The following is a 266,173-nucleotide window of genomic DNA, read 5'->3' on the forward strand; positions in this document are numbered from 1 at the left end:
AATAGACTGGGGATAGTTGTTTATTAGTTGTAAAGAAATTTGGGAATCTTTTAAAAATAATATAGGAGTTAAAAGACGAAATGTAAGACAGGGCTTTAACTTCTACCAATTCATTTTCAGTCTTTTTTTTTTTAATTATTTTTGGCTCGGAATAAAGTCATTCATGCATTCAAAGTCACCTATACATTATATAATAGCCCATTTCAGAATAATATTTATTATTGGACGATGGTAACTAGTACATTAATGTGTAAGCAACACTTTAATGTACAATGACAGTTGTTGTAATTACTTTATATACTGCCAGGTATCTTAGTCTTTAATAATGCAGCATATTTATTTATTTATTTGGATTATTATTCTTTTTTTTTTTTTTTAAATAATAATACATTTTATTTATAGGCGTCTTTCAGGACACTCAAGGTCACCTTACAGGCAGAAATAGAGAAAATAACAACATATTTAATAAAATCAACAAGATGACGGATAAAGTAACATAAAATAAATAACTACATAGTGGACATAAAGCACCCGGGACCATTCAAAGAAAATAACAAAGGGAAAGGGACAGGGGTTTCATGACCAGAACTGCAGACCAAAGCTGTCAGTTGGTAGCAATAATGATAAAAGAGGAGGTTGTCGCTTTAGCCAGGATGGTCAATGATGTGAACAAAAGATAAACAAAACAAATAAACAAAAAAGAACAGAGGGAAACACACATGGAAGGGAACCTATCAGAATATCAGTGTACAGTATAAGGCAGAGTTTGCACAGAATAAAAATGGAGCATAGCAGCAAAACTCATGAGTTATACAGTTGGGTTTCATCAAGCAGGATCAAAAACAGCTTCCACACCTTCAGAAAATCATTTTGTGAATCCTTTTTACTTAAGCTACTCTGTTCCATTTTAGCCTGCTTTTGATAGAAGGGAAGGGCCCTTGTCCTTTCAGAGCAACCAAATATTGCCAAAGTACCAATGTGGCTGAATGTTAGTTTTCAGCATGTTCATTTTTTGTTTGATTATATTATATATGAATAATCTGAACCTGCAAAGTAACTTGTAACCTAGGCTGTCACTAAGTGGAGTATAAAGTACAGTATTTGCCAAATGGTTATAACTAGTTGTGGATTGTTTTGGCTGCTCTCAGTGTCATCTAGAACATCTGTCACCATTCATTGTCTATGCAGCAGCTCCAGACTCTTTTTTGTAACTCTTTTTTTTTATTTAAGATACAAAGAACATGAGGTCATCATGGGTGTTACAAAGTCAAATCACAGTACATGTTTCACTTACATCCTGGCACACACTGTCACAGTTTTCTCAATGGTGTTTATACACAATCAATTTCTCCCAATATTTTCTACATTTTTCTGGCTCAAGCCTTAAAATAAAAGTAAGTCTTTAAATACAGTATATTTCATCTATAATCCCCAGCCACTGGGCCAGTGTTAGAGGATCAAATTGGAACCATTTGGGAGTTATGGCTTTCCTGCTACTTGCCAAAACTATCTTTGATAAACATTTATCTTTGTGTGAGACAGTGTGAGGAATTTTTTTTAAGTATAATGTAGGAAATGACTCTAGCACTGTAGTTTTGGGATTTAGGAGAGAGTTGTTCGTGTTTACTTATAATTTAGGGCTGTCTTACACCATAGAAATAACATGTATGAATTGTAAAATTGGGTGAAGTTTCTTTCTAAGTAAGAAAAGTACATCTTACGTAAGTACTGACTGAAGTAAAAGCAGGCTACGGAAGTATTATCAAGAAAATGTACGTAAACTCTTAAAAGTAAATCTACTCATTATGCAGTTAATTGTTGTTCTTTTATCAAATTAAACCCACAGAACTTCCCAAAGATTACAAAGATACCTTCCAAATATGTCAAGCTGAATTTTGGGCAAATAATAATAATACAAAATAATTTAAAAAAAAGTGACAGAACAGTCGGCTACTGCCACCACAACCACAGACTTTTCTGTTTAAATATTAATTTTGTGAAATATCATTCAGCTTCAAAGACGACCTGGAACAGAACAGGCTCACACAGAACTTAAAGTGTATGAATATACGCAATAACTGACTTTTTTGGGGCCAGTTTGGGGCAGCAGAATGAGTTGTTAACACAGCATCGACAAATTATACATCAAATTTCAAGGTGATACGACAAATTTTCTAGAAAACAGTTTCTTATTTAAACATCAAGCAGATATGGAGCAATGTCACCATTTATATGGAGTCCTGTTTCTGGCCGCCTGGTGAATATAAGTCCAATATTGACACTCTTTAGCTCTGTTTTTGGTCTCCACCAACTCCTGAATGGTTCCCATAAACGAAGCAAAGAACAAAATAAAGTACAGTATTTCCTTCTGAAATGCAGTGGAGTAAAAAGCCTCAGCCTATTCCTATTTCGGTTATCAAGTGTGAGAAAAGTTGTGTTAAATAATTTTTATTTTTATAGATGTATGTAACTGAAATGAAAATCATTCATTCAAAATTTCTAACATAGGCTAACAATGAGTACTGCTAGGAGTAAGTGCTTTTCTGTACAAATGATTGCACACATAATGCAGATTAAAGTCAAACTCTTCAATTAATGAATATTCAGTACCTGTATAATGTGTGTATACTGTACTGAAAAAATGCCATCTGCTTTTTTCATCCCAATGGCCTCAGAAGATGAAGTGTCTTTTCAAGTTGCTGAAAATTAGAAGCTCATGGAGCAGCTCAGAGATAACATACTTAATAAATCTCGTTACGTTGTCAGTGTATCCTCTAATAAATAAACACTTACTGCACCTGAGGGTCTGATGAATTCTGCCATTATATTCTACAATCATCTTCACGCTGATCGCCTTACACTCCACCCATTCTCGCAGATGAATTTAACTAAGTTCTTGTCACAGGCCTATTAATCATCACCAACTAATGGGATCTGCTGTCATTTCACCTCGCAGAGCAGAACAGAAACTGTCTAATCTCATGCAGCCTCAGAAATATCTACACCAAAGCCTGAAGCTGCCTTTTTCCTGCTGTATTTTCTATTAGGTTAATCCTTTCTGACACCTCTGTACTTAACCTCTTTTCTTCATTAGGCTCTCCGCTGCCAGTCCCCGATTCTTAAATACTTACCTCCCTGGAAAGACAGACAGTTAAAACCCATTTTGCTTTGCAGTGCTTTGCTCCCGTACAGCTGTTTCTATCTGAGAAACAGTGGTTATTAAAAGCATTACTGCATCAGCTAAATATACCAAAAACATCAAGTTAAAGCACTACAGGAAAAATGGTCCCTGTGACTGATATTTTATTACATTGTTGATACTGAATTAATGTGTAAGTGGTATTTTATGGTCCAGTGGTTCTCAATCTAGGGGTCGGGCCCCCTTCAAAGGGTCACAAAATAAATCTGAGGGGTCACGAGAAGAGTAATAGGAGAACAGAGAAAAATAATTAGTTCTGCAACAAATTTATCTTCATTTTTGGACTTTTTGCTTTTTTTAAAACAAAGAATTGGATCATTTTGACCTCTTTCGGGCTCAAACATTTATTGACGTGAAACCATGTGAGGAGTTTAGAGGGGAAGGTGGAGCTGCCAGCAACTCGTAGACAGAATAATCTGAAACATGACAAGGGTCCAAACTAGACACTGCTTTATTGTGAGAAGTCACGGGACGAAAATGTTTGGGAAACACTGGTTTCAAGTGGTTTCTCACCAGTGTGATGCAGAATGCGTTGCAAGAATATTGAAAATCTGTAAGCTAATTTGCTAGATGACATTAATGCACAACAGATTTGGTGTTAATTGTCCATGTTGCCTTGTTCCATTTTTGTAAAAACAATAACTTGTGCTGGTGTCCACTCCACACAACAAAAGCCTACCCCTACAGAGAACGTCTGAGGGGGCTGGCGTTGACTACACAATACATATTTGATGCTAATGCTAGCTATTGGCTAGCCCTGTTCTATGACCAGCATGTTACGTTAGCAGCTGCTGAGCAGTCTCAAGCCATATATTGTCCATTTTTAGGCTGTTGGGGTTGTTGTCATGGGTGTTGAAAAACCAAATTGATAAGGCATTCCTCCTTTTCGGCAGCAAGCTAGCTGGAAGTGTGGCATGAGTTGGAACAAAGGATTTTATTGGTCAAACATGTATTTCTGCAGGCGGAAATCTGCTGCAATCGGGACCATCCATCCATTATCTTTAACTGCTTATCCTGTGAGGGGTCACAAAGGGGGCTGGAGCCTATTCCAGCTGGCATTTGCCAAGAGGCGGGGAACACCCTGGACAAGTCACCAGACTATCACAGGGCTGACACATAGAGACACACAACCATTCACACTCACATTCACACCTACGGACAATTTAGAGTCACCAATTAACCTGCATGTCTTTGGACTGTGGGAGGAAGCCGGAGTACCCAGAGAAAACCAAAACAGACATGGGGAGAACATGCAAACTCTGCAAAGAAGAACTACCAAAAACATGTAGTGGAGCAAAAGTACAATATTTCCTTTCCAAATGTAGAAAACTAGACATACAGTACAGGCCAAAAGTTTGGACACACCTTCTCATTCAATGCGTTTTCTTTATTTTCATGACTATTTACATTGTAGATTCTCACTGAAGGCATCAAAACTATGAATGAACACATGTGGAGTTATGTACTTAACAAAAAAAGGTGAAATAACTGAAAACATGTTTTATATTCTAGTTTCTTCAAAATAGCCACCCTTTGCTCTGATTACTGCTTTGCACACTCTTGGCATTCTCTCCATGAGCTTCAAGAGGTAGTCACCTGAAATGGTTTCCACTTCACAGGTGTGCCTTATCAGGGTTAATTAGTGGAATTTCTTGCTTTATCAATGGGGTCGGGACCATCAGTTGTGTTGTGCAGAAGTCAGGTTAATACACAGCCGACAGCCCTATTGGACAACTGTTAAAATTCATATTATGGCAAGAACCAATCAGCTAACTAAAGAAAAACGAGTGGCCATCATTACTTTAAGAAATGAAGGTCAGTCAGTCCGGAAAATTGCAAAAACTTTAAATGTGTCCCCAAGTGGAGTCGCAAAAACCATCAAGCGCTACAACGAAACTGGCACACATGAGGACCGACCCAGGAAAGGAAGACCAAGAGTCACCTCTGCTTCTGAAGATAAGTTCATCCGAGTCACCAGCCTCAGAAATCGCAAGTTAACAGCAGCTCAGATCAGAGACCAGATGAATGCCACACAGAGTTCTAGCAGCAGACCCATCTCTAGAACAACTGTTAAGAGGAGACTGCGCCAATCAGGCCTTCATGGTCAAATAGCTGCTAGGAAACCACTGCTAAGGAGAGGCAACAAGCAGAAGAGATTTGTTTGGGCCAAGAAACGCAAGGAATGGACATTAGACCAGTGGAAATCTGTGCTTTGGTCTGATGAGTCCAAATTTGAGATCTTTGGTTCCAACCGCCGTGTCTTTGTGAGACGCAGAAAAGGTGAACGGATGGATTCCACATGCCTGGTTCCCACTGTGAAGCATGGAGGAGGAGGTGTGATGGTGTGGGGGTGTTTTGCTGGTGACACTGTTGGGGATTTATTCAAAATTGAAGGCACACTGAACCAGCATGGCTACCACAGCATCCTGCAGCGACATGTCATCCCATCCGGTTTGCGTTTAGTTGGACGATCATTTATTTTTCAACAGGACAATGACCCCAAACACACCTCCAGGCTGTGTAAGGGCTATTTGACCAAGAAGGAGAGTGATGGAGTGCTGCGGCAGATGACCTGGCCTCCACAGTCACCGGACCTGAACCCAATCGAGATGGTTTGGGGTGAGCTGGACCGCAGAGTGAAGGCAAAGGGGCCAACAAGTGCTAAACACCTCTGGGAACTCCTTCAAGACTGTTGGAAAACCATTTCAGGTGACTACCTCTTGAAGCTCATGGAGAGAATGCCAAGAGTGTGCAAAGCAGTAATCAGAGCAAAGGGTGGTTATTTTGAAGAAACTAGAATATAAAACATGTTTTCAGTTATTTCACCTTTTTTTGTTAAGTACATAACTCCACATGTGTTCATTCATAGTTTTGATGCCTTCAGTGAGAATCTACAATGTAAATAGTCATGAAAATAAAGAAAACACATTGAATGAGAAGGTGTGTCCAAACTTTTGGCCTGTACTGTATAAAGTTGCATTAAGTGGAAATATGAAAGCACAGGTTCTTCAAACTTGTACGTAATACAGTTCTTGAGCATTTGTTTTTAGTTACTTTCCACCACTGCACAGTAGGGAGTTTTGCTGAGTATATCTCGGAGAACATTTATATTAAAGGTCAACACATTCTCACTCCGACCTTGTCACATATCAATTTTTGGTCATGGACTTTCCACGTCAACATTACATGAAAGGTACCCTGGGTGAGTTGGTTGTTGACGTTCTGGGACGCCGTGTCAAGTTCTGCCTGTTACATGCATTGTCTTCTTTCAAAATACACTTCAGTTTTCACAGGAAATTTAACATTTACATACAGTCTCTATCAAAATAAACGCACTGCGTCAGTACAACAACACGAATTGATGTGTTTTCTTCCTTCAACAACTAATGCACGTGGTTAGGTTTAGGAAAAAAGAACAGGGTTTATGGCTTACGGTCACATTGTTATTGCAACCTCTTTGGTTTGGCACTCAAGATAAGTTTTAGTTCTGCAAACTCACCACTAGATGCCACTAAATCCTACACACTGGACCTTTAACGTAGGTAAACACATTCACATTTAGAAACTGTATCCACTGGGGTGCTTTGCTCAGGGACCTTGACAGTTGTTCAGTAAGGTAAGACCATCACTCATTCATTCATAAATTCATGCACCTCTCTGACCTTCAGATGACCACCTGCCAAAGTTTCAAAGAAGAAAATCACTGTTTTTTTTTTAGATATATTTTATTAAAAAAGGAAACCCAACAAGAACTTTTTTTTTTTTACATAATGATCAAGGATTTTTATTATCTTAGTCTCTTTCATCAGTTTCATATCATTACAGAAAATGTTATAGTACAGCGTTGTTCAATGTCTCCTCATTGCTTAATAATTTCCTTAGGAGTGCTGGTCACATATATCTGTACAATATGGTTCTTATTTTTTTCTGTACATTTTTTGTGAAGTTGGTTAAAAAGGCTGTCAGCACTTAAAGAAGCTGTTTCTTTTCTTTCTCTTTTTTTTTTTTTATTCTTAAATAGTTGATCAAATAAAAGATTATTTTTCCCGGGTTAAGCTCGCCCCTGGGGGGGTTTGGGACGGAGTTTACACCCGGTCACCGTGAATATAAGGAAGCTTCAGGGTCTGGGCAGACTGGGGTGCACCCCCCCACCTCCCCATCCCCACATCACCTCTTCCCTGCCCAGGCATTTGGCACTGCGCACATAAACAAGACTCACAAGATAAACAACAAGCAAAGCTCTTTGTGAAGCCATTATGATGCATACTAATGAGAGAAAAACAGAAGTGTCACCTTGATGGGCGCTCAAAAGAGGAAGTGGTCTTGATGTGCCCCCTCTTCCTTTTAGCTGAGCACCGTGGGAAATCTGGAGTCTTCCTCAATGTTTTCTTCATTTTCAAAAAACAGATTATTTTTTTTTCCACTAAAGATGAGAAAATAATAATTTTCTTTTTTTGTCCTGGCAGGCACCTACAGCTGTCTATTAAAATGCTACTGCTATAGATAAGGTCTAGCATTGAACACACAAAGCAATTGCAATGAAAGGAACGAAGTTGCCTTAATATAATAATGATAATAAGAAGAATAATGATAATAATAATAAGAATAATCATAATAATATATTACAGAATAAATCTCTTTTTATAATTAGATTTTTTTCATTAAAAGTTATATTTTTCTTTGTTTGAAATACTATAATCTTTTTAAATTAATTTTTTCATATGTATCTAGGTTGTGATCAAGATGTTGACTATACCTCAACGTTATCCAAATCAATAAAAACTAGCTGTGCCGTTGCATATTACAGAATAGTCAATGATATGTGGACATGCACCGTGAACCACCCATTCCAACCCTCGCTATATGACGCCGACGCTCCGTCCCTCTGTGGTGACATCATAGCCGGCCGATGACCATGACGTCGACCACCTCGCCCTTGTGCAGCTCCACGTATTGCTCTGTTTTCGGAGGTAGCATCAGGAGCCCGTTGGCACTGCGCATGCTCATCAGCCTGCTGCTCACCTGGTTCCCTGCGGCACAGAGACGACAAAATAGTTTCAATCAGAATCCAACCCATAAAGGAAACTGGGATTTTAGCCATACTTTCAAACATTTTGATGGTACCTCGGCATGTTGAACTGCCAACTCCGTCAAATACACCACACTCAACCTCACCACACCACAAACTGTACAGGTTGTAGCTGCTGTGGTCGTGGACTAGTTACACATTGGATTAAAACAAAGATCACTTGCAGTGATTGGCAAGCCATACAAATGGTTATTTTTAGCTACATTTGGGTACAAAAAGCATCGAATTCACGTATTGTTTGACTGAAGAAGTTCCGATAAAGCTTGGTGCTGGGTTATTTTAGCCTTAAAGGTATCAAGTGCCAATACTCAGCCCTAGTTTCATCCCATCATAATGATTAAAATGGTCACAAATTCTATTAAGTGTTGCCTTATTTTTCATTGTCTGGATAATATTAAAATACTACAGATTCCAAGTGCTTGAGTCAGTGTAAAAAATCTTTAAAAAAAACTTGAATTACATTAGATAAAAGCGCTGCAATAACTCCATACAGGATTAGGAAAAAAATAGTTAGACCAGCAGCACAGCGAGGATGAATACTGAGGCAGAGCTGGGAGTCAGTATATATCAATTATTATGATAGGAGATGGACATTATTTGGGGTTTTGGCTAAAACTGCCATGATTTAAAAGTTTTGTTCCTGCTCTTGAAAGATGCATTAAAGGGGCATCCTGTAGCTCACCTGATAAAGTGTGAACACCATGTACAAAAGGCTCTGATCAAAACAAGGCAAGAAAGCCGAAAAATAATCTCAAAAGAAGTATTTGAGTAAAAATTCTCCTAAATTTAATCGGCTGTTGCAGCTGAGTGAAATGAAGATGACTATGCTATGGTCGTAAGCATGACATCCACAACATTAGCTTGACTGATCTTTTATTTAAGGTTAAAAAACTGTGTAAAAAACAAAAATACTGTGATATTTGGTGCCCTGCTACATAATGCACATGGTCTTCCCCCACATGAAGCATGAACCAGCCCTATGGATCCATTTCTATCCGTTTGAGCAGCTCAGTGTTTTCGCAAAAGCACGCCTAATAAGTAACTGAAAATAATGTTGCTGAGTGTTGGAGATATCGGCCGTAGAGATGTCTGCCTTCTCTCAAATACGATGGAACTAGATGGCAACACTAATGTCTCTTTCCAGAAATCATGACCTGGTTACTCAAGATAATCCGCAGATCTTGTTGTGAGCAGTTTCATCTAGGAACTATTTTCTTTCTACCAACCCACACCTGCCAACCAAATCACTGCGGAGAAAGAAGTGTGCATCTACACATGGACGAGAGGCTCGCAATTATGACAGCACGAGGGGCAAACATTACTGGCGTCCTTCAAGGCTGAGCTGTAATGTAGGCTAGCTCAGTGGTGCTAGGTGAGCTAGTAGATGCACGCTTTCTTTGAGCTGTGATACAGTTGGCAGGTGTAGTTTGGCAGAGAGAAAACAGTTTCTACATGAAGGTCTGTGGATTATCTTGAGTAACCTGGTCTTAATTTCTAGAAAGAGACATTGCTGTTTTTTTCAAAAGTATTTTGTTGGCGCTGTGAGCACCACAAGCCGAGTGCCATTTATTAACAATATATTCAAGAGTAGGCAGACATCTCTACAGCAGATATCTCCAACACTCAGCAACTCACACCAAAACAATCTAGACTAAGAAACAGCACTACAGGTAAGAGGGAAAATATTTAGTTTTTGATTGTGGGGTGAACTGTCCCTTTAAGGCTTTTAACCAAACTTTTCTCTGTGTCAACAGAAAGCTCTCTTTTCTGGCTGATATTAACTTTAAAACATGCACTGGCTTTGCTTGTGGTACCTGTGCTCTGTGCCCACGGCAGAGGCTCCTGGTGATGCCATGTCAGAATGCAGCGGTGGTATTCAGGGCGAGGGTCCAACTTCACATCACAAGACAACTAGAGAAAGAGCATACAGTCTCACACTTGCAAAACAAGATTGGTGTAATTACCGCAGAGAGAAATTTTTATAGTGTAGAAACATCTAGAACCCTGCATCCTGGTCCACTGTTCTGGCAGCTACTAATATGTCTCTTGGTGGAGTGCAGACCATACGTCAACTGAAAGGTTACATTTGCCAACATACACTCACCGGCCACTTTATTAGGTACACCTGCTCATTAACGTAAATAGCTCATCAGCCAATCATGTGGCAGCAACTCAATGCATTTAGGCATGTAGGCATGGTCACGACAACCTGCTGAAGTTCAAACTGAGCATCAGAATGAGGAAGAAAGGTATTTAAGTAACTTTGAACATGGCTTTGAACATGGCATGGTTATTGGTGCCAGAAACTACTGATCTACTGGGGTTTTCACACACAACCATCTCTAGGGTTTACAGAGGATGGTCTGAAAAAGAGAAAATATCCAGTAACATTCAGACGGCAGGGTCAGAATTTGGTGTAAACAACATGAAAGCATGGATCCATCCTGCCATGTATCAACAGTTCAGTCTGGTGGTGGTGGTGTAATGGTGTGAGGGTATTTTCTTGGGTCCCTTAGTACCAACTGAGCATGGTTTAAACACCACAGCCTACCTGAGTATTGTTGCTGACCGTGTCCATCCCTTTATGACCACAGTGTACCCATCTTCTGATGGCTACTTCCAGCAGGATAACGCACCATGTCACAAAGCTCAGATCATCTCAAACTGGTTTCTTGAACATGACAATGAGTTCACTGTACTCCAGTGGCCTCCACAGTCACCAGATCTCAATCCAATAGAGCACCTTAGGGATGTGGTGGAACGGGAGATTCACATCATGGATGTGCAGCTGACAAATCTGCAGCAACTGTGTGATGCTATCATGTCAATATGGACCAAAATCTCTGAGGAATGTTTCCAGCACCTTGTTGAATCTATGACACCAAGAGTTAAGGCAGTCTTGAAGGCAAAAGGGGTCCCACCTGGTACTAGCAAGGTGCACCTGATAAAGTGGCCAGTGAGTGTATTTCCTAGCATTGCGAAAAATCAACAAGATCTGATCCATCTGCGGTTGCTCATGCTCAGCCATCCCCATCAAAATGAAAACTAAAGAGCTAGCCTCGGTAGAATGTTAACACGATGCACATGTTTACGTCCGTCACATTCCACTATCCCACTGGTTCAGCTGTGAAGAACGTACAGTCTGCTTTTAAATTCACAACTGTTGACTATTCCACATCTAAACTAAACTGTTTAAGAATTGATTTTTCCCTCACCTCTACTGCAGACTATCACAAACTTTGCCTGCAGACTGGTAAAGCTTTGGACTCATGACCCTGATGAAGGTCACACAAGCTGAAATGTGTGTTGTTCTTTACACTACTACTTTTACTGGGAATTTGGCCCTTTTAGAGTTGATTTTGCTCCTCTGTGCACCCTGAGAGAAGTCAAACTTGTGCCAGAAATCCCGACAAAGCTGTGGACTCAGTAGCATTTCATGTTTTTTGAATGTGTCCTCAAGGATTGACTTTCTGCCAGAATTAGGAAAGTCCTTGATATTAAACTTTCCTTACATGAATGCAGCACAGTAGTTGCGACCAAAAAAAAAAAACAAAAACATTGAAATCTTCAGATCTGGACCATCACCAAAATATAATTACCTTGGCTAAAAGGCGATCTGCCCACCCAAATTCTGCCAGACACTTTTGTACGTTTTCAAACATTATATGCTTTCTAATGGGCAACAAGTCAAACAGAAGGCAGTGGAAACTCCTCCAACTTTACTGGCAAAGTTAGAGGTTTTTGCAGATTACTATTTGACCTGGGTCTGATGCCATCTGCTGAGGGAAATTATCTGGCTACATCTGTGCTTCCAGGCCATCAGTCCCGCCACTAAGTGGCAGTAATGCATTCAAGTTGATTTCTAACTGCTTTATAACAGCAAATGATGTAGCACAGCTCTCTGGATAGCACACATGATGGCAGGGGACCAGACCTCTCGCCTGATGATGCTAGTTGGGGCACACGAGCTGCGGCTGTACGGGGCGTGTGATATTATTATGATTTGACTTGCTCTATAATTATGAATATTCATGACCAGGGAGCAGGCCTTCAGGTCAGTGTGGGCCGCGATTGGTTTCTCTGCCAAGTCAAAGCGAAACACGGTGGTCATAAATATGTATCAAGCGGATGATGAAAATAGTATTAAATCAGGAGTTAAGATGCAATGGCCTGCAATGACTCGCCCTGTAACTTTAGTGGAAACATAATTGTAATGCTCCCATGTTTCACGTTTCCTGCTTCTTGCAGTTTGTTGCATCTGCGCTCAAATGTTCACAAATGGGAAGAGAAAGGATGTTTTTTTGGAGAACTGGCCTTTCTACCTTTTTTTAATCTCAGTGGAGACCTTGTATCTGGTTATTACACAGAAAAAAAAACACGTCTTGTAGCCAGCAGTGTCTCAACAGATGATGAACTTTGTGTGTCTCTGCCAGAGAGTCAGGCTTCCCCTGGCTGCCCTGGGCATCCTACCCTCGCTTTGATGATGGTGGGCCTAGGGTCCAAAATGCCCTGCATCTTCCTCAAGGCAGGGATGACAAAAAGATTACAGGTGACAACAGCGGACACAGGGTTTCCTAGGACAGACGGACGGATGGACAGAGAGAGGACAGCCAGAGGAGACAAGAGGGGGAGAAATACATGAGTAACACCTCTTCAGAAACAGCGGAGTGAATCACTCTTTCTCTCAACTTCACACACTACCTGGGAGGGCAAAGATTAGTTTGCGAGCACCGTCCATGTCCAAGGTGGCAAATGTTGTTGGGAGACTGAAAAAGAAAAACAATATTTAAGTATTTTTACCTGTTTTATGCAACACTGCTGTAAATGTACATCTGTGGCTGGTTGTACCAAACACCTTAAGTTAAGAACATCCATAAAGTCTGAGTTAAAATAAAATCGGCTGCTACACAACAACCTTAATTCTTCTCCTTCTCCATTTCCTTAAGCATTTAGATTTTCTCCTTCTCTTGGTCTTATACTTAAGGAATCCCTTAAAGTTAGTTTGCACAAAAGACCTCAGCAACCAAGGTAAGGAAAAAACTTAAGGTACCTCTGACTCTGTCTTAACATAGCTGAGCTTATGCTGATAAATTTAGTATTTTTTTGGACCTTTTCACCAGACTTCTGGAATTAATTTTCATTGTAATTTCCTCCCACATTCCTTGTTTTATGTCTGCTGTTATGTGCAGATCAAATTCACTTATTAGTGTGTGCTTTCCATTATTATATTTGTCCAGAGGTAAAACGTTCACCTCCTCTGAATAATTTTCTTTCCTTGCCTTCTTTTCTTCTGCTCTTTGACAGTAGCTCACTATAGGGACTTGGGTTAGGAACTGAAGGGTCACCAGTACAAGTCCTTGTCCAGACCATACCAAGTATGAAGTGTCTACTAGTAGCTGGCGAGTTGTTAGTTCGCCTCCTGGGCTGAGATGCCCTTGAGCAAGGCACCAAACCCCCAACTGCTCAGGGCGCTTGTCTGTAGGCAGCCCTCTCGCTCTGACATCTCTCCATTTAATGCATGTATCTGTCCTGTTTGTGCATGTGTGTGTATTTCGGGCCTGAGTACTACTATCAGAATCGACCAACAGGCTTTTTTTATTTTGCACAATGAATAGATATTACATACATTGAAAAGCACTGGATTTCATGTCTCCATCTGCTCGTGGGCCATCATGTTAACAATATGTATGCATAATATGATGTTAATTTCACTACAGAAGAGACTTGATGATCACTAAAATTAGGTGGGGAAAAAAAGTGGATATATCAATATTGTTACTGGTTCTCGGCCTAATAAGTTGTTATATATCCACATGTCAGATATCGGCAATAAATCCAATATCTTGCATCCCTATTTAAGTGTAATACTTAAGGGGAAAAACTTAAAATGTTTTGTGCAACTGGCCACTGAGATTTAAACTTGAACTCTATTTCAGTTTTCCGTTAAACACATCATGACTGTGTTGTAAACAGTTGAAGAAGAATAAAGTTGTTAAATTGTCTTACCCTGGTTTCATGAAAACACGACCAAAATGGATCTGAGCATGAAGATCAATATCCAGCACCTGCTTAAGGTAGTCCTAAAAAAGACAGAGACATAAAAGTGCAATACATTAAAAAAATGCAGTGGACAATCAGATCTTACACATATAGTGATGTTTTAAACACTTCTTCCATTTATGTGAACACTGGAGACTAACAGAATCAGCTAGACTACAAAACAAAATTCTGTACTTTGTGATGATACATTTTGGTGCTGTATTATTGTTAACATATCAATCTCATAAATAAGTTCACCCAGATCACCCATTGAAAGTACAATTTACTATAGAACACAGGCTGTCATCCCCCCGTCCACCATAAGGTGTCAGTGAAAGACAACGCTGTGATTGAATGTGTGCACTGCTTGTTCTGTCATCATACCTTCTCTCCCATGGACACTCCTCCTGAGGTGATGATGACATCAGCACGGCTGATGCCTTCATTCAGAGCGTTGAGAAGGTCATCGGGGCTGCGGGGCACAGAGACACACACCCAAACACACATTTTAACACACCAACTCACAGGAGAGGAAATTATAGAGAGCTAGTTTCAGAGTACAGCAAGATGATGAACATCATACTGGAAGTGTAACGTGTATAGTATTAGAGTGAAGGCGTACTTGTCTCCCACGATGCCCAGATTGATGGTTGGGTAACCGTGTTCCTGGATAGTGGCCAGCAGGGTGGAGCGATTACTGTCCCTGATCTTCCCAGGATGGAGGTCGTCTTCTGGGTTCAGCAGCTACCACGACACATGGGGAGAAATGAGACATTAGAAACACTCCTCCCTATTCAATAGCCATCTATTTTTAGGTCAGTTTAAGTACAATCTGGACCTGGCTTAAACATTATTCAGAAAATACTCTGAGCACCACTTTGGGTGGCAGCAAGTCTGGTGGATATAAAAATAATTAATCAGTTCAACAGGAAGGTTGAGACCCTCGTTGGCAAACATCCTTTGCTTACCATTATAGTATTACTATACTTATCCTGCTCTTGGTACAAATGTGTTGGTTCTGAAAATAGGACGATACATTTATTGCCAGAAATTTGACAGGTGACTGAGTGAAGTAAAGAAGACACTGTCTGAAGTTTGAGGTGATCATTTGGTGTTGCTTGTGCATTTTGATAGTGCTGAAATTATTAATCGATTAGTCGATTAAGAGAAAATTAATTGCCATGAATGTGACAATTGTTAAAAAAATGCCACTCATTCTCTGGTTGTGACTTTTCAAATGGATTTTTAAGTGTTGGTAAGAAAAAAACAAGCAATTTGAAGACGATAACTTGGGCTCAAGCAACATGTCATGCGCATTTTTCACTATTTTGAAACATTTTATAGACTAAATGACTAATCGATTAACTGAAATTATAATCAATAGGTTGTAAATATGAAATGAATAATGAAAATAATAATTAGTTGCAGCCCCACTTTCAGACAACTTGTCTTGTCAATACATGAGTAACTGCAGTATGATGTAATGTGCAGCAGCATAATGTATGTCTTCTATTTTAATTCATACATTTTGACCTCTTTACTTTTCATGATAGAACTACAAATCTGAACTTTCTGTTCTGTTAATGAGGTGACCTCAGGATGCAACCCAGTCACCAGAACAAATGTTGGCATTGTACGTTTGTGCAAACCATGGATATCATACATTTACATGTTTCATATGTAACGGATACGTTGAAATTTTGTGGTTCTTTAAGTTTCAATTTTCATTTTATGTTGTGACAGCATTGTGGATAATGTGTGGTTAGGTTTAGGCATAAAAACCACGTAGTGAGGGTTAGGAAAAGATAATGTTTTGGCCTAAAATGCCTGGTTTGGTTGCAATAAACACAGCTGGAAATGTCTGGACATCTAGTTAGAAAAATAACCCACTTTGTCACTACAGACACGGCTAGAAAGGTCCCAACCTCTTGTAAAAATTACCTGGTTTTGACACTACAAACACAGCTGCAAATGTCCTGAACAATTATTAAAAAATACCTGTTTTGTCAGTACAAACATGGCTGGAATTGTCCCAACCTCTCGTTAAAAAATACCTGCTTTTGTTGCAACAGACACAGACTGAAATGTCTCAAACTCTCACTAAAAAATATCTGGTTTTGACGCTACAAACACGGCTGCAATTGTCCTGAACTATCATTAGAAATGACCTGATTTTGTTGGTACAAACATGGCTTGAAATGTCCTGACCTCTCATTAAAAAAATACCTGCTGTTGTTGCAACAAACACAGCTAAAAATGCCCCAAACCTGTCATTAACAATAGCTGGTCTGTCGCCCAAAAAACAGATGTCCTAAACTATCAGTAAAAAATACCTGGTTTTGTCAGTATGAACATGGCTGAAAATGTCCTGCCCTCTCGTTAAAAAATACCTGGTTTTGTTGCCCAAAAAAGTGGCTGGAAATGTCCCAACCTCTTGTTAAAAAATACCTGGTTTTGTCACAACAAACACGGCTGGAAATGTCCTGACCTCTCATTAAAAAATGCCCACTTTTGTTGCCACAAGCATGGCTGGAAATGTCCCGACCTCTTGTTAAAAAAATACAGAGTTTCATTGCAACAAACACGGCTGGAAATGTCCTGACCTCACATTAAAAAAATGCCTGCTATTGTTGCCAAAAGCATGGCTGGAAAAGTCCCAACCTCTTGTAAAAAATTACCTGGTTTTGACACTACAAACACGGCTGGAAATGTCCCAACCTCTCGTTAAAAAAAACCTGGTTTTGTTGCAACAGACACAGCCTGAATGTCCCAAACACTTTTTAAAAAACACCTGATTTTGACACTACAAACAGGGCTGCAAATGTTCCAAACTATAATTTAAAAATACCTGGTTTTGTTGGTAAAAACATGATTGGAAATGTCCAAACCTCTTGTTGAAAAATACCTGGTTTTGACGCTACAAACACTGCTACAAATGTCTTGACCTCTCTTTAAAAAATGCCCACTTTTGTCACTACAAACATGGCTGGAAATTTCCTGAAGTCACGTTAAAAAAATACCCAACCACTACTCCTCAAAAAGAAACTCAGCTTAATTAAATGTAATCTGAACTACAGCACGTTATTCAGAAATGTTGATATATGATGCTTATGAAAGGTACATATCTAACATATCCTTGGTTTGCATTAATGTACAATGCCAACATTTTATTCCTGCGACTGAGCTGCAGGATGAGGAAACATCAACAAGCACTGCTAATTACTACAGTTATTAAAGGAAAGCAATGCCACAAGTTAACATGCATCTAATTCAGCAGGTTCATAGTAGGTTTGTGGGAAAACATACTGCATACTTTCAGTTGTAAACGCTAGCTCTGCACAGATGTTTCAGTTTCCCATCATCTGGGTCTTATAAAATACAGCATTAGTACTAAAAATGTACCAAAAATCTCAATGGTCAAATTAACACTGCTGCAGGATGAGTGTGTAAAAATGAGAGGACAAATCCTCTATTTCATCAGACTTGCTCAAACGAGGGGAGATGAGGACAATATACCACTTCATTGGTTTGGAACGTGGCCATAGAAGAGGTGACTCATGGCTGATTTACACAATTCAGACATATCTGCACAGTGCCCACAACAAGGTGTTATGGGTATCTCGGGTCTGCTGAGGATCTCCATAAAGGTTACACACCCCATGAAATTTAAACTGCACATCGGTCACACAGAAAATGCACAAATATGATCCCAGTGTTTAAAAGAAACCACCTGGTCACAGATAAACACATTCTTCACAACTGAAAGCACACATGAAACGGCTGAGTGCGCATTCAGCTCTGAATGTTGTTCTGGTGTCCGCAGTCAAAGCAAACAATGTTGATTGTGCATAAATATGAACGAGGTATGCTGTCAGAGAAGATGCCACGTTGTTGTTACCTTTAGCAGCTGAGGCTGAAGCTTTTTGGCAAATACAGATACAGTGTAGGTTCAGTGCACTTTCCCAAATGAAAACTTTCTCATAAAATATGCAAGTTTTCCTAACCCCTTACCTCATTTCCTGTGGACATGACGGCCACCACGGGGAATTTCTGGACCTCCACTTCTGTGACTCCCACAGTGGCCAGGAGACCTATCTCAGACGGGCCCATGTGGGTGCCCTTTGCAAGCACACATTCCCCACGCTTAATGTCATGACCGATGGGCCTGTGTTAGGACAGCAGAGATGACGGTTCAGAGGGAAAAAAGGGCACTTTTTACCAGATCTACAATATTTCATGTAAAATGTGATTCTGGCTTTGGCTCTTTAAAGGAACACCTCACCCACAAAACGACCAATTGTGTATCAATTACCCACACCGTGTTACATTGAATTTATGAAAGAAACTTTGTTTTTCTCACATGCCTCTATGGTCAACGAAGAATCCAAAAACTAAGAAAATTCTCAATGAATCAAAGTCATAGGGGTCCATGTTTAACAACAGCAAAACTATATAAAAAACATCTGTTAACAAACTCTCGTATGACTCGTGCAACACATGCATGCACAAGTTTTCTTTACAACTTCAAAGTATTACTTGGCAAGTAATTATTGTACAAATGATCATTTTGTGGGTGAAGTATTCCTTTGATAGACGCCAACACAATAACACACTAACCTGATGTCCTGCCCTGGACGAGCCTGTACTAGGATTCGTACCTCCAGCTCCTCTGTGCCCTGAAAGACAACCAGCTGTCAGATCCATCAACATGAACAAATACAGTTTACCTTGTACTATACCAGATCAAAATGCATTCTTTATTCTGCGCATCTCTGGGCAAAACTTAGTCTTAGTGACATTTTAATCAACCAGAATCCATGTACAGTTGCTATGGTCTTGGATTAAACTCTATGTTATATCTGTATAAATATAGGTAAATGTATGTCCAAAAAAAATCCCCTTCACAGGGTAAATTCTGGTTGGCCACAAACCTGATTCTGACATCTTTTTGCCTGTTCATCAGGTAAAAGACCAGCAGTCAGACTACTTACGTCTTCAGACTCGCGGAGCAGCTCGGTGTCTTCCACCTGGACTACAGCGTCGGCCCCACATGGGATAGGGGCACCCGTCGTCACCCTCATCACCTGGCCAGGCATCACTGTGTGGGTGGGCTGCACAGAGACACGAAATCCTTTTAATGATTTATCCTTTAAGTTTAGCCATTTATTTTGTCCTATCAAATAAAAAGTTAGAAAGTTAGTTAGTTGGTCAGAATGATGGTCATTTTTATGTGCACCATTACCAATACAAAAAGCTGACCATTTTAGTAGGATAATTCTGATATAAACCAACTTGTGGCATGTTGCAAACTCACAGAGGTGAGGTTTATCAGTAACGACCAAATGAGCAGCGGAATATACGAAGCATGGAGAGGTGTGCATTGTGTGCACAATCTCCATTGCCTCAATGCTAGAGAGGAATTGAGGATTTAATTGCTTCAGATTCCTATCAGTAAGTAAGAGAATCATAATGTTTGGTCATGTTCGGCTATGGGCGACTGTGGCTCAGAGGTAGAGCGGGTCATCCACTAATCGGAAGATCAGCGGTTTGATCCAGGCTCCTCTAGTCCACAGGTCGTAGTATCCTTGGGCAAGATACTGAACCCCAAATTGCTCCCGATGGCTGTTCCATCGGTGTGTGAGAGCCTTCCAAAGGTTACTGAATAGCACCTTGCCACCAGTGTGTGATTGGGTGAATGTAATGTAGTGTAGAAGTGCTTTGAGTGGTCAGGAGACTAGAAAGGCACTATACAAGTGCAGTCCATTTACCATCTATGTTATCCATGTCTCTAATGTCAGATGTTGGTGAAATTTCAGTTGAATTTTGAAAATTGGCTTGGTAACATACCAGGAAAAGCACATGGATAATTATGAATGTGACAATAGGCCCAGGCTACATGATGAGCATCAATAAGAGACAGACAAAAGGAAAACGACAGCTTAGTGTGTACGGTAGGCCAAAACTGAGTTTTTAACTAGTAAGTGTGATACACTCTACTGCCCTGCTCACGTGTGTTGTCACCCTAAAACTACATACGATCACCATTTTCTTCTAAGCATGTCCAAGGACCACAGCAAACAGTTCAATGTCAGTGCAATGTTCTCCTCTCGTTCTATTTCAGTGGGTGGCTCATTTCGTTCTAGGTCCTAAACTAAAATTGAATAAAGTAAAATGATAGATTGAATACTTCTGAAGTAACATAGACTCTTTCCCAAAGTTTTCCATGAAGCATCTTACAAACTGACGGCAGCTTTGAGCCAAACAGTGATCAAATTCAAATAAAATACCAATAAAACTGAATGTAAAAACTGTGGGGGCATGTATAGAGAGAACGTGTTTGCATGTGTGCTGATTTTGTTCAAGACGAGAGGTCGTGGTAGTCAGTAAATCTCTGTAGCCTATTCCTGTCTCCGAGGTCTAATCTGTTTTATAGTTTGGCAGCACTTTGACTTTCTAGCCCTACTTTGGGGCGAAGGGCTTTTCATCACCTGCTAAGGGAACACACTGGTGTGCAATTACAGCTGGTCAAGGCGTGAGGTGAAGGACAAAAGTGAAGTACTTTATTTTCATATACAGGTTGTGTGGGCATTTGTGTGACAGTCACTGTGTTTGTGTGTGTATGTGTGTGTGTCTTTGTGAGCTAGAGAAAGCATGTGTGCCTAAAGTGTCGACGTGGGCGCGGACCTGCTCTCCAGCTTGGGACTCTCCAATGATGAAGCGGTCGCCTGGGCCGTCAGCCGCTGAAATAAAAGAAAGATTTAATAGCATTACACATGTGTACAGCTAAGAATGTGTGTGTGTGTGTGTGTGTGTGTGTGTGTAGGAGTGTGTCGTTTAGTTGAGTCATTTCATTTCAGTGGGCTACAGAATGATCAAACAGGAAGAGAAGGAGAGAGAGAAACACTGACATTTGATGTTCTTTAATTAAACATCTCAAAAAACAGACGGTATTTTTGATGCCAGCAGACCTCACAGAGCACAGAACTGTCTTCTTCTGCACTTTTTCAAATCATACCCTCCACCCTGAGGTGTACAGAGACCATCACTTTGATTACTATTACTTTGCTACAGCCAAAACAATCTCTATGCTCAGATATCTGCATATGTATGGAGAATCTGTGACCAATAGTAGACAGCATTTTGGCACTGGAAGTATTCTGGTTTCCTGTTGAACTCTGTTTGTATTCAGAGTAGCACTGACTACTACCATTTGACAGGCAGGTAAACAGTCCGTGTGGAGAGGCTGATTGGATGAAATGCATCCATCCATCAATTTTCAACCGCTTATCCGAAGCCAGGTCGTGGGGCAACAGGCAGTATTCCAAATGCCCCTCTCCCCAGCAACGCTTTCCAGCTCCTTCTGGGGGATCCCGAGGCATTCCCAGGCCAGATGAGATAGAGTATATAATCCCTCCAGCGTGTTCTGGTTCTACCCCGGGGCAACCACCTCAACTGACCCTTTTCAATGCAAAGGAGCAGCGGCTCTACTCCGAGTTCCCTCCGGATGTCCCAACTTCTTACCCTATCTCTAAGGCTGAACCCAGCCACTCCGCGGAGGAAACTGATTTTGCCGGCTTGTATCTGCGATCTCGTTCTTTTGGTCACTACCCAGAGCTCATGACGATAGGTGAGGATTGGAACGTAGATGGACCAGTAAACCGTAAGCTTCGCCTTCTGTCTCAGCTCTCTCTTCACCATGACAGTCCGGCACAGCGCCCATATCACTGCAGACACCGCACCAAACTGCTGATCAATCTCACACTCCATTCCACCCTCACCCGGAACAAGACCCCAAGATACTTGAACTCCCTCGCTTGAGGCAGTAACTCTCTCCCAACTCAGACGGGGCAATCCACCGTTTTCCAGAAGAGAACCATGGCCTCAGATTTGGAGATGCAGACTCTCATTCCAACTGCTTTACAATCGGCTGCAAACCGCCCCAGTACATGATGGAGGTAACGGTGAGATGAAGCCAACAGAACCACATCATCTGCAAAAAGCAGAGATGCAATTCTGAGGCCATCGAACCGGACCCCTTCCTCCCCCGGCTGCGCCTTGAGATCCTGTCCATGACTATCACAAACAGGATCAGACACTAGGGGAAACCCTGGCAGAAGCTAAAACCCACTGAAAATGTGTTTGACTTTTATTATCATCGTCAGACCAATAACCAATGTGTTCTGAGATTGACTGCCAAATAGTCGACAAGCCAATAGAAAAAATGAAAATTCAGGAAAACACTTTCATTGTTCGGCTCTGTTACAGACCAAACACACCGGAACAAGAACAAGAGTCACATGACACGCCAGGCCCAGCGCCACGAAGGGCTTAGCCCCCTCAGTTGTATTATTTGCCCCCTCTGTTTAAGCTTTATGTATCTATAGAAAAACAGCAGAAACAACAAATGTATTTGTCAAGATACATGCGACTATCTCTTAGCTGCTGTTTCAGAACCATGGTCAGTGCTGTTTGTTGTGTGTAGGGGCAGAGGGTGTGTGTGTAGGTACAGAGCTGTCTTTAGTACTGAAACTGACTGTTTGATAAACAGACAGACAGAACAAGTGACTTCGTTTGGTGCTCGCTTTTGTGGTTGTAGCAATTCACAGATACAAGGGAAACAACAGGGAAGTGAGGAGACAGTCAACTACACCGAGATGCAAGGTGCCAGCAGCTGTTCCTATGCACCTCTGCTGCTGATCAGTCAGAGTATCATTCATAAGTTGAAAAAAATTTGGTGCTCTGCTAGTGCTGACTAATAAATGTATTATTTGATTCTGAAAAAGTGGCCTTATGTTGTTTTTATTTAGCCTTTCTGAGGCTATTGCATGCTTTACTCAATGGATTTTATTTTATGACAAGAAAAAAAAAATCTTCCCCCTCAGTCATTTCATCCTGGCGCCTGGCCTGAGACACTCAAAGCACAATTCAAACTTTTAAACACTCTTTGACATTGCAAAATGTCCTTGGTGAGTGGAAAACTCTATGACTTTAATTTCATGGTTTAACATTTAATCTCAGCTAAAGGATTAAATGCTTCCTCACTGGTTGTTGAAGAAAAAGTCTGCCACTCTTTTCTTTGTGAAACACTTTAAAAATCCACACTGGATGACAACAAACATCTGTTGTTGAGTTAAAAACAGGACAGCCTTTCCTAGTTTTCCAAAAATTGACCCAATGCAAATGTCCCCCAGATCCAGCCGCCTAACCACGACTGATTTATTCAGTTTTTGGGGGGTTGCAGGTTGGTTAAAGAGCAAAAACACACACTGTGCTCTGGAGAAAGCAATAGGTTACTGGCTCCTTCCACACCCACAGTCTGGGCACTAAAATCTCTCCAATCTGCACATGTATGCCTTGGCAGACGCCAGGCCCTCAGGACAGATGCATAAAATCCAGAGAGACCTGTGGTGTTCTGCTCCTCCTACTCCATCAGCGACAGCCAACAGCAGATGTTACATGCAAGAGTTTTTGAGCAGCCTGGAGCCAGCAAGCTGCCACCCTGCTCTCCAGGTTAACAGGGCCCTCAATGCTTTCTAGGACGCCCAGCCACTCATTGCTTGACCAAAACAAGTCAGCCAACTTTACCAGTGTGGAAAACACTTTAAGGAGTTAGTGCAGCCATCGCTGTGAGCAAAGGTAAACCCCACATCTCTTGCCATCACTCGTCTCCACCTGGCAGCTTTAGAGGACAGCCCCCTCTATGTCTCACAGTGCAGAGCCTTCAGTTCACCCCAGCAGAAGGAGCCTTTACACGGCTCCTGAGGCAGATCTCCACTGCCCCAGTGTCCTCTTCATCTCTAACTAGGACAATCAGGTCATTTGTACAAGAGGAAAGACACACTGGCCTGGTTAGTTCTTCAGTTTTATCTGCAACCTTCTCTTAACAGTGACTTTGCGGACAGACAGTCACATGGACGTCACTGTAGGTGTCAGGAAGTCAAATCCAAAGAAATGAACTGCACTGGATTGTACCAGAGCTTTGTACATCCATCACTAAGTTTATATGTAAAGTCCTTCCTACGTTTTCTGTACCTAGTTACTAGTTACTAACTGGTAATTTGTGTTGAACCGTCAAATCTAAGGAATACCTTCACTACTAGAGACTTTAGTAATGTGTAAGGAGGTTGCTAGGAAACATCTGCAGCATCATCAAGTCTAGCATCAGCTGTAACAGAGGTTCCAGGAAAGTTTTAGCAGGCCAAATAATATATTGAACTTAGAGCCTGTATCCACGTAGTGTTTTTTCTCTGAGCGTCAGTGTCTTTTTTCAGTCGTTCCCAATGAGGGGAGAGTGTATGCGACCGCCTTGAGAAAAAGCACTATGCGTCTTTTTTCCAGAGCGCTCGGTCTTTTCTTTGCAGCCATTCCCTGTACGTCTAGTTGAAAATCTCTGGCAAGATTTCATTGGTTGCATAGTCGCAGGAAAAAAAACGAAACAAAAAAAACACAAAGTGAAACTCTATAAGGAGCTGCACCTTGTCAAAATAAATCAAAACCTATATGACTGGATCATGTGGGAATTTAATTTGAAAGGGCAGACACAGGAAGTGGCCACGCTCAGCAGTCAGACAGGAGTCAGGTTAATTTCCAGGGCTGGTACCTGTGGTTATTCCACAGGCTAGTTAATAACATGTCGGGCAGGAAATCCAAAGTGTGGGATCATTTTGAGAGGTGAAGGACGAACCCAAGGTGACATGTAAACTCATTTTCATTGGTCGACTACAAACATGACGTATCATCTTAAACATGGAAGTAGCTACATGCCCATTAGCCACATGACAGCGTCATTAACAGGCAGCTCGCTCAGTGTGTGACGTGCAATTGTAGATAAAATATAGGCCTATGTTAATGAAGGTTCATTAGTACGGTTTTGTATTTCTCTGTAATGTAGCACAGTGTTAACAATGTTACTGATACTATTCTTTCTCACACCTTCAACTCAAACCATTGTGTTGCCCGCTCAAAATATATCATTTAATAATCAAATTAATATTGTAAACATGCGGGCGACTAGTCGACTAATGGCTCTGAATGACGACTATTGCTCGACTAGGATAATTCTTAGCCGGGGGTAGCCCTATATACCTGCATGTTTTACACTCTTTAACCAACAGGTTTTTTGTGTGCACATGAAGCCTCGAGAATGCTGTTTTTTAGCTCCTATTTCAGAGTAGTACTCTGCCAGCACAAGAGGAACCATGAGCCAGTGCAGCTCTGGCAACCGCCATTTTTAAAAACCTGTGAGCCAGACAACACAAAACAAAAACAACAGCTTGTTATGATAAAAAAGGGAAGAAAACATGGACACTGAGCAAGTATGCAACTGGGGAAATAACACATGATTTTGACCTATCAAAGCAAAATATAAGAATCTTTAATAGCTGGCTTCAGCGTCCTTACTGGCAATGAAAATGTACACAACCTGGCTAACCTTGACTGGCCTGCTGCATGTTTTGCAGGCCCGAATATTAGTTTGAATATTTAAACTGCTGTTTTACACTCATCTTATCCACCTTGTTTCAGCAAAACTGACTCTAATGCCAAAAAATACCTCACCTGATCTGAGACGGACGGGACAAGAACATATTTTACATCACCTGCCATAACGCACGGTACTTACCTCTCACAGCATAACCATCCTTGACAGAGGCAGGGAAGGGTGGCAGGTTGTCTTTGGCATAAACGTCCTGAGCGAGGACTCGACCCATCCCATCTGTGGGAGAAGAGGAAGAACATGGGTATGAGGAGAGGAAGAGAAGCTGGGTGAAGGGTGGCTGAGGGAGAGAGAAAGAGAGACAGAGAGGGTGAGGCAGACAATGCATCTGATTCAGATGAAGACACAGAGAGGCACATGCGCCGGAGGTGTGTATATATATATATATATATGTGTGTGTGTGAGTGTGTTTTAAAGAGAGACAGAGTGTGACACCGCACATCAGGATCTCTCTGCATGACTCACCACCTGACCAGCACAAACACACACACACACACACACACACACACACACACACACACACACACACACTTTCCTTTTCTATTCCAGCTTCACTGATTCACATACAACAAGTAGAGGCCTCCAAACGTCCCTTTTCTTAACCAGCCAGACAACTTTAAAACACTCAGGAAACATTCATGTAGGCAGAACAGAGACTCGGCACACAGACAATAGCTCGGAGAGAGTGAGGGAAGGAAAGAAAGACAGAAAAGACAGAGGGCGAGTGGGAGGAGGAGAAAAATCCTGCCACTAAAAATACCTTAAGCTGCTGTGTGGCTATATATAGCATTTCTCAGAGCCTTTATGCTATGATTATGTGAGTGTTAATATGAAGATCTAAGCTTTGATATCAATGGGCTGAAAGGGGGGGGAAAGAATATGCATGTACACACACCCACACACATGCATAACGCACATCAGCTTACTAGATGACAGTCCTAACGAGCTGCTGTAAATAATGTATCTTAGTCGTAGGAGACGACACACGTGCATACGCTATGAGACGCGTCCGATCCTTACATCTTTTTTTTTAAGTCGACAGCACTTCATCTGAGATATTCTGATGTGTTTTCACACCCGCAACTCCTTCTTTCCAAGCTGCTGTTCAAATATTCAAACAGCTTGTTAAACCCATGTGCTGAAGATGAGTTGTGAATAAAAATAGAATAGAGGCGAAGCTGAAATCTGCGTTTGATCAGATGCTTTGCGAAAAATCACGTACACTAGGTCCAGGTTTTTATAAGGGTTACGTAATGGTCAATAAATCAAGGGGCATTGTGACGTCACTCGTCCAAACAATCTGAAAGGACAGTAGAAGTGTGGTATAAACATACAGCACATAATCTTGAACATAGATTGATGAGAATTAAAGAATTTGACCATTTTGGGGAACATGCTTATTGACCGTTTCCAGTCTTTGTGCTAAGCTAAGCTAACCGTCTGCCAGTGGTAGCTTTACATTTAGTGTACAGACATGAGAGTGATGTTAATCTTCTCATCTAACGCTCAACAAGAAAACAAGATGTTTGAGATATTGAAATATTTAGCACTACATTGTCAGGAACTTCTTTCAACATCTTACCTCAAACACTTCCTCTGGATTACAACACTAAGGAAAAAGTGACACACTACACCATTACCGTGATAAAATGAGAGATAGATCCTTGTAAGTCCACACTCATATACAACAAAAACAGTATATACACCCATCAGCACACTATGCAACAGTGCACACTTCACACACACACACACACACACACACGCAGACCCCTCTTACTCCAGCAGGGGAGCTGCTCCAGCTGTTGTCTCTCTAAATATTTTATCCCACATATCCCATGTCCTTCTCTTCCTCACCCCACTGTCCTCCTCCCAGCTGTGCTCCTGCAAATCCCACAATTCCCTCCCCTCCCCAAGAACACGAAACATCACTTTACACCTGGGAAAAAAAAGAGCGTTCCATCTACCATCGTCGATCGGGACGTCATGTGCACCTCCGGGTGTTATTGCCCCCAGTCCTTGCTACCCTGCCTTCAGAGATGAATTCAAGAGTGTGTTTTCCCCTCTGGCCCTCAGTCTGGCTCTGTGTCACCCTCCGCTGGCGCTGAGGACACTCTGCCAGGAGGCTGGCGAGACCCACGGGTGCTAAACGAACTTAACTTGTATGTTTGTATATGTGCAGGTCTGTTTAGACATGCAGATGAACAAAACAAAATACAACTATAAAGATGCGATGAAAACATGCATTAAATCTTATTATAGCGAGGTGATTTTTTATAAAGACAAACAATGAAAAGACGTAACCTGCAATGTAACCATGTGACTACAAAGATAAAAAATTAATGTGGACCAGAATTCTTTCTATATCACTTTATAAAACTGATCAGACCCCCGTCCATTCCTATGGATATTCAAAAAAAAAAAAAAAAAAAAAAAATCTTGAATAAAAGCTAAAAATATTCCATAGAATTTTTTGTCATATTAAAGTTATACAACATCTTACGTTTAGTTTAAAAACAGTTTAAACACGAATTGTGTATTTTAACAATATGATTAACAGACTGAAACGTGCCTCTGTCCTTCTCGCCTCCAAGGAGGTTAAAAAGAGAAGTCAAGACGTCAATTTACGTCATACCAAAGTACCAAAAGTCTTTAATAATATACCATAAACAAATGCTTTCTATTTGCAAATATTTTATGGCATATCAGCCGCCACCATCCAATTGAGTGTACCCAAAAGTTCTGTCAGGCCAAACGTACCAAAGAAGCTAAAAATAGCGCACCCAAACAGACCTGAACGGATATCGTCCCTTTCTTTCTGGCGTCGACTGCTGTAACCCTCCAACATCGCAGCTCCAGTTACACTGCACATCTGTCATACCCCATAGTGCCTATGGGAGCCAGATGTTCTTTGAAAAGCCTTGCTTGCCTCACAGTTGGCTATGCTTCTTAAAAAGGGGGTATTACTCTACTGCAGTCCGTTTCAGATGATGTGGAACTTTGTGATTGGCTCATAGACATCCAGTCAAATGGAGCTCAGCGTAAGTTCAATCAGAAAGACTTCCTTTATGCTATATCCATTCACAATTCTCTCTCTATCGCACTCCCACCACTTCCACCAATTAACTGACTATGGGTGTTTCCTTTCCTGGTGAGCCAATCAAACTTTGCCATGATCTCCTTCAGCCATTCATGTTGCTGCTGCCAAACTTTAAATCTGTTCTCCTGTCTGCTCCTGTAAACTGTCATTCTAGGAGGAATTGATGCTCCCTCCTCCACCCCATTCACCTCCAGTCACCTTATCCAGAGCCCAGCACCAGCTCATCAAAAGCCCATTCCTCTTTACATCCAGATCCTCAACTCCCTCCTCATCTCATCTCATCTCATCTCATCTCATCTCATCTCATCTCATCTCATCGCCACCACCAGAATCTAGACTCCATATGGGGGGGACCCTAATCTACTATGTCTTTACAACCCTCCTGGAATATATGACATTATGATGGGGTTTGTGCATTTGGGTGGAGTCAGATGACAGTAATCACAGATGTAGACAACCCAGAAAGTTATATCCTTTTGAATGGATGGGGATCTGAACAGGTTAAGAGACCTGCCAAGTCTTGGATTAAAAATCTTTCCCATCTTAAAGAGCTGTAAATGTAATGACATATGGATCATCAGGAAAGGTCTGTTATATATGTGCCCTTGTCAATGGCTCAGCCAAGGTGTGGCCAGGGGGGGCACGGCCACCCTAATCCAATCCCCAACCACCCACTGTCCCTCCATCATGAATATGTTCAAATATAATTGGCAGTGTGGTGCATTTAAACTTGAGAAGGCTGGTTCCAAGTGTGTACTCCTTCAAAATAAAACTGTACATCGCCTAACATGTACACATATGGTACATTACACATTAAAACAGGATTACAGTGAAACTCAAAATGTAAATTGTACTGCTAAATAATATATATCAGTATGAGATTCCTTAACTCTCATATTGACATAGTTTCAACCAGCCTACATACTTCGACACCATAATCAAAGTCCTGAGATTCAGTTATGGTTTTTGGTTTTTCATAGCCCCATTTGGTCACCCCTATGAAAAATCTCACTGGCCCTTGGAAGCAAATCTGTGTGTGTGTGCATCATTTGAATGTCTGTGTGAGTGACACTGTGGCATGCAGACACAGACTGCTGAATCAGTGAGGTGTCCAGTGATGGACAGAGAGTGTTTAAATGCTGTCATGTGAACTTAGTGAGAGCATGTCGCTACATCGATCTGAAAGACGTGACACCTCCACATCACAGCGTGCTGAGTGGCTGATGTCAGCAGACATAAAGCGAAGGTAAACTGGAGATGTCAAGGGACGAGATGAACACATTCAGGACATTTAAAATGGGTGTGAGGAAGATTTGCTGGATCTGCAGGGTTTCTGTTCTGCTCACCTCTGTAGTTGATGATCTCAGTGCCCAGGACAGCAGTCATCTCCAGCACAGTGATGAAGGCCTTGTCCATGGAGGTGAGGGGGAAGGGGGACATGCGGTGCCTCCGGGCCACCTTGGTGATGTCCACTGCACTGTGACCTGGGAAGACACGTGACATTACATACACTGTCATGAAATGATTGTCACAAATCAAACCAAATCACAAAACAAGAACAGGATAACTTTGGTTGCTCTGTCTGAAATAACTCATATTCCCTCATTTACTGTTTTGATATGATACTCAGTCCCCTTATTTTAACCCCAATCCCTTTTTTTCGTGTGCCACCTTGCCTCTCGGAAAAGAGTTACAAGGGGCAGTGGTTGAACTCTTCCCAATCCTTCTTGACCCTCATGTCATCATTAGTTGTCGCTGTTAGCACTGATGTAAACAGACGCAATGAGTGTTGCCGTTGTCTGCTGTGGTAATTTTTTATTGTGTCGACTACAGGCAGCTGTTTGCGTTTGTCGGGCCGCTTTGCGATTTGTTCACAAAAGTCACTTTTACACTCCCTGTTCAAGGCAGGATATCGCACTGTTATGCCACCTCACCATTCTGTACATAAGGTACCAACGCGGAAATGAGGGGACAGAGTTGTCTTTCCTCTGAGCCAGGAACGGAGGTAGCAACAGCCCAACAAGGTCTGTATAAAACGTAAAGCCAGAAAGATGTGATCATGGGTGGAACAGGTGTTTTGATTGCGTATTATGTTGACGACTAACCAATAGGAGATTTAAAAGCAGCTGTTAACAGTTAACTCAAAGCAGAAGAACAGCCGTAACTGTCTGCAAATCGGGAAAACAATGACATTCGGGAGCTCCTTACCCTCCAAGCAGAAGATAAGATCAGCCGCCATAGAAGAGAGAAGGTAAATGGTTGTGATTGACATGTGATGCCATTGTTGTCCTTTAGAAAGTACTGTTGACACATACAGTACAGGCCAAAAGTTTGGACACACCTTCTCATTCAATGCGTTTTCTTTATTTTCATGACTATTTACATTGTAGATTCTCACTGAAGGCATCAAAACTATGAATGAACACATGTGGAGTTATGTACTTAACAAAAAAAGGTGAAATAACTGAAAACATGTTTTATATTCTAGTTTCTTCAAAATAGCCACCCTTTGCTCTGATTACTGCTTTGCACACTCTTGGCATTCTCTCCATGAGCTTCAAGAGGTAGTCACCTGAAATGGTTTTCCAACAGTCTTGAAGGAGTTCCCAGAGGTGTTTAGCACTTGTTGGCCCCTTTGCCTTCACTCTGCGGTCCAGCTCACCCCAAACCATCTCGATTGGGTTCAGGTCCAGTGACTGTGGAGGCCAGGTCATCTGCCGCAGCACTCCATCACTCTCCTTCTTGGTCAAATAGCCCTTACACAGCCTGGAGGTGTGTTTGGGGTCATTGTCCTGTTGAAAAATAAATGATCGTCCAACTAAACGCAAACTGGATGGGATGGCATGTCGCTGCAGGATGCTGTGGTAGCCATGCTGGTTCAGTGTGCCTTCAATTTTGAATAAATCCCCAACAGTGTCACCAGCAAAACACCCCCACACCATCACACCTCCTCCTCCATGCTTCACAGTGGGAACCAGGCATGTGGAATCCATCCGTTCACCTTTTCTGCGTCTCACAAAGACACGGCGGTTGGAACCAAAGATCTCAAATTTGGACTCATCAGACCAAAGCACAGATTTCCACTGGTCTAATGTCCATTCCTTGTGTTTCTTGGCCCAAACAAATCTCTTCTGCTTGTTGCCTCTCCTTAGCAGTGGTTTCCTAGCAGCTATTTGACCATGAAGGCCTGATTGGCGCAGTCTCCTCTTAACAGTTGTTCTAGAGATGGGTCTGCTGCTAGAACTCTGTGTGGCATTCATCTGGTCTCTGATCTGAGCTGCTGTTAACTTGCCATTTCTGAGGCTGGTGACTCGGATGAACTTATCCTCAGAAGCAGAGGTGACTCTTGGTCTTCCTTTCCTGGGTCGGTCCTCATGTGTGCCAGTTTCGTTGTAGCGCTTGATGGTTTTTGCGACTCCACTTGGGGACACATTTAAAGTTTTTGCAATTTTCCGGACTGACTGACCTTCATTTCTTAAAGTAATGATGGCCACTCGTTTTTCTTTAGTTAGCTCATTGGTTCTTGCCATAATATGAATTTTAACAGTTGTCCAATAGGGCTGTCGGCTGTGTATTAACCTGACTTCTGCACAACACAACTGATGGTCCCAACCCCATTGATAAAGCAAGAAATTCCACTAATTAACCCTGATAAGGCACACCTGTGAAGTGGAAACCATTTCAGGTGACTACCTCTTGAAGCTCATCGAGAGAATGCCAAGAGTGTGCAAAGCAGTAATCAGAGCAAAGGGTGGCTATTTTGAAGAAACTAGAATATAAAACATGTTTTCAGTTATTTCACCTTTTTTTGTTAAGTACATAACTCCACGTGTTCATTCATAGTTTTGATGCCTTCAGTGAGAATCTACAATGTAAATAGTCATGAAAATAAAGAAAACGCATTGAATGAGAAGGTGTGTCCAAACTTTTGGCCTGTACTGTATGTTATATGTCACACCAGAGGCCGACGCTGTTGTGTTACATATCACGCCCGTCACGCCTCTTTTGATTGCATGATGCTGCGATGCGGTGTATAGTCAAACACTGGGGCTGCATGATGTGTAACAATGCAAAGGAAGAATAAAAATTGGACTTTGTAGTGGTCCTATAGTGCAATCTATGTGTAAGAAGGGCTAAAGTTTCACGCCGTCAGTCGATCAAACATGTCAGCAAATTAAAAAGAACACTGCGCCTTTACCAGCCCACTAGCGGTGATCTGTAAGCTAACATTAGCAACCTGTGCTCCTACCCTGCCAGTCTACACTGATATTAGAGGGGCCGTAACAAGTGCTGCAACTTTGCTGCTGGACTTTAGGTATATTCGGGCATCATGTGCCATCAAACTGTGGGGATGTGACATAAAAATATGGTAATGTCAAAATACGGGACTGTCGTGCAAATATCAGAAATAACACTGTAAAGTTAATTGTCTAGCTAGTTAACGCCTGAGACATCAGCATGCTAGCGCTTTGTTTTAGTTATGCTGGTTACAAAGAAAAGGAACATAATATATTACAACAATATTAAATCTTTATTAATGAAGAAAATACATTTGAGGGTTGCTTTTGATGCTTGTTTTGATGCTTGCCCATGACTCTCATAATACTAGTGCCTTTGAAAAATCACTGTTTGGAGGACGGTGTAGCTCTACAGCTGCTTTCAAACTGCTGCGCAATAACTCCCTGCCTCCGGTCATTTCAGTGAGGGGCAGGCGGATTACATAAAATTGGCTTTTAAACAGATTTGACCAACATTGCCTACGAATTACCTCAAAAATGTCTTTGTCTTTTCTATACTACTTCTGTAATTTGTTGTTAGGCTGCTTATTGGCCAACATGTATAATAAGATAGAAAATTAACTGCAGCAAGTTATTATCAGACAATATTTTAGTTTACTAATAGGCAATAAACTAAGACGTTTTACACTGTTTTTTGCAAACACCAGCAGGTGTGGTGTCCTGTTTCTGTCATTTTCCTCAAAGAAATCGCAGTGTGGGAGTTCTAGCAAAAGCAAATGCACACACTATAAACACTCTTAGCTTTTAGGACTAAAGAATGCATATGCTTATGTGCAGAAATCGGATACTGAAACCAAATGGTGTAAAGTAAATAAAGTACATTCGAGAACAGAGAGTGATTTCAGACATAGCTCTAGACCCAAGCTTTGAAATTTAAGCTGAACCCAGCCTGATTAAAAACAACACTTGAGTCCACTTTACCCGTTTTTAGCATTTTAATTCTTTATTTAGACAGTTTGAAAGTTGAGAGGAAGATAGAGGGGAGGGAGAGAACTCTGCTGGGACTCAATCCCGAGACAGTGGAAACATCTCTGTGGCTCCAAAGGCAGGGAACTGAACCATCCAACTATCTCTGGAGACATAAAACTGTATTTTAAGAACTTTCCTTTTGGCCAAAGAGCCATAGAAAATCCTAAAAAAAAAAAAAAAAAAAAGGGAGAGAAAAATCTACTGAGGAATTCATACTGAGCTAAGCACGCTGAGTTTGAAGCTGCAGCGGTAAAGGTCGAATTCCAAACCTCAGGATGTGACACATGCAAAACATACAATTATATAAATAAATACATGTAATCTAATGTGTTTCCACACCACTGTCACCAAGATAACTGGATTAATTTCAGTGGGTTTCAGTGCATGTGCGTACATGTGTACAATTTAAACAGCGTGAGCCGGGATTGGCAGGAAAAAAGTCCTGTTTGTTTGCAGGAGCTGTGGAACCCAGCTGGATGATAGAAGTGCTCGATAGCAGCAATGTTGGTCTAATAATACCTCTCTAATAATTCCAAAGGTAAAAGGAACAAAGCAAGGTGTAACTAATATGTAATCTGCTCTCTCTCTCCGTCTCTCTTTATCTCCCTCTGCCTCGCTCTTCCTCTGCCTCTCTGCCTCACAGCGAAGAATAGGCGCTGTGCTTTGATTTCCCTTGACCCAATTTCTCTCCTTTAAACATACACTTACGCTTCCACAGCATATTCTGATGCTTAACATGAGGCTTAACAACCTCTGGCAAAACACCACGCACACACAGAGGCGTGCAACACAGCAGCCACACACAGCCAAACACACAAACTGCGCTCGCATTGTCACATCATATGCTCATTTAAAATCTATTTATGCGTGTTCGAGAGCACATAGATGTATGACACACACAGAGAAGAGAGAGTGCCTTTGAATTGGAAACTTGGTACTCACTTGATCTTAGGATATTTTCTTTGCTGCTGCATCGTGACTGCACCTAAAGATGGAGAGGGCGATTGGGAGAGAAAGACGAAGGGCAAGAGGAAAGAGAGAGCAGAGGTAGTGGTAATTTGAGATAAACCGGGCTGCTCTTTTGACATGCTTGAGATGAAGAAGCTGTTTATACAACAGTCAGAAGCATTGGCAAGAGCCGTGTCACACTACACTGTGCACTTTGTCCTGCTGTCGGGAGATGGCTGCATCTCCTGCATTTCCATTATCGTCACTTACTGTACACTACATCGTCATATTACAGGTGATATTCACACTGATAAATGCACTGACATGTCACATCACTATTAGACTGAAGCACTAAGAAAAGAATATACGGACAAAGGCAACAACAATACAGAGTGACAATATTGTATCACAAGGTCATAACAGATGTTTTAACTGTGCTACGGTGTGACATCAAATGTAGTGGAAATGTAGTGTCGAGTATAGATAGTGGCTGTTCAGATGTGGTGCAGGACGGTTTCTCTGGAGATTGCTGATGCTGCGTGATAGCTACACTAGTGCTCTGCTACCTGTTATCTATATTGCAAGGTGGGGAGGAGAGCAGGGTGGGTTAAAGGTGGGCTGAGCTTCCCAAAAAACTATCTTAAGACTACAGCTAACTGTTGTCAATGGAGAGTGAATGGAAAACGAACTAATTTAAAAGTGGTATACCTTGTATATCTTTCCTTATTGATTGAAACAGCACTATATCTGATATTAGAGCTTCTCAAAGTAAAGGCTACATTTCCCATTAACCCTGTTTCTTCCAGTTAAAAAGAGGACATCGACACTCGCCAAAGCTAAGCATGATGGATGAAAACTTTGGTGTTCTTCAACCTGGACCCTATTTTCCTATGTTTTTGTGTCTCAATGGAAACTGCAATTTTTGAAACTGGTTCAGTATTGAGAGAGAACACTACAGTTGACAGCCATGAAAAAGGCTGCAATGTAAGCACTTGGGGCATGTGCGCAACGTCAATTTACGTCCACTTTTAATGCTTGTTTTTGCCACTGACAGGCTCAGATTATTCTTCTTGGTGTTAACAACATTGTGGAAAGGATCCCTACTGAGACTGACCTTTTTGTTCAAGAGTAAGATCCTTTTTGTTTAACCAGAAACAGCCCCGAAATTGCTACCACCAAATCCACCAGACCCCATTTAAATAAAGAGCAATTTTATCATCGTGGAAAACACGTCATTTAAAGTGGACGGAAATAATAAAACTCACAAAAGCCATCTTGTTTTGTCTTTCCACTGTTCCAACAATCACCAACTCTGGTTTGTTTGAAATAAACCCTTAATTCACCCAGTTAGATGTGGAATACATGCTAAAATTACTGTTTAGTAAAAATCCATCCCTCCACTCTGGGCCTATCAGTGGCAAAAACAAGCACTTCTAGTTTACTGACGGTGCCAAATGCCCCGACTGGGTGCAGCACATTGACAGAAAAACATGGGAAAATTAGATTCAGGGAGGACAGAGAAAGGAGAAGTTATGCTTTAGGCCATAGTCAAGCATCTGCCATAAATATGTCCCAAATGACCCTCTGCTAAGCCTTGCCCCTTTGCAATGGTCCGTCAAGCTGTCAGATTTAGCAAGGTGCCAACACTAACTGCACTCCCTAAAGACATAATATCAAGTATTTGGAAGAACAAAAAAGTCATTTAAGAGAGAAGCAGACAGAGGGGTCTACAGTCTGTGTTTGAAGGATATATCCAGGATGTCAAACTGACTCAGCAGCAACAACAGGTTAAAAAGACAAAGATAGTTAGAAGCTAAAGCTGAACTATAGGCTACAGATCACAGTGTAAAAGTGAACCACCACATCACTGCTGATCGCCACAGAAGACAATGAATATAAAGGGAAACTTTGCTGATACTGAACCAGCTGTGTGGCATCACAGTGTGTGCAGATGAACGGTGTTTGGCTTTGGGTCCATGTACCAGTGATGTCACAGCCAAACACCCTACAATGACACACAGCTGGTTGAATATCATCAAAGTTTCCCTGCTTCCCTTCACTGGTTCCTGTACAGCAGGGTCAGTCTTTTTTTCACTGTTATAATCATTAAAAAGCAAAAGCAGCATGTGTATACATTCAGTAGGCTATATCTTCAGTAGCTAGCTAGCTAACCCTACACTTTCCAGGGTTTGATGGGTTTGATTTTGGTTTTGGAACAGGGAAGAAACGTATATCTTTTTCCAACCTCTCCAGGTAACAAGTATCATTAATACACAACGTGCCCCAGGCACAACATTTAGCTCCAAATCCACAAAACCAGCCTGAAAATGAAGGAAATCTGAAATGACTGCATTAGAGTCAATGGAGCTACACTATGATTGGCCAGTGTTCATTCAAGGGGTGGGACTTAGCGAAGGGTCAATTCCATACAACATACTAATAGTGTAATATACAGAAATCATTGTAGTTTACTGTTTTGCTCAAACAGGAAGTGATGCAATAAGTGCAGTAAGGAAATCAAACTGTGATGTTAGAACGTCACCTCCAATTAAACCTAAGAAAGAGAAAGCTAATTGTTTTCCTAAGTATTTTTTTTACTTGACAAAGCCATCTCAACTCAAGGTCCATCAACTAGCTTTTTCCTGAGCTTTCAGGCCTCATCATACAGTCTTCAGCAGAGGACGGAGATAGCCCAGTTGTCGTGCAGTGGGATGAATTAACATGTAAGCTCAGTAGCTGTTACCAGTTCAACCACAGCTCTTTCTTCAAGCTGGTAAGTGGACTTTAAGTTGGAATAACCAAGCACATATTTCCGAAGCTGGTGTTCCTGGGGGCTTGGCACCACCATCCATAATTCCTATTTTTTTTACTTCTTCCTTTGTGTAATGCATCATGGGACAATATCATTAATCAACGTACAGCTATAATCAAGCAGATTAAGGAATACTGACTTGAGTTCACCTAATGTTTTCAGTGTGAACATCCAACAGCTCCTACTCAAACCTGCTTAAAACGAGTCTGCAGTGTGGAATTGGGACACGGCCAAGATCATCATCCTTTTTAATACTGTCAAACAGATCTGATCAGATTTCCTGGAAACAAGTTTCAAAATCTAATCATTTTGCACATAATTTCAAGTACAATGCAGATGATGAAGGTTACACTACAGGTGGAAACTGCCAAGTAGACGTTACATATGGACGTACCAGTTGTCCTTTTTTTGATCTCACTGCTGCTGTTAGAAGTTGCTAACCTCCTGGTGATCGGGCTGTTTCTTAATGGTATTTATAGCAAAGTAACATAGCTCAGATACATCGATGTTACAGCTGCTACACAGCACTTTTAGGAGGAGATGCTGTGCTACTGTATGAGCGTGCTTTTGGGAAGCTCAGCCTCAGGGAACGACTAAATAAGGGAAGGAGAATCACAAGTTGCAAGTTATCAAGCAACAAGATTGGCACTGAATCAAAGTATTGCTTTAGACAACTACACCAGTGTAGCTCTGGGTGCAGTGGACGTATAAATCTAGCCAAAATCAATTCTGGTGCCAAATGTTACAGTCTGTGGAAAGTCAGGGCAGATATTTAAACTTTAAAGATTGTATTTTGGCAGTTCTTAGCTCTCCATTTGTCCTCCTGTCTATCTGCCTTTATTTAGATGTGTTGACTGGCATAACTTAATGTTCTGTCTGCTCTAACATCTTTCACACACTCCTGTCTATCTCAATAACCTCTGTGACCTGGCCTTATCACATAAGTAGGGTGTGGGCAGTGTGTGGTGTATGGAGAACCAAAACACCCATGGTGAAGGTGAAGGTCTCTCTCTACCCCACCCACCCAGCAACCCAACCCTTTCTCCCTCTTCCCCTCCCTCACCGCCATCATAAACTGAGGCTAATACTGTGACACCACTGGGCACCAAACAGCCGAGGTGAGAGGGTGAGAGATGGGAGGTGGGGCAAAGGTGGGTGGGATGGTGGAGAAAGAGGAGGAGGAGGAGGAGGGATGGAAAGACTGAGAGATAGAAAAAAATACAGGTAGGTAGACAGAGAGAGACAGAAGGGTGGAAGAGATGACGATCAGCATGACGTGGTCCCACAGCCCGGAAAAAGAAAAGAAAAACAAAGAAAAACAGGAAGCACGGACTAGACAGACTTCACTAAACTACAGAGCCGAGACACAGCAGAAAGGAGGGAAAACAGGAAGAACAGAACAAAAACAATAAAGACCACTTGAGCGGCCTGATGGCATCTACTTAACAGACATCCAGCACACCAGACAGAGCTACTGAAAGCAGAGCATGTTAACCGGAAAAAGACAGAAACAGAGACGGACAGACAGATGGAGAGAAGAGGAAGAGAGACCGACAGAGAGAGTGAACGACGAGAGACAGAGAAAGTGAGCGTGGGAGACGGAGGGAGGAAGACTCCTAACAGACCGGACAGAGAAATAGTGAGACAGAGTGACGAGAGTGAACGACAGAGAAAAGAAAGAGACCAGTGGGGACAGACAGATAGAGAGACATACAGAGAAAGAGAGTGAGCGAGAGCTGGAGAGATAGCTAGGCAAGCCAGCAGGGAGGGGCGGAGAGGAGGGGACACAGAGCGGGGCGTTTGTTTAGCGCGCTCCTTGGGAGGAGGGTGAGGGAAAGGTAAGGAGGGAGGGAGGGAGGGGTAAAGGGGGGAGGGGTGGGGGCGGGATAGTTACTCGAGAGCTGAAGGTCCTCCTGCGATCATCTTTAAGCCCCTCCAACCTACACTGGAGCTAGTGGAGATAAAGCATCGAATCACAGGCATCAGTGCATCTGTCCCGGCAACCACAACACTACAGACAGGCAGACAAGACAGTCAGACAGACAGACAGACAGACGGACGGACAGACGGACGAAGGGACAAACAGACAGACAGGCATCCACTACGACAAGCAACCCTAGCAGGAGAAGGGAGCAGCAAGGAGAGAACTGAGAGAGAGAGAAAGAGGAAAAGATAGACAGCGGGCTATCAGGTGGCATAACGCAACCTGTGGCAGCCATATTGGAGGCCCTACGAGCTCCTCTTAGGAAACACTGAAGACGAACAGCTGACAATATTTTAAACTACACCACTTGACTTTCTTAAATAATCACTCTGAAACAAACAGTAACTTGCTGGGGACTTCTTACTATTGGTTGATGTAGATGTTTCTAAAAAACTACAGTGCCCACGTGTTTTAGAAAAACTACTTCACCTTTCATGAAATATAACTTCTATATTTATGACCTGGTTTTCAAAATGTATGTAGGAACCAACAGACAACAGAATTCATCAAGTCCTCTAACTTTTAGCTGACTTTAACTATTTTCTTTCTTACAAACTACACCCGCCAAACGTTTCACTGGGCAGACGGAAGCATGCATCACTTGCTAGCTCACCTAGCACCACTGAGCTAGCTAACATTAAAGCTCAGCTGAGGAGGACGCCATTAGGGACCGTACACATGCCACGTCTTTTACTGCCTGGAAAACAGGCCCTGGGTGCTGCCCTTGTGCCCTTTTCTTTGCCAGCTTTCAACAGCGCTGTGGCAAGTTGCATCGGAGGTTGCTAAGCAACCTTAACCAGCACCATATCATAGCCTATTTACCTGAAACCTGATCTTGTTCCAGACCTATTGCTCATGGGGCAGATGTAAAGCTCTGGCAGCCCTGCACTAAAATGATCAACTTCTCCTCCATATTTATCACAGACTGATATTTACTGAAGACAGGAAAGATATCTGTTGGCTGTGATTGGTTGTTCCTCATCACATGACATGAGGCCCATGCTGAACTCCCCCTGAAAAATGGGCACTCGGGGAATGTGTGCTTGCCGCCCGTCTACATTGAAAACAATAAATTTGAAGGCACAAAATGCAGCACATGCACGGCCACTTAATGTTTGCATCTCTCACTGTCACCAGCAGAAGCCTCTCATCCATGAGTAGATACACACCTCTTTCTACATGGAGATTAGAGCTTTGATTCTTTGCTCATGCCCAATTGGGCCCGAACTGACAGGTGTGGGCGGGGATGCGGTGTAATTTCTCAATAATATCCCGGGCTTGAAAATGCTGACGCACTTAGTGGCGAAGGCTGTTTTGCTGAACCTGTCACGTTCAAGATGCAGAGCCGACGACAGGCTATGGAAATAACAGGAGGAAGGGAAAAAGGAATAGTGGAATGAGAAAATAGGTTAGCCCTTAGCTTGTAAGTAATGTTTAATATTAAACATTACTTACAAGCTAGTCTCGCTCACCAGACCTTTCTCAAGAAAAGAAAGGTCTGGCTGGGCCGACTCTCACTGTGAGATTGGAGAAAAAAACGCCCCGGCTGCTTGTACTTCTTTCAACCAATCACAATCATTCTGGGCGGCGCCACAGCAATGGTGCGCTTGCAAAAATATTGCCGGGGGCAAACAGGTTTTGGTGTAACATGCCCACAAAAATATCACCCACAGGACGCGAACCATGGCAGAAAAATGGCTACATCCCTGCAAGATCAAACACCACAAAAGTTAGTAAAGGACGTGTTGAAAATGGTTGAAAACTGCTACACAACCGGAGGTGGTAGGGCGGGACTTCAGCGGGTGGCTCGTTCCGCCCAATGAGAGGCTGATCTCTGCAGCAAACTTCCGCCCACTCAGACTACTTACAAGCTGTAAGAGTAGAAATTCAGGTATTAATTGGGGTCTGGTCCAAAACTGCTGTCGTGATTCAGGCTTGGACAGAAACTGTGCAGGTAAATGTAGGGTTGGGCCTGATGAGAGCTCTAGCGGTATTATGGCTGGCGGGTGTAGTTTGGTAGAAAGAAGAAAATAATTCCTGTATGAAACTGCTCACAACAAGGTCTGTGGATTATCTTGAGTAGCCAGGTCATGATTCCTGGAAAGAGACACTGCTGTTGAGTTTTTAGAAGTGGCAGACATCTCTACAGCCTGTGTCTTTCCAGAAATCATGACCCTGTTACCCAAGATAATTCACAGAATTTGCTATGAGCAGTTCATGTAGGAACTATTTTCTATCTACCTAAGAACACCCCCAACTGTATCGATAAATCTTGCATCTAATGCTAGCTCACCTAGCGCCAAGGAGCTGGCTAATACTACAGCTCAGCTGAGGAGGACGCCATTGTCGCAACTGTGAGCCTCTTGTCCATGAGCAGATACACACTTCCTTCCTGGGTGCAGTTCATTAGAAAGAAAATGTTCCTACATCAAACTGCTCATCGTGCCATCTAGTTCCATTATATTGGAGATATCTCCAACACTCGGCAACTTGCACCAAAACAAACTAGACCGATACACAGAACCACAGTTTAGAGGAAAAATATGTATTTTTGATTTTGGGGTGAACTGTCCCTTTAAACTGGTAGTGCATGGGTTGTCAGGTGGATGAACTCACCAGCATGTTAAACTTTTTGATTTAAGCACTTGCTAACACATTCAGAGGAAGCAATGTAGCATACAGTAGTTAGAGAATAAGAGTAACACTCTGCTTTCAGAAAAAATAAGTTTGTTGAAGTTTACTGAGCTGTCCCTTCTTAAGCTACAACTCTGGATGAGAACTACAGACATGACAGTTTACTGTGCTAAATCTACCATTTCAGACACCTCACAATGTTGGTAAAACCAACCTACATGAACCACACTTGCAGCAGGTATATGTGTGCTATGAAATCTGCTGTTTCTGACATTATATTGTACACAGCCTATTTTCCAGTGGACCTCCATGATGGCACCAGCTGCGGTTGCTAGGAGATTTGTGCCACAACTGCACAGCCCTCGTATAGAGAGAGGGAGAGGAGGTATGATGGAGAAAAAAAAAGAGACAGAAAAAAAAAAGACAAAGGTGGGGATTAAGGGAGCTAAATACAGCTACAGCAAGACACAGATCAAACTTGCAGACATTGAAAAGCAGATATGAAAACTAACGATCGACAGCTAGGACATTTTCGTACAAGGTGTGCCTTGCTAAAAAAGAACTGCAAAAGACATCTATAATAATAGTTTAAAAAATAAACACGATTAACGCAGAACAGTTACATCAGAGCCTCACTCCCTAGCTCGTCTTTAAACACACAGACAAACCACAAGAATCACAAGTTTTCTACTTCCTGATCCAATTCACATATGCCTCTACAGTCATGTATCATTAATCTGTCCTGCAGCTGAGTTCAATGCAGTAAATACACAGTCACCTATACCTAGGAAACAGCTAGAAACCTTGATGCAGTGTGGAGTGATGACACTAAGACTGACACTGGTGGAAAACAAGACCTCAGTATGGCGAAAATCAAAAGCTAAGTAGAAGAGATCATACCATCAGAGAGCCATGGGGGGAGACAGTTTGCACATGGATGGAGATGAACACAGTGGAGAAGCTACAGGAGGGTGTGTGTGTGTGTTCGGAGGTGAGGAGAGGATGTGGAGAATGAGTGCAGAAGCAGAATGGGGTGTCGTAGGAGGAGGAGGGGGGGAGGCAAAGAAGCAGACTGTCAAACACTCTCACACTCTTTTCTAATCTACCCCTCCGCTGCAATCCCCCCGTTACTAGTGAGAGACTGACCGAGTGAGAGAAGAGAATGAGCTCGAATGAGGGATGCAGATGTTAACACACACACATCATCCACACCAGCACAAAGACAACAGGAAACTCCGTCAGGAAGCAAAAATATGTGAAATAAAGTCGTTGTTGGCGTATCTGTGTGAGCGTGTGTGAGGATTCGGGCTTGACACCCTCACTTGTCTTAATTGCAGTATTCTGGGAAGGAAAGCACACACACAAATCAAAAAACCATGGCTTCCATGCCAGAAACACTAATCACTCTACACGCTAGCCCCGTCGTCGCCACGGAAACAGCTTGACGATGGGTTGTCATGGAGATCTGCCAGGAAGATCAATGGGCAAGGGAGCTGGGTGGCGGCGGCGGTGATGTCTACGGACACAGAATAGGGAGTGCGGCCAGGTCAGCGAGACACGTGGCTCCGGGGGGCTGCAAGTGGCTCGAGGGGGGAGGAAATCGATGGGGCCAATAACCAGCTGGCTGGAGAGACGCTCCAGGAAATGATGGGATGCAACCGCTGCGGTGCTGAGCTCAGCACAAAACAAAGGAGCTGTCAGACGAATTATGCAAAAAGGGGGAGATTTATCCGTCCGCCGTGAGGAGGAGAGGGTTGTGACAGGGCAAGGGAGGCTCGTTTCAACCGGCTCCAACCGCCTCGCCCCATGGGACAGGGCAGGAGAGGGAGAGGGATGGAGCAGAGGACAAAACGCCGGAGTGATAGCGACAGAGTGGTAGAGGGCAGGACAAAATGCTACTGTGGCAATCCAGAGCCAAGTCCTCCTCCCTGGGGAGCAGAGGCAAGAGCCTGAGGGGGAAACGACAGCGGGGAAGAGAAGGAGTGACACAGCGGTGAGGAAGTGTATCTCAGCGAAGGCCTCCTCGCTCTCCACTGACTGCAGAGCACTCTTCTCCTGTGCTTCCCAATTGCTGCTCCCCATTGATCATCTGTTAATCCAGACACACACACACACAGTCGCGCTCACATTCAGACACACACACACACACACACACACACACACACAGACACACTCACGCACTCTGCAAGAACAAAACACTACAACATCACCAGCCACTGATAACACAAACCACATCAAATGACCAGATGGGTGATGACTGAGAGAGAATGAGTGCTGGTGGAGATCCTGAGAGAGAGAGGCAATGGGGAGGAATGTTGCTGACCACTAACTGTGGTGATACACAGGGCAACTCCTCCGCAGCTCAAGTGCTGCTGTATTTCTTTGACTTTTAATCACGTATAACATCTATATTACCATGTGTATCACCACACTAACTCCAAAACCTATCTTTGAATGTTCTACGCGCTACACACCTCCCCTCGTATAAATCTGTTACATGGGGAAGTGTAAAATGTGCGTGTGTGTTTGCTAAATCAAAGACTAAGACCCCATTAACACCTGGTATTAGCATGCGATCTGTGTCTGGATTCATTATCTAGATAAAGGTATCGGCTCACCGGCCTTTGCATTTAGACCTGGTATCAATAAGCATTCTCATTATCTCAATTTGGCCCTCATTATCGTCGGATCTCAATATGGGAATTAGGAAGGACTTTTTAACGACCACAGCATGTTTCAGGTCAGTGAGAGGGATGCTGCTGCTGATGTGTTTTTCCTTTGTAGTGGTTGTCTATAGTTTCATACAGCAGGAAGAGGACAGGTTACTTTAAAGGTTTTAAAAGCTTTTCATTGGCTTCGTGTCCCCCGGAGTAATACTAACCAGTACGGCGATGCTGCGTTCTGTGTCATTGGCCCTTTAACCTTTTAAGACTCATTAATTGGTATTAAACTTTATTTCATTATTACACTAAACACTCTTGACTAAATACGAAACAATTAAGTTAAAGTGAGTGGAAGAAAAGTTATTATTTATTAGGAGTTTAACACTTAAAAATTTATCCAGACTATATTGCCAGGTGTAGCTGTGCAGGCTGATCTCACAAACTGTCCCTCCTTTTTTCCTATGAAGGGTAATGCACCGAAATTCATACATATCCCACGTGTTTCAAAAGGCTACGATCACATGACCAATGCGCTGACGAGTATAAAAAAAAGAAGCAGTCCCGAGCAGTCTTGTAAGGTGGCAGGTCTGGTTGGTGGATGGTTCACAAAAACCTGGACTTCCCCCTGTAGTCGGATGTTCGGAACTGTGTGAACTTTGAAGCATTTTCAAGGCACATCTTCGCCATGTTTCTTTTCCTTAACCTAACCACAATAACTTTACTGCTTAAACTTAATCTCTGTAACTTTACATTAATTAAGTTGTTGTACGAACCATTCTTTGAGAACGTGTTGGGGTGTGTTTTGACACAAGTACTGGCAACAAACATAAGCCTAGTCTCACACAGTGAGGCCTATCTCGTACTGTGCCAGTGCTGGAGAAAGGTCAGCCTGAACCCATCATATTTCCTTTTATTTTTTAGTTCATATATCTTGAGTCTTCCAACAGAAATTCCCGCACACTGCTCTTGCTCAGCTTCATAATTTATTACTAACACTAACGTATCGGTCTACCTGGATCTTCGTCAAGAGTGTTCATGGGTGTTCAGGTTCACGGTTGAACACTCTCGAGGAAGGTCCAGGATTGCGGCACTGTGCGTGATTTTATGTTCAAAGACTCAAGTGAGATTTTCAACGCACCTGCATCCAAGACGGTTGGATGTAAGAATACCTTTCTTCAAACTAATTGTTTATATGTCTTGAGACCAATCACAATCGTCTTGGTTAAGCTAAAGAAGCAGCAACGGTGCCGTCATAAAATAGTGTCAGGAAGGAACTTGTTTTGCTAGAGAGACAGGTGCTGTATTAAAATAGCTAGGTCACCACAAAAGGAAACACCACATGAAACATATAAAGACATTTTAGCGTGTAGGTTTCAAGTTCGGAGGTTGGTGTTGAAGCAATGGGGATTTTGAAAACTGTAACACACAGAAAGCATGTTACTGTCTGAGATAAGCAGCCAATGACAGGCTTTATACCCACAGTCTACTGTACATCCTGTGAGCCAGGCTAACATATGGCAAACAACCCCAAAACCTTTTCCCTTTTTACAAGCTGAGCCCTGCCCACCTCAAACCAGTTAAAGGAGCAATGATTATACAGCATAGACAAAAATCTCTAGTGTTAAATATTCAAAGCGTGTTGTTTGTGTGTTCATGTATGACTTTAAGATATCCAGACACAGAGCACAGGGTAATACCACATGTATATGGACTCTATTCTATCAATATCAACCTGCTTTGATCTTTCAAACTGTGATATCTTTCCTTTCCTGGATTTTTGTTTCTTGTATATCTCCCACTACAGCTAAACAGAAGCCACCACATACTGTGTATTGGTTGTCCTTCAAGTATCAACATAACCTTCCATAACGTGTTCCAAGGCTACATGCTATAGCAAAGGGGGTTGCCCAGTGCAGTCTGGTCTACAATGTTCAGTATGCCTCTCCCTGCCTGTGTACATGTGTGTTGTTGTGTGTCACTAGTGTGGTGAGGTGCTATGTGGGATGCCAGTGGCCTGCATGCCGGTAGATAAGAGGTTGGTAGAAGGTTAGCGGGTTTACCTGGTCCAAGGTAGAGTACCTTGACTTGAGCGTGATGACCTCATCCAGGTGAGCCCTGAATTCTCTCCGTGAGGCCTGGGGGAAGCCACAGGATAGTCACTCACCTTCGTGCCACACACACTCTCACACAGGTGCAGACAACAGGCATGCACACCCACTCTGATCAACACAACATGTCAGTTAGTTGTGCTTTTAAAACACAGTTGCTCACATTGTCTCCATATTTTGCACACATACACACACACACACACACACACACACACACACACACACACACATCCCAGGACTATGCCCGTACTAACCTTACACACACTCTGCAATCGCATCAAAGGAAATTAAAAAATAAAAGGATGTGGCAAAAGACTAGAAGACACTCAACAACTAAACAAAACCAAAGATGGATGAGGAACAGAACCAGTTCAGTGGATTTGACAACAGTTTCAGTCGAGTGCTGCCACTGTGAACACATTTCTCTGTCAGTGTGTGTGCAAGTGAGGAAGTGAACCCATGTGAGTGCTTGACCCCTGGCCATACCCAAGGCCTCTGTCTGACAAATGCTGGGAGGAGACACAGAGTACAGTAATGGCACTACAGTAATCTAGTTACAGTGGCCTGTTTGGTGTTTAACTTTAAATCGTGAACACAGTAATTAGATTATAATGACTTCCGAGAAATAGGGGCAATATTTAGACTTTTTTTGCTGCTATGATTTAGATTTGCAATATTAAAGCTGATTTCAAAACATATGTGATGGCACATATACCAGACTGATCTAATAAAGAGGGTGGATCACAGGGAGCACCACCAGTTGGTCCAGGAGCTTTGCCTCCATGATGGCTGTTTCCAGGCATATTTTAGGATGACTAGGGGGCAGTTTGACAACCCGCTGTCTATCGTCGAGCTGTAAAGCTCCGGGTGTCCAATGATTGCTACCAACAGTTTCTTTGATCGTGACCACCACAGAAGGCCCGCCTCTCAAATCATCTGATTAGACAATGGGAAAAAAAAGATGCTAAAAAAGGGATGACTTGGAGTGTTTTTCGGCTCTGAGCTGATTTTTTTTTTAACTTGAGGAGTTCAGAAAGCTCCAGCAAACACACCAGGCGCCTGGAGCGCAGAAGTATGTGGCTTTCGGCAATGCAAAAACTGCGAGCTTCATTCTAATTAAAATCAATTACAAAAAGCCGCTCCCAGCTGCTAAAACGCTTTCTGTGTGATCAGGACCTTAAGCACTCTTGGGGCCCTCTGCTGGCCATTAGCGCCCTTAGCAGCCGCTTAGTTTTCTTACACATGGGGCCAGCTCTAGGTATACTATGCAGGATTAGGGAAAGGTAGCGACCTGGTGCCAAACTAAAAGGCAGGCATCCATGAGAGACAGCGCTGAATAAATGCAAACTAGAGTGAATCTGGTGTTGGCTAAAAAATGTCCTGCATAACTTAAAGTCCTGCATGGTATACCTTTAAACATATTAAGTTTATTTGGTACTTCTGTGATTTAATTATGAGCTACACACATAACAATATCACTATATGTGTCAAAAGATGAAATTGGCTAAAAATATTGGCTCTAAAACAGATTATAAGTAATGCGACTGCAGTAATCTGATTACAGTGTGTCTATGAATACAGGGCAGTAATTGCATTACAGTTCTTTTTGAAAAAACAGATGATGTTTAGAATATTTTCTCTTCAGGAAAAGGTAAGTCAATTATCTCAAAACAAATTTGATACAAATAAGATTAAACTCCCACCACCTTTGAGATGGACACTGTTTCTTAAGCCTGCTTCCAAACTGTGCTCCAGATTTCATTACTGTGCAATTACAGGTAATCAATGGAGTCCGATATCACATTGGACAAGTGTCAGCGCTGCTCCACGCCCTTGCACTGAGGCCACGTCTTTATCACTTACAGATCAGAGTCACTGGGGCCTGACCAGAGTAACAAGCACAGAAGAGCTGCAAAGGCTTACAGCACATTTACAGGGCCTCTTCTCTTTTACAAGATGCTGTGTGTGTGTGGTGTGTGTGTGTGTGTGTATGTGAGACCCTTTTAGTGGAACTGAGGTGTATACACACACTTTGTTTGTGCAGGCAATATCACTTTCATTCAAATACATAATTCAAGCATCTTTCAACTTCAATTCTGAGGTTGAAACGCAGTTGAGGAAAATGCCAAGTGATGGATGTTCGTTTATTTTGTAGGGTGTGTGAGTGTGGAATCAAGGCGAGGGTTAGATACAGTACGTGTACCAGAGTGAGGGCAACAGGACATTTTTACTACAAGACAAAAATTAGAAGAAAACATAACAAGACCACATCCACACAAAAACAGTGAGGAGGAACAGAAAGGATTGTGGGGGAAAAAATCACAGAGAGACAGCAGGAGTACAGCAGGCAGGACAGCACATACACACACTCACGCAAACACACACACACCGCACACACAGGGGAAAGGATATGAAGTTTAAGGGGTGAAGCAATCATTCCAGGCAGGAAGTAAGAAGTGTGGTTGGAGAGGGAGGAAGTCGAAACCGATGCCATAATGACGGCCGTAACGATGCATTAGAACACATGCAGGAGTACCTCAGCAATGCTTAGGGTGGATGAACAGGAGGGGAGCCGCGCCTGGTGCCGCGAGAGAGAGAGGAGGGGAGAAGAGAAGAGGGTTAACAGAGCCAAAGCCGGGTCGAGCAGGGGGACAGAGGCACACAGAGACTGACGGGTGAAGCAGACAGCGCCCTCTGTCTTTCAGGAGGACATCTGCGTGACAGGTCTCTGTGTGACTGTCTCGGATGGGCCAAGGCAGCCAAGGGCATGACGGACAGGACAGGACAGGACAGGACAGGACAGAGGACAGAGGACAGAGGACAGGTCAGGACAGCAGGTAGGAGTTGCATAGGGATTCACGCCCCCGTCAGAACAATAGGAGAACAGGTTTCACAGGAAACATCACACATTTTCAACACTGTGTCAATTGTTCATCTCTTCAAATGCAGCTTAAATTTACGTGTCTGTTTATATTCACGAGACCTGATAGCTACACAGATTCCACATGTCCTCTGTTTATACCTGAACATCAAAGCTTTCACTGTGCTGAGAAGACAGTTATAGAAAAAAAGCCTGATGGGAGGAGTATCTTCCTGCTGAGTCCTTTCACAGAGAGCTGCAACGCCACCATGCTATCCCATTCATCTCTTGTCATCTTAATCCAGGACGTAAGTGCTCCTTGTAAGCTCAAACACCTGAGTCTGGAAGATGCGCCATGTGGGGGACTGCCCATTGTTCAGACAGCCCATAATTCCAAAACCCCTACAGTCCAAAAAATGTTACATTGGACCGAATGCCCATTTGTACGTCAGCCTGTTACTCCGAAAACAAACACCGATTGTTCCGAACATCTGTTTCTCAGAGGGCACAATCCCAAACAGAAGCACATTAGGTTATGGTAAGGGTATCAAGGTTAGACAGTAAAAGCATCATATCCTCATACAACAGTTAGTATGATAGTGAAAGAATAAGCGCCCTACGAATGGCATTACGTACTACGTGAGGTAAAGTTACATAGGTTAGGTTTACGGCCTATTTCCACCAGATGCGTGTTGGTTGCATCTCCGCTCCGGCACGGCAGCGGAGCCGATAGGATTCAATTCTAGTCAGTGTGTGTGTTTCCATCGGCTGTGGCTGTGTTGCGTTCTGGCTCCGTCTCAGCTCCGGCATTCCGGAGCCCTCCGCAACAGATACACAGGACTTCTCTTTTTGCTGGACGCCGGAGCACAACGCAGCAATTCAGCACAGAGCAGATCGTGCGGGGCAGGAAGTCGTGCACAGAAACAAAATAAAACATCCGGTTAATTTTCAAAATAAAATACACAGTGTTCACGGCAGATCATATTTCCCTGCACTACACCTTGAAAACGACATAATGGGTAGAGGCAGGCCTGAAGTCAACAGGTCAGAGGTTTTCAGACGTCATTTTACCCCCTTGACACCATGGACGAGGAGATATTAATCATGGCAGTGCACCGAGATGTCTTCCGGCAGAGCTGCACCGCTCCGCACAGCAAACGCAGCTGGTGGGTATTGATGGACGGCGGAGCACTCAGCGGATAACCAGCGCTGCCGTTCTGCAATGGACACGCATCCAGTGGAAATCCGGCATTAGGAAAGGAAACATAGTGATGAGATACCTTGACATAACTCAAACATCACTTGGTTTTAATGGGTTCCAAACACCAGTCTCCTGGAGGAAAGTCCTGTGTTTTCTTGACCCATTACCCCTAACCTGCCTTATTATTGGACTTTGCATTAGTTTAACCAGGACATGGAAGTCATACGCCCCAAATGTAACCAGCTGACAGCTAGCTGATTGGATCATTGCTTCTCATCAGTTACCCACCAATCACAGCCCATTCTCACAACAAGGCGGTCCATTTAAATATGGCTTTGTACTCACTGATACCTGCTACACTAATGCTGCCACACACCACTGCTGCTGCTGGAGCTAGCAAAGCTTTGCTTCCTCCACCCCAGCCTCCACCTTTCTAATCTAGAGACCTAACATGGCTTAAAGGTTAAAAGGGTATTATGTCTTGCTTTGGGCCCACTCCTTGTACACCCTGGGGGGTTTTCTGCATTGCACTCCCTGTATTGGTTTAACATGCTGCTTGTCTGATTCAGGGAGCATCTTAAGAGCGGAGCAATCAGCGCCAAGTATAACTGCATTTCCATTTGTTGCAATAAATGGTTAAATCTATGACTGACTGAACCTTCTTTACCCCCATCAGGGCATTGATCTTGTGCCTTTCTCATTATGTGGGTTATACTGGCTCATGGTTACGCAGGCTACAACACTGTTGAGTATTACTTTTCATAGATATATGTACGGACAGTGCATGAGAACAGCCTGGTCAGAGGCAAAATAGTGTGGGACATGCCTTCGCCATAGTAGGAAGGTTCGATGATGTCACTCTGCATTATGATTTGCTTCTGTTTGGGGGAGTGGGTACATTATTTTTGGAGAAACGGGCGGAGCAATGGGTGTTTGTTTTTTGGATTACACACTGTCTTTAAAAATGGACTTTTATTCCTATTGGACATTTTTCTGAGAGTACTGAGGCTTTAGAATTATGCGCTGTCAGAGCAATGACATGGCATCACTGTATGTACCATATATAACATGCTCTCTTGGTTTGCATACAGTATGACAGTAAAATGTTTGCTTCAAGTCCACATTCAATGTATTAACTATGCATTTATTTCTGTTTTCTTCTGATGTGGCAACACATGACATGCCTTAAAAGTGCACTACTCAAATCAACTGCAATATCACAGAAAACCCATAGTTTACATAAGTATAGTGACCACAAATCCAGATCAACTATAACCAAGAAAGGATGCAACCCTCACCACAACACAGTGCTGTAGGTAAGCCCTGCAATCAATGTAGGTTTCAATCACTGATACAAAATGTCTCCAACACAATATCCGTCCTCCCCCATCATGTCGCGCACAGTGAGCTATCTGACATGACATGTAAACCAGAACTCACACGGGAAATAAAACGAACCAGGAAAATGCAATGCAATTTATTTCTAGCACCCAAAAGCATCACCTATTACTGCTCCACTGGGGTCAGCCATGATTGGAGCATTTCATTCATGCTGCCGTAAGGCCTTTCTAATAGCAATGCCTCCACCACAAGGCACATAAGGACTTTTATTAACTACACTAATGAGGTTGGAAAGAGGTTATGTTTCTACCTCTTTCTCAGAAACTTGCCCGTACATTTCCCGTTATGATGCTCCTGTCCCTTTACTGGTGGGAGAGTCATTCACTATGTCGAAAACAGCAGCTGTACAGAATTTCATTCATATGGTATTTTGTCAAAATATCAAAAACAAAAACAAAACACAAACATGGCCATCTGCGTTGGCAGAGGTTTTTGCTGGTCCGAGAGCCTTCCAGCACGGAAACAACATATCACTGGGAAATCCATTTAACAATATCACATCTATTCCCAGCAAACTAATGACCAGCATTAAAGCCAAACTCACTATGAATTATTACTACAGTTGTCAGATGATTCTCGACCTTTCCTTGTAAAAAAAGTCACATTTTCGGCTATATAATAAATTGCCTTTATAAAGTGGTGTTGTCAAGGAGATGATCACCTCATCCCTCCTAATTGAAATGCTGTAGATTCACAGTAGCTGCCCTCGTCAAACCTACAGCTCAGAAAATGAACACTGGCAGGAAACGACAGGAGGTTACAAATTGAAACTGGGGAGTGAACTACACAAGGATCTCCTAAATACTGAAGCAGCAAGGTAGCACTCTGTTAAGGAAAGCTCAGTTCACCAATATCGGATGAACGTACCTGTCCTCTTCAGTCCCACCACACATTTACAAGATATTTATGTTTATAGTTGTCATACATTACATGATATTCGGATACTGACAATCTCCAAAATCTAAATTGAAATTTTCTGAAACCTCCCACTACCATTTTTGAAATTTTACTGGTGTCTACTACGCTGTCTTTTTGATATTACCACAAGGTTGGAGTGCCAAAGTAGGAACGGCATTTAAACCTGTGCTATGTTTCGCAATAAAAACTTTTAAAGGTCCAGTATGTAGGCTTTACTGGGATATATTGGCAGACATGGAATATATCATCCATAACTATGTTTTCATTAGTTTATAATCACCTGAAAATAACAATCGTTGTGTTTTTGTTACCTTAGAATGAGTTCTTCATATTTACATATGGAGCGGGTCCTCTTCCACGGAGTCCGCCATGTTTTTTCTACAGTCGTCCAGAATGGACAAACCAAACACTGACTCTATATAGGACCACTTGCATTTTTGCATCGGCCACCGTGGTTCTCCTTCACTCTTGGCACAAAGGGAAAGTTTCAGTTGATTGCATTCTGCAACCTCACCACTAGATGGCACTAGATCCTACATGCTAGACCTTTAATGCAAAATCTGAAAGTAAAATAAGACAGTTATTCTACCGCAATCTAACTAGTCTTAGAATCTATCTGCTGCTGTCCGATAGCAATAAAGCCTCCAGGGGTGAGGGCCATTGTTCTGGGTTGATCTGATGTAGCAAGCAGACATCTGAGCTAAGACTTTCTCTCTGTGTGACAGTCATTACAGCTAATCTTAATAAACAGACATCTGTATATGATTGCAGATAAATCAAAAAGATGAATGTAAAGCTAAAATATCATAAGATGATAGCTGATGGGTTCTGAAATTGCATTTTGACCAATGAGTTCCGCCTCTCCACATGGACTGTTTACTTGCCGTTCAAACGTGATTGGTCAACACTATTGGACTACAACGGGCCACAAATGGGAACTACAACACTTTCAATACCAAGATCTTGTGCCAGTGCCTACAGTCCATACCTATGTAAATTCCATTAATAGAGATTACTATCTGACCAAATGAAAAACAAACTTCCACCCACAAAATGGAGCACCATGTTTGTTCCAGGCCATCGTTAACCACTGAGCCTGGTCAGTAGGAACGATCCAAGACACTGAAACAACAACTAAATGATTGTGAAACGAATCACGTTTCACACGAGACTGTTGGAAAAAGAATGTGATCAGTTCTAGATTACACCTGACCCCACTCTGTACCTCTACACTAAAGCTATTAAAGGTGTCCTGTGGACTTTTCTTGTAAACAAACTTTCTGTTTACATTCAATGTTTCTCACTAAAATGCATCGTGTGTACTTCAGGTGCTTTGCTGCTTAAATATGGAACGAATTGCTGGAAGAGCTGAGGCTTGAGCCAATGCTGACCACTTTCACATCCAAGCTCATCCAAGCTAAAGATCTACCTGTTCATCATTGTTTTAAATCAATTTTCTTTCAATTAATTTTGTTTGTTTCTTCGTGTTTTTGGTTGTTTATTCTATTGTTTTTCTCTGTGTGCTTTTGCCTGTTGGCATTTATTATTTTCATTCTATGCACTTCTGATTGCTTGCTTTCACTGTTTTTATCATGTGCTTTTACCTGTGTAATCTGTAAAGCACTTTGGGCTGCCTTTGGGTATGAAATGTGCTATATAAATAAATTTGCCTTGCCTTGAGATCTAACAAGTTTGTCTTTCCTCATAAAACACCTGCAAAGGTCTTCTTCACTGCCTTTTTCTGGTGCATTGCTGCATTTCTTGTTGCACTACCACCACGTATAGATCAGTGGAATTGTGTCAATCCGTTGGTGTGGATGTGTTTTACATTACTAGTGGTCAAAAACTCCATGGCGTACCATTAAGATGGATCCTAAATGCACCCCTGCCGGCTGCAGACAAGTACATCCATATGCAGACTAGGGTTGTACCCCACTCAGAATGGTGTCAGTCAAATCAGATTTGGCTGTTAAATACCAATATTCGAATATTTCATTCTTTTTTTTTCCATGTAGAGTTTAAACAGGGTTTAGCAGGACTTTCAATGTGACAGTTACGTAATTAGTAAACAAGCTATCTACACTCATGATAGCTTGGAAATGTGTTACAACATTTTTTGCCAATAATAGTTCAGTTTAGTACGCATTTTTTCTGTTTCCACTGTGAAAAGTTGTGGATGGTACCAATTGGGAATGGTATGGAACGGTTCCCATTTTTGGTCCCCCCTCTGTTGGGGTACCTAGCACACAGGTGTGGTACTACAAGGTGGAGCTGTGAACACTGCAGTCCGTTGATTGGTCAATAGCGCTGCTGAGTTGTGGCTGGTTTTGTAACCACTGTACATACCATGGCAAGCCTTACATACACTGGTAAACTGTAACTAGAAAATGAATGGATGTTTTGCTGCCTCTCGCAGCAGCTGGAGTCTGAGAAAAAAAATAATTCACTTGGTCAATTGCCAGCAGCTTTTAAGGTTAAGCGCTAACTTGTAATTCTACTCAATGCATGAGTTGATGATGTGAATCCATCAGCACGCCTTAAATTTCACTGTGACAACTCTGACCATTACTTTAGTTGTTTTTTTTTGTCTCACTTGGATGACACAGACTTTTAGTAATGCATGGATCTTCGAACATTTAATAAAATATATATTAATTTCAACCAGGTTATGTGAAGTACATAATTTCTACCACTTACTTGAAGAAAAAAAGCATCGCCAAGCGTAGTTCCTGTGGGCTCCAGCAACAATAAACCCCTGAGCTTGCCTGAGAAGGACTAAATTCACAGACAGGCTATTTTTAAATATCCCATGGAGAGAGACTCTCACTGCAGCCTGTTTTATTTTGTTCTGAAAATGTCGGCGTGCAGCCTCGTTCTGAGGATGATATATACGAGGTGCAGACTTCCCTCTGTGTCACTGGTAATGAGGAAATACAGTGAGTGCTGGACGGAGCAGTGAGTGACAACAACCCTGCCCACATTTAAGAGTACTGTTTACAATGGAAACACTAGGGTCTAGGTACCATGTCTGAAGGGTTACTTTTGGTTCCAAAGGTACCATACTGAAAGTTTTTGGTGGAAACGGGGCTATACAAAAGCCTGAGACTGTATCAAATGAAGTTGGTGTGAACTGTAAATTCAACACTTCTACATAGAAGGCAGAAGATCACAAAGCCTGACAGGGCACAGCCTTTCCTCCCACATGCAGCTGCCTCCATGTACGCAGCTGCCTGTACTGAAGAGTGGCACGAAAGCGAGGAGCGCTCACTATGCAGCTATATCTGGGGAACGAAACATTGTCAGAAGTACACAGCACATCGACTGACAAAAAAGAAAAACGACTGATCGACTCAAAGGATCTGAGACTCATGATTCGGATCTTTGACATTCAGGAAGCAGCCCTGATGGAAAACTATAGGAGGCTTAAGCTGCTTGCACAGATACTATATATGTTGTTTTGCTAGAGTTCCCAAATCTGTACAGTGGAGGTGGTAAGTGCAAAGTCAGCATGACTCATAGTCAGAATGGCCACAACAATGAAAATAAGACCAACCATTATGAGGAACAGACCAGAATCTTCCTTAAACTGGCACTGGAACAACACTGTATTCTGTCTAGCTATGGTACCCAGTTATCTTACAATCTCGGACATACAAAAGAACAATGTAACACACTCACAGTCACGAATATCTCTTATTAGATTACACATTCCTCAAATCTTAAGTGAATTACAGATTCAGTTTGATCAGCGTAAACATCTTCTGAATGATATCCCACACTCTCTGACTGTGCAGGATTCTGATGACTTGCTGTCTTTTGCTGTCAAATTAAACTTGTGTGCTGTCAGTGCTTTAAGCTGATTTGAAGTTTTGTGCTTACGTTTTCAAAACAGCAAGTTATTGAAAAAGAAAAAAAAAACTTAGCAGCTCTCCAATGGCTCCCGTCTGAATAAATAAAGGTGAGAGAGAATCCACGCCGGGAAAGCAAAACATCCGGTAACCAAAGCCGACCGGGAGCATGTGCTGCGTGCTCGGTCGTCCGGCCCCGATCATTCATCACTGCCCTCCTATGGCCGTCTCCATGTCTACATGAATTAGAAATTAATGAGCTGTTGAGTGAGTTGCCAGCATCGTGGAGAGTGAGAGCTAACACAGCTGATTTGACAGGCCCGTGTTATGCTGTTCAACCACCCTCCCCCCCCACCCCCACCCCCCACCCTCCTCCCGCTTCTCAACAGCCCACATGGTGGATGAGCACGCTCGGTACAGCTGGTCAGACAGTCTCATCCATTCCTCTTACTGCCTTTCATTTCCTGTCTGTCTTCTCCCCCTCCGCGCTGTCTGTCTGACTGTTTCGCTCTCTCTTTCTGTCTCGCTGTTCAAAGCTCTCTTGTACTCTTTCCATTCTCTCTCCATCGCCCTCGAGGCAAACTCTCTGAGTCAGTGGGCGTGAGTAACTCAAGACAAATATAATATCGCATACAATGCATGCAAACTTCACACATCCTGATGCATGTTCATAAGGCATGCATGTTGAAATATGTCTGAACACTTTATGACACATATTGTACTTAATCTACAGTGTTTATCTTAAGACCAACAAATATAAAATCCCAAACAGTACACACACTTTATACACACATGAACAAGCACACTGGACTCAGCTGAAGTGTTTTTGACTCGACGCCTCGAGCAACTTGACCCAAATGGTCCATGGGTGCTACGAGCCAAATAAAGCAAGGGAGGGGGGCTGAGCGTGTGTACATTAATCAGAGACAAAAGAGCACTTTCCTCCAGGCTGTAGCTACTTTCATCTGGTCTCCGCAACAATATATCACACATATTATAATACATCCTGCGTCCTATATGACCCAGCCACCTCAGCCATCCCTCTGCACCTGACATTTAACAGGGCAGGATCATTCCTCACAGCTTAATGAATATCAAACTGCCTTTTTCCATCCAGTCATTGAAAGCTGTTGTCTCTCTAACAGAAAGGATGGTACACACTTCAGCTTGACATGCATGTTTATATTTCCCTGCAGGCCACGTAAAGATCGTGCTAAGCAGATTTTAAAAAAGGGAAAAAGAGTAGTGCGCTGCAAAAATCTCTGTGTGAAGTCTTATTTTCTTAAATCAAGAGATAAAAATCTTGTCAGTGCAGTGAGATTATAAAATGCCAGTCAACTTGTTTCATGTATTTTCTAAAAATGTTTTTGAAGGAATACTTTTGGAAATCTTCCTTTTTGATTTCTTGCTGAGTGTAAGTTTAGACTCTCTGACTGATGCCGCTGTTGTGTCTTTATTCTAAATGTGAAGCTACTGCCAGCAGCCAGTTAGCTTAGCTTAGCACAAAGACTGGAAAACAGAGGAAACAGCTAGTCTGGCTCTGTCACAGGTGACAAAATCTATTGCTCACTAATAAACACATTTAGAGCTGCAACTATTATTATCCTTATCAGTTTACCTGGTGATTATTATTGTTTCGTCTATAAAATAGTAAAAAATGTTCACCCTAGTTTCTCAAAGTCTAAGGTGACGTCTTTAAAGGTCATGTTTTGTCAGTCCAAAACCCAACGATACTCATTTTAATATGATATAAAACAGAAAACTGCAGGAAGCCTCCATATTTGAGGTAATTTGCTGATAGCAGCATCGGCCGTTTTTTTGCTTGAAAAATTATTTTAATGATTGATCAGTTATTAAATTGGTTGGCAATTATTTTTCTGTCGATGAACTAATTCAGGGGGTTTCGGCCATTTTCAGGCCAATGACCCCTGAGCTGAAAAAGAGACGGAGCAGGGACCCCCTACAAATATTGTAAAAAATTAATTTGCACTCTGAAAATTTTTTCAGACTTCTATCGCTTGCCTGTAGCTGCTCAGTTAGCAGCAGTTGTAGCATAGCTAGGTGTGTTAGCCTCATCCTTTGCACTTTTGCTGATGGTTTCTCAAGTAGAGGGTATGTCAGCGTCTCTGGCTCAAAAACTTATACACTTGTAATAATAATAAAGCTAACTGAACAATATTTTTTAATAAAACATAAATATTAGCTAACTAGTTCACCTTGCCGTTATGTTTAAGTGCTGCACAGTGATTTAGCGTACGCTAGCTAACATTATCGCACAAGAATTCATGGCCAACAGTTAGCTTGTTATTACTGTTGTGTACTGTAAATTAACATAGATCAATTCATATTTGCTAATACAGTGGATTCATGTTACTGTTTATTTTCAGACATATTTTAATTTTTGAAAAACAAAACAAAAAAACTGGACAACCTGTTGAAGACCCAGGGACTAATGGACCAAATCCTTGCAGCTCTAGACACATCTTTTTTTTTTTCAATTGTTATCACAAAAACAAAACAACAAAAAACTAAAGTAAATAAATAAAAATGACACCTTGTGCTTTAACTGGAGGTTTATGTGTCAGACTATGTTGTTTCCTGAGTCTTGTTGTCCCTGTGAGGTTGCCATAAAACCAGCTGAGTCTCCAGAAAGTCGATGCTCCCAGCCAATACTTGTACAGACATTAAAAAATGAGTTACATCACATTAATTGGTGAGCTTCAGAGGTGCTTGTAGGTGTATTTTGTTACCTCTGGGCAGAGCGAAGCTGGCTGTCTCCCCTTGTTTTCAGTCTTCATGCTAAGCTAAGCTAATCAGCTGCTGGAAACAACACCATATTATAGACATGAGAGTGGTCTGAAATTTAAATATTCTCTTGGGAAGAAAGCAAAATAAGTGTACATATTTTGCAATGTGTTAAATTTCTCGTTTGAGAAAATGGCACAGGAATGACATGGAAAAGGATTTTTTTTAACAGAAAATTAGCACATGCTTGTTCTCTTTTGGATTTCTGGCAAACTCAATCCAAACATGTCACTTTGATTCTCAAATTTTGCCCAGGAAAATTTTAAAACACTTAATTTCTGCATTTTAGTGAATTCTTATGCATCAATTTTTTGCCTTTTCTTCATCAATTCATGGTGGAAATGTCTTAAGTTTGATCAAAATAAAAGCCTTCTGCTACTTTTATGTTTTTATTATTCTAAATACTGAGAGAGACATGTCCCCTGTGTCCCTCCTCAAATCTACACCAGTGACTTTAAATTTTGCTGGCCTGTGCTAACATCATCTATATCAATATTTTAGTGGTGTCTGTGTAAACCAGCGAGAATCAACAATTCAGTGGAGCAAACAGGAATAAAAAGCATTAACTAGCCCTGCATGGATCTATTCTCCACACACTGTGGGAACCTTTGTGTAACTTAGCATCGATAAAGCTGCGAATTTATTGCTGCACCTGACATTTAGCTATCGGTAGAGTCTCCATGGCCGCATCAATATCCTGCTGCTTCTCCTTGTCAGCTGTTTAAAGCCGTCATGGATTTTGAAGGTGCTGCTTCCACACTTCTTCATCCATTTTGCCCTCATTTCCATTTACAGTAGCGCTCCAGCTAAGCTGCTGTGTTGGTGACTGGAGGGAAGCACATGGCAACTCCAGGGAAAAGGGAAAACAGCATAGGCGCTGGGATCAAGGGGTTTCTGATTCCTCTCCTGCATGAATTTCACTGTGAGGTGCTGTGGGTAAAAGCAGCAGCTAAACGAGGAGAGGAGATGTGGATGGAGTTGCTTCTGTAAGCTGATTGCTTGACTTAAACACTGATGGAGTCCTGCGAGATTTCTACATTGTCTCGCTTGCTCTTCCTCCTGTCTTTGCCTTCACATGAGTGTGTAATGTTCTCCACCTTCTACCGCTGCAGGAACACCACAACCACAACATCAGGCACACAAGCCCCTTCATCCCTCCTCCTCATCCTCACCCTGCAGCCCTACAGCTAGTTTAAACTAGTCAACAGTCCCGTCGCCACATTACTCACCCTTCTACACCCCTCAACTCATTCACGGCCTGACGGTGTACCTCATTCAGGCATCATCATCATCATCATCATCATCCTCAACAGCAGCACACATGCACATATTTATATGCACTTGTATTCACAAACACACACTGTACACGCAAATGCATCCATCCCCCATTTCCACTCAGTTAGTAATACAAAATCCTTCACTTATTAAACAGGCGCACAAATTACTTCTGCGCACACACACACACTCACACAAACACACACTCAAAACCTGTAAACATTCTCTCAGATATGCAGGAGGAAAGACATTACTTACCATCTTCTGCCTGGAGTCGGAACAGAATGAGCTCCCCGGCACATGCACACAAGAACACACACACACACACACACACACACACACACTTTTACACACTCACTAACTGGGAGAGGGTGAGCGAGGCAGGGTGAGTGAGAGAGTCAGAGAGAGAGAGAGAGAGAGAGAGATAAGAAGGGAAGGCTGGAGTGAGAAGGACGCACAAGAGAGAGAGCGAAAGAGCGGCAAGGAAATGCAACAGCCAAAGAGACAATAAGGAGGAGGAGGAAGAGGAGAAGGAGGAGGGTATATAGCTGCACATACGGTGCTGCGCTAAATCATACACGCATGACTGAGGTCTGTGTGCGCGCGCGTGTGTGTATGTGCATTTCCCATGAGCGTTTCTGTTGAGGGAAATGACGGATGTGACTCTTTCCCTCACTTTCTCTTCTCACTTTCTCACTCTGTCGTTTCCATACTGATTTGAGATGATTGAGTCAGGGTGGTTTGGTGGTTTTGGGGGGAGGGGGGGTTGGACACCCAGGCTGAGCTGATATGAGGTGAGCTACCGGACCTGTCCTCAGGGATGGACAGATGGCTACAGATAGACAAACGGACAGAGAGACAGACTGTGCAGCACAGGCCCAGCTCGCCAAAACCGTCTTCCGCTTCCTGTGTGTTTCGTTTCGTTCATTTTCAATTACATCCATCCTTCCTGCCCCCCTCCACCTCCCACTCTCCCTCAGTCCCTTGTCCTCTCTAACTCATTAGCTCGCCGTCCCTTTCTCTCTCGTTCACTCCCTCCCACTCTCTGTTCTTTTCTCTCCTTCCCTCTCCCTTCGCCTTTTCTTTCTCACTCGCTCCATCATAAATCCTCCACACCTCCAGCAGGCCAGGAGACGAGGAGTCACTTTTATGAGCCTTACTGCACTGGAGGAGGACAATAACACATATCTAGAAGTGCTGCTGCTTTGCCGGACACACACACACCACACACACTCACGGCAACAGACACACAAACGGTCAATAATGTCAGGTAAAGCCAAACATGAATAATTTCAGTGGAACACAAAGGCGTATAGCAAGTCCTATCTATCGTTTCCACAGGGGAATAAACCTGTGAGGAATGACGACACAGGCTTTAAAACAACGCCGGAGTGTCACACTGCGCCAGGTCTCAATGTCCTCATCTGAACAGACCAACTAAACCAACCAGTCACTCACACAATACATGCACATGTACACACACTGCGGTGTCATGGAAATAGAGAAACACATAGGTAGAGCACAAAAACGACCATGTGAGCATTTACCACTTAAACTGGTGACAGATTAAAGGAAAAAACAAACTGGACTTGCTTGCGTTTCTTGAAGACGTTTCGCCTCTCATCCAAGAAGCTTCTTCAGTTCTAAATGACTGGTACGAAGTTGCAGGCTATAAACCCTGTGTGGGTGGGAACCCTTGCAGAGTCGTAGGGGTCACTTGAGCTATTAGTTTCACAATCGTTAAGGTCACAATGTGAGTCGTAGACCCACCTGGCCACCATGTGAGTTCTTAGGGTCCGAAGGGACCAGGGGTGAATGGGTGTGAAGTCGTCCCAAGACTGCATTGTAGGTGGTGGACAAGTAGTGTCGTAAGCTTATCAATACACTAATGTCAATTAAAATTGCATGTTTTCATTGATAGAGGCTTCATATTTTATGATAAATACACGTCTTTATCACAAAAAACACAAGAAAACCTTTGAAGGATGTTTTCCGCAGCATCTTTGTAGTTGAATATCAACCATAAATGAGGAGATATAGCCTCATTTTTCTATATAAAAAAAGAGCAGAAGAGTCTCAAGTTTTTTTTCCAGTCACCAGTCTAACCTGCAGTCTTACTGTCTGGCCACCATTCACCAATCAAAAGGTAGGGAAGTCATCTTCTGTCATCTTTGTAGCCTTAAGCCACATAATCACTTACAAATTTTAAGTTTAAAATGCTGTTTTAAAACTAAAACAATCTCTGTACAAATGAGCGTTTTAGCACCATATCAGAATTTGTCTAGGTCTTCACTAACACGCATCACAAAACACATCCCATGACCAGTCATGTACACTGGGCTAGTGTAAACAGGAAGAAGACTGTCTATGCTGTGTTTGGTTGCTTAGAAACAGAAAGTACTTTGGGGATGGCAAAAGGGAGAAAGGGTCAAATACCACAAAGACAAACCGTCACATCCTACATGTGCAAGAACTGGACAACAACAATAGAGGAGAAATCTGTTAATATACTGTATATCAATTAGGTTTCCTCTAATGAACCCCTCTCTCCCCGCATGCTTCAGCCTTCCCCTCATCCAAAGCAAGTACGCTACCTTGTGCTGATATGTTTACTTCCGTGGATATTCCGTATCACAGCCATGACATGCAACCACAGTGTCTCAGGTGAAAAAACGCAGTATCTCCAAAGCGCTATCAAATGCTCTGAGCTGTGCATTTCCTCAGGAATGCCTGGCATTTGCAGCTGGGGAAAAAAGTCTTTGGTGGACATGAGGCCTTAATGAAAGTAACACATGAATATAAGGTGTCAAGGCGGTGGGAAAAAATCAGGAGTCCTTTCAAAGCAAATATGGAGGCATATCAGAGTGGTATTGGGCGCATCATCCATTGCCGAAGGAAGCCATTGCAACCACACAAGAAGGAAAAAAATCACAAAAGGTGTGTAGGCTTAGCTATGTTTTGGCTTGCCATGCCATGACTAATAAGACTCAAACAGGAAGCAAACGTCGGTGTCTGCGTCGTTGTTTCTTAAAGTCTCTGTTTCCACCTGTCAAGACCAGATCCAACCAAGAGTTCAAACTAACAAAGGGTCAGCAGCGCTTTCAGATGTCTCCGTTTCAGGGTTTCTAAAACACCCGAGTAGTGTGGACGCTAGGTGTAAGCAATAGTTATGTCTTAAAACAAAAATGTATTAGTGTGGCTGTTGCCTTAGAGGTGAAACAAGGGTAAAAAAAAGTCCAAAATAATAATGAAACCATTTCGTGATCCCTCCTGCCCTGTACAGAGGCAGCAAAAACCAAGAGCAAATATTGTTAGTATGCGTCCACACACATCACACATTATAGATGTGCCACATTAGTGAGTAATGTAAGTTCTTGTATATGCTGACCAAAACAAAAAAAGACACACACATACACAGGAAAACATGCAGACAAACACTCCCAATCCCCTTCCAAGGTCCCTGACAGTGAGAGCTAGCAGAGCCATGCACCCAATGCACGGACATTAGTAGAGCCATTCCAGCAGAACGCACCCTGCTCCATCCTCACAGCTCAAAACAGGGTCAAGGGGACAGAGGGGTTTACAACACACAAACACACACTTCCTACTGTATATTTATGATAGTTATGGACAATACAGAGTCACGTCTCCTGTACTGTTCTAGGCTGCAGGAAGAGAAGCTGCCATACAGGCTGTAGATCATTGATCCATCACACTACAGCCGGATGATTTGACATTGGAACGGTGCTAACGTATACAGCCGAGGCATAAATCATTCATCTCCCTCTGTCTGATCACTTCGCTCTGTCAACGATTCCTCTGCCACCACTCATTTGCAAGTGATGATTCTGTGATCTGCGCACAGAGCAGGCTCAAGCTTAACAGCATGTGCAGTTCACACACCATGACTACCGCGTTTGTTATGACAAGTGTGAGAATCCTGTGAGGGACAGAAAACTGTTCAGTAGCCAAGGCTGTTCTTGTGACTGTGAGCAAAGTTACTCTTGTTGAGGCAAACAGTGTGACTGTACCTATACTCTACACTAAGTACCAGGTGGGTAAAGGTTACAAAATAAAGGAAACATTTAGATTAGTGCTGAAAAGATTTGTCAAGTAATCACTGAGTTGATAATTAAGTCATCTACAATTTAAATTATTCATTGATCGTTTAAGTCATTTATTAAGCTCAATGCCAAACACCTGCCAGTTTCAGCCTCTCAAACGTGAGGATTTTGTGCTTTTCTCTGAACATGTGTCAAATATTTTTAAACAATTTTCTGACATTTATAGACCAGGATATCGACTCGTTGAAAAAATACCCTGCACATTAATCGGTGATGTAGATAATCTTTTTTAGGCCATAGGTCAGAAAGTGACAGATGAGTTTAGCACAACAAAATGTGCTAACTTTACCAAAACAGTAGATTATCGTTGGTGTGTAATAATCCATAGATCTTGACTGATGTATTGATTCAATGATCAACAATCCAATATCACTGATGCATTGTCAAACACTGGCAGGCTGATAATGACAAGCAGCAAAGAAAGAAAAAGATGAGGATAACGTTATTTAACTGGGAATAAATCAGCAGTATGCCTATATTTTGGACTGCTTAGAAAATACAGGCCAACAGACAGAGCACATGCTGTATGAAAACAATACTCTTATGAAATAAAATACTCAGGAATCATGGCACAATGTTACCTGCCTTGCTGGGCAGCTCACTCCGCTAACTTCTTGCTACGGCAACATTAGCTGCTCTGTTTCAACAATGTTTGACTGAAACAACAAGTTTACAGGCTAAAATTCAACTGTGCTGTTCTGTCGGAAGATTCAGTGACTTAAACAAACGGTGAGTAAGAAAAAGTATAAATAATAAATACTAGTCCTTACCCATTGGTAGCTTTTTGACCTTCTACCTATGCCAATCCTCAATGCCTATGTGCAGTTTCACATAGATTGACCATGTCAGTGAGTAGAAAAACATGGAACAGACAGAATGACACACTGACAGTTTCTGTGATTATGTACAGCATACCATACCATGACTTAGTCATACCAAAAATTAGAAAAAAAACCCAACAACATTCGGCCACTGGGGGAGCCACAGCGATTGGTGGAATTTTAGCCATTTTTAAATATTTTTCTATTGTTATAGCGCCACCCAGTTGCCAATTAGAGTTAAATTTCTCCAGTCACCTTGAGGCGTCCTGTTCTACAGATCTACCAAGTTCAGTAAAAATCAATATGGCGGTTAGGCCTAGATAAGAAATGAGCTCTCTAGCGCCCCCATTTTGTTTGATCAGGTCAATAATGGAGGGGTCCCCTCAGATTATGTGTGGTCATATGTCTACAAAGTTACATTGTGATCGGTGAAACCCTTGAGATGTTATACAGCTTTATGTGATGAGCCACGCCCTCCGCAATATTCATTGCCTTATAGAAGCTCAGTTTTAGTAAGTTTTCCAACTTTTGCCAAGAGGGAACTTTAGATATTGGTCCCTAGATTATGTTCACCAAATTTCATGCAGATCGGTCAAACTTCCTAGGAAGAGATCGATTTGAAGTGTTTTTCAAAAAATTCAAAATGGCTGAAAATCTATATAATCGGAAGTTATGGGTTCTTGAGGCAAATTTGTTCCTCATGAGGAGAGGCATCTCTGTGCAAAGTTTCATGTCTCTATGACATACGGGGCATGAGATATGCCCATTCAAAGTTTGCCATTTCAATCGGTTGCTATAGCACCCCCCTTTGGCCAACTGATGTAATACTGTTTCATTCGCATCCTCCCATGACCCTCTACTACTGTGCCAAATTTCACATGGATTGACCAAGTCAGTCAGGAGAAAAACGTGGAAAAGACATCATTATATAGTAAGATAAGATAATTTGTTAGGTTAGAGGAAAACTCCACTAGCCGCTATAGGCTAATTCAGTGGTTTTCAAATGGTGTGCCACGATGCCAATCCAGGTGTACCATGGAATTTTGTGATAACCACACATTATTATGGCAATAATCAACTTGGGCTATACAAAATTTTAATTGACTGTATCAGTATGTTGTGTGCTGCCATTTCCCAATAAAGAGGCATACTCTAGCTGAAAAATGTAATTCAACTGAATTTAATTGAAAAAAAAAACACCCTTTATGGTGAACCTATTTGTCACCGTTTGCACATGGGAATTATGAGTGACCTACCACCGTAAGAAAACAGAAAAAAAACCCACTGGCAGTACTTGTATCACTAAAGTCTTGTGTTTTCTCATATTCATTGTCTTATGTCGTGATAAGGGTGATAACACAGGTTATAGAAGCTAATGAGCACAGATGTAAACAAAGGTGTACCTTGGGCATAAAAAGTTTGAAAACCACTGGGTTAATTTATACATTTTAGAAGTGCCTAAGCTAATAATGGTAACAAGCAAAAAAAAATAGCTTTGTCTACAAACCTTGACAGTTATTACTGAGCCTAATTTTATACTTTTGTTAAATGATCTTGTTTATCTGTGTTTTATGGCTGTCAAGAGAAATTTGCCTTCAGGGCTTTAAGCCAGATAGTCCTGAAGTTTTAGGAAACAGATCAGCGTTTGGGTGAAAAAGGAAAAAGGATTCTTCCAGGAAGGTTTACACTTAACTGGCTACAATTACTTTCATTAGTTATGTGCTGTCTTTATTGTTTCTGGCCAAAAGCAAAAACGAAAGAGGCAGCAGCTTCTTCTGTAACATACTGTGTGCAATGGGCAATATTGTCTCATATCGATCACAGGCCCCTAAATTGAAATGAATTTAATCTAAATAGTTTCATGGCAGACTTTGGCCCAATCCCAATACCCCCCCTTGTCAACTACCCCTTAGCCCTTGGCCCTGCCCCTAGCCTTTGCCCACAACCCCTTGGCCCTCGAAATGAAGCAACGAGGGGTAGGGGTTGAAATCTTTCGGTTGAGTTCATCCTACCTATTGTGTTTGCTGTATTCATCATGCTACGTTTGATAAAGGACAGACGGCAGGGGACTTCTGCTAGCTAGCTACCCAGCTAACATTATGAGGCAGCATAGTTATACTAGCTGGCGTGTTATCGTAATGTGAAAAATTTCACAATTTTGCAGAACAGGACAGATGATAGACGCCAGATAGTGCGAGCTAGCTAGCTAGCTAACAAGCAGCCTGACGATGGTAACGTTAGCTATGTATGAACTTTTTTCCCCGTCTCTTGCTCGGTGGTAGCCATGGCGACGTCTACCCCTCGCTGGCAAGTCAGCATCTGAAATCTCTCGCTCCGAAGGGCTAGTTTCATACCCACTAGTCCTCGTTATACCCCCTACCCCTACACGCGATAAGCAATTGGGACACCCCTACCCCTCGCGGGAATGCGCAAAGGGGGGGTATTGGGACAGGCCCTTTGGGATACTGGCTAATATTGTATCATATATCTATATAATCTATATAATATCATATCGAGATTAAACTAGTGATGCACACCCGTAGTAGCAAATATAGTAACATACAAGTAAACAGCACTGCTGTATCTAGTAAAGCTGCTTCACCACCACATACTCAAAACAGATTAAAAAGCTCGTATCCATCTTTATCATCAGCATGTGTTATGGGTCTGGTATGGATGTATGAATGAATGTCTGAGCCTGCCTGTTTGCACATGTGTGCATACAGTGTTAACATGCTAATTTTTTGCTCATGGCAGTGACCAGAATGGCAATACGTCCACGGTGAAGGTCATGGAAGTGGTGTGCGCTGAATTACACTGCTGCACTGTGACTCATTTCCCACATTCCAGTGAAGAAGGAGAAGTTGATTTCCATAAGCCTTGGCCTTGGCTCCACAGCCATACATCAAGCCATTAATCAAAAAAAAAATAATCTTACAGGACCAGTGCAGAGTGAGGCAGTGTCCTCTAGGTGTACAGCCAGCACCTGAAAGAGTTTGTGCAGAGGCATCATGGGAGAGTGAGAGCACTGAATGCTTTAATCAAAATAAATGCCAATATCAGTCAAGTTGATGGGATGTTTGGAACAGTATACAACACACGGAGCATAAATACTGGTAGCACCTGCAGATGCATCAAGGTGAAAGCTCCGATCAAAGGGGCAGCTGCCAGGCTTTAGAGGCATCATCGTTTCAGGCCTTAAATTCATATAGAAAATGAATTTGTGTGATGTTATACTGACTTATTATCAGCTGACAAAAGGAATCCAATAAGTGCAAGCAGATTAAAAAAATCTGTTTTTTTCCTCATTCCCCATATCTTGTAGTTAGTGTTCATACAGACTTGATTTGATTTTGGTGGACAAAGGTCAAGGTCACTGTAACATGGTTCGTCTTATTCTTGCGAACTGCTCATGCTGTTCATGTACTGCTTATAGATTGACAATTGACTACAAGGTGACACTATTTCAAATTGAGTTGATTAGGCAAAGGTGCTTTATAGCCAATTCCAAGCAAAAACTCAGGACATAGCCTGGTTGGATCCAGGTTAGCCATGCAGCACAAGTTGCCATGGCAATCTAGCCAGGTTAACAAAGAGCCGCAGTGGAACAGAAAACCCTGGCTATAGCTGTGTCTCAGTTTAGGGGCTGCAGCCTTCGAAGGCTGCATTTGGAGACTGATTGCGTCACATTGGCGTCCCATTTCGAAGGCTCCTTTCAAATGCGTCCAAAAAATGCAGCCTTCTTTCCCAGAATTTGGAGGTTGCAACAACCGGTGATGCAACCAGGAAAGCTTCCACAAACCAGACCATCCCATTTCGGAGACCATTCGGTTTGGTGATGTGGTCTTCAAAGGACATGGCCAACGAAGACCGCGAAGGCCGCGTCCTTCAAAGGCTGCAGCCCCTGAATTGAGACACAGCCTATCTTGTGTTGTGGTACCCCTCTGGATGTTGACACAACTTTTTATTAGGGAACTATTTTTGAACTATAACAGGATATCTTGATTTGACGTTCAAACAAACAACAGTTACTCAGTGTCTCAGTGTTTGCTGGGATTCCCTGTTTGTCAGTGGTGTCTGTGGCCTGATGACGTCGATCCAACCTTTCAAAGTGAAATGAATGTGATGTGATTCTTTGGCATAGGCACTATTTGTGATTTTTTTTCTTAAATTTGTCGCTTCAGTCTCAAGGAACTTCCTACTTTTTCTTGCAAATTAATGCCCTTACATCCTCAGAGAATATCTGAGCATTTTTCTCTTAAAGTTGTGATTTGTTCCCCATAAAATTTCCTCTTAAATCTCTAAAAATATCAAAGGTTTTGTCTTGTAAATGTATGACTTTAATTTAGAAAATTCAGAGTATTTCTTGGACTGTTACCCCCCCTTTCCCCAGCTCTGTATTATTCTCATTTTAGTGCTACCACTTTTCCAGCTGTGACCTATGACAGAGTAGGAGGGCCATTGTAAGTTTTAAAAATAATATTTCCCGTAATTGTTGATGGATCTATTTCTTCTGTAAGTAGTATCTAAATGATTGGCACTATCAGTTGCTGCCAAAGTCTCATGATTCATAACTGAGTCTTATTGTCTTATCTTATTGTCTTATCTTCCTCCCTTATGACAAAGGTCATGATAACTCTTTAGTCATCATCTCTGTTGTAGAGATTGGGGAACATGGACTTCTCCAAGAAGAACATTGATCAAATCAAAGAGCAGAAACTTTCTACAGCTTTGAAAAAACTTTAATTAAGGAGAAATTATCTCAAACACTTGACTTTGAAACCAACCCATCGTAAAAACAGAAAGGGGTCATCTGTACCCTTTGACCTCCAGACAGCAGGCCTGGTATCAACGTTGGATTATTCATTTTAAGTGCAACCAGACGTCATATTTTGAGCTTGTAAAATAATCCTGCATCTTTTAACATACACCCGACTCAGGCAGTAGTATTTCTTGTGGCTGTGTCTCAGCAAATGAGTGCTCATAAAAATTCAACCATCTCTAGTGAAAACAGGAACAGGAGACAAAACCCCAAAACACGCACGCGCACGCGCGCGCACACACACACACACACACACACACACACACACACATACTGTCAACCATCCTCTGAGTCAAAGCCCATCTCCCATATGCTTCATTAATCCAAACTCACCATTACATAACTGTACTAAATGCTCACAGGAGTGGAAGGGTACAACTACCCTCCCTGTATCTTGTGTGTGTGTGTGTGTGTGTGTGTCTGTCTGTCTGTCTGTCTGTTGTCTGTCTGTCTGTCTGTCTGTCTGTGTCCGTGTGCATCTGCCTGTGCGTGCTGTCTTGTGTGTGTGAGCACAAGTAAGAGACAGTGTGACAGAGAAAGAAAATCTGGTTACATGAATGGCTGTAGAGCTGCTCAGTTTGTAATCCTTTTGTATCTGCTTGCATTTGTGGGCTGCATGTGTGAGTGTGTGTGTGTGTATGAGACAGCCACTTTCTCCTTTAAGGATCATTTTGTGTGTCTTTGTGCTTGAAATCTTTGAGAAACTACAGTGCTCCTTTTGACACACACACACACACACGTTCATACACATTTATATACATTTTTGCTTATGCATATGTTCAGAATCCATTAACAAAGACTCTCTGCACATTTAAATGTGTCACATGCCATCCACTTGAGAACGCACACACACACAGACATAGCTCGTAACCTGACAAACGCTACATGAGCTGAAGTGCTGATACATGACCTGTGTTTGTATTTACGCGTGTTTCTATCTACTCGTGCTTTGCTCTGCGAGCCGTGGTGTCCGCACTGCTTATATGGAGAACCACTGCAGCAGCTCTGGCAGTGACAAGATTAAGACCTACTCCATACCTTCTACTCTCAAAGCCACCACGCAGCGCTGCCAACAAGACCCAGCTAACAAACTAACACAGCCCACAGTGGCACATGAAATGCATCAGTGAACAGAGCCATTCTGGCTCCGGCTCCGGGGACATTGTGTACATACTGTCGGCAGCCGCTTGCAACGTGGGAATTTCAAAGAACATATGGCAGCTTGTCGCTGGGAAACAGCCTGTGACAGAATCTAAACAGGCTAAGAGCTATACCTAGAAAAGCCATTAACTGTTTGTTATCTGCCGCCCACAGAGACGCACACATGTCCAGACACGCACGTCACACACAAACGCTGACTAATGTGGTTGGCATGTGATTGTGACAGGCTAGCGATGCTCAAACTGGGTCACTGACAAAGAAAGGCTTCAGTGGAGAGACAGGTGTGATTGTGTGTTTGGATGTTGGGTCAAGGGAAGAGAAGCAAGGGGGGGGTGATGGGAGATGACTACCTCACTGCATCAGTGGAGCCAGTAGCTGCACTGGGACAACAGCAGCAGCAATAAAGCTCCCAACTGTCCAATTATTTACAGCTCCACACTCTGTAGCTCAGCTGAGGTCAGAAACACCTTGGCTAAGTCTGAGGATCTCTGATCATGATCAGTCATACAAGCTGTGATCACCACAAAGTGGGGCACAAAGCAGTGGTACAGTGATAGTTGACTAGGTGGGGGTATTGCTGGGTAGATGGGTAGATTTCAAGCAGGAAGTGGGTATTCTCCCCTATATACTCCAGTGGCTTTTTGGCTGAGAGGTGAGTACACTGTAAACAAGCAGAAAACAGGTGGCTATACCCTCTACTACACCACTGGCGCAGAGCACAGTGTAGAACAAAGGAGTGGCACAGGATTGGGTCAACAGTATGGGCCAGGTTGCCAGAAAGCACTTGGATATTTGAAAGATAAAACCAGAAAGGTAGCACCATATATTTCCACTCAGCACAAGCTAGAAACTGGCTACTGTCCTCCTGAAAAGTGGCCAGTGGTCAATATGGGTTTAAAGTTTAAATTGGTGGTTTAAATGCCACAATCATTGTTAGCTGCTGTTAGCTGCTGAACGAGATGCTATAGCTGCGCAGTGGCTCTCGCTCCCTGGTTTGGAGGGTTTGTGTGCTACTGATTTAGCTGATAATGAAAGTCCGTTGGCTGTATGTATGTTACTGTGCTACTGGCTTAGCTCCTACAGAGAGTCTGTCACTTTACAGCAGTTTCGATTCTTATTTCAGCTTCTTCAGCAAACATGCCTTCAATGTCTCAGAGCAAAGAATACTGCTTATTTTTTCAAAATTATAAAACCTAATTTTATTTACTTGCCAATTTTTTAATCATTCAAATTTGGCTGGGTGGTCCATGACACATTTTTTTCTGTGGTGTGACAAACTCATTACACATATTTATTTTTGCTTTACCCGGACTTAAAGCGCAACCTGGTCTCACTTCCAGCTCATCAAATACCAACAAAGCAAGGCAGCCTTTAGTGGTGGTATGAGACGCATTAGGCAGCAGCATTTTTTGACGCTTTTTGAGAAAGGTGGATGGGTTAAACAAACTTTGGACTTTCACCTGGGAGACTGCTGCTCATTTCCCGTTTGAAACCAAAAGTCAATCAAGTTATTTTAATAACAATGTAGTGCGCTAGTATGTGTGGTGTATTAGGCTAGTGACGTATTATGTTAGTAACAAACATACCTACTTTATGAACAGCCATGATGTTATTTTTCTAAACTGAACCACCTGCTAACCTAAACAAGATTTTTACCAAAGTTCTAAGTTTATTTTGAAGAGAAGAAAGACTGTGTTCATTTAATGAGTAGAAACTGTGTATTTTCTGTGAAGCAGAAGTTTATTTTGAAAAGTATATTCACGCGTCTTCCCTGATCATCCAAAACTGATGCTGGAGGGGTACCTAGAGCGTCACACTCTGACGTGTAGGGCAACTGACCAAGACCACAGATGTAACTGAAAGAACTCTGATTGTACTTTTAAAGAGTGAAATTCTAGTGGTATGCTACACCCAAAGTGCTGTTGCTGCAATGCTTAGCATCATTGTTCGCTCCGCAGGAAGCAATGTTTCAAACATGCACACGCTGTGCACGCCTAAGTCAGAACTGCAAAAAACAATATTAGCTGTTGTATGTTGTTGAATTTCAAGCTATTGCTAATGTATTCATTTGGCAATATAAACGTAACCAGCAGCAGCAAAGACAAAATAATGAAATCACAAACACCTGCAGACTGAGGAGTCCAGGAATCAAAACTTAAACACAAGATTATCAGTAAGATATAGTGGTGTAATGCATAATGACACAGTGTAGTCAAAGGACTTTCAGTGACACCTCAGCAGGTTTGAGCCTCACATAAGCTGCGGCTTGAATCCAGGCATTCAACACTTTCCTATAACTCTCTGTGCTGTCTCACAATGTGCTGCTCAGCTCTCCACATCTCGACGGATTGTTTTTGCATACAGCACAACTGCATATTCAAATATCTACATTTACAACAGACTTTAAAAAAACATTGTTGCCAGGGTTCAGTCGGCTCTCTGGCGCTGACCTCTCATCGCTCCACAAACACCGAGTGGAGAGAGATCTCCTCTGGCTGCTTCCTCTGTCTCATGACCCGCCTATGTGCCTGCCCTCCTTCCTCCACTAACATCCCATCCCTCTGTTCCCATGGCAACCCCCTCATCTTTCCCACAGCACCTGCCTGCTGTCCGGGAGACACATGGAGACATGACACTGACAGATGAGGTGAAAGAGAGAGAGAAACAGGAGACAGTGACAGAGAGAGAAAGAGAGCTGACGCCATTCTGCATTTTAAAAACCTGCAGGAGAAATTGGTGAAAACATAAAAGGATACTTGGACATTTCATATGACAATTTTTGCTTTTTTTGCATCAAGAATTGTGTCACTTGAACAGAAGACAAGTTAGCACTCCTCGTTGTAACCAACTGGCACCATCAGCCCCAAATGAACCTGAGAGCCGTCAACATGTGGTGCATTATGGGCTACAGACCGAGTGCTAACAGTGACAGCAACAACATTTTGGGGAGAAAGAGGAACACACATGTAGACAAAATGTTAAAGTATCCCATTAAAGCGGGGACAGACAAAGCAGACTGAGGGTATTTAGTTTTAAAAAATAATTGCAATGTGTTGAATTAAACCTGGGGAATAATTCTTTAAGCATCCAAGCGTGAGAACCACAACCTGCTGTCTCCAGAAACACACAAGTACACACACGCACACTCACACACTTGAACAACAGGGTTGTTACATAGAAAACACATTGAAACAGACACAAAACGAACAGGTTGCAAAGTTGACACACTGAAAGAGAACACTGGTCAAGACTGTTGCGTGTGTGTGTGAGATGTGAAGTGCTGCAAAAATGAACTGTTACTTTTATTTTAGATAACCTGAACTGAAATTAAGATGTAAATACAAATAAATAAATAAAATAAAACACTTTAGCTACACAAAATGCGATAAAAAAAGTCAAGCTGGGGGGGGGAGAGCAGTGCAATCTTTCTTTCGCTGAAATAACCAGCCCCTCCAGGATGTTGTCATCGCAACAGCTGATGCAAATTCAACCAATCCCTGTTAATTCTGTGCAACCTTGCATTTTTGTTCAATCGCTGCAACTTTTCCGCAAATTTGACCAATCATCTTAGGTTCCTGTATGTCTCACCAATCATAGCAGTGCCCCACATGACGTCACAAAACTTACTTCCTTTTTTTCTGGTTGATGAGCAACACCAACGTCTTGCATTAACGATCAAGGCCTGAGAGGCAGTTCCCTAAGGTCCTGCACAAAAGCGGTATTACGACATCAAATGACAAACACTTGGAGAACACACCTGGAGAATGGCTAAAACGCATGACCAGACAAGCAATTCACCATGAGAGAGGCTGCACCATGCAGATCTAAAAGACGTGCTGAAAGAATCAAGATGTGTTTGATTTAACGTGCATGGTTAGTGGTAACATTCGTGTGGTTTAACTCACAAACTCAGAGCTGTGTGGTTTTATTCTCAATGGAATGAGTTCTATTTGATTTATAAAAGTCTCTGTCAGGACTACAGAAAGGCTAGAATCACTAAATCAATTGATGATTTTGTGCTATAGGGGAAAAAGATACTCTGGCTTGTTTTTGTTTCTTTAAGCCAATCAGAGTCATCTTGGGCAGCACTACGCCCAGGATGCAGCGACGGTGCTCTGGCAAAATAGCATCTGGGATGTTTTGGTTGAACATTTAAGGTGCTGACACACCAAACCGACATCAAAGAACTAGCGGCGATGAAAGCCAACTGTTGCGTCGTCTACGTCACCTCACGTTGCCCTGTGTCAGTTGCATTTGAACACACTACAAAGACTACATCCGACGGCCAAGTAGAACGTACGTTCTGTGCCTGCGTGAGAGAGAGCGGAGTGACAGAGTGGTACATCCTGTCAGCCGAGGGGTTTCCTATCTGTGCAGCTGAGCTCTGCAGCACCTCCACGGACTTAAACCTGAATAACAAACCAGGGCTCGGTGCTCCGGATGGATCCAAACGGAGAGCCAGGGCTAGCTGGGAGGCTAGCGGTGGCTAACTGGCTGTGCTTCCCTCCAGTCATGCTGCGGCTAACACTCCCAGCTAGCTCCGGTTTGTTATTCAGGTTAAAGTGGGAAGAAGCAGCGGGTCTGTCAGGCAGCTGAGTGAAGTGGAGCCTGAGGGGGAAGCACCGATTAGCCCTGGTTTCACTACAGGCAGATTCACTCGCTACAGGGGCGAGGTAATAACACCTGAACAGTCAATCAGAGTGATCTCTTTCACCAACAAGCTCCCCCGCCGATTCAACATGCTCAATCGGCTGAAAAGCCGCTGACGCCAACGCTGAAGTGCCGACGGTGCGGGACACACCGCAAAAACTAGGGCGACAGACGCTCACTGACAGCCCGACTTTGACCGACGACCGACCATCGGCTTGGTGTGTCAGGGCCTTTACACTGAGTGAGACAGAGTCTGAGCTTGTTGTTTTTGCGTTGTAGATCTTTACAAAAATGGACTAAAAGAACAAAGCAGGCGTGCCTTATTGCACGATTCAAATCTTCAAAACATGCCATTTTCAGTGTGTAAGTTCTGAGCTCAGAGGTTGTTGTTGGTGTTTCCGGTAGCGAAGGGGATTTTAAAAAGGATAACACACAGATAGCAAAAAGAAGGGAGGATGCAGGCTGACATCAGCGGCTCAATGACATGCTAATAGCCACAGTCTCCATCTGATGAGTCAGGCTACATTTTTAATAATTTACACACAAAATTATTTCTGCTATTTTCACTTCCTCCCAGAATTGCATTACAAAAAAATATCTACAAACACTGCAACATGCATTGCAACTTCTTCGAAAAGCTGCCTTGAAATCAGGTATTTTAGCTCGCAACAATCCCAAAAAAAGCCTGCGAAAATCCTGGAGGGACTGAATAACTGAAATGAAATAGTGAAACACAATGAGAAGTATTTGTCTTTTTGAGTATGACAGACTAGAAACCATACATGTAAATGACAAACTGTATAGCTACAATAACCATGGCCTGTGGAGGTAAACGCAGTTGAGCTGTGGCAGACAACCAGTGGGGCTTGTGTGTGTATGAATATATGCAGTGTGTGAGTTGTTGGAGGTGTGTGTTCTTGCACTCCTGTCCTGGTGAAAACCTGTTTTTATAGCACAGACTTTTGCTGAGGACTTTCCAAAGGGCAGGTTTTGATTCAGGATTTCTGTTTAAGGTTACATTTAAAATCAGGATCAGATTTAGGGTTAGTTTGAGGATTAAATCCGTACATTACAATAGGGTTCGGTCTGTGTGAAAATTTTTAACCAGTTTGATGTCAAGCCAATTACATGAACAGACCAGTATACTGAATTTTACCAGTAGGCATTGCACTTGATTCAGCAGCTGCTCTTGAGAGGAACATAACACCATGTCCTGACAGCAAACAAGTGTTCGACTACAGCAACGCATAGCTTTATATCGCAGCTCCTCACATCGAATCCCTGAAATACGTACTTCTGTCACATCATGTAGACAAACCACACACCTATCAGCTATGCACTGGAATGAATAGAAACGGACCATAGGACAAAAGTTCAGCTAAAAACGGCTCAGTGCATCACTTGTGGCCATTTAGGACTCTTTCACTGTCTTCAAATCCAAAATGTTGCCATATTGGTGCTGCTTCAGTTTTCTTGAGAACCTAAGGGTGCTTTCACACCTGCCCTGTTTGGTTCGGTTTAATTGAACTCAAGTTTGTTTGCTGCCTAAGTGTGGTTTGTTTGGGCAGGTGTGAACACAGCAATCACACTCAGGTGCGCACCAAAACAACCGGACCGAGACCTTCTTGAAGAGGTGGTTTCGACCCGGTTACAAATGAACTCTGGTGCGGTTCGTTTGTGGTGAGAACGTGTCCCTCCATTGTGACATTAGAAAGTGTCACATTTATCTTGCAAGTGTACTCTTCTTTAACGTTTTGTTTACTTCCTGGATTTTTCCCACATGGAAATTCTGACCAATCAAGAGCAGCTTTCTCGCACAAAGCATTTGATCTGGTCCGCTTGTAAATGCTGCCGTGAGAACACGGGGATTAGGAAATGAATACTGTCAATGTAAAGTCCTCACATGATAAATTTGTGTCTGTAAGTGTGTACAGTGTGCGTGTGAGTGTGTTCACTGTACATGTACTTACTTTGGGTGTGGGACAGGAAGCGGTCGAAAGGCGGGACGTGGCCTGGGCGCGGGGCGACTCCGAGGGCGTGGTGCTGAGAGAGGCTGTATCCCTGGGCAACACCTGCACACCCCGCGAGATAATGGAGTCTGGGATCTGAGATCACACACACACACACACACACAAACGTACGCAGACACACGTGCATGTAAACACCACGCACCATAAACACAGGCAGCACGCATACACACACTAATATTCCAGATCATACATATACTACACACAATGTCCACACGCTACAGACCTGAACACAGAAACTAGACGAGAGGACAGATATTCCAACACCTCTGATGTCAGACTGAAACATCCACACCCACTGACATGGTTGAGGCAGATGAATGACCTCAGAAATGAAACATGGAAGTGATGACAATAATGAGATATCGGGGGGCGGAGTCTTACCAACTTCCTTCTGTGACTGGACAATGAAGTGGGATGTTACCCTGACAACAGAGCCATAAAGCAGGGTCCAGGCTGCAGACAGGGCAGGATAGGATGATGGGTATGGAGAGATACTTGATGTTACATGTGACTGCACACAATACACACACACACACACACACACTCTGATATATGAAGAGACACACAGTCATGATATATGATACACAGAGATATATGACAAACTCATGTTGAGGAAGAGATTCACTCTTTTTCAACTCAAGACTTTATAATCATAACGCAGCTCACTTTTTAATAACAGGAAGTTCAGTTCACGTTCAGTACATCCATGATATGTACCAGCCTTTGGCCTACATATACAGTACAGGCCAAAAGTTTGGACACACCTTCTCATTCAATGCGTTTTCTTTATTTTCATGACTATTTACATTGTAGATTCTCACTGAAGGCATCAAAACTATGAATGAACACATGTGGAGTTATGTACTTAACAAAAAAAGGTGAAATAACTGAAAACATGTTTTATATTCTAGTTTCTTCAAAATAGCCACCCTTTGCTCTGATTACTGCTTTGCACACTCTTGGCATTCTCTCCATGAGCTTCAAGAGGTAGTCACCTGAAATGGTTTCCACTTCACAGGTGTGCCTTATCAGGGTTAATTAGTGGAATTTCTTGCTTTATCAATGGGGTTGGGACCATCAGTTGTGTTGTGCAGAAGTCAGGTTAATACACAGCCGACAGCCCTATTGGACAACTGTTAAAATTCATATTATGGCAAGAACCAATCAGCTAACTAAAGAAAAACAAGTGGCCATCATTACTTTAAGAAATGAAGGTCAGTCAGTCCGGAAAATTGCAAAAACCATCAAGCGCTACAACGAAACTGGCACACATGAGGACCGACCCAGGAAAGGAAGACCAAGAGTCACCTCTGCTTCTGAGGATAAGTTCATCCGAGTCACCAGCCTCAGAAATCGCAAGTTAACAGCAGCTCAGATCAGAGACCAGATGAATGCCACACAGAGTTCTAGCAGCAGACCCATCTCTAGAACAACTGTTAAGAGGAGACTGCGCCAATCAGGCCTTCATGGTCAAATAGCTGCTAGGAAACCACTGCTAAGGAGAGACAACAAGCAGAAGAGATTTGTTTGGGCCAAGAAACACAAGGAATGGACATTAGACCAGTGGAAATCTGTGCTTTGGTCTGATGAGTCCAAATTTGAGATCTTTGGTTCCAACCGCCGTGTCTTTGTGAGACGCAGAAAAGGTGAACGGATGGATTCCACATGCCTGGTTCCCACTGTGAAGCATGGAGGAGGAGGTGTGATGGTGTGGGGGTGTTTTGCTGGTGACACTGTTGGGGATTTATTCAAAATTGAAGGCACACTGAACCAGCATGGCTACCACAGCATCCTGCAGCGACATGCCATCCCATCCGGTTTGCGTTTAGTTGGACTAACATTTATTTTTCAACAGGACAATGACCCCAAACACACCTCCAGGCTGTGTAAGGGCTATTTGACCAAGAAGGAGAGTGATGGAGTGCTGCGGCAGATGACCTGGCCTCCACAGTCACTGGACCTGAACCCAATCAAGATGGTTTGGGGTGAGCTGGACCGCAGAGTGAAGGCAAAGGGGCCAACAAGTGCTAAACACCTCTGGGAACTCCTTCAAGACTGTTGGAAAACCATTTCAGGTGACTACCTCTTGAAGCTCATGGAGAGAATGCCAAGAGTGTGCAAAGCAGTAATCAGAGCAAAGGGTGGCTATTTTGAAGAAACTAGAATATAAAACATGTTTTCAGTTATTTCACCTTTTTTTGTTAAGTACATAACTCCACATGTGTTCATTCATAGTTTTGATGCCTTCAGTGAGAATCTACAATGTAAATAGTCATGAAAATAAAGAAAACGCATTGAATGAGAAGGTGTGTCCAAACTTGTGGCCTGTACTGTATATAATTTTAATGTTGTTATGAAATTCATAAAAAAGCTTATAACTGACCCCGACCGAGTAGCGTGTGGCTGCGCGTATCAGGTCTGCTTCTATTGTGGGCATGACAGGTGGCGGAGGAGACACAGACGGTAAAAATTTAATCACCTAGGCTACTAGTATTTAAATAATTACACTGTTGTGGGTTTATTTATTCTTTTTTAATGACGTTTTAATAATAAATGATATAAACAAGCTTTGGTTTGTCAGTGTTTAAAAAAGGAAACTTTTCAGATAGAGCCAGGTACGACTGCGGTGTTCATCCTTTGGTCAGCCTGGAGCCAGTCCCACAGACAGAGGCAACTGTCAGTTGTTATAGAGAGAGCGCATGTCTATATGGCCACTATACATTTTTAAGATGATGAACATGTGGCTCTAAATACTTAGACGTCTGTCAGAATATAGTCTAATAACAACTCTCCATTAGCCAGTTTTACTGCTGCACCACAAGTCGATGCTGACTCAAACCTGACGTCAGACCTGACATGAGATTTGACCATAACCTCTGCTCATGTCCACATTGGTAAATGCCAAGCCATGCATGGAAATGCCCAGTTTTCTGACGTACGTTCAGCTCATAAATGAGGGCCACTGGGTGTATCCTTGCCCTAGGTAAACCCGTAATCCACTATGCACCAGGCACACTGTATATTTAATGGAGGATTTGGGTGCTCCTGGTCAACTTGAAAAAAGGGGCACTACTGTATCACATGACCACGTATTTACCACATATTTACATTTGGCTGGTTTTTGATTTCTGGGAAATGTCCCTACTGGAGGAAGATGAATAAAATTGTAGGTGCTGCATTCACAGTTGCCCCTTTTTTGCCAGTTGGCACAAACAGTTTATCTATTATCTATTATCTATCATGACCAGTCTTTCCACAAAATCTTGGGCAAGTCCATAAATCCATTTGGAAGTTATGCTTCTTTTTACAACAGGCTCCCATTGCCAGCCCTCCCTTTCAGCCAATTGGTATGAACACACATCTTTACACACACTTGACCTCCATGCTAAATTTCAGCCCCCTAAGGCGACTGAGCTGCGACCTGCAGAGCTGCTGGTCACACTAAAAGCCACCTCAAAGTCCAAATAAGAGAGGCAAGGCATAAACCTCATTATTTGCTCTTGTGGCAGGCTGCTGTTAATGACAGGGTTTTATAGATAAATGAAAGTTACCAATAATTTCACTGTATCCTTAAGCTGGTACACTGTGACTGAGAGAGGGAAAGTGAGGGACAGAAAACAACAGGGCTTGGGGGGGTGGCAGTGTTTGCCTCTGCCTCCCCAGCATTGAGAAAGATGTGCTCAACATGAAGCGATGAGTGGTGATCATCATCTGCGTGCTGCATCCCTATGGACTGCCATGCACACTAGACACAATAAGGGACGCAGCCCATTCTGCTGAACCTGTCATGCACAAGACGACAGACTATCAAAATACTGTAAGTAAGAGAAGAAGGAGAAGTGGTGTGAGAGAACACTCCAATCCTCAGCTTGTTGTTTCATATCAACAAATATTTTAGAATATATACAAAATAATAGATTTATATAACTTATTTTTACAGTAGGGATCTGGGTTTTTAATCAGGCACAGGCCCAAAACTGCTGCTGTGATTCGGCCTTGGATCAGGCTTGGATCGGACAGAAACTGTGCAGGTTCATGTAAGGTTGAGCCCAATTTTTTAGGCCTGCTAAGATCCCTAGCTACATGTAGCAGTGTAGACTACATTATGTAAACACTTGCAGTTGCGTGCCTGAAGCAGATGACCATATAAAGACATCCGTCATGAGCTGACGTTGGCTTGTATTGAAAGTAGAGACAAATATTGAAATGGAGCATTTAGAACGGTCTAAAGTTTTTACATACGTTTACATCATTATTTGAAACTCTGTCCATGTTTAATGTGAACCTCTGACTCTGTAACATTATATATGACAGAAAATAAGGAAAAGCATAATAGGTCCCCTGTAAAAGATTGATGAGAAGCACTACTGGATTCGATCTCTGCGAACTCATTTGTTAAAGAGTTGCAGGACGATGGCTACTGAGCAAATCCAGCACCAAAGAAATAAAAATGTTTGACCTTGTACTTCCTGTTTTTGAAAAAGTGATCCATCATAGTTTTGAAGGTGTAAATGATTGTCCAGTTGGGCCACAATTCAGCCCAGCAGAGACATTATATTGAGGTATGGGTTGAAAAACAGTAAATCTATCACTTCAAGGCGCTACCTGTAGCATTTTAAAAAATCAGCGTGTCATGTTCAGAGTAATTGTGTACCTTTGGTATGACACAGCATCATGACAGCCTTTTTAGCAGCCTGGATCAGCAGGAATTACACTCGAATGCTACAACTTTGAACTTCTTCAGAGACTGATGGCGTATCTGAGAACAGTACACTCTGTAAATCACACATCTATATTTGATCAAATTTCAGTGTTATCAAACACCCAATCTACCACTGATCAAAACGATTTCTCTGAACATCTCATATGTTAACTTACTTGTTTACTTGTGAAAATGAAAGACAATGAATTAGGCTCTGATCACACAGAAAGAGTTTTGCAGGTTTCAAAACCCGAGGCGCACTGCACTGCCTTGTTTTTTTTCATGTCATCAATCTACTGTGAATTTATCAATTTAATTTATTTTTCAGGAATAAGTAGCTTGTTACTAAAATGTTGAGGCAGAGGGTACTTGCTGCAGCTCTGGTTGAGGGTGAGAGGCTGTCAGTAAATAGTTTGTTGGGCACAGGGAAACAGAGATTTGTGTGGCTACATGAGACCCTAAAAAAGAGGGTGGATCATGGGGAGTACCACCAGCTGGTCCAGGAGCTTCTCCTCCATGATGCCCGTTTCCAGGCATATTTCAGGATAACTCGGGGGTCTATTGTCGGGTCGTATAGCTCTGGGTATCCAGCAACTGCTACCGCCAGTTTCTCCTCCTTGGTTTACCAACTGTAAACTTGTTGTCATGACAACCACAGATGGCCCGCCTCTCAAATAATCCAACTGGACAAGATGACGTGGGCTGTTTCTGCTCTGAGTTTAAGTTTTTTCAACTCAAGGATGTCAGAGCACTTCAGCAAAAACGCCAGGGGCCTAGAGCGCAGGAACGCGAGGCGTGTCGCAACACAAAAACAGCGAGCAAAAAGATTCATTCTCACTAAAAACATTTACAAAAAGCCGTCTCCAGCTGCTAAAATGCTTTCTGTGTGATCAGGGCCTTACATAGTATTAAAACCTTTGAGTTGAAGATGGTGTATTTCCCTTCGAACAGATTCATATCTGAACTAATGTAAACTAATCTCACTGGTCAACACGACTGAAACTGCGCACAATGGATCCTTCAGACTGACTGTTGCCTGTCAAAGATGTTGGTTGTCTGCTCTCTAGCCTCCATTTGTCTCCTTTGCCTTTACTAAATAAACTAACTTCCTATTTGTATATTCCAATGTAGATGCTGTAAGTCGTCTTTGTTCCTAGTAATTACACTCTTGTCTTCAGATTCAATGGTTAATGACTCACTAATGTTCAAATGCTACAGCACCTTTTACACATGCTTTCATGAGTGACGTGTGAACATGTATAGATGACCGTTTGAAATGGATGGCGTCAGATAAAAACTGCAACAACAACAACAACAACAACAACAACAGCAAACCCTCCCCCTCTCCTCTCCTCCATCCCAATACCTTGGCTGCGATGGATGCGGCGGTGATGTGGGAGGAGGAGCTGTCCTCGGTGGACGCCACACCGCTGTCCTTCTTCTCCTCGTCCTCCTCCTCGCACTGCACACCTTTGTCCTCCGTCTGGCGGTGGGGCGAACTGTTGGGGGGCGGCGAGAGGGGCGGCGGAGGCGATGGCAGGTCCTCCAGCTCGTCCGCCGCCTCCTTTACCTTCACCACTGCGTCCCGCAGGAGGTCGATGGCGTGCGGCAGCGCCGGCAGGATGAACTGGAAGCATTCCTAGAGGGAGAGTGTAAGGACAGGAAGATGATCAGCGACAGGGATTTGGATGACCTGGGGCCGTTTTCACAAAACTTCTAAGCACTAAGAGTTGCTCCTAGTGACAAAATTCTAAGACTGTGACGTTTTCTTAGAATTTCCCCTTAAAGTTAAGACTAAGTCCTTCTAAAGATAAAAGTTATTTACAAAGCATCTTAGACCTTAAAAAAGCTCCTAAGGTAAAAAAAGGTGGAAAGACAAAGAGGTCGAAGACATATTCTCCAAACACTGGATGACACTGAGTTAATGAAATGCTACAGATTAGATCATGCAGGAATAATACTTGGGGCCGATGTCATTAGGGATACACACACATTTCCCAACCAACAGAATAACGCTAGAAAGTTGCTCTGAGATTTTCCTAAATCACTCCTAAGCTAGGACTCCTTACTAAAGTTTTTAGGCTAAGTTAAGAGCTCTCTGAGAATATTCTCAGAATGTCTGTGAATACAGCCTCTGGTTTCTTGAGTCGATATTCATATATGGCTCAAACAATAGCAACCAGCATGAACAAAATAAAGGCTAGTGTAGCAACGAAATCTATGCCCCATCAAATTTTGTAACCCAGCAAGAGATTCTCTTAAAAATCATTGAGTTTTGTGAGTTGTTGAGTGGTAATGGTTAGGGTCATGGATTCTGACGGGTCACACAAGTCAGTGTAACCCCGACACTGAATAAAGACCAGTAAAAAAATACTACTGTTATTACTTGTCACATGTTAAATATAGCACAATGTGTATTTCCACAGTTTTGATTACATCAGTACAACAACTGCTTCATGTTATACTACTTACTCTGACTTTCTGAGGGTCTGTTTTTTTAAAGATATTTTTATGGCTGTTTGGGCCTTTATTAGAGGGGACGAGGTGCAACAAAGGGCCACAAGTTGGGGCACCTGCTCTACCAGGTGAGCTACCGGGTGCCCCTGAGGGTCTATTGTTTTCTCTAACTAATTATTTTACATCTCTTCAACTTTGCCATTTTGTTTTTGTGATCGAAGTCAATAAAATTCAACACTTCCACCAATTGCTTCACATTTGAAGCCTGTGATGGAAAATTCTGGTATTTGACCATATTTAACCTATAGTATGTTCAGCATGTGTTGTATAAGTTTACTTGTTTTGATGAAACTGAACTTCTCACCTAATGATATTTGTTGCTCATTTAACCCCTACTGTGATAGCAGCGTTAGATACAGCAGAGGCCTAATGGAAGTAGGTTAAAGGTTACGAGCCAGGGAGGCTCCCACACCAAGTGTCCTTGTGAGCCTCAAGAGATGTTGTGTTTTAGGAATGCTTACTGCAGAAACCACCTGAGTGCCGTATATTTTGACTATTGACATGCATGTGGTTTTGGGAACTATAAAGATAGCATGGCACTCACTCACTGACTGACTGTTCATGCGGTTGTATGTGTGTGACTCCATTCATGAATGCTTATTAAAACTCAAGAAAGACAGCTGACATGTGAAGACTTTTTTTTTAAACTGTTTATTAAATAGTTGTTTTGCCACCACAGGCCTCACAACCCTTCCCAAACATACTATGCCTTATTAATCAAATGTTTTCAGCTATTTTGACTTCACTGGTATATCAAGGATGGCTGAAAACATTTGGTACTAGAGAGATCCAGTGTGTGGCGTGTTTTAATTTTAATGGACTTGCACTGAAACTCACACTGGTCTGCAATGGTCATGTTTCAAGCCTAACAGAGAGGGGAGGGATTATAGCCTTTGAGCTCCTGGAAACAGCAGTGATTGAGTCTTTTTGATCGACTCTGTTTAGTGTCCTATATGTCAAAAAAACAGATATTATGGTGAGGAACTCATTTTCCGCATGAATGCAACACAAGGCTGCGGAGGTAACTGGGACCTCTGCTACCTATCAGTGACATGCCTGTGGAAAAAAGTAACACCTGTACACTTACTCCATGCCACACAAGTTTAATAAAAATGTCCAATCCTACCTGGATCTTCATCAAGGCAAAATGACCTTTTGACCTTTCCTCATTTACACTGTATTTGATAGCCTTGAAACTACGTGATGTGCGTAAAATTAACAGTGACATTTCTGTAACATCACATTGAGCTTACATAGCCTTCCTACATACAAGTGGGACACTGAACCAATGTATTAAAATGAACTTAAACTTGATGACTGGTGATGCATTTAAGAGAAGTTTAGCTGTTGAATGTGCATGTACTATAAGGGAGTGTCACGCAGAAACTGACGCCATGTTTGCAGACAGTATCCCAACTTAAAAGGTTCCAACTGTTGACTACATTTACATGTACCAACTCGAAGGAACTGATAGTGTGAAATAAATCGGTCTGCCCATCACTATACAACATCTGTGCAAAAAAAAGAGGAACTAGAAATAATTAGTGAGTAAAAACATTTGGTTCAAGAGAAAAAGAGTAAGAGGAACATATTGCTGAGTGTAACATTACTACTGATAAAATTAGGGCTGTGGGAATGTAGATTACCCTGCAATTATCCAGGCTACAAGTTAACACGTAGGAGGTGTTGAGTTTACATTAACAGGAAACAGCATCCACAGCAAAATAAAATGGAAGGAGATGCAGAAATATGATTAATTACACCTCAGTACAGAGGAAAATTAGATATAAAGGTGTTTCTCTGACACACAGTAAGTGTTGCTGGCTCCCTCTGTAGTTCAGGTACACCACTATACCCAGGAATACTGTGATCTGCTCAGCTCTGTGTAACAAATAGAGTGTGTGACCCTGTTTGAGGCAGCAGAATCTAAAGCAGAGTTCCTCCTCAACCGCTGCAGATCACAGCGCCTCCTTCTGGCTACATTTATACTACCTTCTGCTCATCCCTCCCTCCCTCCATCTCTGTTTCTCTCTCCGGTGTCTCTCTGTGTGTCAGTGTGCCTGTGGGCTCCTCGGCTATGCTAAATGCTCCATTCTCCTCACTCCCAAGACAAGAGCTAATCTGTGAAATTATTTATCTTCCTGTGTATTTTAAGCATTGAGAAGATACATTATTAATCGCCCCCACGCTTTACAGTATCTACGCCGGCTTTCGTTGCAACCTCTCCACTTCACATCCAGTTCTGTGTGTGCATATCAGCGGCTGGATTAAATATGACAGCGTTAACCTTGATTTGACTGAATTTGAAATCTCGCAGATCCACACGAGGATGCGTGCATGAATGGAGTAGCCTCCTCCACCACTGTGCATGGAGAAATAGAAGAAGTAGAGCAGAGGGACTCCTCAGATGGGGAGATGAAAGAGACTCAACGGGTTAATCTCAGCAGTTGACCACAAGCCCGCCAGCCCTGATGCGTAGCCGCAAGCTAACCTTTCCACCCTGTACCCCGCCTTCACTCACACATACACATCCCAAACCCCTCAGCACACAGTAGGCTGTTTATGCCTCTTGCTGGTGCGTTTGAAGCCCACATCTGAGCGTTTTTGGAAGATGTGGAAAGGAATGCTGGGCGCGTTGGGCTGAAGTGAGGAAGGATTGGGCAAAAGAAGGCGCGAGGATGGTGTCAAGAGCCTGGAGACATTCCTCCTTTCCCGTTGATCGCTTTCATTGCGTGCCGGGAATTTTTTTTTTAGGTACGTCAGGAGTGGGTTTTTTTTTTTCCTCCTCTGTTCTTATTCTCTGTTTTGTCCTGGAGGAGAGTAACTGTCAAGAACACTAAAGAGCAGAATCCCTGGATATACTGCCAGCGGATGAGACACACAAGCGAGAGAGAGGAGGATGGAGGAAGAGGGGAAGGCACTGCTGTTCTGAGATGGGGGGGGGGGGGTTGCAGGAGATGACGAGAGACGATGACAGACAGAGAGAAAGAGAGGAAGATGGTGAGAGAGACAGGGAGGATGAGATCTCGAGAGATTAAGAGAGACAGAGTTGGAGAGAGACGAAGATTTTGTGAGAGAGCAAAAAGAAACTCCAACAAAAGACAGTGAGACAGACATAAAAAGTGAAGAAGAAAGAAAGAGAAACAAGAGAAAAACAGAAACAGGGACAGTAGAGAATAAGAGATGGAGGGTGAGAGAAAGAAAAGAAATATCCAGTATCTTGACAAGCTGCTCGCATTCACTATTCGTACCTATAAAAACTAACTAAGCACTGTAATTCGAACATAACCCATGTAATGATGAGCCGGGAGGCTGTGATCATGTGACCTACAGTATGTGCTACAGGCTGTCCTCCCTCATATGGAGGGAGCAAAGGAAGAAGTCAGGTGACATAGTTTAAAGAGTGTAGGCAGTTCAGGTGATAGAGTGGTCAAACACACACAGGATTTTGACCCAGGAGACTGGTGTTTGTGTCCCATGTGAAACCAAAAGTCAACGTTTAGTTATCTTAAGTTACGTACATCAGACTCAGAATCAGAGTGCCTTTTATTGTCATTGTATCGTTATAAAAACAACGAAATTAAAAGTGCTACTCGTGTAAGATGCTGACAGTTAAAACCACAGTCTCCAATCATTCAACCATTACATTCTCACACTAATAAATACGACACTAAATAAGTGTAGCAGATAAAAAAAACTACACACAATACAACTGTGAACATTGCACATAAAGTGTAGTAATTACACCCATAAAAAGGATCATCCAGACATCACATTGTTACACTAAGTACATAACGTGACAGTTCCTCACATGATTCTTTACCTAAACCTAACCCAAATGTAAACCACCAATTTGTAAGATATCATTTGTACCATTGCATCAGGATACATTGATATTTAAAGGGACAGTTCACCCCAAAATTAAAAATACATATTTTTCCTCTCACCTGTAGTACTATTTATCAGTCTAGACTGTTTTGGTGTGAGTTGCCATAGAGATGTCTGCCTTCTCTCCAATATAAGATTCAGAATACTTTATTAAAACAATTTCCCCCCGGGGATTAATAAAGTATTCTGAATCTGAATCTGAATGAATCTGAATAATGGAACTAAATGGCACTCAGCTTGTGGTGCTCAAAGCACTAAAAAATACATTTGAAAAACTCAACAGCAATGTCTCTTTCCAGAAATCATCATATGGTTACTCAAGATACTCCACAGACCTTGTTGTGAGTAGCTTCATGTAGGAACTATTTTCTTGTTATTGTTATGTAATATGCAACACAAATTTGGGTTTTTATGGTTGGCTTTAATGTTTTGCAAGAAAGCCAAATTAAAAATGGTTTAAAGGTTTACACTACTGATTGGGCTCAAGGTTTCAAATCTCATACGATACTTTTGCAGCATTGTTGGTTACTGTTTGTAAACACACTCACCAGGGAAAGTAAAGGGCAACCCCAAATTCACTCTCGTTTGACGTTTCGCTTCACTATATCTGTGTTTTTTCAGCACTGTGTCTCTTTGATGCATGCTGCGTACGGACCGGCACCTGGTCGCTACCATTTTTCAAAAGGGAACACCACTTAAATTAAAAATCCCAATATGTTATATCCATGGCCTAGGAAAGTTCAGTCAATATTTGTGAACATGAGCTACTCTCTCTGAAAGCTAGCAACAAGAGAAGAAAGTCCCAAAGTTGTGATGTCATCAAGGCAGATGGCAGTCGCCACCAAACTTCTAGAGCAAATACTAAGAGGGATAACTTCAGTATGAGTGTATACTTTTTCAGAAAATTCTGTATAGTATATCTTTAACAGGAAGACTGTGTTATAAAGTTGGAGACCAGACATTAAATGTAGCATTAACCAGACCCGGAAAGTTTGACAAAATATGTGACTGATGTAGAATCCACTGTTTACAGACTTTAAAGGTAAACTGGTATTTTTCAACCTGGACCCATTTTCCCATGTAAAAGTGTTTGTTTTTGCCACTGACAAGCTCTGATTGTTGTAATAAGTGTCTGCCAACACTGCAGAAAGGACCCTACAGAGAAATAGATCATTTCTTTACCTTTCACTTCATCTGGATCTGTTTGTTATTGTCTTCCTGCAACAATTCAACTCGCGAGACTTTCGAACAAGACTCCTCCTTGAGTGAGACTTGGTTACACACAATAACAAACGGACCGGATCAAGCAAAAGATAAAGAAATTATTTCTCTGTGGGGAAACAATCTGAGCCTGCACTTTCAGTCGACGTTCATTGACAGCGCCTATTGCCCCAAACGATTACACTGTAGCCCGTTTCCTGGCTGCAGCCTTCTCGTTCAATACCAGATCAATTTCAAAAGTTGTTCTTCCCATTAGTCACTTAGAGACAAACCATGGGAAAATAGGGTCCAGGCTGAAAAATACCTACGTTTCCCTTTAACCCACAACGCAAAGAATCAGAATATTTCATTCTATGCTGCTTCAATCTGACCATTTATATTTAAACTGTCTCTTGTAGGTTACAAAACTTAATAGAAGTGTTTTATATTTTACTTTTCTAATTATACAAAGATTCTTGTTTTCATGAAAGCATTCACACAGACATAGATCACTACAAATTTCCACTCAGTCATGATGTTCTCAGATCAGTTAGGCAGGTTTGTTTGGAGATTTTCCAGAGCACCATCTGATGTCCTCACAACCATCATATATAAAAACTAAAACTGAGATCTCATCACAATACGGACAAAATGCAATCAACCAGAGCATATATCTTGTACCAAAAGTACACAGAGCTGTGACTGAGCTGTTCCCTATCTGAGCAGCGTATGATATATAGAGTGTGTTTTATCTGTAGGGTAACTGAGGCCAAAGAGACAAAACGAGCAGCCAAAAGAAACACGGCTGACACTGACATAAGGCCCTTCGTCTGGCTGGCTCAGCTGGACTTCCCCGTTATCTTTATGACAGGAGATCATCGTAATAAAAGCCTGCGACGGGCGGCTTGTGCCGTTAACTTTAACTGGGGGTTGATGAGGTAGACACTAATATGGCAGCAGATGGGGGAGAGGTGGCGTAATTGATTAAAAGAAATACTAAAATCGATCAGGAGAAGCAGGCGCGTAACGAGACAGAGACAGATGCGTGGGTCAGCACAGCAGAGAGGGAGACAGATGGAGGGGGACATGGAGATAGCAGTGGGCGGACACACACACACACACACACACACACACACACACACACACACACATACGCCTAAAGGTTTACATTACCCTACACAAACATGCTCCCATGTACGAGAACAAACACAAGCGTACACATGCACTCTGCATCTGTACCTTTGTACAGAGAGAAATACATCAAAACACAGAAATGTATAAATGTAGAATGAAACAACAAACACAAAGAAGAGATCTATCCCGTGTGCACAGATATCAATAAATCATTCAAATGAATGCACACTAAGTCACACACCTTTAAATCCATACACACTGTACACATACTGCCTACACACACACACACAATAATGACGGCATGTAAAATTGTTCACGCATCACAAGCTATGTGAAGGTAAGTCTAAAGTGAAGTTGACCTTCACATAAGGATAGGGTAACCAGACGTCCCGAAAAATTCAGGACAGTCTCGAAATCTAAGCAGTTGTCCTGAATCCCAAATCCTGCCCTAATTGTCCTGAAAATTACACTAGAGCAGAGTCTGGAGTAGTTATTGCCTGATAAAACATTAAAAACTGATCATGGTGGTTGAGTCGTCCTGCAGCTCCCACCGGCTGCACATTGGCTGCGGCAGTTCCTACTTGAATTATGGGTGTTGTAGTTTTTAAATTGTGTACAGCAGTGGCAATGAGGTAGATGAAGAGAGCGCAAGTTGCAGCTGCGAGGACAGGAAAAGTGCAGGCAGCCACGAGAAGGAGTGATTTGCACGTTGCAGTGCAGCCTCTTATGGAAACTGTTTGAATCTGTTCTACAAACTTGTTCTACAAACTGATATGCCTGTAACGAATGCACCAGGCGTCTTTTATTATCCTAGCTTTAATTTTGTATTGAGTTTAAAGGACAAGTGCACTTACATTGATCACTTCCATAAAATAAAACGAGAAATTGGAAAAGAGGAAAAGATTGAAAAAAAAATGTTAAAAGTGAATATTCCAAGCTTTTGCTTTTCTTAATAATTGTCTCTGAGTCTGAGACAAAACCTTGATTTGAGGTTTATTTTAATAAGATTTAATGTTTCTGTTACAGGTTGGTTGCAGTGCTGAAGGACCGACCCAGGAGCCACTCTCCTGCCAACGAACGGTCAGTTTAACGTTTGTGGGGGTTAGCACGAGCTCACACAGCAGCAGCAGCAGCTACTGTAACATCCAACGCTGAGCTGATAAATGGTACCAACAAACTCACACCGACACTGACGTTAAACCCCTTAATTACAGTTAATGTTAATGTTAGCCATGGGACGCTAACAGTTAGCGGAGTCACTGTGTGTGGATGTGGGTGGACTCTCACCAACTGTCCTGAGAGAGACAGAGCGGGGCTGCATGCAGCTCTACAATGAAAAAAGATTTAACCCATTTTTAAATAAGTAAATAAAAATAAAAATTTGAAAATCTGGCGATCAATATCGATATTGTGGTGGCCCCAACAAATACATCAATGCATGTGATGCACCAGGATTCAAATGTATTTCTAATTTATTGAATTTTCTATTAAAAAAAAAGAACATGAAAACTGAACACCAGCATACAAAAGAAGATCTAAATAGCTGATTAATCCGTAGCACCTTAAAATTCCCCTCTCTTTAACCCATTCACTTACTAAAGGCAGCAAGCAACCATCCAAGCCTAACCATGAGGTGTTCAGTGTCTTCCTCAAGGACACTTTGACTTAGGCACAGTAGTTGGGGATCTAACCTCCGACCATAATGTGTATTTATTTGAATGACACAAACAACCACAGCACCTGATCCGTGAGCAGGTGAATCTGTTTGCCTAACTTCACCTAACCCTGACATCCACAGAAGAGAGGTGATGCTGTTACATCTCCTCGCTGTGTTTTTCCTACCTGGGAGCCTTTCTTGCTTCCTGGTAAGTTAATGATGAGCGTCTTCCCTCGGATCCCACACACAGGTCTGTAACACACAAACACAGGGGAAAGTTTATTTAAACACAGAGGAGGAAAGTGTGACACGTATGCTTGATAATGGTGATATATGCCTCTCCCTCCACCTTCAAGCCTCCATTCAGTGTATCACAGTGTGCTGCACTTTGTCACAGCTGATAAATTAATTCACTCACTGCTTTTTTCTAACATTAAAGGTGGGATGGGCCTCTTTAACCAACAGGAGGGAGTCACACTGTGCATGATTTATCTGTAAGGCTCTACTGGAATAACTGTGCGACTATCTTTGCTCTCTGATCACATCTAAACAGTGTAATTACAATGTCAGGTCACAGGACATTTTAACCTTAGCATGTACTGCATGTGTAGGTTGTTTTTGTCTATATACAGTTTATTTCTGGAGCTAACTGTTTAAATAAAGGATTGGGTAAATTAATTATGTAAATCAAAGTATGTGCGCTTTGGTTACATCATGGTGAAGGTGCGTGTCTGACCTGGAAAGCATGCCTAGTGGTGTGACGTTGAGAGATCCCATCAGCATCGCCAGAGACATCCCTGGAGCCTCGCGCTCTATCACCTCCTTAGTGGCCTGGAGAGAGGAGAGATAAAGAGGGGGGTCGTTAGTGTGATCATACTTTAACTAAGCATGTGCCCATCCTCAGTTAGGGCTAGTTTCAGGCAGTCATTTGAACAAAAAATACTGTCGAATATAATCAAATTTAAAGTACAGGACAGGTTTGTATAAAGAGACAGATGTTGATATTTGTTGGACAGCATTTCCTCATACTTATAAAAGCTACTGTGATAAAATAAACATAGACACATCCATCCTTCCTACAGTTACAGGGATTTTTCCTTGTTTTTTGTCACATATATATAATATCACAATGTCGTATGTTCGTATTAAACATGGCCAAAGTTTCAAATCATGAAGCAAAAACATCAGGATTCAGACTGTTCTTGATACTCTGTTTTTAAAGTTTTATTTTTATTTTGACGGATTCACTCTCGTTGGTGTTTTGCCTCACTATACTTCTGGTTCTTCAACACTGTGTCTCTTGAATGCCTGCTGCTTACGCTCTGGCACCTGGTCACTACCTTTTTACACCCATAAATGTCCCTCAGAGAAAATCAGAAGAAAATAAGACAATACAGGCAGAGATACCACAATAGACTACCATACACCTCTAGTGGGTTATACATGATGATTGAGAGGGATTGTATATACCTTAAATCGTCCAACGTTATCACAGGAAATCAAAACTTAAGAATAAGGCCTCATGGTAGGTAAAAAGGTAAAGCTGTAACAGTCAGACAGATGACCGGGAAACACTGATAATCGTCCCAAACTTTTACAACATCCTCCTGAATGCATGTCTTGCCTCAAAACATCTGGACTGCCCTTTAAATATTGATTTACAATCCCTGTTGTACGATCCATCTCTCAGCTGTCTGAGGGCTGAAAAATCCTTATCTGACCTGCCTCCCCTCCATCTACATCCCCCATTAGCAATCAGGATTGATTCAATCTTTGAAATCAATATGCTAATATGTCCTTTTCTTGGTCAGGCTGTGCAGTTTTACTTTAATGCGGTTTCCAGGGGCGGTGGTCGTGCCAAATTTCACCGTCTTCGTAGGGACATGTGCAACAAATGCATCTGTTTGTGTGTGAGTGTGTACACATTTGCGGGACTGCAGTTGATGCGGCACGTTCTCAACAGATAAGATAGCGGAGAAGATAGTGCCTTCTCCTCCAGCTGTGTGTGTTGGGTGCCCTTGAGTTGAGTGACACTTCAAACGCACCATTAGCGAGGGAGAGGGGAGAGAAAAGACTTCAAAGAGATGAGGAGCCACTGATGAGCATCGTGGGCTTGGACTCAGGAGAGGAGAGAGACAGAGGGGAGGGGAGAGAGATGAGGAGAAGGGAAAGAGTGTGGGAGGGACCGAGAGGGGGATGAGATAGGAATAAGAGGAAGGAGGGAGACAGAGGCTGGATTTATACCTCATCATACACTGAGTGGAAGAAGAGGAAGATGGGTTTGTTGGATTCAACAGGCATGCATTCAGATTAAATGTAAACTGTATGTTTTGTGCAACATGTTTGTCTAATGGCAGAAAAAAGGGTCTTAATTACATTTATGAGGGGGGTAAGAGAAGCAGGAGGACAAAGAAATATGGCAAAATATGATCAGAAAAAGGTTCCTCTGGTCAAGTGCAGTCCTAAAGCTCAGACTGAGAATGCTAATTTGTTCTTTGCAAGCATGCAATTCTAAATGTATGCCTTTTAAAGGTAAATTAAGTACTGTTAAATATGACAGCAAAGACTTCCCATACATCCTGCATGCTTCTTGTGCCATGGGCTAATCACCAGCAATCAATGTACATGCATGAGAAAAGCAATAAATCAAGAATACATCTGTTAGATAGCCACTAACAGGAAAAGATCAACTTCCAATACGTCGTTGTGGGTTTACGTGAGGTGCTGCTTTTACGCCAGATGATGCTGCTGAGCCCTCTGGAGGTGTCGTGGGCCTCATCAACGAAACACCAAAGAAGGAGGGTGCCCACCTGACGACCCCGGTGAAATCGTTAGCTCCTTCAACCACCCAACCCCGAAATGTCACCATCTGTCTCACAACAGTGTCTCGAGGTATATGCAAGGATTGTATCACCTAGTCCTGAACTTGGCATGTGGTCAGGCGCAAGCTCGGCTCAGGGAGGAGGACGCCCCAGCACTCTGGATCTTAACATCACATCCTGTGTATTTAAAACTAATGTCTCAAGAGAAATCCCACTCATGGCAGAGTAAAATTTGTACTGAACTTTGCTACTTTACACCAAAACATCATCTGCAAATGTACAAAAAATCATAGGGCCAGTAGATGAGTCTTAAGATGAAGCGAACCAGCATCATTGTATAAAATTTAGAGAGAATATAAGATACACAGTTGGAATGGAATACATCAACGCATATGACAAACAGGCTGGTGCAAAACATTAGAGTCCCTGTGAAACAGGAGGTAGATCATCTTTAGCTTCTGTGCTGTGACATATTTCTATCTAATCTAATATTTAGCCCTGTTTCCCCTGAGCAGTACGGTTCAGTTCAGTTCAGTTTGGTACGCTGTTTTTTCTGTTTCCACTGTGAAAAGTTGTGGATGGTACCAATAGAACCGTTCCGTACCATCCCCATTTTTGGTCCCCCTTCTGTTGGGGTACCTAGCACACAGATCTGGTACTAAAAGGTGGAGCTGTGAACACTGCAGCCCATTGACTGGCCAATAGCAGATGGTCACTCTGCTCAGGGTTGAGCTGTGGCTGGTTTTGAGGCTGATGTAACCACTGTTCATACTGTGGAGAGTTTTATTAGGAGACTAACTATAAAATGAAAGGATGTTTTGCTGCCTCTTGCAGCAGCTGGAGTCAGAGAAAAAAAATAACTTAATTCACTGGGCCGACTGCCGGCAACTTTTAAGGTGGAACGTTAACTTGTAATGTTACAACAACAACGACCGCGCCCACATTTTAGAATACTGTTTGCGGTGGAAACACTAGGGTCTAGGTACCATGTCTGAAGGGTTACTTTTGGTTTCAAAGTTACTATACTGAAAGTGTTTGGTGGCAGTGAGGCTTTATAACATCAATGTGGCAAACTAGTTGCAGTAGTAGTAGTCAGTAGTATCCCTACTGGTTTGTATGTGATGAAATCCCATCTGACAAATGATGCAAGCACACATTGTGTACAAAATATGTTGAACAACTGGTCTTTCTGGGACGTTCCAACTTGTAGCATCACTCAATACTACATTGTTTAATTACAGAAACGGACAAAGACGAAGAGATACTCCAAAATCAACTTCGAAGATAAAACCATCTTGACTTGCTGATGTAGACGTAGAGAACACAGGTCAGATAAGGACTTTACAGTCATGTTCTGTTAATGGATGCAATGTTGAATAAAGCAACATGTAGTAAGACGACTACAAAAAATGAGAGGTAATATTAAAGTAACATTAATATTTAAAGAGTACACAAAGAGCTCTTTCATTAGAATAAAGACATGACATGTAATCTGTTCTGTCCTGCTTCCAGCTCAAACAGAACACAGTCATGTGTGTCTTGTACAGCCATCACACACACACACACAGACAGACAGAGAGATATCGTTGTCTCCAGCACACGGGGTTGAATCAGATAGCAGGTATTATCAGGGACTACAGTGTGTACGTGTCTCCCCCCTTCCAGGAAGGCTGCTGTCTACCATGATTGATGAGGACCAATGATACTGCTGAGAACCACAGCTCATCCCCTGCCAAATTGCTTGTGTGTGTATGTGTGTGGCTGTGTGTGCGTGTGTGTGCGTGTGTGTGTGTGGCTGAGCGCATGCAACAAAAGTATAGAGATGTAAATAACAAAAAAAGCGGTTTTATTTAAAGTTATGGTTTTTGATTCTTCATGTATGTACAGTGTGATTCTGCCTTCACAGTACAGCAGGCTGCATATATGCATGCAGGTATGTGTGTATTAGGACTGGGTCTCATTTAAAAAAGTACGATACCAGTACCAGCACCAGTATGTTTAAAGTGATAGCAGTAGTATATCTCATTTAATACCTTTGTGTTTTCAACTTCATCCAATACCCATCATGTGAATGGAAGCATTCAGTTGCGTTAAATATCACAGGCGCAGGGCAAACTAATTGTCCGTAGCCTCTCTGTGTGTGGTGCGTGTGTGTATTTGTAAGAAAATGCTGAACTGCCAACTCCATCAAATACACCCAGCTGACTTTACCACACCACAGATTGATGTGCAAATAGTCTTTTTTCTAGATTTGGGTAAAATAAGGGTAAAATGCAGCACTATGGAGCACTATTTGGTTGTAGGTTATCTCAGTGTCAAGTGCCGATACGGACATTCACAGCATATTTATGATTCAGAGTCTGAACCACATTTTTCTGTACAATGCTTTCAACATGGAGGTAGCTTTGCTGGGGCCTAGCAGCTAACAGTGGTGACAGCACGAACAGTGCTAACAACGGCAAAAGTGCTGACAGAGCTAATGGCTTTAACCTAGGGGGAACGGAAGGGTGGGCGATACACTTTCTTTAGGACGCTGTTGCTGTTAGCACCGGTAACCCCCTGTAACCACAGTGTAAAGCAGAGGCAATTAGCTAGCCAACGGAATACACACACAGGCACACTTACATGCATCATCATACACACATGGCCCAACTGGCGACTGAAACAACAAACAGAGAAGCTCAGATTACAACACACACAGAGGGGGAGAGTGACTTCCTTCTCTGCTCAGGACGCCATTACCCCACTACATCTTTACATAGCAGATAGTTCTTTGCTGCTATTTTAAGGCCTTTGCACACTGAGTCCGTTTTTTTGGGATGCTTTTTGTCTTTCACTTGGCACTGCAGCTGCATGAAGGGGCGGAGCTGTCCTCCACATTCTGTGTGGTCCACATCCTCCTCCTCTTCATCATCATCCACCTGAATATCACTATCTGACCTGCTGACACTGAGTAGTCTGAGTTATGAAATGATTCTGTGCGCCGTGTTCCTCTGTCTTGCTGTGGTTGTGTCCTGCCAACATATTTTCTTCACTGATTCTTGGTCAAACGTTTCTAAAGGCTCTGACAGATGCAAAAAATGCCAAAAATCTAACCTCTTTAGAGAATTTTAATGATGGACTAAAGTTTTCGCAAACATGACTGACACAACGTGAAGTGGTGTTTATTTGTAGACAATTTCGGACAGAAAAAAAACCAAAACAAAAACGGATTCATTGTGCAAAGGCCTGTAGCGTTCTGAATGTCACATACAGAACCTTTAAAGATATCAATTAACATATCGCACAAAATCTGGAGTAACAGCAGTTTTACTATAAAGAAATCCCCATAATCAATATGGTGAAGACAGAACAGTCTACACAACCTTTATAATATGGGGTCGAAATCAGAAATATTTACTTCACCGGACTGAAGTGAGATAATTTTTGAAACTTTAGCGTCAATAAAGAAACCTGATGTTGTGTGTAGACCTCCTCTCCTGTATTTATCTATTATCATCGGCGAGAACACACACACTGACACCTGACACCCATTATCTCTGAATTGCCTGCTACATGATCCCATATCTTCTTCAAAAAAAGTGAATCAATAAGGATCTAACTCCTGCCTCTTTATTTCTCATGTGGCCGCGGGGCTAATTACACTGTGTGTTAATCAGTGCTGCAACACATGTGCGTAATCAGCAAAAGCAGGCTGAGGTTCTCTGAATGAAGCACAAGCAGCAACTGGTAGAGACATCTACCTTTCAACAGCCTCTTTCTCTCAGTCACACACAAAAAAATCAGCATACTTGTATTGCAGTTGTGTAACACTACTACCCTTACATGACCCCAGACCAAAACAGTGACCATATTTCACCCCACGCTGTCCTCGTTGATTCTTATGTAACATGTTGCTAGCTATTACAGCTCTCAAGCTTCATTATATAGTTTGCATCCTTATGAATATACATCAATACAAAACACAACCTAGGACATTGTTCTCTGTCGCTCCTTCGAGCCAGCTATGCCATCACTAGAATATATCTTACTATATAATGACGAAAACTGTGTCTCTGTGGGTGTGTGTCTGTCTGTGTGTCTGTTCGATGTTTTTCTCCTCACTGACTTGGTCAATCCATGTGAAATTTGGCACAGTGGTAGAGGGTCATGGGAGGATGCAAATGAAGCAATATTACATCAATTGGCCAAAGGGAGGCGCTATAGCAACCGATTGAAATTGCAAACTTTGAATGGGCATATCTCATGCCCCGTATGTCATAGAGACATGAAACTTTGCACAGAGATGGCTCTCCTCATGAGGAACAAATTTGCCCCAAGAACCCATAACTTCCGATTATATAGATTTTCAGCCATTTTGAATTTTTTGAAAAACACTTCAAATCGATCTCTTCCTAGGAAGTTTGACCGATCTACATGAAACTCAGTGAACATAATCTAGGGACCAATATCTAAAGTTCCCTCTTGGCAAAAGTTGGAAAACTTACTAAAACTGAGCTTCTAAAAGGCAATGAATATTGCGGAGGGCGTGGCTCATCACATAAAGGTGTATAACATCTCAAGGGTTTCACCGATCACCACGCAACTTTGTAGGCATATGACCACACATAATCTGAGGGGACCCCTCCATTATTGACCCCATCAAACAAAATGGGGGCGCTAGAGAGCTCATTTCTTATCTAGGCCTAACCGCCATATCGATTTTTACTAAACTTGGTAGATATGTAGAACAGGACGCCTCAAGGTGACTGGAGAAATTTAACTCTAATTGGCAACTGGGTGGCGTTATAACAACAGAAAAATATTTAAAAATGGCTAAAATGCGACCGATCACTGTGGCTCCCCCTGTGGCCCAATGTTTGTTTGGTTTCCTAATTTTTGGTATGAATAAGTCATGGTATGGTATGCTGTACATAATCACGGAAACTGTCAGTGTGTCAGTCAGTCAGTCATTCTACCAGTGCGGCCCACTTTTAAGTCAATACAACATATAAACACTTTATCTATCTGCCTTTCAATGTGCTACCTCAACTACTAATGTACAGTTTTAGCCCACTAACTATCCCATTATTGGCAATGGTACTACTGTACTTTCAATAAAGCAATCATACTATCAAATTCACAAAAACTCTGTCTGAATACATTGCTCCTCTTAATGGGTTCAGTTGACTATTTAATCTGCAATTACGTGGGCAACTGTACGTGGGCAACTGTGCACTCAATGGGTATAGACTAGTCATGATGTATTCAACAAGCAATTCCAGTCAGAGTTCCAGTCAGAACACATTTGAAGGGATACTACATCAATTTTCAACCAGCTCTGTATCAAAACAATGTGGGTCGTATGTGTAAATGAAATGTGGTAAATTTCCCTTTACCTAATCAGTGCCTAGATATCCCACCTTTTGCCAGGAGGCATAATTCATGTCATCTGGCAGAGTTTCATTGGATCTCAGGCTGTTGCTCATACTACAGGCTGTACTTCCACATTTTCGTCTTGCCTGCCACACATGCCGCTGACTGCGCTGATCAAATATAAACCAAGATTCTGTTACTGAGTTGCCTATTTCTTGCCTGAAATGCTTTCAGGAACACATGTTAGCTTCCTGTTTAACTGTAATACGAGATTGTTTCTTGCTAGCTAGTCACTATGGTTTCACATGGACATGTTCACATTACTCCCACCATTGGGAGTGTGTATTGGTCTGGTGCGGTGCAGTGCATTCTGGTAGATGTAGGTTTTCTCCCTCTTGACCACCGATTTTCAAAAGTATTTGTGTCTTTCTAATGCATAGTCATCCAAGTTTGATTAAAAGGCCATCTTTCCACCAGTGAAATACTTCTTTAAACCTACCTCTGGTGTGACGTCTCTCGGGGCGAAGCCAGTGCCTCCAGTGGTTAGGATGAGGTTAAGTTCCTTCTCATCGCACCAGTCCACCAGCGTCTCCTGTTCACACACACATACACAAACACACCATTAATTGTTATTACAAACACTATCATCATTTACAAAAAGACAGACAGACAGACAGACACAGCAGATAACATATTAATAGATTACATACCTTGATTTCGTCGATCTCATCCGGCACTATCTTGTAGGCCGTGATCATACCCCCCAACCTGAGGAAGAAGACAATCATTAGATCAGAGATACAGTTATTAATGTTATGTTCCAGAGACGATACTTTATTGATCCCTGTAAGAAAATCCTCTTCTGTCTACCTCCTTTTCTACAGCGAGGTTAAAAGGGTCAGCTAAGGAACTGTAGATATTCACTCAGTGAGCGGAGAGCTTAAACTCAGGATGACCAGTTGACGGGAAGTCTTTCTTCTGTCTATATGCCGGGGTTGTCGTACTCCAGACCACTTTTTGAAGGTCTCAGACTCAACCACATTTTGACTCAGTTTTGTCTTGGACAACGAAGACTTTTAGGAATCTTATTTCAGGACCAATCAAGATCACCACTGAGGGGATATCACTGTTTTAGATTGCTCATAGAAAAAAAAAAAACAAAGGAAAATTCACACACATAAAATTCACCCCTGCAATGCCTTCTGATTATTTTATCAAGACGTTTCTAATGAGCCACTTATAAATAGATTTGAAACTACGTGAATTGTTCCCTCTGCCTGATTTTAATGCTCTCATGAGTACAAGGATGAATGAATCGGTTGGGTCTTGTCATTGTGTGTAGGTGTTCTAATATTTCTACATTTTACGGTGTATTTTTTATGTTTTTTATTATGTGGTTCAGATTGTTGATCTTAATGGGACTTACCTGGTTAAATATGGGTTAAATAAAATAAATAAAAATAAAAAATACACACATATTCGTTACTGTATATCATAAGAGGTGAATGAAGAGGAATCTTGATTTGTTTTCAGTGGGTTTTTATGTGAATGTGGATCTTTCAGAGCAGCTTGAGGAGCGCCTATGGTGTGCATGATCCACATTTTATCATAAGTGTGTCATGCACTGATCTGGTCTTGGTCCTGACTCAGTCTCCTCTTGATACACTCAGGTCTTGGTCATAACTAGGTCTGGGTGAGCTTGACTACGACACTGCTATATGCACCACCCTGCTGCCACAAGTGTTTCAGCAGGGTAAGTGACAGACCTGGGATATTGTGGACTCACCTCTTTCTTTCTCATAATAATAAGGCAGAAAATACCCCCCAACATGCACCCCAAAGTCCAAAAATGTGGCCTTTGTCTCACTAAAAATGTCTGTTCTTCAGTTCCTGGTCTGGCAGCAAACAAGACCTTAAAAGTAACCCTACATCTGTCATTTAAGACAATGCAGGCCTGTGAAAACACTGACGAAGAGAAAAGAGAGCAGGCGACAGAGACCTAGCAGATGCGGGAAAAATGCGAGGGAGAAAAAGGCAGTTGAGGGAGGCTGGAAAAAGGGAGAGACATAGGAGTATAAGAGCAAGTAAGGAGGAGAGAGAGGATGCCCTTGAACATCCCCTCCTGTAAGGATTTTCCACAGGACGGCCCACTGAAGAGGGAGCTCTGACAAGGACAGAGCTGCTGCTGCTGCTGCTAAACAGCGATCCATGGCGACCTCCTGTGGCCAGACCGGGTATGACACCCCAAAAAGAACAACCCCAGGCTCAAGGTGAAGGCTCTGCACAGACACCCCTTATGTAACCCTTTTCTTTTTTTAAGAAGCGCTATTTTTGGGAGACTACTGCATCATGTTTCCCCTCCGCGTCAGCCACTTAAACGCCATGATACCCTCCCTCTGACAAATACCCATGAACTCGGTGAACATTAAAGCATCCGCTGTTTTTTTCTTTCTTTCCTCCCCCCTCCTCTGCCTCTCTGATGCTTTTAACCACACGGAAAACTCTCGCTCTTCACACACTTGGTTACAAAGAAGAAATGCTGCACACCCCTGAAAATATCATTCACCAAATCCATCAGCTCTGCTCGGGTTTAAACTGTGCAGCGGAGCAGAGCGGAGAGACACGTTTAAAGCAAGACAACACCAAAATACTGCAGCGAGCATGCACGGAGACGAGGCGTGGAAGTCAGAGGGAAGCTGTCTGCTGCTGACAAAAGAGGCAGAGGAGTCAGGAAGAATCATTTAAGAAGTTATTTTTCATGAAACGCTGCACATGCAGGGCTACTCAGAGCATCCGCTAACTTGTGCACCACACACACATCTACACACACACTGCGCTGACATTCCTGTGATGGCACGAGTGATTTACTTCTCTTGATGTGCTTGGGAGGGAGTTTTTTTTTTGGCATCTCTGCATGTGTCTATGTGTGTGTGTGTGTGTGTGTGTGATTGTGTTCATGCATGTGCATTGGTCCGTTTATGTGTTTGTGTGTGTCTGTGTTACACCTCGGGAGAGTAAAGGAGCTGTCAGGACAAATCACCTCTCTCCCTCTCCTGGGGTTTTTATGCCTCTCTGTTTCAGCCCAAATGAAAATATGCTCAACACAAATAACTAGGGTTCCTTCCCACCGTTTCCTAGGCAACCCCTCCTGCCTGAAGCCTCTAGTTGCTGTGTTGTTCATCGTGAGCGTGTGAGAGTTTGTGTGTGTGCGCGCCGGTGAATGTTTGTGTTTGTGTTTTGTCACTATCGGGGATGCCATTTCTGCGCGAAGGCAGCAATATGTTGTTGACTGGACATTTTTGAGGAGGTTACGTGCAGTTGTATGTTCATCTGTGAGGCGTGATGTGATCTGTGTATTCATCAGTGCGTGTATGTCCATGTCAAGAAACACAAAACGTATTTATCACATCTGTCACATCTGCAGCATTTATGTACACTATATGAATGTGTACAGTAAGCCTGTGGATGTATTTGAATATATTTACATACTGTATATGTGTCTGTGTGTATTTTTGTATTGTATCGCTGTGTGTACACTTTGCACAACACATGTAGTGTGCACACGCAGTGATACCCAGCCCACATGCTGTGTGCATCACCACAGATATTATTATATATGTGGCTCCTATGTGAGTAAAGAATCTGGAGTTTCTCAAGTTCTCTTACGGCTATGTATGTGTGTATGTTTAAATATAGATGCATATGTATGTATCTCTAGAGTTGTATATATATATGTGTGTATGTACAGTATATATGTACCATATGTATCACTGTAGGTATACTGTACATGAATAGACATTTGTGCATACTGAGCAGAGAGGTGTTTCTGTTATATAGCCTGCTCTCAGTAAGTATATGGTGGTGAGCAGGTGGCACCATGTATGATAGCCTTGGCCACGGGTGTCTGAATGTGTGTGAATGTGGCATGTAGCGTAAAAGCGCTTTGGGTGGTCGGAGGACTAAAAAGACGCCATACAAGTGCAGATATATTAACCACAATCTACAACCTCCAAAAGACTCATACAGTTCATACTTAAACATTATAACCGTCAGGAAGAAAGGACAGGTAAGTGTACATAATAAACTGGCTACTGAGTGTATGATTGTGTTCAAGCATTCATTCATTCATCCTGTTGGGGGGTTGCGGGGGGGCTGGAGCCTATCCCAGCTGTCACTGGGTGAGAGGCAGGGTACACCCTGGACAGGTCACCAGACTATCACAGGGCTGACACATAGAGACAGACATTAACGCGCACATTCACACCTACGGACAATTTAGAGTCACCAATTAACCTGCATGTTTTTGGAGAACCCTGATAAAACCAACACTGATATGGTGAGATCATACAAACTCCATACGGAAGGGCCACAGCCGACTGATGGGTTTGAACCTGAAACCCTCTTGCTGTGAGTCAACAGTGCTAACCACTGTACCACAACCATATATAAATATGTGAATACATTTCCATTTTTTTCCACACATGCATACACACATTTATGTTCAGTATATACTAGTATATATTGTATGTGAATATAATATGTAAGCGTGTACACCAACCCAGTCTCCTAGAGATCATGTTTGTATACCACTGAATTGCATTCATAATTACACTGTGGTGACAACGTAATGGCTGCCTGGGTAATGTTCAGACACAACACTACATTTATGTATCACGCTGTATTCACAGGGTAGATAGCAGACACACACAAAGTGTGAGACAGTGACACCAGACTGCTGTCTGTGGTTAGGTTTGGGCAACAAAAGCACTTTGGTTAAGGTAAGGGAAAGATTGTGCCTTTGGTTAAATTTTAATTGAAAAGGTAAGAAAGAAAAAATCCTGTAGTCACTACTACTACCTGAGTGTACTGCAAGGTTGCCTATTTTGGCAGAAGGCAAAAGAAATGTCAGTGAACATTTTGCTGATACGTTCAGAATCAACATGTTTGTGATTTGCCTGATGCGTTGATTACTGTAAGAACAATTCCTCATCATCTACATTGCTAACTCCCTTGTTAACTATTTGCCTCCTAAAACACTGTGATCATCTGCTGCTGGTTTATTAGAGGTTCCCTGCAACAGCAGAAAGAAGATCAGGGATGCAGCCTTTATCAGTTACACCCCAAAGCTATGGAACACACTACCTATAGATATCAGGGAAGCCAGCTTGCAAAATATTTTAAAAGAAAGCTAAAAACGTATCTGTTCACTTTGGCCTTTAACTAGCTCTGACTATCCTGATACAGGTCTGAAACTTTCTTTTTATGCTTTTACTTCCTATTAACACCTCATGCTGCTGCAACTCTTAAAATCGTACTTGATTTTATGATTTATAGTTTTAAAATTCTATGATTTTATAAATCAGTTGTTTTATGTTCATTCTGTCTATTTTCATGTGAAGCACTCACACTGCAGTGTTTATACTCTCCTTATTGTAAAGCACTTTGTGCTGCATTTGTTGTGTCAAAGGGTCTTATATAAATACTATTACTATTATCTTTATTATTATTATAATGTTAATAGCAAACATAATTCGCTGTGCATTACATGTGCTCAAAAGCGTATTCCTTTGCAGTGGCCAGTGCTCAATTACAACCCGAGGCCATTTCCTGCATGTCATCCCACCTCCTTTCCTGTCACTCTTCAGCTGCGCTTAATAATCCTAAAAATGTACTGCTATTATTTTTCATATTATAAAATGATTTGCTGTTTCAAATCATTTCTAGGAGACAGAGCTCCGTATACTGTCCTTGTCTGGTATTAGACCTCTGAATCTCAGTTTGCTCAGTAATTCAAATAAGCCTGGTGCTGTGACCACTGACAGCAAAGACGTTTCCTCCCGCTGGTGAAAACAATCAACCAATCAGAGCTTTACAGATGGAATAAGAATGCAACTGTCATCTAATTACGTAGCTAACTAGCTGCATACATCCATGGCATTAATGAGACTGACACAAATTGTTAATTCACAGAAATAACTCTAACCAAGCGTTTCAGACGCATACAGAATAATCAAAATGTCTCTGGCTCAACTGCAGCTGAGGATTTGTTGCATGCCATCATCTGAATTTACATGCATATGCACATATGTGTGTGTATGTGTGCACATGCATGCACATACAGTGTGTTTCTGTGTGCTTGTATAGATGTGACTGAGTGTTTTTATATGAGTGTGTGCATAAATGTGTGTTTCAGCATGACTGGCTGCTCTGCAGATAGAGTGCTTGGCTGTATTTGGGTGGGTGTGCTCTGAATTGAGGGAAGCCTATTAGAGGGGAAAGGGCCTGCAACATTTTAATCTCTAACACCCATCTATGTCTCTTTCTACTGCAGGGGGTTACGACACATAAAGCTCTTCCTCAAACTGCAGGCCAGAGGTAGTCAGCCTGGAATAAAGGCTTTCTGCTCGAGGTGTGGACGAATCCTGATGCGGGCGGAGGAAGGAATGGAAGGTGGGGAAGGGTAGGCGGGAGGCGGAGGGAGATGGAGGGGGGACATGGCAGTAGTTTTGGCCTGAAAGCCTGGACGCCGGGGCCAAAATCTTTCTATGAATAAAAGACGAGCACAGAGAGGAGGATACGGAGAGAAAGACGGGACGAGAGGGAGCGCCATGGAGTGAAAAGAGTGAGAAAAAGAAAGGATAGACTGTCAGGGGCACACTTAACAAGAGAGAGGAAGAATACGTGTGTATGTGTGTGTGAGCCAGCTGCAAATCTCTGTGGTTGTGGGACACTTCCAAGATAAGACCCATCTGCCAGGGTGATTTCATTAATAATACACGCTCTTTGTACAGGGCACTCAATCTCACTCTCTCTTTCTTTCTTTCTTTCTCCTGCTTTCTTACACACACACACACTCCATCCAGGGAGGAGACGAGAGTCTTGGCCATCTCCACGCTCCCAGTAGTAGCATGGAGTCGAGCCCATTACAGCTGAGTTGTTGGTTCGTCCATATGTAGGAAAGCTCTCAAGGGGTCACCTCTCAACATGTTAGCTGATAGAGGGAAGGATGGAGGGATGGAGGAGGAGGAGGCGGAGTGGACTAGCCCACCTCTTCAAAACCCCTACCGTGATGAGAGCTCTGAGTGCTCAGCGAGGGGTTCCACTCTCATGATTCCACTCACAGCCACTAAACAACACGCACAGCCGCCTCAGAGACACACATACACGCTTTAAAATATTCTGCAGACCACTCCACCCCACAAGCGCTGTATTTATTTACAGAATAAATGTCATCCTGGTTCAGATCTGCCATTGCTGACAGTCGCCTCTCCCATTTCTTTTCCTTTTTCTGAGCCGTACCGGCCACACCGCAGATCACACTGACTTCTTATATTTAAACAGCAAAGGTAACGTCTGCGGCAAAACAAGCACTGCCCATATGTGTTTCAATTACTTGATGTGTAAACTACACCTACACCTATACATTTACAGTCTGTAAATAGATGGCAATCAATTTACTATCAATCATTTATTTGTCACATGGAATAATACAAGGCACACCTTGCTTACACCAGCTCCTTTAACCTGTGCACTGTAATTTAGTCCTTCTTTTTGGCGTCTTCTTACATTGATAGCTGCTGCTTTATAACTGTCCATGTTTCCAGATGGTTCTGATAATCCGTGGTTTTTGGTTGTGCAATGATTTGACTGTCTACACACCCGTATTCCAACAAGACAGCCGCATGGTTGATCCTCCTGAACATGGGCAGCGTCACTCTGCAGCCGCCTCTGAACGGTGAAATGCAGAAACAGGACAGCACTTCATATTCCCACTGTCACACCAGTTCTTATTCACTGTAAAACACACACACACACCTCCTCTCATTCTCGAACCACAGTCCTGTCCTCTGTCAGATTCACATGAGCTTCCTGGTTAAATGGTGCTGTCCAGAGTTTAGCCAAGTTTCTGTGAATCAAAGGATATCACTGTTCCTGATAGCCCATTGGAAACGGATGCTGCACGAAGGTCATCCGGTTAATTTTCCAATGCCTGTCCAATGTCTTGCTAGCAGCTAGCTAGCTAGAAGTTCGCAAGACTAGAGTTTACTGACTGGTGAGTTGATTTCCTCATCCTGATGAGTGACCTGCAGCCAATGCGCCACCACAGTCCAACGGCAACCACAAAAAGCACCACCAAGACGAGCAAATTAGACGTAAGAGCCTAGATTTTGTACAAATTTACCAAAGCTGACTGTGAGGCGACTGGAAACATCCGCACCTAGGTCATAACTAATGGGCTATCTGAACATTTGATTTAAATTTTGAACAGCAAACAATAGTGCCAATGCGAATTTAATGTATTTCTCCTTTCTGACATTTTGACATGGCGTCATCACGTCAGGTCAAAGTAGGCCTACAAGGGTCAGCGTCAGCTTATGGGTCAGCTAAACCAAAGATGCTCTATAACAAAAGATAACACATTACGAGCTGTGTCAACTGTATGAAATGGTAGGCCTATACACCACCAGTCTCCTAAGTGGGTATAGTCGTTTCTTCCCTTGCATCCCCACACCTGGTTTGAAGAGTAGTGGACATCATGTTGATAGATAAAGGAGGATTCAAAACAATACAACACAACATACGGTGCAAATTCAATGTTTCTTTCTTACTTTGCTGCTTATTTCTATCGTCTAGCTTAATGCCTGATATCAACCGAATACAAGATCATTTCAGTTATTGCCAGATCTCTTGAGCGTGTTGCTGAGACAGAGACAGGTCTCACACAAAGTTACCTTTCTCATGATTTTTCTGTCTGAAAAATTATATTTTAGTGTCAAAATGTTTGGGAGATATGTGGCCTGTGAAAAATGGGTTCAATATTTACTTCAGTGTCTATGGGGTGAATCAGTCATAATCTGTGCTCACGTTTTTATCACCCATTGGAATAAAAAGACGCAGGGTGGCAAGGCAGTGGCAAAACCCACGTGACACAGAGACAGGAAATGACTCTAAAGTCATCTGTCTTGGTTTATCAACAGGCTAAATTTAGAGAGGGATCTGTGGTAGGGGGTAGAGGATTGCATTGGGATTGGAATCATGTGGGACCCAACAAAAATCTCGCGTGAACAGGTTATTTTATTTTTACCACAGGTGGGAGCTGGCGGTACAACAACAACAACAACAACAACAACAACAACAACAACAACAACAACAACAACAAAAAATGAAGACAACCATGCAGGTCCAGGAGATTCATTACCATTAAGGATGGAGATGTCAGTAAGTGGAATGGAAAAGATGATAAAGAAGGACAATGCAATAGAAAAGAAAAGCAGGACAAGTCGGACATTTAGAGGAAATTCTCAGGCATAACACAGATAATAATAATAACACTGAATCCCACGGACACCAGAATTACTGTAGTAAGAATTCATTGATAGTAGGGCCGTAACGGTACATGTATTTGTGTCGAACTGTTTGGTACGCGACTTTCGGTTCGGCACAACCCTGTACCAAATTATTGGGCGCAGGATATTATTTTATTTTATTTTGTTTTATTTTAATTCCGTTTTTGCTAGCCAAAACATTTAAAATATCTAGTTCCCCGACGGACATAATTGAGTGACGGACCGAGTCCCGTAAATCTCCGCTTTCACTTTATGCAGCGCATTCTCGCATTTTGACAACATGGCAAGTGAGCCTGACGAACCCGAAGACCCACCTGCAAACCTTAAGTCCTCTGTTTGGGAACACTTTGGTTTCAGGGTAAAATACGAAGATGGAAATAAACAAGTGGACAAGACAAAAGCAGCGTGCCGACACTGCAGAACAGCGGTCGGGTATGTACTTGGGAACATGTCTAACATGCTAACGCATCTAAAGTGACACCACCCGAGTTTGAACGTTAACCGGCAAAAAAAAAAGCAATCTGGTGCAAGCTACGATATCGTCGTCGTTTAAAAAGAAAGAGCATTTCCCTGACCATCGCGCTAAAGAAATAATCAACGCCATTGGAGCTGAGTAAAATTGTTTAAGCTGCACTTTAGATATAAGCATGTTTTGTTTACTGCACTTTAACAAAGTGGGAAAGCTGAGTAATTTCCTAGTGAAACTGAATCTGAGCAGGCTTTAAAGCTGACCAGCTGCACTATACTTTTTATTTTAATTGAGGAAAACTGTTAAAGCAGAAATGTATATTTATATTTTTCATTCAAAAAATGTGTTAAAAAAACAGCAGGATTTTATTTTTCACTGTTATATTTCTATTTTCATTCAAACAATGTGAAAAAGCAGGATTTTATATATATTTGTTTCATTCAAAAATTGTGTAAAAAGAGTTAACTGCTGTGGTGGTGTGTTTTAATAAGGTTACCAATAAGTAAAAGATATTTAAGGTGGTATGTACCAATCCAAGATTTTTGTGTACCGTTACACCCCTATTTGATAGTCAATCTATTGTGCAGGCATGTATGGCAAGAATGTTTGTGTGGGTGCTGGTGGGAGCTGACCAACACCCTACAGAAATGGGTGGGAATAGATCAGGTGGTTATGGTCAGAAATTTAGCATGAGCAGGAAGGAGCGGGATTAGGAAAACACTCCCGAGCAGGGCTGTAGTAGCAGGAGCTAATCATGGATATGAAGAGAACGGAGCTAATCAATAGTGTAGACATATTGAATGGGCTGAGAAAGACCAGGAACTTGTCAAGACAGTTGTTTTGGAGCTGCTTTTTAGAACCATAAAATATCTTGGACACAAGGGACTTCCACTGCGAGGGCACGGCCATCAAGATGGAGTTTATGGCAGTTAATGATGGAGCAGATGCAGCGTTATGATTTGACAAGAGGACGTGGGTAGGTTCAGCAAAGAGGGCACGTTCTTTGGACTAACGGCTGATGGAACTACATCCGAGGAGTTTTCCTGTAGTTCGCTAGTCATGCGCGTACGTTGATACTGTGCAGCACCCCTCAGCAGAAGTATGTTCCCACACACATGCACAATAATTACAAATATGTGAGTGATAAGCAAGTCGATCCAAATAAAAATGTCTTATAGTTATTATAATGCTTATTGGTGCTGGACCTGTGTGTCGTGTGTGTGTGTGGGTGTGTGTGTGTGTGTGTGTGTGTGTGTTTGTCCCCTGACTGTCTCCTGACTGTGAAATTGAGCCCACTGTCACCCATCTGATTGACTCCTAGCTATTCTTAGCCGTGACAATTTGTAAAATTGACAACGGTTGTTACAACACAAGTAGCTGGAGGGCAGAGACGCAGAGCTGGCTCAACAGCCTGGGGAGGGAGGCTCACTCAGCCTTCAACACATTAACACCCACAGACACACACACACACACACACACACACACACACACACACACACACACACGACATGCCAAAATATATGAATCTATACCAAAGTACTCACTCATACTGGAAAGGTAAAGACGCACAAGGACACCCACATGTCCACACCCCTGCCTCATCTGTTTGTCCTTGAGTCTGGGCATCATTTGTTTGACCCCCCTCTGCTACTCTATCTCCAAATATCATTTGTCACTCCACCTGACGCACCTCTGGATGCTCCTGAATGCCAAACTGAGCAGACTGATTGATTGCGTGTGCTAATGTGTGCTCTATTTGCAAGTGTGTGTGCCTGTGATTACAGTTTATGTTACGTGTCCTGCTGTGGCCCTTTCCTCCCCTCCCCCGCTCCCTCCTCCTTCCTTCCCCTGCTCTCTCTCCCGTTCTGTCTCTGTCTATGTATCTCTGTCACAGCAGCGGTGGCACATTGAGGGCACAGCGTTCCGGCTGGTCAACCTGATGGAGCCGCTGACTCGTGGTGTGGCATGGATTAACATGGCATGGAGGATCTCGGGGCCAGAGGAGGTCAGCCAGAGCCCGTCTGCATCAGCTACCATCACCGCGGCACAGCAGAGCAGACAGGGGAGGCCAACGCAGACTGCCTGTCCCAATGTCTGATTTAAATGTTTAACAGCACCCTGTTTAATCCAAGATCAACCCTCTTGGTTAACCAAGAGCCCTTAACTGTGGGTCCACACTGAGCGACACCACTAACCATCACTGGAAGTCATTTCCCATAGAAGAGACCTGGCCAACGAGTTCAACATCAACAAACCTGCCAAACAAAATAAACTGAACTGGACCTTTTATTAACTGTCAACACACATTTCCTCATTACCCACTGGACGTTATCTTATTCTGTCAGGTAAGAGCAAAATTGATAAGTTGATTTCGGCCATTGGAAACATCAGGAGTTCTTTAAAACTATAATAGTGGTGACATTAATGTGTAATGCAAAGCCCCTTAGGATGCCATGAATGCCGACCTTGCCTTGCCTTAACTATAAAAATCCACCTCTTATATTTCTTGTGCTAATCTGTAACTCATAAACCCTAATGAGGGTGGAGATTAGTACACGTCATCACAATACACTAACATGGGGAACATCCAAGTGTACTTTCTCAGATTGACTCAGTCAAGATTGTTTCATGTTGAAAATACCCAAAATAAATGACCTCTTACATGTCCACAAGTTTTTTCTTGCACTCCTGCTACTCTCTTTAAACAGATATCTGCTTATTAATGCAGAATCTGTAGGAAACAGTGCATAATTTGGGTATCAGGAGCGTTCTGGTGTCCGTATGTAGTCCATGTTGTATTGACAGATCAAATCTGAGTGGCAGGTAAAGGCGGAACGCAGTGGCACAGTGGATATCCCAAAATATTGGCCATTGCCGATAGGCTATAGATTCAGAGATTGCACTCTTGCTAGCAAAAGCATATTTCTTTCTCAAAACACTTTTACTACAAGAGATTCTAAAGGCTGGTGCTCCAAGCATTTACATTTATGAACTACTGAAAAGGGCAGGAGAGGAACAGAATCCCAGTAACAGTGTTACGTATTCAAAATATAAAATATGAGTAACTATTCTTCTGTTACAGTCACTGTTTAAACTGGTGGTTTTCTGAATACAGTAACCATCTTTAAAAGTAGGCTACCTGAAGAGATTACTTTATTTGTTTTGTTTTATTTGCTCAAACACTGTGTCTAACGGAATATGACGTGAGCAAGCATGATTGACAACATCAGTTTGATTGCACTGTTTCCTATTGAGATGTCCGAGTTAGCTGTGAGCGACATACTACTGGACTTGTGCTGGATGCCCAGATTACATTCATTCCTGTCTCTCTCTTTGAAATCTCCACAATGAATGAGAAATGGCTCCTTTGTTCATTTTACGTAAGGAGTTAAATATCACAATATAAAACATGTGTTCGCTGATTGAAAAGTATAAACGTAGAAAGACAGCAAGTACTTATCCATCATTTCAGTGGTTAGGTCTCCTATTAAGTGCACAGCTGATAGGTACGTGGTTTCTTTACATGACGTGACAAAAGTGCAGACTTTATGGATTCAGTATGAACAGAGAGCAATGCGTGCTTTTAGGACACGGTGTAAAGTTTCTATGAGGCACGGATTTCCCAAGATCCAGACTAATGAGCTCAGCAAGACGATTGTGAAGTACTCCAAAAGCTATCCAAAGTATTAAGAACACGTTACTTATGGTGAATGTTAAAAGGACTGCACTTGTAGTGTTTTTTCTAGTCGTCCGACCACTCAAAGCGTTTTTACACTACGAGTCACATTCACACATTCACACACTGGTGACCGAAGCTACCATACGAGATGCCACCTGCAACTCAGTAACCATTCACATGCTCCAACACACCAATGGAGCAGCCATCGGGAGCTATAAGGGTTCAGAATCTTGCCCAAGAATACTTTGACATAGGGACTGGAAGAGCTGGGGATCGAACCACCGGTCTTCCGATGAGTGGACGATTTGCTCTACCTCTGAGCCACAGACAACTTAGTTTGCATAATCTCATGGAATGTGTTACAAATTACATTTTAAGGCAAGCATATGTTTTAAAAGTAACCCTCCCAGCACTGCAACTGAATAGGAAGTACCAAACTACAAAGGGAACTAAATCACCACCTGGATTATATTCACTGGCAAGAAGTGTTCTTATACCGCACATGAGTCAAGGAAGTTGGTAGGGTGGGTGGTGGCTGTACAAAGGGTCTGACACCACTGGGTTAAATTTAGGTTGAGAGATAATCCCTTGGGGAAAAAAAAAAAGTAAACACATCCTGTTTTGTGCTTCAAGTCAGCATTGACTCTTTAAATACTTAATCAAAACCAAGTACTTTGAGTTGCTGAAACATTAACTCTGTTAATCATGTGGTATATTCCAAAAATTACAAAAAAAAAAATTGTGTATGAATATTGCCTCAAAGGTTCAATACAAATATTTCGCAACAGCAGATTCTTGCATTAAAACGTTCCTCGTGATGATGAAAAAATAATCTGGGTAGCACTATGTTTGTCTTACAGTGTATTTAAGATGGCACATAAACAGTATTTACATACAGAGTGGCAACATGTACACAGTTTTGGAAAATATCTGTGTAGAGCATACTATACACAAGCACAACTACATGTGTTACTAACAAAAAGCCATTATTATGTAATTCACAAGTTGGAAAATTACTTCAAATCAATGCTGGTCTGTTTTGGTTCTCACAGCCATAAAACAAAACACACATACATGGATTAAAACCTGTTCATGTGTGTACAGACAGATTCACAAACCCTCCCAGAACAATACAACACCAAATGTCCCCTAGTGTTCGTACTGTACAAATAAGCATACGATGGATCACTAATCACTCTCTGGCACTCTGTCTAGCGTGACGCACATGACATGGCACAAGCCTCCTCTCACTCCCTCTCTCTGTCGCACAGACTTGACACACACATTACACGTCGGCCTCAAAATAAACATACCGTAAAGGACGTGACAAGCATGGATCAGTCCAGGGTCCCGTAGCAGGGAGAACTGGTGACACTCCAGTGATATTGACTGGTGTGATACTGTGACAGAGGAGCAGGGGAGCTCCAGCGAATCAATGGCTGTGTGGAGAATGATTTGGACGGCTAGAGAAGCGCGTCTGAGGCTGCGTGTTGGGGGTCACAGATCGTGGTGTTCGAGACACAGACTGACGGGAAAGGCAGCGTGTGATATGTGCAGTTTGTTATTGAACGTTGGAATCGAACTCCACCAAAAAATCTGACACAAATGTGAACTTTTCTGCTGTGGACTGCTATTCAGTTTAGGGAAAAAGTATATGGACACAGGCATACCTCTGGAGCTGGTCTGGGCTAGACCTCTTTGTTCTATTTGAGGTAATCACGCTACAACCATAGAAACAGAATTAGAGTTAAATGGACACCGGACTGTTTGCTGTAGTCATTTGACTGGCTCAAAAGGAAATGGCGACTGTCGTAACAGTGACAGCTAATGTCGGAAGAGCCATAAAGTGCGTCTAATTTCGCCTACTGTACACACTTAAACCTTTTTCCCTATGTACAAAAGCCCACTCCCACCTGCCAAGATCTTGCTTTTGAATTTAATGTGACAGGTTACAATTGGCATTCACTCTCCGGACAAATGACTCTACAGTAGTCCCAGGTATTTATTGGCATAATTTTGCCCCTTTTGCAGGCTTGATGAGATGACATAGCGCCACAAAATACCATCCATCTCCGTCCAAGCTTGAACATCATTCAGTAACCATTCATTTAGTAACCTGTTTTCCAGCTTGTCCGTGACATTAAACGTGACGCGCCAGTATAAAAAAACGGGAAAAGAAACAGACATGCATACTCATCTACTGTCTGCAGAGTCATGTACACGACTTAAGTCTACTGGCGATGGAAAAAGAGTCTATCGCCTATTTTTAGTAGATTTTCCCGCATTTAAATAACCTGCATACAGGTGCTAATTTTGTTGGAAAAAGGGTACAAGCCAGCCTTTTCATTTTGTCTCTTTTTCATTTCACCTCACTTATTTGACTCACGACCACATCACATGGTATAGAGTCCAAACATTGCCTACAATGACAAAACAATAGCATACAGCGTGGCTAAAGTACAACAAATGTTACTTAAATAAACGGACAAGGACATACTTCAAAAAAGGATGTAGTTTACGAATAACGTTTGGCTTGTCTGATTGTAATAACAAAATTAATTTAAACATAAATGGATGGTTTAAATAATACCTACTTTTTAAGTCATTAAGCTTTCATTCTGATACTCGTGATGTAGCCTGGGCCTATAATCAGAGACAGTGCACAAAAAAAACGACTGTCCATACTCTGTACTACTCCATTGCTTGTTTGGCCGTTACTGCAACACCTTACCTCAGTGACTTTGCTACTTGCCGTAAGCTGGTTTATGCAAAAGCTAGCTCACTACAACAGTCACAACTCTTAGTAATGGCAATGATACACATAAAAATGGCTGCCGGTCTGACCAACCTACTTTTGATTTGAACTGGAACGTCCACTCTACTCTCAATCTAGTTCAATGGCTACAACATAAGATTAATTAAATGTTAGTATACTTCCAGCTTTGTGACAACAGATCAGAAAGAAACCTTTCACTCTCCTGATTTAACATGACAATGCTCTGGTCCGCAAGACCAAGCCCATAAAGGAGTAGTTATCAGTTTGGCTGTAGAAGAACCTGCATGGCCTGCACAAAGCCATGACCTCATCCATATCAAATGCCGCCTTTGGGATGAGCTGTAACTGTGAGCCAGTTCCTTATCGCCCAACATCAGTACCCAACCTCACTAATGCTCTTGTGGCTGTATGGGAGCAAATCCCTGCAGTCAGATCCCAGTATCTTGAGGAGAGCCCTCCTAAAGGAGTGGAGGCTGTTAAGGCAGCCGGTAATGCACATGGTTTTGGAATGCAGCAATCACATACAGATGTAATATCCACATACTTTTGGCTATGTGTTGTTTCTTATTACATAGGAGAATGTTTGCTTCAACAAATATCATGTCATTTTTATCACCTTCACACTCTTTGTGATATTGCGGACTGTTTGTTTTAAAGTTAAAGAATCTATAAAAGAGATGTTCATTGTCACGAGCTAGAAGAAAACCCTTAAACCACTACTACAGTTATCTACACCAGTGATAAGTCAAATGAGATGCTCCTTTTAAACCACCTGAAAGACGCAAAAACAATATTTTAATGCATTTGGCCCAGGATTCAGGATTTGACTCTCTTTGGACATACACTTAAAGATCAGTAGTGATGGAAATTACTGTTTTCCTTAGCATTCAATGCGCTCTTTTGTCACTGATCACATCCCTGTTAATGGAAACAAGTGTTGATTTCACCTCCTTTAGCTTCTTTGAGCAAATAATGACTTCTCCCCGCTACTGAGAGTCATCCTTAAACAGAAGAGTGCCGCAGCTCTTTTGTTGTTGCCATGCATGCTGGGAATTTCTCTCCATAGGGCGACACCGAGCCCCGACATGTTGTGTTGAAGAGATATTTTTAGTTTCTTGGTTGCACAAAAAGAAAACGTCTCACACACACATACACACACATACAGAGAGCCTGTGCATATTTTTTTGTGTCGTGGATTTAAGGTTACTTAAAGGACTTAAGTCTGGAATTAACGATTGTGTGCGTGAAGGTTTTCTGCTGTCATTTCTGTGGGATGAATTTTCATGAAGAGGCCAGTACTCACAGGGAGGGATCATGGACGAGATCTTTGAGGTTGACGCCACTGCGGTCCTCTGCAAGGTTCCGAAAACAGCTGTCGCTCACTGGATGGACAAAGAGAGACAGGAGAAAGTTAGATTGGCACACTAATTTATAAGCAAGGTGTTGGCATAAACGGCCATTGTTACATCACAGGTATTCTCCAAACAGGAAATGATGCTTTCTTATGAATGTGACTACTAAAAGGAAAAAAGTTATCAAGCCATCCAAAAACTGAAATCCATTTCCCCAAAAATCCTTTACTCTCATGCCAGTTCACACTTTGCAAGAACAAGAATTACTATTTTCTAATTTTCAAAACTGTGTCATGGTTGGCCAAGTGTGATTACTCAAGGTGAGAGACTGAACTGATCATCAGATGAAGAAAATGACGAAACACACCAAAATTATCTTTCTCTGATCTGATGATGAAAACTAGGTGAACCACAACCAAGACGCTCCGATCCAAGCACACCTCTGAGTAGATCTGTGCTGCTCCTGAATTCATTCTTACATTTTGATCCAACATCTACACCTGTGTTTTGACATACAGGGCTCATCCCTTGTGTTTAAATTAGGGAGGATAGGATGCTACTGTACATAAAAAAAATCATGTCTGGTGTAACTGCTACATTGTTTCCCGCATCATTTTCCCCCCAAAAGTATGTTGCAAACCAAATACGGTCACTACAAGACTAAAGCGAACACTGACACTGACATCACCTTCACCCTCCACACTTTTTGATCATACTGAGCTGACGCGAAGCCACACCTTCATCGTCTCCAACCTCTCCTCATGCAACCACGGCAGCCCCTCGACTGCAGAGCAGGTGCGAGCCACATGAGTCATCACGGTGATCACAGACGGATAGAGTGACGGATAGAGTGAGACAGGGAGGAAGGCATGGGGAGAGGAAAAAGTGAGAGGAGACAGAAAGAGACAGATGAGGAGGATGAAGAGAGGGACAAGGTGTTTTGTGATCTGACGGGGCCAAACGTGAATGGACACGCTCGTGTCTTAAAATAGATGCAAAACCAAGCACCACCGGAGGGCGGGATGATGATGATGGTGGTGGCGGCGGCGGTTTTGGTGCAGTGGATTTAATCCAAAAAAACTTGACGCGCTAGTTGTAGACAAGACTGGAAATGTCATGATGTTACTCCAATGAAGTGCCATGATCCATGAACGAGAGGAGGGGTGGAGGGATGGGGTGAGAGGATGGGTGAAGCAAGAATGGTGTAAAAAATGGAAGTGGGATGGCAAAGGGGGGAAGGAAAGGAATGCAACAGAGCTGGAGGATGGAGGGATGAGAGTGAGGGATGGTGGTGATGAAAATGGGAGATTGGGGTGGAGAAGAGGAAGTAGGATGGAAGGGATTTTTTAAAGGGGGGGGGGGCTGATGAGGAGAGAAGCAGCGGCGATGGGGCAGCGCTGTGGAGACAGAGGTAAACAGAGGGTGCAGGACGTTGCTCTGGGCTCTGGCGAATAAATGGGAGAGTGCTGACATTTGCACACCGAGCCAGCTCAGAAAGAGAGGGAGAAACAAGAGAGACAGAAAGACTGTGGGAGGGAGGGGGTGAGGGAGGGGGGTGAGATACAGCGAGAAAAAAAAGGTTGAGGGAGGAGAGAAAAAGGGGAGCAAGCACATGGAATACACACCACCCTGGCTTTAGAGGGGCACTGCTGCATAAGTGCATGTGTGTGTTTGTGTGTATGCGCGTGAAGAGGGAACTTCCTTCAAGACTGCAGTATGCCTTACACACACACACACACACACACACAGATACACGCACGCACATACACACACACAGAGCCCTCCTCAGTCTTTCTCTCCCAGCTACCCCTTGATCTAAAAATAGCCGTTCCACTCTCCTACAAGAGGCAGCAACCATTCTGAACCAATCAACACGCTCTGTCAAAGGCATCGGTACCCACCACCCCTCTATGTGTGTGTACCCGCACATGTGTGTGTGCATGTGTGCAACAAGGGGAACTCCTGAGTGAAGGTAATAAAACTGCCCCTCCCTGCTGCACCAGGTTAGTGGAAATGGTGGGAAAGCGATCCCCCTCTGCAAAACAATGGCACGGAGAAGAATCCGAAAGCGAGAGGGAGAAAAGGGGGGGAAACCAAAAAGAGGGAGAGAAGGAGTGAGAGTGGAAGAGAGGGGGATCTGGCTGCAGTTGAAACAGGCTTCAAAGGAATATTAATGTGATCCTGTGCAAGAGCTGAAGACAGGGAAAGAGAAGGGGGAAGAGGGAGGCAGGAGGGAGGATGGAGGAAGAAGAACAAGAGGGGAGGGGGGGAAAGGTGCGCAAGAATTCATGACGCCTGCTCCCCTCCCGCCTCCCGAGCTCCACCCATGCACCTTTCTTCAGGTGAATCTGCAGCATAGCTTTCATCGCCTGTCCCCGTGCACTGCATCATCTCTGGAGTCCGTCCTAAAATCCGCAATGTGGGAGAAACCAGGGATTTAATCATTACAACAGATGTCCACTTAGCTTTCCCTCCAACCCTCCGAACAGTTCAGAGTCAAACCTTATCCCTGAGCAGGTCTCTGGTACTCCGAGGTCATGGTCAAAGTGAAGATGCAATGCAGTGACCCCATCCCACCCCAGAGGGCGCTATTCCCCACGGTGCATACAGTACACAGCGAGCTAAAGGTCAATGCTTCTACATGGCTGGACAGCGACCAAAGGACAGACAGCTAAGGCCAGACAGACAGATGTCAGAGCTGAGACTGGTTCATACTACCAGTATATTATCCGGCTATTCTAAGGTCAAACACTTAAAGGGGACCACATGTTCATTTTTAGGTGCATACTTGTATTTTGGGTATACACCAGAGTGAATTTGCCTGAAGTAATCAAAAAACACTTTATTTTCCTCAGACTGTCTGTGCTGGAACACCTGTATCCAACCTTAGTCTGTAAAGCTCAGTTTTAACGCCTGTCGCTTTAAGCATCTGTAGTCTGCTCTGATTGGTCAACGTTTCCACGCCTGCTGTATCAAACCACCGCGAACAACATTTGGCTTTGAACCCCTTTTTTTAAAAAGTGGCCAAAGGTGGAATTATGCTGTCTGGGTCTGTCATGTGACGCCATGGGGCCCAAAAGGACTTTTTCCCATAGACTTGCATTGTGAAAGAGATGCCTGTAAATCAGTGGTCACAACCCCTACTATAAGGATTTGATCCATTCGGTGAGATAACATTTTAAAAGACTAGAAGAGCTGCACGATTACATCCTTGTATCCCATGGATGTATTACAATACCTGGATACAGCATTTGAGGTGGGATGCTGTTGATTCCTATGGAAGTTGCTCAGTGGCGCGTGAAGCCAAAAAAGCTCTATTTCCATGGTATAAAATAACCTGTATGATCGGCGCTACATCCACATTATTGGGTTCACAGAGCAGGGGTCTCATTTATAAAACAGTGTGTAGGATCCATACTAAAAATGTACGTACAGACAAAAGCTAAAAATGGCATGCACCAAAAGTTATTGGACAATTTCTACAATCAGGCTTCCACCTCACCACCTGCATCGCCAATTTCCCATCTACGCATTGTTCGTAAGCATAGGTCAAAGTTTGTCCAATCAAGTCTGTTTTATAGTTCACAACTTTTCCATGGGAAGTGCTGTATGCTTCTTCCAGGTCTTGTTTTGTGCATATGCAATGTTTATAAATGAGACCCCAAGCGTTTTTGAGACCTCTGATGCCTGAGCCGGCTACTTCCCATTAAGCACTCCGCAAACTTGAATGCGGAAAAATTGATGTAATGATGTGGCTCTTCTAGACTTTCTAAATGTTACTGGGCCGAATGGATTGAACATACTAGTGAAATGAGTCATTTCGTGAGAGAAAGAAGTCAAAGAAAAAGAAAGGTTGGATGCCTGTGGTGCTAACAGGGATTCTTTTTACATACCTTTATCTCATTATTTGAAACTTAGGCCACATTTAAAATGAGCATTCAACATTATAACATTACGAATATGTCAAAAGAAATAAGTAAAAGCACAATGGGTCCAAACTGAAGGCAAGAGGAATCTCAATACTTGGCAAGCAATTTCTTTTTAAGCCAGTGCATTTGCTTTTCACATCTGACTTTCCTGTGTTTCTGGGGAGTTTATTTCTATTTTTGGTTGGGTTTCTTTTGTGCATTTTTATAGCTTTAATTTGTATGTGATAATTATAATAATAACATGGCCAAAAGCTCCGGGAAAAGACAATAAGTAAGTGGATTATTTTTTGTCAAACTACTGTTGTAAAGGTCAAATAAAGACACACTCAGACTAACAATGACAATCTTGCACTTTTCAAAAACAGTGCTGCAAAGTGCCTCGGTATAAATTTAAAAAAGGAAAATGATCATTACAATTGTGAAAATCCAAAAAGATAACATAATTAATAACAGCAAGAAAAATAATTGAGAATTAAAAAAAAAAAAATTGACGACTGACTTTTCGTGTTTGAGATTGAGTATCTTGATGTCTTAAACCACACTGTATTTATCCATATAGGCATCTCTGTAATTGTAATAATTTTCCAATTTGATATCTATTTTCTGGTGCCTATGCCTGTATCGACTCCTATCATCTCATATTTGCCTCCACCTGTGAGTGTGTGTGAGCGCAGAAGCCTGGATGTCCCCAGGCTACAGCAGTGGGAGGAGAGCAGGAGGCCTGTGCTTCAGAAGCCTAATGCAGGGCAACACCGCTCACACATGGGATCTAGATGTGCACACCCAAACACAAACACTTGTGCGCACTCTTTAAGGGTTAATCGCTAAGCCACAGCAGAGCAGCAGAGATCGAAACACAGGGGAAGACATCAAGAGACCAAAGAGAAGTGATCAGGGAGGGAAAACGTCAATATGGTGCGAAAATAAATGGAATAACACGGAAAGAATTATTGCTTAAAAGGAAAGCAAGGAGGAATGGGAAAAGTATTCTGACGCTCTGTTTCCTGGATCCTCTGGAGGTAATACAGTGTATTTGTGTATGTGTGCACAATACAACTGAAACTGATGCATTGTAAGTCTGTCTGTCTTTTTACAAAGATGATAAGGAAAAATGCAGTAGGTGCACGTAAGCAAGTACATTTACCCAAGTACTATACTCAAGTTAAGTACAAATACCTCGAATTTGTATTTAGAAACTTCTTATTTCTACAGGCAAATCTTGTATTCTCAACTCCACTACATTTGTCTGACAGCTTTAGTTACTTTTTCAGATTACATTTTTTTTTACATTTTCTATCCAGTAAAAACTCTATCTCCAAATTTGGTGAATTTAAAGTTTTCTGATAAACTGAGGGATTAAGTGTTCCTTTGGAAGTTGAGAAAATTCTCCTACTTCTTAAGCTAAATAAACTCTTTAAAAACCCTCTTGGATCAGCTGGAAAATGCACCGTCACAAAGCTGAAAAATGCTGTTTTTCTGACACCATGAGTGTCTTATTTGTGATGCGTGGTTCTCACAGGACAGCAACACTGCAAACGAATGACTTTCTTGTTAAGATGTGTTGCTGTAGATTAAACTACCCAATTAGCACAACCTTAAATGCAACGTAATAGAATTTTTTGTACCAGTACCATTAGTCCAAAAACATAACAGTAAAACAGTAACAGAGACGTTTTCTGCGTAATGAGTACTTTCACTTTTTAAACTTAAGTACATTTTGCTGATATTACTTGCATACTTAACTTAAAGGGATAGTTCTGACCTTTTAAAGTGGGTTTGTATGGGACACTTATCCGTAGTTAGTGTTTTATGTACAGTAGATGTCTGTCAGCATGCCTCCAGTTTGGAGAAGCAGGCTGGGAAAACTGTTAACAGCTTCAGTTTCCCATCTGTACTCTTGTCAAAGCCACCAGACTCCATTGACAAAAACAGTTATTTTAGCACAAAAAACATGGGAGCTGCTGGTCTACCACTGCTTCAATCAGTGAGTTAGTTAGTGTTATTGTGTGACTTTGGTGAATCTGAACTAATTCTTTTCAACACCAAAGTCGCACAATAACACAAACAAACTAACTGATTGAAGCAGCAGTAGACCAGCTCCTGTGTTCAGCAATGTTAAATCATTGTTTTCCTCAATGGAGTCTGGCTTTGAAGAGAGCGAGAACAGCTTCATTTCCCCGTTGGAAATCATTAAGGTCAATAGGACATTAAGGTGTAGCAGTGAAAATACTCTCCATTTAGCTTACACTTAAACTGATCTAGATATTTTTAGGTGGCTACAATATGTTTGGTTGTTGACCCCTCCACAGCAGTAGATTGCTTAGCTTCCATGTTGGACTGCTTATGGATTAGTACCCCATACAACCCCATTTCAAAAAAACTGAACTATCCCTTAAAGTAAGTTAATGCAGAACTTGTAGCCTACATGTAATGGAGTATTTTCAAAATGTGCTGTTGCTGAAAATTTTTGTGGCAAGTGCCTTCATGTATTTTCTGAGCAAAACGTATGTTGTTGTCAGGAGGTGGGACTTCTGCAACACAATGAAATTCATAAACTTAGAGCTGTGGTAGGCATTTTCATTTTGGCATTACTGGGCAAAAATCCAATAATAACTTTTGAACTTAGAAAAAAAAAGAGACTTCCGCACCTCTGCTTGGCTCTGTTTTCAAGCTTTAGAAAATCTAGGCTTTGAAGAGAGACTTTGGCCAATCACAGGTCATTCCACAGAGACGCATTTCTTTTGGCTGTTCTACAAATGCAGATGAGCGTTCACGTCCCTTTGGTGAAAGCCTGAGTCAATGGTGGAGAATCCTGCAGAGAAAGTTGCTATACACTGTTGTGATGCACGGGTCGACCCACCAACAGGGTGACCCTCTGAGTATTTGCTGTCTTCTACATTTGTACATTTTAAACAGAAAACACAAGTTTTTTTACTGTGATAATTATGCAAAATGACATAAAATATAGCCAACAGGAAGTAGGTTGTAATTAGCGATGGTCAATACCAGAAACTTTAAACTGTGTTTTGTGGGTCAGGTTCAGGTGAGTGATTAAAACATTTGTTTGCAGGTTGGGCAGGGTGGATTGGCTCTCATAATGAGCCAGGTTGGTGCAGGTTTTAAAAATCCCTGATCCACGCATCACTACTACACTGCCAAGTCAGCCAAAAAGAAGACACACATATCAAAAAGAGAGTCTGACAATACACAAAATAAAACTTGTCTGCATCAGCAAAATGTTTCACAGATTGAGAGCAAATGTTGCTTATAGTTTAGCCTTCTGCTAGCCAGAGCTAAGCTCACAGCTGCTGCTTCATTTTCACATTTATGTAGCTAACTTTAGCTAAAACCTCGAACCACAGTGTGTTGTCTACCTCACTTCCTGCCGCTTCAGCCCACCTTGCCAGGAGGAGAGCAGGCCACAGCTCTTCGAGTCAGAGGCCACAGCTACATGATTCCAGCCTGTGCAAACCCCAGCTCCAGGAGACTAAAAAGCCCTGAATACCCTCCAGATAGGGTTGTCAAAAGTATTGATACTCTGAAAAATATCGATACTAACAGTGCACGCCACCTCAGCGCCTGTCGGGTGCACGTGACGAGTCCGACGGACACATGCTGTGCAGCCAGCGTCTGGCAGGCACAGAGCCCTCGCTGCAACCCGGCTTGTTGTCGTCGCTGTGCATGCATGCACACATTTCTGTTGCTGTAATATGGCCAGCGTGGCTGCAGGAGGATCAGAGCAGCCAGTTTTGGTCAAAAATGATAAAGGAAAAAGCGCTCTTTGGAAATATTTAGTGAAGTGAACACAGCACGCTGCAGACGGCAGGTACAGCCCTCCCCTCACTAGCTGCTGAGCAGCTGGTGTCGCCAACATCAAACTAAAATATTACTTCTAACGTCAATGTGGAAGCTAAGCAGAAAACTTTATCAGTCATGCCCGTCTGTAACATTAATAGACAATGTTAGTTTAACAGGACAACACAATTATGGGTGTCTGTAAATGTGCCAGTTTTAGCTGAGTAGCTAGTTTCCAACTGCAGTCCCCAGGCAAGGTGTTAAATGCCAGCTAAAAGAAAAAACATTAACAGTTATGTTAACTGTAAAGTCACAGATTGAAGCTGAAAAAACGTTCGGTTTCTCCTGTAACCCCTGGTTCTCTGATCACATAGTGAGGTAGAAACAGAAGCATCCTGAGCCTAAACTACCAACTCTATTTGATCAGCAACGAAAATATGGTGCCAATTCACCAGAAGCACAGAAAATAAATAGGGCTGTAGATAAATACATTTGTATGGACAGATCTTGTTTCTGGTTGTTATTTATTTTGGGGGGATTTTTTGTTGTTATCATTAATGTTACTGTTCTGATCTTTATTTAAAAAATGACATGCCTCTTAATTTTTTGCTGCTGTATCGAAAATGGTATCGAGTATTGAATATTTTCCTGGGTACTGATATCGAGTTTGAAATTTTAGTATTGTGACAACCCTACCTCCGGATCAGCAAACTTTCTGTTGCTGCCTTTGCAAAGGTTAGACCTGGTGCTGCTGCTGGCTACCAGCCCACTGTGGGGGGTTGCTGCTCGCTCTCCTCCCAGTGAAACAGTACAACAGCGGGGAGCAAGACAAAGAGATGGTGGAGTGGCTAATGCTAGCTTGCTAATTCTTGTCTCATTTGTGCTCTGATAAACAGAGAGTAGGGCAAGGAGGGGCTGAGTGAATGAGCTGTGTGCAACTACACAATGTAATAAGAGTAAATAAATCAATGTACGGGAAACATGGGTTACTGTGAGAGACACGTGCATATACCTGAGGTATCACATACACTTAGGGTCAAGCAAGGTCTCAAAGTAATTAATAGACATGTCATTAAAACAAACATTTGCTTAACAAGACATGAATGTATACAAATGTGTCCAAATTATAATGGTATCTTCAGTTTTCTATCTCCCCAAAAAGAGTGTGGCATTGACACGTATGTGTGCCGGTCTGGTCTGCTGGACAGTCTGAAGAGCCACAGTTCATTTGTGCCGGTTACGTTTGGCCAATAAGCTCAAGTCTCCTAATTCTTGCTAATCTAGTATACATCAGTCACTTACTCGTCCACACACATTATGTGGAATTAGGACAACTACAGTCTTTCGTACAAGTAAGATGGAAGCAGTCTGTCCCACAGACAGGAAGTCTGGCCAACCAGTCAAAGTGCAGTTAGCGTACAGGCTAGATGTCTCCTTCTGATTCAGCTACTCAAGGTTAGCTAGCAGGCTAGGTGCTGTCAGTCTGTTAGCCTGTAGCAGATTCATAAACTGCGACTGTGTTACACTCAATCATTTCCAGGACATAAAGCAGTCAGCGCTCATTATCTCCCTGGGATCCCACACTAATGGGGTTTTCCCTTATAGCAGGTCCTCTCACACTCTCTAACACACACACAGCTCACACGCACTGTGTGTGTGCATGCATTCACACGTATATAAAGAAATGTCACACAACAAATATAGACTGATACACTTCTTTCCAGGTACATAAACACACCTATACACACACACACACACAGCCTTGGACACCTTGCCATGGATCAGCAATTTTACACACCGCGCGCTACAAATCACAGCGCAAGACAAAGTTGCTTGTGCCAAAGTCTGCTTCCAGTCCAATTATGACAGCGCTTATCCATCATTACAGCGCTGTAGCCTGCTGCTCTTAAAAGACATGCACAGGTGAGTCTGGATGTTTGGGATACAAGTGTTCATCAACATGTTTTTGCCAGTTAGAATATCGATTAAGATTTCATTTTGTCCAAAAATTGATGGACACGTCTATGTCCTATGTGTGTAGGAAAATGTGTGAATCCACCAGTGGAGGAATAGCAGCCGATCACCTTATTCGTCTGCACAGCCCACTTGGCATCTCTATTATTTCCTGTTCTTTACCCGCTAACAGCGGTGCCAATGGCCCTCCAGCCTTGGAGAAGCTACTATGGAGGTCAAACACTGGATTGGGCTGACATCTGCTGGTGGGAGGGACAACACCTCTGCACACCAATGAGCCTCGACCAAAGTGATATCACTGCCTCCTGTCTCCTATTTTACTGGCTTGTTCTGTGTCAAATGGAAACACTGGGCCCCAGGCCTCGGATTAAATGGGCTTAATGATGAATAGAGGTATGGACCCGCCTCCAGATTGTAACGGGGTGGGGTAAACATCTGACTAGGGGGCTTTCAGGACTACAACCCCCTCCCAGCCAGAAGAGGAGAGGAGAGGAGCTGTGGTGCACAAATACCAGCATCTTCATTCCATGGCAGGGTAAATTTCCAAATTAATAAAGGCTTCACGGTGCTGGGTAAAATATAGTAACAGCAATAACAGCAGATAACCTAATCTAATATAAGCCCACTGTATCTTAGCAACCTTGTTAATTCTGAGAGGAGCAGTGGGGTAAGCAGCAGAAGCACAGCATCCATCATCAAAGACACACCCAGCAGCAACACACACACACACACACACACACACACACACACACACCAATTACTCACAAACTCTTAAACCCACGACACCACGCACATGCACATGCTATCTTACCATTAGCCGCTATCTCAATCACACTGTGATGCAGATGAATGCATACACATGTGCACGGCTACACACTCAGGCACATACACACAGATCCTCAGGCTTACTGTAAGCAGCCGGGAGAATGGAGGGGGTGTGGAGCGGAACAATGGGATCCTAATCGTCGGGCTGCATTTCAAAGCCTCTCCCCTCTACAACACTGTTTCTAGATAAGATTTGAAAATGCTATTTATATCCGCGGGGAAAGGAGCCAACCAGCAGCTTGATTTTCATTTATTTGAAGTCAGATCTAAATTGGGGTGGAGTTACATAATGCAAGGAGTGCGACACTCCACCTGCTACTGCCGAGCCAGCCATTGAAGAACACTACGGAGGGAAACGGCCCAAAAAAACGCACCGGGCCCACGCTAATACTGCAGCTAATAATTACTCTATCGGCTTAATAACCATCGCTTACTACACCAAAGGAGCCCGGCTCATCCGTGTGGGTACAGCAGTGGGCCGATCCACATCTCAAATCCAAACCTACTCCAGCGTAGCCAGGCCAAAATCCGGCAACCATGCTGAGCCAAGGACAAAACAACACAGCAAAACATGGCCCAGTACCCCCACGCACCAGATGTGCGGAGAAAGAAAGACAGAGAGGGAGAGACAGCTCTGTTCTTCACAGCTGTGTCCCAGGCAGGCAGGGAGGCAGGGCCCATCCCTGGCCCTGGCTCCCACAACTCTCTTCCCCTCCCTGTCTCCCCGGAGAGGAGAGGCAGCTCCATCCCAGGCTGAGTGTGGAAGGAGGAGGAGAGGTGGAAGGATGGACATGTGGAGTTGTGGGAGGGTGAGCAGGAGCCTAACCCTGACAGGATTAAGAGAGCAATTCATACTGGATGAGAGGAGGGGGAACAGAGGGGAGAAGAGAGAGGGGAGCAGCAGTGGGAATACTCTGAAAGCAAAGAGGGGAGGGCAGAGAAAAGAGCAGGATGGGAGAGTGAGTAGTGAAATGGGAAGATGGGGAAATGACTGGTAGGGGGAGGCTAAGAGAAGAGAGGTGCAGGGGAATAATAAAAAACATGGAGGGGGGAAAGCGGGTAAAAAAAAAAAAGGAAGAATATGTGAAGAGAAGGTGGGAAGACAAAGGAGATGATGGGAGTACCTAAGCAGGCCAGAGAGAGTTCATCGGAGTGCTGAGCCCCCTCTGATCACTGCCATACAGATATATCTTCAACATGTAGGTGCTTTGGTGTGCACAGTGCAGATACCGACATGGACACACGTTGGAGTGGAATTAATCATTTGAAAGTAAAGAGTAAAGGTCACAGATAGAAATATAGACCCCCTCTACACCTCGCACTAAAATGCATTTTGGACTGCAATGAGATAGCACACATTGAACGTACAAGTTTATATGCAACCATTGAAGATGGATTATGATCCGATTAGCCAAACCACCTCTAAAGGTGGTCAGGGACAAATCGTGACCACACTGAACACAAGTACACAAGTCCCGAATACCATTTCTGGGGCTTAGCAGCTTCGGTGATAATAACCTGTGAATATTTGTAGCTTCAGAGACCTGGGTGTGTTGAGATGATTAGCAATCAATCATATTCATATACACCAACCAATCAACGGCATGGTGGTACAGTGGTTGGCACGGTAGCCTCAGAGCAAGAAGGTTCAGGGTTTGAATCCACCAGCTGGCTGTGTGGAGTCTGCATGTTCTCCTCATGTCAAGGTGGGGTTTTCTCCGAGTGCTAAGGTTTTCTTCCACAATCCAAATACATGCAGGGTACGGTATTTGATGATGCAGTCTCTATGTGTTAGCCCTAAGTGGTTATGGAAAATGAATGAATAAATAATCAACCATCTGCACCTGAGACAACTTCAGTAGGACTTAGCATTAATGCATACGTAACAACGAGAAGGAAGAGGAGGTGTAAGGTGGACTATTGCAAGCAATGTTGTTCTAAGTTATAAATAACTGCCGCAGGTTAGGACGCCTCACTAGATGCAAAGATGCAAAGCAAGTGCTTCACTACAAAGATCCAAAGCAAAGTAAGTGCTTCACTACAAAGATCCAAAGCAAAGTAAGTGCTTCACTACAGTTGGCAGCCGTGGATGACCATCCACAATTTCTCTCACCTGTTTCATTTCCTTATCGGACTGCCAATTCAATGCTTGAAGCGGAGGTTGATGACTGCGTTGTGAACACTGGCCTCATTTGTGTCTGACACTTGCCACCTCCTTTCAATTTCCTCCACCATTTAAGCATTGAAAAAACAAAACAAAAATTGAAGCATTTGAACACTTATTCGAACCTTGATTACCATGGCAACGACAGAAACTTGAAAGCTTTGAAGCATTCGGGTCAGTCTTGAACACAAGTGTAAATACAATGACATGTTCAATCCACATACAAGTGTTGGAAAAATGTAATCACGCTCAACTGTTCCACACCAGCGAGGTAACAGCTATTAGATAAGCTTATGGATATACAGTACAGGCCAAAAGTTTGGACACACCTTCTCATTCAATGCGTTTTCTTTATTTTCATGACTATTTACATTGTAGATTCTCACTGAAGGCATCGAAACTATGAATGAACACATGTGGAGTTATGTACTTAACAAAAAAAGGTGAAATAACTGAAAACATGTTTTATATTCTAGTTTCTTCAAAATAGCCACCCTTTGCTCTGATTACTGCTTTGCACACTCTTGGCATTCTCTCCATGAGCTTCAAGAGGTAGTCACCTGAAATGGTTTCCACTTCACAGGTGTGCCTTATCAGGGTTAATTAGTGGAATTTCTTGCTTTATCAATGGGGTTGGGACCATCAATTGTGTTGTGCAGAAGTCAGGTTAATACACAGCCGACAGCCCTATTGGACAACTGTTAAATTTCTTATTATGGCAAGAACCAATCAGCTAACTAAAGAAAAACGAGTGGCCATCATTACTTTAAGAAATGAAGGTCAGTCAGTCCGGAAAATTGCAAAAACTTTAAATGTGTCCCCAAGTGGAGTCGCAAAAACCATCAAGCGCTACAACGAAACTGGCACACATGAGGACCGACCCAGGAAAGGAAGACCAAGAGTCACCTCTGCTTCTGAGGATAAGTTCATCCGAGTCACCAGCCTCAGAAATGGCAAGTTAACAGCAGCTCAGATCAGAGACCAGATGAATGCCACACAGAGTTCTAGCAGCAGACCCATCTCTAGAACAACTGTTAAGAGGAGACTGCGCCAATCAGGCCTTCATGGTCAAATAGCTGCTAGGAAACCACTGCTAAGGAGAGGCAACAAGCAGAAGAGATTTGTTTGGGCCAAGAAACACAAGGAATGGACATTAGACCAGTGGAAATCTGTGCTTTGGTCTGATGAGTCCAAATTTGAGATCTTTGGTTCCAACCGCCGTGTCTTTGTGAGACGCAGAAAAGGTGAACGGATGGATTCCACATGCCTGGTTCCCACTGTGAAGCATGGAGGAGGAGGTGTGATGGTGTGGGGGTGTTTTGCTGGTGACACTGTTGGGGATTTATTCAAAACTGAAGGCACACTGAACCAGCATGGCTACCACAGCATCCTGCAGTGACATACCATCCCATCCGGTTTGCGTTTAGTTGGACTAACATTTATTTTTCAACAGGACAATGACCCCAAACACACCTCCAGGCTGTGTAAGGGCTATTTGACCAAGAAGGAGAGTGATGGAGTGCTGCGGCAGATGACCTGGCCTCCACAGTCACCGGACCTGAACCCAATCGAGATGGTTTGGGGTGAGCTGGACCGCAGAGTGAAGGCAAAGGGGCCAACAAGTGCTAAACACCTCTGGGAACTCCTTCAAGACTGTTGGAAAACCATTTCAGGTGACTACCTCTTGAAGCTCATGGAGAGAATGCCAAGAGTGTGCAAAGCAGTAATCAGAGCAAAGGGTGGCTATTTTGAAGAAACTAGAATATAAAACATGTTTTCAGTTATTTCACCTTTTTTTGTTAAGTACATAACTCCACATGTGTTCATTCATAGTTTTGATGCCTTCAGTGAGAATCTACAATGTAAATAGTCATGAAAATAAAGAAAACGCATTGAATGAGAAGGTGTGTCCAAACTTTTGGCCTGTACTGTATATATATATATATATATATATATATACACACACACACATATACATATATATATATATATATATATATATATATACACACATACATATATATATATATATATATATATATATATATATATGCGTGTGTGTGTGTATATATATATATATATACACACACATACATATATATATATATATATATATATATGCGTGTGTGTGTGTATATATATAAAGGACGCCTTCACTGTTCTCTCCCACGGCCTTTACTATGCCCCTGCATCCTGATTGTCCTCTAGACAATGGTGGCATCTAGATCTGACTATCTAGATACACTGGATATTTCAGCAGGGTGTACAGGGGTCATAGATATCAATATTATAAGACAAAAACACTGGGACCCCATTTGCACCTGATATTAACGTGATCTGTATCTTAATGTTATCTAGATAATAGTATCTGATCGTGGGCTTTTGCGTTTATTGTATTAATAACTTTTATCATCATCTCACTTCTACCCACACTGTAATGGATTAGATAGATGGAGTTGGCAGACTTGCATGTTGATACCAGCTGTAAATGGGCTCTAGGATACACAAACACAGACAGGCACAGGCTTTAATGGGCCTTTGGATCCATACTGGGACACATGCATGTAACAAGTGCTGAAATAATAGTCAACTGACAGGAAATTCGTTGACAACAATGTACAATAATTGACTAAACACTTAAGTCAATTAACCAGAAAATATGCCAAACATTTAGTGGTCACTGCTTCACTGATTGCAATGCTGTCTTGTTTCAGGACACACACACCTGGACACTGCCCTGTGCAACCACCGTCCACCCAGATTTACTGTTTCTCTCAGTTTTATATTAATATCAGGTCAATATCTTGGGGTTTTGGCTTGTTGGTATGCTCAAGACGAGTAATTCAAGACATCACTTTTGGCTCTAGGAACTAATTTTGACATTTAATAGACTAATAATTAGCTGAATGATCAAAAGACTAGTTGAATTCATCATGAATTTCAACATTAAAGAATACTTAATCAAAGAAATGATCATTTGTATCTCAATTATGTACCCTGTGTAACCTTGAATTACTAAAGGAAACTTTGCTCTTGTTGTGTATCTTAACAGTGAACGATGAATCCAAAAACTCATGAACGTTGTTGATAAATAGGAGTAAAAATGGGTCCACATTTAACAACACTGAAACTATGTTGAGACCTGAGACCCGAACTTTTGTTTTGTGTGCATTTTTAATTTCTCCTAGCTTTCTCGGATCAATTGGACCTGCTAAGTATAAAAAACTAAGCACTATCAGCAATATCTAAGTCCCGGTGTCCTCAAACGAGACGATTAAGTCCCAGTATCCTCGAATGAGATGATAATAAAGTCCCAATGTCTTCAAACAAGTACCTCCCAAATTAACAGTATCTTAGCTTGTTACTGTTGCTAAAATTGGTCAATTTCGTTGCCATATCAAACTATAAACTTTATTAATCATAAATAAACAAGTTTCAACCATCGAATTTTAACAGGTTTTGGACCTTGTCCACTTTTGTGTGAGGATTGGCCGCAGATTGACTTGGCAGAAATGGATACCATTTTGTTTGTACACGGATTAGTGTATTGTGCTCTTACTACCAGTAGATTGCACAAAAAGTGTCAGGTCCAAGTTAAGTAAAATGAAGTATAAGGTGCAGTAAACCCAAAATGTGATGTCCCCATATGAGGACACACGGTCTCAGGAGGGTATAGGAGAGTAGAGTAATAGAGTCCTTTGCAGCAGCCCGTGTTCGATTTCATCCTGCGTGTCATCCCCCATCTCTTTCCCATCCTTCCTGTCAATCTACGAGCGTTCTATCATTCAAAAGGCCAAATGCCTTTTTAATGACAGGACACACAACTCTTACGCATACAAGTACCGTGCCTTGGCAAGCATGTGCGCTTGAACTCTGCTCATGCATTCCAATTAGTTGCTGATGCGCTACTTGTCAGTGTGTGAGACTGCTTCTGCAGAAGAGTTTTAAATAGTAAGGTTTTAGTTAGAGTGCATGTGTTTGAGAAGTGATGATCATACAACTGGATAAATGAGACTTGGATTATACTGCCTGAGTTGTGTGCCAATTTGTAAATGACTCAAATTCATCAAGAGTGTTTGTTGTTTTTGGATTTTACGTTGACCGTTGAGACATGCAAGAAAAACAGTTGTCCTCACAAATTCAAAGTAACATGGGGAGAATAATTGATATACAACTGATCATTCTGTGGGTGAAGTAATCCCTCAATTGCAGCTGTCATAAAATGGGTGGAAAGATTGCATTGACCCTGAGCGCTCACCCCAGCTCCAGAGGCCTGCTTCTACTGTCATTTTTCAGGACAATAAATAAAACATGAGAGGCCGAACCCCAACACCACGATACTTTATCAGCATCTGCCACCACTGCCATCAAAAAAACACACCCACCCACAATCAGCACAGCAATCACCACCAATCAAAGCAGAATATACTGTTTTCACCTTCTTTAGACATGAGCTAATCTTCTTTTCCATGATGCAGCGCGTGTCTAAAAACTATCCACCATCTGTTTTTCGTGATCTACCCGAGTCAGCCCACTCTTAGTCACTTCTCGCACTCTGCATAGCACTCACCTGAACCTCTCTTTATCATCCAAATATCAGTGAAAAGCCCGAGACTGCAGCACCCAACAGCCTGCAGCTCTCCACAAAGGCCTCTCGTATTGATGTTTTATTAACACGGCCATAAATATTGAAAAGACACTTACTAATGAAGCCACAGAAAAAAAGTTCCAGAGACAATTTACAGCGCCGGGGAATATAGGGACCTTGAATATGGCACCCTACATCCCCCTTTCTACTTTCCTTTTCCTTCATCTCATTTCCCACGCCATGACTGGGATGCTCCTGCCACCTTAATATCATACCCCACCCATACACACATATTTCCCCCTCAACAGCCCCATCTTCTTCGCCTTCTTCGTTTTCCTTGTTCAATGAAATCAGTGGATTGGAGGGGCTTGACGATGCGCCACACCCCTTGTGAATATTAATCATAAATCACAGGCTCGGTATAATGAGGCTTGTTTCTAATGACAACAGGCGTGATGAATGTGTCTGTGGCTCGGTGTGGCATTATCATATAGCCAGGCAGGAGTGTGCATGTAGTATGTGATGGCTGGGCGGGTGTGTGTGTGTGTGGCTGTGGGTGGATGAGGTATCACCGCTTTTTTTCCCTCATGTAGCATGACATTTCGATGGCAGAGGGCCCACGGCAAGCCAGCTCTTCGTGGCATTTCCAACAGCTGTTTACACACACATACACACATACTTAATGTGCACTGTGTGTTTTCTGAACACATGAGTGCATGCGCTGTATATGCTGTGCTCGAGTGCAGCCATTCATATGATGCATTTTACTATAAAAGCCATAGTAGATGCCGTTTGAAGTATCTGTCGGTGCAAGATAGAAAAAACACACAGAGGTAGTATTTGACTAATCATATACATTATAGTTAAACAAGCACTCGGTGGTGAGAAAAGAGCTGTTTATAAGGGCAGCACATATCATACTTTACAGATTTGCCTCAAGGGGCTTTACAATCTGTACAGCGTACCGCACCCTCTGCTTTTAGAGGTGTGCATGCAGTTAGCTTTGGTTTTATTTGTCCACGTCTGATATATGTGTCTGCAATTTCTGCGACCACCCTAAAATTTTACCTGGGGTTGTCAAAGTATTAAAAATGTGCATTTAAATATTCAATAACAATCTCTTTCCTGAATAACTGGGGATGGTGTTTGATGTTTTATCAAATCAGAATCGTTTTCATCATTTTCAAGTAACTGAAGTAAAGTAAAACTGAAATACCTTCATTCAACTTTATGAGCTGAGAAGCCAGAAAAACTTCAGCTCTGACTTATGCTCATTTTCAGGCTCATACTGAGACTTCTACATGCTTTACATTCTTTCACGTTTACATAATTTAATGTTTAGAGAACACTTTATATTCCTCATACAATTGTATCGCCCCAGGCGATCTGAAAAGATCTTTAAGCCCCCTCCTGAGAAAGACCAATCTGCTCTGACTGGTCAGTGTTCGGGAACTGCCCATTGGTTCGACATCCCATTGTTCCGACCATATTAAACTCATTGTTCCTAAGTCCATTCCGAAATCATCATGATGCCCTGTGGTTAAGGTCTGGTTAGGTTTAGGCACAAAAACCACTTGGTTAGGGTTAGGAAAAGATCATGGTGTGGGTTAAGATGAAAAAGAAAGTGACAAACACATAAGCCGTGAGCCTGCTCCGCCTCAAGCCGGTCGCGGCGCACCATACGCCTGCCGCGAGCCGTTCAGCACCGCGGACAGTCGGACTAATGGGATGTCGAACCAATGGGCTGTCGAACCAATGACATGGACCCCAGTGTTCATGGGTCTTCCATATCTTTGCTTCTCTGCACTGTCACTACAACCCAGGAATGACTGTAACGGAGAAAAGCGGCACTTTCCATCATAAAAAAATCCACAATAAAAGCTTCTGAACACAACCAGACATGTACCAGCAGGAATATAATCTGAAATTGTGGAGAATTTAACATCAGAAACCTAGATAACACATTTCCTTTACATTAGCTTGTAGCTACATGTAGCAGTTGACTTGCAGCCAGAAAATGACTGTGTATAGCGGCACTTTATCCCACCTAAAATCCCCCATAAAAGCTTCTTAACACAACCAGACTTATTTTCAGCAGGAATATGATTCGAAATCATGGAGAAATTAACTACATCAGCAACCAAGATTACACATTTCCCTGATGTTTGCATGTAGCTACATTTAGCAGTGTATGAAATGTAAACACTTGTAGCAGATGACCGTTTAAAGAAATCTGTGACAAGCTGAGGTCGGCTTATTGCCAAAGTAGGAAAAAAAATGGCTGGAGACGGAATGTCCAGAATAGTCTGAAACCTGAGGTTTTTGCTCACAGGGATTATTTTAACATACATTTACCTCATTATTTGAAACTTCTCCAGCAGTTAATATGAACTACCACCATTGTAACGTTATTTATGTATGACAAAAAATAAGGAAAAGCATAACAGGTCCCTTTTACAGATCACAACTGTAGCTACAACCTGATGAGCAGCAGATGATAAGAAATGTTGATTAAATGTATCTGACACATTGAAATAACAATGTCATATAAACAAAAGCCTTTTAAAAAGCTTGCTCCAAATCATGGAGATCCCCTAAGTATAAAGTCAAGTGTAAAATATGATTTAGATTTCTTTGTCCCAAATGGATACTTGTTTTCACAGTGCACATACAGATACACATATAACAGCACATACACCAATAGACAGACAGCAACATTAAGATATACTCATGGCAACATACAGATGTAGAGAGTGCCAAAAATCTTCATGTATACATTCACATTATCCCAACTCCCAACAGCGTCAGCAAGGCAGACTGTTCAGAGCTGCTGCTGCATAAATAACAATACTCACATAAGTGTTCTGGACCTCCTACGAGATGGGAGTACTGGGAAGTGTTGGTTTCGGATCAGTGTCATTAGGTATGCGAGTGCTAGGTGTGTGACGGCTCTGAAGGTCATGTCTGATAGAGGTTTGTTTTTGTTAGAGATGGTTAACATGGTGATGTAGCATGGGGAACAACACAAGAAGAAGAGTAACCAATCTAGGTTCTTGGTTCTATTAAAATACAATAACACAATGTACTGATGGTTACAGAGTGGTGTTGCAGAGTGATGTGTCTTACACTCACATACAATCTTTGGCTGACACAGACACCAGCTTCCAGAGAGCACACTAACCACGAAAGAGAAAAAAAGTCCATTTTAGCCTTTATAAAATTAAATTCAATCAGCTATAGCTAATATAATGTACCTAAATGTTTGGACTAAAGGCCCAGACATGCCAAACAGATATCAAAGAACTAGTGGTGACGAAGTCCGCCTGTTGCGTCGTCTAAAACTTCCATGTCTAGGCCAAAAAGTTGCAGTTGAACACTCCTCAATGACTAGGAAATAACTCCCCATACCAGCATACAGCAGTAGTCTGTAATCGTCATTCAAAAAGGGAAACCAGAAGACAGACAGGACAGATTTAAGATGCTAGTTAGCCGGTTAGCACAATGACAACACGACCTGATTTACCTTGAGACGGACATTTACAAACTTTCTAAGAAAAAATAATAGTCTCACCTCATATAACAAGTTTGTTTCAGTCTCACTCCCTCTTGAATTAGCTATTTGTTTGCTATCCTCACACCTGTTTCTCTTCTTGTACACTGAGCCTAACTGTCAATCAAATTTATTTTATTCAATGACAGACTCTGCCGTCTCCGATGCTGAGTCAACATGCTGAATCGGCCAAAAAACAGCAGACAAGGAACAAGTAGCGCCAACGGTGTGGGACACACTGCGAAAACTAGGGCGACAGACGCTCACCGACCGCCCAACACTGACTGACAGCTGATCAGCAGCTTGGTGTGTCAGGGTCCTAACAGAAAGGAAAAAGAAAGGATACCAGGTTTGGAGCGTATTGAGTCCAGGTGCTTTGTTATATGGGGACCCATCCCTAAAAAAGAAGTTCATGTGTGGAGGCAAAAATCTCAAAGACACACATCAGACAAAGAGACATATCTGGGCAAATAAAACCATCTGCATGGCCAGATACTTCCAAAGGTAAGTGAGAAAATATTGTTTGTGTGTAATATGTGTGAAGTGACCCTTTAATTTGGCTGGTTTGTAGAATCCTGCAGCTGAGAAAACAACATATGTTCAAGACAACAAGGATGATATCATTACAGGCCGACAGCAATACAAATAAATAATTGAATTCACACCTAACTGGCATATTCTTCCCTTTTTTTCCCAACTCAGCTCCTTCTGTGAGTGTTATCTATGGCTGCTCCATTAGTGAGCCAGGTACCATTCACTTGTTAGAAGCCAAAATGAGCTCGAGAGCAGCTCTATTGATTTCAATAGAAATGTGCTTACACTGGCATCAATATAGCTGCACATTTCTGATACCTCCCGTTAGAAGCTTCCCTCCTTTCCCCTTCTGCCTCCACGTCCCTTCGTATCTCCCCCTCCTCCTCCACCTCCTTCATCCTTCCAAGCTGCTGATGCAGGGAAACCCAGGGCTGCACCAGTACAACCCCGGCTTAGCTGCACATTCCAGTTTGCATCTGTGGACGAGCTGGCTGAATCTGCATGGAAAACACTCAGCTCATTCATTTCACTTTGCTCAATATGACTAAAGATAGAAGGGTCGGGAAGCAGACAGGCTCTGAAATGGATGGCTATTGGCTAACATTAGCAATGAGGTTCTTTATCTGTTGGCTTTTAGGGTTTGTAGTGAAACGTATGGGCTTAGGCCTAATCAGATCAGGTATTGATTGGGCTTCATAGAGGAAGCTTAATGTTCTCTCTGTGATCTCTCACTAAAGGGAAGGAAGAGAGGAAAGAACAGAGGCAGAGGGAGGGAAAGATAGAGGTCAAGGGTTATGGTGTGACTGCAGTCAGTCTTACAGGTCAAGGTTAGGCTGGCAGATGGCCGCTCTGAATCAATGGTGAGCTTCTGATCAGAGTTAAGGGTCACTTTCATGCTGACCAGGGGAATCGTTTGATGGGCAAGGCAAATGCACATCCCTGATTGGGACCAACGTCTCTCAAGAGGTGCAGCTGTCAAGCCGATTTCCGGAGCGGGAGACACAACCATATTGTAAGTGACACATTGTTCACTAAGTGGAAAGTTAATCTAAACTGCATCTCCACAGGGTTCCCATGTGGCGGAGATGGCAGCCTCATCATCGTCTGGTCCACCGGCTGCCCTCCTCATGACCAGCCCCAGCTCCCTGCCCACAAATCCCATTTCATGCCAGCCACGCTTCCGAAAAGGCAAGACAAAAGCCCGATCAGCACAGCTGCGGCTTTAGCACATTGTGCCGACAATCATCGTGAAATCAGTGGAACAAAGCAAAGCGGAACTCTACAGCACCCAAAACTATGCAGAGGCTCACCAGGCTGCATTAAGCTAAGGGTGCACCCAGCTGTGGCTTCTTAGAGGAAAAGGAACTTCCTACTCCTGTTCGCTTAAAGGAATACGTCACCCCCAAAATGACCATTTGAATATCATTTACTCACTTCATGTTACACTGAATTAGAGAGGAAAACTTTCATCGAATCCTAATCTGGTATTAAAACTAGCTCCCAAATCTGAATCCTTTCAGTTAGATTTAGTTTTCAACATTTTGAAGTAACAATTGGAATGGAAGTTATAAACTAATGAAACTCAAAATATCTTTATTGACATTTTATTAGCTGAAAAGCCAAAAAAAAAAGTTCTGACACAAAGTGGACCTTTTATGTTCTTTTTCGGGTTGATACTTGTATCACATGTTTCTGCTAGAACATGTTTTGATGCTTTAACGGTCAAAAAACCTCATACTGTCTGTGCTGCAACATCTGTACTGACTCTCTGTCCGAAACACTCTATTTTAGCACCTGTCTCTTTAAGCTAAAAAAACCCAGCCTGCTCTGATTGGTCAGCATTTCTGGGTCTTCCACATCTTGTCGTCTCTGCACAATTAGAATTCAGGAAGAATTGGGGCAATCACTAGCTCACCTGGTAAAGAAGGTGCACTATGTGCAAAAGCTACGTCCTCGTCCAGCTGCCACAAGTTCGATTCCAACTCTGGCCTTTTGCTGCACGTTAGAATGCGGCTCGGGCCGTATTTTCCTGACCAAACCCAACCCAAGTGCGAGACCGTTATAACCGAGCCCGGTCCGAACCTGACAGCCTTTCATATTTTTAAGTGTGGACCTGACCCGAGCCAGATGCAGTTTGTTACCTGACATAGTTATTGTTATCATGGTTATAGGTTGTCTGTTTACTGCGATCACAAATGGAGAGTGTGTAAATGACCATCAAAAGGCCGCTGTTACCCACAGTCAAAATTTCATCCGTGAGAGCGGTGTTTGCATCCCCTAAAATTCGAACTCTTTTTTCCTAAACCTAACCAAACGTTTTGTTGCCTAAACCCGACCATGTGTGTTTACTGTTGAAGGAAAAAAACATAAATTCACAGTGTTGTACTGGCATAGTGCGTTTATTTTGCAAGAGACTGTATGTAATCAGTAAATTTCCTGTGAAAACAGAAGTGTATTTTGAAAGAAGACAATGTATGTAACTTATGAACTTGACACGGTGTTGCAGAACATCAACAACCAACACACCCAGGGTACCTTTCACGTCCTATGTGGATGTGAAAAGTCCATGACCAAACGTCAATATGTGACGAGATCAGTAGACGAGGTTGATGGTGAAATATCCCTTATTTGAATTTTGCTTTTTTTTTTTTTTTAGACTTTTTGCTTTTATTGATAGTACAGACGAAGATGGTAGGAGAGGAGTGAGAAGACGGAGTGAATAACATGCAGCAAAGAGCCACAGGTCAAACCGTGGCTGTAACAGACAGGACACAGTCTTAGTGCACAGGGCACACACTCAAGCAGGTAAGCAACTGGAACACCCTGGGGTGAAGTATTCCTTTAAGGCCAACAGTGACAATGCCAACAGCAACTCCATCAGGTTCAAAAAGCAGTTAAATGTCAAAAATGAATGTTAAAAAAGTAGATTGCCTACATATGGTCACATCAGTTGCCGTCCTAGATCCTATATTCCATTACTACTTAGTACATTCAGCATGATGCACGATGATGACGTTGTATGTAAGCATCAAAAATGCAGTATAGGACTTCCACAACAAAAAGCATTTTAAAGGAGGTTTTGCTAGGTTACACTATATTTTCTGAAGTGCAGCCTACACTGAGGACGACATACCAAAAATAGCAAACACACGAAGAAAAGGAACTCGTATGTTTTAAAGTTAGAATCAACACGTTCCATGTGCCGCCTAAGCTTGTTGATGTGTTTGTTAATGTGTGAGTGGGTGGAAGGTGATACATGTGTGTATGTGTGTGTGTGCAAACCATTCAACTCTCCTTATTTCCCAGGATGCAGAGTTTTACATGCCCACACACACACACACACACACACACACACACACACACACACACACAGGGAGTGCCCCGGGCCTGGCTGTACTAATGAAGCAGCCTGTAAGCAGCTACCTTCATTACATTCAATCCTCTGGACAGTGTCAGCAATTACATTGCAGCTTCCCACTGTCAGAGCTCACACATGTACACACACACACACACACACACACACACACTTCTTCTCAAGGCTAAAGCGAGCTGAGGTTGATGCAGGGAGGAGTTCCTGCTCTTCCTCTTCTTTGGTGGTGGGTGTTTGGCTCAGACTTGGCTCTTTAAAGCCCAAACCCCTCAGTATATCTAACTCAGGCCTACCACCACATCAGCAAAGCCTCTGTGACGTCTCTCTCCCCCTGCCTATCTGTATGTTGGAGCAGAAGGAAGCCTGGGGGGGGGTTGCCTAATAGAGTGCTCCACTCGCCATATTTCACACATCTCATCACTTATCCCACTGAGACACATGTAGCACATGTACATGTCAGTGCAGGGGAAACCAAGAGGGATGCCCCTGAAGGAGTCGGAGCATTCAGGGAGTTTTCCAGGGACTGATCTGACTCTGATGCTGTGTGTGTGTGTGTGTGTGTGTGTGTGTGTGTGTAGGAGCTGAAACCTGTGATCACTAATTATCAGGTACATAATGTGCACAGAGAAAAATGAGTGTCACTATTATTGCCGAAGAAATACAAATGTACGTGGTGATATTTAAATGAATTATGGTGATCATAAATGCATCTTTCTTTCCCCTAGGCCTGCAACTGATGATTAGTTTCATTACTGCTTAATCTGGTGATTATTTTCTTGGTTATTATTTTTATTAATCCTTTTGGGGCACCCTGGTTGCCTATAGGGGTTTTGGCACCATGAACCGCAATGTCCCCAGTTTGTGGTTGGGGACCTCTGTCTTGTGTCACTGTCACTCCCCACTGCGGTCTCCATTCTTTTCCATGCCATCTTGCTATGCTAAAGTACTCAAGGCATAAATTGCCCCAGTAATCACTAATTCAAAACATTTATTAGTCATTTGTTAAAATCAATTTGATTTCCTGGAGACAATGCTGACTTCTTCTAAATGTTTTCTGGCCAGCAGTCCATAATGTCATATAAGACACAGAACAGTAGCAAACCCTCACATTGAAGGAGCTGAAATCAGTGCAACATTGCACAAAAAATGACTGAAACAATTAATCGATTATCAAAATAGTTGTAGATTAATTTTCTGTCAGTTGATAAGTCAACCGATCGACCGACTGTCTTGGCTTTCTCATCCACTAATAAATGCAACCCTTGAATAAATGCCCTTTATTTAAGATTCATAATTTTAACATAGGGTACATTCATGAAACAATTTTATTTGAAATTCTACATTTTTTTTAAATTTATTAACAGTGTCTCAATTCTGCAAGCAACAGTCACCCGATGCCTGAATTTACTGACATTTGGATGCTAAATTTTAAAGAGATACTTTGCCGATTTGCAACCAGCTTTGTATCATAACAATGAGGGTAGAAAGTGTAACTGTCGTAACCAGCGCCTAGATCTCCCTGCTCATCTCCAAGCTCAATTGTTTGCACTGCCTCTAGGCCTGTTGCTAAAACTACAGATTGTACTTTCACATCTTCCTATGCCTGCCACCACGTACCTAAAGAGTAGCGGATTGAGAGAGAGCGCTGCCCCTCAGACCAAACTCTGATCAAAAGGTAAGACTAGGCAGTGCTGATCAAATATAAACTGTTACAGCGTTGCATAAAATGTTTTCAGAAACATACCGGAAAACTTCAATTACTAGCCTGGGCTATTATTTGCTTACATTGCTGAAATCAACAGGCCGTTATTTGGAACAGGCCTTTAATTCCTTTCACACAAAACTGTAGCTCAGCAAATGAAATAGAATCAAATTGTTTATTTAAACCAGTATGAATATTACTTGTTTCAAAATTAGGCTTCAGATAATATATTAATTATGACTCATTCGTTTGATCTAGCTCCGACAGACAGCCCATCAGAGACAGAGAGAGTTACACTCGATGATTGCGATACTCGACTTACTGACACAACACCACTTTATCCTGTTAAAACAATACTCACAATTTTTTTTTTAATGAAAAACCCTTTTAATTCTTTTGATCTGAGGACCCTTATGGACTAAAGGAATATGAGTAACTTACAGGGTAATCAAGGAATGGACACTTAATTTGAGGTAGCCAAGGACCTGGTTTTATACATCCGAAGAACTTCAGCTTGGCACCAAGACCAGGCCTCTAATTGAGACAGGCCTTTATTTGTCAAAATGTGTAGCCACACCAGGCTAGTAAAAGGGACTGGGCTTTTAATTGAAGTTTTACGGTATATCAGCTTACTGTTTAATTGTAATTCAAGATGCTTTGTTGCCAGCCATCCATCATATTGATTTGATTGCTGCAAAAAGGCCAATCTCACATTACGTCGGCCACCAGCGGAAGCATTTGGTGGTCCAGTGTGGTTCTCTGGTCATATCGCACCAATTTCAGCCCAATGTTATGAAAAGACCATCTTTCCACAAGTGAAATACTTCAACTATGGCTGCGACTATCAGCAAGTTTCAGTGTCCATTAATTTGTTGATTATTTTCTCAATTACTCAGTTAACAATTTTGTCGATAAAACAGCCATAAAGTAGAACAAAACAGCCATCACAATTTTCCGTAACCCATGGTGCCATGTTCAAAAGCCTGGTTTTGTCCATCCACCAGTCCAAAACCCAAAGACGTTCAATTAAAAAATGATAGAGGAAAGCAGGATTTGCCGAAAAATGAGTCAACTGTAAATCATTTATCAAAATAGCTGCTGATTAATTTTCGATTAATCATTTCAGCTCTTGTTCTGGTACTCTTCAAACACCCTGCGATCATCACATGTTTAAGTGCCGGTGCCAAACCCTGACGTCTGGGTTTTCAGCGTATTCATGTGGAATTTCCAAGTGGGTCACTAGTACTGAGACTTATTCCTCTCCATAAATCTGCTGCCACAATAAGAGAAGACAGAATACAAAAGAACAGGTGGGGCAATGAAGCAGAACAGAGGAAATTGAGTGAGAATGCCCCCCCCCCCCCCCCCGCCAACTCACTCACTTTCAAATGTACACAGTCATGTGCCGAGATTGAAAACCCACCAGTCATGCCTGTTGTAAGAGCTTAAATGATGCAAAAGGGCAACAAAGCTGTCGAGCCACGTCAAGTCAGTCAAACTGGTTCTCGTGTGTGTGTGTTGAAGAGCATTTGTGGCTGTGATGTGAGTGTGAGTGTGAGTGTGAGTGTGTGGGCGGGGTGTCTATTAACATTTGATTCCCAGGTGCCATGATCTGAAAGGGTTTTGTGGTAGAAATGGAAAAGGCATGACGCTGAATAATACAGGAGGAGAATGGGAGAACACCTTGGCCCCACACACACACACACACACACACACACACACACAAAGCGGGCTGAGGTCGGCCATCAAACACACCTCGTTAGGGAGAAGCTGCCCTCGTCCATTATTCACATGTACATGCTCCCCTGTACTGCCCGCTCCCTCGCTTTTCCGGGGAGATGGAGTGAGCCGAGCGTAGACAGACAGCAAAGGTAAAAAAAAAAAAAAAAAAAGTGAGAAAGGTGGACCGAGAAAGAGCGAAGGAGAGGTGAGGAGACGGGGACAAAAATAGCGAGCGAGAAAAAGGGAGATGGTTTGAGATAAGATGTGATGTATGAGTGGGAAAGAGAGAGCGCGTTATATTTATCTCGGAAGTCCCAAGTCTTGTACCACTCGTCAAACTCGATTTCAATTATCATTGATATGGAATTGATTAGTGAAAGTGATGTAAATATAAATGTGTGAGCAAGCCAATGACTGATATAATTACTGTCAATTATGAATGCAATCGCAGCGCTTGCTCCATAGCGACTGTAAACACTGCAGGGAGAAGCGTTTTTCATTGAGAACCATCAAACGACACGTCGATTTTAGACACTTCTTCCCTCATCAGTGTGTCACCTCTGGATTCATCGTAAAAATACAAACATTTCTCCCCATTTCGGATGATGGTGGTTCCACATACATCAATCAGCGCACCGCACCTCGACATGGCCGGTCTTGTGGCCCTCAGGAAGAAGAAATGGAGGGGAAAGAGAGAGCAAGGGAGAGGGTATGAACAAGTGACAAGCCAACGGACACCCTGGCAGCGTGTCAAGAAGGAGCGGAAGGGCCGTTGCCAAGGGTGACAGCCAGAAGTCACACAGCGCTACACCTCTTCCCAGCGGTGCTTTTCCACCTTCTTGGTACAGATGCTCGTCTTTGTTCTCACGAATGCCCGATCATATTATGTGGCAGTGATGGCTCCTATAACCTAAATCTTTTCTGTTGCAAGTTTGAATTGAAATTAAAGGGGCTATATTTTGCAGTTGTACACAAAAGCTACACACATTGTGCATTTTATTTACTAATCATAGCTTCACTTTGACTGGCTCCGTTTCTTCTGTCTCTTGTGTTCCACCCCGACCCTCTTCAAACTGCACCTGACTCTCTCCCTCTGTTTGGCAAACAGCAACAAAATGTCGAAATACTGAAAACCTGAGTGATGTTGACATAAATGAAGTTCCCCGTCTCTTCTTGCAGCGAGCCAGATTTAATAGCTGCTGCGCTACATGGAAGATCTGAGACATAGTTCCCGTCACAGTTCCCCACTCTACTCCTGATTCCTGCCACCGCTGAGGGTCCAGTAGAAGAAGGAAGCTGTTGTTGCGTCGCCCAGGGGGCTTCAAAACCTTTCATTTTCTAAAGTTATTAAATCTTTTATTACACTAACTACTACTAAACCTTTTATACAGGGGGTGTAGCTCAAAGTGCTTTGAAATAAAGCAAGAAACAACAGAGTAAGTTAAAACAAGTGCAAATTCATTAAGAAAAACCAAGCAATCGAATAAATAACAAATTAAAGAGGCTTCAAACACCAAGAAAAGGTGTGCTCAGAACAAGAGAATATGTGAAAGACAGAAATGAAACTAAGAAGAGTAACAGTTTGTCAAAGGTGATGATGAATAAGTAAGCTTTCAAGTATGTCTGAAATATCTTTTATGGCGGGCTGTATGCATCAAAACTGAATTATCCATGACATATCATGGTCAGGTAGAGCGCAGGTTTGCAACAGTGGAACATAACTTGTTGACTTGTTTGACTGTCACTTATGTGTTGCAGGATTTTAAATGAAGAGACAAAATCCTCATTTAGAGAAAAGACGATGTGTTGGAAGAGAACGTAGGTAGGACAAGAGTGGTAAAACTTGAAGCAGCACAGGACGAGATATCGCACCGTTTAGCCCCTAGTATGAGTCAAGCTCCAGAAAAACGAAATCTTCTCATAATGTAACTCAATAGTGTCTTTTGATAGGCCCTCCCTGTCTGGTATGACTAAGGCTGCCACCGAATAGTCCACCAAATGATAGTTGACCTGAAGGTCATTAGTCGGCAAGATTTCATTGGTCGCTTAGTCGCAGAAAAAACAATCAAACACACAAACAAACAAAAAATTGAAACTCTATTAGGAGCTGCACCTTTTCAAAATAAACAAACAACCCTATATATCTGGACCATGTGGGAATTTAATTTGAAAGGACAGACACAGGAAGTGGCCACGCTCAGCAGTCAGACAGGAGTCAGCTTAATTTCCAGGGCTGGTACCTGTGGTTATTCCACAGGCTAGTTAATAACATGTCGGGCAGGAAATCCAAAGTGTGGGATCATTTTGAGAGGTGAAGGACAAACCCAAGGTGATGTGTAAACTCATCTTCATTGGTTAACTACAAACATGACGTATCATCTGAAACATGTCAGTAGCTACATGCCCATTAGCCACTTAGCACAATCATTACTGCTTTGCCGACAGCGTCATTAACAGGCGGCTCGCTCAGTGTGTGACGTGCACTTGTAGATAAAATATAGGCCTATATTAATGAAGGTTCATTAGTACGGTTTTGTATTTCTCTGTAATGTAGCACAGTGTTAACAATGTTACTGATACTATTCTGTCTCACACCTTTAACTCAAACCATTGTGTTGCCCCGCCCAAAATGTATACTCTAATAATTAAATTATTAGCGTAAACATGCGGGCGACTAGTCGACTAATGGCCCTAAATGACAACTATTGGTGGACTAGGAAAATTCTTAGTTGGGGGCAGCCCAAGGTATGACTACGTCCTCCAAACTGCAAGTCCCCTTTTTGCAACACAGCCTTAATTTTTTACACCCAAACCAAGATAATTCAAGTCATTTGGGAGAGTTCAGATTTAACAAAGCTCCATTTTTTTGCCAGCTGAGTAGTGCTCCCATGCCTACTAAACTAACTTTGACATGCAAAATCAGTAGAGTGCCCCTTTAAAGGTATACTACGCAGGATTTTCATAAAAACCTATGCTAGACTCAAACAAAAGTAATGTAGCAATCAGGTAGTAGCAGCACACATCCAAGAGGAGGCTACAAAATTGCAGACACCGCAATCAAAAAAACACAAATCTAGTGAGCACTGAAGAAGAGAATGGGGATGAAGAGCAATGTGGAGTTTTCCTGTTTTTCTGTTGGACAGGCAGGTGCTGGCAGTAAGCTAAGATAGCTTGCTAAAGTATTGGCTTTCCATTATAACAAAAGTAACTTTCATATAATAGCACAACAGCTTGCAACATATGTTCAAGCAGTTTAGGGAGGAGGGGCCAAGTACGAAAGGTAACCAACAATTCCTGCATAGTGTACCTTATTTGAATTGTCTGACAACACATAACACTCTGAAGTTCATTCAGATTTGGCACAAAATGTTACCAATTGTGTTCGAGTTACCAAGAAAACGACACAACCTGACTCCACTTGGAGATTGTCAACCTGCCTTTACACCTGATGTTAACACTTTAAGATCCAGACACACCAAACCAAAATCAAAGATCTAGTGGCAACGAAGGACGACTTTTGCATTCTCTCATGTCGCCTTTGTCCCAGCCTAAAAGCTGCGCCTGAACACACCACAATGCCTACAGCCGACAGCCAACTGGCACGTTATTCGACACCTGCGTGAGAGGAAATAACTCTCCATAGCAGCAGGCAGCAGTAGTCTGTATTCGTTAGTCAAAAAGGGAAACAGGAAGACATTCAAGACTCTAGTTAGCCAATTAGCACATTGACAACACAGCCCCCCACTGTTAAAAGAGCAAAGCCTGTCTACCATGTGCTGGTGAACATTTTACACAAACAGTGACAAAGTGGTTCTGCAGAAGAGCTCAATGGCTAAAAGAAAAATCTATCTAATATAACAAATTTGTTTTGATCTCGCACCTTTTCGACATTTGCTATTCTCTCTTCTGTTTCTCTTCTCGTGTGCTGAGCTTCAACATGCTGAATTGGCTGAAAAACAGTCAACAAGGGCCGACTAGTGCCAATGGTGGTGACACACCACAAAAACAAGGGCAACAGACGCTCACTGACGGTCTGACACTGATCAACAGCCAACTGTCGTCTTAGTGTGTCAGGGCCCTAAGTTACCCCACAACCAGATAAACCAAATCATATACACATATAGGGACAATTTCACTGGAATTGCATTGGTAGGCAGCTTGGCACCATGTTCACATCCTGTCAGCTGATGTACTTCAAATACACTGCAAAACATTCCCACAGGAAATACAAAGGGACCCATTTACAGTGTTTAAGTTGTCAAGTTTGAAACACTTTGTATTTTGAATTCTCACTGCTTTAAAGTGTGTGCGTTCACTTCCAAATAGTTTATTATGGTTTAAAAATGGTTACACTGTATTGCAGAGACTATTAGCATCGTTAGCGTAGCCCCTTCTCTACACAAGGAGCTCCCTGTGACATTAGCACCCCGTCAGCCTGTGATAGATGCTAGATACAGGTGAGCCAACCTCGTCCCCTAAGTGAAACATGAGAGAGGTATGTGTTTCAGACACCTATTAGATGAGGACTGATAAAGACGTCAGGCGGCGTGGCAGCACGCAGGGCAACGCTGATGAATCAGTGATTTTTTTCCCTTTCTCTTTTTCCCCCTCGTCCCTCCTGCATCCTTCGCCCCCTCCATCCCTCCCAGCCCTAATTAACACCTCAAGCCAGGACACAGGATCCAGCAGCAGCGGACCACGAGAGTGACTCATCAGTTAAAACATGCCACTGTATCTTTTATCTCGATCTGTATCGCCATCACTCAGCGGCTTCTCTCCTTGCACAGGTTATCGCGAGGGACCGACCCGAGTAAAGGGTGGGGGTGGGGCCCAACAGCTGTCTCTCCAGAGGAGTGTAAAAAACAAACCAGAGAAAGAAAAAGAAGCAGGAAGTGTCTTTTGTCTGCGAAGCAAAAGGTTGTTTCACAGTTGCAGCAGCTGCAGTGTCACAGTTACAGGGTTCAACTGCCCAATATATATGTGTCAATGAAGTGGAATAATGGAAATTAATTAGATTTCAATCAATCTGGAAGATGACCTACTGTAGCATTTAGATGGTAAGCTTCAGAGGAAAGATAGCTGCAATACCAACAAACTTGGGTTGGTAGTCCAACCGAACCACCAAACCAAAGCGTCTGTATTTGACAACCTGGGAATGAAACTCAAACATCAACTCTTTGAAAGAGCACTAAAAGAAATCGCATCTCTCTCCAAAGACCAAAATACACCATTTTGTCCAAATTCATTTTGTAATAGAATTGGAAAGGAGAAAGTTCACACTGGTGATGGCTTTGCCGGATCACAAATTGCAAATCTGGTATTTCTAAAAATTCAGATGAATTAGCGTTTCTTTAAACTCCATGTTTGTTTACTGTCAGCAAGCCAGAAAGTCATATTTTTGAGGAGGTGCATTTAAAAGAATATGCAGAATTTAAAGAAGTCTGACCTTGGTGTGTCCCTCACGGTAGAATCTGTGACCCAAAGCATGTTTATATGCTAAAGTCTTCTTTCTTTTTTGTTCACTTCCAATTACAGTGACTGAATATTGGGCTTTGAGCGCTATCAAAACACAGGTAACACTCACAACAAGTGTAGACACTGACTAAGGACTCGCTGCTGCTGCTCAGCTAACGTGCTGCTTTGCCAAACAGGCTGTGTGTAGACATTGTGTGAGGCAGTGGCATACTGTCGTTTCAGTCAGCATAACGTTCTGGGAGGAGATCCTGCAACTGAGCGTGAAAAACCGACACTGGGATGGAGATATTGCATAATTTCTGCTAGCCAGCCACACAGTGTAAGGCTCAATCCCAATATGCCCCTTGCCCCTACCAGTTAGCCCTTACCCCTCCATTCCTTCGTTTGTGTCTAGGAGTAGGGTGTCCTGATTCTTGCTGGGATAGGGCGAGGTGTAAGGGCTAAACAGCCCTCCAAAGTGAGTGTTATGAGAAGTCATTGGCACAACAGAGTACCCCAGGAACAAGTCCTAAAACCTGGAAGTAAGTTAGCATGTTTGCACTCCCAGTTACCTTGTCTTGAAGTCAGTGGGTTTTTTGGATGGCTTTTTGGTTAGATGCCTGAAAGAAGGTCTGTGGTTAACACAAGCTTAGGAGACTATCATGTTTTGTTTCATATAAAATACATCGGTAAACACCCCACTCGTGAACCTTGAAGCTTCTATGAGTCTAAAAAAAGGCGGTTGCTAACAAGTGGCTAAACGAGACTACAGAACGTCATCACGCTTTGCTGCGCCGAACACAGCTTTACGGTGTTGTTATGGTGGTGATGTTAGGTCATGTGACCATGGTGTAGTTTGTTTATAGCCTAGCGTTAGCTTTTTACTTCTGATGATTACATTTAGGTTTTGATGATTATAAAAATAGTGTTTTTTTGTGAAGATTATCTTGCTGAACAAAACAAGTAAGCAGTATTAACACTGTTTGCCAGAGAGCTTATTTTCAGCAGTAATCCAGGAGGCTTTCTGATGAGGGAACTAGTGCGATTCTAACGTCCACGCTGGCCTACAAACCGCCATCACAAGCAACAAAACTGCTTAATAAAGATTAAAGGAAAATTACAATAACTATCGTATTATCTTAGTTTAATGTTGTGTCAGTGCATCTGTATACTGATGTCTCTACAGCTAACTAGTTCGCTAGCTAAATGTTACATTGCTATTGCTGATTTGTGTATTAAAGTCCCAAAGTCTGACACATTTCCATGTCATAAGTAGGCTTACTGGTGCAGTCAAAACAATTTAACTTCAACACAACACACCTAAGTGACAAAATTCAAGCTCCCATCTGACAGCTGTGCTCACAATCATGTCCACCATGACCTACACTAAGCATGATTGGCTGTAAAGAGGTCATGTCAGAAGAGATGTGCAAACACAGTAAGATCTATTCTGATCATGTTGGGAAATTAATTAAAATGAGACAGCACAAACTAAAACCAGTTACTTACTGTAACTGTCACACAATGGTCACAATTGTAAATGATGGCCAATTTTGGCATTATCTATTGTAAATTGTACAGAGGGCAAAATGGCTATACAAATATGATATATATCGTGCATCTGTCAACGCTGCTTGTAACTCTGTTCCAAGGGCAAAGGGGTACGCAAAACAAGGGGTAGGGGTAGACATAAGAAATGGGACTGGTTCTGGGGCCCTTTGATTTCTATGACGCAGAGAACACGGATTTAATCGCAGAATCATAAGAGCTGATTTGCATCATACAGTTGATTTAATAAAAATGTAATTTTTATTTAATAGAAAGTTGTAAAATGCAGATTTTGTGGAATTTGCAAAAAAAGCTGATCCAATTTATAAAACAATCACAGTTTTCCCTACCATTATGAGCATTTCTTCACCATGCCTTAGCCGAATGAATAGAACACAAACTGTGCTGCTATGTTTGGGCATCATTTACGGGTGCTTAGCTTCTGTATTCCTCTCTTTGCGTGCTCAGGCTCTCCACATACAAGTAGGCGTAAGACAAAACTGAGTAGCAGTCGAGAAATCACTCTGTTCTGACTACATCTGCCTCGAACTTTAGCGTCGGCAGGTTTGATCACGCAGATGCCAGTTACAGCTAGCTTGACCACAGCCTTTCTCTTGGTCAGCCAGGCTGGGTCAGATCCTGACCTCTTGTGCTTCTCGGGTCGCCAAGAGGCAGCGTCTCATGGGTCTGTTTCAAGCTAGTTTACACAGTTACAGTTTATGTCCTTAGTTAAACTGGCCGCTGCCGCTAATGTTGGGGTGTACCATGCACCTGTAAGCCTATTCCCACCTGTAGCCTAAATGCATTGAAACGGGCCAGGATACACCTATGACTATGTCTGTTTTTCAAAATAAGATGTTACTAGAGTGTTAATACCATAAATTGGTGGGTTAATACACATATGGAAATAAGATTAATTGGATTATATTACAAGGAAGCATAAAACATGTTGCCTGTGTCTCTTGTAAAGTAAGACATCTCACTTAGTTGCGACGAAAGTTACTAAATTATTGAAAATAGTGACTTAAAATAGTGTAATGTTGTTTTACATCAAATTCATTGATATTCATTAAATTTTGAATGTTTTCTTATTGAACTGTTGAAACTTTAATCACCCACCACATTAGATTAGACACTTTTTATGATGACAAAATATGCCTAACTGATAAAACACAGAATAAAAAAAAATTAAAACCTAAAACACGGAACCAACAGAATGTGGAAAAAATTAATACGAATTTCATAGGGCCCTATCAGAGCACCAGCAGTCTGATAATCACCACCACACATGTAAATGTTCTTAAACTGCATTAAAAGCTTCATATGACATTTCAGTAATAGTATTATTTGCATGTGAGGAATTATAGTAGACCTCTCGCCTTAAGCCTCCCTGGCAAAAACATCTGAATTATTAATAGCTTTTGAGATGCACTGAGAATTTCACCTGTCATGACCCAGGACGCTGCACATCATCATCACCATCAATCTGACGGTCTGGACACAGCCACCTCACCACTCATCAAACACTCGCTGGAACATGTTACAACTCATTTCAGAACAGTCTTCCCTGTTTAAACAAAAATAGAAAACAACAGCTTCGAGCTCTGCATGTACGATGCCAGTTTTTTAGTCAAAACAAGATAAGTGCTGACACTAAAAGGCTCCAGCATCTCTTTTGCTCTTTTGCTTACTCGGAGAAAAAAAAAATATCGAGCGCAATCTTCCCTCTTTTGTCTTTTGGCTATGCCAGCCTCCTGTGATTATCACCTCAAATGAATGACAGACTGTAACACTGCTTCAGGGCCAGGAGGGAGTGAGGAGCGGACCGACTCTCCTACACCTACGCACCCAGTCTGGGAATAGCTTTCCAGGCAGCCCCCGATGGAGCTCTTCTCTGGAGAGCTGACAAGAGCCTACGAGAGCGGAGGAGACTCTGCTCCTTGTCCGCCAAATACCGTCTGCCTCTTGTTCTAACTCGCATCCCAATTAAAGACTATTTACAGTACGGGAGGATTATTTCCGTGGGCTGTGGAAGCAGAGAGAAAAGGGGGTGTGTTCCTGTTCTGACACACACACTCCCCACTACTCGAAAATAATTCCTTTGCAGTGAAGACTTAATTCTCATTCTGCATTCGTGTCCCTGATCCTGTGTTGTCTATTCTGGTCATGTGGTCCGCCTGCCTTACCGCTGTCCACTGTCACAGCTGTGTGTGTGTGTTCAATGCAGAAAGAGGGGTCAGTGTGTGTTTTAACCACTGCTACAGTGCGAGCCCTGCCCAACGGAAAGATAAATCCTTGTCTGACCACATGCATACAAAGGGCTCAAAGATATTTCTAGTACACAAGCCACCCAGGTGCTTGATATTCTCCAACAACGCTGCCATTTTGTCTTTGTGGCCCTCTGGATTTTAACGATATGAATATTTCTGATTCCACAGCCAGACATATCAAGGCTGATACAGGAAAGTATGAACAAAACAGTCCCTCAAACGTGTCTTAAAGACGATCAGAGAATTGGATGAGAAGTACGAAGCAGTAACAAGTGTATGCCCAATTTGCGTGTGTGTTTTTTCCTCCTCTGTTCCAAGTGTATCCCTCTCAAACTAGCATATTGTTGAACAGATGCCCACATACTGTTGCAAGGGAACACCCCAGTAGCAGCTTAGAGATGATTCAACCATAGACAGACACAGAGAGTTGGGTCAAAGCAGGAAAAAAAAGAAGAAAAAAAAAGGAGGAATAAAATCATGCTAGTGGGTAGACACACGCCTGGGGCTCACTGATTCCCATCCAAACCACGTATCTTTATATCACCAGTGAACCGAATTTTAACATCTATTTTGTGGGTTTTTTTTTGTTATCCAGTCATGATGTCAGCTATGTCGGCGTGTTACGTTCGGCTGTCTCAGCGTCAACAGGGTGGAAAATGGGGGAGGGATAATAACGTTGTGATGTTAATGGGAGCACAGGTAGACTAGTGGCGGTGAGGGAGTTAGCGAAGACTTCTCAAATATGCATGTGGGCTGAGCAGTCAGACGGCACATGATATCGGCTCTTGTAAGAAGTATCTTTAAACAACAGTCTATATCTTATCTTATCCTCTTCCTAATTGAGTAAAACGTTTGTATCAAAATAACATCCATTTGATGTCCATGTCTTTATAGTCTGATGGTGTATTTTTGTCACTCCCCACGGATAACAGAACAAATGTAGACAATGTGATGTTACCAATGCTACGACTGAGTTTGAGACCAGGTGTTTCAATTGAGGTACTATGGTGTTGTACTATGTCAAAGTTAAGTTGAGATGGCTTGAGGAGCCTATGGACAAAGTATTGATAAAAAAAAAAAAAATTCCAATATATATCTACTGCTGGATTTTGGTCCTCTACCACCCAAACTGATCTACAGTCCATTGCAGTCCATTTCGTAAGGGAGTTCGTCAGTCAGTCACAGGTAGACATACTCAGTTTGCGTTTCAACGCCTGGTCGAGAGTGGCTTGACGAGGCTAGCTGCTAGCGCTAGCATCAGAGGCTGTGCTAGCTCGGATCTCTAGGGGTTTATCCCAGTATCCCTCTACAACTCCTCTATCCTCGATGACTTGACCTGCATATCAATTGACATCCGGCATCTTGAAGGACGTCTTAATTCATTAAATGTGCTCAGAGGAGAGGGGAGCAAGGATACACAAGTGCAGCCTTTGCGGAAGTCTTTTATCAGCAGACACACCCCCCTGATTGAATATCAGTTGTTGATTGGACACCGCTGCAGCTGATCGGACTGATCTGATACATCACAATATCACTGGAGTGAAAACAAATAAGAGATTAAACTCAAGTGTATTACTCCCAAGTTTTATATTTCATTTGTTCTCTAATTCGCCATCTAGTTAAAAATCTGAACAACAAAAGGACCGGACCGCAAACATTCTTCATTTATTAGAAAGATTTTTCTCTTCATAATCTGTCATTTCCCTCATCAGCTTTTATTATCAATACAACTAAATGCAGAGAGAGTCTGTCTGTGAGTAAAAAAACACTTTTACGTCACTGCTCGTCATTTCTATTCAGTCACACGTGAGACTGATCATTCCTGAGCATCATTTTGATGAGTTACAGAATTATAATTTGTTATAATAAAGCCCATAAAGCCTACTGATGGCTGATCCAACTATAATCGGCTGCCGCCGTCATCAGAAATGGACAATACTTTGCTTCAGAGGAGAAGACACCCCATTTCTTTGAAGGCAAAGATCTAAGTGACGGAAATGTGAATGCGAGATCGGGTACTGGGATGAACCCTAGGTTTGCTGCTATATGTTTTGCATTGAGGGGATATTTTAGGCTTGAAGTACTCCGATGGTACGAAAATTCCTTACTGCAGGAACAGCAATCAATTCCTTCTGGGCGCTTATTAAGTTTAAATGTTCCATTCATGAGGCCGAGAAGTGCCGTCTCGTCGTACCGGGTCAAAGGGCACCTCAGAACATGATTAATCAGCATTCATTTTTTAAACACCTTATTTTTTCTGTGATTAATTACTCAAAATTAATGCATTTTTTGACAGCCTTAAAGGAGCTATATGTAAGAAATCTAAAGCAAACAGTCGTAAAATCCTCCTAATATGTCACAGAGACTAAGGAATAATGTTCATATAACATACTGATCTCACTGACAACAATAGTACAGCCAGAACTTTACAGTCTACAAATCATGTTTATGTTTTAAATTTGTGTTTTGGCCTGTTGCGCCACCCACCACCGTCTACCAGTCACGCAGTCAGTAGAGTCTCATCATCAGTTACAGTTACGACTGAGCTACAGCAGCACAGCAAGCAGCATTAGCAGTGTCCCGGTACATAGCATTAGCAGTCTCCTCAGCTGTATCCCGGCAGCAGCGTTAGCAGCAGAGAAGCCGGACTTGCTCGAACGGTCCGCTGGAAAACCGAAGATCAGGGACGCGGTCACATGGCCCTGCCACGGCAGCTGCCTGTGAGCAAACAAATCAGTCTCCAGCGTGCCGCTGTCCAGCAACCTCGAATCTGTAGGAGAGGCGGGGGCAGACACAACTCGCGGCAGTAGTTTGAATTTGAGTGCAGTAACCGTTTTGGCCACATTCTTACATGTAGCGCCTTTAATATCTATGTACTTTTTATCACAACATGGTAAAAACATGCAAAATTACATGTAAAAAAAATCAACTTGATTTAACGCAGTTACCACTGTTACAGACTACAGACTAGGGTTGGCACGATATCAGATTTTCACCACACAATTATTGTGACCAAAAGAGTTCACGATAATGATATTATTGCAATATATGTAGATTTTTTTTAAAAAAAAGAGGCTATCAATGAAATTCATCTTTAACTTTGCTTATTGTGAGTTTTATCCCTCCTTTGGTGAATGAATTACACTCAAAGTACAAGTGCAGGGAGTCGGGGAGAAAGTCTGTAACCATGACTGTACAAAAGCATATAAATGATCACACTTCATGGATAGTGAAGGAAAACCAGATGATGCTGGGAGAGGTAGAGTGAGAACGCAAAGAAACATAAATTATTCAAATTAATTATTTACATGATGTTATCATACATGCATTTAAAACACAATATTAATATTTCAATTTAAAATATGTAAATATAAATATATGTAAATAAACGTAAATGTAAAAAACTAAAAATAATTTCCCTCAGCTTCAGTTTGTGGAGTTTTGAGTCATGGAGTGGATAACTGATCAGTAAATCCTATCACAGCGGCTCAGATCAAATCTACAGATGAGAGGAGCAGCTGCTGCTGCAGAGGCAAACTTTTAGACTCAGCACAATAAACGTTTAAGTTTCACTTTAACTACGCCTGATGTGCTGCTCCGTCTGTGCCCAGAGTAAGCTCTGCGCTGCAAGAATGTGGTGCAATTAAAAACCAAACGGTATCCCGACAGCTCCAAAAAGTGAAAATCAAAACATACCAGCAGTTGTTTTAATCGTAAATAAATTAATATGTGGAAAACTCTGCATAAAATATGCAATTTCACATTAAATCAGTAAACAATCATTTTGAAGTACCGCTAAGCCCTTGTTTATGCTATCCCACTACACAGGAATTTTGAGTTCAACGCAGAGACATGATCCCTCGTGACATGATTTCGGCGCCCCGAGCAGCCACCAGTCCACGCTCCGTATTTGGTCCGGACAGGGACTTGAACAGATGACCCTCCGGTTCCCAACCCAAGTCCCTATGGACTCAGCTAGTGCCGCCCCATTAACATTTGTGAGGTAAATCAAATGCATATGAGCTGAGTTCCTCAAAGGTGGAGGAGGAGGAGACATTGGATGGCAAAATCTGACTAACTATCTAAAATCTGCAGATAGCCGCAGACACTGTTCAAAACCAACAAACACGGGAAATTTTTAACATGAGATTTTGACATTTATTTCAAGCTATGTTTGCAGTGACCAAACTGGGAATTTTAAGCAAATATATTTTGTTTCCCAAACACTAACTAAGTGATTTCTGTGCTAAACCTAACCACACAAAAACTCATACAGGAAATGCAAAGTTTCAACATATCTGCTACATATGAAACGTACAAATGTAACATATCTGCTACATATGAAAAGTACAAACGTAACATATCCGCTACATATGAAACGTACAAACGTGACATGTCCACTACATATGAAACGTACAAATGTAACATATCCACTACATATGAAACGTACAAACGTAACACATCCATAACATATCCACTACATATGTAACGTACAAACGTAACATATCCGCTACATATGAAACATACAAACGTAACATATCCGCTACATATGAAACGTACAAAGTCACATATCTGCTACATATGAAAGGTACAAATGTAACATATCCGCTACATACGTAACGTACAAACGTAACATATCTGTTACATATGAAATGTACAAACGTAACATATCTGCTACATATGAAACTTACAAACATAACATACCCGCTACATATGAAAAGTACAAACGTAACATATCTGCTACATATAAAACGTACAAACGTAACATATCCACAACATATGAAACGTACAAACGTAACATATCCACTGCATATGAAATGTACAAACGTAACATATCCGCTGCATATGAAATGTACAAACGTAACATATCCGCTACATATGAAACGTACAAACGTAACATATCCACTGCATATGAAATGTACAAACGTAACATATCCGCTGCATATGAAATGTACAAACGTAACATATCCACTACATATGAAGCGTACAAACGTAACACATCTGTAACATATCCACTACACATGTAATGTACAAACGTAACATATCCGCTACATATGAAACGTAACATCCGCTACATATGTAACATACAAACGTAACATATCCGCTACATATGAAACGTACAAACGTAACATATCCGCTACATATGAAACGTACAAAGTCACATATCTGCTACATATGAAAGGTACAAATGTAACATATCCGCTACATATGTAACGTACAAACCTAACATATCTGTTATATATGAAACGTACAAACGTAACATATCTGCTACATATGAAACTTACAAATATAACATACCCGCTACATATGAAAAGTTCAAACGTAACATATCTGCTACATATAAAACGTACAAACGTAACATATCCACAACATATGAAACGTACAAACGTAACATATCCACCACATATGAAACGTACAAACGTAACACATCCGTAACATATCCACTACATATGTAACATACAAAAGTAACATATCCGCTACATATGAAACGTACAAACATAACATATCTATGGTTTGCAGCAACGTACAGTGCCAACATTTATACACAACAGACAGAATCCATGATACATCATTTCTCTACCAATAAAAGCCTGAATAGATCAGAGTGCAATGCAGCCATAGGATTTATACTATTTTGCATCTGCAGCGTGACAACCTCTTTTTATTGTATAGAAAAGCTCTGCCATCAGTACTGCTCACATCATGAAACCAAAGCCAAAATGCTCACACACACTGAGAGACACTTCCTGAGTTCTACTGAGGTGAAAGCATTCTGGTAAATGCAGTCAAATCTGAACTGAGAATAAAAATAGCCATAGCAGGTTGGGGAGAAAATCTTCTTATGTCCCTGTCTGATGATGTCAATAACTGAGATTGTAGCTTCCCTTTAATTGTAAAACCCTCAGCTTGCATTGTAGTAGATCGAGTCATTCAGACAGAGACAGCGAGATGAGATTGCTCCATAACCTGGCAGCCGCCCACGCCGCTCGGTGACAGATGACGGCCTCTCCTAGTTTTGGTCAAGGTGCTCTGGCACGCTAGGTCGCCTCTTGCTGACTTGACTCCTGTTTCTCTAGTGAGCCTCTTTAGCGCCTGAGCTGTTAAGGTGAGCTTGGGACAAACTCCAGAGATTAAATTATGTGGAAAAGCAGATTAAATAGTTATTATCCCATCTGCAGCCAGACAACTACACACACGAGCAGGCACGCATACATGTTCGCAAGCCCACGTGCACGCAGACAAGCAAAGGGGGAATACACACACACATACACACACACACACACACACACACACACACACACACACGTGATCTATACCAAAGGATGAATCATTTTCAGAAAACTCATATGTGTATGGATGATTATCAGTGTGTGGTGTGTCTCAAACTAGACATATTGATTTTCTAAAAACCTCTTCAATATGCAGACTACATTTGATAAAGAAATGGACCACCACTCCGCCAAAATAAAAGCTTCCAGGGAGTCACAGAATTAGTTAACAGAAGGGTTGAGAGAGCGATCTAAATGTGGTTGTTTTGGGAAGCCTGCCTGCCGTCGATTCATGTCTTTCTGATAGACATGTAAGTTTAGAGAGCCGCCCACACATCCCTGAGCCTCTCTCAGTTGCTACAACCAAGGCTAAAAAAAAAAAAAAAAAAAAAAAAAAAAAAATAGAAGCGAAACAGAGAGAGAGAGAGAGATAGGAAGAGATTGAGAAGAGGGAAAAATGTGTGCTGTCTGTCGCAGAGTGGAGCTTTCCTGCCCTGGCTCCTCATTGGAAGCCCGGTGCTGAGTGTGTGTTCGCGTCTCTTTGAGGAAGGGCTGGAGTTAACCCACACACTCTCAGCAGCCAGCATCAATGGGGCTGTCTATGTGCTGTAAATCAAGCCACACATCCAAGAGCATCGGCTGCCCATGCATGGAAAGTTGCCGTATAATAACACAGTATGGTCTCACACATACACACTGGCTTTATACAGATTAAAAGCTACTGAATGCCTTTTGCCAGCCTCTCTCTCTCTCTTAGTGTGTGATCATGGTAGGTATGCATACAGTAGCTATATTTGGGGCCGTGGGGATTTGCTAAGCTGTGTTTTCCAGCCAGAGCTCAGTATTAGCGCAGAGAGACAAAGAGCAGAGCAGAGTCACATGCGTATACACACACTGCACATGTAAAGGGCACAAACGCACACACAGCACACACATGTGCACACTCATATGTGCTTACAAATGCAGAAAGCTCAGCTGGTGACGTGTGTCTAATGTGTGGTGTAACCCAGCCTGGCTCTCATGTGGGTAGAGGGTTTCCTAGAAAAATCTTGATATGCTCACATGAAACACACCTTTTTAAAGGAAGAGTGTGGAAGATTTAGGGTGAGGACTGCAACCAGCTGAAACTTCTCCTGGTTAGAATTCCTCTAGTGTTTTTACCATGAGCCGAATTATCCGCAGAGGTCTCTCCCTCTCCAAAACAGACAGACCAGGTGATTAAAACTGGCAATTAAAAATCAGCATTTTGCCAATGCAGTTTGGCATGTCAGAGACAGGCTCACCTTTTTTCTTTGATAACAGGTTTTTACCAGGAGCTGAATTATAAGCAGAGGTCTTTTCTCTCCAAAACAAATCGACCAGGTGATTAAAACAGATAAAATCACTGAATAAAGCAGTTTCATGTTATAAATCAGCATTTTGCCAATGCTTTTTGGCATGCCAGAGACAGGCTCACCTATTTTCCCTGATAACTTAGGATCCACACAGGTTTTTATCGGAAGCTGAATTATTCGCAGAGGTCTATTCTTTTCCAAAACAAAACAACCTGGTGATTTAATATAGTAAAAAACACTGAATAAAGCAGCTTCACATAAAAAAACAGCGTTTTCTGATGTCCTTGTTATTGAGGGGCTTCTTACTATGGTGGCTGATGCAAAAATAAACAAATGGCCCAATCTAAAGCCAGTGTTAGATTTATCCATTCTGGGTTATTGTTGAAACATGGCGGTGCAACATGGCGATATCAGTGGACAAGGACTCTGTACTGTTAGATTTAGGGGGATTTAGTGGTATCTAGCAGCGAGGATTGCAGACTGCACCTAGCTGAAACTTCTCCCGGTTAAAATTCCTTCAGTGTTCATTGTTAAAGAGGTTTTTACCAGAAGCCGAATTGTCCACAGAGGTGTCCTTCTCTCCAAAACTAATGGACTAGGTGAATAAAACCAGTAAAGACACTGAATAAAGCAGTTTCATGTTACAAGTCAGTGTTTCGCCTATGATGTTTGGCATGTTGCAGACGGGCCGCTAGCCCAGCACCTGCTAATGTGTGCTCAGCTATTTTTTCTGATAGCTCAAGATCCAGACGTTCCGCAGGGTTTAACCAGGAGCTGAAATATCCGCAGAGGTCTCTTCCTCTCCAAAACAAACCGACCCGCTGACTTCATTCAATAAAACACTGAATAAAGCAGTTTCACGTTAAAAAATGTGTTTTTCTGACACTCTTGTCGCTGAGGGGCTTCTAACTACAGTGGGTGATGCGAAAACAGCCAGTGTGTGGTTTGTCTGTTCTGGGCTACTGTAGAAACATGGCAGTGCAGCATGACGATCTCCGTGGACGAGGACCCGCTCCCTATGTAGATATATACAGCTCATTCTGAGATAACAAAAACACAAAGATTCTTCATTTCAGGTGATTATACACTAAAGAAAACAAACTTATAATTTACATTCCATTTCTGCCAATTTTCCCCCCCTAAATCCTACACACTGGACCTTTAAGTCAAGACAGATGTTGGTGTTTTATATTCACACTATACATCTTACTGTGTCAGAGTAGAAAGCTAGCATCTCCACAATGAAGTAAATGAAAATGTCTGAAAACATAATTTATCTTTGGAGTGTTTGCACGGCCCTCTGCCTGTCACAACTTTGGGGCAACAACTCTTCATTTACGACCGCATCTCTGCATACAAATACACACGCATCAAGCAATTAAGTCGCACACATTCAGCCGAAGTGAGTGAGTGTGTCGCTGTGCGCCCAGACCCTGAGGCAGGCCCAGGGAGAGAGACACAGGACAATTAAAACTCGTGCTCGACAGGAAGAAACACCGACAGCTAGAGACTGGGCACCGAGCACTCATGCATCAAAATACACAAACACGTCGACAGAAACAGGTGAACGGAAAACAAAAAAAACACACATCACAAGCTGATCACAGCGTGAGAAGCTTTCACCTACTCCTAACAAAGGTCACGTTTTTGGTGTGATATCTTTGACAAGTGACAGCATGCTCACCCCAATTATCCTGTTTCAAGTTTCCTACCTCCCTTTCCTTGCAAATAAACTCCACCTCTTATTCAAACAATCCACAAAACACACACACACGCACACACACACTTGGACACGTCACCCTCCCCTGCGCTGTGTGTCCAGGGTCTAAACAGAGATGTCCCCAGGGCTCTGTCACCTGTCTAGAGGGATGTGGGGCTAAGTGATGGAGGAGGGTGAGCCAAGGTCTCATCTCCTCCCTGGTGACTGGATGCAGGAGTGGACGACTGACCTTTGACCCTTTGCAGGAAAGGAGATTGAGCACTGCTCCAAACTCTATTAGCATTCCGCTCACACAGGACCTATAACACAGCAGACTAATGGCATGAGCACTGTGGATGTATAAGACTGAGGTGTGGCGGTAGAAGAGAGTGCCAACCTGAACATTCGGAGCTTTGCTTCCTCGTGGCAGCACAGCGGGGGACTTTTTGCTGTCAAAACTCATCATGTCACACACACACACACACACATATACTCACAAAAAAAAAAAAAAAAAATCACACAGCATTATGTAGCCATGAGTAATCCTGCCACGATTAGATTCTTAAAAGGCTAAGGGTCAGGTAAAACATGGCAACTTAATGCCACCGTGTACCGTTTTCCCCCCCTCACTCCTTTGATGCTTTGTTTCCCCTGATAGTGCAAGCCCTCCTACTCCACATATACACACACAAATATATCAAAAAGACAAATAAGCCTGTCGGTCGTGTCTCTGCGTTTCTCAACATCGACACATGTACGCTGGAACTGTCAACACGGCACAGCGAGATCAAACTGGCAATCTGTCACTACAGTGGGGATACAGTTGGGGATTCAAGTGACTGGTGACACATACAGAAATTAGCCCCCTCTGATGTGGCGTGGGCATCGAGGTACTGCTTTAAAAAAAGTAATTGTATGCTCTGACCTCTTGTTGGTGAACAACATAAGGCAAACAACCACCTACATAAGCAAAAAATGATGTGAAAGTCTATTTGTGCAGACTACACCCAGTGGAAACTTCTCCCGGTTAGAATTCCTTCAGTGTTTAATGTTCAGGAGGTTTTAACCAGGAGTCGAATTATCCGCAGAGGTCTCTTCCACTCCAAAACAAACAGTCCGGGTGAATAAAACCAGTAAAACGCTGAATAGAGCAGTTTCATGTGACAAATGAGTGTTTCTCCTATGCAGTTTGGCACGTTGCAGACAGGCCACTAGCTCAGCACCTGCTAAGGTGTTCTCAGTTTTCTCTCTGATAACCTAATGTGTGATCACCTTATTTCTGATCCAGATGTTCAGGAGGTTTTTATCCAAAGCCGAATTATTCACAGAGGTCTCTTCCTCTCGAAAAAAAATGAATCAGGCGAACAAAACCAGTAAAAACGCTGAATAAAGCAGTTTCATGTCAGAAATCAGTGTTTCACCTATGATGTTTGGCATGTCGCAGACATGCCTGCTAAAGTGTGCTCACCGATTTTCTCTACCTTCAGAGCAAGAGGTTCAGGAGGGTTTTACCAGGAGCCGAATCATCCACAGAGGTCTCTTCCTCTCCAAAACAAACCAACCCGTTGAATTAAACCAGTAAAAACACTGAATAAAGCAGTTTCACATTTAAAAAAAAATCTGTGTTTTTCTGACACCCTTGTCACTGAGGGGCTTCTAACTACAGTGAGTGATGTGAAAACACGAATAGTCCAATCTGGAGCCAGCGTGTGGTTTGTCTGTTCTGGGCTACTGTAGAAACAGAAACATGGCAGTGCAACGCAGTGATCTCCATAGATGAGGACCCGCTCCCTATGCAGATATAAACAGCTCATTCTTAGGCAGGGTGTCAAACTTATTTTCGTTCATGGGCCACATACAGTCAGATTCGATTGCAGGTGGGATCGCAGCAGTAAAACCATTGCATAATAGTCTATAAATAGCAGACGCCTCCAAAATTTTCCCTTTTTTTGTTGAAAGAAGTACATTTTAAAAACACTAATCCATTTACAAAACAGACGACAAACAGCCTGTGATGTCCTCAGAAGAATAAATGTAAGTTCCACAGTATCTTTTAGTTTTTCCACATTCAGACGGTCAACTACTCAGTGTCATTACATGTGCATTTTTCTATACATTCCCACTCCTGTGTAATAATCCTGATGACACCACAGCAAACTAAAGTGAAAGAAAAGCACTGTATTATGGTCAAAGCATTTAACTTACTTCTGAAACCTGACACCTCTTACCCTTCACAAGTGCACCACTATTAGGTATACAAGGTCATCCAGTGGGCCGGATTGGACCCTGTGGCGTTTCAGCTGTGGCCCTCAGGCCGTATGTTTGACACCCCTGATCTAGACATTCAGGAGGGTTTTATAGAGGTCTCTTCCTTGCCAAAACAAACTGACCTATTGATTTAAACCAGTAAAAACACTGCGTAAATAAGGGTGCTTTCACACCTGCCCTGTTTGGTTCGCTTCAATCCAACTCAAGCTCGTTTGCCCCCTGAGTGCGGTTCGTTTGGGCAGGTGTGAACACAGCAATCACACTCAGGTGCACACCAAAACAACCAGGCCGAGAGACCGTGTTCCGACCCGGATCTGAACCAACTGCAGTCACATGACACATTGTTTGGGTTAAACATGAGCATGTTACAGTCCTGGAGGATTATTAATGTGCACCTCCTCCTGTACTGCCTTAATATGCACATTCAGCACATCCAATGCATCAAAACATTGTTTTCTAGTTGGAGCCGCGCCTCGTTTTCAAACTGTATGGTTTGACTAAAATGAACAATGACAGCAATATAGTCCACGATGAGCAGCGCTAAAATCAACCTGTGTAGTTGTGACATTAGAAAGTGTAACATTTATCTTGCAAGTGTACTCTTCTTCAACGTTTTGTTTACTTCCTGGATTTTTCCCACATGGAAATTCTGACCAATCAAGAGCAGCGTTCTCACACAAGGCATTTGATCTGGTCTGCTTGTAAATGCTGCCCCGAGAACGCGAACCAATTCTAGGCAATTACGTAACTTTGCGATGAAATTAGTCCCTGATTTGGACCAAAGCAAGACAACTCTAGGTCTGAAGGCACGCTGAGGGGCTTCTACCTACAGTAGGTGGTTTGTCTGTTCTGAACTACTGTAGAAACATGGCAGTGCAACGTGGCGATCTCCACAGACGATGACCCGCTCCCTATGATATAAATGTGACAAACACACAACTGTTCTTATTTTCAGGGGACTATACACCAAAGAAAACACACATCCATGTCTGCCAACAAACCCTACACACTGGATCTTTAAAAAACCAAATCCTGATCATCATTTCCATCACATGTTCTCCACATTCCTCACCACACAGTTAAAAGTGGTGACTTTAGCTGTGTGTCTCCTCCTCTGTATCCCTGGGTGTACCTATCTGATGCAGTATTTACCGTGGTAGGGTCAGTACCGCACTGATTTGTGAGTGACGCTGGATTTCAGCACCACGAACAGCGTTCTCTGCCTCCTTCTCCAGCACTAGGAGAGGAGAAGAGGAGGAGGAGGGATGAAGAAGGAAGACAACGGGTGGCTGTTGTGTTGTTGGTGGTGGGGGTTTCCCTGGCAGATTTCAAGAGAGAGAGTGGGGTCTTTACACAGTCATTCCTCCATCGCTACACATCGCCTACCACCCTCCTCCGTGCTGGATTTCCATACGGAGGAATGCCGTATGTGTGAGATCGCGGCTTTCATGAAATATTGATCGACCCAGCCTCACACAGGATGGACAGAGAGGGGGGGGGAGAGAGGGGAGGGAGGGGAGGGTATTCCTCTGGACAGATCATGCATCCACCACCAACACCACCACCACCACCACCCTCCCTCCTTCCCTACATCCTCCAACAAGAATTTACTTTCCGATCATGACAACAAGCTGGATTCGCTGTTTGACGGGCAGAAACATGACAAAGCAATAGGCTACACACACACACACACACACACACACACATAGGAGGAAAAATTAAGGCCGGCGGCGACCAGCTCTAACACCATCCGCCGCCTCACAGCCGCACATCGCATCCAAGCGCATAACGTTCCCAATATTGCCAAGTGAGAGACGCGCCGTCATCGCGTTGCATTCACAGGAATGTCAGGAGGATTTACCCGTGTGCGTGTGTGTGTTCAGCTTCAGCCCCACCACCACCACCACCACCACCACCACCAAAACCGCTATCATGTGTCATGTTAAACTCTGCCGGCACTGTCATTCACAAAACAAGAAGCCACATCCGACGCGCATTTTCACAGATTTCTTTTTCCTCTCCTCCTCCTAGGCCAAGGATGCGCTCATCACCACATCCACCTTCAGCAACTGTCGTGAGCAACACTTCAAAAAAAAAAAAAAAAAAAAAAATCGCTGTGGTCAGCTGGGTGTCAATAATACGATCTATAGCCCGGGCATCTTTAGCGGCGACACAACACACACGGTCAGCTGTAATTTTCAGCTCTGACAAGCAGATCGGGACATGAATTATTCAATACACATAAACTGAGCTCTTGTTCCTCAGCAGTGGGGGGAAAACGGCTCGACGAGAAATCTACATGAGCGGACACAAACCGATGCAGAGCGCATATTCCCCGCTTCCACCGCATACGGATATAATGTGGCATGTACATGGATGCATACCGGTAGAAGAGATAAAAACACACACACACATACACACACACACACACACACACACACACACACACACACGGGTTTTAAAATCGTCGCCTTCAAGAGGCTGCAAACGCCAGCGAGAGACCGAGAGCAGCCGCCACGGAAAAAAAGCCAGCCGACATGTATGAAGATGCGCCGGCGGAAATGGCAACATGGAGACGTGAGCGAAATATGCACGAGCCGATGGGAATATTTACCTGTCAGGACTCCGACCCGGATTTGGTGGTCGTGGTTCGTTAAAATCATCCCGTCTGACGCCATGTTCAGCAGCGCTGTCGCCCGCACCGAGAACTCACGGCAGGGCCCAGAGCCGATCGCATCGAACTTAGTGGGGAGAGGGAGGGGAGGAGGAGGAGGAGGAGGAAGAGGAGGAAGAGATGGAGGAGGGCTGGGATACAGCAAAAAAAAAAAAAAAAAAAAAAGAAGAGGAGGAGAAAAAAAAAAAGCAGGCAGACGAGATGAGTAGAGAGCCGAGCGATCACCGGGACACCTCCAGATAAGCGGGCAGGATGCGGGGGCCGTTTAAACCGCACACATCACTCAGCTGGCCGCCTGCCACGGTAGTAGTGTGGATCCCAGATTAAGTCTTATGGAGACCACTATTGATTTCCTGTGAAGGCTTTTAAAGGGGAGACTGACGAGCAGTGCGTCTGCACACGCCACTCACTTCCCTCATATGATGCTTCAAATTCAAATCCCTGCACCTCAAATCTGACCTTTCACCTCATGACTATCCTCCAATCATAAAAATCCATAAAAGCCCCCTCCCCCTTCCTTTCCCTCCAGGAGATGCACCCCTGCTTTTAGAGATTAAAGGGGCCCCTGTTGGAGTCACAACAGCACCCCAGAGATGTGTCGGCTCCATCTCAATGCAGAGGCTTAAGAGGAGATCACAGTCTGACCTGTAAAAATGCAACTACATCCCTGGGCAAAAAAAAAAAAAAAAAAAAGCACCGCTTCTATTTATAGACCGGCTGCACGCTTCCATGGTGTATAATTTCTCTTGTTTATTCTCACGGAAAGAAAATGCCCATCCTCCAGCTTCTGTTGGGAATCTATCAATATACATAATTCATTAACACACGTACGTGAGCGCAGTAACCGTGGCGAGAAAAAAAAAAACGGGGCAACTCTTCCAGCATGACTGGCTCGCTTCAATAGCGTCACCATGTCTGTGTCCGATGACCTAACCAAAAGAAGTGACACAATTTCCACACACTTTATATAGTAGCCAATTCCCTCTTCCATTGTGTTACAATTAGCAGCAGGAAGTGTGAGTCGGCCAAGGACATGAAGCAGACCTTCAAAGTTACACTGATGTCTTAACCTGAGCTGGATTTTGACTCAGTGGGTCTTGTTTTCCTCCACTACAACCTATCATACCAGTCTACAGTGTGTCCTACTGCTCTACTGCAGGTCATATAATCATCAGGAACTGGAATATCATTCATCTGTCCATATGGTTCTTCATCCACAAGAATGCGGCTTCTCATTTTAAGGTTTGGGCCATTAGCTACCATGCAAAAACTCATCTGGTTACCTGACTGAAGCACTTGTAGTTTTGTTCTCGTGTATCTATGCTTAAATAAAACTATTTTCATGGGCAATAGGCCATGTGCCATTTGTCCTTCAGTGTTTAATTTGTCTTGTCTTATCTTTTCTCCTGCATAAAAACATACAGGAACTTGTTTTATCCTTTTCATCCGTATACACATCCATCCATCTTATACACTTAAAGCACCCCAGACATCCCTCTCCCCAATGACGCTTTCCAGCTCCTCCTGGGGGACCCCAAGGTGTTTCAAGGCCAGATGAGATATGTAATCCCTCCAGTGTGTTCTGGGTCTGCCTCCTGCCAGTTGGATGTGCCCGAACCACCTCAACTGACCTCTTTCGACATGAAGTAGCAGCAGCCCTACTCCGAGCTCCCTCCAGATGTCCGAGCTCCTTACCCTGTCTCTAAGGCTGAGCCCAGACACCCCACGGGGGAAACTCATTTCGGCCGCCTGTATCTGTGACCGCACTGGTTAAATTAATTAAAAAGCAAATTGAAGGAAACATTCGACATCTTGGGAAATATGCTTGTATGCTTTCTTGCTGAGAGTTAGGGGGTGATCACACAGAAATGAGACGCTAGAGACGCGGACGCCTTAAAGACGCTTGAAACGCTGGAAGCGCTTATTCAATGCGCGCTAGCTACTGGCGTCTGACGCTCAAAAAAGTTGAAAATATTTTAACTTTTCAGCGTCTACACATGTCTAGAAAGGCGCGTCTAAAAAGAAGTGTCTACAAACACGCGCGTCTAAAAAGACGCCGGAAAAACGCCTGTTTGAAAAGACGCTTGAATGCTGGTCAGACGCGCTGTATCATAGGAAAACACTTCTAGCGTTTCATCTGTGTGTGATCCCCCCATCTTAGGATAGAAGATAGATATCACTTTTGTGTTATATGAAGCTGAAGTCAGGAGACACTTAGCTTAGCTTAGCATTAAGACTGGAGGATTTAGCTAGCCCGACTCTGTCCAAAGAGCTAAAAATCTACCAGCACGTTTAAAGCTCACCACGTGACATGTTATAGTTTGTTTGTTAAAGCCGGAAAAAAAAAAAACTAAAACCACAAGTTGCCATTCTACAAGGATCATGTGCTGAAGTATTCAATGGCCGTGCCCAGTGAACCATCTTAACCATCTTCTTGCTGTAACTTCATATTTAACGAATGAGCCCGGTCTCACTTCGAAGTCGTCAAAATCCGGCACTTGGGCAGTGACTTGCAACATAAGAAACCAACGAAAAAGGGTGTCCTCTAACGTCGGCATGATACTTGGTCAGTTGCCATTATAGTTGAACGGTGTCCAGCGGCTTCAGGGAGAAATGCAGTGGAACAAGGACGAAAGTCGAGGTGTTGAATGTTCGTCTTGGGCGGGCGGGGGGTGTGGTGGATGGGTCCAACATACACCAACTTTCACCCGCGAGAGCGGTGTTCATGTCCAGTAAAAAAGCCAAACCCTGTTCTTTTTTCCTAAACCTAACCACGTGTTTTTGTTGTTGAATGATTAAAAAAACGTCAATTCACGGTGTTGTACAGACGTAGTGCATTTATTTTGAAAGAGACTGTATGTAAATGTTTAATTTCCTGTGAAAACAGAAGTGTATTTTGAAAGAAGACAATCCATGTAACAGGCAGAACTTGTCACGGCGTCCCAGAACATCAACAACCAACACACCCAGGGTACCTTTCACATCGTATCTGGATGTGGAAAGTCCATGACCGAATGTTGATATGTGACGGAGTGAGAGTGTGCTGAACGACCAGATTATACGGAGAGGTAGTGATCTTTTTGTCTAACTCTTGGCGATAAAGCCAAGATGTATGTCCTATTCCTTTAACACCAGGATGAAAAGCAGCGTCAGTGTTTTCTTTGGTTGAAAGCTTCAAGTTTGTTGCACATAGGCATGACTTGGTGTGGTCAGACCTGTAACTACACCCAGCAGTGATGACATGTGTCCTAACATACCCTACGGTACACTTCTACATCACTGTAGCAAGGTGAGAAGTTAAACCAAAATTCTGCTGCTGTTTAGTTACTCTTTAAAAATCACTCATGATGTTTATGTTAGTAAAGAAAATGTGTATGGTCATAAACTACTGTTCTCAAAGTTGAACTAGGCTCGCCATGTCTGTGGTTAGAAACTCATTTGCTGGTCTAGAACATGAGAGGAGACAGCATCCACATCTGTCAGCCTGTCAATGACGGAGAGGGCCCAGTGCTAAACAGGCCTTGTTAATGGTGAGCATGCACAGAGGTGCTCTATATGCATGTGAGCACGTGACCATATACACACACAATGCAAACAGATGCTCACACACACACATATACACACTCCACGGTCCAGAGCTGGCAAGCATTTTTGGAAGGCTGGAATTCCCTTGCTGGTGCAGAGAGGGAGAGCTGAGGAGAGAAGATAGTAGAGCAGAGATGTATGGAGGAAGGGGGGGGGGGGGGGGCACCAGGCTGAAGACATTGGGGACCCCATCTGGTGTGTAGAGGACTGTGTTTAAGTAGTGTGAGAGTGTGTATGCTTGTGCACAAGTGCACATTATAATGATGGTGTAATTACCTCACCGCCGGTCGAGCTGCTCGCTGTTCATGGATAGGTGATGAGGAGGCAGGGGCCATCGCTCTCCCCTTTTCCCTCACCATCCATCACAATAATAAGGGGAGCCCCAGCAGACAGAGGGAGCTGTAAACGTATGCTTCCCCTGTTTTTGCGGCGAGCCCAGGGAAGCCCCTCGTTTTCCCCCAAGGCCCTAGATGCAGGAGAGGTGGGGCAGCCAGAGGACGCCAGCTAGCTCTGGATGTTAGAGGTGCTTAAGCTCCAACTTCAGGCTGCTGGGACATGTGACAGAGGGTGGAGTCTCCCCCAAAACTCTATGGCGGTCGTCACACTTGATGCAAGCACGCTGCACGGAGCATACCCTACGCAACAACAGATTACAGGAGATGCTGTTTTATTACTTCTGTCTCATGACTTTCCCCTAATGTCTCTGAACTTGTGACGAGGCTGGAAAAAAGGCGCATATCCATCATCCATTGTCATAAAGCATGCAGGACACGGTCACCAAAAAGCCATAAAGCTGTCCTTCCACGCCTATGAGCCCAAGCCTGCCCCCGTTCCTAAAAAGAAAACACCAGGCTAATGTTGTTAAATGCATGATAAAGCATGCAGCTGCAAGTTTTACAGAGTTCCACTAAGTTAAACATCTCTTTACGGCTCCAACTTTGTACCTCATCATTTTATATGGATCAAATATTTCATTGAATATCAAATTACACTTGACGTGTGTTTGATTAGCCAACGGTACTTCAGTTTGTTTTTTTTTTCCGAGGGAGTGCATGGGTTCCTGTCATCCACAGTGTGACTGGAGCAAACAATTAGACTTGTCACTGCTTTAACCAATCATATGTTGTCTTGGAGAGGTGCCCCGCTCACGACGGCAGGTTGCTCTTTAATTAAACTGAAAAAAAAAAAACAAGCAAAAACAAGAAAGGGAAACTTACCCTGGGGCTTATTCGACATTATCCAATGATGCCTTCTCCAGAATACCTGACTAAATCTGGCCTCAGCTGAAGAGGAGAAGTCAGTGAGGAAGAAAAAAAAAAAAAAACAATTATCCATCTGCGAATGAGCAGCAGACACTTAATTCAGGACTGCTGGGGACAAAGCCCCTTGTTTAGAGACAGTAATTAGGCAACAACATGGCGAGGAGGTTGGGAAGAGTCGGAGGCGGGGTGGAGTACACCTCTGGTCATCCGAGGAGAGAGAAAAATGGAGGGATGGAGATGAAAAGAGAGTAGACAAGAAGGGGAAGAATGAGAGAGCAGACATGAGAAGGAAGGCAGTGTGTGTGTGTGTGTGTGTGTGTGTGTGTGTTAGGCAGCATTCTGATGAGTGCAGGATCTCTGCCGACTCTCACCACCATTACAGCAGCGCAGAACATCGCCCCAGGGCTTTGGAATCAAACCCATTACATCTGATACTGGATTTCTCTCTGCTCAGAATTAATGCAATGTGGACTCGCCTTCTCTTAAGCTGGCCAGTGTCGCATAGCATCGCTGCGCAAAGAGCTGCACCACAAGGAAAAAGAGGACAGGGGAGGAGGAGAGCGAGGGCCTGAGAGTCGGAGAGGGATACTGGAGAGGCAGGCTTGCTGCAGCCGGAGGGGTCATTTCATATTTCAGTTTTTTTTTTTTCATTATATTGAAACTCGCCATCCCTAATAACTCACAGGATATATGGGACTATGTACACATAAAGGGGGCCTACGTATATGTTTATACAGGGGCCTCGTAGTCCATTTGCATAATTAACAGACTGGCATTTGAAAAGCAGAATGTCAGCACAAACAACCTTGGACACCAAACTACCCCGGGTCATTTTTTTCAGCCGTGTAATTGGCTCCTAATGCAGAGGAGTTAAACACAGAGATTTTCTGCCCTTAAAGCAAAAAAAATCTCCTCTTGTTAATGGGCTCAGCACTCCCGGATTCCTGCTGGTGATTATCAGTCAGCTTGGACTTTTGGAAGTTTAAGGAAAGGACCATCGCTAAATTAAAAATCTCAAAAACATCTATTTCCCCTTTTAAATCGGTCATATCCTCCTCTGTTGCATGTATATCTGCAACGTGACACTTACCGTTTTTTAAATGAGGATTGTCTCATATTGTGTAGTGTTTCCGGCGAGCTGCACTGTAGTGGGGTGAAGTTAACACGTCCATCCATCTCTGCCTCTCTGCCTATCCGTAGTGACACGTCTGATGTAATGTTTGTGTAAGCGACCATACTCTCTGTGGCTACATGGCTGGCTTTGCACATCATGTCGGCGCTACGTTCCGAACACTTGACAGCTACATGCAATCTCAAGCAAATGTAGAATGAAACTGTATGTACGCCGGCACCACAGCTGACACACAGCCAGCGAGGGGTTTCGTTCGGTTTGTGACACAGCAGAACCTTTTCTTTTTTTTTTTGGCACCAGAAGAATGTCTTTATTGAGCCGTGCAGGGAAACGGTTATAAATAAAAGTCTTTAGTGTCTTTCATTAAACTTTTTCAACCAATTATTAAAATGAGGTCCTTATTTAAGACGATACAGAGCAATTTTGCTGACTTGCCTGATTTAGTTTTATATACACACTGTGCGAGTCCAAGCAGAGTTCAAACTTTATTCATCAGCTGGCTAATGGGGTTCAACTGGCATATTGCTTTGCCAATTTATCAGACCTATACTGATTTTTTTTTATTACACACTGGATGCCAGCCAGTAATGTTGCCAATATAAGGATGGAGATTCCACCACAACCAAAACTACACATATGTGCAAATAAATTTAATTTCATCAGCACACATTTGTGCACAGATGCCACAATAAAAGCTTCACTAAAAATAATGGGTGGTGTGCCCTATGTTAAGGAGCTGGACCTATCTAAAATGGTATTTGTTAGTGTTTCAGTTATCTCTTTGTGGATTTTCAAGAGGTTTCCCACCATGACAAGAAACACTAAACAAATTGTTGTAGATAGAAAATGGTGAGGGAACCACTGGTTTGCCTCTGGCTGATTTAGAAATAGCCACTAGCTGTGTAAAAATCAGCATCTTTATATTAAAAAACCTTTATCTGTTTAAAGTTTTGTGTATAACTTTAAGGAAAACCTTGTTATTAGTGATATCTCTCTTTGAGGCCATTAGGGTGAAATGCAGTCAGCATCCTCCAAAGATAAGTAAGTCATGGTCAGTCCTAAGAGACTGACGCTGATTGACTGGTATCCTGTTGACAGAATACGGAAAAATAAGTTACTATCATACCTAGAATAATTTCAGGCTACTACCTGCAGTGTTCCTTTTTTAATATGGACCACTGGCTCCATGATGCTAACTAGCTTGCCGCTTGCGAAGTACTTTATCAGCTGATGTTACAAAGCAACCAACGGCAGATCCATACAGGGTAGCTTTATGCTGGGTACACACTACACGTTATCAGCCCGATTATAGCATGTTTGCGTTGTACACCATGTGCTCAGATCGTGAACGTACACAATAATCCATCGTTTTATCTTGTGTCGTGTGTCACAGTAGACGATAACCGTCGCCACGTCTAGGACGCTTCATGACGTCCCGATTTAAAGTTTAGCATGTTTGATTTTCTTTTTGTTGCTCAAGACTGCTCCCGTCACAGCCGTCATTTTGACCAATAGAAACACAGAGCGATCTGTGTAAGCGGACAACTGTACGTCAACAGCCTTTTTGATATTTCTTCTAGGGATGTTACCATGACAAAGTAAAAAGGGAAAAATGATGTTGTGAAGCAGCAGAGGCACTCTATCAACCCGATGAGTACTGCCATTAGCATCAAGCTAGCAAACAATGCTATTTCTTCATAATGGAGGATATAAAGGAATAAAATTAAAAAATAGTGGCTTTTACTTACCACAACAACAGAGGCTACCAGCTTCATTTGAAACAGAACACATTAGAAACGGACCGTTATTTATTATTCCCTCTGTATTTATATTTTTAATCCACTCTCATTTGCCCTCTTAAAGTTAATGCATCGTGTTGTCATTTCAAACTCAACACTTCCTGCTTCTGTTTAAAATTAAAAGCCCATCATAACTTCAGTTGACAGAATCCCTTCATTTTCTAAACAGGCTTTTATTGTGAAACATTTGCAGGAACTTGTTGTGGAGGATTCAGTGACTTAAATAGTTTGCATGCAGTGCTTCAAATGTAGTTCCTGCCATCTGGTGATGTGTTTTACGTTTCTACAATAACAGTTTGGCTGGCACATGAACACACACAGTGACTGAAATAATAGTAATAATGGTAAAAAAATAGGATAAGAATAACCTGATGACATTACGCACATCATCAAAGAGGACCAGGGATTATTGGTCGTGGACCAGCATGTAGTCATGGCATGATTTTATGACTCCACAATCGCCTAATCTGAAATAGTTACTGTCGAAACAGACAAAAATGCCATGTAGTGTGAACCTAGCATTACAACTAGCTGGTTAACCTTAGCTTAGCTTACGGTTAACTTGTTGGCAACCCAGCTAGCTGTAACTACACTACGCTGCATGGATCTGACATTGGTTGCTTCCTAGCAAGTAGTTTGCAAAACAGCCTCAGGGGTCTGGATAAATTAGCTGACGTTATCCACTCAATACAGTATTCTGTTACGTGGGCTAGCTAGCAACATGTCCATGTTAGAAAGCAAGCTAACATTTGCTAACATAAGCCGGCTAAAACCACAATTAAAAATATATTTCACATGTCAGTGTTTCTTCTGGCATGGTATTTACAATATGGGGCACTGAATTTCATTAATTTATTGTTTATCAGATGACAAATGAGACAAGATTTAGCTAGCACATCTGGTTGTCCTTCCACTTCACACCCGCTGCTCAGAGTTTACTTCGCCTGGAGGAACAAGGAGGGCAGCACTTGAGATGGACCTTCAGTCAGCAGCTGTAACAGCTCGAATTCATCCAAAGGAAACCTCAACGGTAAGTGAGGGTCTGTCGTGCTACAGCTGCAAAATGTATATAACATAAACTTGGCATGTGTGGACTCTGTGTTGTGGCGAATGTCGGCCATTTGCTGACGTTAGCAGACTCCATTTCTTAGCTAATATTAGTTTCTGTTGCACACGAAAGCGCTCTAGCTTAGCTGAAGACGGATGCAGCACCCTGTTGGCTTTCTGCTAAAAAGAGATTTCTTGGTTAAGGTTTATCACATCCTTTAACCTAGAAAATCTGTCCCGAGTCCTTTACATAAAAGTCAGTCCATAGGCAACTGAGAAAGATGGGCAAAGTCTCAGTTTTTAAGTTACGTTACAGTCCGTTCACCCACTGACAATGAAAACAATTAATACAGAAAAAAAGGGTTTTTAAACCTTTTTCTTGACTTGCTCCATGGACACAGGTGTTGAATTCCTGCTATAAAAAGCAGCATTATTTTGTTGAAATGATAAAAGTCTGGCTCTATATGGACCCAATAATCCATTTTCATATACAGGTGAAGAGCTGTTTGGGGTCATTTAAGGTCTTGTTCATAAAGAACCATCCCCTCCAGGAGTGGAGGTACACTGTCGATACGTTTATGCCTTCAGATGCACAGAAATGTTCCAGACACTTGTGGCTGTCTCTTGTCATCAAATCTGACATGCAAGTCAGGAAGCGTGAACTGAATTTAAAAAAAAGAAAAGAGCGGGGGGAAAAAACACCCTCTGGCACCTGTCCATCCAAGCTGTTCCCAGGAAAGAATTGAATTTGGGGATTTGCCTGATGCTACGTAGCCTTTGGGATGTAATCTCACACCCACGCACACCTATTAACCTCTACCAGCGGAGAAGTTGGAATGACTTTCAAGCTCCAGTGGGTCCAGTGCAGGATAATGACTGTGGTGAGTTCAGGTAATGTGGTTAGCGCGCTGTTGGGGCCAAGCTGTCAACTCCGTGGCAGAGTTAGAGGTTGGGGGTTGGTAAGAAAATCGGAGGAGAGAGAGGGAGAGAGAGAGAGAGAGATGCTGGACCTGACAAGGCCTGGGAGCAGAGTCAGCGGCCTGGGATCAGTGGCACAGCCTGACTGGATTGGACATCTTCCTGCAGAGAGCTCTCTCCTGATGCTTTGGCGTTACACACATTAACACAACACACACTCCTGCAAGTGCCCATGTATAGAAGCATGTGCCCAAACAGACACAAGCCCTTTTCTGCAGCTTAGACGCTCCTCCTTCCCTCCTTTGCCTCACAGTTCACTCTTAATCTATCTTCTCTGTCCTGTCGTCATCCTTGCCTTCCTCTTCCACATCCTCTCCCATTCCCGTAAGAGAAGGTGCTGCGGGGAGGGTGGAGGGGTGAGCACTACATGACTTATTACTCATCCAGGCCTTTGGTGGACCTCAGAGCTGCATCGATGCCTGCTGGCAGTGACGTGTAGCTGTGAACCTACACTCTCCTTGCTCTGCCTGTTAGCTTGTCAATCAGCCAGCTGGCCGGCCAGTCTGTCAGTCACTGAATCAGCCATGCAGTTCTCCCGCTCTCTCCCTGGCTCTCTTCACCCAGCTCCTCGCTTCCTGTCCGGCTCACATGCAGACCCTCGGCCATCACCTCTGGTGTCCCCCTGCATGGTCTCCCATTTCACCGCAGGGCCCCTGACTCACACCCAGGCCAGTTGGAAAAATGAGCCAGCCATGCGGAAGAGATAAGATGCAGAGAGGGAAGGCATGCAACCAATAAAAACACATCATTCAAAGCGAGGCGATAAAGAGGGAAACTTAGAGGTAGAAGATGATGTGGGGAAAATATGAGCTGAGAGGAATGGGAGGAATATATTTAGTGTTCAGTATATGCCTAACCCTATAGGTAAGAGTGTTAAGGTGCATTCAGCCCATTTGGTTCACAGACTGTGCCTTCATCCTCTGTTGGAGACTTTATCTGTGACATTTAAGAAATCAAAAACACATATTCTTGAGATCAATTATCTCTTATGTGCTTGGATATTAAAATGTTTTTAATCTGCAGAGATATTGAGCATCAAAGATTTGACACAACAACTGGCAAACGTCATCTTTTAAAATACTTAATCCCCAAAAGGGTCATCTCTCACAAGCAACAACACGCACGAATAAATGCTATCCAGAATGTAAATAAACACACGGATGCGGATACCAATACCGGATACCAATTTTGATTTTTCCCATCTGTCCAGATCGTATCATTTCAAGCTTGTGATTTAAAAGATATAGCTGTTTTTGATGTGACAAGAAAGAGAAGAGGCGAGAATAATTAACAGCCTCTCTCGTCCCTCGCTTTCTAAACCCTGAACCCTTCTCTGTCTGGCCCATTTGCGTTGGTGTGTCGTCACAGGGCCGGGGGATTTAAGCTAAGCCATATCAGCAGCTGAAAAGGACTCCTCTGAGAAAATACACTGGCCTGGATGTGGCAAATATATTGCTGTAATGCGTTTGCGTTTGCAGGGGCCAGAGATCAACAATGGAGCCAGCTGAGGCAGAAGCAGAGAGCTTTGCCTCTGGTAGAGTGCTCCTCAAGGACCCCGGGATGCACATGTCGTAGTTTAGCACAGACATGTTATATTCTCAACAAGTACATGCTCCATTCAACCTTGAGCTGCATCCAAGGCAAGAGCAATGTCGGTTGCTAAGATCTAAAGTGTGTCTATTATAAGCTGCGGTTTTGAACCTGAATCTGCAAAGTGCAAGTCTACTCAGTCATGAAGAGAGACCCCAGGGACGGGTCACAGCATTCCTCCTGATCCGGTCTCCTCACGCACATACATCAAACAACTGTAACACACACACAGTGACGCACTGATAGGAAAACACACACGGTCAAACAAACACGAATGGACAAACACGCATGAGTGCTCACAGAGATGCGTTTTGACAGAAAGGAATGAGGTGAAATGATAATATGCATGTTTCAATCTTCAGTATTTGTTGGAACCGGAGAGCAATGTTATTCTGTACTGTTTGTATTATGATTGATATTCAACATAGGGGTTTGGACCCCCCAAGGTGTCACTAGCTAGGTCTGAGGAGTTGAAAGATTATTCACAAGTTATCACATCAAAGTCTAGTTATCAGAACTGTGGACTCAAGTCACATGTCACAAATTTGAGAACTTAAGGGTGCTTTCACACCTGCCCTGTTTGGTTCAATTCAATCAAACTCAAGTTCGTTTCTTCCCTAAGTATGGTTCGTTTGGGCAGGTGTGAACCCAGCGATCATACTCTGGTGTGCACCAAAACAAACCACAAAACATGGAGACCACCTCTTCAAGAAGGTCTTGGTTTTCTAGTTGGAGCCGTGCCTCGTTTTCAAACTGTATGGTTTGACTAAAATGAACAATGACAGCAATATAGTCCACGATGACCAGCGCTGAAATCAACGTGCGTAGTTGTCCCTCCATTGTGACATTAGAAAGTATCACATTTATCTTGCAAGTGTACTCTTCTTCAACGATTTGTTTACTTCCTGGATTTTTCCTGCATGGAGATTCTGACCAATCAAGAGCAGCTTTCTCGCGCAAGGCATTTGATCTGGTCCGCTTGTAAATGCTGCCGTGAGAATGCGAACCAACTCTGGGCAATTATGCAACTTTGTGACAAAATTAGTCCCTGATTCAGACCAAAGCAAGACAACTCTAGGTCTGAAAGCACCCTGAGACTCAACTTGACGAAATAAAATAAAAAAAAAAACCTTGCAACTCGGCTTGGACGTAAACACCAATGACTTGTGACTTCACTTGGACTTGAGCCTTCTGATGTAAAAATAATTTTTGAAAATGTGCCAGGAATCAATTAATTTACCTTAATTTCCAGAACCAACTTAAGTTACTATTAATCCCAAGTAAGCTGACACTAAATTCCACAGATGACCTACTTTGTTTGAGCCAATCCGACAGCATCCAATCAAGTTGTAGGAGGTAACCATGAACATTACATTATTGAGTGCCAGTTGGAAAAAATGATACCAAAGGCATTTTTTGTTTGCATACAAAAACTATGTGGTGGTCAACGAAAAACAAACTCTTGTATAAAAAACATGGCACTAAGAGACAGAGATGCAACAACTTGTAACTCTGAAGTTGCACAAAGAACAGCAAGTCAAACTAATATTAACATAGCTAGTAAGCTAATGCTTAGCTAATGTTAGCTTAATGGCTAAGAAGCTTTTTAACAAACTTGTTTTAACAAATAAATACACTATAGAAAGTAATCATGATATTTGTAAGCAATATAGTTTTACTCTGTAATTAAAGTGGCATTAGATTTGGAGAAGAGGGCATTATGACTTGTGTAGGACTCAAAACTCAAAGTTTTAGGACTTGACTTGGTCTCACTTTGCTGTTTACACATCTTGAGGAGTGCTCCTGAATATGTAAAAAAAAACAAAGTTGTGGCTCCAGAGGCTGTGCAAAATCTGCTAAATTGCCTTAAGTGATGTCACTTGAGTCCTCAGTTGGGACCAAAGATTGACAATGAAAGATATCTGGAGGAGTGGGGTTAGAAAGAAGTGAGTTTTCCAGACCTGTGTAGCCTGCTCCTCATCTCCGCTTGAGGCTAGCAGCTCGAGGCAACATTAGTCGCTACTAGCATAACACACCTGAATCTCTGACTTAACTGTCAGCAATCCAGCTGCATTGTGGGTGATGTGGGCATCAGGTTTTGACAAGGAAGACGAATGTGTGGAATATAAAAGATGATATCTGAAAGGTCTCTAGAGTCTTCCTTATTGATCTCACAAACTGCAAATATGAAGGCTTTATTTCGTGCATACTTCCCCCCCAACACTGTTCTCCTGTGCACTAAAACACACTTCACTAAGGTCAAAACAGAAACAGAGCTAATTGTGCATTCAGCACAAGTCACACAATCTCCCCTGTACAATTACGTGATCCTCCGTTCACACACAACTCGCAGCCTAAACTCTGACCTCTGCACGACACTGCGTTATTGGATAATGACGACAGCGACGTGCATGACAATGGTGTTGCTGCCACGCTGTGACAAATGGAGTGGATCGTGACAGAGATGTTAAGGAGGGGAGGCTCATTTAGTGCACGGTACATGTTGGAGATGTATGGGCCCAGCATGCAACGCAGCCTTCAGCAGAGCCTGACCTCCCAAGGACACACATAGGCCAGAATCCCTAACTTCCACCAGGCAGGCAGGGACGGCAGATATTAAAAGGGGGGCCAGCGGCGACACAGAGAGTCACCCCCCTGGCTAGAACGCCTAATACCCTGCAGTGCAAGCTTTTATCTGGCAGACCTTAGTGGCCCACCTGAGAGCAGAGCCAGCTGGGGAGCAGAGTGTTAAGCTGTTGGCTGTCGCTGTGTCATGTCTGTGTGTTAACAGGAGGCCCAGGCTCTACTGCTGCTGCCGCTGCTGCTGCTGCTGCTGTTGTATCTGAGGGCTTCTGCGAGATGCGTGTTGCAGTTTGATGAGTGTTTCTTGCTGCAGTGCGAGAAAGAGAGAGAGAGAGAGAGAGAGAGAGAGAGAGAGAGAGAAAGAGAGAGAGAGAGAGAGGGGGAGAGGATCCCTCCCCATCAGAGCTTCACATTTCCTGCTGTTTCCAGCAGGGTTGCGTACACATATGCACATATTCACATGCACACACACACTCTAAAATGCACACATGCATGCAAGAGCACACATGCACGGGAATACAGTGCACACACACACACAGGCACGCACACAGTGAGAAAGGAAGTGCTTCAGTGACCCAGCACTGTGAGATAAGGCTGCTCTGCAATTCAGAAATATGCAACCTGCATGTTAACAACCCCTGGAGCGCAGCCTCCCCGGGGTGCTCTGCCTCCTCTCTCAGCCTCCCCACCTCCCTGCTCTCCGTGTACCCATCTTCTCCACCCATCCCTCCATCCCGCAACTCCACCTTGCTTCACCTGACTGCAAACACAGAGGGAGGACAGAAAGGAGAGGAAAATGGAGGATGGGAGGGTAAAGAGAGGAGTGAGTGTGTGTGTGTGACTGCAGAGAGGAGCGAATTTCAGCTGTGTTTCTCTGTTGGTCTGCAAGCGGAGTCCCAGTGAGCTGCTTAGTGCAGAGCAGGGGCAAGAGGGCTCGGGGAGGCGAAACACAACATATGGAGGACTAATGAGGTTCTATTTGGAGGGCTTCTCGAAGAAAGGTTAGACGAGGCCAAATATGAGGGGATGCAGGAGGATGAAGTTAAGAGAAAACAGAGGGATCAAAGTAGCCAGAAAGGGAACATGTCATAGAGACAGAGAGTGCGAGAGAATGAGAGAGAGGAAGAGGAGGGAAAAATGAAGCATAAACAGAGAATGAGGGAAAGAGAGAGAAAGAGAGCTGAGATCCATTCTCAGTCGCGGAGGGAGATTGGCAGGTTTCCGCACTGGAGATGCTATTGAGAGTGACACGTCCACACGACACAGCCGTAACACATTGGCTTTGATACTAATATCAGTCTTTTTAGAGGGAGGTTGATGAAATTTGCATTTAGATTGAAATGACTTGGGGACGGCCAGGAGACCACAGAGGGCCGCAGAAAAGGAGAGGGAGGCAAGGGGGAGCGGGGCGGCGGTGTGTCTTTGCTTCACTCACAGCTGTGGGATGCTCCAGCTTTGCCTGCCCTCCTTAAAACAAAAGACACACACACACATACCCAGACACACCCTGCCCACTTGACAACACATCTCCTCCTCACACCGTCTACATGCCAGCACACCCTCGCTGAGCAATAAACACCTAGCGTAGCTATCCTCTGCAGGTTTGATGCTGTGCTACTGTAGCCTGTTCCCACTTGACTGGGTCAAGGATGCAGGGGAGCTCTGCACAGCGTCTTACCTCCCTCTGTTCTCCAACTACACAAGCCTGACATTTGCGTCGTCCAGAGACAGAGGAGCTATGAGGAGGAGGTGGGCTGCGTGCTCAATTTGTGTCTTAATCACATTAAAACGGCCCTGTGCAATTTTCTAAACAATTTAACGAGGGCTGTGCCGACTGAGATGGATAACGCACTGTGTCCTAATACTGAGCCCTGGCTGCCTAATGGAAGAGAAAGCAAACACTTTATTTCTCCTCACGCAATATTGGCACTGTATTGTTGGGCTAATGTTATCATAGCATTCAATAATTGTCTTCTCGGGGCTTTGAAGATATATTGTTTATCTGCCATAATCATTGAGATTGTAGTCAGTTTCTTTATTGAAATGACTTTATCAAACACAATGCTGTCAAGTCAGGATGGACGCTTCACATTTTCAGTCACCAAACAGAAATCATGATTATTCATATGCTTATAACCAGCAGCACATGTGAGGTCTTTATCAGCCGTGGCCGACTAAGTGACGAGATCACAGCCACAGGTCTTTAGGAAGGTGTACGCATCCACAAGCATTTTCCCACTCCTTTCTCCTCTTCCTATCCACGGTCAGGCTATAAGACAACAGGGCCCTGGGCACAGAAATGCAAAGGGGCCCAACACTACTCCTACACTGTTGTTGTTTTGTGTCTCTTTGTAGCTGTTATGCATGTTTTTGTGGTTTTGCATCTCTTTGTGGTAATTTTGTGTCTTCTTGTTGTTTTATGTGTCTTTGTAGTAGCTTTGTGTGTCTTTGAGGTAATTCTGTGTCTCTTTATGGTATTTTTGTCTGGGTTTTTTTGGTTATTTTGTGTCTCCTTGAGCTTGTTTTGTCTTTTTGTAGTCATTTTATGTCTCTTTGAGATACATTTGTGCATTTTGTGGTCTCTTTGTGTCTCTTTGTAGTTCCTTTGCATCACTTTGTGGGTTTTTTGCGTCCCTTTGTGGTCATTTTCCTGGTTGGTGTATGTTATTTGAATGACATTTTGCAGGTGAAGGCCTGACACTTTGGGCCTACCTTAGCCTGTGAGGTCCATCAAAGAAACCATCCATGTTCTTTTTGCTAAGAAAGCTGTGAAGACTTACATCACTAGAGACTTCAGTACAACCATAAACAGCAAAGTGTGGCAATGTGATGATAATTTTTCTTCTGTCAGCCAGTAACGGCTGGTCACAGGTAGCGCTGTTGGCTCAACTTTCAAGTGCAACCAATTTACGTCATCAACCCAGAGTGCATTGTGCATGCTAACTAATGAGGTGCTCCATGGGTCAAAATGTGTATTAAACGCTGAGGATTTTTAAAGTAATGAAAATATTTCATGTATCTCCACAGCGTATTTCAGCAGAAGAGAGCAATTATAGCGTATTACGGGCTTCGACTCTTAATAGTTGGGCTATTCCATTTGGAATAAAGTGACATCAACCACTTCCACTTGCACCAATAAGTTTTAAGCAACATTTGAATCAGACAGCACGGTGGTGCAGTGGTTAGCATTGTCATCTCACAGCAAGAGGTCTTCTGTGCGGAGTTTGCATGTTCTCCCCGTGTCAGCGTGGGTTTTCTCCGGGTACTCTGGCTTCCTCCCACAGTCCAAAGACATGTAGGTTAACTGGTGACTCTAAATTGTCCGTAGGTGTGAATGTGAGTGTGAAATAAAGCCTCTCTCATTATCATGGTATCATGTACCAACATCAGCTCAACCAGTAATATTAAAATAATTTTAAAACTATGTTACGCCCAACAAAGTGAAATTTTACACTTCTTACATAGTTAAATTGAAGCACTATTGACACTACAGAGCTGTCTTGGTCGCTGTCAGTCATGAACTTCTGTCCTCTACCGCATTGCATTGTGGGATATCTATGCCAGGTGTGTGTCCAGTGATTTCATACTGTAATATTTCACCGAAAATAGTACACAATTTACGTCGTCTTGGTTTTACACTAAGGTTTACCTTACATACTGTTTTAATGTATTAAATGGCATGTTAGGATGGAATTTCGGACACAGCCAGAATCTGAAGACAGCTGTTGACTTATGTTGCCAAGGAGACGCCACTGTCCATCAAATCTGATCAAACCACATCCACACAGTTGTGAGTTTTCAGGTGCTAAGCTCTTCATAAATAACACCATTTAAATTCTATTGTTGTTTCTTTAGGCATGGCTCCGTAATGTCACAGTAGTTTGGTAACAGTTGTTATGTGATCATAGAGGTCAATTTCATGTGGTTATACTGTGACAATTCCACCATTACAAACACTGAGCTGCAGTATAGTAATATGTGTCGATTATGTCTGGTTAGACAGTAGATAAACTGATAGAATGGGAAAATGTGCAACCAAAGCTCACAGCTAGAGTCGCACAGGGGGCAACGAAGCTATATGGTGTGCATCTTAACCACAGGGACCATTGATACTCCAAAATATTTTCATTAAAGCCTTAATTGCTTCATATTTTGAAGGCTTCTCGGACCATCTTAACATAGAAGCATGTTAAAGTCCATGTTTTTGCAGGTGGAGAGATAGATTAGATGGAAATTTCCTGTTTGACATAAGTGATACACTTATGTTTTTGTTCTTCTCTCATCCCTGTCATGCTCTTTGTAATCTCATGTCTGTCACAGTTTAACATTCTGACCAACAGCTGAAAATCCACAGACATCAAAACACCAGTTAATGTTCACCAGCCTTATTAGCCATGCACTCAGCACCAGCATCAGGTTGACGAGGGGCTCTTCCAGAGGACAAGAGCACCACCTTGTGTTAATATTTCATAAAGGCACCACACTCAGCCTCTGCTTACATTCTACTCACACGCAGCCGGTGCACCGAGTACAGGTGTCTGAAGACAACTGACTGGACAACTTCTTTACTGTAACAATTACGTGGCAATGAACAGTCTGTCAGCATCTCGTTATGTCTCTGTAAACGTCACATCACAAAAGCTGCATCTGCAGAAAACGACGCGAAGCTCTGTGGGAAGAAACGGAGAGAGATTCACTGTGGTGATGAATCTATTTAAATGTGAAAATGTGGCTGTGGAATTGGATCATTTCAGCAGAGTAGATTCACTAAAAATAGATTTTGCTTTTTTTGAATATCATATTAGTTAAAATGAATATTCTGCAGTGTAGTTGACGGGGGCTGATATGAAGCCAAGAACAAAAAGACTATTCTGCACTTCTAAATAAATCAATAGGATGTAGTCAATAGGACTGTAAGGTGAGTACATGCTATTAATAAACAAACTACCACATCAATCTGCACCCATGCATTAGTGTCTGAACCTTTGCTCATATGACCAAAACCACAAGTGTGGCTCACTGTGGCCCAGTGGAAGGATCGATATAGCATGTTTATTAAGTGGCATCCCTTTGAAATAGCTGTGATAGTGGATTCTTTTTCCAACCGCTGGACCATTACAGTATATTAAAGTCTGCTGAGGAGACAGTGATATGCATTAAGTGGGAGATGGGATTGCATTAAGTGTTAATAGCAACTCACAATGCCACATCCCCTCTGAGGATTTATAATCTTCCGTGTAAAACAATTTAATCCTCTCTGTCAATATAATCCTGCTGATATTATTAAAAACACCCGTGATGACATGTTGATTCTACTATTTTGCCTCAGAGCCAATAACTTTAATTCACCTGGTGGGAGGGAGATAGTGTGAGTGTGTGTGTGTGTGTGTGTGTGTGTGTGTGAGAGAGAGAGATAAAATGAGTGCTCCGAGAGATGATGGGGGAGTGCAAAAGACATTTTAGTGATGAAGAGGCCCCAGGGGGGAAATAGCTCTGAACTACCTGGGTACTTACATTACAAGTTACGGAATCAAACAGATATCGCGCACACACATACACACACACGGTATGCATTAATCTCAGCTTCTCCACCATCAATTTTAATATACCCACTGATGTTGGTGATGAGTGGGGAGGAGGTTTAAGAGCAGGGAAAGTATGAGAAAGCAGCTCAGTGCTGATACAATTCTCCATATTTAAACAGTGAGTGATTACCCGGCTCTGAGTGAGCAAGACGTATTATAACCAGAGTAGGACATCACTCGGAGGACTGCCTCCATCTTGTAATTCATGAAAGGCAACGCTGTTTTTCCCAAAAAAAAAAAAAAAAAAAAAGGAATGGGAGAAACTAGGACGTGATTTAATGTCTTAGGGGAGATTTTAAGCCACTCTTAAAGGCTTAGCCCTCCCCCATCGCACCTTAATAATGGGCTGCCATTTGTCCAAAGTCATAGGCTAATGGTCAAATCACCATATGAATGCAGCCCATGTCGCGTGTGCGCCTTTAGCTGTGTAACATTTTCATCATCACTCCAGTATGAGGATCACTGCATGGGTTAATGGAGACAGAGGCTTGTTTTGGATTTAAAGTACCACTGGAGGCCAGCAGGTGTCAGTGTAGCCCTCAACCCCGGCTGCAGCCGCCTGGAATGGGGATTGAACCTTGAGTGGAGTACAGAGGGGAGCGGCCTGCAGTGGACTGGCCAGCCAGAGCCGCACTGCATCAAACACAAGGTGGGTAAATTGCTATTAATAAGCAAGAGCAGGCTCGGCTGGGCAGTGTGACACGGCCTAGTCTGGGATTTATGGACCGTCTGGCCCGCGAGCATCTTATAACTCATTCAGTATAACTCATTTTTAACCATCAGCAAGTGTCGGATACTCAGGACATAAATTTGTCCCACCCGCTGTGGCGAGTGAGTGAGACCATCACTGTGTGTGTGTGTGTGTGTGTGTGTGTGTGTGTGTGTGTGTGCGTGCGTGCGTGCGTGTGAGAGACACAAAAAAAGCCCTATTTGGACTTTAATGTCATAAAACACTTCCTCCCTCCAACCTCCGCTCACATGGAACTAGAGCAGATATACAGTATACACACACACACAGCCAAGCAGCAAGGAAAGTACAGTGATACAGTAGGTTCATCCACCTGCTCTGAGTTTTATTATTCTGTTTTACTCGTGTCTCTTCCTGCAGGTTATAGTGCACATGCCAACCTTAACTGCTCCTGTTTGAACTTTGTCCTTTGTAACCAGGTTACACACAGAGAGAAGGTCCTTGTTAACCTGATTAGATGAGTAATCTGGTTAATGATGAAGCTTGTTGCTTGTAACGTCACACCTTGGTTAGAGTATACAGCTTGTATAAGAACTATTAAAAACTCTGAAAAGATTACCGTTAGGGGTGTAACGGTACACAAAAATCACGGTTCGGTACGTACCTCGGTACACAAGTCACGGTTTGTTTTTTTTCGGTACAATGCCGGTTAACGTTCAAACTCGGGTGGTGACGCTTTAGATGCCTTAGCATGTTAGACGTGTTTCCAAGTACATACCCGACCGCTGTTCTGCAGTGTCGGCACACTGCTTTTGTCTTGTCCACTTGTTTATTTCCATCTTCGTATTTTACCCTGAAACCAAAGTAGGGATGCACCGAAATGAAAATTTGTGGCCGAAGCTGAATATTATTAAATGCTTGGCCGAATACCGAGTACCGAGTATCATTGTTTAGTTTTTCATCAGTTTTTGCAGATGAACCCCCTCCAGATTAGTGTTGTCATGGTACCAAAATTGGGACCCACTGTGCGATACCAATGAAAATATCATGGTTCTGAGTAGTATCACGATACCACAGCGAAAATGAGGCAGATGTGCCTTTTGTCATTTATGAAAAGATAAATCACTTTTCTATAATACATCAATGATATTTCAATGGAATAAATTACTTATTGACTTATTCATACTTCAAAAACAGCATCAATAAGTGATTAACATAGGGGGGATCAAAATAAAATAAATAAGTAAAATAAAAATCAACCAGCCACCCTCCTCCCCTGACAGTCCCTTCATAAGTAATGAACAGTCCCTAAAGTGCGGTGAGGTTTGTGGGCCATTACTGCCGGAAAGAGAGAAATGTGAAAGGCTCGTTTCTCCTCTGACACATCACATACCTGTGTTCGGCTGGCTCGGTTGTTCAGGTACTTCTGGGCAGTCATGACGCCAAGAAGAGGATATTATTGGAACCGACTTCTCCGTCACCCGGTAAACCGATGGCCGCTGTATTTGACAGGAATACATTAACATTACTGTCTGTGTCTGTGACCCCTGTTCAACCCACAACCGATGGGATTCGCCTTTCGTTTCTGCTGCTGGTTGAAATCTGTAGGCTGCTCGCACAGCGTGCTGAATGATTTAAGCCTACTTTGCTCGCTCAAAACTATTTTTAGTCGCAAATGCAAGTGTGGTGACGGGCGGATCACCACACTGCCGACATTTTATTCCGCCCGTCACGGCACACCGTTTGATTGCGTTATCAAAACGCTGCTATTATTCAGCCTTGCTTTTAACTTAGTCCACCGAATACTGAATGTGTGTTTTTTTGCAATATTCGGCCGAATATATTCGATTACCGGTTAACTAGATATTTTAAATGGTTCGGCTCGCAAAAATAAAATAAAATAAAATAATATCCTGCGCCCAATAATTCGGTACAGGGTCGTGCCGAACGGAAAGTCGCGTACCGAACGGTTCGACACAAATACATGTACCGTTACGGCCCTAATTACCGTCTTTCTCAACCATTACACTCACTGTACAAACTCAGGGATCAGACTACGTACTAGGACTGTGAGTATTGATTAATATGCCAAAGATCAGTTAACTATCACATGTGGCAAAGAACAGCTAAAAGTCCTTATGTTTACAGCAAGACTGATATTTTTGGAAACAAAGGGTGCTTTCAGACCTGGAGTTGTCTTGCTTTGGTCTGAAGCAGGGACTAATTTTGTTAGAAAGTTGCATAATTGCCCAGATTTGGTTCGTGTTCTCACGGCAGCATTTACAAGTGGACCAGATCAAATGTCTTGCGCAAGAAAGCTGCTCTTGATTGGACATGCTCATGTTTAACCCAAACAATGTGTCATGTGACTGCAGTTGGTTCAGATCGAGGTCGGAGCACGTTCTCACCACAAATGAACTGCACCAGAGTTCGTTTGTAACCAGACCAAGACCACCTTAGGGGGGCAAACAAACTTAAGTTTTCTTGAACCAAACCAGACAGGGCAGGTGTGAAAGAACCCATAGGCTACTTAACTTTCTTGTCAAGAGTTGGATGGTAACATTGACATCCTACCACTCTTATGTCTACTCAGTGGATGTAAGACTTGAGCCAGCAGCTGTTTAGCTTAGCCTACAGGTTAGCTTACCTAATAGCAAGTTGTCATTTTTCCTTTTTCAGTTTTTTGTATGTGTTAATCAAAGGGGATATAACATGTAGCCTAAATAAGTGGATGCTGGAAGACTCTTACCCTTTGACAGAACCAGGCAAGCTGTTTCTAGTCTTTATTGTAATACCCTTTTTCCAAAATTAGCATACATATGTGGGTTTTTTAAAAGTGGGAAAACTCGCTAAAAATAGGCGATAGGCTCTTTTCCCATTGCCAATAGACAAGTATGCTATCACACCAGAAAACAGGGTTAGTAAAGAGAAGAAAGCAACATAGAGGCAAGTCAAAATGTTACGGTGGTCAGTTCTTTTTCATGTTACTTAATCAGTCACTCTTTCAAACTCAGTGCCAACTAATATGGAATGATATTCGAGCACTGCTTGGACAAACCCTAACAGTCGCAGAAGTAATCGATGGCACTGGGAAAAAGGCTAAAATTGGCGTGTCCACCCATGTGTGATGTTTCCATCACTGCCAATAAATATCTACTGCAGAGTCATTTGTATCCAGAATGAGTGTCGATTATAACCTTTCCCACTAAAGACAAAAGCCAGATGCTAGTGGGTGTTAGCGGGTTTTTGTCCAGCGGAAAGAGGCTTAAGCTAAACTGAGCAGCTGCTGGCTGCAACTTCATATTTCAGCTAGTCTCGCTCACCAGACCTTTCTCAAGAAAAGAAAGGTCTGGCTGGGCCGACTCTCACTTTAAGATTGGAGAAAAAAACACCCCGGCTGTTTGTATTTCTTTCAACCAATCACAATCGTTCTGGGCGGTGCCACAGCAACGGTGCGCTTGCAAAAATATTGCTGGGGGGAAACAGGTTTTGGTGTAACACGCCCACAAAAATATTGCCTACAGGACGCGAACCATGGCAGAAAAATGGCTACATCCCCGCAAGATCAAACACAGCAAAAGTTAGTAAAGGACGTGTTGAAAACTGCAACCGGAGATGGTAGGGCGGGATTTCAGCGGGTGGCTCCTTCCGCCCAATGAGAGGCTGATCTATGTAGCGAACTTCTGCCCACTCAGACTATATTTCAGCATACAGATGTGACTGTGATATAGACTCTCCTGTCTTATGCTTGATGCTTCCATGAGGGTTGGGAGTGTTTGCATGGCTAAAGTGATGTCACACTATCCAGGCTGTTCTAATGCACTGTTCGTATGTATACCTACAAGAAGTAATGCATGAGAATTCGTATATAACTCGTGTAATCAAGAAGGTTGTGATCACATGACCAACGCACTGATGGGAGTAAGGAAGGAAGTAGTTTAAAGTCCAAAAGTCTGCATAAGGAGGCAGATTTGGGTGGTGGATTGGTCACACAACACAGGACTTTACCCCAGGAGACCAGTGTTCAGAGGTGTTCACAGTTTTTTAATGTTGTCACCACGTTTCTTTTCCTAAACCTTCCCTACATAACTTAACTTACCTAAACCCAACCGTCGTAACTTCACATTAAGTATGTAAAGTCATTCATGGGGTGCATATTAACTTTTGTACGAGGATACATGAAACCATCAGACCCAGCCTTTTGCAGGGGTCAAGTGTGACAGGTTTTCAGCTGCCCATGCACATCCAATATTTTCTAACTAAGCGGGTGTGAATGGGCAGAGAGCTGTAGTTGTGAGTTTTTGCAGTGACGCCTACAGTTTTGGAGAATATTATTTTTGCCCTGAGGAGAATCTGCACAGCAAATAAAAAAGATCCAAATGTTTCCTTGTCACAATCCTGCGTCAGCTCATTACTGCACAGATGCATAACCAAGCCTTTACTCTTGACAAGCAAATTTCCCAATATGTCAAAGTGTAACTTTAAAAACCAGGAACCAGCAACTTTATGGCATTTTTCCTTTGTTGCAAATTGTTGCAGATCTGTTTTTGATTTTGTTAATCCACTCTTGATTCCAGCTTCAAAGGGTAATTTCCATTGTCATGAAAAAGCATGCACTCACTTCTCACAAGCACAGTAAGCAGCAAAACATCTGCTAGTATAAATATGTTCACTTAATTATTATATTAAGTGTTCATGTAAAGAGCTTATAAATACAGCATAACTGCAATATGGCCAACAGCTGTTTCGCTGTGCTTGTAAACCAGTAACAAGAAAATGCCACTGTCAAACAGTGATTCACACATCCATGCATTCACCATGGCAACAAGTTTCTTCCCATCCTGTGGATCACCATATGGGTGTGTATTGTTTTGGCTCATGCTTGAATCTGTCTTGTGTGTGTGTGTGTGTGTGTGTGTGTACTGTACAATATGTGCAGGTATGTCAGGTTGTGCTTTCTGTCTCAGTGTGCATGTCCACGTGTCATTCTGGTCCCTGTTAACACACCTAGTGAGCATGAAGCCGGAAGAGCAGAGGGGGAGCAGCACTCTGCACAGGAACTGAGATAAGCACCTTTTTTTGGGGTGAAGAGCACAGTTTCTACCACAAAATGAGCAGTCATTCAGGAGCAAACAATGGCCAGACCAAATTTGAAAAAAAAAAAAAGAAAAAAAAAAAGAAAAGATAGAGGGAAGACAAAGAGATAGGAGATCGTTTAGGTAAAAGGTTGACAGAGGGAGTTGAAGAAAGAGGAGCAGAGACACAGAGCACAAATATTGTCTGGAGGTAGAGAGACAGAGGGAGGCAGGGAAGGAGAGAGCAATTAGCGAGAGATAAAAAGCATGGCAGCGAGGGTAAGACAACCTCCTATTACTCCAATTAATCCAATTTGAAAAAGAAAAAAAAAAAAAAAAAGAACTTAGCGCACCAGAAAGGCTGATCCATTTCCCTGACAACAGCAAGTGTTTGAGGGTCATGAGTGGGCAGCCAGAGCAGGCCTCCTGCCAGGCTGAGCAGAAAACAGCATGCTGGCATTTCAGCCGGGCGGAGGGGAGCGCACGCCCTGTCAGCGGGCACATTAACACTAATTCAACATGACTTGTTGATATATTTCCATGGCGGTAATGATGTTAATGGCAGTATTTTAATGCCCGTGTGCATGGAAATCAGAGGGAATATTAATGCCGCCGGCCCGCTGATCGTACTGAGGGTGGAGCACATTAATATGTATCGAGTAGTGCATATGTGTATGGGGGTGTGTGAAGTGACTAATACCACTCCATTTTAATATTTACTTGTCTGGCACTAAATTAAACAAGCCTTTTCAATGAAACAGTCCTCGTTTATCTTCCTGTTGGTTTGTGAAAGAGAGCAGTGTGTAAGATTTAGAGGGGTTTAATGGCGGTGAGTGGCTTCTAGCGGTAAGGACTGCAGATTGCAACCAGCTGGAACGTCTCCTGGTTAGAATTCCCTCAGTGTTCATTGTTCAGGAGGTTTTTACCAGTAGCCGAATCCACAGAGGTCTCTTCCATTCTAAAACAAACCGACCAGGAGTCTTATTTATAAAACAATATGTAGGCTCTATACTAAAAATGTACGTATGGACAAAAACCCAAAAATATTTGACAATTTCAACAATCAGGCTTCCATCTCACCATCTGCCTCGCCAATTTCCTGTCTCCAAAATGTTCGTAAGCATGGATCAAAGGTTCTCCCATCAATTATGTTTTTATAGATCACAACTCTTGCGTGGGAAGTGGCGTACGCCTTTTACAGGCCTCATTTTGTACGTACACAATGAGTAAAAATAAGATCCCGATTAAAACAGATAAAAACACGTAATACTGTAACAAATACTTCAATTAAAAGCCTGGTCCCTTTTACTAGCTTGGTGTAAGTACACATTTTGACAAATAAAGGCTTGTCTAAATTACAGGCCTGGTCTGGTTGCCGAGCAGTTCATTTTTATTGAAGTATTTTGGATTTATAAAACTGGGTTGTTGGCAGCCCACCTGAGCTAACGTTAGCTAACGTTAGCTAGCTGTTTAGATCACACATACAAATATAAATGTTTAAAGTTTAGTCAATATGGAGATGCTAGATGTTGTTAGCTCGGTTCAGTTCATTTTACTGAAACCATGAGAACCAGAGAAAACTACTACAACCTCTAAAGTGGTCACTGAGTCAGAATATGTGTCTATTCCCCAATTACCTGGTAAGTTATTCATGTTTCTTTAGTCCATAAGGGTCCGCTGATCAAAAGAATCAAAAGCAGTTTTAATGGAAATGTATCCAAGTTATTAATATTGTTTTGACAGGATAAAGTGGTGTTGTGTCCCTATGCTGGATGCCGTAATCCTCGAGTACCATGACATGAGTGTCAGAATGTAACACATTATTTTTATGTTTTTCAAAGCCTTTTTTTTATACAAGTAATATTCATACTGTTTCAAATAAACAATTTGATTGTATTTCCCATCTTTGCTGAGGAACAGTTTTGTGTAAAAGGAAATAAAGGCCTGTCTCATGTAGATCCCTGTCCCAAATATAGGCCTGTTGAGTTCAGTGATTTAAGCAAATAATAGTTCCGGCTACTAATTGAAGGTTTTTACGTAATTGAAATTAGTTTCATGTTAAAAAGACACTGCTCATTGCAGCTGAGAAAATACAAATACTTCAGTGGCCCTATCTAGAGCTAGTGTTTGGCTTGTCCGTTCTGGGCTACTGTAGAAACATGGTGGTGCAACATGGTGTACTCCGTGGACAAGGACCCGCTCCCTATGTCATTATAAACTTCTCATTCTAAGGTGGTGGCACAGTTAGCATTGTCACTTCACATCAAGAGGGTTCCAAATTTGAATCCAGGGTGGGGGGTTCGAACCTCCCACAGTCCAAAGATATGCAGGTTAATTGGTGGCTCTAAATTGTTCGTAGGTGTGAATGTGAGCGTGAATGGTTGTGTGTCTCTAATACCCCCTTTACACCTTGCATTAACATGCGTTTTTTTGTCATCGGATTGCTCTTGACCACATGAAAGTACAGGAGTAAATACACTTGAAACGCATTGAGGATGGATTGTTATCCGATCTGATAAACCACTTTTGAAGGTGGTCAGGGACGCATTGTGACCACTTTGAACACAAGTGTAAATGCAAATGCATCTCCACTCCACATGCAACAACTCTGTGGGCGAAAATACGTAAGCGAGGTGCGCCAGCTGGACACAGGAAGAAGGAAGAAGACGACAACAAAAACAACCCTCACCGGGTAGCGACTGCCAAGAAAAAGAAAACATGGATGATGAAGTGTCTGCTCTCCATTTGGTCCGACAAAAGTGTCCATACAATAACGCGACTTCACGGGCGGCTAACATCTTGTTGTTGTTGTTGTTGTTGTTGTTGCTGCTGTTGTTATTGCGGCGCACAGGATATGACGTTGTAGTCTGCTGCTGGAAATGTTTGCAGAAGAAGAAGAGGAGGATGTGACGTCAGCGGAACGGTGTGTGATCTGATAGCAAACGGATCTGGATGTGGACACCAGAGACGCATATTAATACCAGGTATAAATGCATGTGGTCAAGCGCTATCCGATTGCAATCCGATCGCAAAAAACGCATGTTGATGCCAGGTGTGAAGGGGGCCTATGTGTCAGCCCTGCGATGATCTGGCAACCTGTCCAGGGTGTACCCTACCTCTTGCCAAATTTCAGCTGAGATAGGCTCCAGCCCCCTGTGACCCCCAACAGGATACAGGAAAAAAATAAATGAATGAAATGAATCATTCTAAGGTAACAAATTTCTACCTACATATCTCCATTAACCTCCATTAACCCTACACACTAAGTGGACGTGTATGGAAATGACCGCTGATAAAGTGTAGGTTACAACATGTAGACAGTGACCTCAGTCTGTGCTCTGTCGAGGTGAATGTGTGGACTCTACTTTGAGAGTTTGATCTTTGATGAACATGAAAGCGTTTGCTGTGGCACCCTGCCACCATGAAGTCCTTAACTGACCCAATTAATGTGTTGCCTTAGCCACAAGTAGGTGGAGTGATGTCCACCACCGACGTAAGATCTGAGCCACTAATTAACTCAAAAGCTCCGAAGTGTCTGTGATCTGCCTTGTGGTCGTGCTCTTTGATAGCTTGTGTCGTCATGGGATGCAATCAAGAATCATGACTAATATCACCTGCTGAAAATTGTTGGAAAACTGTGGTAATTTGAACTCATGTTTTTGGTTTCTTTGCCTCAGACACAAACAGAAAAGCAATTTATTTCAGTGTTCAAACTGCAGCTTCATTAGTCTTATCTGCAGCAATTGTTTCAAGATGTGGACGATTGTGTTTGCATCCAAACACTCGCAATCAAAATACCATTTTCTCCACCAAACATGTTGTAGTAATCCCATAAATAATCAGCTCCATTTGTGATCAGATTACTCTGGTATTTCTTCCAGTGGCAGTAATGGATTTGATTTGATGCATTCGATAGCAAAATGGAACAGATTGCTACCCTCCATGTGATCTACAGAGTCATCATCCAGCCCATTTGACAGCTGTATTGTTTGAAAAATAGCCAGGACGGGAGGCAGCTGTGAAATCCCACCCTGTAGGGGCTCTTTAAACTGTTCACTGCCTTCATAGCTGCGCCAGTCTCAGTGATGGGAGTGTGGCTCTCACTCTTCTCCCAAACGTCAACAGTGAACTATTTAGTGTTGTTGACATTTGGGGCCACGTTGTTGTTTTGGCACCCCATTATCAAGTCTCTCCCTTCAGTAAGCACTCCCACTGCTGTCAGGTATCAACATGGGACTGGTTTTGACGTACCTCTCACCACAAAATATTGATATCACACATAACTTTGAAACTGTTTGAACACAGACACAGTATATTAGCATTTAAAAATCTGTTTTACATCACACTGAATCACACTGTTTTTATTGCAGGTTATTATTAATGGTTTCCAGCCTTTTTGGCTTATTACCTTTTATAGCCAAGCTATGTTTAATCACAACTCCATGTTAGAGTGAGCACACAGTATGAGTGGTAAGCAATTCAACCAAAGAGTGATGGCCTCTTCTCAGATTCGTATGAATGGCTTTTGGAACACAAATTTCCAGTATTTCACAGGAGAAAAATAACAGATTTGACACGGTAGCAGAAATAAGATATGTTTAATTTCCTGCTTTTTCCTTTCTTGCACATCTTTAAATAAAGAAAGAAAATACAAAACATGCTATATGATGACGATGATGATGAAGATAGTGTTATGTGATAGAACAATTACATTAATGAACACTTTTGGGCATAATAAAATTGCGCATAGCGTTAGTTCAGGTAGGACACGATGTCAAGCTCAGCTCACATCCCAGCTACATCAGCTGATCTTAAACAGCCAATCAACTGATGGAGCAGCTGATCGATGGGAAAGAGTCAGCTGATAGATCACATGATTCCATTCCTTTAGGCTTTTCATGTAGGCACATGGAAGGGCAGGGAGATTTGCTTTGCCTCAAGCTTTCCTTGTCTGCATGTGAAAGGGCAAACAGGTGTGTTCTCTCTGCCTTAAGCTTTCCACACAAGTGTGTGGAAGGGCAGGGAGGTTTGCTCTCTTCGCCTTAGGCTTTCTGCATAGGCCTAGAAAGGCAGAGACGCCTCAGAACGGAGCCATACAGCCAAATATAATACTACAAATGGAAATCAAGCTTTCTTTGACTAAAGTGTTCCTGACTGAAGTGCATTAAAATTTCAAGGCCATATGTCCAAACCAACAATACATTACTTTTCTACAGACAGGCACTTTGTAGCCTGTGCTTACAACTGATGATCAGTTACAAATACACAACTGTCTTAGTCAGTTTAGACAAACTAAATTTGACCAAAAATGTTTCAGACCATGAAACAGAAACTACCAAAAATTAATAAAAAGTCCATGGAGACCAATGCAAGCGCAACATGTAATAGGCTACATTAAGTTAACAGAAGAGTTAAGCATCACTAAAGCAGACAACATGGATAAGCAACAAAACCTCCTCATTGGCTGCAGCAAACAAATGTTTTGTGCATAAATTTGTGCACAAATTATGATGTCGTGCACATAAACTGAATTAAGAAAAACCCCTGGGGCTCCATAATGTAACACCTTGAAATGGGCCATTCTGCATAACTTGTGGTTTTACTTTTTAAACTTTAATACATTTTGAGGATACTACTTGTATTCTTATATCAAGCAGAATTTTCTACAAGACTTTTACTTGTAACAGTATTTTTACATTATGACATTGCTACTTTTTCTAAAGTACAGGATCTGAGTACTGACTGTCCACTTTGGAGAAGTTGTATATTGCCTAGTCCCTGTATCTTAGCAATTCCTTTGGTGAGCACAATTTAATCATACCCAAAAGAAATGTCAAAACCGTGCAGAGTCTTGCATTGTTAAAAAAAAGAAAGATTTTTCTTTTAAACTCTATAACATAGAAAAGTAACACACACACATTTAGGGCTGTAACATGGTGCTGATGACTGGCAGTGGACTTGAAAATAGGAAACAAGTGTCACACGCTTGCCTTTTATTCAGATAATGTTTCGGCCCTCAGGCTTTCTTCAAGATCAACAATCATAGTCAGACGCAGACACTGATATATTATATAGGCCACACCCTTGTCGCACACCTGGTGATTAGAAATCATACTCATAAGGGTGACACAAAAAAAAAAAAAAAAAAATCAAGAGGCCTTCAACAATTCAAAAACCTTTAAATTAAACAGTGACAGGAACTACAGCCAAAATACTTGACTTACAAGTCACTGTATCTCACACCATGGACAAAGATTTAAGTTTTACATGCATTTTTTTGGTTCAGTATATTAAAAAATGTTGAAATACATAAATATTGATTAAATTTCTGAGATGAAAACATCAGCTCCAGGTGAACACCATCAACAACTTCATCTTAATAACCAACAAGCAGAGGTACATTAGAGCTGATGGTTTAACTTTTGCTTTAAATCTATTAGAAACCTACTCATGTATTTTAACTTTTTTAAATATACTGAACATAAAAATTGCATGTCAAACTGAAATCTCTATCTATGGTATGATGAGGTATAGTAGTCGTTGTCAGTTTGTTATGAAGTCATTTGATTGGCTCTAGCTCCTGTCACTGTCTTGTTCAAAGGTTTTGATCTGCTAAAGCCCTCTTGATTGTTTTTGTGCAGTCTAACAATGGAAAATGATTTGGCTCGTCCAAGATGAGCCAGGCCTGTGCGGAATCAGTCATTGGTGATAGATGCACAATGCATGTTGGTTAGATTTGTATCAGACTTGCTCTGACGTCATGCACATGTGGGCAACAATAACTCCACAAGATTGAGGTGGGCACAGTTTTTGCAACCAGGCACTGCAGTTGCTCTGCACTGACTGCAAAGCCCAGGGCATGATGGGAAATCAAAGAGCTGAGTTGTTCTTAGTTACAACGACAAACATAAGGTTTTGTAAGAAATGTGAATTTGCTGTATTTTTTAGATATTTAACACTAGATCAGTGGTTCCCAACTAGTGGGCCATGGTCCAAAAGTGGGTCGTGGGTCCATTCTGAATGGACCGCAAGTGACTCACAAAGGTGTGAAGTCTGGAAAAAAGACGCTTTATATTTGGAGGTACAGTGAATTCCCGGCACAGGGCTTTTATTTTGAAGTGCTGTTTGTTGTTGTAGAGTAAGTGACGAACAGACAGCTACTTGACAGAGACAGCAAACAAGCTTGGTGACATGGCAAAACGCAAGTATGATACTGAATGTACTTCAGTGTGCTAACCTTTGACTAATAACTAAGGAGAAATCTGAGCCCCGTGACTGCACCAGTTGGGAACCACTGCGCTAGATCGTAGGCTATTAGTCTCATGTTCTGCAAGCAAGTAGCTTGTAATAATAATATGAAGTCTGCAAACTACAGACGGCCTACTGATGGATCTAACAGGATGTAAGTATTTCTGTGACTTCCTGTACATTCTTTAAAGGCTGGTGGACAAGAGTGGACTGCAGCTTTTGTCATTGTCCCCTGCTGCCACCTGATCTCTTCCGCTCAAGGCGCAGTCATTTCAAACAAGCCTATTATCTAATCACCATAAGGTGTGTGAATAAGGCGTGGCCTACATAACAGAACAGTGCCTGTGCCTGACTATGATTGTTGAATTTGAAGAAGGCCTGAGGGCCGAAACTTCATCAGAATAAAAGAGAAATGCATATGGAGCCAGAGTGTGCGACACTTGTTTCCTACTTTCAAAACTCTGAAATTCTGTCACATGAGATTTCACTGCCTTGGTCCCTATCCAGTGGTACTTAATTATGTAACACTATACCCTCTTCAAGCAGTAAAATACAATCTTTTTAAGCACCTAATCAGAAATCATTGTGACAATCCAGTGTGTACAGCCAGAGGGAGATTACAGGACCTGGAAGCCAGGCTTCTAAAACAGCGCTGAGGACTCGGCAGAGAGCCAGAGCATGTTAAGTTTTGAGCTTTAGCTGAGGAAGAAGAGGGGATGCTCAGGCCTTGAGAGGGCTTAGAGACAAGCGTGTGGATAAAAGCCAGGCAAAAGAGACACGCCCCCCAGGTGGGACATGTAAAAGAGGCTGGACTCCACAGCCAAGGACGCACCCTAATAACATCAGAAGCGTCTTTACCCACAAGCCCTTTTCATTCCAGGTGTGTGTCAGCTTCCATGACACAGAGCCGCAGCTTGACGCACACAATTGCTTTTTGCCAAGTGAAGCAGCAAAATCCCCAGGCCCTGCTGACATGTAATGACAAATGTGTGAACACTGGCTGGGAAACCGGCAGTGATTTCTAAAACATTGTCTGAAATAATGGTGGCTGAGGGAGGGGAGAACGCTAGAGAGTGCAAATTACAGCAAAGGCAATGGGCTGGAAAAAAGAACAGTCTTGTTGATGACAACACTCTGTGCATTTGTGACAGAGGCCCACACTTACGTATCCGTCTCTCAACTTATTCCATAAAACACATCGTCAGCTCTGAGGGGAAATGGGCCGCTGAATGACAGCACACCATAACAACTCCTGACCGAAATCTTTGGAGATACGTCCTGTAAGTGTGTCTTGTAAATGTGTAAAAGGGAGCAGGGTGGGGCTCCATTGCTCACTCCCAACAATCTGATGCGGCACTGGACTGGAATTGATGTAAATATTATCTCAAGGTTAACTGCAAGCTGTTTGCCTTAAGTGTGCCGTGTAACTGTTCTGCCCAGCGAAGCTTCTCTAAACGTCCTCAATGAGAGCTGCTCTTGTGCCATATGTTTCTGCACACAATAAATAAGAAATGAATTCCTGACGAGTTTAAGTTGCTCCCCAGCATTTCTCTCAAAACTAATAGGCCAAGAGTGAATTATTGATGAGTGTTGATCAAGGAGAGAGCAGAAAATAGGTTACCTATAAGCTCACACTCAAGCACAGTGACATGCCTGAATATTTAATCAAAAGGGGTAAATAGGCATGTGATATGATGATAATATTCCAATGCTTGCCTTCTAATCGCTAATTTGAGAGATGAAATGAACCCCGGCCTTGCTATTGACTTGTGTTCACTTCAATTCACAAGACCTCATTCAGCTGCTGAGCACTGCTCAGCAGCAATCTTATCACCATTGCCTTTAACTCCTGCATCCCTCGCTCTCTGCTTCCCCCTGTTTGCTGTGGGCAGCGGCAATGCAAGAGTGATGTGAGTGACCTTGGCCTGGTTCTGCAGGCTCCAGAGGACGGCCGTGTCTCACAGCGATCCGTTCCTCCCCACCAATCCCGATTAGCAGGCGGGCAGCAGGCAACGGACGGGAACAAAGTGTCGCAGTGCAGAGAGGGCTGTCGAGGAGCTGGAGCCGGATCTGTGGCCCAGAAGAGGTGTGAGGAGGGGAGGTGGAGCGCAGCTGGGACGGAGGGGAAACAGCAGCCTGTGGGGTGGAGTGCGTGCATGCGTAGGGAGGGCTTTGTAGGACGAGGATAATGGAGGGGTAGTTCAACAGCGGGTCAAGGAGGACAAAGAGTCAGAAGTGATCTCGGTGGGGAAGGAGATGAGGAGGCAAAAAGGCCTGGAAGGAGGCCGCAATCTGGGCTGTGCTGCTGAATGTTTTGCTGCTCTTCAGAGCCATCACTGCACACTGGGATGACACACAAACAGACGCAGATGTGCACACACGCACGCATGGTTAGTAAGCACCAAATCCCTAACTAAGCACACTGTATACTGAATATTTTTGGGTTCATTCGCTCCACATGGTAAAGGCCAGGGTGGACTAGAAACAAACTACGGGTATTTCATACATAATGTTGTCTGACCTCATCTAAAGTCATCAGTGTTTTTAACTGTTCCAAATGCCTACTTGAAATACAAAAAATAATCATAGAGAGAGACGTGATGTGTTTAAACATGGCTCACACTTTAAGACAGTGTCTCCTCAAAGGCATTTATGGTGTCGTCCAATAGTTAAGTGTTGAAAGTGGCGGTGAGGAATGAAAAGAGAAGTTTAGATAAGAAAGAACCATTAACACATAATCACCTCTAAGGAGTTGTTGACTATTTACACATCCAGCAGATACAGAGCTGCATTAGCGTCCATTTGCAGTCCAATATTCACTCTCCTTTTAGCTCTACTTTACTCTCCACCAAATCCTGAGGAGGATATCTGGCTCAATAGCTGTTAAATGCTTCACTGTGTTCACCAGCTGGTCTTCAGCTTTATGTGTCTGCTGTTGGGTGCTGGGCAGGTAGCATGTGGTCAGTTTTTAGAGAGAGCTGAAAACAGCTGAAAGCGGTAGTCGAAAATGTCACTATGAGAGCAGTGACAGCGAAAAAAAACTGTAAATTTATCTGCCAGAAAGCCAAAATAACGAGCTAAAAGACACTAAAACCATAGACTCCTGTTTTGAAGCCTCAAGTTTGGCATATCAGCCATCGCCATTTGAGCCTTTGGACCCAGAATTGACCATATTTGGACGGGATGGTGGAGCTATGGAGGAGCGAGGGGTGGATCTGACAAAGAAGCCAAGGACACTATCCACACATAGCTTGTCCTTCAAAGCGGCCTATAGAGACCAAAACTGTTTTTGTACCAGGCTGTAAACATGTTTATTTTAGCTGTAAAGTTGGGCATTTTACCATGGGGTTCAGTGGGGATTTACTCTTTTTTGGAGCCAGCCTCAAGTGGCCATTCGAGGAACTGCAGTTTTTGCCCTCGAGTCCTGGAGGTAGCTTAGCTAAAACATTCAATAGAGCTGACAGGAACTGCTGCCTGATGACAACTCTTTGTGGGTTCATCACTACGAGCAACCCTGTTCACATTCCAACAGGTATGTGATTGACAGTTATTATAAAAATATTAATTATGCTGCATAAGGAACAATGCTCTGCCTATTAAGCGTGTTGCCAAAGGGAGGTTTTCTTTAAAGCTTAACAGACCTCCTATTGTAGAATAGCACTTCTTACTGGATATAGGACAGTGCTGCAAAACTATAAAACCCTACAGGAGATAAGTCAGTGAAGGAATGGATGGACAAAATAGCCCTAATTTCCTTCTATTAAAGATAATGCTAGAAGCAGATGGATAGGCGAGATATACACATAAAAACACTGGGCCTTAATGTTACGATAAGATGATGTGCTAAAGACTTGCACCTTTAAAATGAACCTGGCTCCTCATGTAAGCCTACATATACAGGGCCTCTGGAGAGGGCCAGAGAGGGGTCATGGTTTCTGTTGCTGCAGCCCGTTGATCTGATGTTGATATCTGGTTGCTGCTGTTAGTTTATGTATGCATGTATGTATGTAATTATTTATTTATTGTATTTACATTGATGGAATCGGCTGTAGAAATTAATTGCCCTTTTGGGACTAATAAAGTATTCAGAATGTGTATCATGATATATCATGGAATGGAAGTTATAGCTATATTAACATGTATGTTTCCGGTGAATAGTTGCCAGTGGGAACCATGCTGTCTTTACTTATTATTTTTTACAGAGGAGTACAGAGGACTGATAGAGAGCTACGTCACATGGTGCAATGACTAAAGCTCAATATCAACAAAACCAATAAGCTTATTGCGGACTACAAGAACACAATAGAACACCAAGTTGTAGCCATGACAGCTGTCAGTGCTTCAAATATGGATGTTGCTGCAAAGAAGCTACAAATACAAATACACAAAACACCTAAGATTAGTGTTACCGCTTCAGTATCTGACCAAATGTTTCCCCTCCTGTTCTTGATTTATGGCACAAAATAATGTCCAGAAATGTGTTTTTGGAGAACATTATGATGTCACAGTGAAGTTGACCTTTGACCTTTTGGATATAAAATGTCATGACTTCATCATTTTATCATATTAAACATTTGTGTGAAATTAAGTCAGTTTTAATTCTTGAGTTATGGCCAAAAACATGCTTTCTGAGGTCACAGTGACCTCTGACTACCAAAATCTAGTCAGCTCATCAGTCTAAGTGGATGTTTGTGCCATATCTGAAGAACTTCCCTCCCAGAACTCCTAAGATATCACGTTCATAAGAATGGAACCAACAGTCGACCTGAAAACACAATGTTGTCGTCAGCGTAAAGGTGTATAAAGAGAAAATTGATTACGGCAGCTTTAAGTAAAACATTCAAAAGTAATTTTTTAAACATGTTTATGCTAAACAATGAACAAAATAATTGTATTTATGAGCAGTTTAAGACATTCAGTGTATGTAGTTTTTGTGACTTGCTCAGGTCTTCCTGCCAGAAGCCCCACCAGATAGGCTCCCATACCAAATATATGGGAACAAATGGGTGGTGTGAAGATATGTGAACAATCAGACTGGTTTCAAGAACAGCAGTAGTTTGAGTTCTTTCTTATTTATTTATTTTTTTAAGTAAAAAAAAAATCACACTGAAACTTTGTTTTAACCTCCAAGTCTTTCTTTGGAGATTGCATCTAAATGACGGCATGTTTTCCTAAAGCCTTGAGGCCAACATTATGTTTTGCCCCCCTCAACCTTCTCCATGCAACATTTCCTTGCAACACACACACAAGTAATGTATACACACCCATACACACACTCACACTCACACAGCAGATGGGCTCAAGCTATGACAGCCACCTTTCCAGTGTCCTTGGCTCCCTCCTCATATTCCACCCTCCCCCTCCTGTAATTCTGCCCTCTGCTGTAACTCTTTCCTCTTGATTCAAATCAATTTCAGGGCGCTCCACTTGTGAGACACGCGACAAGGTTTACCATGCCGAGGCACTGAAAGTTTTCCCATCTCTCCCCCTGCCTTCCTCCCGTCCCGTCCATCTCGTTCTCCCTCCTTCCGGCTCTCCCTCCCATTATACGCTTCTCTTACATGAGGCCCGGGCAATCGACCCCAGTGATAATCCAGTCTTTCATATTGACAGATTAATATTGACTCAGAGCCCTGGAGCTGATGCTCGGCCCATCCTGCAGGTGCTGGAGCATGCAGAGTATGAGAAATGGTGCTTAATATACATTCTGCTACTGCCTCTCACCCCAGAAGAGCTGCATGAGAAACACTGTTACGAGCGAGGAAGTAATTGTGGTTTGCCAGCTTTTCAGCTACAGTGTGTGCTCAGAGCCACATGCTTTAAAATAAGAAAGACTCCCTCCCATACATGTACGCTGATATGCATGCATGTGCACACAACTGGACATACTTATGTTTTAAGCCCCTAAGCGATGCTAAGGCCAGAGAAAAAAGCACACCGTGAATGACTAATAAAGGATATGCCGCAAGGTTTATTCAAATATTCTTTATCCATTTGCTCAGTCGACCAAAATATGAGGAGGCTTTCCAGTGGAGTAACCATGATGAACACACAAGGAGACAGTCAGTTTCATGGTGATTAATGAAGAGTTGATGAGGGCAAATCAATGACGTTCATTAAATAGAAATCACTGAGAGACATGAAATCGAACGCTCCCCAACATGAGATAAAAATAACAAGCGAATATTAAAATAAATGAAGAGTAAATTGAGTCCATGGCAGGGTGACATTTAAATCCATAGCCATAGATTTATAGACTAACTCGCTAATGTAAATGTGCTGATAAGAAAAAGAAACAATAGCATGTCAAGATTAGCTGTTGGTGAATCTCTGGAAGGGGTGCGCCCACGACAAAGGCTTTTAATTCTCCAACATTAAACACAAGTAGACAATGACCTGCTCCTTTTTCCAACAGACCGGAACAAAATGAAACCCACTGGATGTTACATAATCTGTTCAAATTATTCACCACCCTCCTTAGCCATGGAAGTAACACTTGACTTATACTGTAGGTGGTTAACTGCTTAGTCGGGTATGCTAACATTAGCAGCGAACGTTAAAGTTGACAAATACACTGATTAATCCATTTCTTGAACTGATATAATTTACATGTCATGATAACTGACTGCTGCAATGATGTGATGGTGATGAGAACAAACTTATATACCTTATAGTTTACAAGTCCAACAAAAAAAATCAGCATCTTCACCAGTTTATGATGCATTTAAGAGATAAAGAAATAATGTAGGCCTATTGTGTTGCAGGTAGAGCTAATTAGCCCAAGTGTAATATTACAAGTAGTGATGGGCAAAAACTAACTCTTTTTAGTGTCTGGCATGTACCGGATCAGCCTGACAGACGTCCGAGTACCCATGAATCTTTAACGTCTCATAAAGTAGAGCAGCAATGGCACTGAAAGAAGGAGCGAGAACCAATTGAATCAAACTCGAATCGAGACTGCTGCCAGGAAATGGTGCGTTCAAGTGCTCCTCAGATGGTTGCTCTCCCGATTCCCGACTTCTGTGTGTTCATGAGCTTTAAGTTGTATTGTGAAAACAATATGGAAGCTACAAAGAAAATGTGTTGTATTTCAATAGTCAGAGTGCTATAACAATATGTTGATAACAAAGAGTAAAGGAAACAGATCAGATGAGCCATGAGATATGACTGAAAACTAATTTGTCAGGTTACTCTGACACCACATCAATGCAGCACAAGGCTGTGGCAGTAACTGGAAAATCTGCTATTTTCCCCTCAAAGAACAACAGATGGTTGGTTAGTGACACTTCTGTAACATGGTATTGAGCTAATGTTGCCTCTTTGCATCTTTATTAATGTAAACTGATGACTGGTAATGCAATACAATGGGGTGACAGCACTAGTTGTTGAATATGCACATAACATAATGAAGTGTCATCAAGAGACTGAAACCCTATTTAGCAAAAGGTATCAAAACTCAAAAGGTTCAATACATTAACATGTATTAACTTAAAGGAACCGATACTGTGAAAATAACTGCTCCGCCCATCACTAATGATTCGGAAAATGTCTTAATATTAGACTGTATTCTGACATCAACCTTTTTCAGATATCACTTTCGTCTGCTAACAAACAGCAAAATGCTTAAAAGCTGCTTTAGAGTTGGATGCACTACCAACAAGGTGAAGAAACCAGAACATTTCATAAGCTGCTGAACCAAAAAAATTAACCTTTAAGAAGACAGAAGTGGATACAGACAATAAGACATGAAGCTTTAACAAGAAGAATCAGAAATGGCTGCAGGGTCCTGACACTCATAAATAAGTTACAGTTGCTAATTTGGCCATACAAACTATAGAGTATGAAGCTCACTAAGCCACACAAGACCTAGTTTTCATCTTTGCTAGGTTAAATGATACTTCTATCTGATGATTCAATCAAACTGTTGTGAGTATCTTAGTTCTGGCCATTTGATGGGATCATTTCTTCAAGATAAATGGTGAATGAACTGCACTTATATAGCGCCTTTCTAGTCTTCTGACCACTCAAAGCGCTTTTACACTACATGTCACATTCACCCATTCACACACATAGTCAAACACTGGTGGCCGAGGCTACCGTACATGGTGCTGCCTGCTACTTAGGAACCATTCACACACACCAATGAAACAGCCATTGGGAGCAATTTGGGGTTCAGTATCTTGCCCAAGGTGGATGACCTGGTCTACCTCTGAGCCACAGCTCAGCGAGGTAAAGAGAGAGGACACTGAGACAACCAACAATACAAACTTTGTCAATATACGTTTTCTTCTGGTGGACATAGTGTGATAAACTAATCCTTCCATATGCCGAAATCATATTATTTTAGCTAGCTACAGGCAGTGTGATGGTGTTTCAGACCTTGGGTGCGTATTGTAGCGCCAACTGTTTTCCTTCCGGTGGGTGTGGTTTAGAGATGTGTTGCGCAACTGTCTCTATAACTTTTATGAGAGAAAAAGCTTTGAGGATAAGGACTGGCCAATTTGATGTGTATGTAGCTAGCTAATGTTATGCTATAACCTTGGTCTTGAAAATAACACTATGTTAGTACTTTTGGTAGTAGCAAGTTGCCAGACCAGCTAAAGTTAGCAGCTTAACTTAGAGCAGACAAACACTTTTTATTTCATTATTTGAACTTTTGCACTTGTGGTTTTGGAAAGGAAAAAACTAACAAGAACCCTTAAAACCCTTTGGATATGTTTAGCTCCTGTTAGCACCCCATACATACTACATCAGCATATTTAGAAGACACCAAAGTATGGCATACTGTTGACTGTTTTCTAGGTTATGATTGGGTAATCGCCATAAAGAGGAGTGGTTAGTGAACCAGTTCAGTCCACAGCAGGCCTCCAGGGATGAAGTTCAGCCTTGCTTCCACTATTTCCCAGTGGCCACTAATGGTATTGCAGCAAAAAATCCAGTTACAAAGACATCTGTAAAACTGTTAACAGGACAACCTAAACAGCAAACAGGAGAAACACTACTGTCCATATTTAGTGGACTGCATACCGTGTAAGTAAACCTCAATGCTATAAACTTTGTTTGACGTATACCAGGCAAAGAGTTGCACTGGACTAAATAGGTGCCACCTTGGGGTCTGGTATCAACATCTATGAGCCACAGCCACCTCTGATGTCTCAATTATTAACCAAACCAAACATCTTCCTTTAGTTTTATGAGGAATCTAGCAGCGGCGTGTTGTGTTTCATGCAACACAGCTATTAAATGACTTGTATTTTGTCCTGAAATCAAAGGAGCTATATTCAAAATGTCACAGCACCCATCTAATTAGTCAGCAATGCCTGGCACTTGCACCCCTTGCCCTCTACCTGACCCTTCAGCAACAACCTGATAAGCACTTGTAAGTGAAAGAACAATGCTGAGTGTTTTACAACCTGGCAATCACATTTCGACCCTTGTCCTTGGGATTTATCACATACAACCTGAAGTGCATAACGATATAAATCTGACTGAACTGTGACCATAAAACACAACCAGATTTCCATGTTAACAACGTCCTGGTCATTACACCTCTGCCACTCAGGAATAATAACAACAATAACATGACGAAGCAAACGAGCAAGCTCTGGCGGTGATGTGTGACTAATGTTTGCACTCTATCATTTTACCACTGAACAAGCAGTTAAAGTTCAAGTTGGAGCTGTTAGCAGCACATCCAGTGTGTGGGGACTGCTTGGGAATTCTACAGTAAATAATGCACTATGGACGCAGTCATGTTGACGTTATGATTGTACACGGCTGCATGGGGACATTTTCTGTCCAAGACTTCAATTTATTATTTGAAATTGTGACACAGATCTGCGGGGATGATTCATAGCTGAAAGAAAAATAGCTTTCTGTTTTGACAGGAGAGATGCGATCAGAAAGGGGAGACAACGAAAACAAAATGTTCAGCCGTGTTTGAGAAATGGCTGACAATGGAGGACCAGTCAAGTTGACAGTCAGAGTGTTGTCAGCCTCGCTGATTTTTTGCCGCCGTGCAGATGCACAGTTTGACTTTGAGCACAAGTTTGAGTACTGCAGAGTGTCATGAAATTATAAGCCTGGGCCTATAGAGTTCCATCTGTGTTTGGAGTAGTTTTTAAGTATCAAGCATTTCGGTTTATGCCATTTATCATTTTAACCGAGTAATGAGCCATGAGAGTCTGTTTTACTGCAGCGAAAGAACAGCTGAGGTGGAATTAGGTATCACATAAAGTTAAAAAAAAACCCTCTGAACAGCAACTAAATAACACAGTTGCTACAAAACACTTCAACCACCCATAAGCCCATGTTTTTATTTGTCAAAATGAACAGTTGTAGCCATCCAAAGTGTTCATTTATAAGGGACTGTTGGTTATTTATGAGGGGAGAAAGAGTGGTGCAAAACAAGGGAGGCATGTAAAATAGTTTTTCAAGAACTCGGGAGGGACTTATGTTTTTTTTATTTTGTTTGAAGGGACGGGTATACAACTTGAAATAGTTGTATTTTGTATTTATTTTAAATACCATCTAAACCCCTAAAAAACACAGCAGGTTTGAAAGGCATCATTTTCTTTAAAAATGACACATCACACCATTTATCACAGCCAGAAACTGTAAAAACAGAAATTATCAGCAGATTTTCACATTTCTGACACTTATTGAATACATCATGCACAATGAAGGCTTCAGTCAGGAAACAGAACCTTTTCTTAAGCTTAAAATGGTGATATTTCATCACTTGATTCTGTCTCATTTTAAAATTTAGTCAAAAATAAACATGCGCTTACCAGATCCTGTATAAAACATGAAATTCATCGCTCCTGCATGCATGACAATGGTTAAAAACCAAGGAATTTTCAACTCCAAAGTTTTGTTTTCAACCTTTAACTTTTAACTTTCAAACATCGACAGGTAAGTTTTAAAAGTCTAATAATGTCCACTGCGCCTGCTGCCGCCACTGTTGTGCACAATTTGTTTTGGAAAATGGCCATTATGAACATTTTGCTAATGCCAGCTATGTGCACACTGTGATGCGTTTGTTTCTGTGTGTGCATGCGTGTGTGATGTGTAGGCTAGTTAAATTTTGTTGGTTTTGTGTCATTGGACAGGTTGCTGTCAAGCATCCATATTCTGCATAAGTGCACACACAGGCTGTGTGATAACTGTGAGACTTGTCAGAAGGATCTGCATTTTGCTTAAGAAATAAGCTATCTGTTTTGGTGATAACTCTTAATCCCATGCTGTTTGTTTGTTGTCTGGGCTCCATTTGGTTCGAATATAAAAACAAGACGAGGTCAAAACCTAGTATATGGCTGGACTGTGCATGAAACACTAGAGGGCTTTTAATTTGAAATGAGGACAAGCAGCAGCATATACTCAATCACAGACTGACCTTCACTTCTAGTCCTGGCCAGTTCTAACAGTCCAGCCCAAAATTTAGTATTCAGTTTACTTAGACAAAGTCACGCAGCAGAGGGAACCTGCTCTCTCTGGAGCTTTACCAACCAATCAGCTCCTTTTTCCTCGATTTACAACAACTCTCCTCTTCCCTCTCCAGCTCCAGTCGTGGATGTACGTCCCAGTGTGACTGGCGGAGGTGTCACAGCTGGTGGCCACTATCAAAGCCAAGTCTATTTCTTATTGATAGTTTGTAAAACGTCCTATAGGCACCGAATAGTGTATAAGAATGTTTGGTGAACTGTTCTACGGGGCTGTCTCATTGTTGCGGTATGTGAAGTTGTAAGTTGTGTCTTCAATAAACCAGCTAAGGTTTAAGACCAACCTCGAGTCATAGAAGTCGGTTCTTCGACATGCTATGCTGTGACAAGAGTGTGTGAATGAAGCGTTATATTTTACTCATATAGCAGCTAGCTAGATTGCTATTTAGCTAGCTAGCTTGCTGATTCATCTGTAACAGGAAACTGATGGAATTGGGAGCCGGCGATGTTTTTATTCCCACAGCTGTTCGCACCATTTTGGTATTCCTCTGTTTACCTACAACAGCTGACGAGGGTGTGTCGTGAGCCTGAGCCGGTGTTCACGCTGTAGTAGTAGGTATATATAGGGCTAGTACATCTTTTTCCTCACTAACAATAGTCTACTGGTTCTCTGTTGGAAACAGCCGATGAAGTTTTCGTTAACCGTTGCTATCCTGCGCACCTGCACGGCGTGGTGATGAATTGTCTGATTGATTTCTGTTGGCGTGCTGTCTTGCGGGCCTGCACGGCGGAGTGATACTGGCCAGAAGTAGTCCCAATTGATAGCAAGGTCTGACGTAATGCGGGGATGTTTTAAAATTATTGAAATAGTCTAACAAAACGCATGCATACTTTTTGTAGTTTAAAACCTTTTGGTTACGTGTCCCCCGTACATCTTCAGAACTACTTTTTCTCCGGTAAGCTACGGGCAATTTCTCAGAGCAGGAGGCTCGTTGACAGTAGTGACACCATCACATCAAAGCTACAGATGGTCAGCGTTTCTCTGCACACTGGTTACAGAAAATGAGGAATACAGTCAGCGCCTATTCATTTCGAAAGAGCAACAGCCTATGGGAAAACCCCAACACCTGCGTCTTCACTCATTCCAACCAAAGGTGCAACTCAGTCACTCAGTCACTCAGTCATGCACAGACTTTCGCGTTGATATAGCTGGCCTCACATGGTGCATTCCAGCAACTATGGTTAGGGCCTATTTATGGCAGAGGGACGGTCATTAAAAATGTTTGTAGCTTCAGGGAGAGTCAAGATAAAAAAAAGAAGAGAAATGAAAAAGAACTCATACCCCAGCCACTCCCCTCCTCTGAGAAATAAAGAACAGACCCTAAGCTTTTTTACATCCTTGAATTCGACTCAGTTCAATAAAAACCAAATTATCCGATTATGGAAGCTTTTAAACCAAATTCACAAAAACAAAACAAACATAAACCAAATTAAAATGCTTTTTTTTTTTTACTATCCACAGTTAAATCCTAATTGTCAGGTGCATCTTCACACTCTGAAAGTTAAAATGCATCTGTCTGCATCATCTGGACTGCAGCTCCGGCTTTCATTCCTGGCCGCACACCTAACCCCGAGGCCATCTTTTCAGAGTGGCAATCTGAACTTTGCATGGCACTGCACCACTCAGGGATCGTTGTAGCTCGAGGTTCAGGCCTGACAGAGAACATACTTAGCGTAATGATCCATCGGCTGAGTGTGTCTAATGAAGAAATAGATTATATGTGGATGCTTGCCCACTTCACTGGCTTGCTAATGAGCATATTTGTTTGCATGTATGTGGGAATCTGCGTGGTGGCAGTGTGTGTTGAATATATAGCAGGGGAGCATGCGGTATAGCCAGCCTGAAGAGGAGGGGTTAATGAGCCAATCACAGTCCATCAGGGAAGCTATCAAGTGCCCAGACGAGTCCACCGGTCATTCACTCTGTCTGGCTCTTCCTTTTTACTCTTTCCCCAAACTCCTTTTCACTCTCCGAACATACCTCCCTTCTCTATCACTCTCTCTCTTGAAAAGCCTCCCTCCTTTTCTCCGTCTTTCACACTCCCCACAGATTAGTGTTAACGAGGATATTAGCCATGGCAGTAAACACAGTCCCTTTCTCCGATCCATTTGGCAGCGAGGAGGTGAAGGGAGGATGAGTCTCACTTTTTGCTCCCTTCTCAAGACCCCTGGGTGCTGAGGGGAGCGCGGCTAGGGAGTAATACCGAGTGTGTTTGTGTGTTTGGGTGTGGACAGAGGGGTGGCGAGCTGGAAAAGACAAAGGAAGACGAGACAGGAGGGGTCGGATCACACTGGCACCAGTTCACGTTAGAGGTCATGTAATTTCAGTCATCTGACTCGGGGAAAGTAAAAACCTTTTATCAAAGCCAGCACTCACCGAGGCCAAAAATACTCAGGATGCTTGCCTGTGATGAAACCCACTCCCAAGCCATTTGGCATTCTTTCAGTGCGCCCTAACTGCCGCTGTAATATTATGTGCCCAGAAACGTGAACCTAATCTCAATTTTGTTTATTTAGAAGGTTTGCTTTCTCCGGGGGAGGAATAGACCATTTCCATCTGCAGAAAACTATACATTTCCCCTGTGAGTGCTGGAGTGGTTTAACGAGTACCTCAGGTTCACCTTTGTACTCCCCTCCAAAAAAAATAATAAGCACACACATACGCTTACACACACAAATAGGATGCAGCGTGTTAGTGCAGTGCAAACCCTGAGGGGAGGTCGCTTTGATAGAGGGGTTTATGTCCCTCCCAAAGGGCCTGGAGCGGTGCTCACAAAACAGCCACAAATCAATACCGCGCACATCTGTCAGGGTGTGATTAAATTCTCCCATTCCCCTGACATCACCCACCACGTACACACCAACATATACACAAATGTATACATATTCACACGCACAGGAATGCACTCAAACACTCTTTGTGCTTGGCAGGGGGCAGATGAGAAAAAAGAAATGTGAGAGCAAGGCCTGAGAAAAATGTTAGCATGAAGTGTTAGTTTACCCCGAGGTGTAAAGTCTGCATGTGTGACCTCAAAAATAGCACAACTTAACATCGAAACAGAAACTTATGGGCTGTTTTCTCCTGTGAAAACCCCGGTGTGAGGCGTCAAGTGACACGTTGACATTCGCCCTCGGGGTATGTGCAATTTGACTACAATTTTTAAGGCTGCAGCGGCGCAAAGAGACAAAGACTGACCTAAATAGATTGATGTGTGCATTGCTCTTTTAGGACACAAAGGGCTGCCGCAGCTGAGCCACCTAAGGACATGGAGGAAAGAAATTCATCAAAAAGCAATCATCAGTGCTAGGTGGTGACTGATCTAGCGTGGCATCCATTCATTATGTAAATCTCACAACCTAGCTTTCTTTATCATCAAAGACCCTCATTCTGAAAAATTAGCCACTCTCCGTCTGTGGAAAAACAACAGAACACTAAAACTGGACTGTTGCTATGGAAACTATGTGGGAGAAACCATTTTAGGGAGAGCGGGCGGCAGGGGTGTGTGTGTGTGCGCGTGTGTGTGTGTGTACTGTCAGGCAGGTGCATGAGGAGAGCAGTTTTAGCAATCAACAGGTGTACTGGCAACAGCAATATCTGGGTCCCAAATGGAATGGTAAATTAGATTTAGGATGCCGTGACATCGGACAGTGGATTAGTCTGGCAATATGATGCCGTCTGTGTCAACCAAGATCGAGTATTAAAGTGAAGGTGCTGTAGTTATTGTCACTGCCGCAGATGGACCTCATTATTAGGAGATTAGTCCTGGGCTGCACAAAAAATAATCCGATTCATTGATGTCTATCAACATTGCAGAGCTGCGAGGAAAGCACCGGCTCACACTGCCATTTAAAGTAAATGCGGAGTTCCCATTGAGGTGGGAAAAAACCCCTAAAAAAATACAGTGGGGTATGAATATTGCAGGATGTGAAGAATATCCCCCAACCGCCAGTGTCACGCTTACTTTTAACCAACTGCAGCTAACATGGACTTGATAAAAGATTCAAAGGCGAGAGACAGAGACTACCTTCAAGGGCACATCAAACCCTGAACGATCATTTACATTCATGAATCAATAATCCTTGTCGGATGAAAGGGGGAGATAAAGGGTTGTCTCATCTTTGGGGTCATTCCTGTGTTGAGGGACCTAATTTTCATTACTCGGGATAAAACGCACCAAAGCGCAAGAAACCTCCATTCGCCCAAGCATCGGTCATCTCTGATGGCGCCCTACCTTTTCATTTAGGAATTTATGAGGGCTTTTTATTCTCCCGCCTTAGCCATAACTTAGCGCGGCTTGACAGCAAACAATGTTCTTAATGCTGGCATCCGGGATATCTGTGTCTGGAATATAAAATGTGATCTGTGGCTCAGGCCCCTGTGTTCTTAATCTGATAGGAAAGCGTTTGACACATCAACACTGTATGGGAGGATCAAAGTCTGGCCGAGTGGTTTGTCTTTTCTCTGTACCTTCGGTTAATGTAGGCTGGGGTTAGAGCCAGCTTCATCCAGGATTTGTTCTCAGGCCATGAAGGATTATCAGCACAGGGAGTTCCTCTGAAGCTGCTTTTGTTGACTGACAAGAACACAAACACAAGCTTGCATGGATGCACACAGACACCAGATGTCAGAAATACATAAGAATAACGGATTCTTCCTGGTCCAATTACATCTTCATCAAATGTGAAACAGGAAAAAAAGTGTGCTGAAATTAAATAGAGCCATGTGAGGTAAAAGGTAAAGGTACCATTCATTTCCTGTACAGACAACAGTCTCTCAGAGTTGGCAGGAAGTTAATAGCCTGGTTCCAGACCTCTGAATCACCACCCACATTTATGATTTCTTCAGTGATTCACATAGGTGTGATGTTGTGTCTACTGACTGCGGCTGATTGGAGAAACAGTAAATCAGAACTTAGTACGCAGTATCAAGAACGAGGGCTTCCTTTTTCACCATGGTGATATCCATTAAGTTGCATTAGGGGAAGGGCGACAAGCTTAGATGTGACTGATGCAGCTGTACAGGATGATTCTTAAATCAACATATTATTTTGAACAATAATTACTCCAAGCAGTGGCTCGATGCAACTTCTATGTCAACTTAAAATGATGGTGGCGGGATGGATATGTAAGAATAACCCCAGCTTCTTGAGGCTATATTGCCTGACACCCAGAAACTTATATTTACTGCGTCACCTGGCTGATAGGAATGGGCGTTGCCATGTTTTTCTTGTCAAGCTTGTTCAACTTAGCAACAGTGACTAAGAGAAATTCAGGTGGATGGCAGGAAGTGAGACATCCATATACTGTGCGAACTAGACATAGAGGAAAGTGACAACATAAAATGTTTGGATGAAGCTGTAGGCAGCAGGTATTATCAGAAAATTGAAACTCATGTCGGATGTGATCCTTACAAATTGAAGAAAAGTGATTTTTCCCTCAACTTGACCGACTTGGCTGATGTGGACATGATCGTCGTTATGAATTACCTCTTCATGCAGACCTCCTAACGTTTCAAGTGAGCTGATCAAAGCATACAAGAGTCTAATGGATTTTGTGTGCAGTTGGGTCCACAACTGAAACATGCTTGAGTATAACTGTCTTTTATATTTCAACTTTGTACATGGATATGCTGCTGTCAGGCAAATGTTACTAACATGAGCTAACATGAGCTACTATTTCCTCCATTTTTTCCTATGTCTGGTGAAACACTGTTAAAATCTGGGTCATGGCTGATAAAACAGAGAAGCCGTCACAGCACAGTGTAATTGAATCCAACTTGAGACATATTTAACACACTTAAACGTTAATGTTTGACATTAGTTGACTTACATCCTGTTATTTTCAGTGAAGTGGCCTTTGATTTTTTCCAAATTGATCGATTGGAACAGCAGTAACCAAATCATTTATGCAGTGTTGGTAGTCTGGTGGTAACTGTAAATTATGTCCCCAGAGGAAAACTTTGTCAACATCTGTTTTATCTAATAAGATAAAGTTTTCAGTCTCTTCATCTCACTTCACTTCACTTCACTTCACTTCACTTCACTTCACTTCAACTGATTACATTATACTAGTACAGTGGTCCCCAACTGGTCCAGCCACAGGGTCCAGATTTGTCCTTAGTTCAAGGTCCACATAGTTTAAAATATTAAGCGTCATACTTGTGTTTGGCCATGTCATCAAGCTAGTTTGCTGTCTCTGTTAAGTAGCTGTCTGTTAGTCACTCACTCTACAGCAGGAAACAGCACTTCAAAGTAAAAGCTCTGTGCCAGATATTCACTGTACTTCAAAACTGAATGTGTTTTTTACAAACTTGACACATTTGCGAGTCACTTGCCTCCATTTAGAACCGACCCAACTTTGGACTGCAACCCACCAGTTGGGAACCACTGTTGTAATATTCTACCTAAAGTTTAACTTGCATTTGTAATATTGATCATTTAGAAAATTAAAAAGTCGATACTTGGCACTGTGTGACGATACAATTTTGCCACACAAAAATATCGCAATACTACGCTGTATAGGGCTGCAACGATTAGTCAGCTAATCAATGACTAATCGACTATTAAAATAATCGGTGACTATTTTAGTAGTCGACTAATCGGTTTGAGTCATTTTTCATAGAAAATTACTATAAAAGTACCCCAAAATACTCTTATTGTAATTTCTTACGTTCAAATATTGGCAGCTTTACACACTCTCCCATGACGGTGAACTAAAACCCTTTGGCGTGAGTACGAAACAAGACATTAGATGACATCATTTTGGGGTTTGGGGGAGCCAGACCGATTTTTCAACATTTTAACACATTTTTCGATAAAAATGATTAGTCGACTAATCGAAGAAATAATCAACAGATTAGTCGACAATGAAAATAATCGTTAGTTGCAGCCCTAATGCTGTATTGATTTTACCCCCACCCCTAGTAGTCTTTGCCTCACGTTGCCTGCCTGCCCTCCATCTCAACAGTTAAACGATGACAATGAAACTTTCTGAATTTGCTACATGTCTCATTCATGCATGTATGAAACATCACAGCAAAGCCTGCTGAGTAACAAGTAGGGATGGGCATTAGTGCTCGAGTACTTGTTTGGACATCAGTCAATGTATAGAGTACTCGCTGCCACCCCTTCCACATATAAGCATGACATTTTTTTTTACTATTTAAAATGGGTATTTACATTCCTATTCTTACCTTAGATTTTTTTTTCTTGTGAGCACTCGACCACTCTATAATAATTTAATCCGAGTACTAGGACATGGAAGGTTCTTAAAATGCCCATCCTTACTAACAAGGAATTTGCCATACAAGAGAAAGAAAGAAAAAAGTAAGTTGAAATACTTACAACAAATGGCCATAACACTAAACTATGGTAATACATTATCCTGGAGGCTCCCATGCAGCTATGTTGGGGAACACTAAATCTATCATTTGAATAAATCTTTCAAATGCTAATTTGCAATGGAGAAACTTCAGGGACAAGCGCTTCCTCCCACTTTGCTCCTCTGTATTTGCATACATGTACAGCACACCAGGACACCGTCTACTGCAAACCTCCAGGTATCTGTCTCAATCCACCGCTGTGTTATAAATCACTCCGATGTGAAATTACTTACAAGAATCTACGCATTTCATTGTAATACTCTGCCTGATTCATGTGCCATAAAGCAGCATCATGAGGCTAATCCCGCAGCCACCTGGGAGCCCGGATGGTTGTGACAGCATAACGAGCAGGCGGAGGAGGAGGCACCATTTGGGGATAAAAATGCGAGAGCGTGGTGTACTTCAGATGATTGGGTGAGGGAGACAATGAAGAGGACGTGTGTGCATGCATGTGTGTGTGTATGTAGGGGCGGGGGGGGGTGCACAGATGAGCGATAGATTGGGCGTCATGCTCTGTCACCTGCTCGGGCCCCACAACAATGTCATCATAAGCCAGCGCCTGAGCACCTGTCACACACAATAGATGGAAGGCAGCCGGGTGGAAATACCTGTGTGTATACCTGGGAAGTGAACATCGCAGCCCCTTTCAGCTCCTGATAAGTGTGGGAGTTAACAGCTCACTCCGGGCTTTTGCTGCTGCAGCTGGAGCCTCTTCCCTCGCCGTGGAGTGAGTTCACCCCCAGACCTGTATGGTGAAGACGTATTCAGATGTTTAACTTGAGCAAAAGCCTTGCAGTTTGTTTTTTTTCTTAACAAAATGTACTTAAGTATGGCACTTAAAGCACTCCACATGAAGAACTGCTGCCACCAGAGTGTTGAATAATTGATACCTTTACGTGTAAACAGCAGCTTAATTTTGCAGCTGGTCCAGGTGGAGGTAAGCTTAAAGGCCCATTTTCTTAATCAGCTTTATACCATAAGAAATGGGGTCTGACATGAACACACAATTATCAGCTAAAGTTAAACCCATACTGGCACTTCCCACGAAAGATTTCAGTATTTCTGTCCATGTTTGTATGACTGGTTTAAAGTGGGTGGTGCTTTGTTGGAAAAACACGATGTCCTACACGTCCACGGACCAATCAGAATTTAATAATGTAAGAATAAAACTGAGAACAGTTGTGGGTGTTGCCAAGGAGACCACATCCACATAATTATGATGAGTCAAACTTTTATTGTTGCTAATTTAGTGTCTAATACTTGCTAGAGAAATACATACAATTTAAAATCAAATTTTCACACACAAAATCCCAATCTAAACTCCTCTTACTTTTTATATTCTCCGGAGCTTCAAGTAGTTTGTTTCCCTGAGACGCAGTTGACGGAAAGTGAGTGAGTTCAGATTGTCTCTTTTTCTGTTAAATACCTGAGAGAGCGCGAGTCCTTCCTGAGCAGATGGAGTTTGAGGAAAACTGCCTAAGTTGAAAGCTTTGTAAAAAGTAAGTGAGGCTTGAATTGACTTTGTTTTGCCATCAGACTACTGTTTCTAAAGTCAAGACTAAGCTTTCATGCTCATGAGGAAGCCCTTAGCAGAGGGTCTCGTAAGGTGACAGGAGGCAGACTCAGAGATGTTGTCAAAGACTAAAAAAAAAAAAGGGTGACTTGTTTACACAGTGAAAATACAGCACATGTGTTACAAAAGTCAAAAACAAACTATGGAACAGAAACCTGGCTTAGCTGGCACCCAGCCCTCCTGACTGGCAAACAGCACCTCCATTAAATAGGCTCTACAATCAGCTGCACAATCAGCAGAGTCAGAAACATATTTCTCTTAATGGTGTCTCGGTCTTTTACACCAAACAAGTCTTCAACTTCTCTCGCCATTTCAAAAGTAAAGCCTTATAAGTAGAACAGTGCATTCAGTAGAGAGCAGATCTCTGCCGGGCCAGGCAGCCAGAAATCTTTGAACCATGTCGTTCATAACTGGACTTCTAACGGTATTAACTTGTCTGTAGGCTACTGCACGACAAAGAAGAAAATAACACAATTAATACAGACAAAAATTTACCTTTCAGCTACACAGCCTGCTTACTTACCATCAAACTTCAATTAAAAGCCTTGTCCCTTTTACTAGCCCAGTGTGGGTACACATTTCACCTGTCTCAATTAGAGGCCTGGTCTGGTTGCCAAGCAGTTCATTGTTTTTTTTAATAGAAGTTCTTCGGATGTATAAAACCAGGTTATTCAGTACCTCAATTATATGTCCATTCCTTGATTAACTTTTAAGTTATTCGTATTCCTTTAGTCCATAAGGGTCCTCAGATCAAAAGAAACAAAAGGGTTTTTTTTTTAATAATAATTAATTAAAGTTGTGAGTATTGTTTTAACAGGATAGAGTAGGGTTGTGTCACTATGCCAGGTGCCATAATCCCAGAGAGCTGTGATGCACTGACTGTTAGAGCTGGATCAAATGAATGAGTCATAATTGATATATTATCTGAAGCTTAATTACAAACAAGAAATATTCATACTGGTTTAAATAAACAATTTGTATTTCTGATCTTTGATCTTTGCTGAGCAACAGTTTTGTGTGAAAGGAATTAAAGGCCTGTCCCGAATATAGGCCTGTTGAGTTCAGTGATTTAAGCAAATAATAGCCCGGGCTATTAATTGAGGTTTTACAGTACTCGTGATAGAAGCACAAATATCAAGGAAAAATGACCAAATCAACAAAACCTGCAAGTCTACAAAATCAGACAGGCAAAACACTCTGCATCTCAAATGCTCTCAGTATGGTATGGCACAGTGTGGCGGATGGAACAAAACCTCATGCAGTTGTCCCTCTCGCCTCCGTTACACTCAAGATGGCAGTGAAGATAACAAAAACTGTGATTTGTTTATCTAATATAGTGCCCAACTTTAGTGGAGCATAACATATTGGGTATGGAATTAATCTGCAGATGCTACGGTTCAAAATGAGACCAAACTTTCTATGGATGTCAGTTTTTGAGACACGACAAAGGCCAACATGTGACCTGCAACAGATTAGTTAAGGCTTGTTGTTTTTAGCGGAGCCGATTTCTGGAAGACTTGCAGCCTCCACCTGATAGTTAAGAGCGGTGAGGAGTCAGCAGTCAATGACGGTATTAAACACATAATAAAACAGGTTTTTTAACTACTGTGAATCACCACATGCATGAGAGATTCTTGAGGATACAGTCATTCATGTTCACATAAGATATTAGGTTGATTGGTCCAGTAGTCGGTCCACACACTTACTCACACACAACCAAATTCTTATGCCTGGTGGAAATGATAATAATAATAATAATAATAATAATAATAATAATAATAATAATAATAAAGTAATTGTATTAACATTTTATACAATGCAGCCCCCCATACTTGGTTTACCTCACAATGAAGTCATTAGGAGCATCAAAGCAGGAAGTAGTTGGTTGTCTCCCTCTTTTATCTCCAAAGAAAGCTAATGTCTAACTTCAGAAAACAATAGTTGCATTTAAATAATACTCGTCTCACACAAATCTTTCTGGTTAAATCAAAGCTCAGGTTCATCTGGCCTGCTGTTAGTAGCTTCCTTGATTTTTTTTTTTTGCTTGATAGTGTTTATCTGAAGGCTGTTTTGTAGGCTCTGGTTCTGGTCTGTACTCAGAATGTGTCCTCGGCAGCTCAGTGATCAGTGTGATCTCATGGAGAATATTACGGCTTTGAAACTGAACGTTCAGAGCTGCTGGTTGGATATCTAGGTGAGCCAGATTACAAGACAAACATTTCTCAGGGATCTGCTGTGGAAAGACTCCAGCTTTTTCATATCAGCCTTGACAAATCTCAAATTTTCAGATCCATACAGGGAAAAAAAAATATTCTGGCAGCAGGAGAGAACTCAAAAAAACTGTTAGAAGTTGATCGATGTTAAAATTTTAATATAACCTGGAGCAAATCAGACTGGACTGATGCTCATATCATGCTCCTTAAATTTAGTACAGTGTGTAGGTCTGTGTGCATTTAGGTTATGTACTATTTTGTAGTGCATTACATTTTATGGCATTTCTAATTTCTGTGCTTTTCAAAATCTAGATGCTGATGCTGTCAAACTTAGCTTGGAGTTAACTGCTGTCTCAGCTACAAAGATGCCCTAAATATAAAAATATGAATGTGACAAGGCAACATGTTTTGAGGGATTATTTCCTGGTGGAGACTTCATCTCTTCCTGCGAGTTTCAGGTGAGTGACAGTATAAGGAGCACGAGCTGATATGTGCACTGATATAAACACACTCCGCATGGACACAGAGACACCAGGAAAGCTGAATCGAGGCTTTCTGTTTAATTTAATGAATCATTCCAGTCTGTGAAACTTGATTTTTCGTACGATTGGAGGGAAGCCCATTGCTTCTTTTGAAGAGAAACCCTGTCACATTCAATGCTGCTTGACTGTGTGCAAACACAAGCACAGATAATATCAATTATTTGTGAAGCCTTAAATCATAGATGCAGTCTCTAAGGACGCCACAAAACCAACAAACAAAGAATCGTAATGCAGCTTAATAAAATAATGAAAAACTCAAATGTAAGCAAATACTGCAAACTTTAGTTTTTTACCGTAACTGATACGAAGGCAAAAAACCTGCACACCCATCATGCTCAGCTGGAAACAACACTATAGGCGGTATAAAGCATCTTCATATTTTAGTACAATAACACATTTGTTTGCTGCTCCAGCACAAGTTTGCACACACTTTCCTCTAAGCTCACCACCCCCGTGGCAGAGATCCACAACAGTTAAATGGATATAAACTCATATTGAATAGACAAACATGCTGAATTCACATAAATCTAAATCCTAATACAGGAGGAGGTGGTGGTGGTAGTGGGGCTTAAACTACAGGGAAGCAGGCAGTGGCTGAGGCAGAGAGGATGCAGCGCTGAGCCATGGAATATGCAGAGAAAAAGAAGAAGAGTCAAATCTATTTATACAGTCATAGTTACACATGATTGGAAGGAGCATGGAGCATGTGACTCTAAGGCAAATTCTTTGCCAGACCTCGGAGGCTCTATGGTTGACTGCACTTAAATACATATCTGGCGCGCTCCAGGCAAGCCAATATAATTTTAGCGTTAACTATAACCTGACCTTTAACCCTCATATTATTATTGTGTTTATTACTATGGCTTGTGCTGCAGAGAATATTGCAGTGTCTTTAAAAATAAACCATGTGCCTCAGAGCCTTATTTCACGGCTTTCCTTACATCACTGCTTCCTCTTAAAGCGACACAATCTGCTTGTGATTCCTCATCTCAGGTTTGCTTATGCCTGTGAGCAGACCACCAAAGAGTGACGTTTCCTTATGGAATATTACATTTGAATAGTTTTTGAAGGCTTGAACGTTTAAAACTAAGGCTGCATGATATTGGAAATAAACTGACAAAACTACTATATATATTGCACCATAAAAAAAAAAATCAGGGATTTTCACCAGATGATTTCACTAGCACTGTTTGAAAATAGATTATTATTCTAGAAATATCGGTGTGTGGTTTAAAATCCAAACAATAAAAGCTGAAAAATGTCTTTTCTGAGGGGGACATTAGTTTAATACACTGGTAGACTCACCATGACACCATTGTATTAATAATACTCTCCTATCAATCCAGTCTGAAGTCAGTAATCTAGCATGTCATATTAATAATGCCTGTTGCTTACCCTGTAATAAAGGAGCTCTCTTATGTTGCTCCCTGTCTGTTCCTCACTCATTTTCAGCTTGTGGTCGACTATTAGCGGGATGGGCTTTTTGTTGTTTATCAGAATTCTCTTGCAGATTAACATCTGTGCTAAAATTCTCTTTCCAGCCTCACAGCTCCAAACTGTAACTGGGAGACCTCTGGTTTCTTTGTGCTAACTCAATTACCTTTAGCTTAAGCTTTTAAGGCCCTGACATACCAAGTTGATGGTTGGTTGTTGGTCAGAGTTGGGCCATTGGTGAGGGCCTGTCACCCTTGATTTTGTGATGCATCCTGCACCATTGTAGGGATGCACTGATCTGATATCTGGATCGAATATCGGCCCCGATATCATCAAAAGATGGATTGGGTATCGGAAAATGCAACCTATACCTGAGGCGATCCTTTCCCTTTAAATCTATTGCGACCAGAGTTACGTCATACGTCATGGAGTGAAGGAGAGAATCTGCTGTGTGGAGGTATTTCACACTATTTCAACTGCTGTTGCACAATTGTTTGTTTTTGTTAAAAATAAATAGTTCATCATTGCATTAATCTGTTTCATTTTATCTTCAGAAAGAACTGTGTAGCCATCAATGCCTGATGCCTCTAGTCTTTTCTGTTCTACATGTAAAGGTATATAGCTTTTTAGGTCAACCGTGGTGTCGGATCATTATCAGGTATCGGCTGATACTCAGCCACAGCATCGGGATCGGTATCGACACTGAAAAAGCTGGACCGGTGCATCTCTACACCGTTGGCACTCATCGGCCCTCGTCGGCTGATTCAGCATTTCTTGGAGTGAACACAAAACAAGGTCATTTTGACATTAACATTGTCATTATTCTGGAATCTGTGCACATCTACTATAGACACTTTCTGCTGACTGCTGTAACGATAGATTTGGAAAAGCATGTGCTTCCCTGTGTCTGCTGCAATTGCGGGCCAGGTTTCGGTTTGCGAATTTGCGTTTCTTAGGATAGCCAAGGCATGACCCGCCCTACTGTGTCTTACTCTGCCACTGATTGGCTTACCTTGACATTCTCACTCTAACCCTAACCAGTCCCACTCCTTTTGCTTAAACCTAAGTAATCCAACCAACAAAGGCAACAAGTACTAACCTTTGCCAGCATCCTTAATGCTGCCAGACTAAGTAACATGCACATTTAACCTAAAGGGGAATGCTTAGCAGGTAAGGTTAGTCAAGAAAAGTGAGAACTGTGCGAGTTTTTCTTTTGTATAAAGCAGCTAAAATATTGTAGCATTACATGTTTGAGTTAATTTGCGTTATGGTATGGTCACACAAGCAACTGCAGGCGAGTGACCATCACTTGCCAAGGCAATTGCCGGATTTGATGTACAAGGAAAGCTTACTTGCCAGCTAATGTTAGCTAGCTTACTGATAAATATTGTGAAATATGATGTAAATGGTAACGTTACATTTGCCTGTCTCAGACTCACTGCCAGCAAAGCAGCATCTCTCATGTGGGGCAATTGGTATTTGTCATGGTCATGAAAACTGAAGATTTCCTGTTTTCAGATAGCTTCATTTGAATGATATAGAGGCTGCAACAAGTTAAGATATCTAATGCAGTATTTGACAACAAATATAAACCTATATACAGTATGTATAATCTCAAAGGCTGGGTCCATGGGCCCTGCTCTCAGGTTAGCTGCTGCAGGACAAACTGAACACACCTGGCATTACACCTGAATACTCTTGTTTCTCTCAGGAAACTTTTATACAATTGTCCAACACAGTGAAATGATCAAGAATCTCTTCCACCTTATTCAGTCCCACTGGTGCTCCGGCTCTGTTACAGCAGCCCTTCATTTATCATCATCACTATAAACTCGAGGGACCTCCACCCCAACAAGCAAAGCTGTGTCCTGCACATCTTTCTCTGACCGCCCTCCACCTGTTACTCGCCATCTACCTCACACACTCTAACAATACTGCTGTCTCTGCAGTCCACTGTGACAAAAACAGCCTACCAGCATCCCATTTCTTACTTCAACTTTCAGTGTGACACCAACTTCCCAGGAGCTTAATTGCTCTGAGACAAGTGAACTTTTCATCAGGCCACTCCACCATGTCTGACAGATCCCACTCATCAACTGTCATCAGCCATCATTAACAGAGAGACAGAGGAGCCGCCGGAGGCTCTAAAAAAGCTTGTATCAGTCTGGCGAATGACCTCGGCTTTTACCAACGTTATGCCAGCATCCATACACAACATCCATACATGCTGTCAGGACAGAGACCAATTGAATCCACATCCACTGATGGAGGAAGCCTTTACACATGATGTTCCGTCTCAATGTATATACTGTGTGTTAAATAAGGCAGATGGTAGTTTGCTCTCTCTGACAGCTTTGTCTCGTGTCATTCCCTCTCTATCTCCGTCTCTCTCCGTACCTCCTGCCAACTCTTAACTGTCCACTATCAAATAAAGGCACAACAATGCCCCCCGAAATACTCTCCACAGACAAACACAGGAGAAATTACTTGTGGAGACAAAAATACAGGAAAACCATCCTGATAGTACCAACTATAATCTTTATTTTAACACTCCCAGTGGCGTTAATTAAAACCTTAATAATTAAAAGATAAAAAGGCAAATAAATAGGAAAAAAGGATAAATTAATTCAATTTGTAAAAGTATGTTTTTAGATATGCTTTAAAGGGTGTGACATTAAGTGTTTTCAAAAATTAGTAAATCAGTGTGAGCTGCGAAACATCATCATAAACAAAAGTAGCCTCTTGCATCAGTGACTGCGTTCACATGCACGCTAATATTCCACTATTATGCCAAACATGACAATACTCTGAATCTGATACAGGTCATGAAAGTAGCATATTCTGTTTAGATATTACGAATTCGGCCTTATTCCGAATTTAGCATTTTCTGATTAAGACATGTGGATTATGCCAGTATTATTCGTGATTTATGAGCATTCTTTGGACATATATATACACTGCATTTAGAATATGCATCTCAACTGGGGTTTTTACGGCTGTTTGCAACATATGGCCGTTTCCAACATACGGCCTCTTGCGGGTTTACGGTCAGCTCTGTGCACTGTCATGAACACGTTACACAAACCAATTCACCCACAATTTGCAAGACTGGGGTAGAAATGTTTTCTAAAAAGCCCACATTTCTGCTGGGAAGGAGAAATCCACCAAATTTTAAACATTATGAAAGTACTTGAACATTAACAGGTTTTTGGTTATGTGCAAATGTCGCAACCTTTTCAAGAGTGTGGTTGAAGGAATGACAGAAACAGGCTGTGTTCGCACAGACAACGGCCGCCACCTTTCGAAAGCACTGAAAGACTCTTCTTTGATGTGATAAACAACGTCTTAGGACACGTTAATCGGAGTATACACGGCTGCATGTATACAGGAATTTTAATGGATTTATTCTACTTTTATTAGCCATCTAAAAAGCTTTGTAGGAATACTGTTTTTTTTTTTGGAATAAGAGCAAAAATCTGAATATTTTGTGCATGTAAACATAGTCAGTGCTGGTGTTCTTCAAAATGTAACCCTCCAATATTTCACAACTTGGTCTGACACAAAGGTGTCCACATGAGTTACATTTAATAAGAAAAATGAGGAACAAAAGCAAGAACCACAGTGAAAACAAGATGGTGCAACAAACAATGAAATGCAATTGAACCAAATATAACCAAACCAGTATTACTTTACTATGGGCTACACAAATTACAGTGCCATTGCTCTTACTGTGTGCTGTAAATTATGTTAAGTAAAGCACTAACCTACAGAACTAACAAGTATCTATTAAGCATTTACTAGAAATTAATTTGTTTGTAAATGACAAAGCAGAGAAAGAATAATTCTAAAACAATATATTTATTCTTATTTAATCATCTTGTAAAGAGTGACTGTACCAAACCAAACAAACCCCAAACAAGCCTTCAAGAGGAGCCGAGTAGTAAAGCCTGTCCAGTGCTGTCACACACATACACCCTTCTAGCTGCAAAAAGGTGTTGATACTGTCTCATCATCCACTTTTATATTGTTTTTATTCCCTGTGTTGAAATTGATTTTTCCATTACTAACTGACCTCCATCTCTGCCACTACCACACTTCATTGTGCTCCTCTTGTTTTGGGCCATACAGAACCCCAACTGAAGTCCAGTTGGTGAGACACAAAGTCAAATGCAGTGTGACATCCAATATTCTGCTGTAATAACAACAGTAACACCTGCACAGGTGTTTTCACTTATTCTTGCTGATTCCTGCTCTGCTTGGGTTGAAGTTGGGTCGAGCAATGCTGGGATTTATGTGAAGTCATCAATCCACTGAAGCTGTATCTGATTTTGCCGGGTGAAATTTACTGGCATGTAGGAAAAAGCAGGCGGGGACAAGAAGTGGCAGGGACAGGGTATTAACACAAATTATGGTGGCCCGGGTAGCAGGCTAACAACAGCCAATTGAAGTTGTAAATTACAGTGTTTTATCAAACAATTTATTGTAATTAACCTCTGCCACTGTGTTTGCACTCTCTGCAGCCAAGAAGCAGCACTTCTTCTCTGCTGCTTTTACTTTACCATGCAGACTGAAAACAAGAGTATAAAAAATAAAGGGGCGGCAGTAACTCAGTCCATAGGGACTTGGGTTGGGAACCAGAGGGTCGCCGGTTCAAGTCCCCGTCCGGACCAAAAATATGGAGCGTGGACTGGTAGCTGGAGAGGTGCCAGTTCACCTCCTGGGCACTGCTGAGGTGCCCCTGAGCAAGGCACCGAACCCCCCAACCGCTCAGAGCGCCTGTCATGGGCAGCCCACTCTGACATCTCTCCACTTAGTGCATGTATAGGTCCAGTTTGTGCATGTGTGTGTTTGGACCTGTGTGACAACAGAGTGAAAAATTAATAAAGTATATAAAATTAAAAAAAAAATTAAAAAAACACAAACAGTATTCTATGAATGTGTCACAGCCTGTTCCAGGTAGAAATGAACAGCAAGCAAAATACATCTGACCTCATCGTGATAAAAGTTTAAGGTGACTCACCTTAACAGGTGCAAAAAAGGTAAGGGCCCTGACACACCAAGCCAATGGTCAGCAGTAGGTCAATGTCGGGCTGTTTGTGAGCGCCTGTCGCTCTAACTTTGGCGGTGTGTCCCGCACTGTTGGCACTAGTTGGCCCTTGTCAGCATTTTTTTTTTTTTTAATGCTCAATCACTGTCTCTAGGTGTCATTGTCTGGGTAGGTCAACTGAGTCATCAGCTGATTCACAATAAACCAATAGCACAGCGACAAACCCTCTCTGTCAGCCTATCATCTTACTACTCCTTTTCTTAAATATGGTTCTTTCTCTTCCGTAGTTCTTTCTTGCTCCCGTCGTGCGCACCCTCCACCTCCCCGTCACCACCCAGTCTTCACAGATTCATCAGCCTCATCTGCCTCAGCAGTCAGCAGCCTCAGATTCATCAGCCACCTCCACCAATGTCTGGACTCCATGGGAGGATTCATCTTGCTGCCACTCAGATGTCCCTCAGTCACAAAATATCTCCCTCTGGTGTCCAAGCTCCAAAGACTTCTGTTAAATCTTAATCAGCACAAATCATCCGTTAATCTGTACACTCATATTCTGTGTTAAATATTATCTTTACCTCATTGTTCTGTCTCTCCTGATTGAAATGGAAGTGAGGAAAGCAAACAAATTGCCAAAGTCAAGAGGGCGTGAGCTCGAGACAAAGTTGTTATGTTAGGTAAGATAATTTTTTAGCTATTGAGCTCTGCAGCAGAAATTTTGTATTATTGTTAGCTAACGCACGGTAAATATGTTTTGTTCATTCACCATGGGGTTGTGTTAATGTGCTAACTGGCTAACTAGCATCTTGAATCCGTCCTGTCGTTCTACCAATTTCCCTTTTTAAATTGATGAAGAGAGACTACCGCTACCTGCTGGTATAGAGAGTTATTTCCTCTCACGCAGAGGCAGAACATATGTGCTAGTTGGCCACTGGCTGTAGTCTTTGCCCTGTGTCCAGGTGCAACTTTTTGGCCTTTGGAGACGCAACAATCTGCCTTTGTCGCCACTTGTTCCTTGATGTTGCTTTGGTGTGTCTGGGCCTTAACAGAATATCAGAAAAACGTCCATCAAGCGCAGTCTTGATATGCCTGCACAGTCAGGAAAAAAAGGTCTAATAAGGCACAAAAAGTTAAAGCACCTGTGTTGGTGTACTACGTTAAAAGATGACATGACATCGTGACAGCCTACTTTCCTCAGCAGGTTTTAAAGTTAAGGGACCTGATCGAGGAAAAAAAAACAACAAAAAAAAAACCAGACTTAATCATCTTCAGTTTCATAGACGTCAGAATTGCCAGGAAAGTCCTGCTTGTGGATTTAAAGTTGTTCTCTGGCTTGTGCTTGGCTTATCTTTCCATGAGATACAGTCAGACAGAGTCAAATACTTTCACTACACAAAGGAGAAATGGCAGATATCAGAGAAAAAAGAATTTAAGAGCCTGAGCAGGGAAACGCTGATGATTTAGGCTGAGTTAAAAACACAAGAACGGGAGAGACAGATAGATGAAGGCAGCCCAATGAGGAGATGGTGTGTTTCATGTTTGCCTCTGCAGATTACTTTTGATAATACAGATTCTGGAAAATAACTTTTCATTAAATCTTTCATAACCACAAGCATTTTACTTCAGCCGAACGCTCCACTTGTGTGGGAAGCTATTAACAGGCAGATAGCTGGTAAAACCATATCCTATACAGCAACCTTCAAGATGATCTATGATTCATACAACACTGTAGCGTGTTATCACACCTGTTCACATATGGGTGCTGTAATTTCTCTGAAAGGTATGATTTGAATCCATTTTCCATCTTCTGTACTGACTTCTATAGGTTGGATTTAATGCAGCGTACCAGTCCCACATCATGAGTGCTGTCTGTGACCCCCTAAACAGATGCAGACCTCTACACAGAAATGAGTGTACATGTGAGGATGCTCCCTGAATCTTCTGATTTTAAACCAGTCTAGCAAATAAATGGGCCCTTGAACAAGTGAGTAATGGTGCTTATTTGGCAAAATGTCCGCACTCTAAAGCGTACAAATGTGCTTTCTCACACAAACTAACAATCTTTTTGAATACACTAATTACATTTAAGTAGCCCTATATGATTTAAATATTTATAGAGTTTATGTACATACATGCAGACACCTCTGTAAGAACAATGTATTGGTCTACAATCGTTTCCAGGATGGCTATAGTAACCTTTACCATAATTTCTACATCCTCAGCACTAAAATCAATCTAACCAGAAAAACAAGTCTTCACTCAAATATTCTACAAGTCGTCAGTAGTTTAATTATTGCTTCCAAAGTTATGTACAGTATTCACATGATCATCAAGTCAACTCAAGTCTGCACAACTAACTCCATGGTTCAACCCAAGCAGCACCCTCCAGGCTGAAAAATTAAGCCAAACCACAAGTGCCAAAAACTGCAGTTCCTCTAATGGCCACTTGAGGCTGGCTCCAGACGTCAGTCAATCATTATAGACACCCATGTTAAAATACCAAACTTTACAGCAAGAATAAACATGTTTACAGCCTGGTGCAAAAATGGTTTTGGTCTTTATATCTAACTTTCCTGTTTGAGACACCTTTACTGGGGGTGAATTTTTATATAACTCACCCATTTACATTTTATGAAGGCTTAAAGTTACGTATAATTAAGAACGTGGCTGCTTTAAATGACAGTTTGCAGATAGTGTCCTTGCATTACCAGTCAGATCCACCCCTCACTCCTCCACAGCTCCACCCTCTTATCTAAATATGGTCACTTCTGGTTCCATAAAACCAAGATAGCTGTGCCAACATGCTTAACTCGAGGCTTCAAAACAGTAGTTCACAAACCAATAGGTGAAGTCACGGTAGCTTCGTCTATTATTTTATATAGTCTATAGTTAAAGGATCTTAGCATCTTTTAAGTTCATGGTTTTCCTTTCCCAGCCTCCAGCTTCAATGTCTTAGTTCAGTCTTACTGCGTTCATCAATCTTGTTTCCAGATGCAGCAGGCAGCTGCTGAGCACCAGGAAGTTTGTGACTAGTTGGTAAACATAATGAAACATCTATCAGCTATAAAGCCTGATATTTCCTCTCGGAGTTGGTGGAGACCAAAACAGAGTTGCAATAGAAAAAGAATGACTGTTTGCTAACATCTTTACCATACACATTTAAAGATAGTAATGTGTCAAGCTTTGGTGTGCCAAAAATACTTCAACCCCCAAATTACCATTTGTATAACAATAACTCACCCTGTGTTAAGATGAATTTGTTTCTAGCAAGCCTTCTCAATAGACAAAGAATTTAAAAAGGAGAAAATTCTTGATGAATTGAAAATCTGATGTGACAAAGAGGGAGTAATTGATACACTTATGGTCATTTGGGGGGTGAAGTATTCCTTTAACGTTAGGGTAAGACCACGGCCACTGGTAAAATAATGTAACACTGACTGTTGGTAGGGGACAGGAAAAATACATTATTTTCTGGTGTCAAGTCACTTTGCACATCTAATCATCCACCTTGACCTCAGCTCTATAGGAGGTACTGTGGCAGATATACAACAACACTTTGTTTTCACCTTTGTATCTGAAAGAGGACGGCAATGACTCAAGGACACTTGTAGTGAAAATGTAAGCATAGGTTGGTCTATGCATCTGAACAAAAGACAAATGCTGTCATTTCAAAATGAACATCTCTAAAATGTATTAGTTAACCTTAAGGCTTTTTGATCCCACACTGGAGTTGAGTCTCTTTATTGTGGGCACAGATAACTGGCCCCTGTGTAATTTACAGGTGTAGTCACTCAATTACACTCACACATACACACACACACCTCGGGGCCATGCCCCCAGCAGATGGACTCCTGCGTGTCCCCAGGCCCAGGGATCCGGCAGACGGCTAGCCTCTCTGTGTCTGTGTGAAGTCAGCACTTTGCTGTCAGATCAAATAACTGGATTCCCATTTGTCAGCAGAAAACACATGTACCCACACTCAGCAGATCCTGCGCAGAGCAAGGAGGGGGTGAGGATACAGCGGGGGCGTCATTAAGATTTCCATGCGAAGGAGGATTTAGACTAATTCTTTTACCTATTGGTACTAAAACATACTTTTAAAGTAAACTGTCGGAGACTTTCGGGGCCTCACTGAGTCACTGACAATGATAGGGCAGGGTATTATTTTAAAAAATACGCTACCAGTCCCAACAAGACTACACTTTAATTGATATTGATACCAACAGAGTACTTCATTCGATACCTGAACTGCCAATTCAGTCAAATACACAGCACCTGACTGTATGTGCTGATGTTAGCTGCCTGCACACACACAGTGACAGGGCTAACTGTTAGCATCACACTGCTAACATTATCTAAAGCTTATCAACTAGTTTAACCATAAAGTTAAGCTGTTTAGGTGTCGAGTTTGCTGGGACCATTTAACAACTCTGTTAGATGTTAGCCAATGCTGCGTTAGCTCGTGCTAGCCGGGCAGACGTTGAACTCCAAGGAGAGCAGCTCCAGAGAGACCGCAACAGACAATGTTCTGATCTGGCAGGGAGTCAGGACAGTGTGTACTCAGACCACCAGCGCAAAATGGGATTGAATGCAGGCATTGTATGATTGAAGACATTTTGATACTACTTGTTACTGGGTTATTTTAGCTGATAGCTTAAAGGTATCAAGTACAAGACACCCTGCCATAGACACTGGTCTAGTTTCAGTGGACGCTGCAGAGGCAGCAGTTAAAACCTTCAATGCAATAAATCATTATTTTGCTTTTCCCTTAGGGACAAAAATTCAATATTGAAAATGTGAAAATTTAAATGACTCAGTGACCCCTGAAGACTAAAGGGGAGAATTTAATCTAATGTGATACAAATACTACAAAGAGGACAAAGCCGGCACATGACACTTGGGAAAACTGCACCTGATTACTGTGCATAACCATACCAGAGGTAATAGCTCTATTAAAGCATTCGCATTGTTCACAGTAACCTAATATCCCTAATAACCCAGGTTTACATGTTTTGTCTGATAATCAGGTTTGTCTGAGAGCCTACTGGGAACATTTCCACACCACAAAATAAGAGCAGCAGAGAAGGAGGGCTTCACTGGTGTTTACTGGCTTTCATGTTGTTGGATTTCTTTTCATTTCCCATCACCTCCAGCCATGCAACATTTCGTTTTTTTCTCGTGAAGAAACACAGCTTGCATCTAATTTGCTCTGTAACCTCTCTGGTGAATGTGCCAAATCAAAATATTAAAACAAATCAAATGTGTATATTGCGGGGTAAATTGGAAGATTGATGACTACTTAGCGATGCAAATTACGTTAATGTATACTTTCTGGCTTTAACTGAAACATAGCGAATTCCTTGAAAGGATGTGGTTAGTGGAATGAACGTTGCCACTGGCTGTCTATCGCTACGTTTCCTTTCACTCTCTTGAAGCCAGCTGATCGTGGCCATTAAAAGGCGCAGCTTAAGGCATCTCTCCATCAATTCAGCAATCAGCAGTGCAATCAATCTGAACTCTGACCCAGTGTGTCAAAGTGTCACCTCACAGATAGACATAGAGATGAAGACACACTGGCTAACATATGGTAGAAACAGGCAGCAAAAGTGGCACTAACAACATTATGTGAGGTTTGTGGATTCATCTGAGGCAAAATCATTTGGAAATTTTACCACCCCATTAAAAAGAGCAATGCTTTTTCTATATTCTACTATTTTATCTCCTCATTAGTTATTGGAATTCTGTCTGGACTAGCACTCATCTATATTGCGACTTATCTTCAGGCAGCAGAAACATGCAGTAAAATATAATAAATCTGCAAAACCAAGATACGGACATTACCTCTGTTCCATAAAAATGGTTTATTAAATGTTTACAGAGTCAGTCACATGCAAAAGTAGCTCAATCTATCCATGGCTCACTCAATAAAAACTTTCTTCTCTCACCCCCCCCTGATAATTTTACTCATAAATATACCATCAGATATGGTTTTCAATCCAGATTTCCTCAAACATAGAACCACCGGCGAGCTCAGCACGTAGGCCCTGAGATATGGACACTTTTGATTTTGTTGAAGCAATTTTTAATCAGCTGCATAGTACAGAGTGAAATATCTGGACAGCAGCTGTGTTGGATGGAACGCTTTAAAATACCATGAAACTATAAAATGTGAACATACCTTCTGTGCATTCAGCTGAGCCTGAAAGATGAGCCGTACTTTGTAGAGTTGTGTGTGATGACCAAATAAACCGTTTAATTATTGGGACATGGCCTTTCCTCTAGTAGCACCCCGGAGACAAAATCATTTTTTGCCCCACTAGTGGTAAAGATCAAAATCCAATTTTTCATCCACCCAACTATTTTGTTTCTGTGGCGTGTAATGAGCATTGCAGCCTCATGGGATCACTAACAAGGCAAGAGAATGTTGGGTTTGTTGTTGTTTCCACCACTACTTTTTCTTTGATTGCTACATTTTACGGCCTGCTTACTTTGTTTACCTGCATGTGCGTGTGTGCTGTGTGTGTCAAATATGTATTAGAGTCGGGTGGTGGGTAACGGTATTGATGTGATAACTTTTGGCACAATTAGAGATGTGGTATTTGAACCTCTTGTTAACTTTTCTCATCCTTTCCCCTGCTGTGTATCTTCCACTGTCTTTTCTTTGTCTGTTTTAGATGTGCAAATAAACCAAACCAAACATGTTCTCTACATACTTGAATCCCAGTAAGATTTTGTAGCACAGAGAAGCTGCCACAGAGTTCAAACACTACGCTGTGTGATTAGTGTTGTTCTGTGAATGATCTTTTTTCTTTCATGTGCATGAACACTGAAATATGGTGATGGGGACTGAGGGGGTCACTTTATTTGTAACTTAACAGTTGCCTTATGGCAACACTGCATAGTTATTAACTATGTACCCATACACTGTTTCACTCTATTTTGCTTTTGCTCATAAATACTGTATTTGATACATTTCTGAGCATAGTTGAGAGTTTAAGAATTTATCATTTATTAGAAAAGAGCAACTCTAAAATACGCTGCCTTACTATAGAATTCTCATCCATATTTCGTATCTTGACTTGGAATAAATAATGCTGTGAAGAAACTGGAATACACATTGAAATCAGAAGTGATAGAACAACTTGAATTTTTCAAAGCTTTGAAAATGATATATAAATGATAGACCATTACAGTGAATGAAGACCTGACTCTGTATTGAGAGGAAATGGTTTCAAACATAATGTTGACATATGGCAACAGTTAACATGTTATAAGTTACATACAAGTAGCACGATCTCAGCATGTATTGACAAGCCAGTCTAACTCTAAACTTGTCAAACAGACCCTTTAAGCGTTGACGTCACAATAACGTCAGTTTGTTAGCTGGAGGCAAAACATGACTCTCCACCACAGCGCTGTAGGCTACGTAGGAGTTTTAAATGTCATATTGTTGTGTTGTTGGGAGCCAGAATAGAAGGAGTCATGGCTCAAAACTTAAATTTGATACCAGCCACCACTCCCCATCACAAATGAGGACAACTATGGTTAAATGCAATAAGACGAAAGGACTGGGCAAAGGCAATCATCAAAAATGCAGCATACACTATATCAGGTTAGGAAAAAAGTATTTCCTGTTGTAGGGATGAATAACGTTATGTGTTACGTGTTAAGTATTAAGGGTTAGGTGGTTATGTCCACCTCATCAGAAACTGAGGTATTAGGAGGAATATTGAACTTCGCCACAACGCTAACTTTTTATCACATTAGCGAACATAAGCTTCAATAGCAAAACACACTGGAGGAAACCTTTCAAGTGTCGTCCTCCTTTGTAAGATTGGCATTGTAATCAACCACAAAGCCGGCAATCCCACCTTCAGCAATCCTATCAAATCATCCATCCACTGAATGAGAGCATACGGGTCAGCCAGTCTGGTCCCGTTGGTCAGTGTTTACTTACATGGTGCGTTCAGTCTGACTCACTACACTAAAATGAGAGCCATGCTGATTGAAGAAACAGAGCGTTATATTTCTATATGAATTAACGAACGGATAAGTTAATAACACATTCATTCTGCTCAACAGACAGAGTGCCGAGAGTGCACTCTGCCACTCTGAGGGGGCTGTGATCCGGACAACCGAACGGTACATTCAGGCAGTGCTCAAAATTTACAAATGGTCCAGTTTGCACCAGAGTGCGCTCCAACACTCGGAATAAGTATTTCTGAACGCACCATTCGCATCATCTTCCTCCATTGTCTAAAATAAGCCAAAAGAACTTGATAGCTAGCTCTAACTAATATCTGTGACGAATTGTTTAGCCCCCAGCTAAGTCCCACCCACCAAAAAATGTCATACAGTAAAGGGGTCTATACCGACCTGTGGTCAGCGGCCGTCAGTAGCAGATACCAACGTCGGGGGGAACACTTTAGAGGCAGTGTGAGACCAATTGGGCGGCTGCATTTTTTGATGATCCAACCAACTGGCGTGGTATAAAGACCAAGAAACTCCCCATAATGCAGGTGAGAGTGGAGGTGGATAGGTCAAAAAACTCCAAACTTTATTGAGTTATTTTTCTATTAACCTTGCATGACAGTATGTGAAGCAAGTTACGTTAGTTTAAGTTAAGTTTAGTTACTTTATTAATCCCCCTGAGGGGAAATTCAATGTTTTCACTCTTGCTTGTCAATTACACACAGGTACGAAAGACACACACATGCACAAACAGGACCTATACATGCACAAAGTGGAGAGATGTCAGAGTGAGGGGGCTGCCCTTGGTGAGGCGCCCCGAGCGGGTGGGGGGTTCGGTGCCTAGCTCAAGGGCACCTCGGCAGTGCCCAGGAGGTGAACTGGCACCTCTCCAGCCACCAGTCCACGCTCCATATTTTGGTCCGGACGGGGACTCAAACAGGCGACCCTCCGGTTCCCAACCCAAGTCCCTATGGACTGAGCTACTGCCGGCTCCTGTTTTGGAGCCTCGAGCCATCTGGTTTTTTTGAGTGAGAGGGTGGTGCTGCAAAGGGTGAATCTGACTGAAAACTCAAGGACACTATCGGCCTGTCACTCAAGCAGCCTGACCTTCATTATGCATACCTTTAAGCCTTCATAGAATATAAACTATGGAGACCACAACCGTTTTTCGTTGGGCATTTTAACATGAGTGTCTATGGGGATTGACTGGCTTCTGGAGCCAGCCTCAAGTGGCCATTAGAGGAACTGCAGTTTTTGGCACTTTTGTGTTGGCTTCATTTTTCAATCCTGGAGGTTGCTGCTTGGTCAGTAACAAACGTAGCTATTTTCACTCAAACTATGTCCTTTTTTATCTAAGGCTAATCATGTGCTTTTGTTCCCCAGACCTAGTGAACTTAAAAGTGTTTTACCAATGTTTAAAATGTATTTTGAGGAGAAACCATTGACAAGTGTAATCTGTATATTTCCTGTGTGTTTATTTTGAAAAGACACAATGCATAAAACAAGCATAATCTGAGCATTTTTAGTATATTTGAATATTGGTGTGGATGTGTCCCCAGTATATATTAGAGTTATCAGAATCAGAATCAGAATCAGAAATACTTTATTGATCCCCGAGGGGAAATTATTTATGTCACAGGTGCTCCTTGCAAGAGAGGAAAGATACATGAAAATGTAAGAAATTTAAACAATAGTATTTACAAATATATAGTTAAATAAACAGGAATTATTAACAAACATAAACATAAATATATATATACAGTGGTGGAAAAAAGTTTTCGGACACCCCATGCATTTGTGAAATATTGCATTAAGAATCACTCTTAGGTCTTCAAGTGCAATTTCTTTTAGTACAGTCACAGCCAAAATACTAAATAAATCCTAAAAAAGCCATTAAAAACTTAAAATTGATTGGTTCCATAAAAATACATAAGAAATTTTGAGTATTGGGTCATTCTGGTACCAGTGATGAAGGTCGTTCTTTTTATTAAAAGACACAATTTTTGTTGCCAAGCTTCGTGTCTACATAAAGCCAGCACATGTGAAAGTTCTTCAGACACAAAAATGGCTAAAACAAGGAACCCAACGCAGGAAACACGCCTGAAGATAAAGATTCTCAGCCAGGAAGGATACAGCTGCCGCCAGATAGCCAGAAAGTGCAGATGCAGTCCTTCAGCAGTTGGATACACTCTGCAGAAATACAGACGAACCAACAGCTTGGAAGACAAACCAAGATCTGGGCGTCCAAGGGTTTCTTCAGCAAGAAATGACCGCATCCTGATCCGCATGTGCAGGCAAAACTGCCGAATGACATCACAGGAGCTTCAGCAGCAGTGGTCAAACCAAACTGGTGTCCAGTGTTCCACCCGCACTGTACGTGGCCGACTTTTAGATCATGGCTTAAGGTCCTACAAGGCTATCAAGAAGCCCCTGATCAATGAGAGACAGAGGTTAGCCCGGCGTCGTTGGGCCCAGGCACACAAGAACTGGACAGCCAGGAATTGGAAGAAGATTTTGTGGTCAGATGAGTCCAGTTTCCAGCTTTATCTTCCTCCTACTAATGTGAGGGTACGCAGAAGGCCAGGCGAAGCATTATCTCCAGCATGTACAGTACCTACTGTCAAGCATGGTGGAGGCAGTATCATGGTTTGGGGATGCATGAGTGCTGCTGGTGTTGGTCATCTCACTGTCTGTGATGGCACATTGAACTCTACCAAGTATTGTACCATTCTCGAAACCCACATGCTCCCTTCTGCGCGTGCACTGTTCCGTCGAGGTAAAAACTGGATGTTTCAACAAGATAATGCCCCTTGCCACACATCCAAGGCCAGTAGAACTTGGCTGCAGGAGCACAGTATCCAGGTCTTAGAGTGGCCAGCTCAATCCCCGGACATGAGCCCCATTGAAAATCTGTGGTGGATTATCAAAAGGTCTGTTTCAAAGCATAAACCAAAGAATTTAGAAGAATTAAAAGCAGTAATTCAAGAAGAATGGGACAAGATTACCCCTCAACAGTGTGAAAGGCTCGTGGGGAACATACCAGCCAGGATTAGAGCTCTACTACGTGCCAGTGGCAGGACTACTAAATATTAATTTGATGATGTGATGGTTTATTTATTTTTTGTTCAGTTTTGAACACATTCTCTGTTATTTGTTGACTTTGATACCGACAATGTTGAGAACTGACATATTGAAACTGTCAAGAATTTAGTTTTGTTAGTTTTTCTTGTAAACAATAAACAAAAAAATATAATTTGTATTTGTTTGTATCTGTCTAATGCAGCCACACCTTTTGAAACACAAAAACGATTTTTCCACAAATATTTCATGATAATATTTGAGATTGTGTAAAATTTTAAGGGTGTCCGAAAACTTTTTTCCACCACTGTATATATATATACAGTACAGGCCAAAAGTTTGGACACACCTTCTCATTCAATGCGTTTTCTTTATTTTCATGACTATTTACATTGTAGATTCTCACTGAAGGCATCAAAACTATGAATGAACACATGTGGAGTTATGTACTTAACAAAAAAAGGTGAAATAACTGAAAACATGTTTTATATTCTAGTTTCTTCAAAATAGCCACCCTTTGCTCTGATTACTGCTTTGCACACTCTTGGCATTCTCTCCATGAGCTTCAAGAGGTAGTCACCTGAAATGGTTTCCACTTCACAGGTGTGCCTTATCAGGGTTAATTAGTGGAATTTCTTGCTTTATCAATGGGGTTGGGACCATCAGTTGTGTTGTGCAGAAGTCAGGTTAATACACAGTCGACAGCCCTATTGGACAACTGTTAAAATTCATATTATGGCAAGAACCAATCAGCTAACTAAAGAAAAACGAGTGGCCATCATTACTTTAAGAAATGAAGGTCAGTCAGTCCAGAAAATTGCAAAAACTTTAAATGTGTCCCCAAGTGGAGTCGCAAAAACCATCAAGCGCTACAACGAAACTGGCACACATGAGGACCGACCCACGAAAGGAAGACCAAGAGTCACCTCTGCTTCTGAGGATAAGTTCATCCGAGTCACCAGCCTCAGAAATCGCAAGTTAACAGCAGCTCAGATCAGAGACCAGATGAATGCCACACAGAGTTCTAGCAGCAGACCCATCTCTAGAACAACTGTTAAGAGGAGACTGCGCCAATCAGGCCTTCATGGTCAAATAGCTGCTAGGAAACCACTGCTAAGGAGAGGCAACAAGCAGAAGAGATTTGTTTGGGCCAAGAAACACAAGGAATGGACATTAGACCAGTGGAAATCTGTGCTTTGGTCTGATGAGTCCAAATTTGAGATCTTTGGTTCCAACCGCCGTGTCTTTGTGAGACGCAGAAAAGGTGAACGGATGGATTCCACATGCCTGGTTCCCACTGTGAAGCATGGAGGAGGAGGTGTGATGGTGTGGGGGTGTTTTGCTGGTGACACTGTTGGGGATTTATTCAAAATTGAAGGCACACTGAACCAGCTTGGCTACCACAGCATCTTGCAGCGACATGCCATCCCATCCGGTTTGCGTTTAGTTGGACGATCATTTATTTTTCAACAGGACAATGACCCCAAACACACCTCCAGGCTGTGTAAGGGCTATTTGACCAAGAAGGAGAGTGATGGAGTGCTGCGGCAGATGACCTGGCCTCCACAGTCACTGGACCTGAACCCAATCGAGATGGTTTGGGGTGAGCTGGACCGCAGAGTGAAGGCAAAGGGGCCAACAAGTGCTAAACACCTCTGGGAACTCCTTCAAGACTGTTGGAAAACCATTTCAGGTGACTACCTCTTGAAGCTCATGGAGAGAATGCCAAGAGTGTGCAAAGCAGTAATCAGAGCAAAGGGTGGCTATTTTGAAGAAACTAGAATATAAAACATGTTTTCAGTTATTTCACCTTTTTTTGTTAAGTACATAACTCCACATGTGTTCATTCATAGTTTTGATGCCTTCAGTGAGAATCTACAATGTAAATAGTCATGAAAATAAAGATAATGCATTGAATGAGAAGGTGTGTCCAAACTTTTGGCCTGTACTGTATATATATATATATATATATATATATATTGTAAGCTGAACAAGATTATTTACACAAACAGAATATATACAGTCAGGGTGAAATGGGGTTATTGCACAAGTTACATTAGATTATTGCAGTATGTGAAACAGTCTCAGGGTCACTCAGAGGGAGGAGTTGTACAGTTTGATGGCCACAGGCAGGAATGATTTCCTGTGGCGCTCAGTGGTACATCTTGGTGGTATGAGTCTCCCACTGAAAGTACTCTTGTGCCTGACCAGCACATGGTGGAGTGGGTGTGAGACAATGTCCAAGATAGTTCGTAGCTTAGACAGCATCCTCCTCTCTGACACTGCCTGGTTCAGGTGTCTGTCTGGTCAGTATGTTTAATGGTGGTTCTTGTAAAAGTGGGGATGCAGGTGACAGAGGAAATAAATGTGACTGTGTCCTTTTTTCCAACATTAATCTCATAAACCCCTGAAGAAATATGGTTGTGTTGCCCACTAATGTCAGAGAGGCACAGTGAAGCAGAGGGGGGGCCCATTCACTTTAGATTATGTGTAGAAATGAGGATGGACACCACTGGATGTCCGACTCTGCAGGTAAAACTTAGAAATGAAAGACGATCCATCAGACTGTCAGGAAAATTCCACTGTGTGTAAGTGAGAGTGTTGGTACGAGAGATATCCTTAGCAGAGAAAGCTTTAACAAGCTGACTGTAGTGCTGGCCGTGTCACTGAGCAGTTGTTCTGTGAAGGCCTTTTGTGACCTGAGAATTTGGACAGAGCAACTAAAAGGCACAATGAGAAATCCTGAGGCTGGATGGCAGGACTTCTGTGTTGTCAGGGGACAGTCCCTGGATTTGGTGCTTCCTCAGCTGAGGAGCTTTGTAAGTTTCCAAAAAAAGAAGGGGAAGTCTGGCATGTATTCAGCCAGCACCAAGGCTTTCCCCTTTCTTTCTTTCTCTTGCCTTTTTCACTGGTTTTCAGTCCAGTGTTTGCCTACTTAGTGGAAGAAAACTGGGTTTCTCTGGCTTCACTCATTGGGATTATTTCTGTCTTTAGTGCCACTACCCGTACAAGAAATGTCAAGGCCCAGACACACCAAACCGACATCAAAGAACAAGTGGCGACGAAGGCTGACTGTTGCCTCACATTCCCTGTGTCTTGGCCAACAAGTTGCACTTGAACACACTGCAAAGACTACAGCCAACAGCCAACTAGCACGTACAGTCTGCGCCTGCATGAGAGGAAATAACTCTCCATAGGAAAGGAAACTGAAAGACTGACCGGATGGATTCAAGATGCTAGTCAGCCAGTTAGCACATAACAACACAACCCAGTGTTAAAAGAATAAAGGATATTTACTGTGCGCTACCGTCCACTAACACAAATAATTAGGAAGGATTTCTGCTACACAGCTCCGTGTCTAAAAAACTAATCTTACCTAACATGACATGTTTGTTTTGATCTCACGCCCTCTTGACTTAAGCCTTTGTTTGCTTTCCTTTCTTCCATTTCTCTTTTCATGCACTGACCTGAACTGCCAATAAGTGTGATTTCATTCATCATTCATCCCAGTGGATTCAACATGCTGAATCCACCAAAAAACAGCTGACAAGGGCCGACAAGTGCCAACAGTGCAGAACACACCGCAAAAGCTCGGGTGTAGGGATGGGTACTGAAACCTGGTACTAAATGAGCCCCGGGGCTAAATTATCAAAGACCGTAGTATTGATAAGCTCAAACATTATTGGTTCTTTTATCTGTACTTTAAAAAATATTGGTTTAATCCATTATCATCCTGCAGCCTCTCACCTGCGCTCTGTGCCGAGGCTGACCTCCTCCACACATATACACACACACCCCTACACGACAAACATAATTGGTGAAAGCTGAGTGTCCGCGGTGGAAACAAAGTGAAGATAACTTGAAAATGACTCGACTTGACGGCAGCTACACTTGTTACTGTAAGTGCAATTAAACCTTAGAGAGTAAAAAGCCAATGCTTCATTGATACACATGTTCACAAGCATAGACATGTAAACATACTGACAGAGATATTCAGTATGAACTGTCGGCAGTCTCTCATCCATCGTCACTAACATTATGTCTTACACAAGGACAGCACGTTGTTACAATTAACCTAAAATGACAGCTGTCTGTATGTAGTCTAACTATTCAGCTTAGTTTGCCATTTATCTTAAAATTGGGCAAAGTCTTTTAAACTAAGTTGCTGGCTGAGACAAACAGCCCCTCCTCTCTCTACCAGTGGAAAGGTTACCCGCACGCAGTGAATCACATCAGCAGAGATGAAGCAGGACAGAGGACAGGAGGACAGGAGGACAGGAGGAATGACTTATAGTGACCTATAAATACTGAGCTCCACTCAGTATTGTCATGTCAGGAATATTATTGATATAGTGACTTTGCTGTTATAAAAATTACTGTTGCTGCTTTGGAAACAACATTTAGTAGTCACATTCAAAATACTGAAAAATCCTCTTCTGAATTCATTCTTTCTTAAATTAATATATTTTCTAGAAAGCAATTATTTAAAAATGAAAAACAACTGATAAGATTATCGTTAAAGTACCGAATCGATGAGGAGCATTGTTAAGAGTAGTAGTACCAATAAAATCTTAACGATACCCATCCCTACCAGGGTGACAGATGCTCACCAATGGCCCGACACTGATCGGGTCCATGTCATTGGTTCGACATCCCATTAGTCCGACTGTCCGCGGTGCTTAACGGCTCGCGGCGGGCATATGGTGCGCCGCGACCGGCTTGAGGCGGAGCAGGCTCACGGCTTATGTGTTTGTCACTTTCTTTTTCATTTTAACCCACACCATGATCTTTTCCAGACCCTAACCAAGTGTTTTTTGTGCCTAAACCTAACCAAACCTTAACCACAGGGCATCATGATGATTTCGGAACAGACTTCGGAGCAATGAGTTTAATATGGTCGGAACAATGGGATGTCGAACCAATGGGCTGTCGAACCAATGGGCAGTTCCCCACTGATCAACCGACAACCGCCAGCCTCGCGTGTCAGGGTCATTAGTTAAAGGAATATTTTAAGACTGATACCACTCCTATGTTTCTATGCTAAATATGTAGCAAGAGCCAGCAGGTGTTTAGCGTAGCTTAGTATAAAGGGGGAAACAGTTAGTGTGGTTCTGTCCGAACAAAACAAAGTCTGCCGATAAAACTCACTGACTGTATTTTAAATTCATACACAAATGGAAGAGTTTCTTGCTGTAACTACTTTATGCGGGGACTTCCTGAGATTCAGAGGTGTTGGTAGGCAGATTTTTTAACTCTGGACAGAGCCAGGCGAGCTGTTTCCCCCTGCTTCATGTCTTGATGCTAAGCTAAACTAACCACCCGCTGGCTCTGGTTTCACACTGTCAGACAATGAAAGTCTACAGTTACTGCAAAAATGGATGGAAATGAAACATGACATATAATCTAAATCATGTCAATAATTGATGAAGCTATATAATTAATTCAACATCATTCCATTTCTTATGTTATATTTATGATGAAGTATAACATATTATGAGGGTGTTGAACAGACTGTTGCATGTTTGGAACCAAAACGGCTCAGTTTGCTGCCAACACTTTAACGCCTCTACAAGGTCAGATATCTCACTGGACAATCACAGCACTCTGATCCATTTCCTGTCAGGATGCCTGAAAGTTCAGAACCTGTGGTTAGAAATTCATGAGATGATCAAACTTGTTGTAAGTCAAGACATCCCATTTACACCTCACCGATACGTGTCAGTGACCTGCGGGTGCTTGTGTTTTGAGTGCACTGGTTATCTACGGTATATTACGTGGTTCGTTTTGTTCTCCCCAAAGACAGGAAGTCTATGAGGAGCTGATGCAAAGTATGAAAAAATAAAGTAATCTACTTTGCAAATACACACGCAACATACATTTTTAATCATTTTAAAATGTTATGTAGTGTTGCCCAATACGGCATGAAGCTTTAATTTTGTTTTATTGGATTTAACTTTGTCTGGTTAATATATCATGTGGATATTCTCATAGCATTTCTGTGCTTTGCACTTTTAAAAAGCGTAATAAAACTTTGATAACAGATTTCAAATATGGGCACCCTTTGTCACTGTGTGCTGTTTGTGTTACATTTTGTCTGCATTTGTACTAAATAATGTAGACATAAACTGTTGTCAAAGGGCGCAGAGAAATGTATTTGCATCACAGATACTCTTAAGTAATCACAAATTATTTACAAAGCACTGTGTTTGACATTTAAACCCGCTATCCACCTTGTTGCACGTCACTAGTACATCTTCATTTAAGCGCTGACAGATTAGAAACCCAGCTTGGTGTCATTCTGCACATTCAGTCGATGCAGGTGATGCAGGGCTTTTCTTTTGGCTCATTGTAAATTACGCTCATGCACGGTCGCCTTTGTATTATTTAATTCCAAATCCATACCAGTTAGGCCAAATGAACCGCAATAAATTCCATGATGAAATATAAATGTTAATTAACCAGCTATGAATCATGCACTGAGGGCGACTGGATAAAACATAAGACCTGCATGCTGCTGCGTCCCGGCTCAGTCTCCCACCCTCGCTACTTTGTCTGCAGGTCTCCCGGGATCCCGGAGAACTCATCTATCTGTAAGGAGCGAGAACAAGGTTTTTGATTTTATTTTTGGCGTGTATAAATTATTCAGAGTGCATCCCCCTACATTTATCTCCAATGGAGCCTGGCTGTTCAGACGGTGTCGAACTCTCTCCATCTAACTCTTACTCCATCTGTCTTTCTCTTGCTCACCCACTCCGTCGCACAATCCCCCACTCCTTTTTTTTCAACACACACACACACTCGCACAGTAGATAAGATCTGTCTTTACCTCATCTCAGAGGGGCCTTGGCAAGCACTCTCAGGAATATTGATCATGACACCCTTGTGTGGCAGGCCGTCTCTGCAGCTGCAGCACGCAGCAGATAGAGCAGGAACTCTTTTGGGAAGGCTACACTGGGATTTTAGCTCCATGTTATGAGCTCCGAGCATGCCCGGTGGCCCACTAGGCGATGCGGGGAAAAACCTTTACATGGAGGTACCAACATAATGTGTGGCTCTCAGGGGCTTGGATTAGTCGTGGAGACTCTGAATAGTGTCACTGCATTATTAATCTAGAAGGAGGCTGAGGCTTACTTTCTGTCTTGTCCTGCCCCACAGGCTAGACAAACCATTCTTGGCTCCCTCCGACCAGCTGGGAAAAACTTGTCAGAGAACGAATAAGACTCCACCTCGCTGCACTAACTGCTTCAGAGGTGCTTTTGAGCAACAAATTCGACACTGAATTGCTCGAGTGAAGCTGCACAGCACCCGACAGTGGAACACTGTGGCTGCACTGGGCAGCTCCCAGGTGGGGATCTACTGTATATAGGAGTCGGACGGTGAAGTAGAGCAGAGCTAAAAAAGAACAAGTATGCAAAAGAACATGCCTGCTCAGCAAAAAAACATTCCCTGGATATATAAAGGCTCAACTAAGTTCATCCTGTGACAATCTCAAGACACAATTCCACACATTACTGCTTTGCATCTCATTATTCTGGCTCTTTCACATACGGTATTTACCCGTCACAATCTGCAGCAGGGTTACAGTATATTTATGTTGATCTGCAGAAGCCAAATTAAACCATGCGGGAAATTGTGCACACTCATGGTAATATTAACCCCTTAAACCTCTACTGCAGCTGGTGCTCTCAATACAGACATTTGCAAACATTTATCAAGCCCACAGAAACAGATGACATCAAATCAGATGTCAACACAAAGATGACAATAATCAGCCTAAACCGACATGTTTGTAACAGTGACATTTACATTTTGGAACATGAAATGTGGCCCTCGCTACAGTAGTAATATGAGAAAAACTCCCACTAGCCACTAGGCTAATTTATACAATGTAAAATGCCATAGTCTTGTGCTAATAACATTAGCTTATTGTACTGGTGTGGAAAATGTGTCCAGCAAAAGACAAGTGTTTTGTTGGTGAATATTGCGAGTAGGGTTGCAATGATATACCGGTTTCCATTCCATTAAGGTTAATTCTGACTGATAATAATAATCCTGTAAACCATGATATTGTGAAACTGCGAACTTTTCTGAGACAGTTATCGTACCGTGAAATAATTTTAATTAAGGAGATCTGTGTGCTCCTGTTTGAAAGTATCTCTACTTATCTGTATCTGTTTTAGGTGTGTTTGAATCAGTCAAACTTTACAGTGCTTCACAGAAACTCCGTCGCCAACTAGTGTTTTGAAGGTATAACTGCGGAGTGACACAGACACACCAAGTGTTTTAGGTATTAAGGGGACGTCCTCAGGTCAGCATGTTGTGACCAGTCATTCGCTTCACCGCCATGGGAACAATAGTTTTACACATACAGGACCTGTATGAATCTGAGAAAACAACTAAACTGAATCTCCTGAAATGTGCAGATGCTGTCACGTTAATCAGGGATCACTGGACTTCAGTGACTACTAAAAATTGTATCAGAATAACTGCACTCTCTCAATGTGGACCAGTGTAACCCTTTGAAAAAATCAACAACGGCAACAAGAAAGAAAACACTGTAATCGACAGAATAAGCCCTTTGAAGTTGTCTCCTACTTCTAAGTTATGGTTTCAAGACCACAAAGTGCAGCACTGATTTGAAAGAAAGAAATCTAAAAGTCATGGTCATAAAGTAAACTTCTTTGCATTTGTTCAATTGCCAACCAACACTAGAATAGAATATAACAGAAAGAACTTCATTCTTTCTGTTATATTATAACTGTTTTGAAATGCAAAATAATGGAATTTGAAACATGTGATTAAAAATTTGATTAATTGCGATAAACTATTGAAATTCAGTGATTAATAAAGATTTAGGGAATGAATCATTTGACAGCCTTGGTATAAAATGATGTACAAAACATCTACAATATTTGAGTCTTGGGTTTGAATATTTCAAAGGGCGTTGGTTTCTTTTCAACATGGGGACGGACATAAGAAATGGGGGGCTGGGGGTCCTCCGACAGAAAATTTTGAGCATCAACCACTTAATTTCCTGCATTCTGCACCAATTTGTGCCATTGTGCATCAATTTATGGAGTAAATGTCTTTAATCAAAATTAATTTGATCAAAATTAAAGTCATCTGCTACTTTTTTTTTTGGGAGGGGGAAGGGGGGAACAAATGCACATGTTCTAAATATTAAGGGGGACATGCCCCACCGGAATCTACCCTATAAATAATTCACTGAATATACATTTCATACAGTATTTTAGATTACGAGCTGGAACAAGTGGATACACATTATATATGGTATTGTGTGGAATATTTTTTTTAACCTTAAAGGAATTCAGTGTCACTTCACTTAAACAACAAAAACATTTTTCTCACTCACCACTGATGGCATCAGACCAGTCATGAAGCTCACTGTCAACTGTTTCCTTAGAGACTGTATCTTCAGAAGTAGTTTCCATGAAAACTGTTCATGATGAGGTATGGTATTTATAGATTATCTGGAGTAAAAGGCACATTGGGCCTCATGCAAGAACATTTGTCTGTTCTTATCCTAAACTTCTCTCATTTTTTTTTTCCTTCAAGGTTTACACAACACAATCTTGTAAATTGCATGTTTCAACTTGATGAATGCCACCTGTTCATGAGAAAGTGCCCTTGATGAGGTTTGGTTATTAACATAATCAACATGTCCAAAAACATGTTTTCAGAGGTCACAGTGACCTTTGATCTTTGACCATTTAATTCTAATCAGTTCAACCTTGAGTGCAAATGGACGTTTGTGCCAAATTTTAAGAAATTCCCCGAAGGGGTTGCTGAGATATCGTCTTCTTTTTTTAGACTAATATCAGAAATCACAATTTTCCTGCACAACATCTGACACCCTCTGTCCTTTGACCCTCACAGAAGAACCCTCCACCCCCCTAAAAAAATGATTTAACTGGGAAATAGATGTTGCGTGTACAGAAAAGACGTAATAAAATTACGGCGAAGACAATCTCACAAAGTGACACATAAATGATATATCGCATTCACAAAAATGAACTGGATAGACAGACAGACAACCTGAAAACAATTTTAAGGCAAAATGCCTTCCAAGAGTGAAATGAAGAACTTTATACACTGGAGCTTGAAGTGCTGTTATTTGAGAAATTACTGTTATCTAAAATTTAGCACCGTCAGTCGTGATATTTGGGGGCCAAAATAGAAGAAAACATTACAGAAGTTGTCAGCACTGTGTCAAAGCAGAGCTGTACGGTGACAGAAATAAATAAAGAAGGAATAGTTTGCCATCAAGTCAGATGCCAAGAACGTCTTGCTCAAGCAGAGTGGTCCGTAACTTAGAGGGAAGGTGGTCAAGGGGACGTGACAGTCCTCTCAGTTCCACTAGACTGTTACTTGTATGAAGACCCTGATAAAGCTACTGGACTGTGAGAGTTCACCCAGCTGGTACTGAATTGATATAGCTGTCATGCCAAAATAATCAGGATTTTTTTTTTTCTTGTTAAATGGTTTTTGGGGGGAGTTTCTCCTTATCTTCTGTGAGGGTCTGAGGACAGAGGGTTGTCATATGCTTTAAAGCCCTCTGAGGCTAATTGTGATCTGTGATATTAGACATTAGAGATCAAATTGAAATTGAAATGGAATTAAAATTACTATTTGCACAGCCTTTTGAGGCGTGCTTTGTGATTGGGATTCAGTGAACTCTGACTTGACTAATCTTAGCATTGTCGCCTCACAGCAAGAGGGTTCCTTATTCGAACCACGGGGTGGGGGAGCTCCTCTGTGGGGTGTTTGCATGTTCTCCCTGTGTCAGCGTGGGTTTTCTCTGGGTGCTCTGGCTTCTTCCCACAATCCAAAGACATGCAGGTTGATTGGTGACTCTAAACTGGCCACTGGCGTGAATGGTTGTCTGTCTCTATGTGTCAGCCCTGTGATAGTCTGGTGACCTGTCCAGGGTGTACCCTGCCTCTCGCCCAATGTCAGCTGGGATAGGCTCCAGCGACCATGCGACCCCCAACAGCATACGCGCTTATGGAAAATGAATGCTGAAAATTAAAATGTGCTATATAAATAAATTTGCCTTGCCTTAAAAACGCAATAAACTCTGCTATCGCACTCCAATAGCCTTTTCTTCCACCAAAATTAGTGCCTGTATGCAGGTTTTTTAAACGTGGGAAAACCCTGTAAAAATAGGCAGTAGACTGCTTTCCTATTGCAAGTAGACAAGTTTGCCTTTCTGTTTTTCTCTTTTTCCCCCCTGGTGTGTCAGGTTTAACATCATAGACAGGACAGAAAACAGGTTCATAAACAGTAGAAAGCAGCAAGGACACCAGTGAAAATGTTAGTGGTTACTTCTTTTATATTATTTTATGTCTGAACTTAGTCTCTCTCTCAAAGTTGGTGCTGTCTAAAGTCTGAACGGTGTTCAAGGCACTGCTTGTACTGAGACAGACAGAATTTCGTAGCACATCCACCCAGGTGTCGAATTTCCATCTCTGCTGATCAAAACTGATCGGAGCTGAAGCCGATGAATACCCGTGACTACTGCAGAGTCGTTTGTCCCAGGAGTGAATAACAATTGTTAATTTTCCCAATAAATACAAAAGCCAAATATTAATGGGTATTAGTGGGGGTTTTTTCCAGTGGGGAGGGGGCTTAAGCCAACTGGCGAGCCACAGTACACACCATACCGATATGGTAAACACCATGTGAACATTACGTTCAGTTTTATTTTAGTTTAGCTAATTTTGGTAACATGCAGAAGCTCTAAATTCAGTCAAGTTCTTGCTATGGGCACCCAGGTAGTTCACTAGGTAGAGCCCTGAGTCTTTACAGCAGTGACCCAGGGGTCGAGTCTGGCCTGGGCCCTTTGCTGCATGCCCTCCTTGCCTTTCCTGTCTTTCTCCAATTATAAAACAGATCACTTGTATGTGCTACTTATTGCAAGAACAAATCTATCCGTATGTGTGGTTACTGCATGAGGCCCATTGTTTCTGGAAAGACTCGTTGTTATTGAATTTTTCACTGCTGTGAGCACCAAAATCAAAATGTCATTGACCCCCATTGTGTTAGGGTGGATGCAAACATTGCAGTAACAGATATCCAAAAGGATTCAAATGGTCAGATACCACTGGAGGTGAGTGAAGATGTGCTTTTTTTTCTTCAATAAACCAACCATTTAAAGACCTTTGAGTTAAAAGGTGTTTGCAGCATGCAGTTCGTCACACCAACTCATTACCGAACCTCCGCTGCGTGCCCCCTTTGGCTGGGTGACATTAGAATTATGTCATATTGCATGGAAACTGACAGAATCAGCCTCTCAGTGAGTAACCTGTGATTAGCCAGGGAGGTTGTTTGCTTTGGGGTATTGCATATGTTATGGATGTTAAGTAAATTGGCAAACATCTGGGATGATATGAATAACCTGAATTTTCCACTAAACTTGGGAAATGAAATAACCCCCACTGTGCGGCTGATGAACAGCGTGCTCAGGCATCCTAATAAATACTTGCTCATAATTCCGAGTTGCTCTCATGCTGTGAGAGGGCGACAGGGGTGGCTGGTGAGGTCTCATTGCTTTGAATGGGGGCATGAGAATAAAAACACCATGAACGCCGTGTGTGAGCATTGGGTTAATTCACTGTCTCTACTCTCCATTCAAAGCGTAGACTGAATCTGCAGTTAGCAAAGTAATATTGCTTAATGTTTAATTAAATGATAGAACTTTTTTTTTCTTACATTTAGATTTACGAGGTAATGTGGAAAAATGTGATTTGATCCCGACTGTAATGTGTGTCAAGAGTGAAATTACACCACCGTGAGAATAAAACGGGGAGTTATATGCCGTATGTCCTTTCAACAGCATCCACAAAGGGAGCAAAAGTGCTCATCGATCTTGAAAATACTGTCACCAAGGCCACAGTGAAATACGAGCCAGTGCACTATCCGCAGGGCTAACAATAGACAACTTGGAGGGATCAGGCTGGTGGGATGAAAGACAGATAATGTGACATTTTTCCACGTCAGCAGAAAAGAAAACAAAAAAACATACGATTGTTGGAGAGCTCATTCATGTGTCAACATGTGCAGACGCTTTCTGCCCAGCGGACATGTCCATCTTTTCACATCAGTGCCTGAACTGGACCAAAAAAGGTGCCAGTACCCTAATTCATCTTATCAATCTTATTAATATATCCCACTTCAAATGTATTTATCTATGCATTTCATGACATACACTACATAAATTCATCACACAATTTTTTACTTGTCTAACCTTTTTAATATTGATACAAATCAAATTGTAAACACATAATATTGCATACATGCTACAATAAAACCAACTGAAAATATGATATGTGTTGGCCAACAGATTCAATTTGATGTAACAAGTAGGAATGCCAAAGGTAAGGCATAATGTATGGGCATTTGTGTATCTCCAATGATGCAGTCACATCAAATGCCACTTTTAAGTATAGTGTGTCAAATCAACATGAATTGAGTATTACTGAAATGTAAATTTCTTCCTCTATCTTTTGGAAAATAAACATGTCCTCCTTGCATTAACGGTATGTACGCAGCCTGACAATAGTTTTTAATGTATTCACACTGTTTCATTGGCTCGGGCCTGAAAACATGCAAGGCTTGTTGTCAAACTTTTGTAGTGAACACTGTTAGCCTGGTAAGACCATCCTGATGACATGAGCTCAACATCCTGTCAGAGAGCCCTCTGCAAAGGGAAACTGACGCCGCAACGTTATGCTCTCCTCAAAGCCACCAGTTCCCACTGATAGCAACAGTCATTTTACCCCACAGAACACAATGATTCTCTGGTCTTCCGCTGCCCCTGGATCGGTTAGTTAGTTTGTGTTATTGTATGACTTTTGTAACCGACCTAACCGTGCCCGTTCTCTTGTTTGCCTGTCAAAAGTGGGAGCATAATATCGATAACGAACAATTCATTCGTCATTTGTCACCACACTGTTCCGCGGTACAAATCCAATGCTCATCGTTGTTTCACCCCTCATTGGCTGGAGGAGGTTTGTCTGTCAAGGTGGGTACTCCCGCCCACTGAAAGTGTTTCGGGTGACAGTGTGGCCCGACTGATACAGGGAGCAAAACAGAATGTTGAGCTCATGTCATCAGGATGGTCTTACCAGGCAAGAACACTGTCGTGAACACAGTAGTCTCTAACCAACTTTCATCACGTCATACCATTTTTGGAAGATACAGCTGTCAGGTGCAATGCACACATGGTGCAAAGTGTCACTGCCGCCACAGTAGCTGGCAGCTGACAGGGAAGAAGTGTTAGACAGGGAGGCTTGGTGTCGGTACCATCATCCTTCTATCCAAAAACGTTCCATTGGTTCACAATAAGAAGCGCATCATCAGTTAAAGACACAATCTTAAGCAGGTGTTGTATGGAGGTGCAAACCCTTGATGCGCTGGGCTGACGCGTCAAGTCAAAGCCAAGCCAGCACATGTATATGGAAAAGCCCTATGAGTTATTTGTACAGCAGCTGCATTAATGTGTTCACACAGAGATGCAGTTACATGTAAGGCGGGTGTGTTCACCAGGAGATGGTGGTACCAGGCAGTGTGTGATAAGAAATAAGGGTCATCAAGGACAAAAATCAGAAGCGCCATTACTCAGTACAGCTGAGTACCTGCCCATTTCAGCCGCTGTTACACATGTACACACTAACACACTCAGAGTCTGCAGCCAGCAGCCTTCACTGTACCCGAGATGACAGTGGCTAGGATCACAGGAAAGCAGGTAAGTGTCAGGTCAAGGGCGAGGCTATCATCACAGGGAGGCTGGAGCTGGAGGCAGTAATCTAACAGCGTGTCTAATCGAAGCTTCAGACTCCATGACTTCACCCATCTGCATGGGGGGGCGAGAGAAAAAAAAAGAAGCTCCACTTGGAATTATAAAACCTTCGCCGGGCCAAGCTTCAAAAGCCAGAACTACATGCTCATGTCTTAGAGGAGAACACGCCTCACAAACCGACTTTAGAGCGATGGGGAGGCTGGAGACACACACAAAAAAGACAACAAAACACGCTCAGATATCGGCTTTTTAGTTATCTTCCAAAATCAAAGAGTTACACACTGTAAACAGCTAAAAGCACTCTCCTTTAATCCCCCCAAAAAAGAGAAACAAAGCTAAATGATGGAGAAAATATCCTCAGTAGAATTACTCTGATGACTAACGTGGATGGGAACATTAGGGCTTACGCATAATAAGGCTTATAGGTAATACCTTTCATCCAAGGCTCCTAAACACCTGCTTCCTCTAATATTAACTGGATAATTGCGGGGCGATGTCAGATGCATATGCTTGAATTAACATATGATTAAACTACGCATAATCAAACTGACACTGAAACCTTTTATTGTGGAACTCAGGCCAGTTAAGATTTTTTTTTTTTTGGGGGGGGGGGGGGGGGGGGGGGTGGGTGTCTATTAAAAAAGCCGGGCAGTGAATTTATCATAGCGGGAGAAATTTATGAATAAATCTTCAGCTGGTTGGGCGCCAACTGGCAGAAGTGGCTACTTTTCCATTGAAATGCCACAAGCACAGTCCATCATTTCCCCGGTGTTAATGGAAGACATTTTTTTTTTGGAGCACTTCAATTATCATACTCCATGCTGTGCAATTAGAATTTTGCTTTTCTGCATTATTCGTCTGAGACAGAGACAAATGTACAGTAGCAGTGGTGAGAGGGGGCCAAAATAAACACAGGCAGGGATGAAAAGGCCAGTCTGGCTGCTGCATGGACTGGGGCTGTGCTCTTTTTAGTCATGTTAGGTGCTTGGCTTTGAAGATGGCAATGATTTGCCAGTTGGTCGGTCGGTCAGTTGGCCAACCACTTTGGCCCATACTGAAATACTACAACAGGAATTTTGCTCAGACATTTAGGGGATGACACTGACTCTGGTGATGCCTGAGTTTCCCTCTAATGCCCCTATGAGGTTTAAGGGTTTCCCACTTTTTCATTTATTTGTGGCAGCCTGCCACGATTAAAACGTGCTGCCATGTTTTAATTTCCAAGATGTAGATTTAGACAATACCGTATATGTTGATATAGGGTCAAGTTGTGTTACGTAAGACATACCAGTGTGCATCTTCCCTCTCTTTCACTCTCCACACAGCTCCGCCCCACACACTAACTCACAAGTCCGCCTGCAACAAGAGATACACAGCGCTGCTATCATGTTTATCTGTCTGTTAATTGGTCTACTGTGCGGCATCGGTCTATATGTTGCACATGCTACGCTAAATCAGTCTGTGAAATGACTTAAATTACCACAGTAGCACCCCTGCAGTACAGCAGTGCACTGTGTGTGTGGGAGACAGAGCTGCTTGATCATGTCAGGTGAGCATTTGTTTGCTAGTTTATGTGTGAGGTGGATCATAGCGCATCGTTGTTCTTCTTGGTAGTTGTAGTCAGTGTCAGAAATTAGCAAGGGCCACGGGCCATTTGGCCCGTAATTTATCCAAGAATGCCCCCAAAAGCCATGTTCCGGGGGCCAAAATTGCCCCCAGGTTTTCAAAACAACTATATGTATTTATATTTTTAACAGTATTACAATCTGACATTAAAGTATAATTTTATTTTCATTAAATTAATTTACCGTCACGTCTACAACTCATTTTCCAGACATAATCAACGAGATTGCACTGATTACGTGAGAGTAATCTGACAGAGAAGGGGAGGGGGCTTTGCTGTACCATAAGTATAAATTAACCATTTCTTGGGTGATCTGTGTCAACACAATGACAAATTCATGAAAAATTAAGGTAGAATGAATGTTAAATTTTAAATTAACTTACTTCCAGGATGGCATCTAAGGAATTTATAGTAATTTGGCCTTTTTAACAGTAAAAGTAACTGTAATGTGGTGAAACATTAGTACTGCTATGAGTAGATTAATGGTTAAATCATCACATTTAAACTGGTTGAATTATAGGAAATCTGAGTGATATTTTGCAACCATAACTTTATGTAACCCATTATTTATTTCATTTATAGTGGTTTCTACTGAAGAGTGAAGACACTATCTTAGTTGGTTTTGCTTTTCATGTGCTTATTGTTAGAACATAATTACAATTTTTTGATGGCCCCCAAACATTTTGAAAATGCCGCCATTTTTTAGACCGTGGGGGCCAAAATTGCCCCCAGAATATTTTGTTAATTTCATACCCTGGTTGTAGTCTATTGTGTGCTACTGAGCCAGTGCTGAGATGCAGGCAACAGATCTGTTTAAAAAACATGCAGTGACAACACAGACGTTTCATATACAAGACGTATATAACATGGACAAAGTGTCTCTCGCCAGCTGATCCGATCAGGGCTGATTCTAATATTGAATGGGCTGCCATGAAATTTGATGAAAATATCCTTGTTTGGGGCGACCTCTAGCTACCTTGTGGAGTGCATGCCCCATATAGACTGAGTCCTTCGCAGCAGCCTAGGTTCGACTCCAACCTGTGGCACTTTGCTGCCTGTCATCCCCCTATCTCTCCCACCTTTCCTGTCTCTCTCTTAAAAAGAAAAAGAAAATATCAATGATCCCCACAGGACGAATCCCAGTGATTTTGGTGATCCCCTGACTATTCATCTTGTGCCACCAGCAGGTCAGAGCGTTCATACTGAGGAGTGCATCCGAAACGCTTCTGCAAGGAAGCTTTTTAGATGAGAGACGAAATGTCTTCAACCTTGAACCTTGACCCAGTACTTCTTGATATACACTGACCTGGATGAGACTCTTCACAGTCGAAATTTTCATTTATCCAGTGCATTATCTGGACAGCTGCTGGCCAAAGCAGACCACCATTTGAGACCAACAACCAACAGCACGTGTTGTCTTTCTAGCGAGACACTGCTGCATTTCCGGCGGAGTTTGTTAACCTACAACCTATCTTCCAACATATCCGCTACATAATAACGTACAAATGTTACACTGGATGGTTTGCAGAATCATACAATGTAACATTTACTCTGTCCAGTGTGTAGGATTTCAGGGATATACTGGCAGAAGTTGTACCTGAAAATCAGTATTGCTGTGTTTTCATTACCTTAGAATGAGTCGTTTTTATCTGAATAGGAAGCAGGTCCTCATCCACAGAATCCGACATGTTGCACTGCCATGTTTCTACTGTAGCCCAGAACAGACAAACCAAACACTGGCTCTAGATAGGGCCTGTTATGGCACATAATTAGGAGGCCTAGGTGTACGGTTAGGGGTGGAGTTAGAAAGCAGGGAGAGGCTGATGTTCCACTTGGGGTACTGGGTAACTCCCCTTCCTAGGAAGGAGCGTCGGGTCGGGGTGGCCACCTACAGTAGCGGTCGGGTCTGATGAAGGGTGAGTAACCCATTTACCTTCTAGACAGCTTAGAGATCTACACACATTAGGTAAGTGAGGCATACGTTCAAGTCCAACTGCACACCACGGGGAAATAACGAAGCTTAGTTAAAGGTTACAGTTACCAGCGTTAGGAGTGTCAGGTAACGAGTCAGGCATAACGTTAGGTGTCTTGTAACAGGGCCATTCGCATTTTCATGTCAGCCAACATAGCTCTCTGACATGCTTGGCACATGAGGGAGGTTTCAGCTGGTTGCCTTCTGCAACCCCAGCAGATAGATGCCACTAACTCCTACACACTACACCTTTAAAGCCTAAAAATATTGGATATATCACAATGACATTTGTTACACACACACTGATATTCTCTAATTAGCAAATGTTAACTTGCTATCATTCTAAACTAAGACAGTGAACTTACATCACATACCTGCTAAACATCTGCATGTCAGCACTGTCATTGTTAGTACGCTGACGTTAGCATTAAGCTGCCTAAGTACAGCCTCATAGAGCTGCTAGCATGACTGTAGACCCTCATTATTACTCAATGGGTTTTCTAACTACTAAGCCACCCTGGCACCGATCCAGCCTGATCATCCGAGTGCAGGGGTCAAACAGGCACTTCAACTCTTCTGATTTACTTCTCAAATAGATAAGAGCATATTCCTCACCCCGGCTCTGCCAATGACAACATGCACTCAAGACATAATCTGCCATCAGGAGGGACGTATTAACCTGTGCTATACAGTTAATTGCTTAGGCGTTTTTAACTTGTGCTTGGTCATCAGGTTTTAGAGGGGACAAAGGGTAAAGGCAGTGATGGGAGATGGCGGACTAAGAGCTAGAAGATAGAGACAAGAAAGAGGCGGACGTGGCAAAGAAAACCAGATGGATAGAGAGAGCGAGAGCCCAGTCTTCTCTCAGTGTATGTCCAGACACATGAGAACTTTTTGTCCTTTAGCCGGTGCCGAGGCTATTCTGCTGTCACACAATGACACCATAATTACAGAGCAGGGACCAAAAGAAGACAGCCACTGCCCACTTAGCTTCCACAGTGGGAAAATCAGCAAGCAGGGGCAATTATACAACTCCCGCTCCATGTCTGCATTTAACAGCCTCTGTCTTTACATCCAATCTCCTCTGGATCTTTAGTGTGTTTTCCTTAAGATAACAGCCTTTTTCTTTCTCCTCTCGTGCCCTAACGCTAGCAGACATTTTCACACATATGCATATCCAAGATGAAGTAATCCCTTTCCCTCCTGGAGGCTGCCAAATATGTTATAGCAATAAGATTTAATCACCAGTCTACAGACATGCCATAGACTTGTGGGCAATCAGCGGTGTAGGAATGATATTTTTGTCATTGTCGTTGCCCTGCTCAGAGGTAGAAAGCCCTCAACGATGTATAATTCTTTTTTTCTGTTGAGAAATGATAACATCTCCGGAGCTTTTATTGGTGCACCTGCTGTGATTAGTGTTTGGCACTGTGCATGAATGGTTGATGTACTGCAGCCCTGGGCGATTATTATCCCCACCACATTCATCTCACCAAGACCATTGATTTGCAATTAGTCCAGGGGTGATGTTACATACTCAGGTCTCTCTTTTACAACCAGGTACAGTATCTTTTGTGCGCTGTGCTCAGCTATTGTTGTCGAGTCCCACTGTGTCGCCCCGGGCTCTAAGTCAGTGTGGATAAAGTATTCAGCAAGTGTGGTGTTGTCGACTTCCACCGTGATCCTCTGAATTGCTGTGTGTATAAGTATGCAGGCAGAGTGGCGGTGTGTGTCTCCTCAGTCTCCCGCTCCTCCCCCTTCCCGAGGTACGCAGGCGGTTTTATCAAACCCTGACTGGGAAGACAGATGGCTTTGAATAGGGGAGCCTAATGTAAAAGTGTGTGGAGTATGGCGGAGGGGGAGATAAGCAGCAGCCGGCCATTTCTCTCTGGCTGTGTTGGGGTACAGGGCCTTAAATCACCTGTTATCTCCTGCAGCCTCAGCCAGACGCTAATGGTCATCACAGCGGGCTGAACCCCGCAGGCAGCAGCAGCAGCGGGGGGAGGCGGGGCGGGGGCTGGAGCTGTGGGCTCTCCTCTCTACAGCTGCTGCAGCAAGGCTTCCCACGGACACACAGAGGGATAGTGGATGTTTCAACAGCAACATTAGTCTTTGTGCCATACAGTAGGGCCGACGTCCCATCGACACAAAGCCCATTAGGTTATTGTAACGTGTGACATCACTATCCGGGCAGGTTTATAGTATCACAGTCGGCATTTTAAACTTAACTTGGATCTCGTTTTCTGAGTTGGGGCCATCATTATGATTGGCTCCAATAACACTGAACTCTTTAATTGCTGAGATATAAGAAGACAGCAACCTCCTGATGGCAAAGTCCAATGAGGCAAGAAACATGAGACATTTTGATAAATTGTGAATGAGCCCAGAGTTCAGTCGGATTATCTACACCAGCAGTGGTGGCTAATTACAGTGAGTAATCGTTAACACAAGGAGATAAAGGCAGACAGAGGGTCTCTCATTGGTTTGTTTGTGGGTTCAGAAGTAGGTTCAACAACCATGTCGTAGTTCAAATGTGACCTCTTTTTGTTTCTAATCCCAACTGGGGACAACTGTTAATTGGTTAACCACAAAAATATATTTTGGACCGGTTACACATGTCTGTCTATAGT

General features: G+C 42.4%; 1 protein-coding gene across 9 annotated transcripts; it reads right to left on the reverse strand.

The window, feature by feature from the left end:
* Positions 1-6,905: 6,905 nt before the first annotated feature.
* Positions 6,906-171,983, reverse strand: gphnb (gephyrin b). 9 transcript variants are annotated; one of them, XM_033648390.2, is made up of 25 exons: positions 171,758-171,981; positions 120,100-120,178; positions 103,236-103,293; positions 103,025-103,117; positions 95,085-95,179; positions 94,534-94,600; positions 85,319-85,591; positions 79,191-79,325; positions 49,871-49,912; positions 47,287-47,361; positions 39,840-39,896; positions 35,128-35,170; positions 30,265-30,402; positions 25,948-26,040; positions 21,012-21,067; positions 19,319-19,438; positions 18,945-19,003; positions 18,339-18,492; positions 14,950-15,071; positions 14,712-14,799; positions 14,295-14,368; positions 12,987-13,054; positions 12,759-12,862; positions 10,103-10,199; positions 6,906-8,229 (listed from the first exon to the last, which is right to left on the reverse strand). In XM_033648390.2, exons 1-25 carry the CDS (start codon positions 171,819-171,821, stop codon positions 8,096-8,098), a joined length of 2,388 nt encoding a protein of 795 aa, XP_033504281.1. In that variant the 5' UTR covers positions 171,822-171,981; the 3' UTR covers positions 6,906-8,095. The 9 variants fall into 9 exon arrangements, with proteins under 9 accessions (XP_033504281.1, XP_033504282.1, XP_078030017.1 ...); XM_033648391.2 differs by having other exon boundaries at positions 12,990-13,054; positions 171,758-171,980; XM_078173891.1 differs by lacking the exon at positions 49,871-49,912 and having other exon boundaries at positions 12,990-13,054; positions 171,758-171,983.
* Between the last annotated feature and the right edge of the window lie 94,190 nt (positions 171,984-266,173).

The sequence above is a fragment of the Epinephelus lanceolatus genome, chromosome 13 (genome assembly GCF_041903045.1).
Source record: "Epinephelus lanceolatus isolate andai-2023 chromosome 13, ASM4190304v1, whole genome shotgun sequence".
Taxonomy (NCBI): Eukaryota; Metazoa; Chordata; class Actinopteri; order Perciformes; family Serranidae; genus Epinephelus; species Epinephelus lanceolatus.

What these genes read in the sequence shown, in the direction of transcription:
- gphnb (XM_033648390.2), bottom strand. Translation starts at nt 171,821, where the DNA reads ATGGCGTCAGACGGGATGATTTTAACGAACCACGACCACCAAATCCGG. An exon ending in GAAGCAAGAAAGGCTCCCAG is followed by an intron (nt 85,592 to 94,533) that starts GTAGGAAAAACA and finishes CTCTCCCTCTAG; the next exon opens with GAATGCTTCCAGTTCATCCT. An exon ending in CCGCATCCATCGCAGCCAAG is followed by an intron (nt 79,326 to 85,318) that starts GTATTGGGATGG and finishes GTGTGATCTCAG; the next exon opens with ATCCCAGACTCCATTATCTC.